The sequence below is a fragment of the Salmo trutta genome, chromosome 25 (genome assembly GCF_901001165.1).
Source record: "Salmo trutta chromosome 25, fSalTru1.1, whole genome shotgun sequence".
NCBI classification, from domain to species: domain Eukaryota; kingdom Metazoa; phylum Chordata; class Actinopteri; order Salmoniformes; family Salmonidae; genus Salmo; species Salmo trutta.
In genome coordinates, this window is record NC_042981.1 from 48,360,790 (window position 1) to 48,649,147 (window position 288,358).

Here is a 288,358-nt window from a genome sequence, read left to right on the forward strand (position 1 = left end):
CCACTGCGACCTGTATGCTCTCGTTGGTTGGCCCTTGCTACATATTCGTAGCCAAACCCACTGGCTCCAGGTCATCTATAAGTCTTTGCTAGGTAAAGCCCCCCCCCCTTATCTCACCTCACTGGTCACCATAGCAACACCATAGCATGCGCTCCAGCAGGTATATTTCACTGGTTATCCCCAAAGCCAACAGTTCCTTTGGCCACCTTTTCTTCCAGTTCTCTGCTGCCAATGACTGGAGCAAATTGCAAAAATCACTGAAGCTGGAGTCTTATATCTCCCTCTCTAACTTTAAGCATCAGCTGTCAGAGCAGCATACCGGTCACTGTACCTGCACACAGCCAATCTGTAAATAGCACACCCAACTACCTCATCCCCATATTATTCATCCTCTTGCTCTTTTGCACCCCAGTATCTCTACTTGCACATCATCATCTTCACATCTAGTGTTAATGCTAAATTGTAATTATTTCGCCTCTATGGCCTATTTATTGCCTTACCTCCCTACTCTTCTACATAGATTTTTCTATTGTGTTATTGACTGTACGTTTGTTTGTATAACTCTGTTTTTGTCGGACTGCTTTGCTTTATCTTGGCCAGGTCGCAGTTGTAAATGAGAACTTGTTCTCAACTGGCCTACCTGGTTAAATGCTAAGCATCGGCTGGAGTGGTGTAAAGCTCGCCGCCATTGGACTCTGGAGCAGTGGAAATACATTCTCTGGAGGGATGAATAACGCTTCACTGTCTGGAAATCCAACGGATGAATCTGGGTTTGGTGGATGCCAGGAGAACGCTACCTGCTCCAATGCATAGTGCCAACTGTAAAGTTTGGTGGAGGAGGAATAATGGTCTGGGGGTGTTTTTCATGATTCAGGCTAGGCCCCTTAGTTCCAGTGAAGGGAAATCTTAACGCTACTGTATACAACAACATTCTAGACGATTCTGCGCTTCCAACTTTGTGGCAACAGTTTGAGGAAGACCCTTTCTTGTTGCAGCATGACAAAGCCACAGTGCACAAAGCGAGGTCCATACAGAAATGGTTTATCGAGACCGGTGTGGAATAACTTGACTGGCCTGCAGAGCCCTGACTTTATCCCCATCGAACACCATAGGGTTGAATTGGCACACTGACTGCGGGCCAGGCCTAATCGCCCACCATCAGTGCCCGACCTCACTAATGCTCTTGTGGCTGAATGGAAGCAAGTCCCCGTAGCAATGTTCCAACGTCTAGTGGAAAGCCTTCCCAGAAGAGTGGAGACTGTTATAGCAGCAAAGGGGGGACCAACTCCATATTAATGCCCATGATTTTGGAATGAGATGTTCGACAAGCAGGTGTCCATATATTTTTGGTGTTGTAGTGTATTTTGCACAGTTTCGGGATAATATTGGTTGGCCAAATTTCCAATGTGGATACTGTCCGATTATTGAGGAATATACAGTAATGTCTGAGTAAGCAAATTGAGACATTGCAGCGCATCCTGGATAGGTCCCACTAAGACATTTTACTTTTCTACTCCTCAGCCTGGTCATCATGCCACTGCCTCGCCACCGTGTTGCCACTCTCTGACTGACTTGCCAGGTCTGCTCTGCAGAGAGGGAAATCTTAATGTGAAGCCACCTCTCCCCTCCCATCTCACCCACCCACCCTTCCCATCCTACCCCAACCTCCCATAAAGGAGCAAGGACGCTTTATGAGTAGCTGGCGGATGCCATGGTTATTGATCATGCATCCCAGTGGAAGCACGTCACACACAGTAAGCCCATCGCAAGGCAGCGGTCTTTGGTGAATGGGGCTGAAATGGCTTTGGTGGTCCCATACTGCTGACCAAAAGTTTCGCCCACCTGCTTCGAGATTCATGCTCCTTCATCCTCTACCCTGTCTACTGAGGGTCCAGTTCAGGGGGTCTCTGCCACAGGCAAGTTAAGGGGGTCTCTACCACAGACTCTACTACCGGACTCCCTCTCACACCAGGCCTGAGGGTGTTTGAGGCTCAGAAAAGGCTGGACGTCCACAACCACTCACCTTCCTCCAGCCATCATCATCATTGGTAGTTCCATAATGAGGCACATCTTGGTTCCTGGAACAAAAACCCTGTGCTACCCAGGGGCTACGGTGAAGGATATCACAGGATTTCTTCTGTCCGTCCTACATCAGCAGCCAAGGGCTGCTGCTGTCGTAGTGTATGTGGGATCAAATGATATAAAAAATGGTAAATCAGAGCTAATGAAACAGGATTTTATTGTGCTGATCAACACCCTAAAAGGCTCTGAAGAGCAGCTAATTATCTCTGGTCCCGTGCCATCGCTGTGTCGCAGCTGCAAAAGGTTCAGCAGGCTCTTAGCACTTCATATATGTCTTAAAGACTACTAACACCTTGTTGGCGTAACTTTTATTGACAACTTCAACACTTTTTGGAAACAAAATATGCTCTACAGGGATGATGGACTCCACCCAAACCATCTAGGAGCCTGGACCCTCATCATATTTCAAGGCCGTGTTAAAATATTGACTCAGGGACAGACCAAGCCCCGCTCAGGTAATATCTCCCATCCTTTCTAAGTGTTATTGTCGTACTGTTGTCTATACTGCCAGGGGATGTTGTCATTTGTAAATATCTACCCATTTGTTTGAACTCTACTCTTAGATCTGCTATTGTTAGCTCAAAAGAGGGGCCCACTATGGTTTGATCACCCAGTGCTTTTAGATCAAATGTGAATTCCATAAACTTGAATACCCCCTCGGTTTTCAAATCACAGAGGGCTTGGGATGTTGCATGATAGCAACCCAAGCATATGTAAGTCAGTTTATAACATTCCATCATTGGTTACTCTGAGAGTTCCTCATATTGACATTGGCTGCAGCCTCAGGTCCTATGGTGCTAACCTTGGAAAAGTAATTCCAATTTCTTCACCTCTATTTCTAATAGGGATAGACAAAATGGTGCAGTTCTATGCAATCTTAAAGCCATACCAACTATATCAACATCAACCATCAGAAAGGGCCCGCAACTGCCTATTGCACGTAGCTTGTTTGAGTTTCCATGGACTTTAGATATCTTAATGGACTTGGTTTGATGCATCTGAACATTAGGAGCTTACTTCCTTAACTGGATTACATCAAGATCTGGGCTATGCAGAAGTATCCAGACATTCTGGTATTGACTGAAACTTGGATCTCTGGGGACATTCTGGACTCTGATATTAATATTGAGGGTTATCATGTGTTCAGAGCTGACAGACAGGGTAGAGGTGGTGGAGCGGCATTTTTATAAAAAATGATTTATCGGTCTCTTTACTGAAATCCAAAAATGTGCTACTATCCTTAAGCCTTTGTCTGGGGAAAAATGTATCCATAACTGTTATAGCGGTCTACTGTCCTCCCTCGGCTAACCTTTGTGCACTCGAGGAGTTAACTAGTTTGTTGTCGTCTTTGACTAAATCAGAAGTTATTATCCTGGGTGACCTAAATTATGATTGGGAAATTCAGGCTTCAGGCAATCTAAAAAACATGTGTAATGATCTAAAGCTAACCCAGCTGGTGACCAAGCCTACACAGCCGAACCCTAGAGATCCTTCAAAAGTCAATTCTGATTGATCTTATTTTAAGGACAACAACAAAAATGTCTACTGGTGTCTTCGCACAAGACATTAGTGACCATTGCCCAGTTGTTTCTGTTAGAGATGTGAGAATACAAAAATCAAAGCCTCATGTCATCACAAAGAGATAATTTTTTTATTGAACAGGCTTTTTTTTTTACATGATCTTTATTTTAGTGACCTTGATTGTATTTCAGCTATCCCTGAACAAGATTTAGCTTTGAGCCTCTTTGCAGATGTCTTCAATACTATTGTGGATAATTAATCATGCTCCCTTCAAAAAATGAAGGGTGAAAGGTAGATTGAATGCCTGGTATACTCTGGAATTATCAGAAGTCATTCATAAAAGAGATGATGCTTGGGTCAAGGTCAGGAACACAGGCTTAGGGCCGGACTGGCAAGCTTTTAAGCGACTGAGGAATCATTGTGTTAAACAAATCAGAAAGGCTAAATTTGATTATTATGTAACCTCTTTCAGATTGTAAATGGAAACCCGGCTAAATTCTGGAAAACTGTCAAATCCCTAAAGGGTTCTACTTCGTCCGCTCTGCCACAATAAATTAATTCAGACACTGGCCTCATTACTGGCCTCTCTCTTTGAAAGAACTTCTAAGCCTATTCACAATGATATTGGGCTGGATCCTGACAGGGGGAACTTGCTGAATGATCAGAGAAATTATAGTCAAAGCTTTTCTTTTAGGCTATTTACAAATAAAGAAGGCCTGGACGCTTTGCTAGCAGTAGACAAGAAACCCACAGGGGCCGACCAATTGGATGCTTAAGTCCTTAAGTGTGTAGTGCTCGTCATTGTTGGCTCAATAACCCACATTTTTTTATTTAACATTGTTATCAGGAAATATTCAAAAAGTATGAAAATCAGCTCATGCTGTCACTCCATAAGGGCGGGGATAGTAGTAATGTTAATAATTATTGTCCCATTTCAAGGTTTCCTTGTCTAGCTAAGATTCTCAAATCCTTGGTAAATGTACAATTTTGCTCTTTTTTTATTTGAGAAATCTATTTTGAATGTAAACCAATCAGGGTTTAGGCCTGGGCATAGCACTATTAGAGCAACCACTTTAGTTAAGGATCTTTTCAATGCTTTAGACACTAAAATGAAACGTGTTGCTTTGTTTGTGGACCTGTCATACACTTTTGATCATGCTATTTTATTGAATAAGTTGTCGTGTGTAGGCCTAAGCTCTAATGCCTGTTCTTGGTTTCATGATTATCTTAGTGACAGAACTCAGACCAACGTGATGGATGGGGTTAAGTCAGAATTTTATCTGTTCTTAATTATGGTGACATTTATCAAAGTGCATGTAACGAGTACGCTGAGAGTCGGGAAGCAAGTTCAGGGAGTGAGTGTTTTAATAAATAAATGCAACTAAATACAAACAAGAAACACAACGCACAGACATGACATGAACAGAAACAATGACGCCTGGGGAAGGAACCAAAGGGAGTGACATAATCGGAAGTTTACACACACTTTAGCCAAATACATTTGAACTAAGTTTTTCACAATTCCTGACATTTAATCCTAGTAAACATGTCCTGTCTTAGGTCAGTTAGGATCACCACTTTATTTTAAGAATGTGAAATGTCAGAATAATAGTAGAGAGAATGATTTATTTCAGCTTTTATTTATTTCATCACATTCCCAGTGGGTCAGAAGTTTACATACACTCAATTAGTATTTGGTAGCATGGCCTTTAAATTGTTTAACTTGGGTCAAATGTTTTGGGTAGCCTTCCACTAGCTTCCCACAATAAGTTGGGTGAATTGTGGCCCATTCCTCCTGACAGAGCTGGTGTAACTGAGTCAGGTTTGTAGGCCTCCTTGCTCGCACACGCTTTTTCAGTTCTGCCCACAAATTTTCTATGGGATTGAGGTCAGGGCTTTGTGATGGCCACTCCAATACCATGACTTTGTTGTCCTTAAGCCATTTTGCCACAACTTTGGAAGTATACTTGGGGTCATTGTCCATTTGGAAGACCCATTTGTGACCAAGCTTTAACTTCCTGACTGATGTCTTGTGGTGTTGCTTCAATATATCCACATCATTTTCCTGCCTCATGATGCCATCTGTTTTGTGAAGTGCACCAGTCCCTCCTGCAGCAAAGCACCCCCACAACATGATGCTGCCACCCCCGTGCTTCACGGTTGGGATGGTGTTCTTCGGCTTGCAAGCACCCCATTTTTCCTCCAAACATAACGATGGTCATTATGGCCAAACAGTTCTATTTTTATTTCATCAGACCGGAGGACATTTCTCCAAAAAGTACGATCTTTGTCCCCATGTGCAGTTGCAAACCGTAGTCTGGCTTTTTTTCCTGGGGGTTTTGGGGCAGTGGCTTCTTCCTTGCTGAGTGGCCTTTCAGGTAATGTCGATATAGGATTCATTTTACTGTGGATATAGATACTTTTGTACCTGTTTTCTCCAGCATCTTCACAAGGTCCTTTGCTGCTGTTCTGGGATTGATTTGCACTTTTCGCACCAAAGTACGTTCATCTCTAGGAGACAGAACGCATTTCCTTCCTGAGCAGTATGACGGCTGTATGTGTTGGTGTTTGGAAATTGCTCCCAAGGATGAACCAGACTTGTGGAGGTCTTGGCTGATTTCTTTTGATTTTCCCATGATATCAAGCAAAGAGGCACTGAGTTTGAAGGTAGGCCTTGAAATATATCCACATGTACACCTCCAATTGACTCAAATGATGTCAATTAGCCTATCAGAAGTTTCTAAAGCCATGACATAATTTTCTGGAATTTTCCAAGCTGTTTAAAGGCACAGTCAACTTAGTGTATGTAAACGTCTGACCCACTGTTATTGTGATACAGTGAACTATATGTGAAATCATCTGTCTGTAAACAATTGAAAAATTACTTGTGTCATGCACAAAGTATATGTCCTAACTGACTTGCCAAAACTATAGTTTGTTAACAAGAAATTTGTGGAGTGGTTGAAAAATGAGTTTTAATGACTCCAACCTAAGTGTATGAAACTTCCGACTTCAACTGTATATAGGGAAGGTATTCAGGGAAGTGATGGAGTCCAGGTGAGTCTAATGACGCGCAGGTGCGCGTCGCGATGGTGACAGGTGTGCGCCATAACGAGCAGCCTGGTGACCTAGAGGCAGAGAGGGAGCACACGTGACAGTGCAGCTGCTAATACTCTTAAACCTTTGGATGCCATCTACCATAGTCCCTTTCGTTTTGCTACAGGTGACAGTTTTGATACTCATCACTGTATCAAAAGGTTGGCTGGACTTCGCTAAAGACCTGTCGATCTCTACATTACTCCCTTTTTGTTTACAAGTCCCTACTTCATAAACTTACATCTTATCTAACGTTGCTGTTGAAGTATCGACACCCGAGTTGTCTAACCCATTCACAGGATTGGTTAACTCTTGCTTTTAGTTTCAATGCACCATAATGCTGGAACAAATATCAAAATACATTTCATGTTGATGTTCAGGTGCCGTCCATGCAGGATAATGTATTAATTGGGGATTTATTTGTGGAGGAATGTTAATGTTTTTGACGATTTGTGAGGTTTTATTTGTGTTTAGCATGACTATGTTTTTGTATGTGTGTACTGTGTATATACAGTACCAGTCAAAAGTTTGGACACACCTACTCTTTCAAGGGTTTTTCTTTATTTTTACTATTTTCTACATCAAAACTATGAAATAACGCACATGGAATCATGTAGTAAGCAAAAAAAGTGTGTGTGTGTATATATATATATATATATATATATATATATATATATATACACATATATTAGTACCAGTCATAAATATATTTAGATTTGTTTAACACTGTGTTAACACAATTGAAAAATCGAAATGTTATTCCATATGTGTTATTTCATAGTTTTAATGACATCACTGTTATTCTACAATGTAGAAAATAGTAAAAATATAGAAAAACTCTTGAATGAGTAGGTAAAAGTGTACTGTACACACCCGGATTATGCCACATAACTTGCGTGATAACTAGTCCACAGTTAGCTGAAATAACTTGTTTTCTTTTCATACAAGAAAATAACCCTAAATGTCAATTGGTTGTCATATGTACAGTATTTCCCCTGGAATAAACATCCTCAATTGATGGGTTTAGATAGTATTGGAAGTCTATCAAATACTTTGATTGTTTGCTTGAGTCTGCCTGGAATGCTAGATGGGCACTTTTGGGACTATCCCATTGGTTCCATTGCAGCAGGCAAGCGGAATCGAGCACAGCTTAATTAAAAGATATATTTTGAATAAGGTTTCAAATACTATTTGAACCCAGGTTTGCCTCAACATGTACAGCGTTAGACAAGTCAGTGTCAGATAAACACTCCAAGAATAGTAGAGTGTGGCTCAACTGTGATCGTGGCTATGAAAACAATTTAAATCCTGTCAAACCCTTTAGACTCGAGGGTCATCCACATACTGATAAGTGCGAAAAAAAACCCATCTAAAACCTCCTGTGTTCACACTTTTAGAACATTCAGGTAAACTTTTGCATACTAGACTAGCTATCAGCGGGGCCATATGTTCCCTGGCTAATATGCATGAGGGAGTCTTTGTACTGTACCTGGGAGCAGATGCTCCTGCAGATGGGTGCCCTCCTGGCCAGATGTGAAACATGTCCATCTCATCTGCACCGAGAGAAGACGCTTTGCCTGGTGGCTCTGGAGAGATGGTTTACTTACTGAATACATAAACAATGTTTGAATGGAGAGAACATACGTTGTACAGTCAACACATTGCATTACAACTCAAGGTAAGGTCGGTTAGGTATCCCCAGGGCTTACAGTGTATGATATAAATATTTCAATGTTCAGCAGGGCCTAACCAAAGGCCAAGGGACAGTAAAAACGTATAATGAAAGTCAACAGAAGTTGTAAGGGTGGCTGTGGTCAGAAAACAGCAATCGGGTGTAAAGAAGCTTTCTGAGAATCAAAGAATTGTGACAACTAACGAAATCTACTGAAACAGAACGATTTGTTCATATTCAGTTGTATTTTTATATATCACTGTAAATAATAAATACATCTCTCTCATCAACTCACTTCCAGACACATTCTACAAAGATGTCTTTTCTCGTGATGAGTAACAAAGTCGTGAAATATTACTGATCATCTCACTGACAACAAACTGTTGTCTAATAAAATAACAAGATGGAAAACTACATTTAATGTATATTTATTCATAATAATGCGATGTAATCATCTGGGAAATCAAATCCAAATTATGACAGGAATTCTATTGCAGATAATTATAGTTATATAAAAAAATAAAAGCATTCTGATACATTTAGACAAAGTTCTGTTCTGTGGGTTTTGTTGACAAGAAAACGATTACCTCAAATAATACATGTATTTTGTTCCCATTAGAGGAAATCCATTATTGAGTTAAAATCCCTATTGAAATCTGCTGTACAATATAATATATGGGTTTTCTTTTGGGTAGAATTTAAACACTTGCTTGGCTCATTGAAGTCAAGATGGTAGCCTGGGGTAAAAATAAAAATAAAAAAATCGACAAAAGCAATGAATTTCTCTAATAAAATCTGTTTGCTGGTGGTAGTTACGTAGAAAATGACAGAGAGGACCAGAAGCAATGGAGGGGGGGAGTTGTTAAGTTCCATTTCACTGTAAGTGCGGAGAGCAATTTGCCTGCCTGAACATTTTTATTTTTACCATTCTTTTGAAATAACACAAGTAGTCATGGGGGAGTTGTTAATTTCAGCACACATTTGTAGATAAACAATGCAATAAAATATTGAATTGCGAGACATGGGGAAATGGAAGTTATAACTAATTGTTCAATATATATTTTTTATTTTTCATTATTAAAAGTGACCGACCACACATGCTAGGATTTACATAAATAATTTAATTGAACAGGGAAGAACATGTTTTATTTTAACAGGTTGCTGAGAGGAAATGTATATGCCTAAATCTTTGTCAAAATCAGTTTGTATTCCATTTTGTGTCATCTTGTGCTTTTTATGTGAATACTGACAAATGGTTTCTTACGGAATCTTTTGCACTGGGGTGTTTAGCAAATTGATTAGCTTATAGCCTATTTATGATTATTCTGTAAAGAAAAAGGAATCAGAAAACAAAAAATACCCCAAATAAAATAAAATGGGAAATGTAAAACCTTCCCCCAAAACATTGTTACGAACAATAGTAGAGTCATTTTACAATATTTTTTTTCAAAAACCAGCTGGTTAAGGTAACTCATGGTCTCAGGTAGTTCCAATGTTTTTACAGTTTCTGTAAAAGTAGAGTTACACTCTCATTTGAGTACTAAAATATGTAGGTCTGTGAGAACCAGATAGTCTGATCCAATTGACTGACAAACACCCAGGTAAACCAAGTTCATTATCAGCCGTAAGAGTCACACCTGAAAGGTCCTCCTTTCACAGTCCTTGGACATCGTCACAAAAATGTATTTTTCTCAGCAGGTCCAGTTGAAATGAATGGGGAGACTTCAAAAGCATCCCTCCCTCCAAGTTGTTTTTTTGTCGGAGCCCATTGTTTATGTCCAAGAGCTCCCCGTTCTCACTCAGTCACTCTGACAAAGCTGGGCCACCATCCTTCCTCTGCTCGAGCACAAGTCCCACTCAAAAAGCCTGGACTGTCAAGGGTAGTAAGTCATTTCCAAGGTCAAAATAAAAAGAGCTGTGTGGCGATGGGAGTTAGCTGCAGATCACATAATTTTCTTCTCTGTATAAAATGTGCCTACGGTGCAAATGCTTGTATGGTAAAATAGCCCATGTTGGTTTTTCCATTCATGAGAATTTCCACTAAGTCTGAAGGCACTTAATTTTATGTCAGACAGCAGTGCCTTATCTTATCCCGAGAGGACTAGCTGTTGAGATATGACCAAAAGATGCAAAAACTGCTCTTTTGACTGCTCATAAAGTAACCTTCCAAAAGACTGTATTGGAACTGTATCATGATCAATGAGCAACTCATGCAGGGAGAGAAAGAGTGTTGACATTCAATGTTTTTCTTTTTTGCACCTATTTTTATGTTCTTTATGGAGCCATGCTGAAATCAAAGGTCAAGATAATGACTTCTATTGGAAACGGGTGTTAATCTTGGCAGTTGCAAGAAGGAGAGCGAGTCAAACTACTACAACCTAAATTCAAATGAGCTTGAATTTCCTCCAATGTCCTTAAAGTAAGGTATGTTACAGGAGGATGATTCAGAGGGCATTGGAATACACACTGCTCTGATCTTTAAGCACCACATATGACTTGACCTGACTAAATTATGATTGGTCAGGAGGTGAAAGGAGAAGGCTCCAATCGAGAAGCTTAGCTAGATAATGGCAACTAAAAAAAAGAGAGATGATGATAGAAGCTCACCTTTCATACAAAGGGCTTGTTATTGACTGTTTTCTCTGCTATCGCACGGCAAGCGGTACCGGAGCGCCAAGTCTAGGACCAAAAAGCTCCTCAACAGCTTCTAACCCCAAGACATAAGACTGTTGAACAATTCATAAAATCGCCACCGGACAATTTACATTGACCCCCCCTCCCTTTGTACACTGCTGCTACTCGCTGTTTGTTTGTTACTATGCATTGTCACTTCGCCCCCACCTACATGTACAGATTACCTCGACTAGCCTGAACCCCCGCACACTAACTTGGTACCCGTGCCCCCACAACATCAATTGGGGCAGCAGCATAGCCTAGTGGTTAGAGTGTTGGACTAGTAACCAAAAGATTGCAAGTTCAAATCCCCGAGCTGACAAGGTACAAATCTGTCGTTCTGCCCCTGAACAAGACTAATAAACCCACTGTTCCCAGGCCGTCATTGAAAATAAGAATTTGTTCTTAACTGACTTCCCTAGTTAAATAAAGGTAAAATATAGCATTGTTATTCATATTGTGTTACTTTTTATTTTAGTCTACTTGGTAAATATTTTCTTCTTCTTGAACTGCACTGTTGGTTAAGGGCTTGTAAGTACGCATTTCACGGTAAAGTCTACACTTGTTGCATGTGACAAATAAAGTTTGATTTGATTGCAATTACCATTGTTAATAAAGCCTAGAGTACTTAAGGGAGGGAAAAACACAATAATCCCTCATCAATCCCTTTTAGGTAATGAAAGAAAGATGTGTCATGTCCCTGTTTATTAAATCACCTTCTGAAATTTTAGGGCAGGTGGGACACAGAGAAGCCCCTACAGTACATCGAAAGGATCTAAGTTCTCAATCTCATAGTGCTTCGACTACGAGGAGTCTAGAGGTTGATTACACATGAGGCATACAATGCACCATAGTTCAGCCACTGCATAATAGAGTAACCTAGCGAACAAGTGTATGCACACTGTAATGAAACCAACCTTACGCAAACCTTGAAGAGAGAAAAAAAAGGGGAAAAAACCCAGAAAGAAATAATTATGATGAATTGACTTACAGATATACATATTATGCACCAAGCAGTCAAAGTCTAGCCTCTGGGTAGAAAGGATGCAAATGTATTTGTTTATGCACATTTTGATGAATCCGACCATAGGCAGGGCAGCCTCCAAGTATTAAGAGAGGTGAAAAGCCACAACCCAGAGGAATACTAGCCTCTATCATATTCATGAGAAAATAGCTTCGGGGTCAGTGTGGGTTGTTGAACGAATTTTGTACATTTCTCGACATACTGTTAACATAAAATCAAACTCTTCCCCACCAATCAATTATCATCATTATGTGGCCCATTTAATAATAAATGGAACCACACCATGCGTCCTTGTGCTTTACAGAAATGTACCCATACTCTGCCTCGATTGCTTCAGCTGCAGAAAAAATTATGAACTGGAGTACCTAATACGGAGACTATGGAGAGCTCGACTCTCCATCTTGACCTTGGAGTGCGCTCTGTGCATATTACGGAAAAATCCGGATGAACTGAGTTTTTTTTGTTTCCTTCATGCTCCACCCTGGACCAGTGCTGGGCTGCTGCTCTCCTGCAGACTGAAAAGGAGTGAATCTTTGGTAGTTTTTGGGGTTTGGACAGTCCAAGTCTGCAAACTCTTCCACTGGGGTTGGGCCGACGTCAGGTTGTTCCTCCTGGGAGAGAGGGGTCACCTCTGAAGGCCCACAAAGACCAGGGTCAGGGTGACCAAGAACTGCCATATATGGGGCGTGGTAGGAGGAGACAGTGACCTTAGATCTGTAGGGATAGAGAAAGAAAGCTGGTGACTTAGATAATCTAGGGAGCATGGTCCTTTTTCATTGAGCTAATGGGATGACGTGTGGGGAACGTGTACGATTCTATGTTTGATTTACAGAAGACTTTTCAACATATTTAATTGTTTTTAGTTGTTCTGAGGAGGACCATACTCTTGCTCCCTGGAGGAGACTCTGGCATGTACAGTGCCATGAAAAACAATTTGCCCCCTTTCTGATTATCTCTATTTTTGCATATTTTTTATACTGAATGTTGTCAGAACTTCAACGAAAACCTAATATTAGATGAAGGGAACCTGAGTTTACAAATAACAAAAAATTCATATTTTATTTATTTAAAAAAGTTATGCAACACCCAATTCCCCTGTGTGAAAAAGTAATTGCTCTCTTACAATCAATAACTGGTTGTACCACCTTTAGCTGCAATGACTACAACCAAATGCTTCCTGTAGTTGTTGATCAGTCTCTCACATCGCTGTGGAGGGATGTTGGCCCACTCTTCCATGCAGAACTGCTTTAACTCAGTGACATTTTTGTGTTTTCAAGCATGAACTGCTCATTTCAAGTCCTGCCACAACATCAATTGGGATTAGGTTTGGACTTTGACTAGGCCATTCCAAAACATAAAATGTGTTGCTTTTAAGCCATTTTCATTTAGACTTAATTGTGTGTTTTGGATCATTGTATTGCTGCATGACCCAGCTGCGCTTCAGCTCACAGACGGATGGCCTGACATTCTCCTGTAGAATTCTCTGATACAGAGCAGAATTCATGTTTCCTTCTATTAAGGCAAGTTGTCCAGGTCCTGAAGCATCCCCAAACCATCACACTATATGCAAAATATGCAAAAGTAGAGAAAATTAGAAAGGGGCAAATACTTTTTCACAGCACTGTAGATGTGGTGTGATTTCTCCCAATGTAGTACCACAATACTTCAGAGGCAGCTCATCCACAAGTATGCTGTGTACTTATTGTTTTTCATGGCACTGTACATGCCAGAGTCTCCTCCAGGGAGCAAGAGTATGGTCCTCCTCAGAACAACTAAAAACAATTAAATATGTTGAAAAGTCTTCCTTAAATCAAACATAGAATCGTACACGTTCCCCAATTTGTAAGTCGCTCTGGATAAGAATGTAAATGTAAAATGTATTGGTGAAATACAGTGGAAGTCGGAAGTTTACATACACCTTAGCCAAATACAATTCAACTCAGTTTTTAAGAATGTGAAATGTCAGAAAAATAGCAGAGAAAATCATTTATTTCTGCTTTTATTTCTTTCATCACATTCCCAGTCGCTACATACACTCAATTAGTATTTGGTAGCATTGCCTTTAAATTGTTTAACTTGGGTCAAACGTTTTGAGTAGCCTTCCACAAGCTTCCCACAATAAGTTGGGTGAATTTTTGCCCATTCCTCCTGACAGAGCTGGTGTAACTGAGTTAGGTTTGTAGGCCTCCTTGCTCGCACACGCTTTTTCAGTTCTGCCCACAAATTTTCTATGGGATTGAGGTCAAGGCTTTGTGATGGCCACTCAAACACCTCGACTTTGTTGTCCTTAAGCCATTTTTCCACAACTTTGGAGGTATGCTTGGGGTCATTGTCCATTTGGAAGACCCATTTGCGACCAAGCTTTAACTTCCTGACTGATGTCTTGAGATGTTGCTTCAATATATCCACATCATTTTCCAACCTCCCCATTTTTCCTCCAAACATAATGGTCATTATGGCCAAACAGTGTTGTTTCATCAGACCAGAGGACATTTCTCCAAAAAGTACGATATTTGTCCCCATGTGCAGTTCCAAACTGTAGTCTGGCTTTTTTATGGCGGTTTTGGAGCAGTGGCTTCTTCCTTGCTGAGTGGCCTTTCAGGTAATGTCGATATAGGACTCATTTTACTGTGGATATAGATACTTTTGTACCCGTTTCCTCCAGCATCTTCACAAGGTCTTTTGCTGTTGTTCTGGGATTGATTTGCACTTTTCACACCAAAGTATGTTCATCTCTAGGAGACAGAACGCGTCTCCTTCCTGAGCGGTATGACGGCTGCGTGGTCCCATGGTGCTTACACTTGTGTACTATTGTTTGTACAGATGAATGTGGTACCTTCAGGCGTTTGGAAATTGCTCCCAAGGATGAACCAGACTTGTGGAGGTCTTGGCTGATTTCTTTTGATTTTCCCATAAAAATCAAGCAAAGAGGCACTGAGTTTGAAGGTAGGCCTTGAAATACATCCACAGGTACACCTCCACTTGACTCAAATTATGTCAATAGCCTATCAGAAGCTTCTAAAGCCATGACATAATTTTCTGGAATTTTCCAAGCTATTTAAAGGCACAGTCAACTTAGTGTATGTAAACTTCTGACCCACTGGAATTGTGATACAGTGAATTATAAGTGAAATTTGTGGAGTGGTTGAAAAACAGGTTTTAATGACTCCAACCTAAGTGTATGCAAACTTCCAACTTCAACTGTACATGAAGTATAAGACAATTCCTCAAACAGTTAAGAGGTTCTTTAAACATTACCATTTGTACATTTTTTGGTAGTATTTTCACTGAACCTTGTTTATCAGCAAAGAGACCCAGCCGACAGTCTCAAGTGTACAAGTGAGAAAGCATCTAATGCCTAATATTTCATGGAAGTGGCTGATATCTTCCATTTGGGAGGATACTTAACATGATTTAAAAAGCCATTACCAAGTTAAGTAATATAAGTAATGAGTAAAAGAAAATGTTCCATTGCATTAAACATCTATCTTTTTTAGGTCAATAAGACTAACATTTTCTGGCTTGCATAACATTTAAAAGCAGCTGTTCGATCATTCCCTCTAAAATGTAATTTCACTGACGATACCTGAAACATCCATAAAGAAAAATGAAAAATACAGCGGCATAGCTATACTCTTGGAGAGCAAATGTGAGAGACCTAACAATAGAGCTCTCTCAGTCCTTGAATTTTAGTTCCCAAGAGGAATGATATAAATGTATATGTTATTATAAGCCTTGCCTCTTCATGGTTGATTGGTTCTGGATGATGTATAGGTCCATGGTTGTCATGGATTCCCAGGTATAAACAAAAAAAAGCACTTACTGTTGGGTGGAGGGTCTTTACATTCTCCTTCCTCAATGGTGACATCATCTATGGCGATATCGCCTTCTATACCCGGACCACGAATTCCTTCCAGAACCAACTACCAAAACGGGATAAGACAGACAAAAACAAAACTTGTTAACATCAACTGCTTAAATGTCTTACTGCTACTAAGTCAATGGCTCATTCTGTGAAACATATACTGTAGCAAAATATATAAGACAAATGTTTATATAAGACATGGCATAAGAGGGGAAGCACAGATGAAGGCAGTTTTGTACTTTGTACCTTGGGGCCACCATAGTTCTGCATTGGTGACCCACTGCTCCTCCCAAAGAGTTGTACCCACCTGGAAAGAGGCTATTGGGTGGATGTTGACTTTGGCTTGCTTCCATCGGTCCCCTTGGTTCCCGACCAAGTTCCACAAGGAACTGTCTGAGCCCGAGTGGCCCTTCTGCCGTAGGTACGCGTTTAACGCCCCTAGAGGAGAAAACATCATGCACTTTATGGACAACATGGCAAGCTCAATCAAGCACAGCTTTAGTATTTTAAAGATTTCAAGTACAATTGGAACACAGGTCTGATATCATCGATCATATACGGCCTCATTATGGCAGCACTTATCCTTTTGTGTTGAGACTTTACTCATTATTAATGTATGACCTTATACTATTAACAAAACACATAAAAGCTCATTACTGCAAATACTAAATGTCTCAAGGGGTCTACACATTAACCTTCCCTTATTGAGTGTGGCTTTTACTGAGTGGAATGTATGAATTTGCTAACATAATTTACTCTCAAGGGATGATCAGGAGAATTAAATCTTGTATGGGTTTTTTTTCAGTTCAAACGAGGAGATGCCAAAGTGAGTGCTCAGAGGCCAAACTAGACGAGCCGTCAGCTACAATATGCCACATCCCTGTGAGGGGAGCCTTAAGTGGACCTCACTGGATGATCAAAAAGCAACAACGACAGATTCCTGAAAATACCCACTACTTCAAATGAGAATTCAAAGTCTCTCCACCACTCACTCACTCATTCTGCAACGAATAAAAAAGGACTGAATGCAGGTTGCCTTTCTTTCTCTAACGGAAACCAATGAAAAAGAAAGACAGGTAAGAAGGACACGCCATCAGCCATGTTTGACTCCGGCTGCTGGTTGCTGGTTTCTGAGGCTGAGCAAGCAGAGAAAGAGAGGGCCCATTGAGACCTACGTGGATTAGGTTGACACGTCCTATTCAGAATCCCAACAGCTTTGCGGAGCAGAAAATTGAAGTTGCAGGCATGTCTGGCAGGTCAGAGGACACACCCATCGCTCAGATGCAACTGTCTGACACCGCAACAACAGGAGGTCATGAGCAGGGTGTGAGAAGGCAACCTTGGTGACAGAAGCAGGGGAGCCTGACTAGATTTTGATGGATGATAAGGTTATTAATATTCAAATGGAAGGTTTGTAAACACCCAGAAATAGTGAGTTTTTTTTCTTGTGCAGTGTTCAATTTCCATTTCCACCAATGCCCGGGGGGCTTCATATATTCCAGTATGGAAGTGTTACTGAGTGGTTGTCAAATTAAAAAAGAAAGGTGGGAGTACAACTTGAGTGGTAAGCAAACACTTATCTAATCATCAGGGAGGTACCGAACAGGGAAATAGGGGATTTGATTGCAAGTGGATGCTAATGGAAAGCTCTCAGGTGTGTACTTAACAAATCAAACACACTCTATGCTAGATTTGCCTGATGAAATAGCTACAGTGCAGGATTTGCATTAATCCTTGTAATTTACACTACATTACCAAAAGTATGTAGACACCTGCTCGTCGAACATCTCATTCCAAAATCATGGGAATTAATATGGAGTTGGACCCTCTTTGCTGCTATAACAGCCTCCAATCTTCTGGGAAGGCTTTCCACTAGATGTTGGAGACTTGCTTCCATTCAGCCGCAAGATCATTAGTGAGGTCGGGCACTGATGTTGGGTGATTAGGCCTGGCTCACAGTCGGCGTTCAAATTCATCCCAAAGGTGTTGATGGGGTTGAGGTCAGGGCTCTGTGCAGGCCAGTCAAGTTCTTCCACACTGATCTCGACAAAACATTTCTGTATGGACCTCACTTTGTGTATGGGGGCATTGTCAAGCTGAAACAGGAAAGGGCTTTCCCCAAACTATTGCCACAAAGTTGGAAGCACAGAATCATCCAGAATGTTATTGTATGCTGTCGTGTTAAGATTTCCATTCATTGGAACTAAGGGGCCTATCACAAACCATGAAAAACAGCCCCAGGCCATTATTCCTTCTCCACCAAACTTTACAGCTGGCACTATGCATTGGGGCAGGTAGCGTTCTCCTGGCATCCGCCAAACCCAGATTTGTCCATCGGACTGCCAGGTGGTGTAGCATGATTCATCACTCCAGAGATCGCATTTCCACTGCTCCAGAGTCCAATGACGGTGAGCTTTATACCACTCCAGCCGATGCTTGGCATTGCGCATGGTGATCTTAGGCTTGTGTGCGGCTGCTCGGCCATGGAAAACCATTTAATGAAGCTCCCGTTGAACAGTTATTGTGCTGACATTGCTTCCAGAGGCAGTTTGAAACTCTGTAGTGAGTTTTGCTACGCACTTCAGCACTCGGTGGCCCCATTCTGTGAGCTTGTGTGGCCTACCAATTCGCGGCTGAGCTGTTGTTGCTCCTAGACTTTTCCACTTCACAATAACAGCACTTACAGTTGACCGGGGCAGCTCTAGCAGGGCAGAAATTTGATGAACTGACTTGTTGGAAAGATGGCATCCTATGACGGTGCCACGTTTATAGTCACTGAGCTCTTTAGTAAGGCCATTTTACTGCCAATGTTGGGCTATGGAGATCGCATGTCTGTGTGCTCGATTTTATACACTCGCAGCAACGGGTGTGGCTGAAATCACGAAATCCACTAATTTGAAGGGGTGTTCACATATTTTTGTATAGTGTACATTTAATTCCTAACAGCACTAAGGCAGGGTTCCCAAACTGGCATTTGGCAAGTGGGTGATTTTATGTAAATGGAAAGTGTATTCCCACACATAATAGAGAGATATATGTGATCACATACAAATGTAAGCAAGGTTAGTAATATGATATTGTTTTGGTCAATTTGCAGTCCACAAATTATTTGTAATTGCAGTTGAAGTCAGAAGTTTACATACACATAGGTTGGAGTCATTAAATCTCGTTTTTCAACCACTCTCCACATTTCTTGTTAACAAACTATAGTTTTGGCAAGTCGGTTAGGACGCCTACTTTGTACATGACACAAGTAATTTTTCCAACAATTGTTTACAGACAGATTATTTCACTTATAATTCACTGTATCACAATTCCTGGGGGTCAGAAGTTTACATACACTAAGTTGACTGTGCCTTTAAACAGCTTGGAAAATTCCAGAAAATTATGTCATGGCTTTAGAAGATTCTGATAGGCTAATTGACAACATTTAAGTCAATTGGAGCTGTACCTGTGGATGTATTTCAAGGCCTACCTTCAAACTCAGTGCCTCTTTGCTTGACACCATGGGAAAATCAAAAGAAATCAGCCAAAACCTCCGGAAACAAATTGTACACCTCCACAAGTCTGGTTCATCCTTGGGAGCAATTTCCAAACGCCTGAAGGTACCACGTTCATCTTTACAAACAATAGTACGCAAGTATAAACACCATGGGACCACGCAGCTGCTCAGGAAGGAGACGCATTCTGTCTCCTAGATATGAACGCACTTTGGTGCGAAAAGTGCATATCAATCCCAGAACAGCAGCAAATGACCTTGTGAAGATGCTGGAGGTACAAACAGGTACAAAAGTATCTATATCCACAGTAAAACTACATAACCTGAAAGGCCGCTCAGCAAGGAAGAAGCCACTGCTCCAAAACTGCCATAAAAAAGCCAGACTACGGTTTGCAACTGCACATGGGGACAAAGATCGTACTTTTTGGAGAAATGTCCTCTGGTCTGATGAAACAAAAATAGAACTGTTTGGCCATAATGACCATCGTTATGTTTGGAGGAAAAAGGGGGAGGCTTGCAAGCTGAAGAACACCATCCCAACCGTGAAGCACGGGGGTGCCAGCATCATGTTGTGGGGGTGCTTTGCTGCAGAAGGGACTGGTGCACTTCACAAAACAGATGGCATCACGAGGGAGGAAAATTATGTAGATATATTGAAGCAACATCTCAAGACATCAGTCAGGAAGTTAAAGCTTTGTCGCAAATGGGTCTTCCAAATGGACAATGACCCCAAGCATACTTCCAAAGCTGTGGCAAAATGGCTAAAGGACAACAAAGTTAAGGTATTGGAGTGGTTATCACAAAGCCCTGATCTCAATCCTATAGAACATGTGTGGGAAGAACAGAAAAAGCGTGTGCGAGCAAGGGGGCCTACAAACCTGACTGAGTTACACCAGCTCTGTCAGGAGGAATGGTCCAAAATTCACCCAACTTATTGTGGGAAGCTTGTGGAAGCCTACCCGAAACGAGGCAATGCTACCAAATACTAATTGAGTGTATGTAAACTTCTGACCCACTGGGAATGTGATGAAATAAATAAAAGCTGAAATAAATCATTCTCTCTACTATTATTCTGACATTTCACATTCTTAAAATAAAGTGGTGATCCTAACTGACCTAAGACAGGGAATTTTTAATAGGATTAAATGTCAGGAATTGTGAAAAACTGAGTTCAAATGTATTTGGCTAAGGTGTATGTAAACTTCCGACTTCAACTGTATATTCCGGCCCCCACCTGCTCAAGAAAAAACAGAAATAAAAAACCCACCCCCGGCTGAATATAGTTGATGATCACTTCACTAGGGGCACCTTACCTATGTGTTTCCCATACATATGGTAGTAGAAGCCAAAGCAGTAGGTGGGAGCGGCGGTCACAGTCCCATAGGGGCTTTTGGGGGCGACGTTGAATGTGGGGGTCAACAGTCGAGCCTTTTCTCCCTCCAGGCGAGGTCGAGACGTCTCAATGTACATGTAGAAACCTGTATGTTGAAAAAACAACAATCAATGTCCATGTAGAAACCCATATGATAGCAAAACAACACTGATTAAGCATTACATCATACTTTTTGAGAGACTATTAGAATTCTAAACCAAACAGCAGAGTTCATCTCTCTACCTATAATAACTGCTACAAATCTGTAGCTAAGGCACATGCCGTTAGCAGTCCTTAAACTGTTGTGGTATCGGGAGAGTTTTCTGAACACTGCAGTGCAATTTTCTGACGAGGGAGATGAAAAGTTTAAATTGTGTACAGTGCAATCCATAAAACTGGCTTGCTCTGTGGATACCAATCAGATAAAAAGAGTAATCTTCTTAGAACAAGTTATGTTGGGAATTCAAAAAGCAGATGACTTGAACTGAAAGAAAAACAAACGGACTGGGGAACTTTGAGCCTCGTGTTTCATTGTAAAGCAATGCATTACTTATGACATTATCCATCGTAAAATGCCCTAAAACACTTAAACAAATGTATCTCGAGGAGTCCCACCAATTAATTGGTTTATTTTAACGGCTGGGGCTTTTGGCATTTAACAAGTGGATGGAATTGTGGGAGATTCTACATTGGGGGAATGGCTACTGCTAGCTCCCTCAGGCGGTCGTCGATGGGCAGGTAGTGACAGACACTCATATTTCATAATGCTGCCCACGGCGCTGCAGATGTCCATCACGGCTCACACACACCCTATAGAGACAGAGCACAAAGAGGAGGAGGAGGAGGAGATGGAGGCAGGTGAAGTGGTACTATACAGCAGGGGAGCATACCCAATTCCAGAAAAGAAAAGTACAAATGGGAACTGCAAAGAAAACTAACATATCACACGCATGACAAGTCTTACAAAGCATTATAACTGCATCATATACCTGTTGGCTAAGTGTTACCTTCTTTTGCAAGGGTCATGACTGGGGTTAATTGATCGCAACTACGTATGTAGCTACCTTTGAGTATTTACTAGCCTTCCGCTAGACCGGAGAATTCAATAAATAATTTTAATATGAATAAAGGCTTGCTAAATTCAGCATTTTGACATCCTTCCGTCAACCCTGTCAGTGTCACATCAAGGTAGATTTTAACCCACCCACTCCCAAAACTTCTCCAAATTTCACCATCATTGTAAAGCCCTAGTTATTTTGTTACTTTGACCGTAATTTCTGAAGATCTTTTTTTATTTCATGTGATTAGTGATTCATTTACATCTGTCCCTGATTTTAAAGTCAACCTTGTTATGTGAACTTAACTCTCATTTTAATATGGTGAAACTATTGTTTTAAAAAAAATAATTTTATAAAAAGAAACATTGAACATCTAATAGTCAAATCATAGTAAAAGCAGCTGGTTCATAGCCATTTTCTGGTCTTTTGTGGTGGAAAACTGAGTGGGACGGGCATAGCACGTAGATAGACAGGCTAGAAATGTTTTAACAGTAAAAACATTTTTGTGAAGCTTGCATTCAATTGCCACTCCCTGTTGCACACAACAAGCTTCCATTCCCCCTGTCACAATGGAATTTATGACTGATTTAAGAAGAAATCATCAACCCTGATATGGACAACCCTGTTACTTTTTTTGGAACTTAATAGGCAAATGGGAAAACTAGTTTTTTACGAAGTTGAAAGTGTTCTTTATGACAATGTTAAAATAAGGTGAAATGACCAAGTTACACTTCACAAAAGGCACTGAATTGGTGGAATGACACAGGTAACATGTAGAGCAGTGGTCACCAACCTTTCCTGAGTCAAGATCACTTTCGCAATCAAAAAGCAAGCTGAGATCTACCGCTCAGATTTTTTTACTTAGAAAATGTAACATTAACCTAATTAAAAACAGTTCTGTAGGAATTACATTTGTGCAGTAGGCCTAAAACATTATCACAGTATATTGGCTATATGCCTGCCAATTTTGTTCTTCTCAGACCATATAATATTTTAAAACTATAGCTTTTATAACAAAATAGACCTGTTGGTGTAGCACTTGCGAGGCACAGCTGAGCATAAATTGAAATAATTAGCTTTTTATTTTACTAGACTGATGGTCATGGTGCTTTCAAGACAACTCGGAACCAAAAAAAACGAGGTGAAATCATGACGTAAGTGATCTTCAGGTCGGAAAGTCGGTGCTCTAGAAAGGTACCCGAGTTTCCGACTTGGAATTCCGAGTTGGATGACCGTTCACTCGATTTAGCCACAGAAATCCCGGTCCGCCAGGTAGGTGGTTTGTCTTTTCAGACAAATGAAATGGTAACACTTTTCCTACCCGGTGCGCAGGGCTTCTGAATCAAGTGCACCTACCACCAACAGTGCAACACCAATAAAAACACCAAGCCATCATTGGCTTTTCTACAGAAATGTTTGGTGATCGACTAGGAATGCCTTGATCGACCGGTTGGTGACCACTGATGTAGAGAATACTAAGTACATTTCAAACATTGTTTCAAATATGGATTCCATTCAACATAAATGTCCTTGAAATGTTTTCCACATTAATGCACTTGTATACTTGCACTTGTATACTTGCTAAAGCGACAGACTGAGGCTGACTCCAGAGTCTGGGGAGGCTCTTTGATGTTGTCGGCATGACACGTCGATAATGAAGGGGGCTGTGCTTTTACAGTGGATGTCTCTCCTCCGTGTCTCTCTTACTCACCAAACACCCACACACTCAGCCACGAGTACCGCCCCCCTTGCTTTACAACTGATGAGTGTGATAAACAATCAGTGCGATCACTCAAAACTAAGCAAAAACTTATTTTAACGTGGTGGGACTCAATGAGAGTTAAAAGCTTGATTCTGCCACATGGTCTGGTGTCAGCCAGTCCATTTGCATACATCGTCCCTTAGAAATGTCAAACAACAATTATAGATTTGCCAATCAAATTTTAGAAAGTACCAACGTTAGTTGCAAATGATCAGCAAAGCGATTTTGCAATAACCAATCGACTTCCTGATATGTCATCAAATCATTGTCCACTACATAAGAGCAGAACAGAATGGAGAAATTAGTTGAAAGATATAGAGCCCAGTGTTGTGTATTCTTGGGTAAGAGTGTGCATGTGTGTGTGTGTGTGTATATTTGTGTGTGTGCTAACTTTGCTTGGAGCCCGCTCGGTCACTGCTGGGCCCGGTGTTGGGCGTGTACTTGGTGTCTCTGGTGGCGGCGCTGTGTCGGGTCCAGTCAAAGTCATCCGTCTTGTCTTGGGTGAACATACACACGGCCTCATCTTCAAAGCTGCACTGGAACTCTCCTGGTGGGGAAGACACACAGAGAATACATGTAGATGCTACTGCACAGGTCAGGAAAAATAGATGTTATGCATTTTCAAACACGTTACTACAGATTACAAAAGGGGCTTAAAATGCATTATGAAGAATGTATTAATAGGTAATAATGTTGGACATTAAGGACCTGTGTATTACGATTGATGATTAACATTAATAAACTGTATATTACATATTAAAACTCTTCACTTCTTTGTATTTATCTATGGCCTGTGTTAACTAAAACATTATGGTTGGCTTGGCTTATTAAATATTTCGATCAAAATGCCTAAGGTAGTCATAGCATTCATAGGAGTGATACTTACTCAAGTGAGGGTTGACTGGTGCTGGAAGAAAAAACAAAAGAGACAAATCATTTAGGTGTTCAAACTTCTGAAAGGAATGCCTGCGTTTAAGATTTAATTTCTACTCTCTTTAAAAGTGTTGTGTGGAAATATAAAAATGAAGAACTACTTTGTTTGTCCCCGCAGTCTAATTTGCGGCAAAGTTCAAGGGAGTAGTGATGTGCCATCGTTCCCTCTTATCATCTGGAGAGAGAGAGGGCTTATATACTGCAGAGGTCTAATGGAAGAGAGGAAGCACAATGCTCAAGTGAACTATACAGACCTGCATCTTTCTTAATTTAATTCACCACCTTCCCTATCTGCGCTCGCCAGGAACAGCGGCTGAGTCCTTCCCCAATCCCAATGAGGGCAGAACTGCATGCTGGGCAGAGGTTTCGCAGCAATGTGCCGTGGAGATAGTTGACCTGAAATTGATCCCAATTTCAACCAATCAACTCCCAGAACCTAATCTGTAGAGAAAGCATTCTTCAAGCACAGTAGGAGTTTGGGAGATGTATTCAGGCTGTAAACTTTCACGGTGAGCCGTCTGCACTAGAGTAAACAGTGTGTCCATTTGGTGGTGTAACAGATCAGTGCGACCCAAGAGAAGTACAGCCACAGGCCCATTGAATAGACTAATGATGAGCTATCAGATATTTATTTTACCTTTATTTAACTAGGTAAGTCAGTTAAGAACAAATTCTTATTTACAATGACGGCCTAGGAACAGTGGGTTAACTGCTTTGTTCAGGGTCAGAACGACAAATTTGTACCTTGTCAGCTCGGGGATTCGATCTTGCAACATTTCGGTTGCAAGAGTCCAACGCTCTAACCACTATGCTACCTGCCTGATATGACCAGAACGCAAAAACAATAACACATTCGAAAAACAAAAACAACAGCAGATGTTCAAGGGAAGAAGCTGCTATTATTAAAATGACATCTGTACAAAATAAATTGCATAGAAATTATCCCATTGTAAAGAGAACCGCCAATTGATTTATTTCGTATTGAGGATTAAATATGAAAATACATGCACCGGCATCAAATGATTGTCATTTGGGCAACTGTATAATATGGAGGTGTGGGTGGGTAGTTTTGTGGCAAATCGCATCAGATTTTCATTATTTTCCCGTTTTTTACATATATTTCCCCCTTTCAGAGCTGCAATATTGAAGCCAATTATGCATCGGGAAGTTTCACTTCCCCCACTACTAAACCACCCAGCTGTTTCCAAATTGAGTGAGGAGGTCGCCTTGGTGGAGAGGAGCAGATGCTGCTAGTTTGGAAACATGCTCTGCATTAGCACTGACTCTAATTGATAGGCTCTGTGCACTCGGTGCAGCAAGACAGCAATTAGGACTACAGAGGCAGGGAGGGGTGTAGGGAGGAAATAGGCTGGGGGCGACGGTGGAAAACGCACATTTTGTCAACATCGTTAAATACACATTCAAATTGGTGCATCTCTTTCCCTCGTCGTGTAGGATAGACTACATATCTGGAAGACTTAGGTACTTGCACGAACACGTTTTCGTAAGAGTACATAAAAAATACATGTTCTTGTACATTATGCTTTTCTCTTGTAGGCGTCACTTCATGAGACCATCTGAATATCCTTGTATTCTTTATCAAACAGCTGCTGTACAATATTTACAGTGTGAGCAAGAAGTAAACACGATTCTTGAGGCTAAAGTTGCTCAGAGAAAAACACATACTGTAACTCCAACAACTTGTGGTTACGAAAGATGATCCAGTGTATCACACTGAAGTGGCTGCATGTCTGGCATGTCCTTGGGCCTTGAATGCTGTTATCCAGAGGACACAATTGTACGCAGTGCCACTGCACGTTGGAATCGAAAGGTGCAATGCTAGTTTGCTACTGTACATATATGGGATCTCCATACATTTCTGAGCAATTACCTCCAGTCATACATGATTATTATCTACACTCATCTAACAACACTAAACGCACACCGCTGTACTACAGTATATTTCTGTGAGAAATAATGCTCAACTAGCCAGGTCCCTGACCTGCTTGTGTTGTCTTGCCAAGTCCTATGAACACAAACAGATCTGGTACCAGGATAATGCTCATCATCTTCTTACAGAATCCAAGGTCAATTCATTTAAGGCTTAATACACAAGCTCTGTTACAAGGCCCTTATCTTAATACCTGTCTTAGGTCAGATCTGTCTTGTAGAACGTTGATCCAAATTTGGGGATTCCAGAGCATCTGCCATTCAAAAATGAAAACATAGTTCCTATTATTTGATATCACTGCACTCTTGTATGACTATCTATGAAACAGGCAGAATAGATAGCAAAACTACATGACAGTGATTTAATACTTTCCAATTCAATTTGCAAGAAAATAAAAACAAAGTTGTGGCTAGGCCCTGCTAAAATTATTTGCAACCACTAACATTGGGGTCAGTTGAGCGCAGCAGCAGATGAGCTGACGGGAAGCTACTGACTCGTGGCAGAACAGGATGCGCTAGCGGCTTTATTGTGATACAATAATGGTGCTAAAGTAGCTTTCTAGCTAGCTTATGGAGGAAGCATTTGGTGTTCAGCATTGAATGTGTACAGGTTAGCTTCCTATTCATATGAAGTGACTAGCTAAGAATTGCTTTAGCAAGCTAATGGACACATTTAAGCTAGTTGTCATGCACATGGTCAAACTCCAGAAATACTGGCAGAATAGAAGCTCTATCTGGGCTCCCGAGTGGCACAGCGGTCTAAGGCACTCCACCTCAGTGCTTGAGGCGTCACTACAGACACCCTGGTTTATATTCCAGGCTGTATCACAACCGGCCGTGATTGGGAGTCCCATAGGACGGCGCACAATTGGCCCAGCGTCGTCCGGGTTTGGCAGGTGTAGGCCGTCATTGTAAATAAGAATTTGTTCTTAACTGACTTGCCTACTTAAATAAAGGTTACATAAAAAATGTAATCATCTGATATAAGACAATGAATCTGAACAGTGAAATACTTTATTGCTGTATTCCCTATATAGGCTACTTGCAATAATCTCCCTGTCTAGCTTGCTTTCAAAGGCCCCTTCACCAAGCAATGTTTCTGATCTATGATTACAGCAACTTAAGCTCTGCCCGGTGATATACAACTAAAATGGTATCTAACGTTTTCTAATGATGTACAGCAGTAGCCTATCTGATGCTAAACCAACTAATGGTTTTGTCATCAAGCTCAGTATAATTTCTTAGTTTAAGAGCCTGTGTACAGTGTCAAGGATTAAACAAAGGCAGGAAAGTTTGGGAACAAGTTTGAAGGTGCCCTTTGGAGGAGCTCATTGATGTTTCCTCATGCAATTAAAATGCAATTACTAATGTATAATATAATAACAAGTTAATACAATGTCGTTAGAAGGGTAATTACAGTGTAAAGTCTTGCTACACAGGTATAATGTGCAACCAAAAGTGATTCAAGGCACTCCTCAGATTTTAAACTGTAGTGATTAAAACAGTATCCAGGTTCTGGTTTATAAAATTAACAAATATGCAAAAAGAGGTCATTTGATGTTAGTGTGCATTGTGTAATCTTGATGCAACTCACGCAGAGGGAGAGTAAACGTTTCAGGTCAGATAAATTTGGAGGAATCATCTGTTGATTGTCAGATAATCTGCAAATCATTGAAGTACAATGTTGTATCACTGGAGAAAAACGCGAAAATAAATCTCAATATTTCAGGTCACGGTATCATCTTATGTGAACAATCATGTGTAAGAATGTTTTCTCTCATTCAAATAAATGTTATCCACAGGCCCTTAGTGTGTGTGTGAGTTTTGAGCATTTTATTGTATAATATGAGATGACTGAGCAATTATATTTTCCCCCATTGGTTTGCCAATTTGTTTGGCACCATCCGAGCATGCATTTGAACTGCAGCCATTGCAAATCTTGTTTAACAAACACAACCTTTGCCACAGGTCGTAACTGCCGGCTTAATAGCTCTATGAGACAAACTCATTGAAAGGAGAACCAACAGGCACATTCAAAGACGAATATTAATCTCAATAAGTCACAAGTCAGTCTTAATAGGGGAGTAAGGGAATAGTCGTACATTAACTTACAAACATTCCCTTACCAATGTCCTTAGTGGTTGTATAAATTGTATTTGGAGAGTTTAATATAGCCTAAATAATTGTATGAGGAGTATAAGGGTCTCATACTGGTCATTACAGTATAGACATTCCTGTATACAATAAAATGTGCTTTCCCATGGGCTTAAAACTGTACACCGATGGGTTAAGTGTGTCACTGCTTCAACGGCGACCTTTCGAGTCCTGATGTCGTAGCTGCACCACAACCTATGGTCACACGGGACCTTAAACACTGTTAAGAGGAGACCGTAGAGTAGAGGTTGAAATGTCAAGTCAGGCGTGCCTGTCAGTATGGGCAACAACCATAACATGGATACAGCATATAGCATCGTCTCAAACTACAGGTCTGCAGGCCACAAATAAGCACCTTGGGGGCTGATGTGGGCCGAGGGCCGGGAGTTTCAGACCTCTAAAATGGAACATATAGCATACTCCCCCCTAAAAACAGGATAACAAGTGGGTGGATGGAGCAATGCACTCTAGTGCTGCTATTACCTCACCTCACCTGGGCGCAGAGAACACATAATTAGAGAAAATAGGCTGGAAGCATCTAATTAGTGCATAAGGTCAGTGAACTGTTGTGTTTGCTTGCTAGTCAGAGCAACTCGTCACCAGACTGTAATGTTGTGTTTCTATGGGGTGGAACTAGCTGGCTGCGTGTGTGCGTGCATACTTCACATGCTAGGGCTGACAGCTGTAGGTTTGCACCAGGCGTGGATTTCAAGGGTGGAACTAGCATAGACCCAGGCTAGGCTATTCATGCCTGGGAGAAAGAGGTCTCAAAACCTGGACAGAATTGTTTATTGTGTTGTAGTGCTGCACTACAAGGGCTTCCATCGGTGTTGGTGTTGAAGCATTGAAGCAATGCTCAGGCTGTAATTCTAATTCCGCAGCCTGTTGTCCAGTCTTGAAAGGAGTTAATTTGTTGAACAGGTGGATTGGGCAGACATTTTCTGTGACTCTTTTCATTCCTTTTGTAAGTGATTTGAAAGCATAGTGTAAATTCACCTGAGAGCTTCAGGTTTTTGATAGAGGTATCATTTCATATTTTTAAATGTAAGGTTGTCTAACTATCCAAATACTTTTTGAGATCAACTGACACTAACCAAAGAGTTTATCAAATTGAACAACTCCTGTTTAATTTACATTCATACATAATTTAACTCATACATAATTTACAAAAAGAGGATGGATTGAGACAAATCAGTAAATGAGAGTGAAAGATAGATAAACACTAGTTAAATAGACAATGATTCTTCTCTGTTGTGGAACGTTGTCTACATAAAGACCAGTAATAACAGATAGGTAATTAAAATCCGCCCCCCAACTACATTAAAATTGCATTTAATTCAAAATTCCTTTAAGTTTGTACCCTCGGCTGAAATCCTTCATGGATTACTCCTGATACTTTTAAGTTTGTCTGCCCGTCCACGATGATAATGCTTTACTTCCTCCTTTTAAATATGAACACTTTTACTCAGTCAGTGACCTATGTAATTATATTTTCCTAACCAGTAGGGGTCCCTATTATCATAGAAATACTCACAAAATATGACAGCATCTGAGTGGCTCTTACTGTGATATTTTCTTCAAGCCATGTTTACATGACTGTGTAATTATGACAACATCCATACAGAGCTAGGATAGGACCTAGTAATCAATGCTAATAGTCTACATCAGGGGTGTCAAAATATATTTTCTCCCGGGTACGCATATGGTCTTCAATGAGGTCCGGAGAGCCGCACTGAAAATGTGTTATATTTCCACGCCATCAAAATTTGAAAAATATAGTCCTCTATCCATTTTTTTTTTATTTAATTTTTGACACTCACTGACTGTCCATCTTTCCTTTAGTTGATTATTAGCGAGCTGGACACAGTCGAGAAACTGTATGAATGTAGGTCCATTATCATTTCGACACAGATTTGGTTTTGGTAATTTTAAATTATATTGAGTTTGTCTCCCCCCCATTTTTTTTGTTTTGTTTTACTCAAACCAGCCTGCCATATGTTTGACACCCATGGTCTACATAGAACATTATGCCCATGTTACATATGACGCTAGTCCTTGCTGAAGAACATCCTGTATTTACAGTACAATGCTGAGGGTCACATACATTGTGCACAATATACAATACCCAATTGTGCGCATACATGAACATGCTAGTCCCTACTGAAGAACATAGTCTGTACAATGCTGAGGGTCAAGTACATTAGTATACTACAATACAAAATTGTGAGCATACACAGCATCTAGTTGGACAGTATGTACAGTCCAACTAGACAGAATGATTTCTGCTCACCACTGTATCTGATGATTCTGTCTGTGGAGTCTCCCTCTCCGAAGCGTGTGATGGGGGTGAGGCGGACCAGGTAGGCCTCGGGCTTGATGAGTTCCGTCAGGTTGTGGGTGATCAGCTCGCCCTTGGCAATTGCTCCCTCCATGGGGATCTCCTGCTCCCACCACCTTGACTGGCCCGTCTAGACAAAACATAGGATTTTTTGGAAAAATCATTAGAATCCCCTTTTGTAATGTTTTTTTTTTTTTACAAGTGCACATAGGCCAACCTGGCCACATTATAATCAATTCCCATTGATCCCCTTTCTGAACTCAAGGTCAAAGAAAACATCCTTAAAATCCATACTAATAGACAGTGGTGGAAAAAGTACTAAATTCTCATACTTGAGTAGAAGTAAAGATACCTTAATAGAAAATGACTCAAGTAAAAGTAAGTCACGCAGTAAAATACTACTTGAGTAAAAGTTTGAAAGTATTTGGTTTTAAATATACTTAAGTATCAAAAGTAAAAGTACAAATAATAAAAAATTCCTTATATTAAGCAAACCAGACGGCACAATTTGTATTTTATTTACAGGTAGACAGGGGCACACTCCAACATCATTTAAAAACAAAGCATTTGTGTGTTTGGTGAGTCCGCCAGATCAGAGGCAGTAGGGATGATCTCTTGATAAGTGTGTGAATTGGACCATTTTCTGTCTTGCTAAGCATTCATGATGTAACGAGTATGGTGGGTGTCAGGGAAAATCTATGGAGTAAAAAGGTACAATATTTTCTTTAGGACTGTAGTGAAGTAAAAGTTGCCAAAAATATAAATAGTAAAGTACAGATAACCCAAAAAACTACTTAAGTAGTACTTCGAAGTATTTTTACTTAAGTACTTTACAAATATACCAAGTTTTTGCATGTCAGAATCATGTAATTACACATGAATAGCAGTTACTTTTGGGTATGCTTATTTAGGCAGAAATCTAGGACAAGGTGACATCACCTTAACTCTCATTTTAATACACCAATGGTAACATGATAATCTCTCACCTAATTTAAATAACTACCACCTTGTAACCAACATTGGTGAAGGCATGGTTTCTGAGGGGCGTGGTTTATGTAGCTAGATAGCTACTCTACTGGCTAGCTAGGTCTTCAGCCAGCATGGAACAAAAAGGGGGGTAAGGGTCATTCTAAACTCCAATGCAGTTGTCAAGTCAACACATCCGTCAGTACTGCTGTGAACCACATCACAAGAGACATGCCAAATGGGAGATGCATATCAAAAAAATCATTAACCACGTTTCTATCCACAGTTTTTTTTGCGATTAAAGCCATACCGTATATTTTTTTTTTACGTCAGCTGTGATGGAAACAGGTAGTTTTGGTACAATTTTATAAATGCTGACAGATCATTTGTTCGTTCAACATGGTGGGATCTTTTTGTGTCGGTAAAATGAATTATGCGAGAAATGGCGGTGGAAATATTGATATAACAACCATCAAAATAAAGTAAACTTGGAGTCACGCGATGACATGGTGTGTGGTCCTCCCAATGCAGTTTATTAGGCTACAGTTGAATTAAGTTATGATGAACTTTACAGGGTTGTGAAAGTGCAAGGTGATCTTGATGCTCTTTTCCAATAAATAGAGGGTATTATTCTGGTGACATTTTGATCGATGCTTGACTGTAGTGAAGTAAAAGGAAAAGTTGGCAAAAATATAAATAGTAAATTAAAGTACAGATACACAAAAAAATTACTTAAGTAGTACTTTAAAGTATTTTTACTTAAGTACTTTACACCATTGCTAATAGAATACATTTTTTATTTAACCTTTATTTAACTAGGCAAGTCAGTTAAGAACAAATTCTTATTTACAATGACGGCCTACTGGGGAACAGTGGGTTAACTGCCTTGTTCAGGGACAGAACGACAGATTTTTACCTTGTCAGCTCGGGGATTCGATCCAGCAACCCAACGCACTAACCACTAGGCTACCTGCCGCCCCATATTTAACGAATTACGTATTTTGCAAGGAAGTGCAACCATCACTACAGCCTCCAAAACACTTGATCTTAGTCCCATCTACCATAAAGTCAGACCAAACCTCTGATTTAACAGCATTATCCAATAAGTTAAGTTAGATTTCAATTGTATTTCCTTAAATCCTTGTGTTCTCCGTCCCTCGATCACGGATATACAATTGAGATTCTCCCAAGTTTGCCCTCACTTAGCTGTATGTTAGTTTGTGTGATTCTGGAGGAATAACAAGTGAAGACAACCCCTAGAGACTGGGGCTACGTCACAATTCTCTGCCCTTTTCTCCAAGTGTGCACTTGCACACTTCCAGTCAAGAATTTAAAAAATGGTGGAATCTCTCTCCAGCCAATACTTACATCAATCTAAGATTGTTTTATTCATGATGGGAAGTGCACACTTGGGGATAAGGGTGGACAATCAGGACGCAACCTGGGAGTCCTCACATGGCCTCTGCTTCCCTCCTTAGAACACCCCACCCAGCCCAGGTTTTCAATGTCTCAGAGCTGTGAATCACTAAATGCCCAGCTAGCACATTTGGTTCCTTGGAAGTTGTGGGAACGAAGCCATACATTTCCTGACCGTAAATCTGAAAGTTGTTTAACGTTCTGAAAACAGCAGTGAAAATGTTGCCTGTTCTGGGAACGTTTATTTTTATGTTGCAGGGAGGTTCTGAGAAAATTTTATTAACGTTTTGACAACGGAAATGTTAGGTTATTTTGAGTTATTATTTTTATAACTTCCTTAACTTTCACTGAATGTTTCAATAAGACTTAATAACACGGCTAGCTTATTTTGGGTTATCTTTTTTGAACTCCAACCACAGATAGGCATTAGTCATGCGAACACATGTATTTTTTATTGTGACATGGCATCAGTGCGATATGAACCTATGACCTTCTGTTTTCTGTCTATGGAATTACTCCACTGCGCCACCAGAATGGAGCTAGCATGACATGTTTTTTTATGCCAACTGTTCCCTGTTCCTGGAGAGCTACCCGCCTGTAGGTTTTCGCTCCAACCCCAGTTGTAACTAACCTGATTCAGCTTATCAGACAGCTAAGTACTAGAATCAGGTGTGCTAGATTAGCGTTGGAGCGAAAACCTATAAAACGGTAGCGCTCCAGGAACAGAGTTGGAAAGCCCTGGTCTATTCAAACAGACCCCATTTCAAAGGAAACAAACACTCATTAAGATCAGGTGGGCGTGTCCAACACACCTAAACTCACAACTAGATAGAAGATTGTTTTGTTGATTGCGATAATGAAATGCTTAAGTATTCAAATAACATTCTTAGAATGTTCTCTGAACGTTGCTAAAGTCTTTTATGGATAGTTTTGTTAACGTTCTTGGAACAATGAGAACATGTCTTTAAATAGAACCATGAGGAAACCTGTAGGAAACGTTCTAATGAAGTACTAAAATTCCCACAGAAGAACATTGTTTCTTAACGTTCTCTGAACTATTTGAGAACATTCCCAATATTAAACCAGTTAGAGAACATTCCTAGAACATTAAAAACATTTATATTAAATGTAACCATGTTTGTACTTTTAGGAAACGTTCTGTTAAAGTAATGAAACACCAAGGTTTTGTCAAGTTCCTTAAATATGCTGAGAATGTTCCAAAGCCAAGCTATCTATCCTGCACCAAAGGTCATACTCCCAAGACATGCTAGCCTCTCACCATTACCAATAACAGGGGAGGGTAGCATTTTTGGGGGTATGATATTTATGCCTCTAGCTTTCTCACTCATCATTATTCATTCATGATTATCTGTAATCATGGTAGCATCCACATTAATGTAGAAATGATTAGAAACATATTCCATTCTACATAATCATTGTATAATTTCAAATCCAAAGTGCTGGGGTACAAAGCCATAACAACAAAACAATTGTCACTGTCCAAATACTTTTGGACCTTTCTGTATATGACCACACTTGTACTGTACACTCTGTTGTACAGTACTGTCGATCACTATGGCTTTTTATTTCTGTCTTTCTTACAAATAACACAGCCTGCCAAGAAACATATTGTGAAACTTCATAATGAATTGACCCACAGTTTTCAGTTAATTACAAATGGCACCTCAACATAATGAAAAGTGTTGTTTCCAGACATAATCAAAGACATTAACAAATGCATTTGAACATAACAAGCAGGCAGATGCGCGGGCACGCACACACACACACACACACACACACACACTACAGCTGCAATGACGACAATAGACTATTACTGCAGAGAAGATAAGAAATCTGTTCATGAATAGGTGACAATTATGAAATTGACAAACATGCTAAAGAGCAAAGACACCTAATTGGAACTGTGGTGCAACCGTGTTGGAAGCATTGAGACACGATAGGACGCTTTAGCGTTCTGAAATTCCCACCTGCATTGAAAACAAGTTGTACAAAAGAAACATGTACAGTTGAAGTCGGAAGTTCACATACACCTTAGCCAAATACATTTAAACTCAGTTTCACAATTCCTGACATTTAATCCTAGTAAAAATGCCCTGTCTTAGGTCAGTTAGGATCACCACTTTATTTTAAGAATGTGAAATGTCAGAGTAATAGTAGAGAGAAGGATTTATTTCAGCTTTAATTTATTTCATCACATTCCCAGTGGGTCAGAAGTTTACATACACTCAATTAGTATTTGGTAGCATTGCCTTTAAATTGTTTAACTTGAGTCAAACGTTTCGGGTAGTCTTCCACAAAGCTTCCCACAATAAGTTGGGTGAATTGTGGCCCATTCCTCCTGACAGAGCTGGTGTAACTCAGTCAGTTCTGCAGGCCTCCTTTCTCGCACACGCTTTTTCAGTTCTGCCCACACATTTTCTATGGGATTGAGGTCAGGGCTTTGTGATGGCCACTCCAATACCTTGACTTTGTTGTCCTTTAGCCAGTTTGCCCCAACTTTGGAAGTATGCTTGGGGTCATTGTCCATATGGAAGACCCATTTGTGACCAAGCTTTAACTTCCTGACTGATGTCTTGAGATGCTGCTTCAATATATCCACAAAATCTTCCTCCCTCATGATGCCATCTATTTTGTGAAGTGCACCAGTCCCTCCTGCAGCAAGGCACCCACACAACATGATGCTGCCACCCCCATGCTTCGCGGTTGGGATGGTGTTCTTCAGCTTGCAAGCCTCCCCCTTTTTCCTCCAAACCTAACAATGGTCATTATGGCCAAACAGTTCTATTTTTGTTTCATCAGACCAGAGGACATTTCTCCAAAAAGTACGATATTTGTCCCCATGTGCAGTTGCGAACCGTAGTCTAGCTTTTTTTAATGGGGGTTTTTGGAGCAGTGGCTTCTTCCTTGCTGAGCGGCCTTTCAGGTTATGTCAATATAGGACTCATTTTACTGTGGATACAGATACTTTTGTACCCGTTTCCTCCAGCATCTTGACAAGGTCATTTGCTGTTGTTCTGGGATTGATATGCACTTTTCGCACCAAAGTACGTTCATCTCTAGGAGACAGAACGCATCTCAATAAATTTGTGGAGTGGTTGAAAAACGAGTTTACATGACTCCAACCTAAGTGTATGTAAACTTCAACTGTATCTTCAAATCAAATATTAAAAGGAATAATTTAAAGCATGTAGGTTTTAATCTACAAACTCTCGCTGTCTTAGTTCCCTTGTTGGTTTCTTTGTCGAACGATTCATCTAGAACCAGCTAAGCATGTCAAATTAAACTCACCACCACCACTCCCTCGGTCCTCAGGTACTTAGAAAAGTATACCAGTGCATTAGTCAAAAGAGATGAGTCTCAAAATCATAGGCTTAATATGAGTACAATATATACAGTGCCTTCAGAAAGCATTCATAGTCCTTGACTTATTCCACATTTTCTTGAGTTACAGCCTGAATTCAAAATGGATTGAATAGATTTTTTTCTCACCCATCTACACACAACACCCTATAATGAAAAAGGGAAAAGATGTTTTAAGAACTGTTTGCAAATATATTGAAAATGAAATACAGAAATATCTCATTTACATAATTGTTCACACCCCTGAGTCAATACTTTGTAGAAGCACCTTTTGCAACAATTACAGTCTTTCTGGGTAAGTCTCTAAGAGCTTTCCACACCTGGATAGTGCAACATACAGTGCCCTCGGAAATAATTCAGACCCCTTGACTTTGTCCACATTTTGTTAGGTTACAGCCTTATTCTAAAATTGAATAAATTGTTTCCCCCCCCTCAATCTACACACAACACCCCATAATAACAAAGCAAAAACAGGTTTTTAGAAATGTTTGCCAATTTATAAAAAATAAAAACTGAAATATCATATTTACCTAAGTATCCAGACCCTTTACTCAGTACTTTGTTCAAGCACTTTTGGCAGTGTTTACAGCCTCGAGTCTTCTTGTGTATGACACTACATGCTTGGCACACCTGTATTTGGTGAGTTTCTCCCATTCCTCTCTGCAGATCCTCACAAGCTCTGTCAGGTTGGATGGGGAGCGCCGCTGCACAGCTATTTTCAGGTCTCTCCAGAGACATTTGATCGGGTTCAAGTCCGGGCTCTGGCTGGGCCACTCAAGGACATTCAGAGAGAAGTCACTCCTGCGTTGTCTTGGCTGTGTGCTTAGGGTCGTTGTCCTGTTGGAAGGTGAACCTTCACGCCAGACTGAGGTCCTGAGCGCTCTGGAGCAGGTTTTCATCAAGGATCTCTCTGTACTTTGCTCCATTCATTTTAGCCTCGATCCAGACTAGTCTCCCAGCCCCTGCCTCTGAAAAACCTCCCCACAGCATGATGCTGCCACCACCATGCTTCACCGTAGGGATAGGGCCAGGTTTTCTCCTGATGTGACACTTGGCATTCAGGCCAAAAAGTTTCGTTTCATCAGACCAGAAAATCTTGTTTCTCATGGTCAGAGTCTTTAGGTGCATTTCGGAAAACTCCAAGTGGGCTGTCATGTGCCTTTTACTGAGGAGTGGCTTCCGTCTGGCCACTCTACCATAAAGGCCTGACTGGTGGAGTGCTGCAGAGATGGTTGTCCTTCTGGAATGTTCTCCCATCTCCACATAGGAACTTTGGAGCTCGGTCAGAGTGGTCACCTCCCTGACCGAGGTCCTTCTACCCCGATTGCTCAGTTTGGCCGGGTGGGCCAGCTCTCGGAAGAGTCTTGGTGGTTCCAAACTTCTTCCATTTAAGACATTTTTTGGTAGCCTTCCCCAGATCTGTGCCTCGACACAATCCTGCCTCAGAGCTCTACGGACAATTCCTTCGACCTCATGGCTTGGTTTTTGCTCTGACATGCACTGTCAACTGTGGGACCTTATATAGACAGGTGTGTGCCTTTCCAAATCATGTCCAATCAATTGAATTCACCCCAGGTGGACTACAATCAAGTTGTAGAAACATCTTAAGGATGATCAATGGAAACAGAATGCACCTGAGCTCAATTTTGTGTCTCATAGCAAAGGGTCTGAAAATGTATGTAAATAAGGTATGTTTTTTTTCTTTTTAATACACTTGCAAAAAAAAATTCAAAACCTGGTTGTCGCTTTGTCATTATGGGGTATTGTGTGTAGATTGATGAGGGAAAAAATATTTAATACATTTTAGAACAATTTAACAAAATGTGGAAAAATTCAAGGGGTCTGAATACTTTCCGAATGCACTGGAGTGTTATACTTTTGGAGTGTTATAATGTGCTTAATATTAGGAAAGTTGAGAAATAAATATAGTAGGCCTAGCCCATAGAAAGCTGATGGGATTCTCGTCTTTTTATTAGCGGCCATCACTCTGTTTTCTCCCGCAATTTCATAGCCTATAGAAATGTTGCGTAACATGAGCTCATGAGCTCCCATGAAGTGTTTGATTAGATTTTCGAAGACATTTGCATTGATGTCAGAGTGATTACAGGGACAATAGAGTGCTGAGTACCAGGCAGTTAGCAAGTTTTGTAGGCTACTAATGACAAGCAGCAGCATCAGAGCTTGGAGAACCCTAATTACCGTGACTAAATGGTCATGTGGAATTTGACTGCCTTCATGACTTGTGACCGCCGGTGTGGCGGTAATACAGTCACCGCAACAGCCCTAGCTACCACTGCGCTTGAAAATATGGAGAGTGGTACTCAGTAATGTGTTGTATTGAATTTGCCCCAAACATAACACTTGGTATTCAGGACAAAAAGTTAAATCGGTTTGCCACATGTTTTGCAGTACTACTTTAGTGCCTTGTTGCAAACAGGATGCATGTTTTGGATTATTTGTACACAGTAAAAATAAAAGTGTTAATTTAACTCCTATAGAGTTGAATTCAACACCGTTTCAGATAACATTTGGTCCCAATCTACATAGTGTTGAAGTTACTCCACAGGTAGTGTCACATTTTCAGAGTAAATTTGACTCAAAATGGTGTTAAAATTCATACAAAGGTTTTTTCATTCCACTGAATTGAGTTGAATTTACACAGCAATGACTGCATCATTTTACACTCCGTTTTAATTCCGACACTAGAGCTCATTGACTCCTCATAATGTTGAAAATACTCATCCTGGGTTAAAATAAGTCAACACTAATTTTTACACCCCTTTTTTACTGAGAGGTTACCTTCCTCTCTCGCAAGGAAGGAAGGTTAGGAAGGACACTTCTATCTTTGTACTGACTGGGTGCATTGATACACCATCCATAGTGTAACTAATATCTTCACCATGCTTAAAGGGATATTCAGAGTCAGATTTTGTTTTTACCCATCTACCAATAGGTGCCCTTCTTTGCGAGGCATTGCAAAACCTCCCTGGTCTTTTTGGTTGAATCTATGTTTGAAATTCACTGCTCGACTGAGGGACCTTAAAAATAATTGTATGTGTGGGGCACTGCTGAACTTATTTAGGCTTGCCATAACAAAGGGGTTGTATACTTACTGACTCAAGACATTTCAGCTTTTCATTTTGTATTAACTTGTTAAAAAACCCCTAAAAGAATAAACATTATTCCACTTTGACATTATGGGGTAGTGTGTGTGTAGGCCAGTGTCAAAAAAATCTAAATGTTATCAATTTTAAATGTAGGATATGACAACAAAATGTGGAAAAAGTCAAGGGGTGTGCGTGAATACTTACTGAAGGCACTGTAGCTTTTAGTGAGGCCCAATGTTTGGAAGTATTAAGTATTCATTGTACAGTTGCCTTGCCAGGTTTACTGTATTGGAAACATTTGAGGACAACACTAACATGCTGACCACACCGACAGAGTTGCACGAGCAAGTGTTGCAAAATAAAATTACACAAACTCAGCAAAAAAAGAAAGTACCTTTTTCAGGACCCTGTCTTTCAAAGATAATTCGTAAAAATCCAAATAACTTCACAGATCTTCAATGTAAAGGGTTTAAACTCTGTTTCCCATGTTTGTTCAATGAACCATAAATAATTACTGAACATGCACCTGTGGAACGGTCGTTAAGACACTAACAGCTTACACTAAAGTCTTAGGGTCAATGTTCATGAGGCCAAATTCCTCATGAAGACATGACAGTTTATTTCTGACAGTTTACTGAATTGTTAAATTTAATTAAGGCAATTAAGGTCACAGTTATGAAAACTTAGGACACTAGAGGCCTTTCTACAGACTCTGAAAAACACCAAAGGAAAGATGCCCAGGGTCCCTGCTCATCTGCGTAAACGTGCCTTAGGCATGCTGCAAGGAGGCATGAGGACTGCAGATGTGGCCAGGGCAATAAATTGCAATGTCCGTACTGTGAGACGACTAAGACAGCGCTACAGGGAGACAGGACGGACAGCTGATCATCCTCGCAGTGGCAGACCACGTGTAACAACACCTGCACAGGATCGGTACATCTGAACATCACACCTGCGGGACAGGTACAGTATGGCAACAACTGCCCGAGTTACACCAGGAATGCACAATCCCTCCATCAGTGCTCAGACTGTCCGCAATAGGCTGAGAGAGGCTGGACTGAGCAGCTTGTAGGCCTGTTGTAAGGCAGGTCCTCACCAGACATCACCGGCAACAGCTTGTTGTCATTGCAGGCAATCTCAATGCTGTGCGTTACAGGGAAGACATCCTCCTCCCTCATGTGGTACCCTTCCTGCAGGCTCATCCTGACATGACCCTCCAGCATGACAATGCCACCAGCCATACTTCTCGTTGTGTGTGTGATTTCCTGCAAGACAGGAATGTCAGTGTTCTGCCATGGCCAGCAAAGAGCCCGGATCTCAATCTCATTGAGCACGTCTGGGACCTGTTGGATCGGAGGGTGAGGGCTAGGGCCATTCCCCCCAGAAATGTCCGGGAACTTGCAGGTGCCTTGGTGGAAGAGTGGGGTAACATCTCACAGCAAGAACTGGCAAATCTGGTGCAGTCCATGAGGAGGAGATGCACTGCCATACATAATGCAGCTGGTGGCCACACCAGATACTGACTGTTACTTTTGATTTTGACCCCCCCTTTGTTCAGGGACACATTATTCCATTTCTGTTAGTCACATGTATGTGGAACTTGTTCAGTTTATGTCTCAGTTGTTTAATCTTGTTATGTTCATCCAAATATTTACACATGTTAAGTTTGCGGAAAATAAACGCAGTTGACAGTGAGAGGATGTTTCTTTTTTGCTGAGTTTACATGTTATTCAATCATTTTATCCAAACTGCTCGCGAGCGTCTGTGTAGCCAGGCGGTAAGATAGAACTTGGTTCTATTTTTGATGGTTGACTAAGTTCCGCCTCTCCCATCTCCTCATTGGTTTTTAGGACCATATACCCACCTGGGTGATTGAAAGCTGAACTGAGTTCCACACTCCAGTACAGTTGGTGGTGGTAATGCACCTAAAAGTTGGTTACCAACTGCCATATAAGGTCTACAGAAAAAGACTGAAGGAGGAGAGCTTACTAGAAACTAACTAGGTTTACCCTTTTATCTGTGGATTATTTGTCAGAGTAGAGAACACACGATTTTGTGTGAATCAAAAGTGTACAAAGATCCAGGAAAAAAAGGACCTTGTGCATTTCAGATAAAATAACAACCAATGTTTATATCCCAGGACAAATTAGTAAGCAACAGCAAGCTAGCTAGCTAAATGTCCATGAATGTTTCATGTGATTCGACCTGTCCCCAAATTAAAATAGTTGGTTCAGAGTTCATTTTGATATTTCAACCTGTGTGTCCTGATCGCGTCTGGTGTGGATAGACAGAAATCAACATGCAGCCAAGGTAAAAATCCACGATTCCAACATGGATTGTCTACTCAGGGAAAACAGGGTGATGAAGGAGTTGCTACTAGTCGTAGCATGCGTGAAAATATATATTTTTTCTGGGATTCCTGAGGACGCATCCAATAATCCAGAGGGCACGATCAGAGAATTCATGCAATCCGCCTTGAAACCTCCTATTGAGACTGTAAACAAGGTGGCTTTCCAGCGAGTACACAGACTTGGAGCTCGGAGCGACAAGACCAAGGGTCCCCAACCGATCATCGCAAAATTTGAACAAAAGCTGGGGAAGGGAGCTTAAAGGGACCAAATTCGGTCTCAATGACCAATTTCCAAGGGAGATAAACGAACATCGTAAGAATCTGTATCCGGTATAAAGGCAACAGAGTGAGAAGGGTGCCTTTCTCATTGTGGACAAACTCTTTACAGATGGACAGCTATTCCAAGACAGCTCCATAACGCCATGACTGTACTAAATTCTACAGGTTCAGATATAAAAATATCTGAACACTATGAAGTGGATATGAACACACACGTACTCAATTACATGCTCGCTTACACATACGGACTTATACATACACACACACCTGATCTCGCTCTCTTCTCTCACTCTCTTCTCTCCCGCTCTCTCTATTGTCGAGAAATGTTTTATAATTTAGTATGTGTTTGTCTATCTTTTTTATGTATTTGTCTACAAGTTTAGAAATGTTTACAACAAGCAAGGGGAAGATATCAAAATAGGGGCATTGGGGAATAATAACATATTGTATGGAATACATTTGTACTGTAGTGAAGCCGTCTCTAGAGTAATGCAAGGTCTCTCATGATCATGTGAAATGTCAATTGCTATGGAAATGCTGGGATGTGTTTTTCAATTATGTTAAAGGTAATTATGATGCAACTATGACGGTGATATATGGATTACAATTATCATCATGAATATTAAGGCTATACGCACTACATGTTACACAAATAGACAATCAACAATGCAAATTGGCGGAGTTATTATTGATTGGACATCACACATTATAGTACCTATTTCTTGAATTCTAAATTTCAGACATTTGAAAGCTCTAGTTTTGACCTTCATAATACTTCTGATAGCAGTAACTTTCCAAGCACTAATTATGGTCAATTTAGACTGAGAATAGTATCTAGTTGTGGTAAGGGGTGAAATAAGTATAGCCAGTTATAATTGTAACGGTTTAGCAGATTATAAAAAAAGACATTCAATCTTTACGTGGCTAAAAGAAAAGGAATATAACATATACTGTTTACAGGAAACTCACTCTACATCCTTAGATGAAGTTGCGTGGAAAAGGAATGGGGTGGTGAAATAATTTTCTGTCATGGCCAAAGGAACTCAAAAGGTGTGATGATATAAATTAACAAAAATTTCAATCTGAATGTGCAAATAGTCAGGAATGATTCGCAACGAAGGTGGATCTTTTTTAATATGAAAGTGGCCGAAAAATATATTTGGCTCATTAATCTATATGGTCCAAATCAGGATGATTTGGTTTTTCAAATGATTGCCTCGCCTGGTTCACCAACTACTTCTCTGATAGAGTTCAGTGTGTCAAATTGGAGGGCCTGTTGTCCGGACCTCTGGCAGTCTCCATGGGGGTGCCACAGGGTTCAATTCTTGGGCCGACTCTCTTCTCTGTATACATCAATGATGTCGCTCTTGCTGCTGGTGATTCTTTGATTCTCCTCTACGCAGACGACACCATTCTGTATACTTCTGGCCCTTCTTTGGACACTGTGTTAACTAACTTCCAGACAAGCTTCAATGCCATACAACTCTCCTTCCGTGGCCTCCAACTGCTCTTAAATGCAAGTAAAACTAAATGCATGCTCTTCAACCGATCGCTGCCCGCACCTACCCGCCTGTCCAGCATCACTACTCTGGACCATTCTGACTTAGAATATGTGGACAACTACAAATACCTAGGTGTCTGGTTAGACTGTAAACTCTCCTTCCAGACTCACATTAAACATCTCCAATCCAAAATTAAATCTAGAATCGGCTTCCTATTTCGATACAAAGCCTCCTTCACTCATGCTGCCGAACATACCCTCGTAAAACTGAGCATCCTACCGATTCTCGACTTCGGCGATGTCATTTACAAAATAGCCTCCAACACTCTACTCAACAAATTGGATGCAGTCTATCACAGTGCCATCCGTTTTGTCACCAAAGCCCCATATACTACCTACCACTGCGACCTGTATGATCTCGTTGGCTGGCCCTCGCTTCATATTTGTCGCCAAACCCACTGGCTCCAGGTCATCTACAAGTCTCTGCTAGGTAAAGCCCCGCCTTATCTCAGCTCACTGGTCACCATAGCAGCACCAAACCGTGGCACGCGCTCCAGCAGGTATATCTCACTGGTCACCCCCAAAGCCAATTCTTCCTTTGGCAGCCTCTCCTTCCAGTTGTCTGCTGCCAATGACTCGAACGAACTGCAAAAATCACTAAAGCTGGAGACTCTTACCTCCCTCACTAGCTTTAAGCACCAGCTGTCAGAGCAGCTCACAGATCAATGCACATAGCTCATCTGTAAATAGCCCATTAAATCTACCTCATCCCCATACTGTATTTATTTATTTATCTTGCTCCTTTGCACCCCAGTATCTCTACTTGCACATTCATCTTCTGCACATTCTACCATTCCAGTGTTTAATTGCTAAATTGTAATTACTTCGCCACTACGGCCTATTTATTGCCTTACCTCCCTAATCTTACCTCATTTGCACACACTGTATATAGACTAATCTATTTTCTTATTGATTGTATGTTTGTTTATTCCATGTGTAACTCTGTGTTGTTGTATGTGTTGAACTGCTTGGCTTTATCTTGGCCAGGTCGCAGTTGTAATTGAGAACTTGTTCTCAACTGGCCTACCTGGTTAAATAAAGGTACTTTTTTTTTAAGTATCCCAAACAATAAGGGGATTTGCTGAACCCATATTATTATGAAAAAATGCAGTTATAAATTATTTTGTCTTAGTTAAAAATAAGTTGTCCTCCGTAAACTTTGATTAAATTTCCAATATCCCCGTGGAAAATCTATAAGAGTTATGTGAATGCCAATTAGATGATGATCCGATCACATTCTGATATAAATAAGCTCTCCACAATGAATTTCAATAGGTAGTAGGCTCCTGATGATTTGTTTTTCAAATTATTTGAGCAAAAAATATTTTGCTTTATCTGGGACGCTAAACCAGACAAAATAAAGCGATTAATTAATTTTGATTCATTGAAAATTATACTTTTTTCAAAGTATCTCTCTTTTTCAAACAAGCATTGCAGCGCTGGCTACAATTTCAATTTCATCCCCCTGAAAAGATAGAACAAATATTACAACAAATATTATGGCTGAACTCAAATGTGCTGGTTGATAAAATACCTGTATTTATGGGAAAAATGTTTGAAAATTGTATTTTGTTCTTAAATGATATTGTAAATTGGAATGGTAGAGGAGGTAAGGAACTGGTCTGTCTGCCCAATATAAAAGATCAAAACTGCGGAGGAATAAAAATAGCATAAATAGGAAAGTATACCAGTTTCATTTGAGGACCAGGATGTTGACAACTGTGCCATACAGATTGCAAAATAGTTGGGAAGAGATTTTTGATGTACCAATTCCATGGTACAGGGTGTATAAGTTGATATTAAAACAACTCAAGATTCAAGACCGTGCTTTTCAGCTAAAATTATTATATAGAATTCTTGCCACCAACAAAATGTTGAATATTTGGGGCATAAAATCATCGAAGCTCTGCAGATTTTGTTATGAGGATACAGAATCAATAGACCAATTATTTTGATATTGCCTGTTTCTGGCTGAAAATGCATAGCATTGATCTAAAATTGACACTAGAAATAGTACTGTTAGGAGATCTGGAGAGACCGGGTCAATACTCTAAGTAAAAGTATTTATCTTCAACTCGCAATTTGTAGATTCGATTAGATAGATTCAAATGTTAAACATCACAGCATGGTTGAAAGATATGTGTTGCGTAGAAATCCGAAGAGGGTGGCCAGTAGAGATAGATGGGATGGGCTGAGGGAAGCTGAGGGTTGGGATGTGGAATTGGAGACAAGTGGGAGTGGAGTTGCTGTGCGGGAGATGGGGTGGCAGCGTAGCCTAGTGGTTAGAGTGTTGGACTAGTAAACGAAAGGTTGCAAGTTCATATCCCCGAGCTGACAAGGTAAAAATCTGTCGTTCTGCCCTAAACAAGGCACTGTTCCTAGGCCGTCATTGAAAATAAGAATTTGTTCTTAACTGACTTGCCTAGTTAAATAATGATAAAAAAATCTAAAAATAGAATGATGGTCAAAGATAAAAGTAAAAAATATAAAAAATGTTTTTAAACTAATAATAATAGTACGTTTGAATGACACTGAGGAATTTGTTTTTACAGCTAATGACGGTTTGCCTGAGGCTGATGCCGTGAAGGTGTTTGTGTACAAGCATATACACACACTCTCATTCAAATAAACACATACAAGAACACACATATACATGTAATAGCGCCAGACATGCACACAAACATATACAGTTGGCATTGCTGTAATGATTTTAGTTGTCCTTGATGTCCATTGTTTTTATTTGCATTGTTTGCTTGCTTCTGTCATTTTCTTTTTTCTCTTTAGTTTATTCTCTTGGTTGTTGGTGCATGGGGGGGGGGGGTTCTTGGGGGTGGGGAATGGAATTAATTGTATTTTTTATTTTTCCACTTGGGGGGACAGTGGGAGGGGTCTCGAATGGTTGAGGGTAGCTATTGGGGAACTGTGGGGGGATCTTGGAGGGTTCAGGTTCACATTTGTTGGCCTGGTGGGAGATCTGTCAACGTGCCCTTGAGCAGGGCATTGACCCTGGATGCTTCTGTGTGTCGCTCTGAATGGAAGTCTGTTGGATGACTGGTATGGTGTAGCTGTTGAGCGGCTTCAGTATATTGTATGTTTCGGATATTCAATAAAAAAATATTTAAAAAATATCAACATGTGCGCGATGGCATGGCACGCACGCGTGCCCGGTGTAGTCAGCATGTAACTGTACACCAAACACAACTACATGTATATTGTATCTCACTGATGCAAAAACACTATCTACTGTACTGTTGTTCACATCCTCATTTGTGCATCTGATACCTATGAATTTTACATCAGGGTTAGGCTAAAACAAACCGTGAACGTCTCAAAATAATAGATTCAGTTTTCATTCTTTACTGAACATCTTTAAACATTGTATTCATGTCACTCAAAATGACAGAGTGACAATTGTTTTTATGCACTCAACACCAGTAACAACTTACACCAACTCATTCTCTTTCCATGCCAGAGGCACAACAACACTTGTTTACGTGGCCAACCCCTGCAGCTAATGGCTGTTGATCTTGGCTACAACAATTAGCATGCTGCCCATTTTCCTAGAGTGCCGTTTCTTCGTGGTGCCAAGTCCGAAGCTGTCGACAAATAGCAGCCGACAAATAGAAGAGGATTGGTCGAAGCTAGAATTCGACCAATGGAGAGTGCCGCTGGCCCACAGTGTTCTCATCAGGACTTTTTTCCTCCTGCAGCTCCTGTTACCCCGCTAACCACATTTCCATCTTCCACACATCCAATTACATGGTTATGGCCTCGGCTAGCTTCCTAGTTCCACGTCTACAGGTCATACCAGGAAACTTGCATCCTGCCTGTTCTTTTGTCCACTTGAGCCGTAGAGATTTACAGTATAATACTACAGTATGTGTTCTAATACTATTTGTATGGGTTACCGCATGGACCCTAGATCGAAATGTTAGAGAAAATAGATTTTTCAGATAAAGTGTACTGTATCTGTTGTTGACTAGCTAGACATTGATTGATAGTATGTCCTCGCAAACCATGAAAAGTTACTGATCCTAAACCCCTTACAGCTGTTCCAAATTTACCTTGTAATTACTCACGATTTCCAGGTGACAAGAAAACAGTCGAAATGGACTACTGGGTAAAGTAACACTTTACTTAAAGCCTGCAGGTCTAATACTTCAAAAAGTGTTATAAGCATGTAAAAGCCTCTATAATGTCTAATAATTAGGAATTTGAATCCTAAATTAATATGATCTCTCTATGCCTGCTGGCTTTAAGTAAAGGGTTGCCAATTCTACCTATAGGCCTATGTGTACTGAGAGACAACGCATATGTCCATTAGGGATGCAAAAAGACAATACAGACTCAAACTTGAATTGATATTTGACAACTCAGACTCGCAACACGTGGCAAGGACTACAGACGATCACGGACTACAAAGGCAAATCCAGTTGTGTGGTGCCCACTGAAGCCTTCCTTGCAGACGAGCTTAACACATTCTATGCTCACATCAAGGCAGACAATACCGAGCCATCCAGGAAGACTGTCGCTGCTCCGTACGACCTGGTACTCCGCGCTCTGAGGCTGTTGTGAGGAAATCTCTCAAAATAGTGAATACTCACAAAGCACCGGTAAGATGGCATCCCTGGCCATGTCCTCAGAGTGTGTGTTGACCAGGCGGCGGGCGTCTTCTCTGACATCTTCCACCTGCGCCTGTAATCCCCACCTGCTTTAAGGAGACCAACATCGTCCCAGTGCTCAAGAAAAAAAGGTAACATGCCCAATGACCATCACCCCGGTCATCATGAAGTACTTTGAGAGGCTGTCATAGCCCATCAAGGCCAGCATGCCTGGCCCACTGGACCCATTCCAAATTGCCTACCGCTCCAACAGATACACGGAAGATGCCATTTCCATTGCTATTCACACGGCCGTAACACATCTGGATAAGAGGAACACCTATGTGAGAATACTGTTCATTCACTACAGTTCAGCATTCAACACTATTGATCCCTACAAGCTCGAGACCAAGCTCAGAGCCCTGGGTCTGGACACCACCCTCTGCAACTGGATCCTGACAGGCAGACCACAGGCTGTGAGGATTGGCAACAACACCTCCTCCACACTGACTCTTAACACAGGCAAACCCCAAGGGTGTGTCCTCAGTCCTCTGCTGTACTCCCTGTTCACCCAGGACTACGTGGCTTTGCACGACACCAACTCCATCATCAAGTTTGCTGACAACACCAGTGTTGTAGTCCTGATAACCAATGACGAGTCAGCCTATAGGGAGGAGATAAGTCCACTGGCATTGTGGTGCCAGGCCAACCTCTTTCTCAACGTCAGCAACATAAAGGAGTTGATTGTTGACTTCAGAAGCAGAGGAGGCAACATGTCCCAATCTACATCAGACACACACACAACTGCTGATATTAGACTTGATTGCAAAATACTGCCACCCCCCCCAATCCCCCATAACATGCGTAAATATTGGACTATAAATTGTGCATTCCAGTAATATACTTAAGCTAAAAAATGTATTCCATTCTACTGAGCCATTTACTTTATGTTCGTATTCTTATCTTTTATTGTTTCTTATAGTTGTTGCATTGTCGAGAAGGAACCTGCAAGTAAGCATTTCGTTGGACCATGTATACCATGGGCATCCGTACAACTAAAGAACTTGAAACTATGTGCTGTTAAAATGGCATTGCATGCACTTTACAAATGGCACTTTGGAATATTCCAAAATACACTACTCTTCCGCCCCAGTTTAGGTCCCATGTCGCTGAGATGTTCGCAAGTTATCAGCTCAGTCTGCCATTCAAGCACTTCACCCCGAGAAGCACAAGGGACTATCGGCCTCGTCTGAGACGGCACTTGACTTTTAACACATCCTTGAGTATGAGCACTGCCCTCGCCCCTGGGCTGAGGGGGCTGGGACCGCAGAGATATCCACTCAAAAACAAGATGGTGTTACACACGGGGTGTGTTCAGTAGGGCGAAAATGTGCCTAACGTTGCAGTTAGAAATGTAACGTATATGACTCCCTATGCTTGAGTACGGGGCTCATATCTGTTCTATACAATATATTTATAAAGTATTTGAACGTTCCGAATGTTACAAATAGAAATTGGTTGTATAAAGCTGAAATAACTGTCTATTCTTGAGGACAGAGAATGATATCTGAACTTCATGGTATCTCTCTACCCGTCTCCTATCTCTTCCTGCCCCACCAGCCTCCTCCCGTCTCTACCAGCCCCAACAGCCTCCTCCTGATTCCTCCCATCTCCTCTTGCCTCCTCCTGCCTCAAACCAACTCATCCTGGCCCACCAGCCTGATATTTAATTTCCTAGAATGCTGACCTTTATATTCAAATATCAGCAGCAGGGGAATACATATGCAGGTTGGTTCATCAACTCCAGTGTGTACGGCATAGACTCAGCCCAAAAATTGGGTGAAATCTTAAAAATGCAGATGTGTTATCTACATTTGAATAATTTAGCAGACGCTCTTATCCAGAGCAACTTACAGCTAGTGCATTCATCTTAAGATAGCTAGGTGGGACTCCCACATATTCCAAAAAATATATTTTTCATTTAACCTTTATTTAACTAGGCAAGTCAGTTAAGAACAAATTCTTATTTACAATGACGGCCTACACCGGCCAAACCCAGATGATGCTGGGCCAATTGTGTGCCACACTATGGAACTCCCAATCACGGTCAGTTGTGATACAGCCTGGATGACACCTCTAGCACTGAGATGCAGTGCCTTAGACCACTGCGCCACTCAGGAGCCAGGATATCTCAGTCATAGTAAGTACATTCTTTCTCAATAAAGTAGCTATTAGCAAAGCCAGTGCTAGTAGGAGGGGGAAAAGTCAAGTGCGAGTGTTAGTTCACGAAAGGCAAGTATTTTTTGTGCGGGGGGTGGAGGGATGAGGAGGGGTGCTGTGGGATAATTTAAGAAACTCTTTGAAGAGGTAGGGTTTTCGATGTTTTCAGAAGATGGGCAGGGAGACTCTGCTGTCCTAGCTTCAGGGGGAAGCTGGTTCCACCATTGGGGTATCAGGACAGAGAAGAGCTTTGACTGCACTGAGCAGGAGCTGCCCTCCCGTATGTGTAGAAACACTAAGAGACCAGATGTGGCAGAACTGAGTACTTGGGTTGGGGTGTAGGGTTTGAGCATAGCAAGTCACTGCTTTGAGGTTTGCGGAGAATGACAAGGTGTTGTCCAGGGTCATGCCAAGGTTCTTTGCACTCAGAGGGGGACACCGTGGGATTGTCAACTGTGATGGAGAGGTCTTGGTGCGGGCAGGCCTTTCCTGGGAAGAAAAGCAGCTCTGTCTTGTCGAGGTTGAGCTTGAGGTGGTTGGCTGAGATATCTGCCAGGCACACAGAGATGATCTTTGAGTGTTTTGGAAAGAAAATAAAGAAGGGTCCGTAGTTTTTGACGTCAGAGGGGAGCGAGGCTGGCCATTTTGAAGTCAGAGGTTAACGCAGCCAGTGGTCAGGGATCGGTTGATGAGGGAAGTGAGGAATGGGAGAAGATCTTCAGAGATGGTCTGGAGAAGGGAGGAGGGGATGGGGTCTAACGGGCAGGTTGACGAGTGGCCATATCTCACTAGTCACAGGATTGCATCTGCCTGGCAGATATGTCAGCAGAGGGGAGTAAGAAGTCAAGGCGTAGGGTAGTTCTGTGTGAGTGGACCAGTGGACTCAATAGGCTGAGTGAATGAGGAACGGATGTCGTCAACTTTCTTTTCAAAGGTTGCAGTGAGTAGACGAACAGCCTCTAGTAAAGATTAAATCAAGCCTTGTGAGTGGGAGGGCACTGGGAAAGGGTGAGGTCAAAAGAGGCAAGGAGGGGAAAGAAAGGTGGGAATAAATAAATCTAAGGCAGACGTTTGGAGGTTGAAGTCGCCCAGTACAATGAGCGGTGAGCCATCGTCAGGAAATTAGCTTATCAAGGTGTCAAGTTCATTGAGGAACTCTCTAAGGGCACCTGGTGGGCGATAAATGACAACAATGTTAAGCTTGAGTGGACAAGTGACAGCATGAAATTCTAATGAGGAGATGGACAGGTGAGTGAGGGAGGGAGAAAATAAAAAATTTCCACTTAGGAGAAATGAGTAGCCCTGTGCCACCACCGCGATGACCAGATGCTCTCAGACAATGAGAGTACACATAGTCAGATGAAGAGAGAGTAGCAGTGTTCTCTGCGGTGATCCATGTGTCGGTCAGGCTCAAAAAGTCTATGGACTGAAGAGCAACATAGGCTGAGATGAACTCTGCGTTCTTGACCATAGATTGGCAGTTCCAAACGCTGCCGGAGAACATGAATTGTACAGGGGTTGTGCGAGCAGGGTACAGTAAATTGAAGGGTTGCAGCCAAGGGGTGGGGAGCATCTGTAAAGGCTACAGGGAGAGGAGCAAACAGGAAAAGAAAAACACACATAGTTGACAAAGCTACAAAAGAGTAAAATTAGATCTGAAAATAACTACGTAAAAAAGAGAAACCACTCCCCCTCCAATACAGGCACTGATTAACAAAACAGTCACAAATTGCCCCTTAATCCTGGTTGATGTGTCAACAATCAGCTGCAAGTTATGAGCAGTCAGCAGTTCACATATCAAGTAGGCTTCTGGGAATACAGATCGCACTTAAAGTAGATGGCCCTCGCTAGCAAAAAGACAGTACTAGATAACAGATCAAGACAAAAATAATACTTATCACTCCTGGAGATGTCAGGAGTCCTTTAGCTATAGATCGGCTCGTTTTGATGATTGCCCACGTTGCAGGTAGGAGGTAGAGAAGATAAGAGCCATTAACGTTCCATGTTAGGGTCATTCACGGTGATAATGGCGATTTGAATGACATTGTTCTTTTTATGGTAATTAATCGTGACCCAATGCTATGTCCTCTATAAAAATGCACCCACCTTTCAGCATTTACTGCTTAGAGATATTGAGAGAGAGAGCAGATACTGACTCTCATGTATGGTTGCATACACAGTTAGACAAAATGTCATGTGATCCACCAAAACAGTGACTATGAAGAAATCCAACAATGTCAGGATAAGAACTTGCAAAAACTCTCTATTGAAGTCTCTTCAACTACAATCAGCGCTGCCCTTTTTTGTATTCTGCTATGCAATGCCTGTTGGAGGTAAAACGCAGTGTTGCCATGGAAACGACTCACTTCTTATTCAAGTCATCGTTCTGCAAATATTGTTGTGTAAAGGGGGAGAGAGAGGTAGAGGGAGAAAGAGACAGAAGAAGAAAGAGATCCCTTCTCATGCAAATTCCCCCTCTCACTTCCTCTGCGATTCATCGGGATACAGAAAACTAGGCCTCAAATCCACTGGAGATGAGGGGGAAATCATTTACTCTGAGTAAATAACAATCCAGGGAGAATTCAATCCAAGGCCTCTTTCTCGCAAGAAGCAAACATCACTAAATCATTAAAATGGCACCAATTAGCCTTGAGTTAGTTCTAATCTGTTTGAGCAATACCCTATTTTTTCATCCTCCATACGAATTCTGACACAAGACATGACAGCGAATGCACAGTCAGTTGATGATGATGACAATGAAACAGAAAGCCAGGCTAATGACGCCAAGGATGACAAACACACTGTGAGCACTCGAGGCCAAGGCGTGGAAACTCGCAGACGACTTGGACTTGGCATTTCTCCACATCTCCTCCTTTTGTATGCTCTGTCAGGATGTATAATCACAGAGTATGTATAAACACTCTCTTTAATGTCCAAAGCTTGTTGCCGCACAAGGCCCGTCAGTGATGTCGCACTGGACTGCAGAGTTGCCTTGGCTTTATTTTTCCAACAATTGTTTACAGACAGATTATTTCACTTATAATTCACTGTATCACAATTCCAGCGGGTCAGAAGTATTTCTGACCCGCTGGAATTGCGATACAGTGAATTATAAGTGAAATAATCTGTCTGTAAACAATTGTTGGAAAAATTACTTGTGTCATGCACAAAGTAGATGACCTAACCAACTTTCCAAAACTATAGTTTGTTAACAAGAAATATGTGGAGTGTTTGAAAACGAGTTTTAATGACTCCAACCTAAGTGTATTTAAACTTCCGACTTCAATATGTATATATGTATACATGTATGTGATGGGATGTATAGACATTATGGACAGTATGTGGATAGAATATGTAGTATATCTGAAGAATTTGTAGGATAGAATAGTATATTTACAGCAATAGGTGAATAGGATTGCCTTGACTAGAATACGATATCATACATACGAAATGAGTAAAATAGTAGTTCCATTATTAAAGTGACAAGTGTTCCATGTCTATACACATAGGGCAGTAGCCTCTAAGGTGCAGGGTTGAGTAACCGGGTGGTAGCCGGCTAGTGACGGTGACTAAGTTCAGGGCAGGGAACTGGGTGGAGGCGGGCTAGTGATGGCTATTTAACAGTCTGATGGCTGTTTTTCCAGTTTCTCGGTCCCAGCTTTGATGCACCTGTACTGACCTTGCCTTCTGGATGATAGCAGGGCAAACAGGCAGTGGCTTGGGTGGCTGAGGTCCTTGATAATCTTGTTGGCTTTCCTGTGGGTGCTGTAGATGTCCTGGAGGGCAGGCAGTGTGCCGTGCCCCCAGTGATGTGTTGGGCAGACCGCACCACCTTCTAGGGAGCCCTGCAGTTGCAGACTGGGAAGTTACCGTACCAGGCGGTGATAGGGCCTGACAGGATGCTCTCAACGATGCATCTGTAAAAGTTTGTGAGGGTCTTAGGGGCCAAGCCAAATTTCTTCAGCCTCCTGAGGCTGAAGAGGCACTGTTGCGCCTTTTTCACCACACTGTCTGTGTGGGTCGAACATTTAAGATTGTCAGTGATGTGTACGCTGAGGAACTTGAAGCTTTTCAGCTTCTCCACTGCGGCCCTGTTGATTTGGATGGAGGCATGCTCCCTCTGCAGTCTCCAGAAGTCCACGATCAGCTCCTTCATTTTGTTGACGTTGAGGGAAGAGGTTATTTTCCTGGCATCACTCCGCCAGGGCCCTCACCTCCTCCCAGTAGGCTGTCTCATCGTGCTTAATGATGAACTTGGATGGTGCTATGGTGTTGAAGGCTGAGTAGTCAACGAACAGCATTCTTACATAGGTATTCCTTTTGTCCAGATGGGATAGGGCAGTGTGCAGTGCTATGGCATCATTCGTGGATCTATTGGGGCGTTATGCAAATTGTAGTGGGTCAAAATGTGTCGGGTAAGGCGATATAATCCTTAACTAGCCTCTCAAAGCAATTGTCATTTAGTTCAGTTACCTTAACTTTCTGGGGTACAGGAACAATGGTGGACATTTTGAAGCAAGTGGTGACAGCAGACTGTGATGGGGAGAGATTAAATATGTAAATATATCCAGTAAATATATAATATACATTTAAGATATCCAGTAAATATAAAATATATAACTAAATACTTATGTATTTGCAATAGGCTATGTATCCCTATTACGTACGACAAGGACAAGAAAAGCACTTTGTCAAACAGATATTCTAACAGTAGTGTACTAAAGAGGGAGGGGGAGTTGTAAGGGGGGGTGTGAATGAGTTGTTACATGTGGCCTTGTTAGGATGCTAGATAAATTGCAGGTAACTAACTAAAAATGTGCCGGCCTTGACTATTATTCTTAGCAAGACGACACTGCGTGTGAAGTTGAGGTGAAGTCCGCTGAGCTGTCGCAGAGTTTAATACGCTATTAGCAGCAGTTTGGCATATCTCAGCCTGCATGAGCTTCTGAGAATGGGTGTGGGTGGGAGGGAGAGTGAGCGAGAGAAAAGGGAACTCACCATTGAATAAATTAAGCGGATAAACAGTATGGGGGCACGGGAATCAGAGGCGGATACGGGGTGCACAATTGGATAAGGGCGTCCTGCTGGGTTGCACAATCGGAAACGACCGCCGTCAGGACCCCGCGAGGGCTTCCATCATCAACGGGAGTGTGTGTGTGGGATGCAGAAGGAGGCCACACATCTGGGCACCCTGACTGAAAAAGATGGGAGCTTGGAGAGTTAGCGTGACGGAGGACGTTATCCCTTTGACTCCCCCCCCACCTCTCTCCTCCCTCCCTTGCACCCAATATACCATGGGAAACGGGTATTGAAAGACAAAGGGACAGACAGACAACCGGCCAGACAACCAGCCAGTCAGTCCAAACCAACAGAGGGACAAACTGCCTTTCTTCCTCAGAATGAATGAATGGGATGCTACTTCCCACAACACTGGAGCTGTATGATGACATTGTTACAGTGGAATTGCAACACTTTTAGGCAGCCCGGGCTGATCCCCGAACTCCCAATGGCTTGATCCATCTGGGATCTGATCAGCTATTGTTATCAAGGATAAAGAATGAGAACAGAAGATAGCGATATAGCGTGTTTGGTGAGAATGTGATATAGGCTCACATAGCCTAGTCTTTGCCGACGCTAAATCCCCCAGCCGAAGTGAGACTAACTCTGTTATCGGTTGGCTTATAACTATGAGAATTAATCTGCATGTCCTTAGACCACTGCGACTAATGCGTATAATAATGGTGGCATCTCATCATCGAGGTAGCTATCATTTCCTCATTATGTAAATAGTTTGTGACGCCAAAGCCATGATGTTGGAAAAGTGGAAGTGATTAAAAAGTGAATGGAAGTGTTCATTATTCATCAATACTCGTTGTCCGGAAAAAAAACTGCTATTAAACTACGCACAATACAGAGAGAATAATAGCAGGCTGATTCTGCTTAAAGAATAGGACTGGTTATCTGTAATTTTGGCAAATGATTGGATTGGGAAGCAACACTTCGTTCACACACATACACACACGCACACACACGTAAACAAGGACTAAATGAAACTCTAATATCAAACCAGCCAACTGGACACAAACAATATAAAAAGCGCTGGAAAGCATTCATACTCAAACAGAGTAAGCTCATTTGTAAAGCAATTACCTTCTCCGTAACAAGATTTTAAAGGCAAGGGCAAAATAATGATGAAAGCTGGGGAAATTAGAAACAATATGAAAATCTCCAATGCTTAACACTTCAAAACAAGAAGTGGGGTTTGATTTACTTTTGACTGATATTATGTCAAGTATTTGTTCTGTTTGCCTTCAGTTTGATGGCCAGAGATGGTGCTGCTTTGTTTTCCCCATGGATATTATTTCATAAAATTCCTGGTTTACAGGGTAATATAATACTACAAATAAGTGAGTAGTCTTTTCACTAGTATTGCAGTTAGATCTAGAGGGACACAAATTACTAGAGATTTCCCTGCTCTTATACTCAATTACCCAATTAAAGATCAATTAGCTGTAAAACACAAATAGGCATGTTATTAAAAAAATCCATACCTATAGCCCATGTATTGCTAGGAACTGCATATGTAGCAAGTGAACAAGCTAAGTGTCCAGTCCAGTCTGCCGCTAGGAGGGTTAAGTTAAACCCCATGCAGGCTGGTGTGCAGGTTAGCCTTTTTCGGCATGAATCTTGTTCTGGAGGCAGCTCTGCAGAGTGGACACAAGTTAGCATAGCCACAAAGTCATCAAATCTGATTTAAAACCTAACCCTAAACAAACTGCTAACCCTAATATGCCTAAAATTACTGTAAATTAAGACCAAAAAGCTACTTCTTTTGCTTTCAGGAATTTTTACAATATAGCCATATCGAATTTGCAGCTGGCCTATCTAAAAGGAAATCGCTCAGTTCTGCCTACAGGACAAGAATAATGACAATAAACATCAACCTGCGGCTGGTGTCCTGAAAATGTCCCACGTGAGCAAATGTGAGTGAGTGAGCGCCGGAGTGCCAGCCTAGAGAGGGTGAGAGGAGTATGTGGGCACAGCAGGCACTGAGCCAGGCGGAAAAGAGAGAGCAGTCACCAGCCATACTTCCATGATGGATGGGCCTCATCCAGGAAACCACTGTACTGAACCTGGCGAGTAAAACCACAACACAAGCTCTCCATAATGTGCTACCATTGCAAAAGACAGGTGGTTAGAGAACGTTGTCTATTAAACAAAAGAGGGGCTGACAGAGTGAAAACCGGGCACATGCAATGTGATGAGTCCGGAAGAGTGGAAGAGTCCTCTTTTTACCCAGCAGCGACGTCTTCTCCTCTCCCACTAAAAGATACTGGCTGTCTGGTTTTCAGACATCGCTCACGCACATGTAATCACAGCGCACACAGCTAACCTCTGTTCTAGTGAATTCTATCACTGGTTCCTCACCTTATTTTGGCAGCTATTCCCCTCTGGGTGAAGTCGTTAATTAGTTTCCTGCCCTCACTCATCTCCTGTTCTTGCCCCCCCTCGTCCTCCTGCTCTTAGCCAGGTGTCCGCTTTGTTGCTGACTCTTAAATGGGTAATTCTACAGAAGTGGTGCAATTTGGGGAATAAAAAAATATATATGAAAATGTGTGTCCTATTTCTCCCCAAACTTCCAAAATGTGTCAGGTGGACATATATACACTACACAAACACACATTCTTTCATATTTTAAATATTTACCTGAATTCCTTACCACACCACTAAATTTGTCAAAAAAGTTGCAATAAAGGGAGAACAATTACATCGTGATCATGATTAACCTTCTATTGCAGATAACATTTATAAAATGTATTTGTATACCAAATTAACAAAATAGTAAAAACATGTTGAATCTGATTTTCAAACCCTTTAATTTGAATTTAGAGAAATAGAATCTCTATTTTTCTCTGTAAAATGTTCAATGTTGATTGTACAGTATGAATCCGAAACTTGATTGAATTACTTACGCATCTAATTAATTATGTTGTTAGATGTTTAAATGATCACTTTACCCATCTTTATTTTGGCAAAATAGCAGGCGTTGCGATGTCAAGTGTCAATCATAGAGATTAAGGGAGGACTCTAGATGGATATAACTTGTTTTATTATAGACAATGCCATTGAGGGCTTCCACCTACTGCAGCCCTCATCCTCCACAAAGAACACTCGTACTGCCAGTCACATTCTGTTAAAGGTCCCTTAAAGCACACAGATCCCTGGGTCGCTCCCGTTTTCAGTTCGCTGCAACTAGCGACTGGAACGAGCTGCAAAAAACTGGACAGTTTTATCTCAATCTCTTCATTCAAAGACTCAAATCATGGACACTCTTACTAACAGTTGTGGCTGCTTCGAGGGATGTATTGTTGTCTCTACCTTCCTGACCTTTGTGCTGTTGTCACAAATAATGTTTGTACCATGTTTTGAGGCCTTTTGGTCGGCCGTCACTGTAAATAATAATTTGTTCTTAACTGACTTGTACAGTATTTATTGAATTTGATCCTTTATTTAAATAGGCAAGCCAAAAGGCCTTCTGCGGGGACGGGGATTTAAAAAAATATAAGACAAAACACACATCACGACAAGAGACACCACAACACTACATAAAGAGAGACCTAAGACAACATAGCATAGCAGCAACACATGAAAACACAGCATGGTAGCAGCACAACATGGCAGCAGCACAACATGGTACAAACATTATCGGGTACAGACAACAGCACAAAGGGCAAGAAGGTAGAGACAGCAATACATCACGCGAAGCAGCCACAACTGTCAGTAAGTCTGTCCATGATTGAGTCTTTGCATGAACACAGTAGCATACAGTAGAGCACAGTACAGTAGGGTACAGTAGAGCACAGGACAGTACAGTAGAGAACAGCGCAGTAGAATACAGTAGAGTATAGTACAGACCCAAAACAACGGCGCCGCAGAAGGGGCAGACGGAGCGGTCTTCTGGTCAGGCTCCGTAGACGGGCACATCGCGCACCGCTCCCGAGCATACTACTCGCCAATGTCCAGTCCCTTGACAACAAGGTAGACGAAATCCGAGCAAGGGTTGCCTTCCAGAGAGACATCAGAGATTGTAACGTTCTTTGTTTCACGGAAACATGGCTCACTCGGGATACGTTATCAGAGTCGGTACAGCCACCTGGTTTCTTCACGCAATGCGCCAACAGAAACAAACATCTCTCTGGTAAGAAGAAGGGCGGGGGTGTATGCCTTATGATTAACGAGATGTGGTGTTATCATAACATAAAGGAACTCAAGTATTTTGTTCACCTGACCTAGAATTCCTTACAATCAAATGCCGACCGCATTATCTACCAAGAGAAATCTCTTCTATCATAATCAGTCGTGTATATCCCCCCTAACTAGACACATCGACGGCCCTGAAAGAACAACATTTGACTCCACGTAAACTGGAAAGCACATATTCTGAGGCTGCAGTTATTGTAGCTGGGGATTTTAACAAGGCTAATCTGAAAACAAGGCTCCCTAAATTTTATCAGCATATCGAATGCGCGACCCAGGCTGGCAAAACCCTGGATCATTGTTATTCTAACTTCCGCAACGCATACAAAGCCCTCCCCCTCCCTCCTTTTGGAAAATCTGACCACGGCCCCATTTTGTTGCTCCCAGCCTATAGACAGAAACTTAAACAGGAAGCGCCCCTGCTCAGGTCTGTTCAATGCTTGTTCGACCAATCGGATTCCACGCTTCAAGATTGCTTTGATCACGTGGACTGGGATATGTTCCGCATAGCGTTGGACAATAATATTGATTAATACGCTGATTCGGTGAGTGAGTTTATTAGCAAGTGCATCGGTGATGTTGTACCCACAGCGTATATTAAAACATTCCCCAACCAGAAACCGTGGATTGATGGCAGCATTCGCGCAAAACTGAAAGCGCGAACCACTGCTTTTAATCAGGGCAAGGTGGCCGGAAACATGACCGAATACAAACAGTGTAGCTATTCCCTCTGCAAGGCAATCAAACAAGCTAACCGTCAGTATAGAGACAAAGTAAAGTCGCAATTCAACGGCTCAGACACGAGAGGCATGTGGCACGGTCTACAGTCAATCATGGACTACAAAAGGAAAACCAGCCCCGTCGCGGACCTCAATGTCTTGCTCCCAGATAAGCTAAACAACTTCTTTGCTCGCTTTGAGGACAATACAGTGCCACTGACACGGCCCGCTACCAAAACCTGCGGGCTCTCCTTCACGGCAGCCAACGTGAGTAAAACATTTAAACGTGTTAACCTTCGCAAGGCTGGTGGCCCAGACGGCATCCCCAGCCGCGTCCTCAGAGCATGCGCAGACCAGATGGCTGGTGTGTTTACGGACATATTCAATCAATCCTTATCCCAGTCTGCTGTTCCCACATGCTTCAAGAGGGCCACCATTGTTCCTGTTCCCAAGAAAGGTAAGGTAACTGAGCTAAATGACTATCGCCCTGTAGCACTCACTTCCGTCATCATGAAGTGCTTTGAGAGACTAGTCAAGGACCATATCACCTCCACCCTACCTGACACCCTAGACCCACTCCAATTTGCTTACCGCCCCAATAGGTCCACAGACGATGCAATTGCAATCACACTGCCCTAACCCATCTGGACAAGAGGAATACCTATGTAAGAATGCTGTTCATCGACTATAGCTCAGCATTTAACACCATAGTACCCTCCAAACTCGTCATTAAGCTTGAGACCCTGGGTCTCGACCCTGCCCTGTGCAACTGGGTCCTAGACTTCCTGACGGGCCGCCCCCAGGTGGTGAGGGTAGGTAACAACATCTCCACCCCGCTGATCCTCAACACTGGGGCCCCACAAGGGCCCTCGGAGTGTGGTGTCAGGAAAACAACCTCACAATCAAAGTCAACAAAACAAAGGAGATGATCGTGGACTTTAGGAAACAGCAGAGGGAGCAGCCCCCTATCCACATCGTCGGGACAGTAATGGAGAAGGTGGAAAGTTTTAAGTTCCTCGGCGTACACATCATGGACAAACAAATGGTCCACCCACACAGACAGCGTGGTGAAGAAGGCGCAGCAGCGCCTCTTCAACCTCAGGAAGCTGAAGAAATTCGGCTTGTCACCAAAAACGCTCACAAACTTTTACAGATGCACAATCGAGAGCATCCTGTCAGGCTGTATCACCACCTGGTACGGCAACTGCTCCGCCCACAACCGTAAGGCTCTCCAGAGGGTAGTGAGGTCTGCACAATGCATCACCGGGGGAAAAGTACCTGCCCCCCAGGACACCTACACCACCCGATGTCACAGAAAGGCCAAAAAGATCATCAAGGACAACAACTGCCTGTTCACCCCGCTATCATCCAGAAGGCGAGGTCAGTACAGGTGCATCAAAGCGGGGACCGAGAGACTGAAAACCAGCTTCTATCTCAAGGCCATCAGACTATTAAACAGCCATCACTAACATTGAGTGGCTGCTGCCAACATACTGACTCATCTCTAGCCACTTTAATAACGAACAATTTATGTAATAAATGTATCACCAGCCACTTTAAACAATGCCACTTTATATAATGTTTACATACCCTACATTACTCATCTCATATGTATATACTGTACTCTATACCATCTACTGCATCTTGCCTATGTCGTTCGGCCATCGCTCATTCATATATTTTTATGTACATATTCTTATTCATTCCTTTACACTTGTGTGTATATAAGGTGGTTGTTAGGTTAGATTACTTGTTAGATATTACTGCATGGTCGGAACTAGAAGCAAAAGCATTTCGCTACACTCGCATTAACATCTACTAACCATGTGTATGTGACAAATAAAATTTGATTACAGTACATCTATGTTTTGGCCAAATAGATGTCAATGTTTGGGCTCTTGGAGGGTTGGAGCCCCCTTGCTGGCTATGCATCTGAATATTCTACAATTTTTACTGGTGCGCACTTGTCCACTACCCACATGGTGGTCCTCTGTAGCTCAGTTGGTAATCTCTGTTACCCAGAAGTAAAATTATCTTGCAAAAGTTTGTAATTTCCTGTTTTACTTCTGGGGGGGGGGGGGAGTCCTCCCTTTCTCGCAAAAGGAAACACTCGGCCAAACCCCTCCCTCCCGCTAAATTGAACCGTGTTTATCATGGCCAAAAAGCACATTTCTTTTCATGAATTTTTACGATACAGACAATTTTGACTTTGTGCTGTGTAATCTTGTGGAAACCGTTTATCATCTGCACACAGGCTTAAAAAAAAAAAAATCACAGCACCAGTTTAAGCACGGCCTTCACCCAATCCTGATTCGTCCAAATGGTCAATGATAAAAACCCAAAACCAGGAACTACTGCTGCTCGTAATCACATTAATCGCCATTTCATCTGTCCACGAGAATCAGTCCAGGAGAGATTACTCAGTTGAGCATGGCACACCTTAAAGGCCCAGTGCAGTCAAAAACATGATTTTCCTGTACTTTATATATATTTCCACACTACGAGTTTGGAATAATAGTGTGAAAATAATGATATGCCCTTTTGGTGAAAGAGCTGTTTGAAAAGACCGCTTGAAAATTCAGCCTGCTTTGGTGGGATGGAGTTTTGGCCTCCCTAGTGACATCACCAGGTGGTAAATTACACTGAACAAAAATATAATCGCAACATGTAAAGTGTTGGTCCAATGTTTCATGAGCTGAAATAAAAGATTCCAGAAATGTTCCATACGCCCAAATTTGTTTACATCCCTGTTAGTGACCATTTATCCTTTGCCAAGATAATCCATCCACCTGACAGGTGTGGCATATCAATAAGTTGATTAAACAGCATGATCATTACATAGGTGCACCTTGTGCTGGCGACAAAAGGCCACTAAAATTTGCAGTTTTGTCACACAACGCCACAGATGTCTCAAGTTTTGAGGGAGCGTGCAATTGGCGTGCTGACTGCAGGAATGTCCACCAGAGCTGTTGCCAGATATTTTAATGTTAATTTCTCTACCATAAGCTGCCTCCAATGTTATTTTAGAGAATTTGGCAGTACGTCCAACTGGCCTCACAACTGCAGACCTCGTGTATGGCGTTATGTGGGCGAGCGGTTTGCTGATGTCAACATTGTGAACAGAGTACCCTATGGTGGAGGTAGGGTTATGATATGGGCATGCATAAGCTACGGACAATGAACACAATTACATTTTATCAATGGCAATTTGAATGCACAAAAATGCACCGTGACGAGAGCCGGAGGCCCATTTTCTTTTAGGTATCTGTGACTAACAGATACATATGTGTATTCCCAGTCATGTGAAATCCATAGATTAGGGCCTAATGAATTTATTTAAATTGACTGATTTCCTCATATGAACTATAATTCAGTAAAATCAATGAAATTGTTGTATGTTGCGTTTATATTTTTGTTAAGTATAGTTAGACCAATAAGAAAGAAAATTCCAAACCTCTCTGCCAATAACAGCTAGTTTTCAATTTTCCCCTACCCACTCAGACCACTACCAGACAGTCATAGGAATATTCTTGCTTGAGAAACTGCTCTTTGCTAAGAAGCAATTTATTTTTCTTTTTGACAATTTTAATTGAAAACAATCATAGTAAGGTACTTAAATTGTTACCAAGAAATTATTTGATATTGAGATAAAACGGCTGCATTGGACCTTTAAAATGTTGATAGCCTCAATGTTCCCTGTAAACTGCGCGCGTGCACGGCCACGCACTTCCTCCGGCATGCAGTGCAGAAGAAATGCCATGTAGCACAGAGATGCAAGAGATTGAATTTCACTGAGTTCGCACTATATAGATCAACGTTTTTTCAGTGATCGAATCAAAATTATATCAGCCCCTTTTCAATGCAACAAACCAAAACAATTCTAACTTGGCAAGATTGTGATTTTGTTGTAGACAGAGCCAGAGCGCAACGGAGTAGAATTCTAGTGACGTGGTAGCCAACAAGCGGTCTTTCGAGTGAATGCGCTTTTCAGATCAGTTCAGATCAGAGCGCAGTGCCACGCGCGTGCACTTTGTTAATATTTTTAGCTAGTTATTAGCCCAGTTATAGATGAGCATAGGTCAACAATTGGGAATTACTGCTTCCTACAAGAGCACAAAACGTGTAGACTACATTTAAAGCTGTTTTTGAAAAGTCAGTCAGGGAAAAAGCTTATGTCTGAATTAAAGTGGCAGTGTTGTGTTTTGAGACAGCTTATTTGCATATTCAAGCCTTAGGCAGAGAGGTAGTCTACATTGTTTTATTTACTGTATGGTAATAATGATTCATTTTATTTTGTAAAGTGGTTTCTTGCATCATACAACACAATACAATGCAATTTATGGTCACCTATTTGGCCCATGGTGTTACAGACTAAGTAAAAAATAAATGTCAAGCCCTTCATGAAGTAAAAACGTCTTATGTAATGTAGGCCTGTATTAAACACCACATATAGGCTACTGTAGGCTATATCATAGAAATAAAAATCTATTTCCATGTGAAAATGTTATGGGATTTGCTCCATTGATTTTGTTGATCGGCCTACATTATGCTAAAATAGCCAAAACTGTAAGGGTACAGCCTCACTGTAAACGCACGCCTGAAGTTGCACAGAATTCTCACAACGTTTAAGTTTCCGCTCACAAGACATAAAATTTGCTCAGTGCCCCCAAACATTTGAGGGAACATTGGTCTCAATGGCACTGCCCGTGCTGTCACAGACACCATAATGACACACTAAATAATATATATATCAATAATGGGTCAACTGTTTCAGTTGTGACCCTTTCGGTTTGGACAATTGTGACTTAATTTGGACATTAAAGAATCCCCATAGCTAACCTAGAGTGTTGAGCAATTAACCAAAATGTGGTTTAATTTAGGTTTTTAAATAACTAATTGACCAACGTCGATTCAATTATTTGAATTCCATTTAGTTAATTTTTTTTGGAGCTCAACTTCCCGTTTCTCTAGAGAGATTCCTCTCTAGGACGTTGTCCAACTCTTGCCTGAGACTCAAACGGAATTCTTCCGCTGCTCTATGTTCGTTACATACTTCAGTCCGACACTGCCATCTTGAAGTCGTTTGTGGTGACGTCAAAATGAGGGTGTTGTACAAAAGTCATAAGCAATTAGATCATCTAACCAGAATATCAAAGCCAAAGACGAATTTTCAAAACGCCGCTTTACCAACGTGCGTTTTGGCTCTGGCCCAAACCATTCGTTTCTGGGACCAATCAGAACGGTTAGAATGTGTTTGCATTCTAGAAATCATTAGGTACTCAGATCCAGACTCACTGCTGAGAAGAAACTAACGTCCGTGGGCGTGACGTAGCGTTTGGCCAGAGCAAGGAAATTCAGTAGCCAGGCAAGTCCAACTCATCATAGTTAAGTGTAGAAAACGTGGTAATTAACTACAATGACCAGAATTTATTGCACCTACAGCTACCTGTTCTCAATGGTTCTTGCCCGGGCAAGTGGGGCCGGCAGACAGACAAGGAGAGGAGAGGAAGAGCGATAAAGAGACAGGAAAGGGATAGAGAGCAGTTGCTTAGGTATCTCTACCCGACAATACATCTAATTGATTGATAGCTGTTATTTTGCAGTCTTAAAAGTATGCCTTATCTACTTTGAAGAAATTGTGATTTCGTCAGACAGCAGGTAGCTAGCCAGCTAGGCAAGCCTACTAGCCTGAAGGATGACTCTTAGGGGAGCACAGAGATAGATGGCGGCTGGCTTCTACTGCAGATGAGATGAAATAATGAGTCATGAAATTGAAAAAAAGTTAAAGTAAAGTCATGTGAATAAAGGATGGTTTATTAATAAGTGATAAGCAGTAATGGGCAGTCACTACCATCATTGGTATTTTATTAATGAGATAATGTCGTCATCATACTTTTAAAAAATCTAAAAAATAAATGTGTAATATACTCAACCAAAATATTTATTTTAAAGTAAAGTCATGTGAATTAATGATGGTTAGAGCCTAAGTGATAGTACTGGGCAGTCACTACCGTAAATTGTTTTATTCTGTGTCGTTACAGCATTGGTCCCACAATGCAGTTAATGTAAAAAAAAATTAAAAAGCTGTGATTATTTTTCAAAAACCAAACCCACCTCAAAAAGCACTAATCACTCCATACTACTAACATAGTAGTATGGACAGATGTACATCCCAACAAATATATATTTTAGTCCCAAAACCACACTAAATATTTATTGATATATTAGATGTTCGGTAGTGATACCTCTTAAACATACATAAAGATTTATCAACTTGTCCACTCATTTTCTCCAAAATGTTTGCAGACAGGCTACTCGCCATGTGGCTATACTGGAGAGGGGTGCAATCACATCACCTGGTGATATTTGTAGGGGTGTGGTTTAAGGCACATTCATTCTACAGTCTTTTAATGTGTGTGTTTCAGAAGTAACTTCAAATGGTGGGACAGCATTTTTTAACCTCTTGGACTTACCCTAGGATAGGGGGCGCCACAGCGCATTTTGAAAAAAATTCGTACCCATTTTAAACGGCCTACTAATCAAACACAGAAGCTAGGATATGCATATAATTAATACCTGTGGATAGAAAACACCCTAAAGTTTCTAAAACTGTTTGAATGGTGTCTGTGAGTATAACAGAACTCATATGGCAGTCAAAACCCCGAGACCGATTGAAACAGGAAGTGGAATTCTGAATTGTGGACTCAACTTCACATCTTTGCCTATTAATCACACCGTGAGCTATGGTTCATTGAGCACTTTCTATTGCTTCCACTAGATGTCCCCAGTCTTTACAAAGTGGTTTGAGCCTTCTACTGTCGAAACTGAATGAATGAGACGCTGTGGAAATTGGTCACAGGGGGAGGGCCATCACCATTATGACGCCGGCGGCCCTGTCTACCCCCTCCTTTCGAAACGTTTTGAAACACAATACAATCGTCCCCCTCGAATCTTATTGGCTCTCTTGTTGAAACAGGCCCTGAAGATTTATGTTATACAACGTTTGACATGTTTGAACGAACCTAAATGGGGGGAAAAATGTTATTTTTCGAAACGGCTGTCCCGCGCCCGACGGAGCATTTGGATACAGCCTTCAGACGCGCTAACAACAGCAAGCTAATGGAACATAAAGGATGGACTTTTTCGACCGAAAATACATTTGTTGTGGACCTGGGATTCCTGGAAGTGCTTTCTGGTGAAGACGACTAAAGGTAAGAGATTATTGACAATAGTATACAAGATTAGATGTGATATGCGATTGTTCCAAGATGGCGCCGAGCTGGATTTACTAGCTAATTTTCTGAGTATCGCATCCCCTTTTATCACAAAGTGTGATTACCCAGTAAAGTTATTTTTAAATCTGGTATGACAGGTGCTTTCAAGAGATATTCATCTATAAATCTTAGAATGACAATATTACATTTTAAAAATGTTTTCGAATAGTAATTGAGTAAATTGTAGCACTGTTTCCCGGGATGCATTTGAGGGAAAATAGTTAGTCAACGTCAGGCGCCGATGTAAAATGCTGTTTTTATATATAAATATGAACTTTATTGAACAAAAGAATGCATGCATTGTGTAACATGATGTTCTAGGTGTGTCATCTGATGAAGTTTGTAAAAGGTTAGTGCTGCATTTAGCTGTTTTTTGGTTATTTGTGATGCATGTGGTTGGTCGGAAAATGGCTATGTTGCTACTTTTACCATGTACTCCTCTAACATAATCTAATGTTTTGCTTTTCCTGTAAAACCTTTTTGAAATCGGACGACGTGGGTCGATTCAGGAGAGGTGTATCTACAAAACGATATGAGACAGTCCTATATTTGAAAAAAAAAATATTTAAATTTCGTTATGCTAATGTCGATAGGAGTTTTTTGCTGGATGTTGATCCCGCTTACGGGACGAGACCGTCAAGAGGTTTTAAAGAAAGATGTTCAAAAATAAACAAAACTACTAATCAGATCAGTTTCTTTCAATGTAATAATAGAACAACTCAAGATGTTCTATTGAAATAATAGTGTTACAACATTTTTTTTTATCATTAATTGCTTTAGGAGTCAGGGTTTGGGACAGCCACCTCTCAATAGAAATAGGTATATAAACAATGTATTGCCTTGGATTGAATTAGAACATATCATGACGTAAATAAATGTCCTAAGTTTGGAGATGTAACTTTTTTTTGTATAGTTTTTTGGGGGTGGGACTGCAATTTTCACCACTTCTGTAGAATCACCTATATAGCAATGACTGTCAGGCTCCTCTCCTATGCAGACCTAGCAAGAATGAGGAAATAATAAACAATTGCTAGCTGCTTTGTCATAATAAAGAAAACACAAAAGCAGGAGAGATGAACGAAAACAAGTAGAACAGAACTGGAACTTGGGCCGACTCAATGACGATACAGATACACCACCTCCCATGTGAAAAGCCACCCAGCTCAAGCACTTAAAGAAGTCCCTCGAGCCTAAAAAAAATCTGTGCAGTCAGTGAAAATGTGCTTCGGTGTGCTAATAATAATGCTGAGCGTGTCGTGTGAGAGAGTTGCCCCCAACATGTGTGAAACCACTGGGCAGAACACCTGATGTGTACAAAGTACCCCAAAAAAAGTTCTTAGTTCCCCGCAGTGATGACTAACAGCACGCAAGACTGGTAATTTTGTTAAGAAATAAGAAAAAAAATGAATGAAATCAGTGACTTGTTTTTACCTAGTGTTGACTTTGAACCAGGCAATGACAACCCTGACTGGGAATAAATCACGCAGTGTGATGTCATTACAAGTGGCTGAGGACTCCTCCATTCCAGCTGAGTGATGACAGTGCTGAAGTTGAGGGAGAGGGAATGGTGAACGGAGAAGACGTGACTGACAAGTGGAATGCCATCCCTAACTGGAACACCACTAACATGGAGGAGGTTTGAAGAACTGAAACGTTCTCTGCTGGCTTCCTCTGTCTTTGAGGGGGGGGGGGGGGGGGGGGAGAATGCGACGCAGTCAGAAAGGACAAATGCTAATGTATTCACAAGTGCATCATGCACAAGCTTTAGTGGGATTGGATACGTTAGGTCTCAGGCTCATCTTCTGCAATGCTTATCAATCTCCTTGGTTTGGTCTTTCTGCATGAAATGACTGCAAAGTAATAACATTTGTTGCAATAAATAATGTCAAAGTCATTACTTGGCTAGAATGACATAGCCTAACTCGCTCTCATGAGTGACAACACAATTAGGAACTAGTGTGTGCTACAGTTAATTCAAACATACAAACTTTATTGATCTCTTACCTTTGAGACAAAAGCAGACGTAAAAGGGTGAAACTGGGACAAAACCGAGAGCATAAAAGTGAGAGTAGGTCCCTGTATTCTTGCTCACCTGTTTCATCCCCAGTCGGTAGGCCACGATGCGGTCCACAGACAGGGGGTTCTGCTGGGTCCACTGTAGCTTGAAGCCGTAGACCCTGGGCCGGTTCTGCCACAACGCACTGTATGTGTCATAGTAGAACTCTGGGGCATAGGCCCTCCCTGTAACAAAAAAATAAAAGCAGACTGGTTTTAGCATAAGGCTGTGTTAGTGTGAACGTGTGTGTGTATGCATACATCACCATTCTACCTGACGTTATTCCCCTCAGCCACACACAACTGTGACATATCATTCTTTGTTAGTTTCCTAGAAATGCCATTTATCAATACTCTTCTACGCCTAAAAATAGCCTCTTGTCAATATACACTGAATGTACAAATCATTAGGAACAGCTTCCTAATATTGAGTTGAACCCCCGTTTGCCCTCAGAATAGCCTCAATTCATCAGGGAATGGACTCTACAAGGTGTCAAAGGCGTTTCACAGGGATGCTGGCCCATGTTCACTCCAATGCTTCCCACAGTTGTGTCAAGTTGGCTGGATGTCCTTTGGGTGCTGCACTATTCTTGATACACACGGGAAACGATTGAGCGTGAAAAATCCTGCTGTGGTCTGCTACTGCTGCTACTACTGCTGCTGCTGCTGCTGCTGCTGCTACTACTACTACTACTACTACTACTACTACTACTACTACTACTACTACTACTACTACTACTACTACTACTACTACTACTACTACTACTACTACTACTACTACTACTACTACTACTACTACTACTACTACTACTACTACTACTACTACTACTACTACTACTACTACTACTACTACTACTACTACTACTACTACTACTACTACTACTACTACTACACCCAGTTCAAAGGCACTTCAATCTTGTGTCTTGCCCATTCACCCTCTGAATGGCAATACATACACAATCCATGTCTCAAGGCTTAAAAATGCTTCTTTAACCTGTCTCCTCCCCTTCATTTACACTGATTGAAGTGGATTTAACAGGTGACATCAATAAGGGATCAGAGCTTTCACCTGCTCAGTCTGTCATGGAAAGAGCAGGTGTTTCTAATGTTTTGTAAACTCGGTGTACATTCTAAGCACTGTCACTGTAGCATTGAAGCTTTACTTTCCCCAATTCAGAAACGAGAAAGACAATTTTTCTGTGGTTCAAAGAATGCATGGACACAGAACTATGCAGTAAAGAGGAAGAGGGCCCCTCTATGAGCTGAAAGCTGACAAGAAATTGAAAACAGCTTAACAGCGAGGGCTGTCTCGTTCTTGTCAAATGAAAACCTAAATTGCTACTAGAGAAGCAAGAAGAGGTGCACAGGAGCTTCAGTGTGACTATTAACCCAAAGGGTAAAGGATTAGTCCAATGTGGATGTTAATGTGACATTGATGTATTAGGGCTGTCCTCTAATAAAAAAAATCTTGGTCAACCGAAAGTCGTCTGTTCTTTTGACCAACATTTTAAATGTGTATTTTTCCATATATTATGTGTTTTAATAAAATAAACTATATATGCATTGAACTTGTCTCATGTTTTAAGTGCACTGTTTGATGAAAAAAATGTATATACAGTGGGGGAAAAAGTATTTGATCCCCTGCTGATTTTGTACGTTTGCCCACTGATAAAGAAAGGATCAGTCTATAATTTTAATGGTAGGTTTATTTGAACAGTGAGAGACAGAATAACAACAAAAATATCCAGAAAAATGTATGTCAAAAACATTATATATTGATTTGCATTTTAATGAGGGAAATAAGTATTTGACCCCCTCTCAAGCAGAAAGATTTCTGGCTCCCAGGTGTCTTTTATACAGGTAACGAGCTGAGATTAGGAGCACACTCTTAAAGGGAGTGCTCCTAACCGCAGCTTGTTACCTGTAAAAAAGACACCTGTCCACAGAAGCAATCAATCAATCAGATTCCAAACTCTCCACCATGGCCAAGACCAAAGAGCTCTCCAAGGATGTCAGGGACAAGATTGTAGACCTACACAAGGCTGGAATGGGCTACAAGACCATCGCCAAGCAGCTTGGTGAGAAGGTAACAACAGTTGGTGCGATTATTCGCAAATGGAAGAAACACAAAAGAACTGTCAATATCTCTCGGCCTGGGGCTCCATGCAAGATCTCACCTCGTGGGGTTGCAATGATCATGAGAACGGTGAGGAATCAGCCCAGAACTACACGGGATGATCTTGTGAATGATCTCAAGGCAGCTGGGACCATAGTCACCAACAAAACAATTGGTAACACACTACGACGTGAAGGACTGAAATCCTGCAGCGCCCGCAAGGTCCCCCTGCTCAAGAATACATATACATGCCCGTCTGAAGTTTGCCAATGAACATCTGAATGATTCAGAGGACAACTGGTGAAAGTGTTGTGGTCAGATGAGACCAAAATGGAGCTCTTTGGCATCAACTCAACTCGCCTGAAGGTTCGAGTTGCCAAACGTCAGCCTCGAAACCTTAATGACTTGGAGAAGATCTGCACAGAGGAGTGGGACAAAATCCCTCCTGAGATGTGTGCAAACCTGGTGGCCAACTACAAGAAACATCTGACCTCTGTGATTGCCAACAAGGGTTTTGTCACCAAGTACTAAGTCATGTTTTGCAGAGGGGTCAAATACTTACATTTTTGACATTGGTTTTTCTGGATTTTTTTGTTGTTATTCTGTCTCTCACTGTTCAAATAAACCTACCATTAAAATTATAGACTGATCATTTCTTTGTAAGTGGGCAAACGTACAAAATCAGCAGGGGATGAAATACTTTTTTGCCCCACTGTATATTTGCTACTGCTCAACTAAAACAAATATCGATCGACCAACAGCCTATTGACCAAACAATCGTCTAGTTGACTAATTGGGGTCAGTCCTAGTATCTATCACATACAGTGCATTCATATTCAGGCCCCTTGACCTTTTCCACATTTTGTTACGTTACAGCCTTATTCTAAAATTGATTATATAATTCCCCCCCTCATTAATCTACACACAATACCCCATAATGACGAAGCAAAAACTGTTTATTTTTTTCCCAAGTATCAAAATTTAAAAACAGAAATACCTTATTGACATAAGTATTCAGACCCTTTTGCTATGAGACACGAAATTGAGCTCAGGTGCATCCTGTTTCCATTGATCATCCTGAGTTGTTTCTACATCTTGGAAACTTCAATTGATTGGACATGATTTGGAAAGGCACACACCTGTCTATATAAGGTCCCACAGTTGACAGTGCATGTCAGAGCAAAAACAAAGCAATGAGTTTGAAGGAATTGTTCGTAGAGGTGCGAGACAGGATTGTGTTGAGGCACAGATCTGGGGATGGGTACCAAAACATTTCTGCATCATTGAAGGTCCTCAAGACCACAGTGGCCTCCATCATTCTTAAATGGAAGAAGTTTAGAACCACCAAGACTACCTAGAGCTGGCCGCCCGGCCAAACTGAGCAATCAGGGGAGAAGGGCCTCATTCAGGGAGGTGACCAAGAACTCGATGGTTACTCTGAGAGAGCACCAGACTTCCAGTGTTTAGATGGGAGAACGTTCAAGAAGGACAACCCTCTCTGCAGCACTCAGGCCTTTATGGTAGTGGCCAGATGGAAGCCAATTTTCAGTAAAAGGCACATGACAGTTCGCTTGGAGTTTTCCAAAAGTCACCTAAAGGACTCACAGACCATGAGAAACAAGATTCTCTGGTCTGATGAAACCAAGATTGAACTCTTTGGCCTGAATGCCAAGTGTCACGTCTGTAGGAAACCTGGCACCATCCCTACGGTGAAACATGGTGGTGGCAGCATCATGCTGTGGGGTGTTTTTCAGCGGCAGGTATTGGGAGATTAGTTAGGATCGAGGGAAATATGAACGGAGCAAAGTACAGAGAGATCCTTGATGTAAACCTGCTACAGAGCGCTCAGGACGTCAGACTGGGGCGAAGGTTCTCCTTCCAACAGGACAACGACCCTAAGCACACAGACAAGACAACGCAGGAGTGGCTTTGGGACAAGTCTCTGTATGTCCTTGAGTGGCCCAGCCAGAGCCCAGACTTGAACCCGATCAAACATCTCTGGAGAGACCTGGAAATAGCTGTGCAGCGACACTCCATCCAACCTGACAGAGGATCTGCAGTGAAGAATGGGAGAAACTCCCCAAATACAGGTGTGCCAAGCTTGTAGCTTCATACCCAAGAAGCCTCAAGGCTGTAATCGCTGCAGTAAAGGGTCTGAATACTTATGTAAATGTGATATTTCCGTTTTTGCTTTGTCATTATAGGGTATGGTGTGTAGGGTGATGAGGGAAAAAAACAATAAGGCTGTAACGTAACAAAATGTGGATAAAGTACTGTATATTTGATGTTACAGTGAATAATGATTCAACACAACATACTGCATCAGTCTCATAGTTTAGGATTTTTAATGTGTGTGTATGTGTGTGTAACAGAGGTTGTTTGCGAGCACGTTCGAGTGATGTTTACCCTTGTCTGGAACCTGGAGACTTGCGTTGGCTCTTGAGCTAATGCCTTAGCTTTAGCTCAGCGGTCTAATACTATCCAATTGTATCGAATCTACTCTAATATTGAATTGTTTTCATTGAGAAAAGAAAACATCATAATGAAAATATAAATATTTGATTGTGTTTGACACAATCTAGCTAGATCAACAGAGCTCCCTCTTGTTATTATCTCAAAGCTTGATTGAAAGAAAAAGTTATCCAAGCTCATCCATTTCCCATCAATCATTTACAATAAAAACATGGAAATGTTGTTTGTGGACAAAATATATAGCCTATAAGTAAGAAGGAAATAAACACTGTATATGATTAAGCATGGACGTGTTGTTTGAAGTCAAAATATAGCCCATCGATGCCTCATATACAGTGGGGAGAACAAGTATTTGATACACTGCCGATTTTGCAGGTTTTCCTATTTACAAAGCATGTAGAGGTCTGTAATTTTTATCATAGGTACACTTCAACTGTGAGAGACGGAATCAAAAAAATCCAGAAAATCACAATGTATGATTTTTAAGTAATTAAATTTGCATTTTATTGCATGACATAAGTATTTGATCACCTACCAACCAGTAAGAATTCCGGCTCTCAAAGACCTGTTAGTTTTTCCTTTAAGAAGCCCTCCTGTTCTCCACTCATTACCTGTATTAACTGCACCTGTTTGAACTCGTTGCCTGTATAAAAGACACCTGTCCACACACTCAAACAGACTCCAACCTCTCCACAATGGCCAAGACCAGAGAGCTGTGTAAGGACATCAGGGATAAAATTGTAGACCTGCACAAGGCTGGAATGGGCTACAGGACAATAGGCAAGCAGCTTGGTGAGAAGGCAACAACTGTTGGTGCAATTATTAGAAAATGGAAGAAGTTCAAGATGATGGTCAATCACCCTCGGTCTGGGGCTCCATGCAAGATCTCACCTCGTGGGGCATGAATGATCATGAGGAAGGTGAGGGATCAGCCCAGAACTACACGGCAGGACCTGGTCAATGACTTGAAGAGAGCTGGGACCACAGTTTCAAAGAAAACCATTAGTAACACACTACGCCGTCATGGATTAAAATCCTGCAACGCACGCAAGGTCCCCCTGCTCAAGCCAGCGCATGTCCAGGCCCATCTGAAGTTTGCCAATGACCATCTGGATGATCCAGAGGAGGAATGGGAGAAGGTCATGTGGTCTGATGAGACAAAAATAGAGCTTTTTGGTCTAAACTCCACTCGCCGTGTTTGGAGGAAGAAGAAGGATGAGTACAACCCCAAGAACATCATCCCAACCGTGAAGCATGGAGGTGGAAACATCATTCTTTGGGGATGCTTTTCTGCAAAGGGGACAGGACGACTGCACCGTATTGAGGGGAGGATGGATGGGGCCATGTATCGCGAGATCTTGGCCAACAACCTCCTTCCCTCAGTAAGAGCATTGAAGATGGGTCGTGGCTGGGTCTTCCAGCATGACAACAACCCGAAACACACAGGCAGGGCAATTAAGGAGTGGCTCCGTAAGAAGCATCTCAAGGTCCTGGAGTGGCCTAGCCAGTCTCCAGACCTGAACCCAATAGAAAATATTTGGCGGGAGCTGAAAGTCCATATTGCCCAGCGACAGCCCCGAAACCTGAAGGATCTGGAGAAGGTCTGTATGGAGGAGTGGGCCAAAATCCCTGCTGCAGTGTGTGCAAACCTGGTCAAGAACTACAGGAAACATATGATCTCTGTAATTGCAAACAAAGGTTTCTGTACCAAATATTAAATTCTGCTTTTCTGATGTATCAAATAATTACTTAGAAATCATACAATGTGATTTTCTGGATTTTTGTTTTAGATTCCGTCTCTCACAGTTGAAGTGTACCTATGATAAAAATTACAGACCTCTACATGCTTTGTAAGTAGGAAAACCTGCAAAATCAGCAATGTATCAAATACTTGTTCTCCCAACTGTGTGTGTGTGTGTGTATATATATATATATATATATATATATATATATATACACACACACATATGGATGAATGTAACACACATTCCTATACCACTAGCACGCCGATGGCCACAAAGTCATTGAGATCAATGGTAGTATGACTTCAGACAAAGAAGCCTATTTGAAAGCATATTGGCTAAAAGCTTACACTCAGCAGGACTGCCCCTGGAGTGATGCGGACCCCTCCCATCTGTCTTTTCCTTTAGCCTCACAGTCACAGAAAGGTCAGGGAAGGGTCACAAGGTGGCGGGTAGCTTACACACACGCTGGCTGCTCACATACTCCAGTCTCATCTTACCTGCCCATACAGAGTTACTACACGCAGCAAATTATATATGTATTTTTTTAATGGCACACGAGGCAGCAGTCTTATTTGCGCCCATCTCCGTCAACTAATCAATTGCGGAGGCCAAAACTAATCCATTGCAGAGGTCGTGGGATGGCACGGTACAAGAAGGGGAGTGTGGCACAACGCACGATATCTCTCCTGAATGCACTCTTCCGTGAATCTGTGCACATTCATTGTTTCATAACTTCATTGTGTGGTTTGTTCACGTTTGACTGTTAACGTCTATCAATTCCCCATTACATACAGTGTCCGGCCAAACTGAGCAATCGGGGGAGAAGGGCCTTGGTCAGGGAGGTGACCAAGAACTTCCTCTGTTTAGATGGGAGAACCTTCAAGAAGGACAACCCTCTCTGCAGAACTCCACCAATCAGGCCTTTATGGTAGAGTGGCCAGACGGAAGCCACTCCTCAGTAAATGGCATGACAGCCCGCTTGGAGTTTGCCAAAAAGCACCTAAAGACTCTCAGACCATGAGAAACAAGATTCTCTGGTCTGATGAAACCAAGATTCAACTCTTTGGCCTGAATGCCAAGTATAACATCTGGAGGAAACCTGGCACCATCCCTACGGTGAAGGATGGTGGCAGCAGCATCATGCTGTGGGGGCGTTTTTCAGCAGTAGGGACTGGGAGACTGGGGACTGGAGTGGCTTCGGGACAAGTCTCTGAATGTCCTTGAGTGGCCCGGCCAGAGTCCGGACTTGAACGCGATCGAACATCTCTGGAGAGACCTGAAAACAGCTGTGCAGCAATGCTCTCCAGCCAACCTGACAAAGCTTGAGAGGATCTGCAGAGAAGAATGGGAGAAACTTCCCAAATACAGGTGTGCCAAGCTTGTAGCGTCATACCCAAGAAGACTCGAGGCTGTAATTGCTGCCAAAGTTGCTTCAACAAAGTACTGAGTGAAGCTTGATTGATGGACTGGTAAGATGGCAGACTGAACACAGCGGTGCAGATCGACTCAAGATAAAAAAACAAAATATTCAATATCATACTTAAACTAAATATTAGCACTACATATACTCAGGGGTAATAACATTCAACCTGGATAACAACACAAAACAAATCAAAAGGCTAGAGAAATGTATTAACAAATATGACGAAAACAAGCAACACTCCGCACAAACCTCCAGACGAGCTTCAATGCCATACAACACTCCTTCTGTGGCCTCCAACTGCTCTTAAATGCAAGTAAAACTAAATGCATGCTCTTCAACCGATCGCTGCACGCACCCGCCCATCTAGCATCACTCCTCTGGACGGTTCTGATTTAGAATATGTGGACAACTACAAATACCTAGGTGTCTGGTTAGACTGTAAACGCTCCTTCCAGACTAACATTAAGCATCTCCAATCCAAAATTAAATCTAGAATCGGCTTCCTATTTCGCAACAAAGCATCCTTCACTCATGCTGCCAAACATACCCTCGTAAAACCGATCCTTGACTTTGGCGATGTCATTTACAAAATAGCCTCCAACACTCTACTCAGCAAATTGGATATAGTCTATCACAGTGCCATCAGTGTTGTCACCAAAGCCCCATATACCACCCACCACTGCAACCTGTATGCTCTCGTTGGCTGGCCCTCGCTTCATATTCGTCGCCAAACCCACTGGCACCAGGCCTTCTATAAGTCTTTGCTAGGTAAAGCCCCGCCTTATCTCAGCTCACTGGTCACCATAGCAGCACCCACCCGTAGCACTCGCTCCAGCAGGTATATTTCATTGGTCATCCTCAAAGCCAACTCCTCTTGGCCGCCTTTCCTTCCAGTTCTCTGCTGCCAATGACTGGAACGAATTGCAAAAATCACTGAAGCTGGAGTCTTATATCTCCCTCACTAACTTTAAGCATCAGCTGTCAGAGCAGCTTACCGATCATTGCACCTGTACACAGCCCATCTGTAAATAGCCCACCCAACTAACTCATCCCCATATTGTTATTTTTTTTTTGCTCCTTTGCACCCCAGTATCTCTACTTGCACATTCATCTTCTGCACATCTATCACTCCAGTGTTAATGACTAAATTGTAATTATTTCGCCACTATGGCCTATTTATTGCCTTACCTCCCTAATCTTACTACATTTGCAAACACTGTATACCAATTTTTCTATTGTGTTATTGACTGTACGTTTGTTTTAGAGGTCGACCGATTATGATTTTTCAACGCCGATACCGATTATTGGCGGACCAAAATGCCGATACCGATTAATCGGCCGATTTGTATTTATTTATTTGTAATAATGAAAATTACAACAATACTGAATGAACACTTATTTTAACTTAATATAATACAGAAAATCAATTTAGCCTCAAATAAATAATGAAACATGTTCAATTTGGTTTAAATAATGCAAAAACAAAGTGTTGGAGAAGAAAGTAAAAGTGCAATATGTGCCATGTAAGAAAGCTAACGTTTAAGTGCCTTGCTCAGAACATGGGAACATATGAAAGCTGGTGGTTCCTTTTAACATGAGTCTTCAATATTCCCAGGTAAGAGGTTTTAGGTTGTAGTTATTATAGGAATATTTCTCTCTATACGAGTTGTATTTCATATACCTTTGACTATTGGATGTTCTTATAGGCACTTTAGTATTGCCAGTGTAACAGTATAGCTTCCGTCCCTCTCCTCGCTCCTCTCCTGGGCTCGAACCAGGAACACATCGACAACAGCCACCCTCGAAGCAGTGTTACCCATGTAGAGGAAGGGGAACAACTACTCCAAGTCTCAGAGCGAGTGACGTTTGAAATGCTATTAGCGCGCACCCGCTAACTAGCTAGCCATTTCAAATCGGTTACACCAGCCTAATCTTGGGAGTTGACAGGCTTGAAGTCATAAACAGCGCAATGCATTGCGAAGAGCTGCTGGCAAAATGCACGAAAGTGCTGTTTGAATGAATGCTTACGAGCCTGCTGGTGCCTACCACCACTCAGTCAGACTGCTCTATCAAATCATAGACTTAATTATAATATAATAAACACACAGAAATACGAGCCTTAGTTCATTAATATGGTCGAATCCGAAAACTATCATCTCGAAAACAAAAGTTATAAAATTTATAAAAAATAATTATACATTTGTTAATGATGGAAATTAAGATACACAACATTTCTGAATATATACACTACTGTTCAAAAGTTTGGGGTCACTAAGAAATGTCCTTGTTTTTTAAAGAAAATCATTTTTTTGGTCTATTAAAATAACATCAAATTGTTCAGAAATACAGTGTAGACATTGTTAATGTTGTAAATGACTATTGTAGCTGGAAAGGGCTGATTTCTAATGGAAAATCTACATAGGCGTACAGAGGCCCATTATCAGCAACCATCACTCCTTTGTTCCAATGGCACGTTGTGTTAGCTAATCCAACTTGATCATTTTAAAGGCTAATTGATCATTAGAAACCCCTTTTGCAATTATGTTAGCACAGATTAAAGAAACAATAAAACTGGCCTTCTTTAGACTAGTTGAGTATCTGGAGCATCAGCATTTGTGGGTTCAATTACAGGCTCAAAATGGCCAGAAACAAAGACCTTTATTCTGAAACTCGTCTTGTTCAGAGAAATGACGGCTATTCCATGCGAGAAATTGCCAAGAAACTGAAGATCTCGTACAACGCTGTGTACTACTCCCTTCACAGAACAGCGCACACTGGCTCTAACTAGAATAGAAAGAGTGGGAGGCCCCGGTTCACAACTGAGCAAGTGGACAAGTACATTAGAGTGTCTAGTTTGAGAAACAGACAAGTCCTCAAGTGGCAGCTTCATTAAATAGTACCCGCAAAACATCAGTCTCAACGTCAATAGTGAAGAGTCGACTCCGGGATGCTGGCCTTCTAGAAAGAGTTCCAAAGAAAAAGCCATATCTCAGACCAATAAAAAGAAAAGATGAAGATGGGCAAAAGAACACAGACAGTGGGCAGAGGAAGATTGGAAAAAAGTGTTATGGACAGACAAATCTAAGTTTGAGGTGTTCCAATCACAAAGAAGAACATTCGTGAGACACAGAAAAAATGAAAAGATGCTGGAGGAGTGCTTGACACCATCTGTCAAGCATGGTGGAGGCAATGTGATGGTCTAGGGGTACTTTATTGTTTGAGGTGTTCCAATCACAAAGAAGAACATTCGTGAGACACAGAAAAAATGAAAAGATGCTGGAGGAGTGCTTGACACCATCTGTCAAGCATGGTGGAGGCAATGTGATGGTCTAGGGGTGCTTTATTGTTGGTAAAGTCGGAGATTTGTACAGGGTAAAAGGGATCTTGAAGGAAGGCTATCACTCCATTTTGCAACGCCATGCCCTGTCGACGACACTTAATTAGAGCCAATTTCCTCCTACAACTGGACAATGACCCAAAGCACAGCTCCAAACTATGCAATAACTATTTAGGGAAGAAGCAGTCAGCTGGTATTCTGTCTATAATGGTGTGGCCAGCAGTCACCGGATCTCAACCCTTTGAGCTGTAGTGGGAGCAGCTTGACCGCATGGTACGTAAGAAGTGCCCATCAAGCCAATCCAACTTGTGGGAGGTGCTTCAGGAAGCATGGGGTGAAATCTCTTCAGATTACCTCAACAAATTGACAACTAGAATGCCAAAGGTCTGCAAGGCTGTAATTGCTGAAAATGTAGGATTCTTTGACGAAAGCAAAGTTTGAAGGACACAATTATTATTTCAATTAAAAGGCATTATTTATAACCTTGTCAACGTCTTGACTATATTTCCTATTAATTTTGGAACTCATTTCATGTATGTTTTCATGGAAAACAAGGACATTTCTAAGTGACCCCAAACATTTGAAAGGTAGTGTATATATTTTGAATAGCTATATATAAAGCAAATTGAGGCGAGTGTTTTTGTGAGACGCAGAGTAGGTGAACGGGTGATCTCGGGTGATCTCTGCATGTGTGGTTCCCACCGTGAAGCATGGAGGTGGTGGTGTGATGGTGCTTTGCTGGTGACACTGTCTGTGATTTGGCTACCAAAGCATTCTGCAGCAAACAGGACAATGACCCAACACAGCTCCAGGCTGTGTAAGGGCTATTTGATCAAGAAGGATAGTGATGGAGTGCTGTATCAGAGGACCTTGCCTCCACAATCACCCGACTTTAACCCAATTGAGATAGTTTAGGATGAGTTGCACTCCTTCCAAGACCGTTGGAAAAGCATTACAGGTGAAACTGGTTGAGAGAATGCCAAGAGTGTGCAAAGCTGTAATCAAGGCAAAGGGTGGCTACTTTGAAGAATCTCAAATATGTGCTATTTCATAGTTTTGATGTCTTCACTATTATTCTACAATGTAGAAAATCATAAAAATATAGAAAAACCCTTGAATGAGTAGGTGTCCAAACTTTTGACTGGTACTGTATGTAAACGTGATAATTGTGTTTTTTATTTGTAAGAAACTAGCAAAAATGTCTAAAAACATGTTTTTGCTTTGTCATTATGAGGGATTGTGTGTAGATTGATTAGGGAAAAAAGGGTATGACTACTTTCTGAAGGCACTGCATATTACCAGTATTGCATTTACCATTATTTCCTAAATATATATTTCACAATGTTTGTTTGGTTATGGCAATATATGTTTATGCATTCAATATATTATTATTATCCCAGTATTTTGCTGTTCTCATTGTCGGCTCATTGTTTGCGGAGCGCACTTGTGAGAAACAAGTTTTGGTTTATTTCATTCAATTTACAAATTTAGTTTGGCGCGTCCTGTCACATTGAAGTTGGCTTATAGGCTACCTAGCCTGCGCGCAAATGTAGGCTTATAAATGTGCCCATTTGGGGATCTGATAGTATGTCTGATTTGCTTAACACACCACCACTGATGAGCTGTGGAGCTTCTCAAAGTAATGTTTTCTTCACCTCAGCAAACAAAGTCTGTTTTTACATCCATTGAGAATGACAATAGTTCCTCTCCTTTTCGATAACCACTCAGATTGAAAGGAAAAATGTCATGCTCTGATCCAGTGGAAACGTCATAAAATAGGCCTACCTGCTTACTTCTTATCCCTTGAGCAAATAGCCTACACCTCTATATTGTTACCCATTGAAAACAGACATCTGAGATAAACCAAGGCCATCAATATTTCACAATCAACTCCCCAGAAATGTGGCGCTGTCAGCTTGTCAAGCATTCTTTACTAGCCTCGGACGCAGCAACGTTACTGCTACGCCACATGTTCTGCCATCGTGCAATCAGAAGGCGGCACCCAGAATATATGCGCATTGTAACGTGACATGACACATAGAAGACCACAACCAATCACATCAACCATATTGAGATAAGCGAGATCCAAGACTTCGCTCTCACACAGTTTTTGCGCATGAGCACAGATTCGCTTCACGCTGTTGTAGCCACGGGACCAAAAATGCGGAGAAGTCGAGCTTCGCACTTCAACTCTTAGTTGTTGCGGAAAATGACCCATTATGCTGTTAACTTTCTGCATCTAAATCGTATCACTGAGTTTACCTTCAAGGTTTGTTATTGCCTTGCTTTCATGTGACTGAACTCCTCAAAAAAGCACTCAAATATGAAGCATTAATCCGTAATAAAAGCAGAAGTGTTGTTTGGAAGCTAATGGTCTTTCCAGACAGAATATATATCAACGATTCAAACAACTGCCAGGATCAAGAGAGGGAGTATTTGAACCACAAACCTTTATTAGGAACACAGACAGGTTTTCTTGCTCATCGTTAATGTTCGACATTCAAATCGTTTCAGGAACGCCATACAGGAATACGAGGTGACCTTCACATATAACAAGTGGACCTGAATTTTCATGTTCTCTAAATTGCTGACATTCTCTATGGGGTGGAGGACAGAATGGAGAGTGCAGTAATCCTCTCTCGTGGCTGCTGTACAGGGCAGAAAATTGCCAATGCAAATCCAAGTTGGGACTAATAACTCGGGAAAGACTTTAGCAGTGATACAGTTGCACTTCTTGGTCTGCAGACTCTGAACACTTATCAACAGTAAAATATTCTAGCCATTTTCTCCCATCCATCAGAAAATGGTTGGTAGCAAGATAGGGGTTGAGCCTCTGATGTTGAAAAAGCTTAAGAGCAGAACAACAATATCCCAACACCATATCACATTGACAACTAAGACATTTTCTCCCTGCTGATTCTGCTGCATGTCCACATAAGAAATTGTCTCGTGGGACAAAGTTATTAGAATTTGAATATATTATGAAGTCTCATTGAAAGATAACATGATTCAGCAATAAACAACAAACCAGGGCTTTCTGAGGCTTCTTCCTTGAATAGGTATTTTCCACAAACAGCCACTTAAAATCACAGTGACACTTTCTATGTGCAGTAGTGTTGATACAGTGCCATGTAAAAACACACACTAAACTTACATCTCGCTGAGAGCTAAGAACACTAATACCAAAACATTAATGCGGCCCATTTGTATTTTCACACCTTGCATGTTAAAACAGATATTCCTCTCATCTGTCTATTCAATAACTAATTGAAATTCTGTGCAAACTTCGCTGCTTACGTCATTCATGCTTACAGCGAAAACAAGTGACGTTTTGTTGTGTCGGCGATAAGCAGCTTATTAGGTTTTTTTAAATGTATTTTTATGAGGGCTGACAAGGCCATCTCCATGGGATACATTTCATTAGAATAGTCAGAGAGTGGATTCTACTTGTCTCCGGGTATTAACAATGGGAGTCTCTCGCTGCAACAGGGAGCACTCACACAAAGTGAACGTGAATCAAATCAATAGGTTGGCTGCGTTCCAAAAGGCACCCTATTCCCTAAATAGTGCACTCGTTTTGACTCGAGCCCTATGGGGCCTGGTTAAAGGTAGTAAATAGGGAATGAGGTGCTATTTGGGATGCAACCGTTGTGTCCAGGAGTGATGGGCAGGAGCAGTTGAACGGGCATATTAAAGGGGCAGCTCTCCATTGATGCACAATTCTCAGTTAGTCCACTGCTTGTTACTATTTATACTGTAGATCTGACTGATACACATCCAAAAGCAGTGCATTACATACATTAATGTACACTACAGTCTGCAAAAGTTGTTTATCCTTCGAGGAAAGAAATTGGCCATAACATATAACAATAATACATGCCATTTAGCAGACACTTTTATCCAAAGGGCTCCCGAGTGGTGCAGCGGTCTAAGGCACTGCATCTCAGTGCAAGAGGCGTCACTACAGTCCCTGGTTCGAATCCAGGCTGTATCACATCCAGCCGTGATTGGGAGTCCCATAGGGCGGTGCACAATTGGCCCAGCGTCATCTGGGTTTGGCCGGCATTGTAAATAAGAATTTGTTCTTAACCGGCTTGCCTAGTTAAATATTTAAAAAATGAAAGACGTCTGTTATACATACCTGTGACTAAGAACCTGCAGGCACCCACCCCGGCCTCGTTGGTCACTTCACAGGTGTACTCCCCGTAGCCCTCCCTATTGAGTGCCCTGACGTTGTAGTCCGTCTCGTCGCGCTGGTCGAACTGGCCCATGGTCAGCAGCCTGGTACCCAGCTTCCACTCGTACTTGAGCACTTTGGACGGGTGGGCCCGCAGCACCCGGCAGTTGAGGGTGAAGGCGCGACCCAAACCCTGGCGGATCTCTGTGAACACCGGCTCCACCACCGGCGGATCTATGGAGAGGAAGACCAAAGGCCCTATTAGTCAGGCAGGCAGGGAGGCAAAGGAAGAATTCCAAATAAATCCCTAGCCCCTGGCCTATATCACATCAGCCAGCCACAGAGCAGCAACGGCCCGGTCCTAAAATAACCCCTATCCCCTATGCACTTGTGGAGATCTGAGAAGATTTGGTAGGTGCAGTGGTGGAAAAAGTACCCAATTATCATACCTTTATAGGTACCTTAATAGAAAAATGACTCAAGTAAATATCTAAAAGTATCAAAAGTAAATGTAATTGCTAAAATATACTTAAGTATCAAAAGTAAAAGTATAAATCATTTCAAATTCCTTTGCAAACCAGACAGCACAATTTTCTTGTTTTTTTTACGGATAGCCAGGCATCATTTAAAATTCGCACGTGTGTTTAGCGAGTCCACCAGATCAGAGGCAGTAGAGATGAATAGGGTTGTTCTCTTGATAAGTGTGTGAATTGGACCATTTTCCTGTCCTGCTAAGCATTCAAAATGTAACGAGTACTTTTGGGTGTCAGGGAAAATGTATGGCGTAAAAAGTAGATTATTTTATTTTGGGAATGTAGTGAAGTAAAAGGAAAAGTTGTCAAATATAAAGTACAGATAACCCAAAAACTACTTAAGTAGTTCTTTAAAGTATTTTTACTTAAGTACTTTACACCACTGGGTAGGTGCAAGCAATATGGTAATTACTTCCCATATTGTTTGCACCTATAAACCTCTCAGATCTACAGGAGTGCCTAGAGAGTAGGAGGGACTAGGCGTTGATTTGGAATACAGCAAAACTGTCCTTCTCACACAGGCAGCATCTGAGCCTGTCTCCGTATGTCAACCCAAACATAATCCATTCATTTGCATCCAGAATTTCTCCATCTGCAGGACTTTAAAGTCCCATCAGCTCATATTTATTTATCCAGCCTTTAGATTATCTTGCGCTATAATTACCACTAACCCAACAGCAATGAGATGCCAGTAGCCATGGCTTTATCAATTAGCCGCTCCAACTTCAGTGGAAAGTGATCTAAACACAGTGCTAAATCTGCAATGTTCCTGTCGCTCTTTTGTACACGTCTAGCAGACACAGCTACACAGTGGAAGTTGGAGTATGTGGGCAAAACGGGCTACTTAGCACTAATATGAGAACTCAGAAGTCACACGTCTAGGATAATATAGCTTCTAGTGAAAAGCTTAACTTGGAATTGTTGTTGTATATATGCGAGGCAATTTATTAGGAGATATTTTAAGGGCCTCGTGATATATTTTTCCCATTTTGTGTCTAATTTTGAGAACTCTCAGAGGAACTGTCCTCTCTTAACTCGACTGAATGAAAGAGCTTGCTGCTTGAATACACAGAATGGCTGAGAGAGTCCGTAGGGACCGCCTTCTGCTCGGAGACAAACGAGCGTGATTCACAGAATTTCTGAGTGACACCTTACTAGATAATACTCCAGAAACACTTAAAGGAACAGTTCTGCTAAATAGTTACCAAATAGCTACACGGACTATCTGCATTGACCCTTCTTGCACTAACTTTTTGACTCATCACATACGCTGCTCCTACTGTTTATTATCTGTCACTTTAATCCTAGTTATATGTACATATCTACCTCAATTACCTCGTACCCATGCATTTCGACTTGTACCCCGTTTATATAGCCAAGTTATTTTTACTCATTATGTATCTATTATTACTTTATTACGCGTTTTACTTTTCTATTATTTTATTTTCTCTCTGCATTGTTGGGAAGGGCCCGTCAGTAAGCATTTCACTGTTAGTCTACAGCTGTTTATGAAGTATGTGACGAATAACATATGATTTGATTCTCCAGAATTGCAAATATACTTGATGTTATTGATACCTAGAATGTAGTTTATAGAGGCCGAAGGTCAGTGTCGGAAGTGGTTTGTTTACTAAACCCCATCAATAGCATAGTTGAGTGCAAAACATTGAAAATGGTAGGATGCTACAGCCCAGCAAGCAAGCATCTAACGGACCGCTATCTGTAATGAGGCTGGAGGCAAGCCCTCCTCAGGCCACCGTCGGAAGAGCTAATATTACTATGCCTAAATGAACTAACTTCAAACGTTTCTGTCGCATACAATATGTTTGGAATTTTGTAGCAGCAATCCCTTTTGATTGTAAAGTAGAGAAATACTCTCAATTCAAATATCCTCAAAAACTCAGAATACAACAGGCTCTAGAGGATAACATGACCTTTCAAGTCATACAAGGAAGTGAATTATAGAAAAACAAAAAAACGTGTTTGCCTCCTAAAATCCATCCGTATTACTCATTAATGGTGTAAGGTTTGTACCTGTTATTTACCACAGAGATTAAAACATAAGAGGTAGAACATAAAGTAGGCCTAAACAAAAGTAAAGAAGGGAAGAGAGACCCTTAAAGGCACAATATGTCATTTCAACAGCCTGATCCTGGCACTGTTTGGTAAGCTGAGGGATGGGGCTGTGCTATGGATGCAACCGAGCTATAGATGACAGTATGGAGTGATTTTAGTGCCACCAAAAATGTAATCTCAATTTACTGGTGGCACTAAAATCACTCCATATGACAGTCCATGAAACATTCATATAACATGTTCCATTGTTCAACTGAACAGTATTATGCTAATGCAGTGTTGTTACCAGGGTAGTTTCATTGTTACTACACAGATAGGCCTATAAGAGCAACTTCATGTAAAGTGTTATGCAAGTTCTTAAAATGATCCTGTGATGTCTCTGCAAGACTTCATCCCCTTGTTAATATAACCATTTTGTGAACCCAAAAAGCACTGTTAACACTTTATAGTCTTTAACTCTATTTCTATGCACTGCTACTCGTGAATGGACTTTTCTAAAATATTCATGATGACAATATATTTAAATGGGGGAAATGGCAGCAAAAAAGTTGCAGTGTGAATAGTTCCATCCGTGCCACATTTCATGGTCGGCTCAACTGGGGATTTCTCAGTCTACTCGCATTGCATGACTGGGTGATGATAGCGCTTTCAGAATTTCAGTGTTGTCGTTTAGTTTTTCTCTCTCCAAACGTATTCTCTCTTTTTCGTAAATTAATACTGGTGGGGATAAATTAGCGCTTCGCTAATTAGGCTGGGAGCCAGCTTTGAATGCCATACTTAACGAACAGCCCAGGATTAAACAAGTGTTTCTATGACAGAGCGTTGGTCATAGAAACCTTTTAGAGAGTAATGTTCACCCTCCATGTAGATCACCCTCCAGCTAGTTCCCCAATGCCCAAATGTATTAACCCATAGTCAGGGGGCTTGACTAGGAATTTGCCATTCATCCTATAGTATGTGCTGCTTTCTCTCCCCTTCTTGCCTTCCAACTGATGCCCATAGCTAATTTCAAGCATTTATTAAAGAGGCTATGATTTTATGGTAGAGCAGCTTACATCAATATACTTCAGAACATATTTAATTTCTTATAACCAGGGTAAAGCAAGAATAAAATTGCGGGCCATAGATGAAATGCTTAAACTAACAATAATTGGGGCTTTTCAGAGACAGATGGATCTTCGCTGGTTGAGGGTTTTTATTCTTCGTATGTTTAATCCTTTTGCACTCATGTCGAGGGGAGAAATATGCAGAAAGGGTCGTGAAATGTCAGAGTATGACTGCAATTATCCCTTCATTATGCTTTAAATAGCAACATTAATAATCATCAGTGTCTTATCAGAATTTTGAGACAATTCATTATGGATTTTGGGTTAACTACTGTAGCACAGTGCCTGCCTAAGAGAAAGTAATCAATCTGTAAAGCCTATGATTTTATTAAAGATAGACCCGTCATTATATAATTCTCACAATATGACCGACAACCTTATCTTAACATGCACTCCAAACCAACTTTTTTACCTACAAGTAATGTGATACTATATCAATGCTTTAATATGGACCACACTACAAAGTACTGGGCTTTGGGTCAGCGGACTAACTCAGTCACTGAGAGTAGGAAACTCGGGTTTGAACCCCAGTCTGACACAATTGCAAATTGGCAAAGCACACTAATCCTAGTGCTAACAGCTATGTTTTTGTCCTGTCTGTGACACGTCTGTGATAGTGGTACCAGACACTGAATGACTGTACTGTTTCAAAGAACAATGCTCCAGTGCAAATGGCACACTGCCACACTTCCAAAAGCCTTGCTATCTCCCTTTTCCCTGTTACTGCTCCTGCCTGCACCACCTCAAAGAGGGTGAATCAGTGACAAGCATGGGCATTGACCTTTCCAGTCTGCAGAGAGTCCCCCTTCGGCCAGCATGTCTGATTAGGTTGAGATCCTTTGACAAAGCCAACCAGGCCCTCCGTGAACCCAGCTCGCTTGGGAGCCCACCTGTTGATCCAGCTGAATCACTGTGCCTCGTAATTGTATATTGGGCGCATTGCCGGAACACGCCTGGCCAATAAACTCAATTAACCCTTGGAATGATAAGGTCTGTAGACTGCAGGGAACTGACTTACTGGCTGGCTGCTGCAGCACCCACACTGTTAAGGTGAGACAGGAGTTAATTGGGTTCAAGTATATTACCTGAGAGCATTCAATTACTTGGGTGTGGGGCTGTGGTCTCGACATTGGGTGCTGCTCCCCATTCCTAGTTGTAGTATGTAGTCATAAGAATCAGCCTTGCGGCTATTTATCAATATATACTTTTTAATGTTTCTGCCTTTTTGAAGGTTTCTGCCTCTCCGATGTATCAATGTTTCTGGTTAATTAAAGCCTGAAATATTTTACGGAGCAGATGGACATACACTGTACAGTAGCAATGAATATAATTGAGCTGTGAAGTCTCCAGACCAAAGCTGCACAGGACACCAATAGTTTCAGTGAGGAAAGCTTTCGAAGTGGGCTGCTGGTCCTCTGGAGCTTTCGGAGAAGTTCTAGTGGAGTCAACCGAGGTCCTGTTCCTAGTTTCCAAGGTTAACCTTTATCTTATGATGTCGTCAACAACAGCCATCACAATGGCTTCTATGCATATTAAAATGCAATTAAAAACAAAGTGGCTATCATACATGTACTGGCCCTGACACGTAGAACAGAGCGAGGCCAAATACAAGGGGCTGCAACTAACAGATGGCCTCCAGGCCTTAATGGCGTCACTTTGTGTAAAGGGTGATGCCGGGCGGTAGAGAGAGAGAGAGAGAGGGAGAGTGAAAGAGAAGAAAAAGAGAGAGGGAGACAGAAAGAGAGAGGAAAAATTATGTTTTAATTTCATTACCAATAAAACAGAATAATGCTGATCTTTAGGCTTAAAGCCTGGGGAAATCAAGAGCAATCTCTATATTTCACTGATGAGCAGCATTCTCCAATCTCTCTCTATTTCCTTCCTCTCTCATCCTCCTCTGTTTCTCTATTTCACTCTCTCTCCCTCTTTCCTCTCGTGTCTCTCTCGCTCTCCTCCCTCCTCTCCATCCACCGCCTCCGCAAACTCTGCTGCAAGAGCCTGCTCAGCTGTCACAGATATAAGTACACATTATCCAGTGGCATACATTGGTACCCAGACCTACCACAAGTAATAAGTCCTGTGCTAGGGATTATACTCCTAGCTACCCTTCTCTCTTCCCTGCCCTAGTTCCCTTCCCTGCAATCACAATTTCTGCAGGAAGAGGAGGAGGAGTAGGTGGAGTAATCAAATCAAATCAAATAGCAGGAAGCATTTGTGAAATGGAGGAAGCATGACAAACACATACATTGCCTTAGGAAAGTATTCAGAACGGTTACTTTTTTCCACATTTTGTTATGGTACAGCCTTATTCTAAAATTGATTAAATTAAAACATTTCCTCCTCAATCTACACACAATACCCCATGACAAAGCGAAAACAGGTTTAGAAATTTGTGCAAATCTATAACAAATAAAACAGAAATACCTTATTTACATAATTATTCAGACCCTTTGCTATGAGACTCAAAATTGAGCACAGGTGCATCCTGTTTCCATTGATCATCCTTGAGATGTTTCTACAACTTGATTGGAGTCCACGTGTGGTAAACTCAATTAATTTTTTCATGATTTTGAAAAGGCACACGCCTGTCTATATAAGGTCCCACAGTTGACAGTACATGTCAGAGCAAAAGCTAAGCCATGAGGGACGAAGGAATTGTCCGTAGAGCTCCGAGACAGGATTGTGTCGAGGCACAGATCTGGGGAAGGGTACAAAAAAAATGATGCAGCATTGAAGGTCACCAAGAACAAAGTGGCCTCCATCATTCTTAAATGGAAGAAGTTGGGAACCACCAAGACTCTTCCTAGAGCTGGCCACCCGGCCAAACTGAGCAATCGGGGGAGAAGGGCCTTGGTCAGGGAGGTGACCAAGAACCCGATGGTCACTGACAGAGCTCCAGACTTCCTCTGTGGAGATGGGAGAACATTCCAGAAGGACAATCATCTCTGCAGCACTCCACCAATAAGGCCTTAATGGAAGAGTGGCCAAACAAAATTCTCTGGTCTGTTGAAACCAAGATTTACTTATTTGGCCTGAATGCCAAGCTTAACGTCTGGAGGAAGCCTGGCACCATCCCTACGAGGAAGCATGGTGGTGGCAGCATCATGCTGTTGGGATATTTTTCAGCGACAAGGACTCGGAGACTAGTCAGGACCGAGAGAAAGATGAACGGAGCAAAGTCCTGAGAGATCCTTGATGAAAACCTGCTCCAGAGCGCTTAGGACCTCAGACTGGGGTGAAGGTTCTGCAGAGAAGGAAGGGATAAACTCCCCAAATACAGGTGTGCCAAACTTGGGAAAAAAACTATTTAATCAATTTTAGAATAAGGCTGTAAAGTAACAAAAAGTCAAGGGGTCTTAATACTTTCCGAATGCACCGTATACAGTGAAGTTTGTATGTATGAATCATCACTAACAGGCATCTCCTTCAGTCAGCCACACACACAGTCCACCGGGCCTCTGCTATGGAGGAGGGAACACAATGCGCACAACACACAGCCTAGGGATGACTACTGAAGACTATACCCTAAAGGACTACACATACTAAGGAGAAGAGAGCTGTATGACATACTAATAGTATGTCCCCCCCAATTTTATCATTGGAATGTAATACAAAACGAGGCAACGGTGTGCTTTGAGAACATGCGGACGCCTCCTAGTGGTCGGGTAGACTGTTTAGAGTGTTTAACCGACTGGAAGAAAAAAATAAAATATAATAATACACGCAGAACCAATCAAAAGTTTGGACACGCCTACTCATTCAAGGGTTTTTATTTATTTTTACTATTTTCTACATTGTAGAATAATACTGAAGACATCACTATGAAATAACACATATGGAATCATGTAGTAACCAAAAAACTGTGTAAAAACAAATTAAAATATATTTTTTAAGATTCTTCAAAGTAGCCACCCTTTGCATTGATGACAGCTTTGCACACTCTTGGCATTCTCTCAACCAGCTTAATGAGGTAGCAACCAGGAATGCTTTTCAATTATGCGATCTGAGCAATTCTTTAGCTAGCTACTTAGCTGTCTTTGTATCAAAGATAATTGTGTAGTTTAGAGTAATTATCGAGGTTAGCTAGCCAGCTATTTTCGTCGCCGCGCCACCGTTCTCTTACCTAGTCAACAACTGCTAGCTAGCTAGTCAACTTCTACCGACTAGCAGCACTGTAGAAACTAATAATACATTACAACGGAACGATTTGATTAGTGTAGTGTTAGCTAGCTACATAGTTGTCTTTGCTGTCTTTGTATCTAAGATAATTGTGTAGTTTAGAGTAATTATCGAGGTTACCTAGCCAGCTACACTTTCAAACAAAGTCAACAACGCAGCCACTGCTAGCTAGCCTACTTCACCAGCCAGCAGTACTGTATCATTTTAATCATTTTAGTCAATAAGATTTTTGCAACGTAAGCTTAACTTTCTGAACATTCGAGACGTGTAGTCCACTTGTCATTCCAATCTCCTTTGCATTAGCGTAGCCTCTTCTGTAGCCTGTCAACTATGTGTCTGTCTATCCCTGTTCTCTCCTCTCTGCACAGGCCATACAAACGCTTCACACCGCGTGGCCGCTGCCACTCTAACCTGGTGGTGGCACTGGGATCCTCATCTCTCCCAAGTGGACATTCTCTCTTTCTCCCCTGACCCATCTGTCTATCGCCTCCTTTGAATTCCATGCTGTCACAGTTACCAGCCCTTTCAAGCTTAACATCCTTATCATTTATCGCCCTCCAGGTTCCCTTGGAGAGTTCATCAATGAGCTTGACGCCTTGATAAGTTCCTTTCCTGAGGATGGCTCACCTCTCACAGTTCTGGGTGACTTTAACCTCCCCACGTCTACCTTTGACTCATTCCTCTCTGCCTCCTTCTTTCCACTCCTCTCCTCTTTTGACCTCACCCTCTCACCTTCCCCCCTACTCACAAGGCAGGCAATACGCTTGACCTCATCTTTACTAGATGCTGTTCTTCCACTAATCTCATTGCAACTACCCTCCAAGTCTCCGACCACTACCTTGTATCCTTTTCCCTCTCGCTCTCATCCAACACTTCTCACTCTGCCCCTACTCGGATGGTATCGCGCCGTCCCAACCTTCGCTCTCTCTCCCCCGCTACTCTCTCCTCTTCCATCCTATCATCTCTTCCCTCTGCTCAAACCTTCTCCAACATATCTCCTGATTCTGCCTCCTCAACCCTCTTCTTCTCCCTTTCTGCATCCTTTGACTCTCTATGTCCCCTATCCTCCAGGCCGGCTCGGTCCTCCCCTCCTGCTCCGTGGCTCGACGACTCATTGCGAGCTCACAGAACAGGGCTCCGGGCAGCCGAGCGGAAATGGAGGAAAACTCGCCTCCCTGCGGACCTGGCATCCTTTCACTCCCTCCTCTCTACATTTTCATCTTCTGTCTCTGCTGCTAAAGCCACTTTCTACCACTCTAAATTCCAAGCATCTGCCTCTAACCCTAGGAAGCTCTTTGCCACCTTCTCCTCCCTCCTGAATCCTCCCCCCCCTCCTCCCCCCCCTCTGCGGATGACTTCGTCAACCATTTTGAAAAGAAGGTCGACGACATCCGATCCTCGTTTGCTAAGTCAAACGACACCGCTGGTCCTGCTCACACTGCCCTACCCTGTGCTTTGACCTCTTTCTCCCCTCTCTCTCCAGATGAAATCTCGCGTCTTGTGATGGCCGGCCGCCCAACAACCTGCCCGCTTGACCCTATCCCCTCCTCTCTTCTCCAGACCATTTCCGGAGACCTTCTCCCTTACCTCACCTCGCTCATCAACTCATCCTTGACCGCTGGCTACGTCCCTTCCGTCTTCAAGAGAGCGAGAGTTGCACCCCTTCTGAAAAAACCTACACTCGATCCCTCCGATGTCAACAACTACAGACCAGTATCCCTTCTTTCTTTTCTCTCCAAAACTCTTGAACGTGCCGTCCTTGGCCAGCTCTCCTGCTATCTCTCTCAGAATGACCTTCTTGATCCAAATCAGTCAGGTTTCAAGACTAGTCATTCAACTGAGACTGCTCTTCTCTGTGTCACGGAGGCGCTCCGCACTGCTAAAGCTAACTCTCTCTCCTCTGCTCTCATCCTTCTAGACCTATCGGCTGCCTTTGATACTCTGAACCATCAGATCCTCCTCTCCACCCTCTCCGAGTTGGGCATCTCCGGCGCGGCCCACGCTTGGATTGCGTCCTACCTGACAGGTCGCTCCTACCAGGTGGCGTGGCGAGAATCTGTCTCCGCACCACGTGCTCTCACCACTGGTGTCCCCCAGGGCTCTGTTCTAGGCCCTCTCCTATTCTCGCTATACACCAAGTCACTTGGCTCTGTCATATCCTCACATGGTCTCTCCTATCATTGCTATGCAGACGACACACAATTAATCTTCTCCTTTCCCCCTTCTGATAACCAGGTGGCGAATCGCATCTCTGCATGTCTGGCAGACATATCAGTGTGGATGACGGATCACCACCTCAAGCTGAACCTCGGCAAGACGGAGCTGCTCTTGCTCCCGGGGAAGGACTGCCCGTTCCATGATCTCGCCATCACGGTTGACAACTCCATTGTGTCCTCCTCCCAGAGTGCTAAGAACCTTGGCGTGATCCTGGACAACACCCTGTCGTTATCAACTAACATCAAGGCGGTGACCCGTTCCTGTAGGTTCATGCTCTACAACATTCGCAGAGTACGACCCTGCCTCACACAGGAAGCAGCGCAGGTCCTAATCCAGGCACTTGACATCTCCCGTCTGGATTACTGCAACTCGCTGTTGGCTGGGCTCCCTGCCTGTGCCATTAAACCCCTACAACTCATCCAGAACGCCGCAGCCCGTCTGGTGTTCAACCTTCCCAAGTTCTCTCACGTCACCCCGCTCCTCCGCTCTCTCCACTGGCTTCCAGTTGAAGCTCGCATCCGCTACAAGACCATGGTGCTTGCCTACGGAGCTGTGAGGGGAACGGCACCTCCGTATCTTCAGGCTCTGATCAGGCCCTACACCCATTCAAGGGCACTGCGTTCATCCACCTCTGGCCTGTTCGCCTCCCTACCTCTGAGGAAGTACAGTTCCCGCTCAGCCCAGTCAAAACTGTTCGCTGCTCTGGCACTCCAATGGTGGAACAAACTCCCTCACGACGCCAGGACAGCGGAGTCAATCACCACCTTCCCGGAGACACCTGAAACCCCACCTCTTTAAGGAATACCTAGGATAGGATAAAGTAATCCTTCTATCAGTAGTGTGTGTGGTCTCCACGTGACTGTATGACCTCCCTATAACGCCTGGGCATGCTCCTGATGAGGTGGCGGATGGTCTCCTGAGGGATCTCCTCCCAGACCTGGACTAAAGTATCCGCCAACTCCTGGACAGTCTGTGGTGCAACGTGGCGTTGGTGGATGGAGCGAGACATGATGTCCCAGATGTGCTCAATTGGATTCAAGTCTGGGGAACGGGCGGGCCAGTCCATAGCATCAATGCCTTCCTCTTGCAGGAACTGCTGACACACTCCAGCCACATGAGGTCTAGCATTGTCTTGCATTAGGAGGAACCCAGGGCCAACCACACCAGCATATGGTCTCACAAGGGGTCTGAGGATCTCATCTCGGTACCTAATGGCAGTCAGGCTACCTCTGGCGAGCACATGGAGGGCTGTGCGGCCCCCCAAAGAAATGCCCCCCCACACCATGACTGACCCACCGCCAAACCGGTCATGCTGGAGGATGTTGCAGGCAGCAGAACGTTCTCCACGGCGTCTCCAGACTCTGTCACGTCTGTCACGTGCTCAGTGTGAACCTGCTTTCATCTGTGAAAAGCACAGGTCGCCAGTGGCGAATTTGCCAATCTTGGTGTTCTCTGGCAAATGCCAAACGTCCTGCACGGTGTTGGGCTGTAAGCACAACCCCCACCTGTGGACGTTGGGCCCTCATACTACCCTCATGGAGTCTGACCGTTTGAGCAGACACATGCACATTTGTGGCCTGCTGGAGGTCATTTTGCAGTGCTCTGGCAGTGCTTCTCCTGCTCCTCCTTGCACAAAGGCGGAGGTAGCGGTCCTGCTGCTGGGTTGTTTCCCTCCTACGGCCTCCTCCACGTCTCCTGATGTACTGGCCTGTCTCCTGGTAGCACCTCCATGCTCTGGACACTACGCTGACAGACACAGCAAACCTTCTTGCCACAGCTCGCATTGATGTGCCATCCTGGATGAGCTGCACTACCTGAGCCACTTGTGTGGGTTTGTCACGTCCTGACCAGCAGAGGGAGCAATTGTATTAGTTTTGGTCAGGACGTGGCAGGGGTTTTTGTGTTATGTGTAGATTGGTTGTTGGACTCTCAATTGGAGGCAGGTGGTTCTAGTTGCCTTTGATTGGAAGTCCTATAAACAGGTGGGTGTTTTCCTTTGGGGTTGTGGGTAGTTGTTTTTGCACTGCGTTTTGTGTGCCTGCAAAACTGTTCCTGTCGTGTTTATTGTTGGTTTTCCTGTGGATGCTTTACTCGTGTTTATTAAAAATATGAGTATCCACATTCCCGCTGCGCCTTGGTCCATTCCTGATGACAGACCTTACAGGGTTGTTGACTTCGTCTCATGCTACCACTAGAGTGAAAGCACCGCCAGCATTCAAAAGTGACCAAAACATCAGCCAGGAAGCATAGGAACTGAGAAGTGGTCTGTGGTCCCCACCTGCAGAACCACTCCTTTATTGGGGGTGTCTTGCTAATTGCCTATAATTTCCACCTGTTGTCTATTCCATTTGCACAACAGCATGTGAAATGTATTGTCAATCAGTGTTGCTTCCTAAGTGGACAGTTTGATTTCACAGAAGTGTGATTGACTTGGAGTTACATTGTGTTGTTTAAGTGTTCCCTTTATTTTTTTTGAGCAGTGTATTTTGTCTCTCACCCAGCTACACATAATTCCTTTGTCGAAGTACCTTTGGCAGTGATTACAGCTGTGAGTTCTTCTGGGTAAGTCTTTAAGAGCTTTTCACACTTGGATTGTGCATTATTTGCCCATTATTCTTTTCAAACTTCTTCAAGCTCTACCAAATTGGTTGTTGATCATTGCTAGACAATTATTTTTCAGGTTGTGCAGTAGATTTTCAAGTAGATTTAAGTCAAATCTGTAACTCGGTATATTTGTATTTTAGGTTATTGTCCTGATTAAAGGTGAATTCATCTCCCAGTGTCTGGTGGAAACCAGACTAAATCAGGTTTTCCTCTCGGATTTTGCTTGTGCTTAGCGCCACTCCGTTTCTTTTTTATCCTGAAAAATTCCCTTGTGCTAAATGATTACAAGCATACCCATAACATGATGCAGCCACCATTATGCTTGAAAATATGAAGAGTGGTACTCAGTAATGGGTTGTATTGGATTTGCCCCAAACATAACACTTTGCCTTCAGGTCAAAAGTTGCCACATTTTTTGCAGTATTACTTAATTGCCTTGTTGCAAGTTTTTGAATGTTTTTTTTAATTCTGTACAGGCTTCCTTGTTTTATCTCTGTTCAGTCAATTAGGTTAGTATTGTGGAGTAACTACAATGTTGTTGATCCATCCTCAGTTATCTCCTATCACAGCCATTAAACTCTGCAACTGTTTTAAAGTCACCATTGGCCTAAAGGTGTAATTCCTGAGTGGTTTCCTTCCTCTTGTCACGACTTCCGCCGAAGTTGGTGCCTTTCCTTGTTCGGGCGGCGTTCGGCGGTCGACGTCACCGGCTTTCTAGCCGCCACCGATCTACGTTTCTTTTTCCATTTGTTTTGTCTTGATTGTACACACCTGGTATCCATTACGTTATAATTTATTCCCTATTTAACCCTCTGGTTCCCACATGGTTTTGTGCGTGTTTGTTCTTTGTTAAGAGGTCGCTCTTTTGTGTCGAGCTGGATTGTTTTCCCTGTATGGAATTAGTTTGTAATTTTTTTCGAGTAAAGTACATTTTTACTCAGTTCTGTGTCCTGCGCCTGACTCCGTCCTAGCCCCTGCACACAGACACTTGACACCTCTCCGGCAACTGAGTTAGGAAGGACGCCTGTATCTTTGTAGTGACTGGGTGTATTGATACACCATCCAAAGTGTAATTAATAACCTCATCATGCTCAAAGGGATATTAAATGTCAGCTTTTTTTGTGGGTTGTCAGTTGTAAATAACAATTTGTTCTTAAATGACTTGCCTAGTTAAATAAAGAAAATAAAACATACCAATTTGGTGCTCTTCTTTGCGAGACATTTTAAACCTCCCTGGGCTTTGTGGTTGAATCTGTGTTTGAAATGCACTGCTTGACTGAGGGACCTTACAGATAATTGTATGTGTGAGGTACAGAGATGAAGTAGTCATTCAAAATTCATGTTAAACACTTATTGCACACAGAGTGAGTCCATTCAACTTATTATGTGACATGTTAAGCACATTTTTACTCCTAAACTTATTTAGGCTTGCCATAATAAAGGATTTAAATACATATTGACTCAAGACATTTCAGCTTTTCATTTTAATTCATTAGTAAACATTTCGAAAAACATAATTTGACTTTGACATTATGGGGTATTGTGTGTAGGCCAGTGACACAAATCTCAATTTTAAGTTCTGTCTGTAACACAACAACATGTGGAAAAAGTCAAGGGGTGTGAATACTTTCTGAAGGCACCGTATATATTGACTAGAGGTCGACCGATTATGATTTTTCAACGCCGATACCGATTATTGGAGGACCAAAAAAGCCGGTGCCGATTGATCGGCCGATTATTGTGTTGTTTTTTTATATGTATTTATACACACACACACACACACACACACACACACACACACACACACACACACACACACACACACACACACACACACACACTTGACTCCCAAAGTACGAGTCATAATTCCCATGACACCTTCTAGCAAAATCTGAAAAGCGGTTCCTTCATTTATTCCATAGGATATTTTTAGATGAACTTAAAATAAGGTCTGTGTTTTGTTTAGGCTTACAACACCTTGCCAATTTTATAACTGTGTAGATATCCATAGGATATAACTCTGATCAATATAAGCGAAGATAAATTTTTTTGTAGAGTGGATTTATGAAAATATGTTGACAAACGTTACCTAGTGAGATTTACACGGGTATCAAAACGCTGAGGCAGTTTAAGCACAAAACACAGACCTTATTTGAAGTAGATCAAGACATTCTCTATGGAAGACATGAACGGTAAAATAACGAAGGAACCCCTTTCAAGTTATTACAGGAATTATGACGCGTCGACTATTTCTCTCTAAACCATATACCTTTAACTATTACGAGCCTGCTGCTGCCTACCACTGCTCAGTCAGACTGCTCTATCAAATATCAAATCATAGACTAAACTATAATATAATAAACCTTTGGTCATTAATATGGTGAAATCCGGAAACTATCATCTCAAAAACATTATTCTTTCAGTGACATACGGAACCGTTCTGTATTTTATCTAACGGGTGGCATCCATAAGTCTAAATATTCCTGTTACATCGCACAACCTACAATGTTATTTCATAGTTCCGTAAAATTCTGGCAAATTAGTTCGCAACGAGCCAGATTCTGTATACCCTGATTCTGCGTGCAACGAACGCAAGAGAACTGACACAATTTTCACCTGGTTAATATTGCCTGCTAACCTGGATTTCTTTTAGCTAAATATGCAGGTTTAAAAATATATACTTCTGTGTATTGATTTTAAGAAAGGCATTGATGTTTATGGATAGGTACAGTCATGCAACGATTGTGCTTTTTTTCGCAAATGCGCTTTTGTTAAATCATCCCTGTTTGGCGAAGTCTGCTGTCTTTGTTAGGAAGAAATAGTCTTCACAGTTCGCAACAAGCCAGGCGGCCCAAACTGCTGCATATACCCTGACTCTGTTTGCAAGAGAAGTGACACATTTTCCCTAGTTAAAAGAAATTCATGTTAGCAGGCAAAATTAACTAAATATGCAGGTTTAAAAATATATACTTGTGTATTGATTTTAAGAAAGACATTGATGTTTATGGTTAGGTACACATCGGAGCAAAGACTGTCCTTTTTCGCGAATGCGCACCACATCGATTATATGCAAAGCAGGACAGGCTAGATAAACTAGTAATATCATCAACCATGTGTAGTTATTAGTGTTTATGATTGATTGATTGTTTTTTTATAAGATAAGTTTAATGCTAGCTAGCAACTTACCTTGGCAACGTAAAGCAGGTGGTTAGAGCGTTGGGCTAGTTAACGTAAGGTTGCATCCCCAAGGTGACAAGGTAAAAATCTGTTGTTCTGCCCCTGTCACGCCCTGACCAGGTGAACTCTTCTATTTTGGTCAGGGTGTGGCATTTCTATAGTTTATTTTCTATGTTTTGGGTATAGCCTTGCTTTGGGGCGTATTTCTATGTTGGGTTCTGTCGATTCCCAATCAGAGACAGCTGTCGCTAGTTGCCTCTGATTGGGGAATCATATTTAAGTTCCTTTTCCCCCCACGATGTTTGTGGGTTGTTGTCTCTTTTTGTTTGAGCAGTAGCGATACGTTTATTCTCTGTTTTGACCGTGTTATTTCAGTCTGAAATAAATAACATGTGTTCGCTCCCAGCTGCGCCTTGGTCCACTTTTTCCTTCATGCACGACGATCGTTACAGCCCCTGAACAAGGCAGTTAACCCACCGTTCCTAGGCCGTCATTGAAAATAAGAATGTGTTCTTTAACTGACTTGCCTAGTTAAATAAAGGTTTAAAAAAAAATCATTAAAAAAATAAATAAATATAGGCAAATCGGTGGCCAAAAATACAGATTACCGATTGTTATGAAAACTTGAAATCGGCCCTAATTTATCGGCCATTCCGATTAATCGGTCAACCTCTAATATTGACTCGGGTGTTATTTGGGATGCACCCCAAATCAACATGGCATCAGCACATTTAGCCTGGTGTACATGCATATGCTTAACATGCACTGAAGAAAACTCTTCTAATCATTGGTAAACCATACAAAACAGATTGTTTGATTTAAAAGATGTTTTAAACACTCCTCAAGCCTGGAATATGAATGTCTTCATTTATCATGTCCATGACACAGGAAGAACAGTATTCCCTCTCTGCCAAGGTTTTGTGTTTCAAATATGTTTTACTGAGGAGCAGAAATACACATGCGAGTAATGTACATCTTCCTGCTGTACAGAATGTACAGACCCCACGGCTAGCAGGCGTACTACTGTGGAACATCACATTCAATGTACTTTCATTATTAGAGGCTAACAATACGGCATGCTGTATTCATAGTGAATTAACCTAAGCCCTCATGCTCAAAGACATGACTGCATGGGAGTTGCGTAATGAGTGGAGAACCATTAAAATGGCTAGCAACCACAAACAACATCAGTGAGTCACTCACTTGCACGATTGCACGCACGCATACAGAACAGCAGGAGCAGCTGTAAAGCTGTTTACATACATCTTTGAGTGTGAAACTCAAACTATGAGTTACCACTGTGGATCTGGTAGACTAGAGTATTGCCCATAGAGATGTAAGTATATATAAGTGTTACATTCAATTCAGTGGTATTGTCATTGTGGATCTGGTTGATGAAATATTGTCTGTGTCGTGATCTGTAGAACAAACAAATGTAATTATTTTAACATTTTATTTCACCTTTATTTAACCAGTTGTGACCTGGCCATGATAAAGCAAAGCAGTGTGATACAAACAACACAGAGTTACACATGGGATAAACAAATGTACAGTCAATAACACAATAGAAAAATCTGTATATAGTGTGTTCAAAAGTAGTAAGATTACGGGGCTAAGGCAATAAATAGGCCATAGTGGCGAAATAATTACAATTTAGCAATTAAACACTGGAGTGATAGATGTGCAGAAGATGAATGTGCAAGTAGAGATACTGGGGTGCAAAGGAGCAAAAAAAATAATAATATGGGGATGAGGAAGTTGGGTGGGATATTTACAGATGGAATAGCACTACACAACCTGTATAGAGACTATAGAGATAACTAGCTAGCCAAAATAGGTCACACATTACATGACTGTGCCCTTGTTACTGTGTAATTATTCCTGTACAGTGTAACAAGTATTATAATTACTTATGGTTACACTGTACTTAGGGTGAGGGTAAGGGTTAGTGCTAGGATAAGGGTTAGGGCTACAGTTGTGTAAAGTGTTAACTAGAAATACCTTTGGATGCACCCAGCCGCTGTTTTGGTAAAGAGCTGTGAGATGGGGCTGGAGAAATGTAACCACTCTCAAATTCATGGACAAAGCTATGGCAACAAGGACTGATCATCCATCATATCAAAATGATACTTTTAACCATGTTTTGAAGCTACACAGTATTTTGAGCAATTACATTGTTTACAAACAAAAGAGTAAAACAAGCTTATATCTTGGGTTCTGATGGGGTACAGCAGTTGAACTGAGCTCATAAGGCATCTATAAGTAATATTCTTCAACACATTATTGGGTATATACACAGTTGAAGTCGGAAGTTTACATACACTTAGGTTGGAGTCATTAACTCGTTTTTCAACCACTCCACAAATTTCTTGTTAAACAAACTATAGTTTTGGCAAGTCGGTTAGGACATCTACTTTGTGCATGACAAGTCATTTTTCCAACAATTGTTTACAGACAGATGATTTCACTTATAATTCACTCTATCACAATTCCTGGGGGTCAGAAGTTTACATACACTAAGTTGACTGTGCCTTTAAAACTGCTTGGAAAATTCCAGAAAATGATGTCATGGCTTTAGAGGCTTCTGATAGGCTAATTAACATCATTTGAGGTGTATCTGTGGATTTATTTCAAGGCCTACCTTCAAACTCAGTGCCTCTTTGCTTGACATCATGGGAAAATCAAAAGAAATCAGCCAAGACCTTGTAGAGCTCCACAAGTCTGTAGAGCTCCACAAGTCTGGTTCATCCTTGGGAGCAATTTACAAACGCCTGAAGGTACCACGTTCATCTGTACAAACAATAGTATGCAAGTTTAAACACCATGGGACCACGCAGCCGTCATACCGCTCAGGAAGGAGACTTTGGTGCGAAAACTGCAAATCAATCCCAGAACAACAGCAAATGACCTTGTGAAGATGCTGGAGAAAACAGGTACAAAAGTATCTGTATCCACAGTAAAAAGAGTCCTATATCCACATAACCCAAAAGGCCGCTCAGCAAGGAAGAAGCCACTGCTCAAAAACGCTATAAAAAAATCCAGACTACGGTTTGCAACTGCACATGGGGACAAAGATCGTTCTTTTTGGAGAAATGTCCTCTGTTCTGATGAAACCAAAATAGAACTGTTTGGCCATAATGACCATCGTTATGTTTGGAGGAAAAAGGGGGAGGCTTGCAAGACGAAGAACACCATCCCAACCGTGAAGCACGGGGATCGCAGCATCATGTTGTGGGGTGCTTTGCTGCAGGAGGGACTGGAGCACTTCACAAAATAGATGGCATCATGAGGATGGAAAATTATGTGGATATATGTAACGCCCTGGCCATAGAGAGGGGTTTTTTGTTCTTTATTTTGGTTAGGCCAGGGTGTTACATGGGTGGGCGTTCTATGTTCCTTTTTCTATGTTTTTGTATTTCTTTGTTTTGGGCCGAGTAGGGTTCCTAATCAGAGGCAGCTGTCTATCGTTGTCTCTGATTAGGAATCATACTTAGGCAGCCTTTTCCCACCTGTGCTTTGTGGGATCTTGTGTTTGTGTAGCTGCCTGTGAGCAGCCCAGAACGTCACGCTTCGTCTTCATCTGTATTGTTTTGGTGAGTTTTCATATTTATTAAACATGTGGAACTCTAAGCATGCTGCGCCTTGGTCTACTCCTTTAGACGATCGTGACAGAAGATCCCACCAAAGAAGGACCAAGCAGCGTGCCCAGGAGGAGCAAGGATCCTGGGCCAGGGAGAGAAAGGACTGGACATGGGAGGACATCCTGGACGGCAAGGGATCCTACACTTGGGAAGAGATCCTGGTCGGAAGGGATTGCCTCCCATGGGAACAGGTAGAGGCACTCAGAAGAGCGGAGGCAGCAGGAAAGAAGGACCAACGGCGACGGTATGAGGGAACACGGCTGGCAAGGAAGCCCGAGAGGCAGCCCCAAAATATTTTATGGGGGGGCACACGGGGAGTGTGGCAGAGTCAGGTTGGAGACCTGAGCCAACTCCCCGTGCTTACCGGAAGCGGCGTGGTACTGGTCAGGCGCCGTGTTATGCAGTGGAGCGCACGGTGTCTCCAGTGCACGCTCATAGCCCGGTGCGCGCTCATAGCCCGGTGCGCTACATCCCAGCCCCCCGCAAGTGCCATACTAGAGTGGGCATCGAGTCAGGACGGGTTGTGCAGGCCATGCGCTCTAGACCTCCAGTGCATCTTCAGGACCCGGACTGTCCTGTGCCTACGCCCAGAGCCAGGCCTCCTGCATGTCTCCCCAGCCGGGGGAATCCTGTGCCTGCGCCCAGAACCAGGCCTCCTGCATGTCTTCCCAGCCTGGTGAGTCCTGTGCCTGCGCCCAGAGCCAGGCCTCCTGCATGTCTCCCCAGCCTGGTGAGTCCTGTGCCTGCGCCCAGAGCCAGGCCTCCTGCATGTCTCCCCAGCCAGGGGAATCCTGTGCCTGCGCCCAGGGACAGGCCTCCTTCATGTCTCCCCAGCCTGGTGAATCCTGGGCCAGAGCCACCCGTCAGCCCGGAGCCGCCAGAGCCGCCCGCCAGCCTGGTGAGTCCTGTGCCTGCGCCCAGGGCCAGGCCTCATTCATGTCTCCCCAGCCTGGTGAGTCCTGTGCCTGCGCCCAGGGCCAGGCCTCCTTCATATCTCTCCCAGCCTGGTGAATCCTGGGCCAGAGCCGCCCACCTGTGCTTTGTGGGATCTTGTGTTTGTGTAGCTGCCTGTGAGCAGCCCAGAACGTCACGCTTCGTCTTCATCTGTATTGTTTTGGTGAGTTTTCATATTTATTAAACATGTGGAACTCTAAGCATGCTGCACCTTGGTCTACTCCTTTAGACGATCGTGAAAATATATTGAAGCAACATCTCAAGAGAGAGAGGCGTGCGCGCAACAAGACACTGTGCTGTTTACACTCGGTTTTTCATTAAATCGATTTTAATCCGTACTAAAGTTTTGTTACTAAGGCTTCCACAACGCGGTTAGCCTTTACGGCTAGGAATGCAAGTTTGTGTTTTCTTTTTTTTGCGTGGATTCCGCGAGTGCTTGCTGGCTGTACTACAGACACCTGTCGTCGTCGTGGGAAAGACTCATTGTTATATTTTCGTAAAACAACTGGTTACAGTATAGAGACAATCTGGATACCAAGCAGATCCTGAGGGAAATTGACGAGTACCAACAGCTTTACGCTATGGAGGAACAACATACTCCTTCGTGGAAAAATCCGACCACCTCACAAACTAACTTTAACCCGACAAAAAAAAGAAAAACAGATTCATCCACAGACACGGACGATTTACTTACCATTGAGGTAGAGGCTAGTGCTCTGGCTGGAATCCATGCAACAATGGAAAAGTTGTGTGAGGAGGTAGCAGGGCTGAGGGGGAGTTTGGAGTTCAGCCAGAGTGAAATTCTCAAGCTCCAAAGAGAAAACAAGACACTCACAGCCAAGGTAAAAATGCACGATTCCAACATGGATTGTCTACTCAGGGAAAACAGGGTGATGAAGGAGACGCTACTAAACATACAAAGTCGTAGTACGTGTGAAAATCATTTTTTTTCTGGTATTCCTGAGGACGCATCCAATAATCCAGAGGGCGCGATCAGAGAATTCATGAAATCCGCATTGAAACTTCCTTTAGAGACTGTAAACAAGGTGGCTTTCCACCGAGTACACAGACTTGGAGCGACAAGACCAAGGGTCCGCGACCGATCATCGCTAAATTTTAACACTACCAACAAAAAGAGCTGATCAAAAGCAGATGAAGGGAGCTTAAAGGGACCACATTCGGTCTCAATGACCAATTTCCAAAGGAGATAAACAAACATCGTAAAAGACAGTATCCGGAACAAAGACAACAAAGGATGGATGGTAAGCGTGCCTTTATCATTGTGGACAAACTCTTTATAGATGGACAGCTATTCCGAGACAGCTCCATAACACCGTGGCTGTACTAAATTCTACAGGGACTTCAGGTTACGAAAAAAAAGAAGGTATGGGAACTGTTTAAAATATCTGAACATTATGAAGTGGATATGAACACACACGTACTCAACTACACATACGAACTTATACGTACACACACACACCTGATCTCGCTCTCTCTCTCTCTTTTCTCTTCTCTCCCTCTATTGTCGAGAACTGTTTTATAATTTAATGCGTTTATTGTTTGTCTATCTTTTTTATGTATTTGTCTACAAGTTTATATATGTTTACAACAAGCAAGGGGAAGATCTCAAAATAGGGACATTGGGGAGTAATACATATTGTACGGAATACATTTGTACTGTAGTGAAGCCATCTCTAGAGTAATGCAAGGTCTCTTTAATGATCATGTGAAACGTCAATTGCTATGGAAATGCTGGGATGTGTTTTTCAATTATGTTAAAGGTAATTATGATGCAACTATGATGGTGATACGATATGGATTACAATTATGAATATTAAGGCTATACGCACTACATGTTACAAACATAGACACTCAAACATGCAAATTGGCAGAGTTATTATTTATTTGGACATCACACATTATAGTCTTACTCTTATACAGACATCATACACACTCTCATTATATCATATCCAATATCATACACATCAACCTACTCAGATTTGTTACACACATAATTTGTCTCAATTTTCTAACATCTGTGGCATTGGCTCACAGGCAAACAGGCAAGGGAATAAAATTCTAAATATTAGACATTTGAAAGCTCTAGTTTTGACCTTCATAATACCTCTGATAGCAGTAACTTTACAAGCACTAATTATGGTCAATTTAGACTGAGAATAGTATCTAGTTATGGTAAGGGGTGAAATAAGTATAGCTAGTTATAATTGTAATGGTTTAGCAGATTATAAAAAAAGAAAATCAGTCTTTACATGGCTAACAGAAAGGGATTATAACATATACTGTTTACAGGAAACTCACTCTACATCCTTAGATGAAGTTGCGTGGAAAAGGGAATAGGGTGGTGAAATAATTTACTGTCATGGACAAAGGAACTCAAAGGGTGTGATGATATTAATTAACAAAAATGTCGATCTGAAGGTGCAAATAATCAGGAATGATTCGCAAGGAAGGTGGATCCTTTTGAATATGAAAGTGGACGAAAAAGAGATTTGGCTCGTTAATCTATATGGTCCAAATCAGGATGATCCACACTTCTTCGAAAACATTTATACCAATTTATTGAATTTACAGGCAACAAATGATCTAATCCTTATGGTAGGAGACTATAACACAGTGTTAAGTACCTCAATGGACCGTAAAGGTAATCACTCTACAAACTATCATCACCGTGCCCTTAAGGAAATCACAAATATTATGGACACATTAGAAATAGTGGATATTTGGAGAATAAAAACCCCCAACCTTGTGAGATATACATGGAGGAGACAATCAAGCTAGTCGTCTTGACTACTTTCTTGTCTCTTTCAAAGGTCAAAAAAGTTTTAATAGGAGACAGAATGCATCGGATCATCATCTAATTGGCATTCACATAACTCTTATAGATTTTCCACGTGGACGGGGATATTGGAAATTTAATCAAAGTTTACTGGAGGACAACTTATTTTTAACTAAGACAAAATAATTTATAACTGAATTTTTCCAGTATAATATGGGTTCAGCAAATCCCCTTATTGTTTGGGATACCTTTAAATGTACCTTCAGAGGTCATTCAATTCAATACTCATCAATAATAAAAAATTTGTTTCTGGCTAAAGAAACAAGACTAACAAGGGAAATCCATGAACTAATAGTACAGGTCGATAGCAATAAAAACGATACAACAGAGATACAAAATAAGTTAGAGGAAAAATAAAAAGAACTTGAGGAACTTATTCAAGAACGATCTAATGTAATCTATTTAAAAAATAAAGCAAACTGGGTGGAATATGGAGAAGAATGCACAAAATTCTTCCTGAATCTCCAATACAGGAATGCTAACAAAAATAATTTGCAGAAACTCGTTACTGAAGACGAAGTCATCTATGTTTTCCGAATGATATTTTAATAAAAGAGGAAGCTAATTATTTTAGGCAGATGTTCTATTTTCTGTCTCATCCTCTCCCACTGAATGGAGATTACGGTAAGGAATTCTTTCCAAATATTATTTAAAAAAAATGGAAAATTAACAAATGTACAGAAAGATCAGTGCAAAGGCCAAATTACAGAGGAATAATTTTTTGAGGCTATTAAATCCTTTCAGTCTGGAAAAACCCCAGGGCTTGATGGCATACCGGTAGAGGTATATCAAGTATTTTCTGATATACTAAAAGCGCCATTGTTAGATTTTTTTAACTACTCCTATAGAAATGGTAGTCTGTCAGGTACTCAGCAGGAAGGTCTGATTTCTCTGTTATTAAAACAAGACCCAGATGGCAAATATAAAGACCCGGTCTATCTAAAAAACTGGAGGCCCCTTACACTTCAATGTTGTGATGCAAAAATACTAGTAAAATGCATAGCACTCAGAATGAAAAGGGTTTTACCAGATATTGTTCATCCTGATCAGACAGGTTTTTTACATGGACGATACGTTGGAGATAATATACGACAACTACTAGAAATAATAGAACATCATGAAACATATAAGAAGCCATGAATGGTATTTATAGCTGATTTTGAAAAGGCATTTGATAATGTAAGATAGGATTTTATTTCTAAATGCCTGGATTTTTTCAATTTCGGTAATTCTCTTATAAAATGGGTAAAAATAATGTAGAGCACCCCAGGTGTAAAATAGTAAATAACGGCTACTTCTCAGAGAGTTTTGAATTGTCAAGAGGAGTTAAACAAGGGTGTGCGCTGTCACCATATCTACTCGTTATGGCCATCGAAATGCTAGCTATTAAAATCAGATCCAATAACAACAGAGGATTAGAAATCCAAGGCTTGAAAACAAAGGTGTCCATGTATGCCGATGACTCAAGTTTTATGTTAAGTCCGCAAGCTAGATCCCCGCAATGTCTCATTAAAGATCTAGATAACTTTTCTGTACTCTCTGGACTAAAACCTAATTATGATAAGTGTACAATATTACATATTGGATCCTTAAAAAATACAACTTTTACATTACCTTGCAGCTTACCTATAAAATTGCCCTGATTAACTCCTTAGTCATATCTCAGTTTACTCACTTATGGCGCTGCCTACTCCTGATGATTCGTTTTTCAAATCATATGAGCAAAAAATATTTTGTTTTATCTGGGATGCTAAACCAGACAAAATAAAACGAGCCTATCTATATAATGAATATGAATTGGGTGGGTTGAGATTATTAAATATAAAAGCACTAAACCTCTCTCTAAAAGCTTCACTCATTCAAAAGTTTATTTGAACCCTAAATGGTTCTCAAGTAGATTAATAAGAAAAGCTCATCCATTGTTTAAAAATTGCCATTTTGGCTTTTTGCAGATTGCCATGACTCATTTTCGATTAATTGAAAATTATACTTTTTTCAAAGTATCTCTCTTTTTCAAACAAGCATTGCAGAGCTGGCTACAATTTCAATTTCATCCCCCTGAAAAGATAGAACAAATGTTACATCAAATATTATGGCTGAACTCAAATGTGCTGGTTGATAAAATACCTGTATTTATGGGAAAGATGTTTGAAAAGGGTATTTTGTTCTTAAATGATATTGTAAATTGTAATGGTAGAGTTATGCCCTTCATGGAGTTATCAGAATTGTACGGGAAGGTCTGCTCAATCCAAGAGTACAACCAATTGATTAAAGCATTGCCCAAAAAATGGAGGAGGCAGGTGGCAGCGGGAGGAGGTAGGGAACTGGTCTGTCTGCCCAATATAAAGGATCAAAACTGGCGGAGGAATAAAAATTGCATAAATAGAAAAGTATACCAGTTTAATTTAAGGACCAGGATGTTGACAACTGTGCCATACAGATGGCAAAAAAAGTTGAGAATAGATTTTTGATGTACCGATTCCATGGTACAGGGTGTATGAGTTGATATATAAAACAACGCAAGATTCAAAACTTCATGCTTTTCAGCTAAAATTATTATATAGAATTCTTGCCACCAGCAAAATGTTGAATATTTGGGGCATAAAATCATCGAAGCTCTGCAGATTTTGTTGGGAGGGTAAAGAATCAATAGACCATTTATTTTGGTACTGCCCTCAGGTAGCCTGTTTCTGGTCTCAGGTTCAGGAATGGCTGAAAATGCATAGCATTGATCTAAAATTGACCCTAGAAATAGTACTGTTAGGAGATCTGGAGAGACCGGGTCAGTCAATTACTAATACTCTTAATAAAAGTATTTATCTTCAACATGCAATCTGTAGATTCTATTCGATTAGATAGATTGAAATTGTACGTTAAACATCATAGCATAGTTGAAAGATATGTGTTGCGTAGAAACATGAAGTGGGTGGCCAGCAGAGATGGATGGAATGGGCTGAGGGAAGCTGAGGGTTGGTATGTGGAATTGGAGACAAGTGGGAGTGGAGTTGCTGCGTGAGAAAGAGAGAATGATGGTCAAAAGATAAAGGAAAATAAAAGTCAAAATAAAACATAATAAAAGTACATTTGAATGACACTAAGTGGCAGTGTTTTTACAACTAATGCCGGTTTGCCTGAGGCTGATGCCGTGCAGGTGTTTGTACACATGCATATACACACTCTCATTCAAATAAACACATACAAGAACACACACATACATGTAATAGTGCCAGACATGCACACAAACATATAACGTAGGCATTGCTGTTATGATTTCAGGGTTCCTTGATGTCCTTTGTTTTAAATATATTATTATTATTTTATTTTTTTTGCATTGTTGTTTGCTGTTTTCGTCTGTCTTTTCCATTTTTCTCTTTAGTTCATTCTCTTGGTTGTTGGTGCATTGGGGGATTCTTTGGGGTGGGGAATGGAATTAATTGTATTTATTTATTTTTTCTTCCGGGGGGGTGGGACTGTGGGAGGGGTCTCGAATGGTTGAGGGACAGCTATTGGGGAACTGTGGGGGAATCTTGACATATTGACATATTTTATATCACTATCATGCACACGCACCCTCACACATAAGGATGGCTCTGTTGCGGAAAGACTGATACATGTATGATAGTGTCTTGATGCTGTATTGTTTGTCCTTCATGTTCTAATACTTTAATGTTACCCCTTCCTTGTGTTTTTTGTAATAAATAATTATATATATATAAAAAAAAACATCTCAAGGCATCAGTCAGGAAGTTAAACCTTGGTCGCAAATGGGTCTTCCAAATGGACAATGAGCCCAAGCATACTTCCAAAGTTGTGGCAAAATGGCCTAAGGACAACAAATTCAAGGTATTGGAGAAGAAGAAAAAAACAAATCAAATCAAATGTATTTGTCACATACACATATGGTTAGCAGGTGTTAATGCTTGTGCTTCTAGTTCCGACCATGCAGTAATATCTAACAAGTAATCTACCAATTCCACAACAACTACCTTGTACACACAAGTGTAAAGGAATGAATACGAATATGTACATAAAAATAGATAAATGAGTGATGGCCGAACGGCATAGGCAAGATGTAATAGATGGTATGGAGTACAGTATATACATATGAGATGAGTATTGTACGGTATGAAAACATATAAAGCAGCATTGTTTAAGGTGGCTAGTGATACATTACATCAGGATGGCAAGATGCAGTAGATGGTATAGAGTACAGTATATACATATGAGATGAATAATGTAGGTTATGTAAACATTATTTAATATAAATAATATAAAGTGGCAAGTGATAAATTGATTACATCAATTTCCCATTATTAAAGTGGCTTGAGTTGAGTCAGTATGTTGGCAGCAGCCACTCAATGATAGTGATGGCTGTTTAACAGTCTGATGGTCTTGAGATAGAAGCTGTTTTTCAGTCTCTCGGTTCCAGGTTTGATGCACCTGTACTGACCTCGCCTTCTGGATGTTAGCGGGGTGAACAGGCAGTGGCTCGGGTGGTTGCTGTCCTTGATGATCTTTTTGGCCTTCCTGTGACATCGGGTGGTGTAGGTGTCCTGGAGGGCAGGTAGTTTGCACCCGGTGATGCGTTGTGCAGACCTCACTACCCTCTGGAGAGCCTTCAGGTTATGGGCGGAGCAGCTGCCGTACCAGGCGGTGATACAGCCCGACAGGATGCTCTCGATTGTGCATCTGTAAAAGTTTGTGAGTGTTTTTGGTGACAAGACGAATTTCTTCAGCCTCCTGAGGTTGAAGAGGCGCTGCTGCGCCTTCTTCACCACACTGTCTGTGTGGGTGGACCATTTCAGTTTGTCTGTGATGTGTACGCCGAGGAACTTAAAACTCTCCACCCTCTCCACTACTGTCCCGTCAATGTAGATAGGGGGCTGCTCCCTCTGCTGTTTCCTGAAGTCCACGATCATCTCTTTTGTTTTGTTGACATTGAGTGCGAGGTTATTTTCCTGACACCACACTCCGAGGGCCCTCATCTCCTCCCTGTAGGCTGTCTCGTTGTTGTTGGTAATCAAGCCTACCACTGTAGTGTCGTCTGCAAACTTGATGATTGAGTTGGATGCGTGCATGGCCACGCAGTCGTGAGTGAACAGGGAGTACAGAAAAGGGCTGAGAACGCACCCTTGTGGGGACCCAGTGTTGAGGATCAGCGGGGTGGAGATGTTGTTACCTGCCCTCACCACCTGGGGGCGGCCCGTCAGGAAGTCCAGGACCCAGTTGCACAGGGCAGGGTCGAGACCCAGGGTCTCGAGCTTAATGACGAGTTTGGAGGGTACTATGGTGTTAAATGCTGAGCTGTAATCGATGAACAGCATTCTTACATAGGTATTCCTCTTGTCCAGATGGGTTAGGGCAGTGTGATGGCAATTGCGTCGTCTGTGGACCTATTGGGTCGGTCAGCAAATTGGAGTGGGTCTAGGGTGTCAGGTGGGGTGGAGGTGATATGGTCCTTGACTTGTCTCTCAAAGCACTTCATGATGACGGAAGTGAGTGCTACAGGGCGGTAGTCATTTAGCTCAGTTACCTTAGCTTTCTTGGGAACAGGAACAATGGTGGCCCTCTTGAAGGATGTGGGGACAGCAGACTGGGATAAGGATTGATTGAATATGTCTGTAAACACACCAGCCAGCTGGTCTGCGCATGCTCTGATGACGCGGCCGGGGATGCCGTCTGGGCCTGCAGACTTGCGAGGGTTAACACGCTTAAATGTTTTACTCACGTTGGCTGCAGTGAAGGAGAGCCCGCAGGTTTTGGTAGCGGGCCGTGTTAGTGGCACTGTATTGTCCTCAAAGCGAGCAAAAAACTTGTTTAGTCTGTCTGGGAGCAAGGCATCGTGATCCGCGACGGGGCTGATTTTTCTTTTGTAGTCCGTGATTGACTGTAAACCCTGCCACATACCTCTCGTGTCTGAGCCGTTGAATTGCGACTCCACTTTGTCTCTGTACTGACGCTTAGCTTGTCCGATTGCCCTGCGGAGGGAATAGCTACACTGTTTATATTCGGTCATGTTTCCGGTCACTTTGCCCTGATTAAAAGCAGTGGTTAGCACGTTCAGTTTTGTGCGAATGCTGCCATCAATCCACGGTTTCTGGTTGGGGAATGTTTTAATAGACGCTGTTGGTACGACATCACCGATGCACTTATTAATGAACTCGCACACCGAGTCAGCGTATTCGTCAATGTTGCTGTTCGCAGCAATGCGGAACATATCCCAGTCCACGTGATCGAAGCAATCTTGAAGCGTGGAATCCGATTGGTCGGACCAGCGTTGAACAGACATGAGGGCGGGAGCTTCCTGTTTTAGTTTCTGTCTATAGGCTGGGAGCAACAAAATGGAGTCATGGTCAGCTTTTCCAAAGGGAGGGCCTTATATGCGTTGCGGAACTTAGAATAACAATGATCCAGGGTTTTACCTGCCCTGGTAGCACAACCGATATGCTGATAGAATTTGGGGAGCCTTGTTTTCAGATTAGGCTTATTAAAATCCCCGGCTACAATAAATGCAGCCTCAGGATATGTGGTTTCCAGTTTACATAGAGTCCAATGAAGTTGGGGGGGGGATATACACGGCTGTGATTATAATCGAAGAGAATTCTCTTGGTAGATAATGCGGTCAGCATTTGATAGTGAGGAATTCTAAGTCAGGTGAACAAAATTACTTGAGTTCCTGTATGTTGTTATGATCACACCACGTCTCGTTAATCATAAGGCATACACTCCCACCCTTCTTCTTACCAGAGAGATGCTTGTTTCTGTCGGCGCGATGCGTGAAGAAACCAGGTGGCTGTACCGACTCAGATAGCGTGTCTCGAGTGAGCCATGTTTCCGTGAAACAAATAACGTTACAGTCTCGGATGTCTCTCTGGAATGCTACCCTTGCTCGGATTTCGTCTACCTTGTTGTCAAGAGACTGGACATTGGCGAGTAGTATGCTCGGGAGCGGTGCGCGATGTGCCCGTCTACGGAGCCTGACCAGAAGACCGCTCCGCCTGCCCCTTCTGCGGCGCCGTTGTTTTGGCTCACCGGCTGGGATCCGATCCATTGTCCTGGGTGGTAGGCCAAACAGAGGATCCGCTTCGGGAAAGTCGTATTCCTGGTCGTAATGTTGGTGAGTTGACGTTGCTCTTATATCCAATAGTTTCTCCCGACTGTATGTAGTAAAACCTAAGATTACCTGGGGTAACAATGTAAGAAATAACACATACAAAAGCAAAATACTGCATAGTTTCCTAGGAACGCGAAGCGAGGCAGCCATCTTTGTCGGCGCCGGAAGTACAAAGTGACCATCACAAAGCCCTGACCTCAATCCTATAGAAAATTTGTGGGCAGAACTGAAAAAGCGCGTGCGAGCAAGGAGGCCTACAAACCTGACCCAGTTACACCAGCTCTGTCAAGAGGAATGGGCCAAAATTCACCCAACTTATTGTGGGAAGCTTGTGGAAGGCTACCCAAAACGTTTTACCCAAGTTAAACAATTTAAAGGCAATGCTACCAAATACTAATTGAGTGTATGTAAACTTCTGACCCATTTGCGACCAAGCTTTAACTTCCTGACTGATGTCTTGAGATGTTGCGTCAATATATTGTGGCGTACAGCACGTCAGCCACCAGGGGGAGACTTGTCGAGGATTGGTGACAGACGGAGTATACATCACGAGGCGATGGCTCCATCTGCTGGACGTGCCAGGTCTCGACAGGCTCTCCGGCCAGGACCCAAATAAATAAATAAAACGCTCAAACAAATGCTGCGGAAGGTCATCGAGCTGGACGGGAAGAACTGGGACCAGCTACTACCCCACCTAATGTTCTCAATCCGAGAAATACCCCAGTCCTCCACTGGGTTTTCCCCTTTCGAACTCCTCTACGGCAGGAGGCCACGCGGCCTACTGGACCTCGCCAAGGAGGTGTGGGAAGCCTAACCGACCCCCTTACACAGCGTGGTAGAGCACGCGGAGATGATGAGGGAGCAGATGACAGCCATATTGCCAGTCATGAGGAACATATGGAGAAGGCCCAACGCACCCAATCCCAGGTCTACAATCGGGGAGCCCAGCCCCGAGAATTCCAGGTGGGAGACAGGGTGTGGGTCTTGATCCCCCACGGCCGAAAGTAAGTTCCTGGCAACATGGCACGGGCCCTACGAGGTGATTGAGAAGCTGGGACCTGTCAATTACTGCGTACGGCAGCCCGGGAGACGGAAACACCAACAGATTTACCACGTGAACCTGTTGAAGAAATGGCACGAGAGGACAGCCTTGGCCGTGTTATGGTCGGGACCAAGGACGCCAAAGGTACCAGTGGTGGTCCCGAGCAATGAGGACCTCGACACGGCTCAGAAGCAAGAGCTCAGGGAGCTCGTCGATCGGAACACAGCGGTGTTCTCCGAGAAGCCGGGCCGCACGACCCTCATTGAACACCACATCCGTACCCTGCCCGGGGAAACGGTACGAAAGAGCCATATCGGATTCCGGAGGCCCGAAGGAAGGCCGTGAAACAGGAAGTGGAGGCTATGCTGAGGATGGGGGTAATTGAAGAGTCTCACAATGCATGGTGTAGCCCCATCGTGTTGGTGCCCAAACCGGACGGTAGCCTGCGCTTCTGTAATGATTTCCGGGGTGTGAACGACATAAGCTTGTTTGACGCCTACCCCATGCCGAGGGTGCACGAGCTCATTGACCGATTGGGAAAGGCCCGGTACATCAGCACCGTTGACCTGACCAAAGGATATTGGCAGGTACCGTTGGCAGCCTCCTCCTGGAAGAAGACGGTGTTTTTGACACCAGACGGATTGTATCAGTACCGAGTGCTCCCGTTCGGTCTGCACAGAGCTCCGCCCACATTCTAGCGACTGTTGAACAAAGTACTTAGACCACACCAGCAGTACGCAGCGGCATATTTGGATGATATCATCATCATCCACAGCCAAGTTTGGGAAGAGCACCTGACGGGCCTCCAGGCAGTGCTGGACTCACTCAGACAAGCCCGGGTTGACCGCGAACCCCAAGAAATGCAAACTAGGGTTCGAGGTGGTGGAGAACCTGGGGTATTTGATTGGACGGGGGAACATCCGATCAAAGCCCCAGGAGAGGAAGGTTCACGCGGTACGTGACTGGCCTGTTCCATGCACCAAGACCCAGGTCAAGTCCTTCCTGGGACTGGCAGGATACTATAGCCGGTTTATCCCCAACTTTGCGGCTATAGCTTCCCCCCTCACCGATCTAACCAGGGCCCGCCACCCGAAAACAGTGAAATGGACGGACGAGACAGAAGCGGCGTTCAACCGCCTGAAGGAAGCGCTGTGCTCCCATCTGATTCTCGTAACGCCCGATTTCCAGGTGCCGATGTTGGTCCAGACGGATGCATGTGACACGGGACTAGGGGCCGTCCTGTCCCAGATACACGATGGGGAGGAGCACCCCATCATGTACATCAGCCTAAAGCTGATACCCAGAGAGAAAAAATAGCGGGAGTAGGCGCTAGACACTCAAGTATTACCTGTTAGGTACCCACTTTCACCCTGGTCACGGACCATGCTCCCCTGGTCTGGATGGCCAGGGAAAGAGACAAAAACAATCGGGTCACCAGGTGGTTCTTGTCCCATTAACGCTTCTCTTTTTCTGTTGTGCACAGGTCAGGGGCGAAGCATGGAAACACGGATGCCCTATCGAGAAGGGAGACATACGTCGTACTGATGACAGTCCCCTCCCCGACAGAGCTAAGGGGGGTACAGCAGGTCAGCCACCAGGGGGAGACTCGACGAGGCCTGGTGACAGACGAGGTATACATCACGAGGCGATGGCTCCATCTGCTAGACGTACCAGGTCTCAACGGGCTCTCCGGCCAGGACTAATTGGGGCTGATTAGGGATTGGTGAGTAATCAAGGGCTGATTGCTCACCAGCTGTACAAGTCCAATAAAGCTGCCAGAAGGGCAGCACACAGGGGAGAGACCGGGGGAAGAAAGGACTCCTGTATAGTTGGGGACGGTACCAGAGGTAACAGGAGGGAGTTCAGTTTTTGATCCCCGCAGGATACAGCAAGACCCGGAGACCAGAAAACGGTATCCCGGAGAGGGTCTCTTGGGGGAGACCTATTCTTTTCTTTTGGACTATTATTTTAATAAACACCTTTGAAAGTGAGCTAATCCTACTCTGTCCGTGTCTGATCTGTGTAAACGTTTTGACCCAACCCCTGGTCTGCCACAATATCCACATAATTTTCCGTCCTCATGATGCCATCTGTTTTGTGAAGTGCACCAGTTCCTCCTGCAGCAAAGCACCCCCACAACATGATGCTGCCACCCCCGTGCTTCATGGTTGGGATGCTGTTCTTTGGCTTGCAAGCCTCCCCCTTTTTCCTCCAAACATAATGATGTTCATTATGGCCAAAGAGTTCTATTTTTGTTTCATCAGACCAGAGGACATTTCTCCAAAAAGTACGATCTTTGCCCCATGTGCAGTTGCAAAGCGTAGTCTGGCTTTTTTATGGGGGCTTTGGAGCAGTGGCTTCTTCCTTGCTGAGCGGCCTTTCAGGTTATGTCGATATAGGACTCATTTTACTGTGGATACAGATACTTTTGTACCTGTTTCCTCCAGCATCTTCACAAGGTCCTTTGCTGTTGTTCTGGGATTGATTTGCTCTTTTCGCACCAAAGTACGTTCACAGAATGCTCCTTCCTGAGCGGTATGACGGCTGCGTGGTCCCATGGTGTTTAAACTTGCGTACTATTGTTTGTACAGATGAACGTGGTACCTTCGGGCATTTGGAAATTGCTCCCAAGGATGAACCAGACTTGTGGAGGTCTACAATTTTTTCTCTGAAGACTTGGCTGATGTCTTTTGATTTTCCCATGATGTCAAGCAAAGAGGCACTGAGTTTGAAGGTAGGCCTTGAAATACATCCACAGGTACACCTCCAATTGACTCATATGATTTAATTTGGGGCGGCAGGTAGCGTAGTGTTTAGAGCATTGGACTAGTAACCGAAAGGTTGCAAGATTGAATCCCCGAGCTGACAAGGTAAACATCTGTCGTTCTGCCCCTGATCAAGGCAGTTAACCCACTGTCCCTAGGCCGTCATTGAAAATTTGTTCTTAACTGACTAGCCTAGATTCTAGAAGCTTCTAAAGCCATGACATAATTTTCTGGAATTTTCCAAGCTGTTTAATGGCACAGTCAACTTAGTGTATGTAAACTTCTGACCCCCTGGAATTGTGATACAGTGAATTATAAGTGAAATAATCTGTCTGTAAACAATTGTTGGAAAAATGACTTGCGTCATGCACAAAGTGGATGTCCTAACCGACTTGCCAAAACTATAGTTTGTTAACAAGAAATTTGTGGAGTGGTTGAAAAATGAGTTTTAATGACTCCAACCTAAGTGTATGTAAACTTCCGACTTCAAATATACATATATAAAACTGATTTAAAAGTCAAAATGTATGTAGCAATTGCAGATTGCCCATTTTAATTTTAATCAAGCATATAACCACCATTTACCCTGTCATATTTACACCGACAGCATGAGCCAAAGAAAATCCCACCTTCAATCCCACGGCCCCGGTTGTTACTGTTGTTTGCCACTCCTGTCTTATAGCGGCGCTCCTGCAATTCCGAGGTGTGCATAGCACTGCGTACAGTAACAGACAACTGTCATGTCCTACACCTCCTTATCTGTGTCAATACACTGTTTAGTGCACTCATCCAGAGAGAGCAGGACGAGAAGAGAGAGAGAGGGGGAGGAGGAGTGTCATCTGCATCCCAATGCTGCAGCTAGGCTGTGTTCCAAATGGCACCCTATTCCCTATATAGTGCACTACTTTTGACCAGAGCCCTATTGTTGTAGTTCTGATTGTACCTGGCTAGGTCCCACTATGCCCGGCTCTCTGGGCCCAGCCCTCCTTCCTCTTCAGCCCCCCTTTCCCTTAGCCTCCTTCTCGCCTGTTTCTGCACACTCCACAAACCTTAAACGGTTCTGTTGGGGCCAAACTAAGGACAACTCTGAGGCCAGGCTGCCTGGGGTGCTCTCACTCCAGTGACTCAGTGAGAGCTTCTGTGGAATAGTGTGTGTGGCCTAGTGACACACACACACACACACACACACACACACACACACACACACACACACCCACACACACACACACACATTAATCCATGTATGCACACAGGCACGCTCAAAACAAACACAGACCTTCATGAATCCATGAAAGCACGCACATGCACACGCACACACACACTTCCTACGGCTCATTAATCCTCACCCACCTCACGGTCCATGTATTTTTGCGTGGTGGTGGGAGGGATATAAGGTCACAGATCAAAGATTTTTCAGAGGCCTGACACTAGTAAGTTAGAAGTGGTGATCCGAGCGATGAGCAGCTCTGCATTTCTATAAGCCATCTTCCCTCTGCTCCGATATTAGGAGTAACACAGACGCTATAAATTAGACTGGATGTTTCTCACCCTATGTAGTGCACTACTTTTGACCAGAGTAGTGCACTACATTGGGATTTGGGTCCATTTGGTATGCATCCACCAAAGCTCTATGACCTCTAATAGTGTCTTCCTCCATCATGTCACCAGATAATTTCCTCGTACGCATGTATGTACAAGGTCAATAAACGTTATGGATTATGCAATTATAAAATGCCTCTCGTTTCTCTTAAGTGTAGGCCGCTAATGGTCATTAACACTGAGATATGACCCTTTCCCGTCCCATTTTCGGCGTGACTAAGTTAAAGTCGTGTTGAAATGTTTTCTTTGAACGTGGAACGTACATAGGGAATTGATTATGTTACATTAACCTTTCAACCTGGGGAAATTGAATCCAGACGTTTTAATGATTAGCCGAGGTGAGATGATTTGCGAAATGCGTAACGCACCAAGGTTATGTGCTGTTACAAATTTAAATTATTGATGTATTGAATTGATGAGGCATGATGTATCGAACAAAATACAATACCGATAGCAACATAAGAAATTCCCACACATCTAACTTAAACCCCTTAAAACGTATGTGCATTCCAGTGTACAGTCGACTCCTGATAAGTGCCAATCAGATTGCAAGTCACAATTCAAATATATAATTTTGAATTTTGGACGGTTCATTCACCTCTCCTGACCTCCTCCTTACAGAGACCTATCCAGCTCATGGAACCAACGCAACCCACCGTGGTTCAAACCCATTGCATTTATCAGAAGTGTACTGTAAAAACACAGTATATCCAGAATACTCACATTGCACGGTGAGCTCCACCAGCGCTTCCCGGGGCTTCACGTTGAAGCCGTTGTACTGGCTGGTGGCGCAACGGTAGGTTCCAGTCATCTCACGCGAGACATTGACGATGCGCAGCACACCATCATAGCTTTCTGTCTGAAGGCTGCCATCGGGCATAGGCACTTCCTTGTCGGCCCTCGACCAGAGGATGATGGGCTTCGGCTTCCCCGACACCAGGCACTGCAGGTCCACTGTGTCACCCTCCTGGACCACCATGGGGGACTTGCCTCGCGGCACCGTCAGCTCCGGAGGGACTGGAAGAGATGGAAAAAGATACTTAACGTCACTTAACTTTACGTGGTACTACTTTGTGATGTTTCGTTGAGTTACATTGCTTTACATGATGTTACCTTATGTGATGTTACCATATGTGATGTTACCATATGTGATGTCACTTTACGTAATGTCACTTTACGTAATGTCACTTTACGTAATGTCACTTTACGTAATGTCACTTTACGTAATGTCACTTTACGTAATGTCACTTTACGTAATGTCACTTTACGTAATGTTCCTTTATGTGATGCTATTTTAAGTTACGTTTACGCAATGTTACTTTACGCAATGTTACTTTACGCAATGTTACTGGGGTAGAGCCAAGTTTTATCCCAACCCAGCACTAACACTTGATTCAACTAATCACCTAGACCTTGAATAGCTGAATCAGGTGGGCAAGAACAAAAGCCTGCACACCCTATAGTTCTTTAGCCAGGATTAGGGGTTGGTAGACAGTATATCACAAATCACTCAGTGGGACGCAGGAAGCCCTTAGATTTTTGCCCTGTGTATTCTGACCATCCAACCCTCTGAACAACCCCATCATCCTCCCCCCTCTCCAACAGTGCTATGACTGTGGTATCCTTGTTTCAATTCATCCTTCATCCCCTGCTACTGCAATCCCAATCCGCCGCTGCTACACTGAAATAAAAAGCTATGAATACAAAATAGCGCCAAATATGTAATAGAGTAAGGGAAGGGAACACAGAACAGAGAGGCAACGAATGAACAGACAGGTCTCATTTATTTGGCACGTTTGAGGGGTAGCCATCTCCCCCTGAGCTTTCAGCTCTGCTCCCCTATGGGGGTTCTCTGCCAAAGGCATATACTATCATCCCAACCCAGGCCAATCATTCTGGATAGGCTTTACTTTGCTTAGCTCAAATGGATTTTAGTAATGCATGTTGGAGGCTGCTTCTCTGCTCCATTGGTTAATATACTGGAGGTGACAACAAAGGCAAATGCAGGTCTTAAAAATGTGAATCTGACGAACCGATCAAGACAGCTAGATGAGAGGGAAGGAAAGAACACACACCACCTGAGACTTACGTAAGTAGTTGCAGGAGACCTGTGCCAGAGAGGGAAGCATGTGTGTGTGTGTGTGTATTTCCAGGTTGATGCACATTAGCATGTCCTACAAAGGCTCCCGCACAAATAGACTCATCTATTTCTGGGTTTATGCGTTGTAGCTACTCACAAAAGTAGTTTTAATGGACTTCAATGATCCTAATGGTCAGCTCCTTGATGTTTTTAAGTTCTCCTTCCGTTTCATTGCCAATTTACCAATTCTCCCGCCCACAACAGGAATAATAATGTCCGGGCTTATCATCAAACATTTGATGTTCCGCTCCGGCATTACTAACTCATTATCAATTGTTTTAAAAAAAAAACACCTAAAGATCTTTTGCATCAGTTCGTACACCAACAAACTAAAGGAAAATTACAGAGGGAGTAGCTAAATAGGAGAAAATAACACAGGTGACCCTACACTAGCAGGCTGTAAATAATCATTAGGTTTGGAAGTAGGAATGCGCATATTAGCGACAGATTTAGGCCTGATTGAATGGACAGATCCCAACAATCTGGCCCGAAAACACTCCCATTAGAATCTGGACTTTACTGGAAACTCATCATGCTTTAAAACCCAACGCATAAGGATTATGGACTGTATATGAATGGAAGTCTGTGTTTTTGCCACGTCTGCCCATCGTTCAGTCATGGCGTGTCCTTCCTATCGAAGTACACATACTGTAGTATGTACTTTGTGTATTGCCTACTAAGAGGGGTAGGTATCTCATCCTTCATAAACACTGAAAGAGCTTGATGACTTTCCATATCCCTGTAACCCAGGGCTCTCCAAACGTGTTCCTGGAGAGCTACTGTCCTGTAGGTTTTTGCTCCAACTCTAATCTACCACACATGATTCTAATAATTAGCGGGTAGATAAACTGAATCAGGTTAAATATAACTGGGTTTAGAGCGAAAACCTACAGAAGGGTAGCTCTCCAGGAACAGGGTTAGAGAGCCCTGCTGTAACCTATGACATCCTGTAATGATGAGCCCTACAATATGCTACTTTAGTCAACTGTGCCACAAACCTATTAAACGACTAGAAGGACAACAGTACAGTACAGTCCATTGCTCACCTGTAGTCGAAGAGATATTGACATCGATGCTGACTTCGGGGATGCCGCCGTTCTTCAGCGCCGCCACGCAGGTGTACGTGCCAAAGTCTGTGAACTTGAGGTCAATGATGTCCAGGTTGGTAGTGCCGGGCTGGACGTCGGGGTCAGTGTGGGTGATGACCATGCGCTCCGAGCTGCGCAGCGGCCGGCCATTCTTCAGCCAACTGAACAGAAGCTCTTCAGGGGGCGTTGCCTCTACCTGGCAGGAGATCTTGACCTCGCGGCCAATTTGAATGTTGTCGTCGTTGTGGTACGGGTCAGGCGTGATCCAGAAGCGCCCCTTCTTTAGCCCTATGGAGAGAAAGAGTAATAGGCTACATCAGCACTAATGCTAAGAATTTTGGTTCCGTGTTTTTCCTATAAATAAGCAACCTTACTGTACTGATTGTATTTATAATTATGGCTGCCACCTGGGGACACAAAAAGTTCCAGTTTTAAATAAAGATGGCTGAACGAAAGCTAGCTCACCAAAGCTAGCTAGCATAATATTGGTGTCAGAACCAGAATCAGAAGTCTTGTCTCCCTTTAGAGACCAAGAAAAAACACTGGGTATATGTCATTGTATACTATACAGTGGCAAGAAAATGTATGTGAACCCATTTTACATATGTGATCAGATCACATTTTATCACATCAGTGTGCTTAAACTAATAACACAAATAATTGTATTTTTCTATATTGAATACATAATTTAAACATTCACAGTGTAGGTTGGAAGAAGTATGTGAACCCCTAGGCTAATGACTTCTTCAAAAGCTAATTGGTGTCAGGAGTCAACTAACTTGGAGTCGACTCAATGAGACGAGATTGGAGATTTTGGTTAGAGCTGCCCTGCCCCATGAAAAACATTCACAAAATTTGAGTTTACTATTCACAGGAAGCATTGCCTGATGTGAACCATGCCTCGAACAAAAGAGATCTCAGAAGACCTAAGATTAAAGAATTGTCGCCTTGCATGAAGCTGGAAAGGGTTACAAAAGTATCTCCACGGTAAGACAAATTGTCTATAAAAATTTTGACATTTCAGCACTGTTGCTACTCTCCCTTGGAGTGGCTGTTCTGCAAAGATGACTGCAAGAGCACAGCACAGAATCCTAGAGTGTCAGCTAAAGACTTACCGAAATCTCTGGAAGATGCTAACATCTCTGTTGACAAGTCTACAATATGTAAAACACTAAACAAGAATGGTGTTCATGGGAGGACACCATGGAAGAAGCCACTGCTATCCAAAAAAAACATTGCTGCACGTCTGAAGTTCGCAAAAGAGCACCTTGATGTTCCACAGCGATACTGGCAAAATATTCTGTGGACAGATGAAACTAAAGTTGTGTTGTTCGGAAGGAACACACAACATTATGTGTGGAGAAAAAAAGGCACCAACACAAAAAAGGCACCAACACAAAAAAAGGCACCAACACAACATCAAAACCTCATCCCAACTGTAAACTATGGTGGAGGGAGCATCATGGTTTGGGGCTGCTTTGCTGCCTCAGGGCCTGGACAGCTTGCTATCATCGACGGAAAAATGAATTCCCAAGTTTATCAAGACATTTTGCAGGAGAATGTAAGGCTATCTGTCCGCCAATTGAAGCTCAACAGAAGTTAGGTGATGCAACAGGACAACAACCCAAAAGACAGAAGTAAATCAACAACAGAATGGCTTGAACAGAAGAAAATACGCCTTCTGGAGTGGCCCAGTCAGAGTCCTGACCTCAACCCAATTGAGATGCTGTGGCATGACCTCAAGAGAGCAGTTCACCCAGACATCCCAAGAATATTGTGGAACTGAAACAGTTTTGTAAAGAGGAATGGTCCAAAATGCCTCCTGACCGTTGTGCAGGTCTGATCCACAACTACAGAAAACATTTGGTTGAGGTTATTGCTGCCAAAGGAGGGTCAACCTGTAATTAAATACAAGGGTTCACATACTTTTTCCAACCTGCACTGTGAATGTTTACACGCTGTGTTCAATAAAGACAAAACAATTATAATTGTTTGTGTGTTATTAGTTTAAGTAGATTGTGTTGGTCTATTGTTGTGACTTAGATGAAGATCAGATAATACACTGCTCAAAAAAATAAAGGGAACACTAAAATAACACATCCTAGATCTGAATGAATGAAATAATCTGAATGTGCTGACAACAACATTACACAAAAATAATCAATGGAAATCCAATTGATCAACCCATGGAGGTCTGGATTTGGAGTCACACTCAAAATTAAAGTGGAAAACCACACTACAGGCTGATCCAACTTTGATGTAATGTCCTTAAAGCAAGTCAAAATGAGGCTCAGTAGTGTGTGTGGCCTCCACGTGCCTGTATGACCTCCCTACAACGCCTGGGCATGCTCTTGATGAGGTGGCGGATGGTCTCCTGAGGGATCTCCTCCCAGACCTGGACTAAAGCATCCGCCAACTCCTGGACAGTCTGTGGTGCAACGTGGCGTTGGTGGATGTAGCGAGACATGATGTCCCAGATGTGCTCAATTGGATTCAGGTCTGGGGAACGGGCGGGCCAGTCCATAGCATCAATGCCTTCCTCTTGCAGGAACTGCTGACACACTCCAGCCACATGAGGTCTAGCATTGTCTTGCATTAGGAGGAACCCAGGGCCAACCGCACCAGCATATGGTCTCACAAGGGGTCTGAGGAACTCATCTCGGTACCTAATGGCAGTCAGGCTACCTCTGGCGAGCACATGGAGGGCTGTGTGGCCCCCCAAAGAAATGCCAACCCACACCATGACTAACCCACCGCCAAACCGGTCATGCTGGAGGATGTTGCAGGCAGCAGAACGTTCTCCACGGCGTCTCCAGACTCTGTCACGTCTGTCACATGTGCTCAGTGTGAACCTGCTTTCATCTGTGAAGAGCACAGGGCGCCAGTGGCGAATTTGCCAATCTTGTTGCTCTCTGGCAAAATGCCAAACGTCCTGCACGGTGTTGGGCTGTAAGCACAACCCCCACCTGTGGACGTCAGGCCCTCATACCACCCTCATGGAGTCTGTTTCTGACCGTTTGAGCAGACACATGCACATTTGTAGCCTGCTGGAGGTCATTTTGCAGGGCTCTGGCAGTGCTCCTCCTGCTCCTCCTTGCACAAAGGCGGAGGTAGCGGTCCTGCTGCTGGGTTGTTGCCCTCCTACGGCCTCCTCCACGTATCCTGATGTACTGGCCTGTCTCCTGGTAGCACCTCCATGCTCTGGACACTACGCTGACAGACACAGCAAACCTTCTTGCCACAGCTCGCATTGATGTGCCATCCTGGATGAGCTGCACTACCTGAGCCACTTGTGTGGGTTGTAGACTCCGTCTCATGCTACCACTAGAGTGAAAGCACCGCCAGCATTCAAAAGTGACCAAAACATCAGCCAGGAAGCATAGAAACTGAGAAGTGGTCTGTGGTCCCCACCTGCAGAACCACTCCTTTATTGGGGGTGTCTTGCTAATTGCCTATAATTTCCACCTGTTGTCTATTCCATTTGCACAACAGCATGTGAAATGTATTGTCAATCAGTGTTGCTTCTTAAGTGGACAGTTTGATTTCACAGAAGTGTGATTGACTTGGAGTTACATTGTGTTGTTTAAGTGTTCCCTTTATTTTTTTGAGCAGTATATTTTATGACCAATTTATGCAGAAATCCAGGTAGTTCTAAAGGGTTCACATACTTTTTCTTCTGTAACTATTGTAGGTCCGAGAGACTTTCCTGGTCAGGTTATGTGGTCAGGCCAAACTTATTAGGAACGGCTAATAAGAGCGCAGAAATAAGAGCCAAAGTCCCAGATTCTCTGAGAGAGGTTGCATTTTAGTGAATGAACAAATTACTTGAGGTTGTTTGTTTTCCGACTTCATTGTAACTGTCACACACTTTCCCACAAGGACAGCGGTACATGTTTCACGACAAGAGGCTCATACATTTTTTTACCACAGTGTTTTCGATAAACATCACTTTCCCCATTTACCTCAGAGTTCATATGCATATTTGCAGGACACTAAAAGCATTAAAAATATTAGCAAAAATATTTCCAATGTACCAATTTATAATGACGTAAATAAGTGATCTACCAGTAGTCTCTCAGGCCCTTTTCCATTTACTATATATTTGGTATCTAATACTTTGAAACAACAGGAAAATATTTGTGCCTTCAGTTAAATTCAAATGTTTGAGCAGGCAGCTTCAAAGGTTAAAGCCACTTCCAATACAAAAATAGCTGTTCCCACACTCCCAAAAACAACGTATATTACTTTAAACATGATTTTTCACAATCAAACAGTGAATTTATTTGTAAATGTTAGTTTTACGCTTGTTGTAAGTCCATATGCCATCTCTCCAGAGTTGCGTAGTGGCCAGCACCTAAAAATAGCCCAGGCAAGTGTGTGTGAAGCATCATATTGTCCCTATTAATCAAGATGAAAATAAAATGCCTCCAAGACACTGACTTTGAGAAAACCACTGCACCACGGGATCAAGCTAGAATGATGAATGTGAAGTCACTCACTCATACAGTAGGGCTACATTAGTAGTAAGTGACTACAGATGGAGTCATGAAGTGAATCAGCCAGCTTCATTCAACAATATTTATTTTGTAAGTAATGACATCCACCTTGTACTTGAATGTTACGTAAGTCATTTTACTAACATGGCAACAAAAAATAATGTCAGTGAAGCTTGCTAGCAGCAGGCAGGCTACAAGCTAAATCAGCTGATGGTATCACTGGTGACCGGTATACAGTACTTGCAAATATTTTGTGCAGGAGTGTTTTTACAACTTTCTGACTGTCAGAGTATGCGCCTGTGTCTGCCACAGTGCCATTGTTACATAGCAAGTGAGTCATCCCCAAGACAGGTTGTGGGATAGAATGGCTGCGAATGGACTTAGAATTGGTTGAATATTGATAAGTGGCAGTTGGGATATCGAGTGTGATGTCAATTCTCATTTTGGCCAAAACATTTGCAGACTTGAGAGATCACTTTCGAACGCAACAAGTGAACACTCGATAAAGGGCTTAGGGCCAAGTGTTTTGACCAAAATGAGACTAAGCCCAGAAAAGCCCAAATGATTGTATCGTTATCCAATAGATATGATATACAGTGCATTCGGAAAGTATTCAGACCACATTTTGTTACGCAGCCGTATTCTAAAGTTGATTAAATATTTTTTCCCCTCATCAATCTACACACAATACCCCATAATGACAAAGCAAAAACTGTTTTGTAGAAATGTTTTCTAATGTATACATTTAAAAAAAAATGAAATATCACATACGTATACATAAGTATTCAGACTCTTTACTCAGTGCTTTGTTGAAGCACCTTTGGCAGCTATTACAGCCTCAAGTCTTCTTGTGTATGATGCTACAAGCTTGACGCACCTGTATTTGGGGAGTTTCTCCCAGTCTTCTCTGCAGATCCTTTCAAGCTCTGTCAGGTTGGATGGGGAGCGTCACTGCACAGCAATTTTCAGGTCTCTCCAGATATGTTTGATCGGGTTCAAGTCCGGGCACTGGCTGGGCCACTCAAGGACATTCAGAGACTTGTCCTGAAGCCACTCCTGTGTTGTCTTGGCTGTGTGCTTAGGGTCATTGTCCTGTTGGAAGGTGAACCTTCGCCCCAATCTGAGGTCCTGAGTGCTGTGGAGCAGGATCTCTCTGTACTTTGCTCCGTTCACCTTTCCCTGAATCCTGACTAGTCTCCCAATCCCTGCCGCTGAAAAACATCCCCACAGCACGATGCTGGCACCACCACGCTTTCTCGTATGGATGGTGCCAGGTTTCCTCTAGATGTGATGCTTGGCATTCAGGCCAAAGCGTTCAATCTTGGTTTCATCAAACCAGAGAATCTTGTTTCTCATGGTCTGAGAGTCTTTAGGTGCCTTTTGGCAAACTCCAAGCGGGCTGTCTTATGCCTCTTACTGAGGAGTGGCTTCCGTCTGGCCACTCTTCCATAAAGGCATAATTGGTGGAGTGCTGCAGAGATGGTTGTCCTTCTGGAAGGTTCTCCCATCTCCACAGAGGAACTCTGGAGCTCTGTCAGAGTGACCACCGGGTTCTTGGTCACCTCCCTGACCAAGGCCCTTCCCAGTTGCTCAGTTTGGCCAGTTCTAGGAAGAGTCTTGGTGGTTACAAACTTCTTCCATTTAAGAATAATGAAGGCCAGTGTGTTCTTTTGGACTTTCAATGCTGCAGATATGTTTGGTACCCTTCCCCAGATCTGTGACTCGACACAATCCTTCAAACTCATGGCTTGGTTTTATGTTCTAACATGCACTGTCAACTGTGGGACCTTATATAGACAGGTGTGTGCCTTTCCAAATCATGTCTTTCCAAATGTGCCCTAGTGGGCTAAACCGGCATGTTAAACAAAAGTTGATAATTATAACAATTGATATGCTAATCCTTTGCACATGAACGCTCACTCATTCGGAAACTATATATAATCACGCTCAGTGTGTCGTGATCTTTGTTGGTCTCTCTCTCTCTCTCTCTCGCTCTCTCTCTCTCTCTCATTAATATCAAAGACTCGTCCTTATTCTGTCGGTAGTCTAATAGTTTAACCACGTGGTATGGTTAAAGTTCAGTAGAGGAATGCATGGTCAAACATTGGCCCTCTCTTCTCGAGGTAAGCTGGTCTAAAGAAAGAAACCTTGGGTGGGGGTTCATATACTGAACGTAGAAAAGGCTGTCACATGACGCCTTGTCCTGTCTGTGTCCCTGGGGGCGTGCCGGTGACTTGGTAAAACTTTAAGTAGAAAATACAATTCTCTCACATTATCTTACAAGCATCCCAACATATTCCAAATAGGTTTATCCTTATTCATTAATTTTATACAACCATTTAGATGTAAGTCTCATAGCTGAAGCTATCATATAAACATTATTATGGTAATATGGCCGTATTGTCTCTCATGAGTTTCATAACATTGTACCAAACGGACCAGTTCGTAGCTGGATTCTTCACCGATCTTTTATACCTTCTCCAGAACATAAATGTTGTTTGGTTCCCCCGTCCTGTGAGGTGGAAGAATTCCTTTGTCTCTCTATGAAACCACTCTGTCTCAAAACTGGGGCCATGAGGTAGGCCATTCCCTTTGGAATTTACGACCGGCTTCTGACCACAGCAGCCTGGGTGTAGGAGACAGAGGGAGATGGTGCAGAAGTAGGGGGATGGTAGAGGGGGAGGGGGTCAACTGTGCTCGCTGTACTCAAAGAGGGCAACGTCATGACACTGTATAGACTACAACACATTACGCAGGACAGAAAAACATAGAAGTCCATAGATGTAGCTAGCTACAGTATATGCTCTCTTTGTTTTTTAACTTTTTTTTAAAAACTTTTACCCCTTTTTCTCCCCAATTTCATGGTATCCAATTGGTAGTTACAGTCGTGTCTCATCGCTGCAACTCCCATACGGACTCTGGGGAGAGGCGACGGTCGAGAGCCGTGCGTCCTCCGAAACACAACCCAGCCAAGTCGCACTGCTTCTTGACTCAATGCCCGCTTAACCCGGAAGCCAGTTGCACCAATGTGTCAGAGGAAATACCGTACACCTGGCGACCGTGTCAGCGTGCATTGCGCCTGGCCCGTCACAGCGCGATGGGACAAGAACATCCCTGCCGGCCAAACCCTCCCCTAATCCGGACGACGCTGGGCCAATTGTGCGCCGCCCCATGGGTCTCCCGGTCGTGGCCGGCTGCGACAGAGCCTGGACTCGGCCAAGGATCTCTAGTGGCACAGCTAGCACTGTTATGCATTGCCTTAGAGCATTGTGCCACTCAGGAGGCCCTAGTAGATGCTCTCTTGGGTAAATAAATGAAACTCCAGCAGGCTAATCTTTTTGAGTGTGTGGACTGTATTACGTACTGTATTGTATGGACTGGAATTACGTGCCTAGTTCAAACCATGATAAAGCTGGGAGAGAACATGTGATTCTGGTGCAGCACATGCGGCCTACAAAGTATAGGCTAGCGAATTTGATTTTAATTCTGAAATATAATAGGGCCTTTCATAATAATTCCCCTAATGTTATTAGCTTTCTCTCTCTAGCGTTGCTTTATTCCTACCTCGCTTTCAACAGTTAAATGAAGTAAGTTTTGTTATCCTTATCTTCATCATTCTAATGATAGAACTAGAATTTGATTGAATAGTTATGGCTCTGAATAAATAACTGCTAGCCTACCACCATCGCGTGTTCACTCTTCTTTCAAACTACCCGTGAGTTCTATAGGCTGCTGTATTTAACATTCAGCAAACAAGAGATTGCGTCCCTCTTTGAATAGTCTATTGGTATAACAAATGCAAAAAAAAAGTATGTCCAGCAAGCTATTCTTGTCTAGCTTTTCCTGCATGGGACTCCAAGAGCTAAGGAGCATTTTTTAAGGAGAGAGGCCAGCGGAGCACAGGTGGGTGAGTATTGCACAAGAGACAGAGGCTACAAGTTAGAAGCTTATTATGCACAATGCATCATACATTAGCTAAATATAAGGCTAATACTGCATAGAATGTATTACCTGAAAGAGGTAGGCTAGGACATCTATCTATCTATAGGCCTATATATATATCAATCTTGAACAGGATGATCTATTTTGGATAGAATTTGAATGGAATTGATGGAGGGAGAGAAAGAATGTGAGAGAGTGCTCGCACATGCACTGATTTAAAGCAACGATATTCGAGTGACAGGCTGTTTTAAAACTGCAGCTGCAATATGTTTTTTTTTAATCTTTACAATTAAAAAATAAGGTGACCCCCGAAAGCCAAATGGAGATGTGTAAATTAGACGCACATTCAGTCTTTATAATACTGTAGTATAGGCTATGCTTGAGCAAATGTAGGCCTACCTGTCACAAGAAAAAGTTACCGTGATGAGATGATAGGTCTACATGCATTGTGAACTGTGCTCCATACTGAGATGGTCTGTCCCCACCCTGAGCGTTGATGATTCATCATGCAGAGAGCAGAGAGAAGGGACGTAGAGAAGCCAGATTTAGACATTGCATATAATTTATCAGTTCCATTTCACTTCATGCTGTTCATATAAATAATTTATTATAATTTACCGGTTTCTTGCAGTTATTTATCCCTGGAAAAGGGAGTTGTTTTGGACGATAAATCTCGGTAACCGGTTTCCGCCATTCAACCCTAGCGAGCATTGTCTCAAATCAAATCAATCATCACTCATATGATGGTGGTTTTCATTGCAGATAAAGACATCCACGACCTATGTTGTGAATTCTCCTTTTAAAAGCCCTGTCTGCCAGTCCCTGTGTCACACGCATTCTCACTCCCCCTGAATGAGTTGTGTAACCCTGCCATCCGTCTCTCCTTTACTCATACCTGCTGAGCAGAGTAGACTGCAAGCGTTTCCGTGGCAGGAAAGAAAGCACTGTGGGACTGGTGATTACCATTCAGAGAGATCGGCACGCTGCTTCAGATGCTCTCTGCTGTCCTCTCCCCTCCTCTTCTTCTCCTCCCCTGCCATCCTCTCCTTTCCCCATGCTCTATTCTGCTCTCCTCTTCCCTCTCTCCATCTTCTCTCCTCTACTCACCTTCTCTCTCCTCTCTCTCCTTCTCCACCCTCTCCTCATGCTCCTCCTTATCCGCTCTCCTTCCCTTTCCTCCTCCCTGTCATTCCCTTGCCTCTCCAATCCTTTTCTCCTCTCCCTAGAGAACTTCTACAGAATAGCCCCATCTGCCCGCCAGAGTGTCCACTGGTTCTCCATCTTCACTCTAGGGTCCTTGGCCAGCCATTGACCAACTGTCCCCCGCTATAGCACCACTCTCACCAACAGCCCTCATTTGCAAGTCATTAATGAAATAGGATGTGTTGCGAGCCAATCAATTATTTTTGAACAAATTTGATGAAAATCTGATTAACATGCTGATTTACATACAGGGCAGCAAATGTAACAAGTTCCTATTGCGAAGGCGAAGGGGGTTCGGAGGGCAGCCAAGTGGCAACATTAGGGGAAGGCTGTATAAATAATACCCTCGCTCTGCCCCTGGTAAAAATGCAGCGGTAGCTCAGGCGGATCACTGCATGCAAGGGGTCAGCTTGGCTCACCTCTTGTTGGCGAATTTGCAACTTAATCGATATTGTAATTGAGCCGGAAAGGCTGGAATTTCCTTCGATGAGCGCATAAAGTCTTTGAGGTGTGGTGATTGGGAATCCCTACCATGCATACAGCCATTATCAACAGAGCTTTTATATTACTACTTACGAGACGGTGTGTTAGACGAGGTTAGACCAATCTTCACACAGATAGTCTAGGAAAGTAACTTGCAAGGCAGAGAGCCGAGTTCCGTCAAGTCCTGGGTTTAATTTAATTTCAATTTGTTCATCTCAACAGGGCTGTTAATCCTGATACTTGAGCTAACTCTAGAAAGTAACTTAAAAAAATGCTTTCGAGAGAGAAGTCTAATGCTGCACTATGTTTGATGCTACACAGTAAGGGACATGCCATTTCCCTTGGTGGTACATGCATTTAGTGTACAGGTGTAGCTTTCATCTGAGAGTCATAGATTTCATACTCTAACAAGCGATTTAAAAAGGGCTACTTCAATGAAAACGAGAAAATGAATTGGTAAAAACATTGTCTAAGATCAAGCCACTTAATAAATCCTCTTTCGGCTAGGGGGCAGTATTTTCACATCCGGATGAAAAGCGTGCCCAGAGTAAACTGCCTGCTACTCAGGCCCAGAAGGTAGGATATGCATATTATTAGTAGATTTGGATAGAAAACAGTTTGAATGATGTCTGTGAGTGTAACAGAACTCATATGGAAAACCTGAGAAAAATCCAACCAGGAAGTGGGAAATCTGAGGCTTGTAGTTTTTCAAGTGATTGCCTATCCAATATACAGTGTAAATGGGGTCATATTGCACTTCCTAAGGTTTCCACTAGATGTCAACAGTCTTTAGAACGTTGTTTTAGGCTTCTACTGTGAATGGGAAGAGAATAAGAGCTAATGGAATCAGGTGTCTGGAAAAAAGGCATGAGCTCAGTCACGTGAGCGAGCTGAGTTCCTCTTCATTCCTAAAGACAAAGGAATTGTCCGGTTGGAATTTTATTGAAGATTTATAATAAAAACATCCTAAAGGTTGATTCTATACATCGTTTGACATGTTTCTACAAACTGTAGTATAACTTTTTTGACTTTTCGTCTGGACTTAGTAAGCGCGCGCCTTGCATTTGGAATAGTGAACCTAACGCGCGAACAAAATGGAGGTATTTGGACATAAAGATTAACTTTATTGAACAAAATGAACATTTATTGTGGAACTGGGATTCCTGGGAGTGCATTCCGATGAAGATCATCAAAGGTAAGTGAATATTTATAATGCTATTTTTGACTTCTGTTGACTCCAACATGGCGGGTATCTGTATGGCTTGTTTTGGTGTCTGAGCGCTGTACTCAGAATATTGCAAAGTGTGCTTTCGCCGTGAAGCTTTTTTGAAATCTGACACAGCGGTTGCATTAAGGAGAAGTGTATCTTTAATTCTGTGCATAACACTTGTATATTTTATCAAAGTTTATGATAAGTATTTCTGTAAATTGATGTGGCTCTCTGCAAAGTCACCAGAGGTTTTGGAGGCAAAACCTTACTGAACATAACGCGCCAATGTAAACTGAGATTTTTGGATATAAATATGAACTTTATCGAACAAAACATACATGTATTGTGTAACATGAAATCCTATGAGTGCCATCTGATGGAGATCACCAAAGGTTAATGATTCATTTTATCTCTATTTCTGCTTTTTGTGACTCCTCTCTTTGGCTGGAAAATGGCTGTATGTTTTTTTTTGTGACTAGGTGCTGACCTAACAATCGTTTGGTGTGCTTTCGCTGTAAAGCCTTTTTGAAATCGGACACTGTGGTTGGATTATCTTTAAAATGGTGGATAATACTTGTATGGTGGAGGAATTTTAATTATGAGATTTTTGTTGTTTTGAATTTGGCGCCCTGCAATTTCACTGGCTGTTGTCAAATCGATCCCGCTAAAGGGATTTGATCCGCAATAAGTTTAAGCGCTAACGCTGACCTCAATCTTTCAGTGACAAAAAAAATGGTTTGTTTCCTTGGATATGACCTTATTAGAGTCAGTTGGAATTATGTATGCTTTAATTAAGAATTGGCCTACCTATATCTTCCCACAATTCGAGCAAGTAGATCGTAGAAAATCCTGGAAACGAATTAAATTCTTTCTAGCTCTGATTAGTCAGATGCCATACAACAATAGAGCATTGTGCAGATATGCAGCCATGGTCAATTCCAATCAAACCAAATTCAATCTGTATTGTCATTGATACAACCCAATTTGTCAGGAAATGCCCCAACCACCTAAACCCTAAAACCTTCCAGTAGATCCCAGAGAGAGTGAGAGAAATACAGTTCAGAAAGAGCATTGACTTTTCTTTGTAACATTAACCCCCCAAAAACATACCATAACCACAGAGAGCACTTGCACGATCCTCCACCTGCTTTTAATGAGGACAGTTTCTTCGATAGCGGCCCACTCATCAATTAGGCCAGACTGACAGCCAGAAAAGGCCATTGATCAGGCCTTTTTCTGCTGAGGCAAACACTAGTGCTGCCACCTGCCCAGGACTCCCGTTATATAATGGAATCTATGCAGTATAACTGGACTGTTTGCCCCCCCAAAGAAAACGAAATATACTGTATCTCAACTGCCTATTCTGTTTGCCTCATGGAGAAACAGACCAAGTGGAGATATGTGTAAATTAATAAAATGGGTGAGTTGCATGGTCAGCAAGCCCAGCTCACCCCCCAGCCCGGCTCTACCTACCTACCCGCCACCTCGACTGCTAAATAAGTTATAAACCACAGAGTCAGGTAATTTTCCTCCTACCGAACGCCTTCAAAAGCACTGAAATACTGAATGGCCCCTCTCAAGATATTTGACGCGTTTCGCAGTCCGGTTGTATTACGATGGCTAAAGTGCGCCTGCCATTTATTTTATTGATGATGTTATCATTGCTGAGGGTATACCTGCCAGTTTACTCCAAGCAGGATGCTAAGGGAGGCTGGATTTCCACCGTCCAGCCCCCACTCTCAGAAAAGGTCCAGAAAGAGTTAGTCTCTTTTGTACAGTGCATGGATCTATTACTATTAAAGCCCAACGTAAGTGGACCCAGAGTAAAGTGGCAAGAAACACAATGAGATTACATGGGCAGCAGGTAATCTAGCGGTTAAGAGCATTGGGCCAGTAACAGAAAGGTTGCTGGTTCAACTCCTGAGCAGACTAGGTGAAGAAATTGTAGATGTAGTCTTGAGCAAGGCACTAAACCCTAAATTACTTAAATGTAAGTGCAATCCCCCTCTGCTGCTACCCCACAAATGAGATTCTACAATCTGTGCTGTGGGGCAGCGTGGCAGAGCTTGTAAATGTCTCTCCAAGTCACCGGAGGCTGAATATCTTATTTGAGAGAGGCAGTCGAATGAACGACCCCTCAGAGCGGCTGCACAGCACAGACCATATCAAGGTTATTGTCTGATGAGTTGTCTGTTATATGTTTCTCATCCATGAAGCCTGTGTAGAAGAACTTTGATGAAGGACCAGGGAGACAACTGTTCACTCTAACACATTTTTTGCGAGCGTCTACAAAACCGTAGTATAATACAGCGGCTGCCACTCTGTAATCTCCTTGGTTGCATGGGGTTACTCCTTGGTATCATGGGGTTACACTGGAACACCTTCACCAGTATGATGTAATTACTATATTGTACATTGAGCACAAGCATCCAGATTCTATAGTATTTCAACACTTACTACACATTTACACTACAGTATTCAATGTCCTCTGAGGTTTTTACAGACTAAGAGTGACAATCTTTCCACAAAGAACCAAAACAATACTTTGGATGAAGACTGTCACAAATCCTAGATTGGAATGTATGGATGTGCTTTTTCTCCATAGTAGACCAAAAATGCTGAGTGTGGAGTCAGTATTGCCTTTCCCTTTGGGTTTTCCACCACCCAGGGTCTCTCTAGCTGAGCTCCTAGCCTGAGCTGCCTCCAGTCCTTCTCTCAACGGACTGATCTCCTGCCTTGGCAAAACATCTGAATGACGCTAACTAACCACCGCTCTCCACCTCCCAAAACACACACACACACACACATACACAAACATTCTCCTTCCCCATGCAAATGTGGAGCTTTCTGTTATCGGACTTAGTGTGCTGTCAGGGCCCAAGACTCCACAGACATAAATGGATCTCCTCTCAAAACCTGCAGCTTATACCCGTCCCGAGGTGCCAGCAGATGTCTGCGCACAGACGATCCGCTTTGAAGAGGGGGTGACTGTGAAATAAGATGCAACAGCTGCAGCAGCATTTGCCCTGGCAAGTTACAGTTTCTGAGCCTCATGAGTGGAATGAAAATGACTTTTTGGGGTGGTACCCTCAATTCTGTTTGCTGGCTGGCTAGAAACGTTTGATTACAGAAATTTGTGACAGAAAAATTATTAAGGCGCAAGAGGCGGAATGAACGTTTGATCGTACTAATGACCATATAAACATATGGGTGTAAACCATTGCTGTAGCAGCCATAATAGACCACATATGGTCCAGCCCCATTAGAATTTGACTCACAGTTTCTCCTATATCGAGTCTGAGTGGGTGCTTGTCTGAGGCAAGAGAAAGGGGTGGGTGGGTTAAAAAGTAGTACGTTTGCACTCATCTGTTGCAATGCTTAAGCAGTGTTTTCCATATTATCTACTGCAGGGGCGGGCAACTCCAGTCCTCGAGGACCTGATTGGTGTCACTTTTTCTCCATCCCTAGTAAACACAGCTGTTTAATCGAATTGCATTCTAAACTGAAGATCATGATAAGGTGATTATTGGAGTCAGGTGTGTTAGCTGGAGCTGGGGCAAAACTGTGATACCAATCAGGCCCTCGAGGACTGGAATTGCCCACCCCTGATCTACTGTACTTCTACCTGGATCCAAAAATGGTTCTCCTATGGGGACAACCAAAGAACCCTTTTGGAACCCTTTTTTCTAAGCGTGTAGGATGTCGGGGTTTGCCAGACAGTGACGCTAAAGTGAATGGCTCTCGTCTCGTCAGTCAGTGTAGCCTAATTTGCAAATGCTACTGGTAGGCCGAAGGGTTTTGGCGATTATATATCTAAGTACCAAAAGTAAATATAATTGCTAAAATATACTTACGTATCAAAAGTATAAATCATTTCAAATTCCTTATATTAAGCAAACCAGACGGCACAATTTGTAATATTTTTTTAAATATACGGATAGTCACGGGCACACTAATAACACTGAGGCAAAATTTGAGTCCACCAGATCAGAGGCAGTAGCGATAACCAGGGATGTTCTTTTGATAAGTGTGTGAATTTTACCATTTTCCTCTCCTGCTAAGCACTAGATTCCTAAAGAAAAGAATGTACTTTTACTCAGTAAAAGTACATTCTTTTCTTTAGGAATCTAGTGAAGTAAAAGTTGTCAAAAAATATCAATATTAAAGTAAAGTACAGATAACCCCAAAAACTACTTAAGTAGTACTTTAAAGTATTTTACACCACTGCCAGAGGACACCAAAATAGAGCTACTTCGGCAAAATAATTCTAACCCTGACTGGCTACTTTTTCTATTTGGCTGGCTACTCTATGTACTTGTGGAAAACAATGGCTTACGTCTTTCTAGTCCTTTCAGGAGGTAAAGTAGCGTCACAAAAATCCAAGAGTATATCACAGAAGCCGGGGTAAAAAACATAATTGCATAGGAATCAATAAAAGAGGGTGCTACTGGGAGCACTACTGGGAGCATCAAACAGTAAGCATGCGTTCGTTTTCTTTGATCTTACTCATTTGTCCCCCATATCTCGGCCCTAATAGTAATTCACTGACTACACACACACACACACACACACACACACACACAGCCCAGTGGCAAGGCTTTTAGAGGGGAATCAAACACGCATTGGTGCCATTTGGTCAGAATAGACCAGTTTCCAAAGATTCTTTACACGTTTAATTGAGCATCCACATCTGATATGACCTTGTACACGCTTAGAAAAAAATATGATATCTAGAATGTTAATAAAGGGTTCTTTGGCTGTCCCCATAGGAGAACTCTTTGAATAATCATTTTTGGATGCACATAGAACGCTTTTGGTTCCAGGTACAACCCCTTTGGATTCAAAGTAGAACCTTTCTACAGAGGGTTCTACATGGAACCCAAAAGGGTTCTCCTATGGGGACAGCCAAAGAAACCTTTTGGAACCCGTTTTCTGAGTGTAGAATGGACACCATCTCAGGTAATTCACTAAGGCCTGAATCCTAACTTGAGATACATGTGCATGTAATTCCAATGTTTGTGCAAATCTTCCACTGACCTCAATGCAAGAATTACATTATGGTTTAGCCCCTAGACGATCCTAGCTACTGTTCTCCTAGACAGAGTCAGGCTTGTCCTTATGCTACCTAACTGTTTTAGTCATATTTTGAGAGTTTGTCCGGGATAAAGGTAACAAATGGAGGCTTGTCCGGGATCAATGCATTACCTCCAGGGCCTTACCTCGGACCACGATGGCAGTGGACTTCTTAGCCGGGTTGCCAACGTTGTTGCTGGCCACGCAACTGTAGACTCCTGCTTCCTCCATGGAGATGGCGGGCAGCGTGAGGGTTCCCCCGTTGAGTCGGCTTTTCTTGGACAGCTCATCCGTGTTGCGCACCCAGGTGAGGGTGGGTGTTGGCTCCCCACCGGAGGTCACACACACCAGGGTCACGGACTGCCCGGGGTTCACCACGATAGGTTCCTCCACCAGCAGTTTAATGGTGGGGGATGCTTGAAACCACAGGAATAAGTAGAATGCATTATAATGTATGTCTGTATGAAACAAGTCAATAGTTAAATCTCGGCAACCCATAATTTCTATCTCCTGCCAGCTACTCAATTAGGTTCTTGAGATGAGAGTTATGAGAAATAAAACTAGAAACCTGAAACGACAACGGAAACTCTCAGCCAAAGCATGGGCCAAGTGTTCCCACACCTTCCGAAATTCAAAAGATGCGTACACCTGCAAAATTCTGATTTTGTCCATATAATCAATGACGAAAAATCTTCGCACCGGAACAATTGTTACTCATTATTTGTTCCATCCCACAGTCTATTGAGAGATGTTACAATACCATTTATGTTACATACATCTGTCCATGAGAGATTAGTCAAAAGTCAACAAACAAGTCAATAGGTACTGCAGCTGCTGTAAACTGAGTATGTGGACACCCCTTCAAATTAGTGAATTTGGCTATTTCAGCCACACCCATTGCTGACAGGTGTATAAAATTGAGCACCCAGCCATGCAATCTCCATAGACAAACATTGGCAGTAGAATGGCCTTACTGAAGAGCTCAGTGACTTTCAACACAGCATCATCATCTGAGCAACAACGCCTCACTTTCATCTGAGTAACAACGGCTCAGCCGCCATTGGACTCTGGAGCAGTGGAAACGCGTTCTCTGGAGTGATGAATCATGCTTCACCATCTGGCAGTCTGACGGACGGGTTTGGCGGACGCCAGGAGAATGCTACCGGCCCCAAGATCGGTGTGGAAGAACTTGACTAGCCTGCACAGAGCCCTGACCTCAACCCCATCGAACACCTTTGGGATGAATTGGAATGCCAACTGCGAGCCAAGCCTAATCGCCGAACATCAGTGCCCGACCTCACTAATTCTCGAGGCTGAATGGAAGCAAGTCCCCGCAGCAATGTTCCACCATCTAATGGAAAGCATTCCCAGAAGAGTGGAGGCTGTTATAGCAGCAAAGGGGGACCAACTCCATATTATTGCCCATGATTTTGTAATGAGATGTTCGACAATAGCATATCCTATTCCGTTACTAGTTCATATTCGGTTATATAGTGTAGCTGTATAGTTGATGATAGGTTTTACGTTTGTAAGTTCATAACCTTTATAGGTTTATCAATAGGCACATGGCATCCCAATACCAACCAGTGGGATAAATACATTTCCTAGCACGGCATAAGCAAGTCTGCTCACATACACTGTAAGTCTAATCAATGCTGGTTAGGGGGTATAGGGCCGGAGCAGGAAACCCGCAGGGCGGTGTATTAGGACCGAGTGCTTTCTCCTCTATCATTATTGGCCCTATATGTGGGTGAAGCATCACAGAGAAAAATGGCGAGCCTACAGGATTCCCATCCGTAATGAATCCAGCAATTCCGCAGCTTTTCATAGGCGGAATTGCCAGATCCTTGATGTTATGAGTGCTAAACAATACAGAACAGTGTTCTCAGCCGCCCCAAAGGTTTACCTGTTTTGTTAGAGAGTTTGAAGAGAACATTCTTCTCGGGGATGCCGCACACATTCCGGACAGAGGCGATACAGCTGTAGTTGGCGTAATCCTGAGGTCGAAGGTTCTTCAGCTTTAGAATCTTGGTCTCCCCCTGCAACTCAGAAAGAGAAACAGTGTAAAGTGATGTGCCGCCTGTCGCTCTTAATGTGTCTTACAAAGTAAGATAGCAGTGGTATTGAACTGGTCTCGTCGCCTCGTCCTCAAAGAGCTTCCTTGGCAGTGCTTCAACAATGAGCTCATTCCCCGTCCTCAAACTAGGAGTATTATCTTTACACCGAGCTTTCAGTTTCATGAAATTCATTAGCTGTCTATTTGGATGTGCTTGAAGCGGTGCGCTTGGGACAAATGTCAAGATGCATACAAGCATATTTGCATATTAACACACATGTATGCATATTAACACACATGTATCGTCATGACATTGTAAATAATTTTACCAACAATAGCTGTTTTGTCTGCTCTCATGTATACCGCCACATTTGTAGCACTGGCAACACACTTAGAATATGTTATTGTTCCTTATGTTCTTAATTAAAACTCAGGAGGGCATTACTAGGCTGAGGATGGCACAACATGTGACGTCTACCTGAAAATCTAGGTCCTGATGTCCTCGTGTGTGTGTGTGTGTGTGTGTGTGTGTGTGTGTGTGTGTGTGTGTGTGTGTGTGTGTGTGTGTGTGTGTGAAAGAGAGAGAAACTCCACTGGGAGAAAAATACAGCGAGCCCCTGAAGTGCCGTCTTCCTCTGCTCATTTCGAGCATATCTGAGTTGTGTAAGTTTCATGCCACCGCGAGCCCAAGCTGTTCCCTTCTCTATCATAGTTTGTCTGCTTATGAAACCAGCCTTTGTGAAGCCTGTCAGACATACGACTGTCAAAATGCTCTCATCTCTCCTGTCAACGGAGCTGACTTTGCAAGGAGAGAGGAGATTAGATGAGATGTTTAAAAAAAAACCTGGTGCAATTTCCCAACTCAAGTCACTGAAATTGCGCTCACAAAACATCCTCCCATTTGGGATTTGAGTGCTCAATGGGAAACTTTCTATATGCTGTGAAGGGGATAAACACACACAATTAAAACACACAATTTGCATAATATGAAATTACTTCCTTTATGAGAATAGGGGTTCCTTAATATCTAAAATGCTGATCAGAGGAACGGGTTGTTTGATCAAGCTAAGGTTTCTCAAACAAATATTACCCAAATGCCCGAAAAATTCCCCTGAGGGCCTGATACCAATATGTCTGGGGAACCACAAGAAACAGCTCTTGGCCGGATTTGGCACCCAGGCCACGAGTTTTAGACCCTGATCTAGATGTCGCAGCAGTGGACTTTCGGCTTACTTGTGTAAAGAAGGGCTCGTAGATCTCCACGCCCTTATCCGAGCCTTGGGACAAGAACTCTTTGCCACGCCTCCAGCTGTAGTGCACTGGGGGGTTGGAGTTGGCCATGCAGCGCAGGAACACCGTCCTCTCATAGTAGAACTGCTCCTTAGCCTCCCCGATGCTCTGGTGGACGGTTACAATGGGATCATCCAAATCTAGAAAGTGAACATAGAAACAGTGGTCCTTGGCATCAAGGCGCCTCCAAACAGCCTCTGTTTGCCACACACTTGTGTAGGTCAACGCATGAAGGGCAATTACCTTTCCTTCTTAATCCCAGGGACCTATTTATATACAGTGGCTGACTTTTAATGAAGTGTGCTGGTTCAAGTGGTTAACAGCTGTTGTCCTCTTTTGCAATCAAATCCTCCCCTTAAGCTCTTTAAAGTGCCTGTGATACCACAGACGTAATACTCATACCAAATGTGCATGACAAGAGGGAAAGTCATGATTTGTTTTACATGTGAAATATAATGTCCATCATATAAATATCATATGAAAGATCATAGAAATGTTTATATTTTCAATTTTTCTGGAGATTTTTCTGGAGAGCATCAGTAATGACAATCTCTGACTTCTACAGTCGACAACCACATCAAAATTACTTTTTCTTCTCCTATCTATCATACATCCAACATTTCAGGAATCCTCAACTCCATCCATAATTGTCAATTAAAGGCACACGCACTCCACTGAGGTGCTTTCAAACGTTTTTTGACAGCCAGAATAATGCTTGAAGTTCAATGAAAAGGGCCACTTAGACTCCAAAGTTCCAGCTCTAATCGAGAGGGAGCTTTTAAAACTGTGATTTTGACAAGAGCTCGATAATGACTAAAAAGTGCTCCACGGGAGAGCCACTGGCTTTTATGGGCTACTTTGAGATGCAGACAAGCACCTTCAAAAAACTGTTTCCCACCAGCCGACTAACTACTGCGACTAACTACTGCCACGGGCAGTCCAGAGCCAGACAAATTTCCTGTACAAACCATTATAATGTCTGCATTTTTTTTATAATAAATAATGGCTTTGCAGATTAGTCTGAGTCAATTCTCCTATATGTTTTCCTTATTTCTTTCTCCTACTGCCGTGGAATGTCAGTCAGACTCAATCAAGGTTATCGTTGTGCTTTAGCCTTGCCAACACAGCATCGCCAAGTGGCAGCGAACAGCAACACATGTAATTGCTTTGATCAGCTCGTCTCATTTAGCGAAGCAGGCAGGATCGATAAAAGTGCATGTGTGCTGGTACGCCACAGTTTAGCAGAGATTAGACAATAAGCAAGTGCTCTGATCTCTGAGTCAGGGGTAATGACACTATGCTCATTGTCTCCCCCTGGCAATGTTTTCTGCCACTGTCCATCTCCGGTCCTATTTATCTTGCATCTCTGCAGTAAACTAACCCATGGCCCTCTATCGTCTCCTCCTCTCCACTCTCTCGGAAGCACATCCTCAGAGTGCAGACACACCAGATTTGTCTCGTTTTTGTATTTGCCAGCTCCAGGCAGCCGGGGAATGCTGAATGTCAAACACGGAAACGCTGACTCGATCAACCTCATTTTTGGGGGTTGAATAATTTGTAGCTCACTTTTTCGTGGGAGGACCGAGGTAGGGGATGATTGCAGAGTAAGGCTTCTCGGGGGCTTCCGATACAACTCATCCACAGAGAAAGTATAGACTGAGTATACAAAACATTAAGAACACCTCTTTCCATGACAGACTGACCAGGCGATTCCAGGTGACCCCTTATGTCACTTGTTAAATCCACTTCAATCAGTCTAGATGAAGAGGAGACAGGTTAAAGAAGGATTTGAGCCTTGAGACATTATATGTAAGTGCCTTTTAACAGGGTATGGTAGTAGGTGCCAGGCGCACCGGTTTGTGTCAAGAATTGCAACGCTGCTGGGTTTTTCACTCAACAGTTTCCCGTGTGTATCAAGAACGGTCCACCACCAAAGGACATCCAGCCAACTTGACACACCTGTGGGAAGCATTGGAGTTAACATGGGCCAGCATCCCTGTAGAACGCTTTCTACACCTTGAAGAGTCCATGCTCTGACAAATTTAGGCTGGTCTGAGGGAAAAAGGGTGCAACTCAATATTAGGAAGATGTTCCTAATATTCGGTATACTCAATGTATACATCTAGCCCGCCACAGTAAATGGGAAAATGGATATGCAAAACAGTACATTATGTCCTCAGACATTTGAAGTTGAATTGCTGCTTTGGAGAGAGGTATGCAAACACCAACAATGGGATGCACTAAAACTTGCAGTATCCACATAATGCTTAATTTGAGTCAAATTGCAATTATCAGCCCTGATTAACAGAGCAATTAGAACAATTGATGAATTCACCATCTAAAAGGCTTATTAACCCAATCTGTCTCTTAAGGCCTATAACAGTCCCACAAAGGAAACACTATAAAGTACTCTTTAAGAATTCGAAGTGAACACCAATGGGTGGCCATCTCTGTGGGTCTGCAAAGTACTTTCTACAGCCATAAAATTAGATTTGCAATTTGGGTGATCTCTCTCTTTAGGTAGTGTTGCTGCTTTTTTTCCATTTGCAATGTTGGGATTACGCACCATGACTTCAGACGTCTAAGTCTGCGTTCCAAATGGTATTCTGTTCCCTATATAGCGCAATTTTTATACATTTTTATTATCTTCATTTAACTGTTGTCCCTGGTCAAAAGTAACGCAGTATGTAGGGAACAGGGTGCCATTTGGGATGCAGGCTCTGTCTGTATTGCTGGAATTCACAACCCCTTTGTTTCACAACTATCCATTTCTTCAGCAATGTGCACTGTCAGGCCTTCACACAGCTGGGGGGCAGTTCCCTTACTGAGTGAATAAAAGCAGCGATGACACTGATATGATGGCAGCGTCCACAGCATTAAGAAATGGCTGCAATTAACACTTCGGATTGTCCTGAGTAAGGACGAATAATGTGTTTGTTACCTTTGGCTTTATAGTGAGGGTATGGTACATTTCATTTACTCGGATGTCATACCGGTGGTGGCTTTCTTTTGAGGCCCTTTGTGTTTCAAAAAGTTATGTTGTAATTCTACTATAGCCTTAACCTGCTTGAAACAACTTTCTTCAACATCATGTTGTCTGGGACGGTAAGGACTACGAGTGAGTGAGCTAATGCCTCTGTTCAGTAGCTAAAGCACAAGGCATGAGTAACTGAACAAGGGCAATTTTAGAGGGTAAAGGACAATCGGCAGAACTTATGATGCATGCTACGATGGGGTAAAAATCAATACAGTTACATATCACAATATTATTTTGGGACGATATTATATCGATACTTTCCGATTTGCGCTCCATCTTCTTTTTAAATAGTGAGCCAACATTTTTCAGCACTTATTTCCATGACTGATCAAAACTCATTTTTTCACATCTCTCTGCAGCAGCCATATAGTGAGCAATATGTTTGGAACATCAAGATTACAGTACCGAATCGCAATACATATAGAATCATGAAAATTGTGAGAATCGCAATACACATCATATAGGCACCTAAGTATTGTGATAATATTGTATCGTTAGGTCCCTGCCAATTGCCAGCCCTAGCAGCGAACATCGGAGGAGTGCATGGGAAAAGGGCAGGCAGGCGACCGAGGCAAGGCCTGCTCACTCACAGTAGACGTCCACTCGGATCGACTTGATGGCCGGTGAGCCCAGGCCATTCTCGGCCTTGCAGTAGTAGCGTCCGCCCTGGTGCCTCTGGATCCGGATGATGCGCAGGGTCTCGTTGAACACACTGGAGTCCTGGAAGCGGTCGGAGGCGCTACCGGCCGTTTTGGTCCACCGGATCTGGGGTTGGAGAGAGATAGAGGCCAGAGGTGACCGAGAAGGTCTAATGCTATGGACAACAGGCTCAGGCTGGACAGAGAGCAATGGGGTCAGCCATGGGATAAATATATTGCAACACACACACTGGATTAAAATGAGCATGTTCAAATACCGAACTAGTAATAATGTATTTTCAAATATGGGCTTAATAACTTTTCAAATATGGGCTTTGTTATGCTCCCATGTGAGGAACAATCAATGAAACAAATATACTGAACAAAAATCTAAACGCAACATGGAAAAAATGAAAATATTTTACTGAGTTACTGTTCATATATGGAAATCAGTCAATTGAAATAAATTAATTAGGCCCTAATCAATGGCTTTCACGTGACTGGGCAAGGGTGCAGCCATGGGTGGGCCTGGGAGGGCATAGGCCTACCCACTGGGAAGCCAGGCCCAGCCAATCAGAATGAGTTTTTCTCCGGGCCGGTGTGGTTTCATTTTTTTCTTTTCTTCAGTTAACAACAAATTCTTATTTACAATGATGGTCTACCCCGGCCCAACCTGGACCAATTGTGTGCCGCCCTATGGGACTCCCAATCACGGCCGGATGTGATACAGCCTGGATTTCAACCAGGGACTGTAGTGACACCTCTTGCACTGATATGCAGTGCCTTAGACCGCTGCGCCACTCGGGAGACCAGGAGCTTGGGAGTGGTTACTCGGTCTCCAGTTGTGAGGCCGGTTGGACGTACTGCTAAATTCTCTAAAACGACGTTGGAGGTGGCTTATGGTAGAGAAATGAACATTAAATTACCTGGCAACAGCTCTGGTTGACATTCCTGCAGTCAGCTTGCCAATTGCATGCTCCCTCAAAACTTGAGATATCTGTGGCAATGTGTTGTGTGACCAAACTGCACATTTTAGAGTGCCATTTTATTGTCCCCAGCACAAGGTGCACCTGTGTAATGATCATGCTGTTTAATCAGCTTCTTGATATGCCACTCCTGTCAGGTGGATGGAATATATTGGCAAAGGAGAAATTCTCCCTAACAGGGATGTGACTAAATTTGTGCACAAAATTTGAGAGAAATAAGCTTTTTGTGCATTTAGAAAATTTCTGGGATCTTATTTCAGCTCATGAGACTTTATATGTTGCATTTATATATTTGTTCAGTGTAGTACGACACATTTTTTTAACTTTCTTTATAATATATTATGTCCATATACTCTCGATTGAGAATCACAACAGAGCAAAGTGTTTGTGTAATACAGTACATGCATAACAATGATATAAATGGTAAAATTGATTGAAATGTATATCTATGGCGCCATTGATGGATAAGCGCATAAAATATTTAGGTGGCTCGTGTTTGAGTGGCTCTCGTGAGACTGCGACATGTGTCCACCATTCCAACGCCATCCAGTGGGTCTGGATTCCATATGGCACGTCAAGTTTCACACAGAACTCTGACAAAACCTCAAAAAACAGCTCTGACAATTTTGTGCAACTCTTTGAGGCATTCTCAATGGTGCTGAAGATGTTTGATAAACAATCTCTAACACCTAATATGTTTGAATGTTTGGAGAGAAATGCCTCTGATATCACAGAAATCCAATGAACATGGCATCTTATGATCCTTCCCATCATGCATCTGGAAACAAGAAACCAGGCATCCGTGGCATTTGGACAGGTAAAATAAATGTGTGATCTGAGAAGGGAGAAGGATGAGAACATCAGTCTCCCGCTGCCTGTCTATGCATTTGCACGGATTCTGCATTTACATATATATACGATCAGTGAAGCGGTTGGCCTCCGAAGGCGAAGAAGACCGCAGCGGTCAGCAGCAGCAGTATTCTCGGGAATGCGCAAATGACGCTTGCAAGAAAGTGGATGTGTGGCCCCCTGTGTACACTCACTACACTCACTCTGCCAGTCATGCCGACAAGTAGAGCAATTTGCCCATTCAGCCCTGGCATGGCCCTTGCTGGGGCCTGTGTGAGCTTTCCTGTGTGGTTGACCTACATTGCAACAAAACCTTCCTTTATCATAGCGGGTCCTTATGAGCGGGGACGGCAGGGGGTCGGCAGTCAAGGGAGCTGCAGCAGAGACCCATTCAAGAGGGTAGGTGGAGGAGGAGCCACTAACAGCCCCACCCTTCACCACCTCCACCCTGCAAATTATTCCCTCCCACTTCCCCATTTTCCAAGTAAAATGTACTTGTTGTTTGGCTCGGTTAGCTACTTTTCTCATGGCACCACGGGTGTGGAGGCAGAATAATAATTATAATACCACTTGGGTGAAGACACGTTCCGAGCCCGAACAGAGTCACAACCTAGCTTTGAGGAGGGATAAAATCAATTTCATGCTTTGCTGAAGATGGTAGGTAGCGTGGATTTGTTTACATGCATATTGGTGTTGGCTAAGGAATAACATGGCGTTGGAATTCATGGGGCTTAGCTTAGCCACGCCGGCTTTCTTTTTGGGGGGGTTGGGAGGATAAGATGTCTTCTCTTTCCTCGGCAACATGAACCTCGGCTATAAAACTTCTAGGTCCCCACACAGTGTCTGAAATGAAACCAGGCATGCAGAATTCCAATTCCACTTATTACTACTGAACAAACCAGGACGGTGAAAGACATTGGACAATGGCACATATATTATCACTGTCAACTCAGGGATGCCATCTAATTTGGGTGAGTGCTAGTTGCTGCTAATGAAAAAACAAAGATTTTCATGATGGACCACTGTATAGTCAGATCTCGTAGGTATTACTTAGAAAATTCTCTATGTAGTTATGTCATGTTTACAAGGTGCTTATAGATGTGTTATATATGCTTTATTATAAACAATAATATCGCAATGCATCTTTTGTGATGTGGCCGGCTTCAAAGTCAGCATGTGCTTATCACGTATTCCATCCAGTCTATCAAAGCCACTGGTTGTAGCCTATGATACGATCATGAAGCACATTACAGAATGTTCCAGAAAGAGAATAAAAATAAGCTGTTCTCTGCCTTGTATGTCACTAACATAGTCGTTCACAAACACAGCAGGGCTATCATAATCATATGGTTGCCGGTTTGCCTGCATGTAGCTAGTCAGCATCAGCAGCAGCAGTAACAGCAGATGACTGGCATATGAGAGAAGCGCCTCAGTCCCTCGATCAGCACCCTGCAGTGACGTAGGCTCCAGTTTGGGAAAAGACAGGCGAGCATGCCCATACGCCAGCCTATTTATAGCGCCACTGCCTCCGCAGTCTGTTATAAGCAGCAGTCCCGGGGATCTGCCAGTCAGCCACACTTGTTGTCTGTGGGAGCCCCGGAAGCACAGATGATCTTGGACTCTTGAATGTGTGTGTGGGGTGGGTGGGGGGGGACGTGCATGCATGCATGCATGTGGACAGTGGCTGAGCAGGGAGGAAGAAAGGTGCATCAGTGTGCTAGCTAGCTGAATATACCGAAACCGTGGGATGACATAACAATATTTTCTGTCTGCTACCCCCTGTTGCCCTCCCTCATGCTCTTTCCATATCAAAGAGAGAGAGGCAGAGTGGAGGAGGAAGAGAGGAAGATACAGTACAGTGCTGCTTTAACTGGGGGGGATATGGCAGAGGAAGGGCTCAAGTCAAGCTCCACTTGAGCTTCGTGCAAAAAAGGGTAATCCTCCCCATAATACGAGGTGTCTTTTGAACTGTCGAACACTTCCCGTGGAGTTTCAAACGGCTTCTTGAAAATAATGTGTGGGATTGTCTTAAGATAAATTACTGCTTTGTTACCACAGACTCACACACTCACTCAAACATTAGCGCCTTCAGAATACTAAACCAGCCAGCTCTATACTCTTAGAAGTAAAGGAGTCTGGAAGAACCTTTTGGGGGTTCTAAAATTTGCCACGCAAGGGGAACCTTTCCAGTTCAAAAAGGTTCCTTGAGGAACACCTCTGAAAAGGATATTTGAAGAACCCCTGTGTCAAGGTTCAAACCAGAACCTTTTTAATAATATATTGTAGCGGTGGCAGCCTATCAGAAGATTGGGGGCATGGCTTATTGGAGGCGTGGCTTTGAGATAGTTATTTTTGTCCATGCGTTACAGTAAATGTAACGCAGTTTCCTTAAATATTTACGCATATTACATATTCTAATACAATATTCATAATATTAACATTGCTGATTACATATAGTAAATAAAGTGGTAACTATTCCTACTTTGGGATTTGCATAGGCTCAAGGAACTCATACACCTCTAAGACTCATTGAAGCTAAAAAAAACTGTCAGTGTTCAACCTTAACATGTGATGACAATACAACAGAACAGAGGAATGACATTTATTCACACGGGTAGCCTAAAAATATATTTCTGGAATTCACCCTCTTATTAAGCCACGCCTCCAGTTCAGGATTCCTCCAGGAACACTTTGCTACATTGAAACATGAACGGTTCCTCCAAGAACCCCTCAACAAACAAAGGTGCAAATATAAACCATTGACTAGTACTGGTTCCTTGAGAAACTCCAGGGGTTCCTCGAGGAACTCCAGGGTTCCTCAAGTCACCACCAATTCTAAAAGTGTAGAGAGACGATATGCTGGTGCGGAGTGATTGAATACATGCCAATCTCCATACTAGCGTGCTACATGAAATGCATACCCAATATACAGTACTACTTCCTTGTCAGTAGAATGATTGTGTGCTACTTAGAATACATGTCCAATACATTACTTAATTCTAAGTAGTATGCTAGTACACTCTTAGAAAAAATGGTTACAAAAGGTTTCTTTGCAGATGGATAGGGTTCTACCAAAAACCGTTTTCATCTGAAGAACCCTTTTTGTAAGATGAAGGTTCTTTGTAAGGCGAAGTCCTAAGAACCGTTTTTGGAAAAAGGGGTTCTTTAATGATTATTTGGAAGGCAAGAAGGATTCTTTGGAAGGCATACGCTTTTTAATTGTACTTTTATTTAAAAAAAAAAAAATTTAAATAGTGCCTGAGCATTAGTGTTTACCTCAGTGTTTAAACTTTAACATCAGGAGTTTGATTAATCTGATACATTTAAAACAATAGGTGTGAGAATGTTTTAAACTATACCTATATTATGGGAATATTTGTGCATGTATCTGGTATCCCCTTAATTATTGTACATATACAGTACTGACAGTTGATATCTTGGCCATGATTTCTGTTTTTTAAATTAGTATTTTCTAGAAGGGAGTGTACCAGCAGTTTATGGCACACATCAAATTGGCCAGTGTTACTGTTTTTCAGTGTAACATTTCTAGTGTTGATTATGCGAAGGGTTCTACCTAACACCAAAAAGGGTTCCACTATGGGGAAAGCCAAAAAACCATATGGTTCTACTTTTTTCTAAGAGTGTATGCTACTTTGAATACACGTCAAATACATTACTTCATTTAGAGCATGTTAATCAATCATGTCATCTGCACTTAGCTTTTACTTACAATGCATGTCCATTGGCGAATGCATTTCGTCATTTAACGTAGTATGCTAGTGAGGACATTGAAACAGAGCAGCATGCATTCCCAGTAGTATGCTAGACAATCCTGGAGGAAGTATCCAACAATTATCCATCACATTTGGCCTTTTAAAAAAAAGTCTCTGCCATAACAATAACAATCATCCAGAGCCCATCTAGCCTTGCACGCTAATTAAAGGGCTAAAACAAAACGGGCCATTAGAGCTCATTAGTCTAGCAATGTGTCAGCAGCTGGAACAAAAACCATCAACAGATCAATAGTCACCACTACCAGTCATGGCACGTGTCACTTTGATCATGTCCAGAGCTGAACACAGAGTCCTGGACTGCAATCGTCTACTTTTGTCTGAATTACAGTAAATTGTTCAAATGTGGCCACTGAGGTCACTGACTGAAAACAAGACGGAAAGATGGCTTTACACTGTAAATATTCTAGGCTATGCCAAAGATAGCCTGGCTAAACCAGACTGAACGCTGCGCTCACCGTTGTTATCACGATGGAATTCTGCTAATAAATGGGTATGTGGAATCCTCCCCAAAAATAACTGGTTCAATCAGCGTCATGTTGTTTATTTAAAAAAAATGTAATCCCTTTTTCTCCCCAATTTCGTGCTATCCAATTGGTAGTTACAGTCCTATCCTATCGCTGCAACTCCTGTACGGACTCGGGAGAAGTGATGGTCGAGAGCCGTGCGTACCCCGAAACACTACCCAGCCAAGACGCACTGCTTCTTGACACAATGCCCGCTTAACCTGGAAGCCGACCGCACAGATGTGTCGGAGGAAACACCGTACACCTGGCGACCGTGTCAGCATGCATGCGCTCGGCCTGCCACAGGAGACGCTAGAGCGGGATGGGACAAGGAGATCCCGGCCGGCCAAACCCTCCCCTAACCCGGACGACGCTGGGCCAATTGTGCACCGCCCCATGAGTCTCCCGGTCGCAGCCGGCTGCGACAGAGCCTTGACTCAAACCAGGATCTCTAGTGGCACAGCTAGCACTGCGATGCAGTGCCTTAGACCACTGCGCCACTTGGGAGGCAATCAGCGTCATGTTTGAAACTATGGAAGAATATTCAGCACACAAACCCATGTGGTAGAACACTGTTCTTTGGATTAAGTCAAAACATCTGGGGCTCCATTTTACACATGGATGGAAGCCAGGCCACTCCAAAGACTCTTCCTGACCCTATAATATCCGTTGACTTCATGAACATTAAAAGTTCCATTCAAACCAATAGACAAAAGCATCATCACATACTAAAATGACAATCACATTAAAAAGGACTTAATCACGTACTAAAATCTATTGTAACAGTACAAATATTCAAACTAGTACAAAATGGCTTGGCGCAAATGGTGATGGAAAGGTACAATTTGGGTTGTGCAGTATCCAGATTTTCATACCGGTCCTGTACCGTAGCGGAATATACAGTATTACCGGCAGTGCACACAAGGGCCGCTATTTCTTTCCAAACGCACAAAACTATTTATTTAGGCAGGAGGGCTCATGAATCAGAAATGGATTTCTTGTCTCTGCTATAACCAAGAAGCTTACAATCTTCCAAGCTAGCCACTCAGCTGGCAAGTTAGAAAACCAAATGCATAACTGGAGCCCTGATCTGCAGATAATTTATTTGGCACATCTTACTAAGATTGTTAACTTATACACTGCTCAAAAAAATTAAGGGAACACTAAAATAACACATCCTAGATCTGAATGAATGAAATAATCTTATTAAAAACTTTTCTTTACATAGTTGAATGTGCTGACAACAAAATCACACAAAAATAATGAATGGAAATCCAATTTATCAACCCATGGTCTGTATTTGGAGTGTGAAAGTGGAAAACCACACTACAGGCTGATCCAACTTTGATGTAATGTCCTTAAAACAAGTCAAAATTAGGATCAGTAGTGTGTGTGGTCTCCACGTGACTGTATGACCTCCCTACAATGCCTGGGCATGCTCCTGATGAGGTGGCGGATGGTCTCCTGAGGGATCTCCTCCCAGACCTGGACTAAAGCATCCGCCAACTCCTGGACAGTCTGTGGTGCAACGTGGCGTTGGTGGATGGAGCGAGACATGATGTCCCAGATGTGCTCAATTGGATTCAGGTCTGGGGAACGGGCGGGCCAGTCCATAGCATCAATGCCTTCCTCTTGCAGGAACTGCTGACACACTCCAGCCACATGAGGTCTAGCATTGTCTTGCATTAGGAGGAACCCAGGGCCAATCGCACCAGCATATGGTCTCACAAGGGGTCTGAGGATCTCATCTCGGTACCTAATGGCAGTCAGGCTACCTCTGGCGAGCACATGGAGGGCTGTGCGGCCCCCCAAAGAAATGCCACCCCACACCATGACTGACCCACCTCCAAACCGGTCATGCTGGAGGATGTTGCAGGCAGCAGAACGTTCTCCACGGCGTCTCCAGACTCTGTCATGTCTGTCACATGTGCTCAGTGTGAACCTGCTTTCATCTGTGAAGAGCACAGGGCGCCAGTGGCGAATTTGCCAATCTTGGTGCTCTCTGGCAAATGCCAAACGTCCTACACGGTGTTGGGCTGTAAGCACAACCCCCACCTATGGACGTCGGGCCCTCATACCCCCCTCATGGAGTCTGTTTCTGACCGTTTGAGCAGACACATGCACATTTGTGGCCTGCTGGAGGTCATTTTGCAGGGCTCTGGCAGTGCTCCCCCTGCTCCTCCTTGCACAAAGGCGGAGGTAGTGGTCCTGCTGCTGGGTTGTTGCCCTCCTACGGCCTCCTCCACGTCTCCTGATGTGCTGGCCTGTCTCCTGGTAGCGCCTCCATGCTCTGGACACTACGCTGACAGACACAGCAAACCTTCTTGCCACAGCTCGCATTGATGTGCCATCCTGGATGAGCTGCACTACCTGAGCCACTTGTGTGGGTTGTAGACTCCGTCTCATGCTACCACTAGAGTGAAAGCACCGCCAGCATTCAAAAGTGACCAAAACATCAGCCAGGAAGCATAGGAACTGAGAAGTGGTCTGTGGTCACCACCTGTTGAACCACTCCTTTATTGGGGGTGTCTTGCTAATTGCCTATAATTTCCACCTGTTGTCTATTCCATTTGCACAACAGCATGTGAAATTTATTGTAAATCAGTGTTGTTTCCTAAGTGGACAGTTTGATTTCACAGAAGTGTGATTGACTTGGAGTTACATTGTGTTGTTTAAGTGTTCCCTTTATTTTTTGGAGCAGTATAGTTAGTTATAAGCAGTGGCGTAGCACGCACACCCCCGCGATTATAAAAATACCCCAGTATACGGTATACCGCCAAGCCTAGGTAAAATGTATTGGTTGTTGGCTGCATTGGTGGCAAGCTACTCTTCTGAAAGAGGGAGATATGGTTCTCATCACTGAGGAAGAAAACATTCTCAATCTCAAGCCAGCAAAAACCAATATGGACAACAACGTGTATTGTCTGAAGCAGAAAATGTGTGGAAAATTTGAATAAACATAATTTGGCCTAGCTAGCACAGCTGAGTCTACAATAGCAGAGAAGAACATGACACTTTTGTCATTGGGGGGAGAAGGTAGCCAGTGCTAGGGCTGGACGGTGCCAGTAGCTCCATCACTGACAAGCCCCAAAAGCCATGCTCTGGAAATCTACAGCATGTTTAAAGCCCATCCAACCAATGAAATGGAGGTGAAATCAGTAAAATAGTACCCGGCTTCATTGCAGCCGCCAGGCCGCCATCTGTCCTTGGTCGCACAGGTTGGACAGTTGGACTTAGCAACGGGAGGATGGATCTCAGACAGTTCAATATTGTGAAATTCATTACTGTATTCATTAACTGTCCTGTATAGTGGAGATGGATGAAACCATCTGTGACCAGAGTCCTAGCACATAACATCTAAGAAAAAAAAGAGACTATCAGCACAAAATCAATGATGTCAAGAGTGATGGGGGAAAAAACTGGAGAACTTAACATTACAATGGGTAGGAATTCAAACATGTCTGCCTCTGTTGAATCAGAGGATATATTTATTATGAAGTCATGTGGCACAGCAAATTAATTGAATTATTATTTCACAAGCAAAGTGGACAAGTTGAGAAATGCAATGAGTACAACTGATGGCTCACTGTCATATACATTTATAAAAGATTGTATCATGAATGAGAGGCATTGCAAGTTTTAATTTCCCCAAGTAGAAAGAGAAGAGGTTGAATGGATGCAGCGGTCTCTTTCTGATAAGTTACCAGGTACAGCTAATCTTGACGGCAAATTACTTCGAGTTACAGCCAACGACCTGGCTGTCTGACCCTGCTGGGACACCTGTCGCCATCTAATCCTGCTAAAACATGATGAGCATAGTGTTGTGTACTGACTGCACCATGGCAGTGTTGCCTGTAGAGCTGTTTATACCTTGTCAGTAAGGAATTAACTAGGGAAACTGACAGATCAATAACATTACATTGCTATACTGACTAATAAAAACTGACATTGCGCTGTCAAAAAACAGTGGTTTCATCGTTTGAGTCGGGTCTAGTGTGATTGAGGCAGAAATAACAGCCAAAGTTAGTGAGCTAGCCAGCTCTGATGGTACATCAACTGGCGAAAACCAGCCAAGTTAATTCACTTCTGTTGAAACAGGATAAAAAGGCTACAAAATATTTACATACACAACAGCTGTTAGATACTGCTACCGGACAGATAGCTAGAGGCTAGATCTGAACTGGCTGTGGTAGCTACTAGCTACCTAGCTAGTTAATTCACGTCTGACAGAACTTCAGTCGAGAGAGACTGAAACATTAGTTAACATTACATGTCAGATATCAGTTACACTACTAGCTTAGCACTGTGAATTAATATAATTTATTCTGTTAAGTCAAACCGCAGTTACATCAGTCAAATAAAGACTAGCCAGTTTCTGCTCTGCTTGCTTTTACAGCTCGGAGAAAAAGCACAACACACAGACAACAGCTGCCTCTGTTCGCACACTCTGTGGTGTCTGCACGGTCCTAAATCTAGCCGGCTGAAAGCACTAAACAGCCTACCCGACCACTCTGAGGTGTGACATGGTCCTAAAACACAAAAATGCCGCTTTTTGTATCACGGTGCAATATTAAAACTGGGGGACGACGACAAAAATGCTATTTCAGAATGTGTGTGTGTGGGGGGGGGGGGAAGTCATGTACCCCCTGTCCCCAGTGAAAGTTTCCAGCATGCATACAGAGAAGAACATTATACGAGTATGGCCTTAGCGCAAATGACAGATGATTGGCTAGTGTGCTGTTAGACTTTAGTGCTGCTTTTGATATAATTTATTATGAACTGTTGCTAGTTAAACTGAAATATTATGCTTTTATGTCTGCCGCTCTATCCTGGAGGGAAAGCTACCTATCCAAGAGAAGGCAACAAGTGTTCTTTAATGGTAGCTTTTCGGACAGTAAAGATTTACACTGTGGTGTTCCTCAAGGCAGTTGCCTAGGCCCACTCTTCTACTTTATATTTGCTAATGACTTACCCTCAGTCAGCGATTACACAGTCGGTATGTACAGTGCATTCGGAAAGTATTCAGACCACTTGACTTTTTCCACATTTGTGACCGACCGTCTCGATTCAGTCTTATGTAGCAAAATTTGAAATTGTGTTTTTTTACATTGGATAAAAGTAGACTCAGAGCTAGAAAATTGTATATCATACACTACAGTTGAGGAACAATGGGAAAGTAATTATGCTTTGAAAGTTGATAAACTTGTAACCTCACTTTTGAGAAAATAGACCTTCAATGTTGTGGCACCTACTGGAGAGCTCTTCTTTGTCTACACCCATTCAGCATCGTTCACACCCTCTTAAGCTTTAGCTCCACCCATCTCTTTAAGGATTCACATGTGAGGCGATGTACTAAACAACCAAATATTTCAAGACTAAAGGCTGGCTTATACTACGTGTGTGTTCATGAATTTAATCTGGAGTGCCTGAGTGTGCTCTGGGTGTTTGTAAACTCAGAGCATTGTCAGATTGTCTGTTCGTAAATTCAGAGCATTTCACTCTCGGAGTGTTCAGAATGAACACAGGAAAAACTGGCCGATGGTGTAGGGTTGATCCGAGCATTCTGACCTAACAACAGCAGTCAAGCACCCAAGCTAACTGGCTAACGTTGGCTAGCTACTTCCAGGCAAAAATGAGAGAACAGCTCACTGACCAGTTTACTCGCCCTAGCAGAGCTGGTTAGGCTGTTTTTATGCTATCCAGAGCATTGGTGACTGCAACTGTGCTGCTGGCAACAATTTAATTACGCTTTTTTGCCAATGTTTACTGACACCGGTCATATTCAACGTGTGTTGAGTGTTGGTAAATTCGGCAGTTATTCTGCGCTCTGGCACACTCAGACAAGAGTGCTCAGAAATCGATGTAGATAGCTGGTAAATTCCCTCTGGCTATGTCTATCGACAGTTGTCGCAGTGACATCCTAAACATTCTATTGAAATAGTTACTTGCATAGTGGAGTCTTTTGTTTAGACATGTAGCTAGCTAGCTAAACAATTACCATAATCCCAACTCATAACGTTACTACCATGCATGAATCTGCAGGTAGCTAGCCACGCCAGGTTCAATGTTAGCTAGCTAACATTAGGCTATAACTAGCAATGCAAATGGCTCTGAGATACGAATAATATTACTCCACAGATCATACACATGACGTTAGCTAGCTAACAATACAATTTAGCTTGAAACAACTTTGACAAAATTATAAACGTGTAATATCTGAAAATGTAAATAGCTAGACTCTCTTACACGTATACATGGATGGACGCTTCTCCCTCTCTGTCACGGATGCCATGTTTGCCCTTAGTTTGAAGATGTAATCCGGAGACAGGTGTTTTATAAAACAACCTTCTGTGGGTTCTCTTTTCGACTCGGTCTGCATATTTGCAATCAAACGGCAGAATTTTCTCCATCTCCTTAGCTATAATACTCTAATTCCACTAATTTCAAAACTCGGTCCTCCAGAAAGTGGAGAGCAACACTTACGCAGTTCTACTACGTGATGTCTTTCAAGAAAGCTGCATTAGAAAGCATTACCTACACATACTGACCAGCTCATGATCTAGACAGAAGCATGCTACAATGCAGACCAATCTGCATGTCCAGCCCACTCATTATCTCAGCCAATCTTTGCCAGCGGGAAGGTTGCTGTATTTTTCCATGGCTAAACCAACTAGCCTTGTAATTTAACAATTTTAAACAGATTTACAAATGGCAAACAAGTTTATTATTAAGGCACATGAAAGTTCACATGTTCCAGAATGCATTTCTGCCAAAAATGCAATTCGATTTAAAAAAAAAGGTTTACGTTCAAATGGCTCTCCTCTGAAGTAGGGGCGTGCGACATACGCCTAGTTTCCTGAAACGAATCACATTTTGTTAAGTTACAGCCTTATTCTAAAATGTATTAAATTGTTTTTCCCCCCCATCAATCTACACACAGTGCCCCATAATGACAAAGCAATGTCTAAAAACCTATTTTTGAAATATCACATTTACATAAGTATTCAGACCCTTTACTCAGTACTTTGTTGAAGCACCTTTGTCAGCGATTACAGCCTTGAGTCTTCTTGGGTATTACACTACAAGCCTGGCACACCTGTATTTGGGGAGTTTCTCCCCTTCTTCTCTGCAGATCCGCTCAAGCTCTGTCAGGTTGGATGGGGAGGGTCGCTGCCCAGTCATTTTCAGGTCTCTCCAGAGATATTCGATTGGGTTCAAGTACGAGCTCTGACTGGGCCATTCAAGGACATTCAAACTTATCCCGAAGACAATCCTGCATTGTCTTGGCTGTGTGCTTAGGGTCATTGTCCTGTTGGAAGGTGAACCTTCTGGAGCAGGTTTTCATAAAAAATCTCTCTGTACTTCGCTCCATTCATCTATCCCTCGATCCTGACTAGTCTCCTAGTCCCTGCCACTGAAAAACATTCCCACAGCATGATGCTGCCACCACCATGCTTCACCGTAGAGATGGTGCCAGGTTTCCTCCAGACGTGACGCTTGGCATTCAGGCCAAAGAGTTGAATCTTGGTTTCATCAGACCAGACAATCTTGTTTCTCATGATCTGAGAGTCCTTAAGTGCCTTTTGGGCAAAGTTCAAGCGGGCTGTCATGTGCCATTTACTGAGGGATGGCTTCCATCCATTTCCAAGATGGCGCTGCAGTAGGACGTGTGTATCCGTCTCTGTCTTTTGTATTTTCCTGTGTAAATAGCCTGTCTTTTTCGTATACATCTTAATCTCACTTTCTATCTACGAACTAAATATACTTTCCTGCAACCCGCCTCACCCTATGTGGTACAGATCTGCTATTTTTATTCTTTATAACTGGAACTTCCATCAGGAGCTAGCAAGCAAACTAGCTACTAGTCTTTGTTAGACACGGCTAGCGGTCCTCGCCTTTTTTCCCCGTCATCAGTCACCTGCCAGTCTGCACAGCGCAAAATCAACCCAGCATATCGGACTGGTTCTCTCTACTATATCACCGGATTCCTGCCGCTCTGGATCATTACACCGGATCGTTACTCCGGATCATCGCAGCTAGCTAGCTGCAAACGAGTGGCTACTGTTAGCTAACGCCTCTGTCCCGAAGCAAGCACCAGCTAGCCTCGAGCTAGGCCCATATACCAGCTAATTCTATACAATACCTCCATTGCCAATTAGCCTGGACCCTTTATTGTCGACATTGTGATACAGTGAATTATAAGTGAAATAATCTGTCTGTAAACAATTGTTGGAAACATTACTTGTGTCACGCACAAAGTAGATGTCCTAACCGACTTGCCAAAACTATAGTTTGTTAACAAGAAATTTGTGGAGTGGTTGAAAAACGAGTTTTAATGACTCCAACCTAACCTAAGTGTATGTAAACTTCCGACTTCAACTGAAGCTACCTCAACGACCTTGTATCCATGCATATTGACTTGGTACTGGTACTCTCTGTATATACAGTAGCAATGTTACTTTTACTCATTATTGCTTTTCATATTCACTGTGTATTTATTCCTCATGTCACATTCTTTTTGTATTTTATTAAATCTATATTTTAACTGCATTGTTGAAAAAGGACCTGTAAGTCCTGTAAGTCCTTGTATTTCACTGTTAGTCTACACCTGTTGTTCACGATGCATGTGACAAATACACATTATATTTGAAAGAGAGAAATGTGAATGTGTGTGTAAAAGAACACATGCGCAGAACGTGATTTGGATGCTTAGATTTGAGAAAGGAGTTTCCAGGGGGGCGGGACGGGGCAGAAAACTCTTTATTCGTTACTTCGTTACCTAAAACATTTTAGAAAAAAGGCTCAGTGCCCTTATCCTCGCAAGGTAAAGTATTGATAGGTATTGAAAACAGGGGGCTCAATAATTTTGACCCCTACCTTTTTGAGAGAAAAAAATATTACTTGATAAACAAAATCTCTTCTGTATTGGTATAAAATTATTTCCCAATTTTTTGGAGCATACAATGTAGCTCAGTATTTGAAATATTTATTTTATCCAGTTATTTTTGGTCATCTTTATCAAGGGCGTCAATAGTTTCGGACCCCACTGTATATGCTTGCTGTGACCTTCAACTAAACTTGCCGATGGATGGGTTTCCTGTGGAACAAGTTAAAAAGACCAAACAACTTGGCATCACTTTGAACACAACGCTATACTCATCTGAACATATACAGTAGGGGAAAAAAGTATTTGATCCCCTGCTGATTTTGGACGTTTGCCCACTTACAAAGAAATGATCAGTCTATAATTTTAATGGTAGGTTTATATGAACAGTGAGAGACAGAATAACAACAAAAAAATCCAGAAAAACGCATGTCAAAAATGTTATAAAATGATTTCCATTTTAATGAGGGAAATAAGTATTTGACCACTCTGCAAAACATGACTTAGTACTTGGTGGCAAAACCCTTGTTGGCAATCACAGAGGTCAGATGTTTCTTGTAGTTAGCCACCAGGTTTGCACACATCTCAGGAGGGATTTTGTCCCACTCCTCTTTGCAGATCTTCTCCAAGTCATTAAGGTTTTGAGGCTGACGTTTGGCAACTCGAACCTTCAGCTCCCTCCACAGATTTTCTATGGGATTAAGGTCTGGAGACTGGCTAGGCCACTCCAGGACCTTAATGTGCTTCTTCTTGAGTTACTCCTTTGTTGCCTTGGCCGTGTGTTTTGGGTCATTGTCATGCTGGAATACCCATCCACGACCCATTTTCAATGCCCTGGCTGAGGGAACGAGGTTCTCACCCAAGATTTGACAGTACATGGCCCTGTCAAATGATGCGGTGAAGTTGTCCTGCCCCCTTAGCAGAGAAACACCCCCAAAGCATAATGTTTCCACCTCCATGTTTGACGGTGGAGATGGTGTTCTTGGGGTCATAGGCAACATTCCTCCTCCTCCAAACACGGCGAGTTGAGTTGATGCCAAAGAGCTCCATTTTGGTCTCATCTGACCACAACACTTTCACCCAGTTGTCCTCTGAATCATTCAGATGTTCATTGGCAAACTTCAGACGGGCATGTATATGTATTCTTGAGCAGGGGGACCTTGCGGGCACTGCAGGATTTCAGTCCTTCACGGCGTAGTGTGTTACCAATTGTTTTCTTGGTGACAATGGTCCCAGCTGCCTTGAGATCATTGACAAGATCCTCCCGTGTAGTTCTGGGCTGATTCCTCACCGTTCTCATGATCATTGCAACCCCACGAGGTGAGATCTTGCATGGAGCCCCAGGCCGAGGGATATTGACGGATCTTTTGTGTTTCTTCCATTTGCGAATAATCGCACCAAATGTTGTCACCTTCTCACCAAGCTGCTTGGCGATGGTCTTGTAGCCCATTCCAGCCTTGTGTAGGTCTACAATCTTGTCCCTGACATCCTTGGAGAGCTCTTTGGTCTTGGCCATGGTGGAGAGTTTGGAATCTGATTGATTGATTGCTTCTGTGGACATGTGTCTTTTTTTACAGGTAACAAGCTGTGGTTAGGAGCATTCCTTAAGAGTGTGCTCCTAATCTCAGCTCGTTACCTGTATAAAAGACACCTGGGAGCCAGAAATCTTTCTGATTGAGAGGGGGTCAAATACTTATTTCCCTCATTAAAATGCAAATCAATTTATAACATTTTTGACATGAGTTTTTCTGGATATTTTTGTTGTTATTCTGTCTCTCACTGTTCAAATAAACCTACCATTAAAATTATAGACTGATCCTTTCTTTATCAGTGGGCAAACATACAAAATCAGCAGGGGATCAAATACTTTTTTCCCCCACTGTAGATAACATTGTAATTAAAATGGGTATGGGCATTGCTATAACAAGAAAATGTTCTGAGTATGTAACATCCAGCACTCTGAATCAGTTGATCCAAGCTTTGGTTCAATCACACCTAGAGTACTGTCTAGTGTCCAATCTTATGGTCATCTGCAGCAAAAACTTGCTCAAAACAGGGATGCCAGATTAGCTCTTCATTACTCCATCGGTATGGATGTCAACAGAATGCACCAGCATCTCTCATGGCTTCCTGTTGAACACAAATTAGTATCCATATTTTTCTAGAAACCACTGTATTTGTCTGACCAATTCGTGTATATTAGCAATGAACATAATCACCAAAACAGACAGGCTAGTTTAGGACATCTGATAACCCCCAGACCAAGGACACATCTCCTCAAATCTATAGAGCCATCACGTAATGGAATTATTGCTAGGTATTACTGTACTGTTGGAGTTAGAAACACAAGTATTTGGCTGCACCTGCCATAACTTCTGCAAATATATGTATGCAACAAAACTTTGATGTGATTGTTTTTAACCAAATCACATTTCTCAGGCAAAAAATAAACCCACCTTCAAGAAAACAATAAAAGAACATCTAATGTGATCGACCATATGACTGGACAGATACTAATCCCACTGAATGTTAAATGCATTACCTGTCAGGTATTTTAATTGTCTGTAATATCTACTTGCTAAATGTTTGTAATGTCTTAACATAAATGTAATTATTTGTAATCAAATCAAATTGTATTTGTCAAATGCGCCGAATACAACAGGTGTAGACCTTACTGTGAAATGCTTACTTACAAGCCCTTAACCAACAATGCAGTTCAAGAAAAAGAGTTAAGAAAGTATTTACTGAATAAGCTAAAGTAAAAAAATATATAAGTTTCAAACAATGGAAAAATACACACAAAATAGCACAGTTAGGAGCCCGTAAAACGGCAGCCATCCCCTCCGGCGTCATTGGTGTCTATCTTTTAAATTCTGTATTGGACCCCAGGAAGATTAGCTGATGTTATGGCATCAGCTAATGGGTATCCTAATTAAAATTCTAATTAAAATCCCACAATAAAACATTGCATCCCCCAACTCTACCATCCATTGTGTCAAATTAATGTATGCCTTTCCGATTCACTCACTCAAATATGTAGAGTAATAAAAGATTATCACACGGATTCACTAAGACTCTCCCCCCACGTCTTTTCCAGTTCTCGCTTGTTTTTAGTGTAAATGTTTGATTCCCTGAGGGGCTGGTACTGCAGTAGAGCACATCTGATGATTTCCCCTATGGCCATTTCCCCCAATGGGGAGCTCCTCTTCACTCGGTGTGATTGAACTCATTTGCACGTATAAAGACTTCGACAGAACAGCGTACCGCCAGAGTGCTTAACTGAGCCCCGCCGCTCCGGCAAAGGAAAGGTGGGTACAGAAAGGCAGTTAAGTGGAAGTCTAAAAAGTGGAGGCTTTACAGGAGCAGTAGAAATAGAAATGCTAGACCATGGCAACCTGACTGGTACAGTTGTGGGTACACTCAATATGGCCGCCTGTCCACTCATCACGGAACGTTCACTTAAATTAGTGTATGTTCTAGTAATTCTAATTCTATGCTCAGACCACAGCAATTTGACTGATACACTCAATATGGCCACTGTTCCACCCATCATAGAATGTCGACTTGAATGGTAATGTCCGTTATAGTCTTTCTAATTTGATGGCACAGACAACGCAGTACATAAGTCAATTGGGTATGGGGATAGTGCAGTGATGATCTCACCTGAGGTCGAGGGTGGCCTGAGACCAGACATGCTAGCTCTAGGGTCTCTCCCTCCCGGATGGTGTAGACGCGCTCGGTGTAGCGCTCCTCCTCGATGTTGCATGCGTGGCCAGAGTGGATTATTCGGACTGTAGGAGGTGCTGTGGAGAAAGAAAAGATCAAAGAACTTAACTTCAGGAGCATGTTCAATAGGGGTGTAACAGTACACGTATTCGTACCGAACTGTTCAGTACCGGGACCTCGGTTCGTTCCGCACTGTTAACCCAAATGAATACATAAAAAATATACAGTACCAGTCAAAAGTTTGGACACACCTACTCATTCAAGGGTTTTTCTTTATTTTTACTATTTTCTACATTGTAGAACAATAGTGAAGACATCAAAACTATGAAATAACACGTATGGAATCATGTAGTAACCAAAAAAGTATTAAACAAATCGAAATATATTTCAGATTTTAGATTCTTCAAAGTAGCCACCCTTTGCCTTGATGACAGCTTTACACACTCTTGGCATTCGCTCAACCAGCTTCATGAGGAATGCTTTTCCAACAGTCTTGAATGAGTTCCCACATATTCTGAGCACTTGTTGGTTGCTTTTCCTTCACTCTGCGGTCCAACTCATCCCAAACCATTTCAATTGGGTTGAGGTTGGGTGATTGTGGAGGCCAGGTCATCTGATGTAGCACTCCATCACTCTCCTTCTTGGTATAGATACAAAATAAAAACACTAGGCCTATAGGCTATGCCTACGCTGTGTTGTATGCCTCATGAGTAAATTGGAGCTGAAATGTATTTTCTTCAACTCCCCAATGAGCTCAGGAGAGGCGAAGGTTGAGTCATGCGTCCTGCAAAACATGACCCACCAAACCGCGCTTCATAACAGCCGTCCGCTTAACCCCTGTGCGGCCTCCGTCCCATTAGCATAACAAAATGTAATAATTTTTTTTTTCAATTTTTTTTCAAATTATATCGTTTTATAGATACACCTCTCCTGAATCGAACCACGTTGTCCGATTTCAAAAAGGCTTTACAGCAAAAGCAAAACATTAGATTATGTTAGAGGAGTATATCGTAAAAGTAGCCACATAGCCATTTTCCGACCAACCACATGCATCACAAATAACCAAAAAACAGCTAAATGCAGCACTAACCTTTTACAAACTTCATCAGATGACACACCTAGGACATCATGTTACACAATGCATGCATTCTTTTGTTCGATAAAGTTCATATTTATATATAAAAACAGCATTTTACATCGGCACGTAACGTTGACTAACTATTTTCCCTCAAATGCATCCGGTGAAACAGTGCTACAATTTACTAAATTACTATTCGAAAACATTTTTAAAATGTAATATTGTCATTCTAAGATTTATAGATGAATATCTCTTGAAAGCACCTGTAATGCCAGATTTAAAAATAACTTTACTGGGTAATCACACTTTGCGATAAAAGGGGATGCGATACTCAGAACAATAGGCTAGCAATAGCAATAGGCTAGCCATCTTGGAACAATCGCATATCAAATCTAGTCTTGTATACTATTGTCAATAATCCCTTACCTTTGATTATCTTCATCCTTAGGCACTTCCAGGAATCCCAGGTCCACAACAAATGTATTTTCGTTCGAAAAAGTTCATCCTTTATGTTCCATTAGCTTGTTGTTGTTAGCGCGTTCTGAAGGCTGAACCAAAAGTTCCGACGTGCGCGGGGCTACTCTTTCAACAAAGTGCATTTTTTTCTTATTTAGGTTCGTTCAAACATGTCAAACGTTGTATAACATAAATCTGTAGGGCCTTTTTCAACGAGAGCTCCAATAAGATTCGAGGGGGACGATTGCATTGTGTTTCAAAACGTTTCGAAAGGGGAGGGTAACCAGGGGCGCCGGCGTCATAATGGTGATGGCCCTCTCCGTGTGACCACGTTCCACAGCGTGTCATTGTGTCAGTTTTCACAGTAGGAGACTCAAATCACTTTGTAAAGACTGGGGACATCTAGTGGAAGCAATAGGAAGTGCTCAATGAACCATAGCTCACGGTGTGATTAATAGGCAACGAGATGAAGTTGAGTTCGCAATTCAGAATTCCACTTCCTGTTTCGATCTGTCTCGGGGTTTTGACTGCCATATGAGTTCTGTTATACTCACAGACACCATTCAAACAGTTTTAGAAACTTTAGGGTGTTTTCTATCCACAAGTATTAATTATATGCATATCCTAGCTTCTGAGTTTGAGTAGGAGGCCGTATAAAATGGGCACGATTTTTTTTCAAAAATCGCTGTAGCGCCCCCTATCCTAGGGGAACGCCGAGAGGTTAACCGTAAACCAGCCGCACCAATGTGTTGGAGGAAACACCATTCAACTGACAACAGCTTGCAGGTGCCTGGTCTGCCACAAGAGCGCGATGAGCCAAGTAAAGCCCCCCCGACCAAACCCTCCTGTAACCCGGACAACGCTGGGCAAATTTTGCGCCGCCCTATGGAACTCTCAGTCACGGCCGGTTGTGACACAGCCTGGGATCGAACCCGGGTCTGTAATGACGCCTCAAGCACTGTAATGCCGTGCCTTAGACCACTGCGCCACTTGGGAGGCCAGAATTTAGTGCAACTAACATTTAAAAAAATACTGAATATTATGGCAAATGTCCTTAAAATTTATAATTTATAGCTTAACTTAACAACTTTTGAGTTATTTTCACTTCATTTTTGAATGTCAATTACATTTTTTTTTTACAATTGTATTTTTGTTTTGCATTTTATTGAGTCCATTGAAACACCATTACGAGCAGATCATTCTTGAGTTCAAAAAATAAACAATACAAGGTACAAACTGCCAGCTACAGTGCCAGTGCAGCTTCAAGTTCATATACTGTATCTTGCAAGACTCTACAATGTCTTCTTCAATGAAAAGGTTTTTAACTAAATTAGGAATCTCCTCATTGTCTGATTCATTTTCAGTCAGAGAGAGTCAACATGTATAATAGCATACAATTTGCCACATCTTCAATTTAAGCCTACTAGAGAGCGTGTGCCCTCAGACCTGGAGGGAAGCTAAAGTCATTCCGCTACCCAAGAATAGTAGAGCCCCCTTTACTGGCTCAAATAGCTGACCAATCAGCCTGTTACCAACCCTTAGTTAACTTCTGCAAAAATTGTTTGACCAGATACAATTGTGTTTGATAGCATGCTTATAGGGAAGGACAGTCAACAAGAACAGCACTTACACAAATGACTGATGGTTGGCTGAGAAAAATGTATGATCAAATTATTGGGGGGGCTGTCTTGTTAGACTTCAGTGCAGCTTTTGACATTATTGATCATAGTCTGCTGCCTGAAAAACATGTGTGTTATGGCTTTACATCCCCTGCTATAATGTGGATAAAGAGTTACTTGTCTAACAGAGCACAGAGGATGTTCTTTAATGGAAGCCTCTCAAATATAATCCAGGTAGAATCAGGAATTCCCCAGGGTAGCTGTTTAGGCCCCTTGCTTTTTAACATTTTTACTAATGACATGCCACTGACTTTGAGTAAAGCCAGAGTGTCTATGTATGCGGATGACTCAACACTATACACGTCAGCTACTACAGCGACTGAAATGACTGCAACACTCAACAAAGAGCTGCAGTTAGTTTCAGAGCGGGTGGCAAGGAATAAGAGCCCTAAATATTTCTAAAACTAAAAGCATTGTATTTGGAACAAAACACTCACTAAACCTCAACTAAATCTTGTAATAAATAATGTGGAAATTGAGCAAGTTGAGATGACTAAACTGCTTGGAGTAACCCTAGATTGTTAACTGTCATGGTCAAAACATATTGATGGAACACTATTCCACATCAAGTAACTGACGCAAGCTGTAAAATTAGATTTAAAAAACCTTATGGAACAGCGGGGACTGTGAAGCAACACAAACATTGGCACAGACCAGAGGTGGGACCAAGTCATTGTGTCACAAGTAAGTCTCAAGTCTTAGCACTCAAGTCCCAAGTCAAGACAGGCGAGTCAAGTCTGAAGTCAAGTCTCAAGTCCTAAACTTTGAGTTTCGAGTCATAAACGAGTCATAATGTGCTCTTCACCAAATGTAATACCATTTCATATTTTTAACAAGAGTAATAGTTAGTATATTACATTTACGCAAATCACGAATGCTTTTAAAAATATATTTATTACTTTCCAAATAAACTTTATATTTCCAGGAAATACATGGGTAGCCATAAGAAAGACCTCCCCCAATAGCGATCGACTATCGAGGATCGCTATGGGGTGCAATCGGCGATGTAGGCTTGTACACAATCACCCAACCTTAACACACAAACACACAGTGTGTGTGGTTACAGTAGGCTAACATATGTCAATGGCTTCAGGAACAGCAGTAACGTCAGGCAGGATTTAGGCTACCAACTGCTTAGCCAGTTGTAGCTCAATCTTGGGTGCAATAATCACGTTCCCGGACTGACTGACTGTGTGGAGGCTCATTGATTTAACGTTACGTTAGCCAACATGCTACACTTGCAAAGTTATGAATGATATAGCTGTCGGCTATATTAGCCACGACTTACCGTTCTTTGCGCAGCTTCAAATGTCGAACAAGGTTTGAAGTTGCGCCTCCGTCTGTCATCTTTCCAAGGGCTCCATCTGAATTCACCTGCCGACGTTCCTCTGCACTGCCACGTGCAACTTTTTCTCAGCTGGCACAATTTGATTGGCTGCTGTCCGATTCAAACTGTAATCCGTTAAATGAAGAGTTGATGCGCTGCACACTTTTTTTAATAGCATAATTTTTTATATTTGGGCTTGGCGAGGGTATCAAGTCAGTTCGAGTCAAAAGGTTCAAGTCCAAGTTAAGTCACGAGTCATTGGTGTTGAAGTCAAAGTCGAGTTGTAAGTCATATTTGTGACTCGAGTCCAAGTCATGTGACTCGAGTCCACACCTCTGGCACAGACACACACACACACACACAATACATAGACATGGATTTAGTACTGTAGATATGTGGTAGTGGTGGAGTAGAGGCCTGAGGGCACACGGCGTGTTGTGAAATCTGTGAATGTAATGTTTTTAAAATTGTATAAACTGTCTTAACTTTGCTGGACCCCAGGAAGAGTGCCAAAGCAGCAGCTAATGGGGATCCATAATAAATACAAATACAAACATGGCACGACCGTCCTCCAGAAAGTAGTCCATCACAACTTTTTCCCACTGACCTTTGACGATAGCGCCTGATAAATTCAGGCGCTATCGTTGCTACTGCTCTCAATACCAATATTATTGAGAGCAGTAGCAACATATTTGCAGTTCTCCATTGCTAATGTTTTATCTTTCAAAAAAACTGCTGTAGAACTGTAGAAAGGATAATCTACGCATAACGAGCAGCTCATTTTATCAACACAAGATGCTACACCGCAGACCAATCAAACTAATCTCTCGGCATGTCCAGCCCACTCATTATCTCAGCCAATCATGGCTAGCGAAAAAGTTCCTGTCTTTTTCTTTGGCTAAACCAACTAGGCTCGTAATTTAACAACTTTATTCATATTTACAGATGGAATAAAAGTTTGTTATTAAGGCACATGAAAGTTCACATGTTCAAGAAGGAATTTGTCCCCCAAAAATATTTTTTACGTTCAAACGGCTCTTCTGTGAAGTCGTGACTTGCGACATACGCCTAGTTTCCTGAATCGGGTCACAAATAAGCAAAGTGAAATGACAGTCCATCATTACTTTAAGACATGAAGGCCAGTCAATGTGGAAAATTGAGACCTTTGAACGTTTCTTCAAAGTGCAGTAGCAAAAATAAATCAAGCGCTATGATGAAATTGGCTCTCATGAGGACCGCCACAGGAAAGAGTTCTCTCTGCTGCAGAGGATAAGTTCATTAGAGTTTCCAGCCTCAGAAATTGCAGCCATAATAGATGCTTCGCAGAGTTCAAGTGACAGACACATCTCAACATCAACTGTTCAGAGGACACTGAAGGAATCAGGCCTTCATGGTTGAATTGCTGCAGAGAAACCACTACTAAATGGACACCAATAAGAGGAAACTTGCTTGGGCCAAGAAACATGAGCAATGGACATTAGACCGGTGGAAATCTGTCCTTTGGTCTGATGAGTACAAATTTGAGATTTTTGGTTCCAACTGCCGTGTCTGTGTGATACGCAGAGTAGGTGAACGGATGATCTCCGCGTGAGAGGTTCCTCATGGTGAAGCATGGAGGAGGAGCTTGTGCATGGTCTGCTAGGCAATCACCCAACCTCAACTCAATTGAGATGGTTTGGGATGAGTTGGACCGCAGAGTAAAGAAAAAGCAGCCAACAAGTGCTCAGCATATGTGGGAACTCCTTCAAGCATTCCTCGTGAAGCTGGTTGAGAGAATGCCAAGAGTGTGCAAAGCTGTCATCAAGGCAAAGGGTGGCTACTTTGAAGAATCTCAAATGTAAAATATATTTTGATTTGTTTAACACTTTTTCGGTTACTACATGATTCCATGTGTTATTTCATAGTTTTGATGTCTTCACTATTGTTCTACATAGTAGAAAATAGTAAAAATAAAGAAAAACCCTTGAATGAGTAGGTGTGTCCAAACTTTTGACTGTTACTGTATACAAAAGTATGAGGACACCCCTTCAAATTAGATACACCCGTTGCTGACAGGTGTATAAAATTTTGCACACAGCCATGCAATCTCCAAAGGAAAACATGGGCAGTAGAATGGCCTTACTGAAGAGCTCAGTGACTTTCAACGTGGCACCGTCATAGGATGTCACCTTTCCAACAAGTCAGTTCGTAAAATGTCTGCCCTGCTAGAGCTGCACTGGTCAACTGTAAGTGCTGCTATTGTGAAGTGGAAACGTCTGGGAGCATCAACGGCTCAGCCGCGAAGTGGTAGGCCATACAAGCTCACAGAACGGGACGGCTGAGTTCTGAAGTGCATAACAATTGTCTGTCTTTGTTTGCAACACTCACTAATGAGTTCCAAACTGCCTCTGGAAGCAACATCAAGCCTAAAATCACAATGCACAATGCCAAGCGTTGTGGTGAAAAGCTCGCCGCCATTGGACTCTGGAGCAGTGGAAACGCGTTCTCTGGAGTGATGAATCACGCTTCACCATCTGGCAGTCCAACGAACAAATCTGGTTTAGCAGATGCCAGGAGAATGCTACCTGCCCCAATGCATAGTGCCAACTGTAAAGTTTGGTGGAGGAGGAATAATGGTCTGGGGCTGTTTTTCATGGTTTGGGGTAGGCCCCTTAGTTCCAGTGAAGGGAAATCTTAAAGCTACAGCATCCAATGACATTCTAGATGATTCTGTGCTTCCAACTTTGTGGCAACAGCTTGGGGAAGGCCCTTTCTTGTTTCAGCTTGACATTGCCCCTGTGCACAAAGCGAGATCCATACAGAAATTGTTTGTCGAGATTGGTGTGGAAGAACTTCACTGGCCTGCACAGAGCCCTGACCTAAACCCCATCGAACACCTTTGGGATGAATTGGAACACCGACTGTGAGCGAGGCCTAATCGCCCGACCTCACAGCTCTTGTGGCTGAATGGAAGCAAGTCCCCGCAGCAATGTTCCAACATCTAGTGGAAAGCCTTCTCAGAAGAATGGAGGCTGTTACAGCAGCAAAAGGGGGGACCAACTCCATATTATTGCTCATGATTTTGGAATGAGATGTTCGACAAGCAGGTGTTCACATACTTATGGTAATGTAGTGTATGCTTCTCCCCTGCAGGGATGTGTAAGGCTATACATCTAGTGGGGCTGCGGTGGTATAACACTGTGCTGTTCATTAGAGGGCATTGAGGGAGGCCATGCAGGCCCTCCTGGGAGTAAAGGTGCTCTTCTGGGAATATAGTGAGTAACTGCACTGCTCTGGTCAGCATGGTGGTTGCATGCGAGAGACAGCAGAAACAGGGACACACTAGACAGTTTTTGACAGCAGGGCTTGCAGGTCCAGGGCCAATTTAAAATTTACGTTAAACGGGGTTGATGGCACTATTGTTTTAATGAGACCACAAACCAGCTGACAAATCATCTCCGGAGGCAACAAGATGAGAAGGCAGCCACATTAATTTAATTTTAGAGGAAATGCAATTGCATGAATAATGAGGAAGATGGATGGCCCTGATCAGCCCTGTGTAGTGGAAAGGGGTCTAATAAGTCTAATTCAGTCTCAGCCTCTCACCCAAATCTCCTCTCCTGCCCTCCCCTTCTCAGTCAGTGTGTCTCAGCTGGCTGTGCTACAGATGCTAGGCCAGGGCAGGGTCAGGCCAGGCAGAGGTCCTGCCAGATTGAACACTGGCCCACCCAATTAGGATGGCTTAAAATATATTTTTTTTAATAAAAAATGAAATCAATTAATTTGATTTCCTCCCCCCGAAAGGGCGCTGGTTCGAATACCAGAGCCGACAAGGTGAGAAATCTGTCAATGTGCCCTTGAGCAAGGCACGTAACCCTAATTTGCTCCAGGGGTGCTACACTACTATGGTTGACCTTGTGAAACAACACATTTCACTGCATGTGACAATAAAAAACATTTATCAAATTGTTTTGACCCACTGCAAATCATTGCTGATGCAAACTAGCGCTAGCTAGTCACAAGTTAAGGTCAAAACAAAGTTCACTCATGTGCTTTTTCAAAAAGCCACAGATGGAGGATGAAGACAACACTTGCTCCACTACCTCCATCGGCCGAGCCCAATCTGTCACTGAGTCGTCTTCAGCCTATGAAAAGGTTAGCATGGATACTGCTTAGCTTCCACAGCGAAGCTAACTCACCATCACCAAGCCCTGCCTCGTCACAGTGAGCATGTAATCACAAGTACACCTGCGGGTTTGTCTGCAGTTGATGAACCACCCACACAACCAAAAATGTGAGTGTTCCCCACTACAGTGATCAATGGAAAATCGCTGTGTTTCTCATGGAAGTGGTATGGACAGTTTTGTTGGCTGGAATACAGTTTGACAAGGGACGCTGTTTTCTGTAAAATGTGTACACATTTGCCTGAGGCCACTATGGAAGGCTCATTTGTTAGAGATAGATAAAAGGATTGGAAGCTTCTTCACGAGACATACTTTAAGCACCATGCTAGCAAACCACACTCCTTTAAACTGGACAAATTTGAAGGTTACAGTGCAAGCCATCGCAATCAAAGCTGGGGAAATGTTTTAAATCAACTTAACCGCGAGTACATGGACTATTCATTTGTAGAGAAGAATCATGATCATGTCAAAGCGGTTCTGGGCATTGTTATGCTATGTGCTAAAGAGAACATAGTGGTGGAAAGACAATCACGGATTACAAAGGGAAAACCAGCCGTGTCGTGGACACCGATGTCTTGATCCCAGACAAGTTAAAAACACCTTCGCCCGCATTGAGGATAACACAGTGCCATCGATGCGGCCCGCTCCCGGCCCGTTCGCCGTTGCCGACGTAAGACATTTAAGCGTGTTAACCCTCGCAAGGCTGCCGGCCCAGACGGCATCGCTAGCCGTGTCCTCAGAGCATGTGCAGACCAGCTGGCTGGAGTGTTTACGGACATATTCACCTCTCTCCCTATCCCAGTCTGTTGTCCCCACTTACTTCAAGATGTACACCATTGTTTCTGTACCCAAGAAAGCAAAGGTAACTGAACTAAATGACTAATCGCCCCATAGCACTCACTTCTGTCATCATGAAGTGCTTTGAGAGGCTAGTTAAGGATCATATCACCTCTACCTTACCTGACACCCTAGACCCACTTCAATTTTCTTACCGCCCCAATAGATCCACAGACGATGCAATCGCCATTGCACTGCACACTGCTCTATCCCACCTGGACAAGAGGAATACATACCTATGTAAGAATGCTGTTCATTGACTATAGCTCAGCCTTCAACACCATAGTACCCTCCAAGCTCGGGGCCCTGGGTCTGAACCCCGCCCTGTGCAACTGGGTCCTGGACTTCCTGACGGGCCGCCCCAGGTGGTGAGGGTAGGAAACAACCACTCCACTTCACTGATCCTCAACACACGGGCCCCACAAGGGTGTGTGCTCAGCCCCCTCCTGTACTCCCTGTTCCCCCATGACTGCGTGGCCACACACACCTCCAACTCAAACATAGTAGGCCTGATTACCAACAATGACGAGACAGCCTACTGGGAGGAGGTGAGTGGCCCTGGCGGAGTGGTGCCAGGAAAATAACCTCTCCTTTAACGTCAACAAAAAGAAGGAGCTGATCGTGGACATGAGGAAAAAGCAGGGGGAGCACACCCCTAATCACATTGACGGGACCGCAGTAGAGAAGGTGGAAAGCTTAAAGTTCCACGGCGTACACATCAGTGACGATCTGAAATGGTCCACCCACACAGACAGTGTGGTGAAGAAGGCGCAACACTTTTACAGATGCACAATTGAGAGCATCCTGTCGGGCTGTATCACCGCCTGGAATGGCAACTGCTAAATATGTGTATGTGACCAATAGAATTTGATTTGATGATTTGATTTGTTAAATAATGCAATGTGATTGCACACATTTCAACTTAAATATGATGGGCAGTGTTGGCGTGGAGGTTATACACAGGTATACGCCACCCATTTTCTTTCAGTGGGCATTGCGTATTCTCACTTCTTAATCCCCAATGATGCATATCAAAGTAGTGTAGTGTAATTGCCATATCAATTATGTAGTACAATAGCGAAATCATGCAAGTAGCCTACACAAAAACAAATCACGTGAAATATTTGGCAATATGGGTTTGAAAAGTGTTAGTGTGAAACCATAGCATACTGTAGGCCTATACTATTCAGCACCACATGGGTAGGTAATGAATCACTGGCTGAGTCTGCGAAAGTCGGATCAAAGATTTCAGCACCGGACAGCTCCGCACTCCACTCTGTTCTCTGACTTCTGATATTCGCATTCACAACGAGAATTGTGCATTTATTCCCATGTCTCATGAGTTCTACAGTTTAGCCTAGTCTCTTTATTTTGCTTCTCAATAGAAGAGCTTTAGGGACAGGCTATAAATGAAGTAGCCTCACAGAAATCATGTGGCAAAGACTACAGCCTAGAAAAGTTATACAAGAATAGTAATATTAGGGTATAAATATGTGGAAACCATGGTGTAAGAAATTGAATGTAGCCTAGGCCTTTTTTTGTAACTCATAAATCTCCTTTAGCAAAACGCACAATACAGAGATGAATCAGCAGTGACTAGAATCCAAGCATTCAGCTCCTGTGAAGTGTAGAACCTCCTTGAGTATCCCGTTTTTTATGTAACGCACCGCCACAGAAATATGTTCCTTTTCTTACCGCCGTGTTTATCTGGCTCCTTCGCCTAACATACAGCCATAAGGGCTAGGCCTATCATTTAATTATTGATATCATGGTGAATGTATTTCACATTGCCATGATTGTGGGCCATTCAGAGTAGCCTAAATCGGTTTCTCATATACTTTTTCACACAGGATGCCTTTTATTCACCAGGCAGGCCATTTTGGATATACCCACTTCTCCATGCACCACTGATTGCTGGGTATTTATGTATTTTTGCTGGAAAATGTTGACCCAGTCAATTTCTGCCTACGCCTCTGCTGTGCTGTCAGTGTCACTCCTGCCCTGTTTCTCCGGTGATATTTCTTGGCATCTGACCCGGATGGTACCCTTCGAGTACACTGTACCCTTCAATCATTCATGTGTATGGTTTATTTGATCTAAACTAGGTAACTGAGGAACTGCCCATACTGTGATTCCACGGTCCATTTCATGTAGGCCTATAAAGTGTCCCCAGATAAATTGGACATGTGCCTACTTAAGTACTTAGTTACCTTTGAGTGCTGCAAGCAATGGCATGAAAAACCAATAAGATATATCAAAATATATATTTGGACAAATCAACTCTACAAGGGTGATAAATACATGTAAAAATAAATGTGTATGTACCATTGAGCTATAAAATAACACTTTAATGTATGTATGTAGTTAAATATTTTTTGGTTCTTATGTAGGCCTACCCTTTCATTTAAACATTTTGCGCTGAGAGAAGACGGGCGTATAGGTCAATGACCGTTGTTGTTTGATCCTACCGCCCCTTTCTCCTTTGTGCTGCATCAGTGCTACCACGGGCTAGTCATACACATTCACAGCATTGTTTAGTAGGTGGGCTATGCAAAAACAAACAGGTGGCCGATACAAGGTTCTGACAACTTTGTCTGGAGGAAAACTGAAGTTGTATGCAGAACCATTTCAATCATTTGTTTGTTTTATACAACTTTTCATAGTCTGGGTGGTTCGAGCCCTGAGTGCTGATTGTCTGAAAGCCATGGTATATGAGACAATATACTACAGGTATGACAAAACATGTATTTTTACTGTTCTAATTACGTTGGTAACCAGTTTATAATAGCAATAAGGCACCTCGGGGGTTTGTGGTATATGGCCAATATACCACGTCTGGCAATGCAGCCAGCTTCAACAACTAGCTAGCTTAGCATGGCAAGTTAGCTAGCATGATGTTGTAGCTATGATGGGTAGCTAGCATCACTAGCTCGTTAGCTAGCTAGCTTGCTTGCCTGCCACAAGTTCAAGAGTCATTTTAGCAGGCTGGGTACCAGGTAATTACCCACTGGGCAAAAACTGGTTGAATCAACATTGTTTCCACATCATTTCAACAAAACAATTCTATGTGATGACGTTGAATCAATATGGAAAACTGATTTGATTTGCAAAAAGTAATCAACATAAGGGAATGTACTTTTTTCACCCAACTTTTAACCTAAATCCAATATTATGGTGCCATTCTTAGTTGATTTCATGTTGAATTCACGTTAGTTGACAACTCAACCAAATGTAAATAAAAAATAGACGTTGAACTGATGTCTGTACCCAGTGGGTAGTTAATGTTTGTAACGTTAACGTAACATTAAAAGGGGTACTAGCTAGCTAACTTGACCCATATTCTCTCTAACAGAGTTTGCTGCAATGAAGCAACATTACACCAGGCATGTTTTGAGAAATGTAAGCTAAGCTAGCTAGCTATTTTTAGATACTGTGATTTGTTTGGCCTAAAAAACAAGAGGTAAATGATTAACATTGAAGGACAATTCCACAGTTTTTGACAAGTGGTTTCTCAAATCACTCAGAGTTAGCTAGCTAATTCCTCAAAACAGTTAGCTACAGTATTTGAATGTTCTGTATTTGAAGTGTATTGTTTTTAAACAATGTGTAACAGTGTAGGTTCCGTCCCTCTCTTCGCCCCAACCCGGGCTCGAACCAGGGACCCTTGCACACATCAACAACTGACACCCACCGAAGCATCGTTACCCATCGCGCCACAAGAGCCACGGCCCTTGCAACGCAAGGGGAAACCCTACTTCAAGTCTCAGAGCGAGTGACGTCACTGATTGAAATGCTATTAGCGCGCACCACCGCAACTAACTAGCCATTTCACATTGGTTACAAATGCACAAACAAAAATTAACAGTTGCACCTCAAATGTTGAATAGTAGCTCTACTGAGACCCTTGTTCCCTTTTTGAATAAAGTTGTTTATTCCAACAACTTATAGAGTTCGCTAGCCTGTAGTCCTAAAAAACGGCAATGAATTACCTCTGGCTCGTACAGCCATTCCTATGGGGGAAATAATTATTTTGACATTAAGTAAGCAGAGAGGAAGTGGGTCTACAACAGACCTCCATTTGGAAAGTCAGTTTAATAATATTTTGGCTGAAATCCTCCCGTCATAATGGGAAAAGGAAAGGGGATACCTAGTCAGTTGAACAACTGAATGCATTCAACTGAAATGTGCCTTCTGCATTTAACCCAACCCCACTGAATCTGAAAGGTCCACATCATCAGCCCCTAGGATGCCCACAACCACAGTAAGTTGAAATGGAATTGTATTTAACTTTGTGCTTCCCATGGACTGTTTTTGTGTATTCCAATATAATTGAAAGCAACGGTAGTGTATTTAAACACACCCACGTTGCTAAAAGCACCTATCTTGCGACCATTGAAATTTCTGTTATTGTAATACTTCAAAATTACTCTCAGACTCTGGATAGGGCCTTTAGCTTCAAAATGTTCCTGAAATGTTTTCCTTCTTTTGCAGACAAACAATAATTTCATATCTCCAATTCACAGAGTCGCCCCGACCATGCTATGGTAGTGTACACTGCTATTTCTCCTGCCATTGATTAGGCAATCTTCTCAACCATTACCGATTAAAGCCAGACTCAGTCAGTATTTTTTTATATATTAAACAAAAACAGAAAATTTGATATCTCGAAATGGATAGAGGAAAGCTTAATTTGCCATTTGTGTCAAATGATAAAAACAAAGTTCAGCAGCTTTGTTATCAAATTGCAAGTCAGATTTCTCCAGGTAATTATGATACATCGCCTATGTTGATCCATTTTCTTGTGCACATTCTAGGCCTATCTGTTCCTCTGATCCCTCCCTCTGATCCCTCAATGACTACAGCAACAATACAAACAGACCTATCTATATCGCTCTTATTATAAACAATACTAATTATAAATGAGAGTTGAGTGATACAGAATAAAAAAGTGGAATTTAGCTGACAAATGTGTGCGCTAACGGTTCATATTGGCTCCTGGCTGTAAGTCCATACCCTAAGTGTCTGTCTGTGTAGTATTGGTATTGTATTTACTACAGTGTTGTGTGTGTGTTTCTTATGTTACTGTTTTGTGCAGATTATCACTTTATCACAAACCAGAAACTCCGGCAATTCATGTACTCCATGTTAGACCAACACACAGACCGCTTGCTAGCCATATCCAGAGAGACATTGCTAAAGATAGAGATTTCTGCACGAGGCTCCACTAGCCTACCTGCTCCTTTCAGACTCCGTGACTCCACTGCCACTTGTACACAAAACAGTTTGAACAAACTTAGTTCTCTCTGTTGGTTGTAACAATAGGCTATTACAAACATAAGTACGACACAATCAGGCAGTCTAGGAATTTCATGTTCAATTTAGGCAAGCTGTATGAAGCCTATGCAGCATATCAAACAAGACATACAGACAGGCAGTCAATAGCAATGTAATGTTATTTTTTCATAATTGCAAACATTGGTTAAACAGGAGGCAGACTGCTGGCTATATAGCAGCATAAATATAAAGATTAAATCATCACACAAAACGCTAATTGTTTTTGCCCCAATGCAATGTGTAGACTGCGTCTTGCTTGTGCTATAGCAATATCCGTTACAACAGACAGAGAAGGTTAGCCTTAATATATACATTTTTGGAATGTTCGTTCAAATTGCTGCAAGGTTTTTATTTAAAACATGCATGTTTTGAACAATTCAGAGTCGTCCTCTTGGAGTAAAGCTGGTAGATATCAGAAGACAGCTGTTCAATCTGTGTTCACATGTGTTTGTTACAATGAAACATTGCTAAATTATTAATTGAAGAATGAATGACATCGCTTAAAAAAATAAGCAGAGGCCACAAAACGGTATTTCTCAAAACTAAGGATTAAAATCTCGTTCTGTTCTTCTCTTTAATCATCTCCTCAACCAATTTCATCAATATGCCTAGGCGTCTGCCTCATATTTCTGAACAGCTGTCCTCAAATGTCTACCAGCTTTACTCCAAGAGGACAACATCGAAGTGTTCAAACCTTGCACAGTGGGTTAACAAGCATGGTTTAACAGTCTAGGCAGTTGTGACAGTCCTTAAAATCACCAACTGTTCAATTCGGTGACTGTTTTTGTTTTCCTTTCTCAGGAGGAAACATCTCAAGACCCTGCAGTCCTGAAGAGTCCAGCGTCCATCATTGAGGATGACGGGGTCGTACACGCTGTTCCATTCCATCCAGGAAGAATCTACATGGTCCTTGAAGGGAAGGTGGTGGAGGACTTTATGCTGGCCTGATGCTGTTATGTGTTTATATGGACTACTGTACTCGCTCCAAAAAGAACAGCTAAAATGCAAAGTCTGCTTTGTGAATGACAAGTAATTTTTCCAGCAATTGTTTACAGACAGATTATTTCACTTATAAATCACTGTATCACAATTCCAGTGGGTCAGAAGTTTACAAACTATGTTGACTGTGCCTTTAAACAGATTGAAAAATTCCAGAAAATGTCATGGCTTTAGAAGCTCCTGATAGGCTAATTTACATCATTTGAGTCAATTGGAGGTTTACCTGTGTATGTATTTCAAGGCCTACCTTCAAACTCAATGCCTCTTTGCTTGACATCACGGGAAAATCAAAAATAAATCAGCCAAGATCTCAGAAAACAATTGTAGACCTCCACAAGTCTGATTCATCCTTGGGAGCAATTTCCAAACGCCGGAAGGTACCACGTTCATCTGTACAAACAATAGTACGCAAGTATAAACACCTTGAGACCACGCAGCCTTCATACCGCTCAGGAAGGAGACGTGTTCTGCCACCCCCGTGCTTCCCAACCGTGAAGCACGGGGGTGGCAGCATCATGTTGTGGGGGTGCTTTGCTGCAGGAGGGCCTGGTGCACTTCACAAAATAGATGGCATCATGAGGACGGAAAATTATGTGGGTATATTGAAGCAACATCTCAAGACATCAGTCAGAAAGTTAAAGCTTGGTCACAAATGGGTCTTCTAAATGGACAATGACCCCAAGCATACTTCCAAAGTCAGCTTCTTGATATGCCACACCTGTCAGGTGGATGGATTATCTTGACAAATTATAAAAGGCTCACTAACAGGGAAGTAAACAAATTTGAGCACAACATTTGAGAGAAATAAGCTTTTTGCGCATATGGAACATTTCTGGGATCTTTTATTTCAGCTCATGAAACATGGGACCAGCACTTTACATGTTGCATTTAGATTTTTGTTCAGTGTATAAACACAACTGGAGACATGGTAGCTAGCGAGCGGTGGCTCATTAACTGTAAACAACATTATCTAGCTAACTAAGTAATCTAGCTTGGCTAACTGTGGAGCAAAACAAATCCCTTAGTTTAAGTTGATTAGATACTGCATCACTTTTTTCTAGCAAATGTGAAGCTGGCTAGTGTCGTCATTAATGTTTACATTTCTATTTTATTGTGGGGGTCAAGTCACATGGTTAGGAAAAATTGTCTCTGCTACGGATTCACATATAACATTGACACTGAAATGTGAGACAGATAGAAACCAAAAAGTACCCAACGACTCCACACAGCAATGACCTGTGTGCAATTACCTGCATCTCCCCGACAGATGTAAAGCACAGCAGATTTGAGAGGCCCACAATTTATGCAATAAACCAAAGATATTATAAATATCTGAAAAGGGATAGAAGGTTATTTTTTATCTTATTTGACTTCACAAAGTTGTGCATGGGACACCGTTGAGCTGGGACATTTCCATTACTGCCCCCCCGAACAGGCAGAACAGAAGCCATCAAGATCACAGAGCTTCAATGATCTACACTTGCAATCCTCCAAGTAGCTCTGAAAGGAATGCAATTTTCTCCTATTCTTATTGAGGTTCTGGCACAGGCAGCCTACCATTGTGTAGAGTGGTTTGGTGCAATGTGTTTGAAATGTGCTGTAAGAAATGAATGGATTTAATGTTTAGAATGTGTATCGGGAGGCCATTACGGAACATAAGAAAACTTTACGAGCCGGGAATAGATACATTTTTACTCATACTGCATAATATGTTTTCCACTGTGGGGGAAAAAAAAAGCACAGAAAGCACACAGCAATTAGTTATACTAATTTAAATGCACAGGCCCAAAATAGCTAATGAGCTAAAGGTTAAGGCTATTCCATTAGATCGCACATCAAAGGGGAAAAAGAAAGTATTATTTTTCCTGTGTACCAGCTGACTGATGTACCCTGGCCTACTTTTCTATTATCTGTTTTTAGAGAATGAGTCTCTTTTACCCCCCCACATGACTCTGCTAATATGGCCGTCCTGTTATGTCAGTCTTTTCTGTGCTGTGCATCACCAAAATATGTCCCCATAGGATGACAATGACATGTGTTCCCATCATGCACTTTAATTAAAGCCATTTCCATGTTCGAGGAGTAGCATATGCTCAGGGTTTAACATATGGAAATGTGTGTGGTGTGGGATTCGAATAGGAGAACACAACATCGGAGAAAGGAGAAGCAAACAATTGGTTTGTGTGTTCATGGAGCCTGCAATCCAAGTTGGATTGCAGGCTAGCGGTCATGTGTTTGAGCTGAAATATTTTATTTTTATGTGACATTCCATCAGTGCTTGGAAAGGGCCAGGCAGTCTGTGTGTGGTTATGTGCTGCTCCAATCATACAAGCAGACAGAATACGATTGCCCGTTAACTTTTGTTTCAGTCATCATGGTATGACTCTGGCACTCTAGCTCTGACTACAACCTGTCTTGGATACAGGAGAAGTTAGAAATATTTGAGGCCAAGAGATCCATGCAATGTGTTATTCATGAAGCTAGATCAGTATATATCACTGAAACTTCTCCACAGAGAAAACTGAGGTAGTAGCTAGATGAACTCTACTGTAAATTGAAATTTAAAGTCCGGATGAGCAGCAACATCATCGCTCAGCTTTCCAAAGGATTTGTCTTCATTTCCATAAACAAGTCGTTTGCATCTATCATATTTTTGGTGGAGTAATTGTTGGACTCACTTCTCTGACATGAACTGCACAGACATCTGAGTGTTTCAAAAGCAGCGGAGAAAGTGGCAAACCAAGTACCAGGACAATAATAGGGACAAACATAGCCACTCTTTTGGATAACTCCACACAGTCAGTGGCAACTGAGTTCGCTAATGGTTATCACTTTGAGCTAGACCCAAGATGGCAGAAGTGGGACATTACTACTGCTTCTCGAAAAAAAAATGAATACAGAAACCATTAACTAATAACAAACTTGTATAAGCAACAACCATAAAGGGGATGGGAAAATAGGCCTACATATTTTCACTCCAGGTACCGTGAACGACACAAATCTCAGCTTTGATTACATGCTGCTTAACCTGGAGGTTAAAGCTAGCGAGTGTTTTAGCAGGACTTGGTCACAATGGGTCCACACACACACACACACACACACACACACACACACGAGCCACAGTCCCATTTGTACCCGTAATCCCATTTTTACAGTGAGCTCTTCTCTCTCCGCTCTCCCTCCTCAATCACTCTAATCATCTGTGGGGCCGGGAGGATAATAGTCCTGATTGGACGAAGCGGCCCGCTGCCCTCCCTGATAATCACTTAGATACACATGACAGGACAACTGCAAGGGGACTACGCCACATCCACAGGTTGCTCCCGGCTGCTCCTCAGTCTCCTGCCACATGGGTCGACTCTGGCTTGGCATGGCCTGCTAACCTGGCCTGTACTCCCTGCATCTACCCCCACCCACCACCCTCTAAACTAACGCATTACAACAGCCTTCTGGGAGGGAGAGAAGAGTAGCAGATCCATGTTATATCCCATTTCCCTTAACGCTTTAATCCCCCCCCACCCAATTCGGGGAATTGTTTTGGGAAAAGCTCTTGACCGTTTACATGACGCCACATGGAGCTGCTGAGGACTGAGCAGCTGGCCCGCAAGCTTGGTTTGCTTGCCGGGTTCCGGCACCATCGCTCGCTGGACAAGGCAAAGATGATAAGGGGACCTAGCTGGACCTGGTGGGCAGTGATTGGAAGAGGCAGTCTCTGAGTCTCATGACGTGTAATTATAGAAAATGGGGAATGAGTATACTGCTGGATGGGATGGCACAGTCTGGGAGGAGGCACCGCAGGGGTACCGCCTGATGGAATTCCCCTCGTGCTTTATTCATAAAGTGGCAATTGAATAAGCGCAGCAAAATTACTTTTTTAACGAAGTTGCTAATTACTAAGGGGTTATTGTGCGATTGAATGGAAGCTTGGCAACTGTTGTTTCAAAGGCCTGCATCATCGTCGCTGCTGGTCAATACGAGTCAGTCTTAATAAGCGAATCTGTTGTTAAATGTGAAATAGGCCTAATTTCCCAAGCAATTCATAACCCAGAGAAGTTTTGTTTGAAATTCTAAATGCATCCGAGATCCCTGTAATGAGGCAGGCAACGTTGTTTCCATTCGTCTCGTGCCTTGAGAAATGAGGAATGGAGAGACTGTGCCAAATGAATGTAACGTCCCGTCAAGCATAATGATGACAAAGAACAACCTCCAGGGCTTACTGTATGACAGCATTTTCTCTCCCTTTTCTACATGCAAATAGTAGGTGAAGGAACCGGCGCTAAGCTCCAGTGCACTCTTCAACCGCAATCACCCATTCTAAACCGATTCGTCCACTTTTTACCCTGATTTGGAAAACTGTGCCCTTCCTTCCGTAATCCACACCACAACTCAACTCATGTCTTTCTATCCATCTCCACTTTGTTGGGAAACACATTTTTTTTTTATAAGTTGTGCATCCTAACGTTCAGCTGCCTTAGAAGAGCAAATTGAGCCCTATTTACAAGGGCAAGTCGAGGGCAGAACATGGCGACGGAATGAATGATATTGCTTGGTGGTGCTAAGCAAGTATTACCTGGAATGCACCAACAATAATCCATTCAAAGTGTAAGCACTGTAAAGAGATTCTGTGGGAGTAGAATGTGTTTACTTTTCACACCGATGGTTCCGTGGTGTATCCAACAGATTTCCGTTACTTCAATTTTTTTTTGGGGGGGGGGTATAAATACAATACATTGGCCTTCTCTGAACCTGGGTCTTCAAATGATATGCATCAGTTCTATATCTGCACCATTGAGAGCATCTTGACTAGCTGCATCACCACTTGGTATGGAAACTGCTCGGCATCCGACCGCAAGGTGCTACAGAGGGTAGCGCGTACGGCTCAGTACATCACTGGGGCCGAGCTCCCTGTCATCCAGGTCGTGTATACCAGGCAGTGTCCGAGGAAGGACCTAAAAATTGTCAGACTCCAGCCACCCAAGTCGCAGTCTACTCTCTCTGCTACCGCACGGCAAGTGGTACCGGAGCGCCAAGCCTGGGACCAAAAGGCTCCTGAACACTCTGGGCATTCTCTCAACCAGCTTAACGAGGTAGTCACCTGGAATGCTTTTCAATTAACAGGTGTGCCTTGTTAAAAGGTTCCTTTGTGGAATTTCTTTCCTTAATGCGTTTGAGCCAATCAGTTGTGTTGTGACAAGGTAGGGGTGGTATATAGAACATAGCCCTATTTGGTAAAATACCAAGTCCATATTATGGCAAGAACAGCTCAAATAAGCAAAGCGAAACGACAGTCCATCATTACTTTAAGATGTGAAGGTCAGCCAACGAGGAAAATTTCAAAAACTTTGAAAGGGCAGTCCCAAAAACCATCAAGCGCTATGATGAAACTGGCTCTCATGACGACCGCCACAGGAAAGGAAGACCCAGAGTTAACTCTAATGAACTTATCCTCTGCAATAAAGTTAACTGCACCTCAGATTGCAGCCCAAATAAATGTTTCACAGAGTTAAAGCAACAGACATCTCAAATTCAACTGTTCAGAGGACACTGAAGGAATCAGGCCTTCATGGTCGAATTGCTGAAAAGAAACCACTACTAAAGGACACCAATCAGAAGAAGAGACTTGCATGAGCCAAGAAACACGAGCAATGGACATTAGACCGGTAGAAATCTGTCCTTTGGTCTCAACCGCCATGTCTTTTTGAGACGCAGAGTAGATGAACGGATGATCTCCGCATGTGTGGTTCCAACCGTGAAGCATGGAGGAGGTGTGATGGTGCTTTGCTGGTGACACTGTCGGAGATTTATTTAGAATTTAAGGAACACTTAACCAGCATGGCTACCACAGCATTCTGCAGCGATACGCCATCCCATCTGGTTGCGCTTAGTGGAACTATCATTTGTTTTTCAACAGGACAATGATCCAAAACACACCTCCAGGCTGTGTAAGAGCTATTTGACCAAGCAGGAGAGGGATGGAGTGCCAGATGACCTGGCCTCAGATGACCTGGCCTCCACAATCACCTGACCTCAACCCAATTGAGATGGTTTGGCATGAGTTGGACCGCAGAGTGAATGAAAAGCAGCCAACAAGTGCTCAGCATATGTGGGAACAACTTCAAGAATGTTGGAAAAGCATTCCTCATTAAGCTGGTTGAGAGAATGCCAAGACTGTGCAAAGCTGTCATCAAGGCAAAGGATGGCTGCTTTGAAGAATCTCAAAATATAAAATATATTTTGATTTGTTTAAGACTTTTTTTGGTTACTACATGATTCCATATGAGTTATATCATAGAGTTGATGTCTTCACTATTATTATACAAATGTAGAAAATAGTAAAAATAAATATCCTGTATACAGTGCATTCGGAAAGTATTCAGACCCCTTGACGTTTCCCACATTTTGTTATGTTACAGCCTTATTTTAAAATGGATTGTTTTCCTCATCAATCTACACACAACCCCCCATAATGACAAAGCGAAAACAGTTTAGAAATGTTTGCAAATTAATAAGAAATAAAAAACAGAAATATCTTATTTACATAAGTTTACAGTACTTAGCAATAACTGCTATGAGACTCGGAATTGAGCTCAGCTGCATCCTGTTTCCATTGATGATCCTAGTGATGTTTCTACAACTTGGAGTCCATCTGTGGTAAATTCAATTGATTGGACATGATTTGGAAAGGCACACACCTGTCTATATAAGGTCCAACAGTTGAAAGTGCATGTTAGAACAAAAAACCAAGCCATGAGGTCGAAGGAATTGTCTGCAGAGCTCCGAGACAGGATTGTGTCGAGGCACAGATCTGGGCAAGGGTACCAAAATATTTCTGCAGCATTGAAGGTCCCCACACAGTGTCCTCCATCATTCTTAAATGGAAGAAATTTGGAACCACCAATACTCTTCCTAGAGCTGGCCGCCCGGCCAAACTGAGAAATCGGGGGAGAAGGGGCTTGGTTAGGGAGTTGACCAAGAACCCGATGGTCACTCTGAAAGAGCTCCAGAGAGAGCCTTCCAGAAGGACAACCATCTCTACAGCACTCTACCAATCAGGTCTTAATGGTCGAGTGGCCAGACAGAAGCCATTCCTCAGTAAAAGGCACAACAGCCCACTTGGAGCTTGCCAAAAGGCACCCGAAGACTCTCAGACTATGAGAAACAATATTCTCTGGTCTGATGAAACCAAGATTGAACTCTTTGGCCTGAATGACAAGCATCACGTCTTGAGGAAACCTGGCACCATCCCCTATGGTGAAGCATGATGGTGGCAGCATCATGCTGTGGGGATGTTTTTCAGCGGGAGGGACTGGGAGACTAGTCAGGATCGAGGGAAAGATGAACAGAGCAAAGTAGACAGAGATCCTTGATGAAAACCTGCTCCAGAGCACTCAGGACCACAGATTGGGGAGAAGGTTCACCTTCCAACAGGACAATGACCCTAAGCACACAGCCAAGACAACGCAGGAGTGACTTTATGATAAGTCGATCGAACATCTCTGGAGAGACCTGAAAATAGCTCTGCAGCGACGCTCCCCGTCCAACTGGACAGAGCTTGAGAAGATCTGCAGAGAAAAATGGGAGAAACACCCCAAATACAGGTGTGCCAAGCTTGTACTATCATACCTAAGAAGACTCTAGGCTGTAATCACTGCCAAAGGTGCTTCAACAAAGTACAGCGTAAAGGGTCTGAATACTTATGTAAATGTTATATTTCAGGTTTCTAAAAACCTGTTTTTGCTTTGTCATTATGGGGTATTTTGTGTATCAATTTTAGAATACGGCTCTAACGTAACAAAATGTGGAAAAGGTCAAGGGGTCCGAATACTTTCCGAATGCACTGAATAGCCTCATTGTTATTTTATTCTGTTACTATTGGTCTTTTTATCTATTTATTATTTTCTTACTTTAACTGCATTGTTGGGAAAGGGCTTGTAAGTAAGCATTTCAGGGTTAAGTCTACACTTGTTGTATTCGGTGTGACAAATACAATTTGATTTGATAGTAACAGAACACAGACATTAGCCATCTAATTGCTGGCATAAAAATGTCATTGGGTGCATGAAATATAGCATTTTCATACAGTGTGTAGACTACATCTTGTTCGGTCATACATTAGAGTACTGAATGTGAGGGTTTTGTGATAGTGATGTGAAATGAATGCATGGGTGGCCTGTGACAGAGCAATTTGAGAGTTCCTTCATGCTCTTTGCTGCCGCAGCACCCACTCTCTATAAGTCTTTGTACCGTAGGCAACCATAATAAATTATCACAACCATAATAAATTATCATTGCATTTTCAATATCCACTCACTTGTGAATAAGCTCGTTTCTGTTCTTATTTCCCCCCCCCCCCCCCAATAGAGCAATATCTGCCATTCCGTCGACGTTGTCGTGCCACTCTGCTCGTGCTTCCAACATTGTTGCAGTGTACATAAAGTCATCATAGCCCATGCAGTCAGTAAACAGGGACCCTGCGTGGTTATTTTCCCATCATCCACTAGGTTAAGTGAACCGGGGAAAGGCTGATGCAGCAAAGTTCTATAACCTTGGTACAATTTGCTCACAAGAGATAGCTTTCAAATCCATTTGTGCTCGTCTTAGCATGTGGAATGTATACGAGAGACTGGCAAGTAGGCCCTATATTGTAACCCAGAGCAATGAGCTGGACATGATGAGGCTGGTCAGATGCAAAAGTTGAAGTGGGTGTATAGGTCATTATCAATAAAACGTTACAATAAGGTGCAGACCGTTCGATTTGCCTGCTGTGTGGCCAGAAGACCTCCCCCCCCAGCTCCGCAAAAACAATTGACAACTGGGATTGTTAAATAAACGTTAAATAATTGTTTGTAAAATCATCACTTTGAAGAGCATAGTTAGAACTATACATTTTCAATTAATCCATGCAAAACAATTGAGCACATTTAGCTCCATCATCAGTTATACAGCAAGTAACTGCATGCTTTTCATGATCAGTAAACATCAATTGATCATGTAATTTCAGATACTTGAGGGTAGCCTCGCTATCTCTCAATATTGGACACCATGAATTGGACATTTGAGTGATAAAATAAAAATGAACAATACCTAACAAGTATGTTTAGGTTAATTTCCCATCCTTTGTAAACTCTGCCTGTCAAGCAGAAGAAGGGCACATATCTTACCAGATACTTTTATCACCTAATCATATTTAATTACATTTTTATCTAGTTTGAAAAGGCTGATACCACATTTCCAAACTTTTTAGGAGATCATGTCAACAACTTCCTTGTTTTGTTTTTATTCTTTGAATGTAGTAATTTTGCATATCAAATGAGATTTTGTTTTACTACAATGTAAAAACAATTTAAACTGAGCCATGTTGGTTTAAAAAGCTGACTCTTCCAAACGAAAAATTGATCACGTCATTGTGTTTAGTTGATAGCTACCTACAAAAATAGCTAACTAGAACAAAGAGTTAATAAGATTAAATCTTTTTAATGAATTTTTAAAGCAATACAAATAAGCCGATGTACTGTTAGCTGATGATGTTTACTTTGCAAGCTACCGGTATAACTTTGTACAGTTGGCTAAACATATTGGTATGTAGAGCTAATGTACTTTTTTCTCCAACCAACGTAGGCCTAACTTGCGAAGTTAGCTAACATTATCCCCTTTTCAACATTGTTTTTAAGAGAGATTAATCAGGATTGCTGCTGACAGACATGATAAACCACATTGATTGATGGACCACATCAAATTGCCTAGCTAGCAAATAACAGATCACGTCAATATGGCTAGTTAACAAGCTAACTTTCAGGGGATAAACTAGATGGCTATATCCAAATATTGTTTGATTTGCTTGCCATCTACAATGATGACAGTGGTCCAACTGACAACTTTACCAGGACTTGCCGATGTTAATCTCTTTCCAAAAGCCTAATCTCTGATGAACCAAGCTAAATGACACGTTGTTTAGCTAGCTAGCTACATGCCAAATGAATAGGCTACCCTAACGTATCTGAAAATACATGATCGATGTTATCTGATCATGAAAAGCTTTCAGTTATTTGCTTTATAACTCTGATGATAGAGCTAAATGTGGAATAATCGGAAATGTGTCGTTCTGACTACGCTCTTCAAGAGGCAATGATATTAAAACCAAATAGCCTAGTTATAAAATTGATTTAACAATCTCTTGAAAACGGCACATAGTTGTCAGTGGTTTTAGCCGAGCTGGGAGGTCTCCTTGCCCCCCAGCAGTGAAATTGAACGCTTTGCACCGTATTGTGATGTTTTATTGATAACGACCTATTCAGTGAGGTAAAACGGTCAGAACGTTGCAGATAGAAACCCTCCTGAATGACCCCAGATGATCCCAGTAGTATACTGTAGATGTGTATAAGAATACTACAAAGCAAGGGTTTCTCTATGATAATGCTGGTGGACCATCAACTGAGCTCAATACAAGTAGTTTCAAGTTTTTACCGGGCTAAAATGAAAACCTTTGGTGACTAATGTTCAAACGTTGACAGCTCAGCAATTTCCACAGAACTTGTAAGACTTAATGAAACGTTTCCAGACATCATACTTCATTCTATAGCTAGAGGACTCCTGATATCTCCAGGAGTGATAAGTATAACTTTTTTTGTCTTTATCTGTTGTGGTCTAGTATAGTCTTTTTGTAAGCTAGGTCCATCTACTTTAAGTGCTGCCTGTCTTCCCAGTGGCCTACTTGGTGTGTGAACGTCTGACTGCTCATCATTTGCCGATAGTTGTTGACACATAAACCAGGATCAAGGGCAGGGCAATTTGGGACTTGTTTTGGTAATCAGTGGCTGTATTGGAGGGGGAGTGGTTTCACCTCTCCTAGGCCATCAGCAATTAGCGTTAGTTCTAGTCTCCCCTGGTTTCTTAGCGGCACCTGTAGTCGGCGGTCGTGTCAGTGGCGGTTTTGTCGCAAAACTAAGACCGGCGCCAAAACAAAGACGGTTCTGCCTAGTTATTCTGCGGAGTTGTTCAAAAAGGAAAGGGGAAGGCTCCACACCACTATCTTACTTGAGGATCTTACCTAGTTATTTACAGAATATCTAATTTTGCTCTTTTGTAGCTTTGTCAACTATGTGTGTTGTCTCTACCGGTTCACACCTCTCCCTGTAGGCTTTATAGACGCTCATCACTCCTTGGCTGCAACCCTTCTAATTTAGTGTACCCCGCAAGCACAACCCATGTGGAATTCCGGGTCTCTGGCAGCGTTTGGAACTGTCGGCAGGTCGACAAGAACGCAGAGTTCATCTCAGCCTATGTGCCCTTCAGTCCCTTGACTTTTTGGCCCTGGCGGAGACATGGATCACCCCAGAGAACACTACCACTCTAGCTGCTCTTTCTTCATCGGACTATGTTTTCTCTCATAGTCCGAGAGCATCTGGTCGTCGCAGTGGTGGCACAGGTCTACTCATTTCTCCTAAGTGGAGATTCTCTTTTCTCCCTCTCTCACCTGTCCCTCTCCTCATTTGAATTCCATGCTGTCACTGTCACTTGTCCACTCAAGCTTAACATTATTGTCATCTATTGCCCACCAGGTGCCCTTGGAGAGTTTCTCAATGAGCTTGACACTTTGATAAGCTCATTTCCTGACGATGGCTCACTGCTCTTCGTACTTGGCGACTTCAACCTCCCGATGTCTGCCTTCGATTAATTTCTTTCCAACTCTCTCTTTCCCCTCCTTGCCTCTTTTGACCTCACCCTTTCCCAATCCCCTCCGACTCACAAAGCAGGGAATACACTTGACTAGAGGCTTTACTAGAGGCTGCTTGCCTACTAATCTCACTGCAACCCACCTCCAGGTCTCTGATCACTACTTTGCTTCCTTTTCGGTCTCCCTTTCCTCCAGCCCCTACCCAGATGGTCATGTGCCGTCGCAATCGTCGCTCTCCCTCTCCTCTTCTATCCTATCCTATCATCTCTCCTTTCTACTAAATCCATCTCCCTTCTGATTCTGCCTCTTCGACCCTACTCTCCTCCCTTTCCGCATCCAATGGCATGCACTGTCCCCTTTCCTCCCAGCCGGGACGGCCCACCCCTCCTGCTCCGTGGCGGAGTGAGTAATTGCGAGCTTACAGAAGCGGTCTGCTGAGCGAAAATGGAGGAAAACTAAACTTCTGAAGGACCTGTCATCCTTTCACTCCCTCCTCTCTACCGTCTCTTCCTCTGTATCCGCTGCTAAAGCCACTTTCTACCACTCTAAATTTCAAGCTTTAACTCTAACCCTAGGAAACTCTTTTCCACCTTCTCCTCCCTCCTTAATCCTGCACCCCCTCACTCCTCCCTCTCTGCGGACGAATTAGTCAACCACTTTAAAAAAAAAAGGTTGACGACATCCGCTACTCATTCACTCAGCCTATTGAGTTCACTGGTCTCACTCACACAGAACTACCCTACGCCTTAACCTCTTTCTCCCCTCTCTCTACAGATGACATCCAGTGACTAGTGAGGTCTGGCCACCCCACAACCTGCCCGGTTAACCCCATCCCCTCCAGACCATCTCTGGAGACCTTCTCACTTCCCTCATCAACTAATCCCTGACCACTGGCTGCATCCCCTTTAAATTCAGAATGTCCAGAGTTGCTCCCCTCCTCAAGAAACCAACACTCGACTCATTTGACGTTAAAAACTATTGACCTGTGTACCTTTTCTTTCTAATACACTTGGATGTGCAGTCTCTGATCAACGTTCTTGTTATCTCGCTCAGAATTATCTTCTTCACCCTAACCAGTCAGCCTTCAAGACGGGTCACTCAACTGAGCCCGTGACACAGAGAAGAACAAATCTGGGGGAAGGCCTAAGTGTGCTGAGAGGAGATGGCACTGTGACAGCGCCTGACAGTGGAACTTCAATGTGAGCCTGTCGGATGAGTCACTCTCCATTCTGTGTGACAGCGTTAAACACTAAACACCTCTAACTATTCCATGTCCTGTTTTTCCCCTCATCTCCACCTGCTCAGGGTTGGGCGTCTCAGGCTCTGCACACTCTTCGATTGCACGGCAGGCCGCTCCTATCAGGTGATGTTGAGAGGATCTGTGTCTGCACCACGTACTCTCACTTCTGGTGTCCCCCAGGGCTCGGTTCTAAGCCCTCTCCTCTTCTCTCTATACACTAAATCACTCGGCTCCATCATACAAATCATTAAAATCCAGAAAGAAAATATTTACACAAGAAGCAACCTATTATCACACAGTCAAACTCTCATTTCATTTAGTAAGTTCACCATTCTGCCGTTCTCACTGGTCTCTCCTATCCTGCTATGGAGATGACACACAACTACTTTTCTCCTTCCCCCTGCTGGAGTAGGGGCCTGAGGGCACACAGTGTGTTGTGAAATCTGTGAATGTATTATGTTTTAAAATTGTATAAACTGCCTTAATTTTGCTGTACCCCAGGAAGAGTAGCTGCTGCTTTGGCAGCAGCTAAATGGGGATCCATAATAAATACAAATACACCCAGGTGGCAACACGCATCTCTGCATGCCTCGCAGATATCTCAACTTGGATTTCTATCCACCACCTCAAGCTCAACAAGTCGGAAATGCTCTTCCTTCCAGGGAAGCCCTGCCCGCTCAAAGACCTCTCCATCACGGTTGAAAACTCCACAGTGTTGCCCTCCCAGAGTGAAATTAACCTTGGCGTGACCCTGGACAACACCTGGTTGTTCTCTGCAAACATCAAAGCAGTGACCCGCTCCTGCAGGTTCATGCACTACAACAACCGTAGAATACGACCCTAACTCACACAGGAAGAGGCGGAGGTCTTAATCCAGGCACTTGTCCTCTCCCGTCTGGACTACTGCAACTCACTGTTGGCTGGGCTCCCTGCTTGTGCCATCAAACCACTGAAACTTGTCCAGAACGCTGCAGCCTGCCTGGTTTTCAACCTTCCCAAGTTCTCAAATGCCACCCCGCTCCTCCGCACACTCCACTGGCTTCCAGTCGAAGCTCTCATCCACTACAAGACCATGGTGCTCACCTACGGAACAGCAAGAGGAACTGCCCATCCCTAACTTCAGACTATGCTCAAACCCTACACCCCAACCCAAGCACTCCGTTCTGCCACCTCAGGTCTCTTGGCCCTTCCACCCCTACGGGAGGGCAGTTCTCACTCAGCCCAGTCCAAGCTCTTCTCTATCCTGGCACCCCATTGGTGGAACCAGCTTCCCCCTGAAGCTAGGACAGCAGAGTCCCTGCCCATCTTCCGAAAACAACCGAAACCCCACCTCTTCAAACAGTATCTTAAATAATCAGACTGGGGCGAAGGTTCACCTTCCAACAGGACAATGACCCTAAGCACACAGTCAAGACAATGCAGGAGTGGCTTCGGGACAAGTCTCTGAATGTACTTGAGTGGCCCAGCCAGAGCCCAGACTTGAACCCGATCGAACATCTCTGGAGAGACCTGAAAATAGTTATGCAGCGACGCTCCCCATCTAACCTGACAGAGCTTGAGAAGATTTGCAGAGAAAAATAGGAGAATGGAATGCTTCAACAAAGTACTGAGTAAAAGGGTCTGAATACTTATGTAAATGTGAAATGTATGTTTTTTACTTACACATTTGCTAAAATGTCAAAAAAAAAACAGTTTTGGCTTTGTCATTATGGGGTATTGTGTGTAGATTGTTATTTTTTTTCAATTTAATACATTTTAGAAAAAGGCTGTAACGTAACAAAATGTGGAAAAAGTCAAGGGGTCTGAATACACTATATATACACACAGTTAATTGACTAAATAAAGGAAACACCAACAAAGTGTCTTAATAGAGCATTGGGCCACCATGAGCCGCCAGAACAGCTTCAATGTGCCTTGGCATAGATTCTACAAGTGTCTTGAGCTCTATTGGAGGGATGCAACACCATTCTTCCACGAGAAATTCCATAATTTGGTGTTTTGAGGTACTGCTTCAGAATATCCCATAAGTGTTTAATTGGGTTGAGATCTGGTGATTCATTCAAATTCACTGAAATCTCTTCTTCTAGCCATGGTAGCCAAAATAATGTGCAACTGGGCATTTTATACATGACCCTAAGCATGATGGGATGATAATTGCTTAATTAACACAGGAACCACAACTGCGTGGAAGCAACTGCTTTCAATATACTTCGTGTCCTTAATTTGCTCAAGTGTTTCCTTTATTTTGGAAGTTACCTGTACATAATATACACTGAGTGTACAAAACAATACTCTTTCCATAACATTGACTGACCAGGTAAATCCAGGTGAAAGCCCTTCTTGATGTCACCTGTTAAATCCACTTCAAATCAGTGTAGATGAAGGGGAGGAGACAATTTAGTCAATTGAGACATGGATTGTGTATGTGTGCCATTTAGAGGGTGAATAGGCAAGACAAAATATTTAAGTGCCTTTGAACAGGGTATGGTAGTTGGTACCAGGCGCACCGGTTTGAGTGTCAAGATCTGCAACGCTGCTGGGTTTTTCATGCTCAACAGTTTCCTGTGTGTATCAAGAATGGTCCACCATCCAAAGGACATACAGCCAACTTGACACAACTGTGGGAAGCAATGGAGTGAAGATGGGCCAGCATCCCTGTGGAAGACTTGACACCTTGTAGTCCATGCCACATTGAATTGAGGCTGTTCTTAGGGCAAAGTGGGGTGCAACTCGATATTAGAAAGTTGTTCCTAATGTTTTGTACTGTGCACTCAGTGTATATCTGAGCGTACACAACACTGTGCCCTGCTGAATGCCGCCCTGTCTGAGTTGGCCTCAGATTAATCTTTGATGGCACTAACGCAACACTCCAGTCCTCTGGGGATAAACAGGACGTGGAATAGTTGGCCCAGTTGGAGGTGTTTAGTGTTTAACGCTATCACACAGAACGGAGAGTGACTCATCTGACGGTCACAGAGAAGGCGCTGTCACAGTGCCATCTCCTCTCAGCACACTTAGGCCTTCCCCCGTCAGATCAGGCCCTGCGTATGAATACATCACAGTGTGTTTATTTGGGGGTGGGAGGAGGGTGTGTGAATGTGTGTGTGCTTGTGCACATGTGTTCTGCTTTCCATCAGATCAAAGGCTACCAATACGCCTACAGAAATAAAATAATACATCATTTATAATCTGATCAGCGGGTATTGTTTACCATGTTTGTTGATCAGTGTTCTGTAGTTACCTCTGAACACATTCTATTTTAGATGTGTATTCATATTTGACGCAACAGGGGGCATAAACACAATTCTGTACAGTCCTTCAAACTGAGAGGCCATTTCCGCTACACTACAGAGAACAAGGTTGAATCAGGATATAATGAGAGGAAATAACATACATGTATTTGGTGAAATTAGCACAAATATGACTGTGAATTGAAATTCACCCACACAACCAGCACCCGGGAGAAACAACCAAACGACGAGCCAACCTATCAGCCCCCTCTCAAAACACAGCCAATCAACTAACCAACCAATTTGCCAGCCCACTCAGAAACACAAGGAATTGTTTTTAATACAACACCTGATCATGAGGAAGACAGTAATGAAATTTAGCAAAGCAGCTTACAGTATGGTTTAGAGATGGCTAATCCTTTAATACTGCAGCCTGCTGTCCACATAAAAGGTGATGATTAGATTAGGGGTTTGATTCACAAATGCTCTCCGCTACATCCATTGGATAGGAGACATGAGGAAAGCTCCAGTTGGGAAATTGGGCGTAACACAACATCACAAGTTAATGTAATTGCCTAGAGCCTACCTCGAATGCAAATTGTCCTTCACACATTCTGCTGCGTTATTGGTCTGCCAATGAGGACATTACTGGCTACGACTAAGAGAAAATTGGAATAGTTTCTATTAACCTAACTCATGAATTATTCAAACATGTTTGGCTGAAGTTTAGTTTAAATCAAATTAATGTGGATTCTGTTTTTCCTATATGGGATGACTGAGTGATAGGATTCAATAGCATAAAACTAGATTGGGCTTCAAGTAAGATCTAAAATATGGAGAACGGGTAATATACTGGTAACTGCCCCCAAAAAATAAACACGAGTAAATGAGGGATACAAAGTACAGAAAAAATAAACTAAAACGCAACATGTAGGTCCCATGTTTCATGAACTGAAATAAAAGATCCCAGAAAAACAAAAACAAATTCCATAAGAAAAAACATTGCGTACAAATTTGTTTACATCCCTGTTAGTGAGCATTTCTCCTTTGCCAAGATAATCCATCCACATGTATGGCATATCAAGAAGCTGATTAAACAGCACAATCATTACACAGGTGCACCTTGCACTGGGGACAATAAAAGGCCACCCTAAAATGCGCAGTTTTGTCACACAACAGAATTGGCATCCTGACTGCAATTGGTATGCTGACTGCAGGAATGTCCACCAGAGCTGTTGCCAGAGAATTTAATGTTACATTTCTCTACCATGAGCCGCCACCAACGTCCTTTTACAAAATTTGTAGGTACGTCCAACCGTCCTCACAACCGCAGAACACGCGTAACCACGCCAGCCCAGGACCTCCACATCTGGCTTCTTTACCAGCAGGATCGTCTGAGACCAGTCACCCGGACAGCTGATGAAACTGTGGGTTTGCAAAACCGAAGAATTTCTGCACAAACTCAGAAACCGTCTCAGGGAAGCTCATCTGCTTGTTCGACTTCCTCAACAGGGTCTTGACGTGACTGCAGTTTGGTGTCGTAACCGACTTTAGTATACAAATGCTAACCTTCAATGGCCACTGGCACGCTGGAGAAGTGTGCTCTTCACAGATGAATCGCAGTTTGAACTGTACCGGGCAGATGGCAGACAGCGTGTATGGCATCGTGTGGGTGAGTGATTTGCTGATGTCAACGTTGTGAACAGAGTTCCCCATGGTGGCAGTGGGGTTATGGTATGAGCAAGCATAAGAACCTACAGACAACAAAAACAATTGCATTTTTTCGATGGCAATTTAAATGCACAGAGATACCGTGCCAAGATCCTGACGCCCATTGTCATGCCATTCATCCGCCTCCACCTCATGTTTCAGCATGATAATGCACGGCCCCATGTCAAGGATCTGTATACAATTCCTGGAAGCTGAAAATGCCCAAGTTCTTCCATGACCTGCATACTCACCAGACATGTCACCCATTGAACATGTTGTGGATGCTCTGAATCGATGTGTATTACAGCGTGTTCCAGTTCCCGCCAATATCCAGCAACTTCACATAGCCATTGAAGAGGAGTGGGGACAACATTCCACAGGCCACAATCAACAGCCTGATCAACTATGCGAAGGAGATGTGTCACGCTGCATAAGGAAAATGGTTATCACACCAGATACTGACTGGTTTTCTGATCCACACCCGTTCCTTTTTTTTTTTAAGGTATCTGTGACCAACAAATACATAACTGTATTCCCAGTCATGCGAAATCCATAGATTGGGGCCTAATGAATTTATTTCAATTGACTGATTTCCTTATATGAACTTTACCTCAGTAAAATCTTTGAAATTGATGCATGTTTCGTTTATATTTTTGTTCAGTGTATATTGAAAGCAGGTGCATCTACACAGGTGTGGTTCCTGAGTTAATTAAGCAATTACCATGCCATTATGCTTAGGGTTATGTATAAAAGTTGCATCCCTCCAATAGAGTTCCAGACACTTGTAGAATCTATGCCAAGGCGCATTGAAGCTGTTCTGGCGGCTTTTGATGGCCCAACTCCCTATTAAGATACTATGATGGTGTTTCCTTTATTTTTACAGTTACCTGTATATGTCCTTGGTAGGCGTCTGTGCTTCGCTTTGATGTTTTCCCTCATTCATTCTTACTGAACACCTGGCATTCTATCCCGGGGGAAAAAAATACAACAAATTGAATCTTAACAAAAAGCTCTGAAAACAGCAGCAGATGTTGTGGATGGGCCACTTGGGGCAATAGTGGACAGGGATCAGCATTCCAATAACTTTATTTGGAAAGCTTGCTGGGCAGAGCCTGTTTGTTTGTGTGCATCATAGTGCATGTGTATATTAGGGATATGAATTGGGATCTTTAATGTTAAGAAAAAATCCCTAACTGAAAAAGAATGTTATTTTTTTTCCCTTTACAAAATTAAAAAAAAATCACACTGCAGTTAAATGACAAAATCCATAAGGTAAAATAAAAATTAAGCAAATACTTAAAATGCAAAAATGCTGCAACGTTTGTAGGAGGAAAAAATTGCTACTTGATTAACCGGAGCTGAAATGGACGAGGGAGAGCGAGAGGCTCAAAGCAGAGCAACAGTTCAAATGTCAGTGACGAGGGCAGCAGGAAGGGGGAAAGAGATAGCAACCAAGTCAACCTGCGCTGGTAGACTAGTTTATTGATAGTTATCATTACATAGGTTTGATGCAATTAAGACAGGTACTAACGTTAGCTGGGCTTAATGAGACTTCATAATCTTAACTGTGCACTTTCTCCCCTTCCGAATCCTACAGTAAACAACTCAATTCAGATTATTAAATAGCAGCCTACATGTTGGCTCTTGGTGTTCTATCCTTCTCATTTAAGTTTTAGTTCTGTCGTTTTATTTCCAACTTCCATTGATTAGCCTAGATATCTCCTAATAATTTCCCTCATGGAGGTTCTAGCTCTATGGCTGTAGCCTAGTGCCAGTTTGATGACTTGTGATTGTAAGACAACAACAACAACAAGCTACACGTAACACTCTCGTGAAAAGCAAGAGCAGCAGCATAAATGATACATTTTCTCTCTCTGCGAATTCACATGGAATTTCATGATTTTTTATTATCGTTTTGTCTGTTAAAAAAAATGGCTGTTTAAACATTAAGAAAATATATGTTTCTATTTGTCACATCCCGAGTGTGTATGCACGTGGATTGGAACAAGCTCCACTAAATCTGTGGTGTGGTGAGTACAGTAAGGCAGGTGGCAAGCAATTGGTATATGGGCCATCAACTGACTTAACTGGGGCTATGCAGATGTACACTACATGGTCAAAAGTATGTGGACACCTGCTCGCCAAACATCTCATTCCAAAATCATGGGCATTAATATGGAGTTGGTCCCCCCTTTGCTGCTAGAACATCCTCCACTCTTCTGGGAAGACTTTCCACTACATGTTGGAACATTGCTACAGGGACTTGCTTCCAACAGCATTAGTGAGATCGGGCACTGATGTTGGGCAAGTAGGCCTGGCTCGCAGTCCGAGTTCCAAGTCATCCCAAAGGTTTTTGATAGAGTTGAGGTCAGGGCTCTGTGCAGGTCAGTCAAGTTCTTCCACACCGATCTCAACAAACAATTTCTGCATGGACCTCGCTTTGTGCACAGAGCATTGCTGAAACAGGAAAGGGCCTTCCCCAAACTGTTGCCACAAAGTTGGAAGCGCAGAATCGTCTAGAATGTCATTGTATGCTGTAGCGTGGCTGTGTGCTCGATTTTATACACCTGTCAGCAACAAGTCTGGCTGAAATAGCGGAATCCACTCATTTGAATCCACTAATGTCCACATACTTTTTGGCCATGTCGTGTATCTGGATTTTTATTTTACAGAGTTTTCTCCTGTGTATTCAGCTGTATCAGATAGGCTGGTAATGGGAAATGTTTTGATTGACTATATTCCTCTATGTTACCTTCTCAGGTATTGAGGCTTTGATGAGAAATCTTAGATTTCTTGATTCTAGGCATTCATCTGTACAATTAACATTATTTCTGACAAAAATAGCAATAGCAATTCTAGCATCAGCTATGTCTTTACACGATGTTATGATAATGGTTGAAAACAGGCCTAGTGGTCTCTAGCTACACACAGCTATAGCCTTTTTAGCTAGCATTTCATCAGGGGCATGTTAACAGTTGCTTGCCTTTGATTCTGCCAACACATGCAGAATGTCACTGTTTGTTAGCAAAGGTTAGAGACTCTGCTGTGACCGGAGCTGGGGCTTGTTAAATTGATACCCCATATGTGAGTGTTTTTGAGATGTCAACCGACATGAACCGTGACTGCCAATTGGAAAATTGCTTCAAAGGGCTAAGATGTAACGTAGTCGAAAATCTCTGATCTAAAACGTTCATCATACTTGATCATATTCAGGCGCCATGTGGCAATACCGGCAACACCGAAAAGGTCCAATGTATCATGGCTATAGCACATTGATGGAAGACATAGACAAATTTCCACAGCCCAATACTCCAACTGTAACGCTTCAGGCTATTTGATCTGTGAAGGCCCGCGAGGGAGGCCTGTGCTGGAATGGAGATTTCAGATTCGATCTGCTTGATCCCAGAAAGCCTGATGGCAGCCAGACAGCAGACAGAAATGACTTTTACTGAATTATCGGCACAGACGTTTCTTCTTTTTCATTCGTCACTGTAATTTCATTCCCATTCAGTCCTGTGTGCCCTTAAAAGGCTCTCTCCAGCCTCATATCTCTCTCTCTGAAATGCAACTGAACCCTCTTGTGTTTGGGCCCCTGGAGCAGTTCCTCAGTGCTGGCGAATCAAATGATACGCCTTCAAGTTACATAATGTACACAACCTATTTTAAGGCCGCTAAATAACATTTGAAAGGTACCGAGCTTTAAGTGTAGTCTAAAAATTCTGGTTGAGTGACCATGTATTTCCATATATTGTACACCGATTATACAAAACATTAAGAACACCTGCTCTTTCTATGACAGACTGACTGACCAGGTAAATGCAGGTGAAAGCTATGATCCATTATTGAGGTCACTTGTTTCTATGTCAAACAGTTGTGTTATATTTCAGTCTTCTGTGTAATATTGGGATGCAAACAACATTATTTATACATTTCAACTCTATATCTGACATGTTAGCCGACTTGACACAACTGTGGGAAACATTGGAGTCGACATGGGCCAGCATCCCTGTGGAATGCTTTCGACACCTTGTAGAGTCCATGCTCCAACGAATTGAGGCACTTCTGAGGGCCCAACCATTTTAATAATCATTCCTAAATGATTGAGGCTGACATTAAGTAATTTTGGGATGTAAGTTTTGTTCAGTATAAAGTTCACATTTACAATCACACAATAGCAGGGAATTGGTTGCTTGTACTTATGGTACCCAATATTCTATACAAACAGATGTGTAGCCTACAGTATTTAATCATTTTAACTCCACCATTGCACACTATCATTGTAATTACATAATATAGTACAAAGCAGGGAAATCCATAATAATTGGAAGCAATAAGACAGGTCATGCACAAAATATAGCTCCACCAAAACATGTGGAAATCATCCAACCACAAGGAGTATTTCAGATGACACAGCACAAGATTACATCATTCATCTTCCATGACAAAAGTCCATTGGGGCTGAGGAATGCGAGAAAGGCAAACAATAAAGACTTAGTAATGCAGAATTTGTTTTTATTTTTTCCCCAGTTATCGATTCCCAGTTTCACATGTGCACTGGTGCCTTATTGAGAATTGATTAGTGAGAAAAAAAAAGTTGTTCTTGTGTTTACCTTTCTCGCATTCCTTTATTCACTTTAGTAAAAATGTAACTGCCAACAATTCCATAGAAACGTAATATATTTGTCAAACCCAGGCTAGTACATTTGAATAAGTACAGTACACCCTGAATCCTACCCTGACTAGCTACCATCCACCAAAAATGTATATTAAAAAAAAAAAAGATACAATTCTGATATCCATTACATTTCTTATGGGGGATCCAAGATCACATAGGCACAAGAAGAAAACAAGGTAGCTTGTGATGCCCCGATCTGCTGGGATTTCTATATAATCCCTTATCGGTGGTTCGTTGACCAGCTCCATTATTGCAATTCTTAAATCGATAATAAAGATTGACTGTTTGAAGAAATTAAAGTCTCTCTCACTTGATTAGAATTTTCCACGACACTGGAGCCACACAGTAATGGAGTCAAGCAGCGCACGAGCGACATTGAGTAATTTGCCTATTCCTATAGCCTATTTCAATGAATATGTTAAAGAAAGCAAGAGATGAATGTAGGCCAGAAAGAGTGGAAAATTCCACCGATGCAGGGTATACCGAAACTTTGGTAAATTAAGAAAATAAATGGTTCAGAATGGATGATAAATAGCATTGTGGCTGCTACAAGTTAACTAGCACAAGTTGGCTTGGCTGTACTGCATCTCTCCAGTCTGCAGAAGTCCCTCCCTCAGTAAAAGGAACATGACAGCCCACTTGGAGTTTGCCAAAAGGCACTCAAAGACTCTCAGACCATGAGAAACAAGATTCTCTGGTCTGATGAAACCAAGATTGTACTCTTTGGCCTGAATGTCAAGCACCACATCTGGAGGAAACCTGGCACTATCCCAACAGTGAAGCATGGTGGTGGCAGCATCATGCTGTGGGTATTTCTTTTTTCAGCGGCAGGGACTGGGAGACTAGTCAAGATCGAGGGAAAGATGAACGGAGCAAAGTACAGAGAGACCCTTGATGAAAACCTGCTCCAGAGCTCTCAGGACGTCAGACTGGGGCGAAGGTTCACCTTCCAACAGGACAATGACCCTAAGCACACAGTCAAGACAATGTAGGAGTGGCTTCAGGACAAGTCTCTGAATGTCCTTGAGTGGCCCAGCCAGAGCCCAGACTTGAACCCAATCGAACATCTCTGGAGAGACCTGAAAATAGCTGTGCAGCAACGATCCCCATCCAACCTGAGAGCTTGAGAGGACCTGCAGGGAATGGGAGAAACTCCCCCAAAACAGATGTGCCAAGCTTGTAGCGTCATACCCAAGAAGACTCAAGGCTGTAATCACTGCCAAAGGTACTTCAACAAAGTACTGAGTAAAGGGTCTCAATTCTTACAGTACCAGTCAAAAGTTAACACACCTACTCATTCAAGGTTATTTATTTTTTGTATTTTCTACATTGTGCTCAGCATTGTGCTCAACATATGTGGGAACTCCTTCAAGACTGTTGGAAAAGCATTCCAGGTGACTACCTCATGAAGCTGGTTGAGAGAATGCCAAGAGTGTGCAAAGCTTTAATCAAGGCAAAGGGTGGCTACTTTGAAGAATCTCTAAAATAAAATATATTGATTTATTTAACACTTTTTTGGTTACTACATGATTCCATGTGTTATTTCATAGTTTATGTCTTCACTATTATTCCACAATGTAGAAAATAGGAAAAATAAAGAAAAACCCTGGAATGAGTAGGTGTGTCCAAACGTTTGACTGATACTGTATTTAAATGTGATATTTCATGTAGTTTTTAAAAAATAAATTAGCAAACATGTCTAAAAACCTGTTTTTGCTTTGTCATTATGGGGTAGTGGGGTAGTTAAGTTTCAGTTAGCTTACTAGTTTTAGTTTGCTAAAAGCATTTATATTTTGTTTTTATACTATTAAGTTTCAGTTTAAGTGTTAAGAACAGAAAGTAGCCTATACAGGGGAGGCTAGGAGTCATTTATGCGTAGTAGGCCTATAGTGTTTGTTTTTTGGGATGACACTTCTTGCCACTGAGTGGCAGTAATACAAAAGGTCATAAGTCAGGTCATAGGTTAGGTTTAGTTTAAAGAGTGACTAACCTTAAAAACAGCCTGTTGCATCAAGTCAGAAACATTTATTCTAGTGTAAAAAATGACTACAATGTGTAATATAATTTTGGTCTTAAAGTCAATCTCGTCCAGATGTGTCAAATATGTCACGAGTACTGTTACAGTTTTCCTTGAGTACGCAACCCGATTGTCATGGCTGCTGCATTTCTTAATGACCAAGCTGAAAAACTAGGCCAAATCAAGATGTTCAGCCCCCCTGTAAAACTATAAAGTCAATTTCAATAGGACTTGGATTTAAAATGATTTAGAACCTAGACTGGTGCAAGAAATATGATGGAAGGAAACTCTTGCCCATGTTCACACCAATCCAAAGATTTTTTTTCTTTAGCAGCATGAAAAATCTAGTTCCTTTACCTTTATCTGACTGAAAGAGAGAATAAATAACAAATGAATTCATGGCATATTTTACACAAGTTATGTTTATGTAAAGGCTATCTCCATTGTTAACGCTCTGCGCGCGCCCTTTGGCTAGGCTAGCTACCGAGCTGATTTATTCTCTGTTAGCTAGTGATAGCTGGTGGTAGTGATTTACAAGCTAGGTCTATTTGAAACGTCACCCTCTCCTGGCAGCATTTTACCCGCCAGATTTAGAAGCTTGAAATCCCCATTACAAAAAAAAGCTTAAACCACATTCTAATTTTGCCAAAAAGTTCTGAAATAAATGAATTAACTGAACATAATTTCCTGGTTTTTATTTTATTCTGGAGTCAAGTTTCTGTATAGTTTTAGTTTTCAAAACAGTTTTTTTTAATTATTTTATTTCAGTTTGATTCGTTTTTGGTTTAGTTTACTATAATAACCTTGGTCCCAAGTTCTAAAAACTTTATACTTGAGTCCGGGTTAACTTACATCATGAGTCCAACAATCGTTGAAACTAAATTAACTAGGGATGCACGATATATCGGTGAACATATCGGAATAGGGCAATATTAGCTTAAAATTACAACATCAAAGCTGATGTGCATACCTATATAACGTGGGTACATGACGTAATGACACCGCGTAAAATTTTGCGCTACTCGTGCAACACAGCATTCCTAACCTAGCCCACAGTGTGGATCAAGCAGTCAACAAGTTAAGCAGTCATTTGAAAGACTAAGAAAATTTCAGCGAGGCAACTCAAATGCGAAAACCATTAACACCAAGATAATGGAATTCATTGCCCTTGACAATCAACCGTTCTCTGTCGTGGGAGATGTTGGCTTTAGCACGGGTACACACTACCAAGTGCGCGATTTTTCAGATGTTGCCCTACCGGAGTGGGACAGTAATATGTTTGAATTCTTTTTACAAAAAATGATATATAATATATATGATAATAGATTTTTTTTAACCCCCTCCACCAACCTCCCTCGGAGGACAAATATCTTCGTGGTTTTTTTTACAGCTTTTTTTGCTACATATACTTAACCTCTCTTGGGTAGGGGGCAGTATTTTCACGGCCGGACGAAAAACGTACCCAGATTAAACGGCCTAATACTCGGGCCCAGGAACTAGAATATGCATATTATTAGTAGATTTGGATAGAAAACACTAAAGTTTCTAAAACTGTTTGAATGATGTCCGTGTATAACAGAACACGGGAATCGTCCGGTTGGAATATTATTGAAGTTCTAAGTTAAAAAGGTCTTAAAGATTGATGCTAACGTTTGACATGTTTGAACGAACGTAAATATAACTTTTTTTGACTTTTCGTCCTGACATTTTGGCCGCGCTTCCTACACTTGGAGTAGCTTACTGAACGCGCAAACAACAAGGCGCTATTTGGACATAAATTATGGACTTTAATCGAACAAAACAACATTTATTGTGGACCTGGGATTCCTGGAAGTGCCTTCTGATGAAGATCAAAGGTAAGTGAATATTTCTAATGCTATTTATGATTTTAGATGACTCCAAAATGGCGGGTATCTGTATTGCTTGATGTCTTTTTCTGAGCACAGTACGCAGATTATTGCAAAGTGTGCTTTCCCCATGAAGCTTTTTTTAAATCTGTCACAGCGGTTGCATAAAGGAGATGTTCATCTATAATTCTTTGAATAACAGTTTAAGATTTTATCAACGTTTATGATGAGTATTTTTGTAAATTGTTGTGCTGATTCACCGGCAGTATTGGAGGCAAAATATTTTCTGAACATCAAAAACAGCAATGTAAAATGCTGTTTTTGGATATAAATATGAACTTGATCGAACAAAAAAATGCATGTATTGTGTAACATGATGTCCTAGAAGATCGTCAAAGGTTAGTGCATAATTTTAGCTGGTTTTCTGGTTTTTGTGATGCCTGTCCTAGCTAGGAAAATGGCTGTGTGGTTTTTCTTGTGTTGGAACTGTCCTAACATAATCTAACTTTATGCTTTCGCCGTAAAGCGAAAATTTGGCGCTCTGATTTTTCACTAGCTGTTGAATAGTGTGAACCGTGGGTGGGACGCTCCCCAAAAGAGGATAACAAACAAACTCTTTAATCCCAACCCTCAGCCCATCCCACCTATCAACATAGACCGCCCTTGTTTGGTTTCCATGTGCCATATATTTTTCAATTGTGCTGTGATGTTTGACAACATTTTATCTTTCTAACCGTATATTATCCACAGACTGTAAGCTAAAAGATGAAAACCTTTCCTACGAGTTTTATTACATTATTTATTGATTGGCTATGGCTTTCCAGATCGCCCAACACTGCTATTTGTAAGGTTAATTTTAAGTGCATGTTGTGATTTTTTAACAATTCCTGAACCTGTGACCAGAAACAAGCTACATTGGGGCAATACCAGAATAAGTGATCTATATATTCTGTCTCTTCGCAACAAAATCTACAGAGCTGAGATTGTTGTATGCCCCATATATATAGCATTCTGTTGGTAGCAAGAATTTTATATAATAATTTAAATTGAAAAACTCGGAAGTGTTGAGTCAAGTGTAGTTCTTTTGTACCAGTTCATAAACCATGTGCCATGGAAATGGTACATCGAAAATCTCCTCCCATTTATTTTGAAACCTGTATGGCACAGCTGTCAACATTTTTGTCCTCAGATGAAACTGGTATATTTTTCTTTTTATGCCAGTTCCTTTCAGCCAATTTGTATCTTTAATATATGGCAGGCAAACAAGTTCCCTACCTTCTCCCTTTTCCACTTGCCTCCTCCATTTTTGTGGTAGTGCTGCAATCAGTTGGTTTTAAGTTTGGATTGAGCAAATATTCCCATATATTTATTATTATTATAATTATTATTAGGAAAGAAATCCTTACAGTTAACATCATTCAGTGGAAATGGAGACTGAAAAGAAAATGTATGCTTAAAATATTTTGCTTCCTCTTTCAAAATATAAATTTGGTGAATCATGGATAACTACATCTTTTGTAACGAGTTTCTGTAAATTCTTTATGGTAGAATTTCTGTGTTGAAGATTCAAGAAAAATGTTGTGCATTTTTTCCCCAACATTTTTTTTGTAATACATTACACTTCATCGTTCTTGAATAAGTACCTCCATTTCTTCTGTTTTTTCCTCTAACCTATTTTGTGCCTCTATATTACAGTTTCCATTACCATCTACCTGCGCTGTTACTTCCTCTATTTCCTTGATTAGTCTAATCTCTTTTGACCTAAACTGCTTTTGTTTTAATGATGAGTATAGTATTGTATTGAATGGCCTCTAAAAGTACATTTAAGTGTCCCATACAATAAGAGGCACAGCAGATCACATGTTGTACATAAAATATATATATATACTTTATTTATCTTAGTTAAGAACAAGTTGTCATCCAATAGGCTTTGATTAAAATTCCAAAATCCCCGTCCACGTGGAAATTCTGTAAGAGTTATATGGAGGCCAATTAGATGGTGGCCCGGTCTCATTCAGTCTCCTATTAATACTTTTTCAAACTTTTGATGCCAGCAAGAACGAGACTAGGAAGTAATCAAGACGGATGGCTTGATTAAGCTTCCTCCATGTATATCTCACTAGGTCAGGGTTTTTCTACCTCCATATATCCACTAGTTCTAATGTATCCATGATCTTTGTAATCTCCTTAAGTGCTTCAGGGTGATAGTTTGTAGAATGATTTCCTTTACGATCCATCGAGGTACTTAAAACCATATTATAATCTCCCACTATAATAATAGATTATTTCGTTGCCTGTGAGCTCAATAGAGATATATATATTTATTATTATATATTTTTTTCAAAAAAAAGTGTGGATCATCATTATTTGGCCCATATAGATTAATTAGCCAGATCTGTTTTTGGTCCAAAAGCATATTTAAAATAATCCATCTTCCTTGAGGATCTGGTTGCATAATCAGATCAAAATTTTCATGAGTATAATCACCCCCTTTTGAGTTTCTTTGACCATGACAAAAATATATTTCGCCATCCTTTTTCCACCCAACATTAAGTATATTTGTAGAACGAGTTTCCTGCAAATAGATATTATATTCCTCTTTTAGCCATGTAAAAATTCATATTTTTGTATGATCTGCTAAGCCATTACAATTATAACTTGCTATACTTATTTCCACACTTACCATAATAATACAACAACCAATGTTGGTAAACTTACCATTAGAAAGCACCATGATGATTAAGTGTCCATATAGCTGTACCATAATAATTTGCACTGTTAAGCATACTGTAGCTGCAACTTTGTAAACCTCCAATTGTCCTAATATTCCACCCACTAAAACCTCCCCCCATACAGTTGAAGTTGGAAGTTTACATACACTTATGTTGGAGTCATTAAAACTCGTTTTTCAACCACTCCACAAATTTTTTGTTAAAAAACTATAGTTTTGGCAAGTCGGTTAGGACATCTACTTTGTGCATGACACAAGTAATTTTTCCAACAACTGTTTACGGACAGATTATTTCACTTATAATTCACTGTATCACAATTCCAGTGGGTCAGACATTTACATAGACTATGTTGACTGTGCCTTTAAACAGCTTGGAAAATTCCAGACAATGATGTCATAGCTTCTGATAAATGATGTCAATTAGCCTGAGTCAATTGGAGGTGTACCTGTGGATATATTTCAAGGCCTACCTTCAAACTCAGTGCCTCTTTGCTTGACATCATGGGAAAATCAAAAGAAATCAGCCAAAGCCTCAGAAAATAAATTGTAGACCTCCACAAGTCTGGTTCATCCTTGATAGCAATTTCTAAATGCCTGAAGGTACTACGTTCCTCTGTACAAACAATAGTACACAAGTATATACACCATGGGACCACGCAGCCATTATACCGCTCAGGAAGGAGACGCATTCTGTCTCCAAGAGATTAACGTAATTTGGTGCAAAAAGTGCAAAATCCCAGAACAACAGCAAAGGACCTTGTGGACATGCTGGAGGAAACAGGTACAAAAGTATCTATATCCACAGTAAAACGAGTCCTATATCCACAAAACCTGAAAGGCCGCTCAGCAAGGAAGAAGCCACTGCTCCAAATCTGCCATAAAAAAAGCCAGACTTCGGTTTGCAACTGCACATGGGGACAAAAGATTTCTCCAAAAAGTACAATGTCCTCTGGTCTGATGAAACAAAAATAGAACTGTTTGGCCGTAATGACCATCGTTATGTTTGGAGGAAAAAGGGAGAGGCTTGCAAGCTGAAGAACACCATCCCAACCGTGAAGCACGGGGGTGGCAGCATCATGTTGTGGGGGTGCTTTGCTGCAGGAGGGACTGGTGCACTTCACAAAATAGATGGCATCATGAGGTAGGAAAATTATGTGGATATACTGAAGCAACATCTCAAGACATCAGTCAGGAAGTTAAAGCTTGGTCGCAAATGGGTCTTCCAAATGGACAATGACCACAAGCATACTTCCAAAGTTGTGGCAAAATAGCGTAGGACAACAAAGTCAAGGTATTGGAGTGGCCATCACAAAGGCCTGACCTCAATCCCATAGAAAATGTGTGGGCAGAACTGAAAAAGCATGTGCGAGCAAGGGGGCCTATAAACCTGACTCAGTTACACCAGCTCCGTCAGGAGGAATGGGCCAACATTGTGGGAAGCTTGTGGAAGGCTACTCGAAACGTTTGACCCAAGTTAAACAATTTAAAGACAATGCTACCAAATACTAATTGAGTGTATTGTAAACTTCTGACCCCCTGGGAATGTGATGAAAGAAATAAAAGCTGAAATAAATAATTCTCTCTACTATTATTCTGATATTTCACATTCTTAAAATAAAGTGGTGATCAAAACTGACCTAAGACAGGGAATTTTTACGAGGATTAAATGTCAGCAATTGTGAAAAACTGAGTTTAAATGTATTTGGCTAAGGTGTATGTAAACTTCCGACTTCAACTGTATCTAGGTCTGTTGTTACTAAGACCATCAAACCATCTCCCTGACTCATGACGCACCTTTGAGTCCAAAGGCAAACCCTTGGCCGCCAATTGGCGTTGGCCAGAGGGAAATATATTGGCAGTCCCTTGATAACATAATTATCTATGAGGATGCCTAAGAGAACAAACCAAATAACATGGGAAAAAACTGTCAGAAAACAAATTGTAACAATAATAGATAATATTAATATAAATAATAATAGCACAATCTTATACATGCATGCTCATATTTCAAAGTCCTAGCAAGGCTATAAGCATGTCAGCCCAGCCTGCTCAGTTCATTGGATTCAATTGTTTGTAAAAAAATAAAAAATTAAGAAAAAACAACCTAAATATATCGCAAGACCAGTCCCTTTTTTTATGTCCATTACATGCAAGACCTAATTCATGTAGTCCTTATTATATCCTGTTGTATTCTGACAAAAAAAGGAAGAAGGAAAAAGGAACATAGATTCTAACGGCTGCTAATGACTGCAAGTACTCTGGAGCCGATGAGATCTTTTTGAACGCTACCCTGGTTTCCGAGCTGTACATCCCCACTCAGCCCCTCTCCATTCCCATGGATGTTGGACGGACGCTGGACGGGCGTGCTATAGGCCAGGTCACTTATAATACTACTCCCATCAACCTACGGGTGTCAGGGAATCACAGCGAGACTATTCAATTTCAAGTCTCCTCAGATTCCCATGGTTTTGGGATTCTCCAGGCTCCAGCGACACAACCCCCTCATCAACTGGTCTATGGGCGCCATCACGGGCTGGAGTTCGTTCTGCCACGCCCATTGTCTGAAGTCAGTGCAACCTGCCCTGGGATGTCTTCCTGGAGGATCAGAAGGTGCCCCGGACCTCTCCGCCATCACCGCGGAGTACCAGGACCTACGAGAGGTGTTCAGCACTTTGCTTCCGCCGCACTGACCCTACAACTGCGAGATTGACCTTCTCCCTAGCACCACGCCACACTGGGGACGTCTGTACTCTCTGTCGGGACCGAAGACGAAGGCTATGGAGACCTACATTGGGGACTCCCTAGCTGCAGGATTTATCCGTCCCTCTTCCTCTCCCGCCGGCGCAGGGTTCTTCTTCATGGAGAAAAAGGACAAGTGCATTGACTACCGGGGATGCAATGACATTACTGTTAAGAAACGTTACCACTCGTTTCCTCGGCCTTCGAGCTGCTCCAGGGGGCCACTGTGTTTTCCAAGCTGGATCTACGGAACGCCTACCTACCTGGTGCGGATTCGAGAGGAGGACGAGTGGAAGACCGCCTGCAACATGGCCAGCGGCCACTACGAGTATCTGGTCATGCCTTTTGGCCTCACCAACACCCCTGCTGTGTTCCATGCTCTGGTAAATTATGCTCTCCGCGACATGCTGAACTGGTTCGTCTTCATCTACATTGAGGACATCCTTGTCTTTTTCCGCTCCCCCCCAAGAACACGTGCTCCACGTCCGGCAGGTTCTTCAACACCTTCTGCAGAATCAGCTGTTTGTGAAGGCGGAGAAGTGCAAGTTCCATCGCTCCACCATCCCCTTTCTGGGTTACATCATCTCTAATGGCTGTGTCCAGATGGATCCCAGGAAGGTGAGAGCAGTGGTAGGCTGAGGCCAATCCATGTCCAGGGTGCAGCTGCAACACTTCCTGGGGTTTGTCAACTTTTATCGCCACTTTATCCGGGGTTACCCTGTCTTCCCCCTTGTCTGCACTCACCTCTACCTAGGTTCCGGTCACGTGGTCCTCTGCCGCTGACCGGGCATTCCAGGACCTCAAAAACCGCTTCTCCACTGCTCCCATCTTGGTTCATCCTGACCCTTCCTGTCAGTTCGTGGTGGAGGCCGACCCTTCGCCCAGTCCAATGGCCAGTCGGGGCGAGCCAACCAGGACCTCAAGACTACTCTGCGCTGCCTGGTCTCCTCCAACCCCACCACCTCCAGCCAGTAGCTTTTGTGGGTGGAATACACCCGCAACACCCTTCCCTGCTCTGCCATGCGCCTATCGCCATTTGAGTGTTCCCTGCCTTGACATGTCTTTTGCCTGCCCCTGTTGGATTAATAAACTGTTGTTCATTTGATGTTGTCTGCATCTGGGTCTTACATGAAACGTGATAATTATAGAATGTTGTGTGTTCTGAATTTGCACGTGCAAGCCAAGCGCCACCACTACTATCAGTAGCACTGTCAAAGCTGTACAAAAAAAAGTCTTCAAACAAGCAAACACTGGCCACGAACGATGTGTTACCAATACCACGATAATAAAGCATTAATTTGTTCAACCACAACTTCTGGGGTAGCTAGCTTTAGCTTGGTACCTAACTAGCACCAATACAACCAGCCTGAAAACAATGACCAGTAGAAACTGCAGTCATTTTCATTATACTTAGCAATGATTTAGGAATCCTTGTGAATAAGTATTAGCTAGGTAGCGACTTGTTCAATTTCAAATAGGCGAACTTCAGTTCATAAAAATAAATAGCTAGCCAGCTACTTAAGCCTATTGCCCAAAGCTAACATTATAAGCAGCCAGCTAGCTTCCTCTGGCTAGTGAGGCTCGACCAGACCGGGTTGTGTTGTGAAGCTAGCCACAATAAGGATTGGGCACAGTTTTGCGTGAATGCTGCCATCAAGCCACAGTTTCTGGTTGGGGAAGGTTTTAATAGTCGCTGTGGGTACAACATCACTGATGCACTTGCTAATAATAGCTCACTGAATCGGTGTATACATCAATGTTGTTGTTTGACGCTATCTGGAACATATCCCAGTCCACGTGATCGAAGCAATCTTGAAGCGTGGAATCAGATTGCTCGGACCAGTTTTGAACAGACCTGAGCGCGGGCGTTTCCTGTTTTAGTTTATGTCTATAGGCTGGGGGCAACAAAATGGAGCCGTGGTCAGATTTGCCGAAAGGATGGCGAGGGAGGGCTTTGTATGCGTCGCGGAAGTTCGAGTAACAATGATCCAGGATTTTGCCAGCCTGGGTCACGCATTCGATATGCTGATCAAATTTAGGGAGCCTTGTTTTCAGAATAGCCTTGTTAAAATCCCCAGCTACAATATATGCAGCCTCGGGTTATGTGGTTTCCAGTGTACATAGAGTCCAATGAAGTTCTTTCAGGGCCGTCGAGGTGTCTGCTTGGGGGGGATATACACAACTGTGATTATAATCGAAGAGAATTCTCTTGGTAGATAATGCGGTCGGCATTTGATTGTAAGGAATTCTAGGTCAGGTGAACAAAAGGACATGAGTTCCTGTATGTTGTTATGACCACAGCACGACTCGTTAATTATAAGGCATACATACACCCCCGCCGTTCTTATCTGAGAGATGTTTGTTTCTGTCGGCGCGATGCGTGAAGAAACCAGGTGGCTGTACCAACTCTAACGTATCCCGAGTGAGCCATGTTTCCATGAAGCAGAGAATGTTGCAATATCTGATGTCTCTCTGGAAGGTAACCCTTGCTCGGATTTCGTCTACCTTGTTGTCAAGAGACTGGACATTGGCAAGTAGTATACTCGGGAGCGTGGGCGATGTGCCCGTCTACGGAGCCTGACCAGAAGACCGCTCCGTCTGCCCCTTCTGCGGCGCCGTTGTTTTGGGTCGCCTGCTGGGATCTGATCCATTGTCCTGGGTGGTGGACCAGAAGAGAGGATCCGCTTCGGGAAAGTCGTATTCCTGGTCGTAATGTTGGTAAGTTGACGTTGCTCTTGTATCCAATAGTTCCTCCCGGCTGTATGTAATAAGACTTAAGACCAGTACGGGGGAAAAAAATTATGAAATGTATGCATTCACTACTGTAAGTCGCTCTGGATAAGAGCGTCTGCTAAATGACTAAAATGTAAATGTGTAATTATAGAACGCTTGTGGATTTATATTAAGAAACAAAGTGGAAACACCATCGTAGTCATCAACATTGTTGCATGTGCTACATTGACCATGCAGACTGAACGCAAGTGTCTCGTAGTCGAGCAACAACAAATGCGCTCCTTGAGTACTGGTCCCCCGTGGGAATCGAACCCACAACCCTGGCATTGCAAACACCATGCTCTACCAACTGAGCCACACGGGACCACACTCCTGGTGGAGCCCAAAATTGAACTAAAAGTATGCAGTTAGTAAAACATGATTTAGGGTGGACAAATACTACTTTCAGATATGAATGAAATCATTATTTTTATCCTATTCCATAGAAATCCTATCAAGACTACATCCTGAGGTTGTCCATATCATATTCTGACAAATCCTCACATTCCTAGTCCAGTATCCAGATTGGACATAACAAATCAGTTTGTGTTTCTTACATCTACAAACAACTAGTTTGTCTTTTCTTAGCAAGTTGTGGCTAAATAAACCGCTAATGCTAATCTGTAGTTATATAAATGTACTGAGTCAGAGCAAAAGTAGCTAGCTGTACAGCCTGATACCAGCATGTTTGTGTAACAGTGTCTTCTAAATCAAAGAGGAATAGACAAAGCATGAATGTTAGCTGCATGAAGTAGCCAAGAGAAAACATTTAATGTAGCCAAAGATTATAGGGTCCCTTAGAAAACACTGACCAACACTTTGGTTCCTACCCTGTCACAACTCCTCCTCCCTGGCATTTACATTCATTGTCATGTCAAACACTGTATTCAAAAACACCCACTATTATTTTCTAACTATAGAATTAGAATAATCATTTTTCCATGATTACAACAGTTCACCCAAGTGTTTTGATATAAATTGCCATTCAAATAGCAAATTGCAACATTTGGTTAAAAATAAAGCCTAGATTTTTTGCCCATATCGTGCAGCCCTATGTGGCAGTGTGGAAATTATCTCAAATGAGTGCAGGAAATGCAGAAATGTATGAAAATGCAGAATTTTTGTGGGGGTTCAAGTTTAATTGAACAGTATAAAACAAATCAGATTGGAAAGAGACCCATTGGAATCACTTAGAATGTATGTGTTGTCACCCTAGGGTCAAGCACTACTCATAAAGCAAAATGTAGAACTTTTATTATTCAAATTTGTATTTTTTTTCCCATACCATATGATATGATATTTTGCCCATAGCGCCCTACCCAGAGCCATGTGTTGGCCTAAGTCATGCTCATGCTAGTTAACTGACACCAGACTCTTCTCTTCTGGGATAATTACACTCAAACGTAGATTGTTGTGTGATAAAAGATTTACTCCCAAGCCGACTTTGCCCCTAAACCTTGAGCCCCGATGGACCATTCCTCTGCCTCTGATGAGAGTAGCTAGCTAAGGTGAAATCCCATGTTCCAGGGAGGTGGCAGCGGGGCAACCAAACCTGGATAGACAATTATTCAGTGTGCAGCCAAGCACAAAATGAAGCGCGCCCATATTTCTCCCAGTAATCTGAAGTGCTATATCCTCATTCCCTCTAAAATCTACAGCTAATGGCTTGATAAACGCAGAAACAGAGAGAGCGCTAACGGAAACCTCCGACGTGCCTTTTAGGCTCCTCCATACTTTATACGTCACTCCTACCGTCTCCAGACCAAAGGCAGTCTATGTAGTGGAGCAAAACCTTCAGCCTACAGTCTCAGCGGAAGCTGGAGAGAATACCCAATGGGCAAACTGGTTGAAATAACATAATTTACAACCAGAAACTGGTTAAGTGCCTCTTACTGTAGCTTCCATTGTTAAAGAGTAGTAGGGATGAAAAGGGTAATCTATCGATGAAAGGGTTTTCTTGGCAATAAAGGGCAAATATATTACAAGGCACTCTTGTATAACTCCTAAAAGCCTTTATTAAATTGGCGTATATTCAAAAGGTACATTTTTTAAAATAAAAGCACTACGTTTCATCCTTTGTCAGAGTGAGGCAATGTAGAATGCAACGGTGTTGTACTCTAAGTGCTTTATCAAGGTGATGTACAGTACTAAAGTGCTACAGCTATTTGAATCATCATGTTCATGTAAAACATGTTTGGGCTGTAGTTATGATTCTTGTACCTAATAAAGTAATTTCTTCCTCAGGAATCAGTCTAGTCAATAATTCCATTCCCTTCTGAGAAACAGTATGTTACATATCCAAGTTCATTGCTGCCGTGGCTTTTTCTGGGTTTTAAATGTAAAGTTTGATATCATTCTAATCCCAAAGTTTGGGATTATCCTGATCCTATTGAGAGGTTAAGTGATGCCCCAACGTCTCGTCATCCTAATGCAATATTTTTTCAATATACAGCAGCCGCCTGTGTTGTTACTCAATCTTCCCATTTTCCAACTGGTCTAGTAAAATGGATTAGAATTGCAACAAAATATTGACCAAACACAGCTTTGAAAACCCATAATGAACATGTGTATAATTGAACATTAATTTCGTTGAAGCAGCTTTCCATCATATTAGTGATGGATTAATACGTTTTCCGTATTGGCTGGTTGATGGGAAGCTTTACACAACACCTTTAAGTGATATTGATTGGATCGAGATGATGGTATATGCTCTGAAAATATTGTTTCTCTGGTCCAATCTGCCTTTGGAAACGAACTGCGCCCTCACGGGTGGATGCCTCCGAAAGACTTCTAATAGAAGAATGAATAATGGGTGACAAAGAAGCTGCTGGAGGACTACAACAACGTTATTTCGTTATCCCAACTCTTCCTCATAAGCTCATGGAAACCACTACACACAAGGGCAATTTCTATACGAGCATCAAATGTTATCATGTGGTAGGAAATCTGCAACGCCATGTTTTGAGGCTCTGCAGTTAAAAATAGCAGCAGGATTACAAATATCACAGGGATTACATTTTGATATGGGAGGTACAAGTAACAGTAAAGATGTGAAAGCTAGACCAAACACAATCAGAGGGAAAGCTATTATAGCTAAATATGTTTTATCATGTATCCGTACCCACATCCATACCCGCACATGCAGTCGGAGCCAGCCCTAGTCTTTTGGGTAACCTAAGTTCATACTACGCTCAGTCTCTTACGTCACTAGTTTTTCCCATTCTAACGTTCAATCAAAAAGTAACTGAATGCCTCGATGCCTGTCTGCCCGCTTTATATAGCAAGCCACAGCCACGTGACTCACTGTCAGTTGGAGCGATCAATTTTTTGCGAACGGGGTGGTGTTCCTAAAAGAAAAATGTCCGGTGAGTGAATATTGTATATCATGTGACACGATATATCGTATTTTGTGACACAATACATAGAATATCCTATTATAATATATCATATTGAATATAATATATCGTAACTATAGTGCCATACCTAACTATCCCACACAGGCTTAAACTGGCAGTCACAAAGGTCTGTCTGTCTTTTGCACACATCTGCCATCTGACACCTTGAACCCATTTCCAACCTCTTATACCCCAATAGGTTCTGTCATAATTCTGATTTATCATGTTAAACTGGAGTTATAATATATTCACACTACTCAATTTGGACCACGTGTCAAATTCAAGTATTTGGCATTGTGTGCAAGGAATCAACAAAATATCCATTGCCATCAATAGAATCTGTGTCGGATTCTCTTAGTGCAAGTTACCAGTCTGGCACTGAGCCTGAGGAAGGATAGTGGCTTTCCCGCTTCATTGAGGGCTTCAGTTTTTCTAATCTACAACTGGCCTCTTCAGTGGTCTGTGAACTAAGCATTTGCCTAATCTGTGTGTGTTGATAAAACATTCAGTCCTCTCTCTCTGGCAGATGGGTTCCTAAGGCCAAAGAATGCCATTATGTGCGCGATGCAGATTAACGAGGGGCAAATGAGCAGATACATTCAGTCACACAATATCACTGTCTGTCAACAAACTGACGTCTTTCCATGCAATAGGCTATATCCTTTCCTTACATGCAATATATACACAACATTATTTAAGTCAATGAGAGGGATGTGAATGCAATAATGTAATGCCAAAATGTGGTAGAAACAAGGTTGTGTAAGAGACCTATTTTCCATGTTCCAACCAGACATATAAGAGTATTTCTTATGTAATGTGGTTATGTAGCCTAATTGTGTATCACAACAATCTTGACTCCTTAGCAGATGATAATTAGCTGGGAAACAGAGGGGAAAATAAACAAATACATTTCAATGATGTATTGAATTAGGGAGACTTTTCATGGTGAGTCATTAATCCTCAAAATGTTCTTGTACTTTGCCCTTTTGCTCTCTCTGGTTAACATTTTATTCTTTCATGTCTTGGCCTTGCAGGTAACCTTTGAGACCTTTCTGCAGTTTTTTCTGCAGAAAGTACCAATGGAGAAAAAAACATGCAGAGGGTTTTTTGTTATAGCAATACGTTCTTCCCGAATGTTGTTAGAAGACCAGAAAGTAATATGAAGATTGGATCACAAGTGATGCTTCATGATAATCATAGATGATATGTGAGCATTTTTATCCAATAAACAAACCATTTCTTGGGGGGGGGGGAGAAATGAAAAAAATACAACGCAACAAATAATCTAACTGATTACAACTATAGCTCAAAATTATGTTTAAAAACGCCGTAAGGTGGAAAATGTGCTGTAGTTCATGAAAAACGCTCCAAGCCGTTTTGGTGTGAAAGCCCCCTAAATGTATTATATTCTCAACCTCCAAAGGCCTCTCTAGATCACGAAAATGTATATTTCAAAGCTTGGCTTCTGTTCAGTGGACACTGGGCGTAGGAGCGACTGTGACAGTGGGAGAGGACGCATTTTGCTACGGGGGTCCGTAGCATGCTTCTGTCTATAACGTGAGCTGCTCAGTATGTGTTGATAATCCTTTCCACAGCAGCTTTTTTTAAATGTATAACGTTAGCCATCAAGAAGGACAAAAGTTTGGCTACTTTTCTGAACAACATTGATGCCCTGAATTTAGCAGGCGCTATCAACAGATCAATTGGAAAAGTTGTGATGGGCTACTTTCTGTAAACTGGAGTGACCTGACAACACTGGCCAAACAAGATGTAGCTACAAACAAAACAGATGGTTCTAGTGAGCCAAGATGCGTACGGGCAAGAGTCTAACTACATTTTCAGATATTATAAGTTAAAGCGTATCCATTTGCATTGCTAGTTATAGCCTAATGTTAGCTAGCTAAAATTTAACTTAGTTAGCTTTAGCTACCTGCACAATCATACTACAGCTATAACAATCTGTTTGTTTTGATAGTAGTACAAGTTGAGATTATGCTGGTTCATTGTTTAGCAAGCTCGCTGCATGTCTAAAAATATTCCACTTCGTCAGATGATTACATGACCCATCAAGTTAGCTTGGTGTGTTGGGGGTGATTACGGCGATCTATTGTATTTCATGAACATGTATACATTTCTAGACAATAGTGACCCATCCACTTAGCTAGATGCGGCAGGGGGTGGTTATAGCATTTATTTCACATCAATTTAGACAAGTGTGTCTGGGTAAGCATCATCAAATAATTATCTGGACACTTTCTGTTTTTGATATTGCTACTATGCAAATATGCAAGTAACCATTTCACTGTACCGTTTTACATCTTCTGTATCCTGTGCATGTGACAAATAAACGTAGATTTTATTTGATATAGTGTGTGTTTAGCAGAGACGGTAATGTAAACAACATGATCTGCACCAAAGTCATATTAGGATATAGGCCAAGGACAAGATAGTGTATTTTTACCTGGAGTTTTTCCTTTACTGTAGGCTACTACTTTTAGTCTTGAAATTGTTTACTACACTTCTCACTCTGTTTAGCACATGGCCTCACATATGAACCCTTAAAGAGATGGGTGGGGCTAAGGCTTAAGAGGGTGTGAACGATACTGAATGGGTTTAGACAAAGAAGAGCTCTCCAGTAGGTGTACAAAAACATTCAAGGACCATTTTCTCAAAAGTGGGGTTACAAGTTTATCAACTTCCAAAGCAGAATTACTTTCTCATTGTTCCTCAACTGCAGTTTATGAGTCTCTACTTTTATCCAATGTAAAAATCACAAGTTCAAATTTTGCTACATAGGACCGAATCCAGGTGGTGGTTCACAAATGCTAATTTCTAGTGACTTTTGAGAAAACGATAGACAAATCTTAACTTACAAATGGGCAAATTTATAAGGCTATGTGCTCCATTTCATTGCTTCCCATTCTTAAGTTTCGTTTTTGCATCTCTTACTTTCGATTGTGTGCACCAGCTTCAAACAGCTGAAAACACAATATTTTTTGTTTATGGAAAATATATTTCACAGCTGTTTAGATGGTACAATGATTCTCTACGCTATACTTGCATGTTTTGTCAGATAAACTGAAATTAAGCAAACTATTAGAATTTTAGCAACCAGGAAATGACGGAGCTATTTCTGCATATTGCACCTTTAATGTGGATATATTGAATTACACAACCATTTTGTACTCTCTCTGCTACTGTATGATACATTTACTAGTATTTTTCTCACTTACCCCTTGTCACGTTGTTACTACTGCTGCTTTACATACTGAATGGTTAGAAGCTTAACGCAATATTTTCTATTTATAATACAGTTATTATATTGTAAAAATAACCAACATACACAAATAAATAAAAAAAATTACTTAAGGTACGCAACTAATATTAATAAATCTCCACTCTACACAATTGTCAAAAATGAAATATCTTCATAGCTGCCTCTCTCCTGTATGAAGTTGACACATGCAATACACACACTAGATGCTATTATTTCAGAGATAAAATTATGATCATTCAGATTGATTCACACATCAGCAGATATACATATACACACATATATATATATACACACACATACATACACATATATATACATACATATACACATATATACATACATACATATATGTATGTATATGTATATATGTGTATATGTATGTATATATGTGTATATGTATGTATATATGTGTATATGTATGTATATATGTGTATATGTATGTGTATATGTATGTATATATGTATATGTGTGTATATGTATATATGTGTGTATATATATATATATATATATATATATATATATATATATATATATATATATATATATATATATATATATATACACACACACACACACATATATATATACATACACACACACACACACACACACATATATATATATATATATATATATATATACACACACACACACACACACACACACACACACACACACAGTTGAAGCCGGAAGTTTACATACACCTGTCATGACATTGGCCTGAGTGGGGGAAGTTTATGACCCCCATAAATACCTTTCTCCCTTTCCTCTCTCTTGACCCTACCGAAGGACTCTTGAAAAGCCTTTGTTAAACATAGAGTCTGGGAACATCATTAGGTGGGGGGAAAGGAACCATATTTCGATAATCCAACCAGTTGAAAATATGCGTTGGTACTTAATGAATATGATGCCAGATCAGTTGGCGTCTGAGACGTTATGACAGGACGACAAACTATATCTTGGAAAGTCTACACATTCTAGTTATCAGATTCACATGGAATTGTTGTGCAATTTAAATGTTTAAATATGAAACTATTTGTGAAAAGATTAAATGTAATTTTAGCTTCCAATTGAGAGAATTGGGTTTTCATAAGGTTAAAGCTCTGCTCACTCAATGTCCCGCCCATATGAAGAGACATTGGTTATAAACTATGAAACATGCCCTTCTCTCCCCTCCTATATAAAGCCCTTGACGAAAATGTAACGTTCTGTTTTCCGAGGATGATAGGACGACGGTCCATACGTTAAAAGGACTAACATGTCAACTACAGAACTAAGCCAACCTCAGCGTGAGCTTTGGTTGTGAATGGTATGAACTTTGAACTCTTATTCACTAAAGAGGTGAGACACCCTAGCCGTTGAGTTAGTAACAGCAGCTGTAAACGTGGGCTAGGAAAGGACGGACGACGTATCCAGGCTTTCCACACACTCTTCAAAAGGACAAGGAAGATTTGTTGGGCAACACGGCCTTCCATCTACAACCAACCTATTGTAGCACAGCTCAGAGTAAATATTTATTGCATTTTACTTTTCCAAATGGGCGGTTATTTAGAATTCATACGATTCTGTATTTACGATAGCATAGCTTCTCCCTTTGTTCTTCAGTCCTCCCGCGCTTTCATTCAAGCCCAACCCGTTTTCTTGTAGGACATAATTAGTAATCAATGTATGAACCATTCTGTGTGATTATTTAAGTATTTAGTAAATAAATAGTTTGTATTGCTGATTCAACTTGTTATCCAGGGTTTGTGAAGATAACCAAGAATTTACAACTTTCAGATGAGACTGAAATAAGGTGACGATTGAATATTGACTGCTATTGATGTAAAAGATTACCAGGTCTTTAAAAGTTTATTCGGAAGATAACAGCTCTATAAACATTCTTTTGTGGTGCCCCGACTTTTTTGTTAATTATTTACCTGATTAGCTTAAATCAGGTAATATTAATAACAGAGGAATGATTTTATAGAATAAAAATTCCCTGTCATACATGAAGGGCACATTTTGGCATTTGCTGTATGATTGGTGAGAAACTCCATATTGCAAATGTACGGGGTCTTACTAGACGTCGGTGGGCCGTGCACCAGGGCCAGATCTTCCAGTCGGTTTCCGTTTTGTAAAATGTTCTAATTTTTGTCATTTTTCCGCTGTCCCAGTAAATTCCAGCAGATGCGAATGGAATCTTATTGCAAATGTACAAAACATCCCCAATCACGACGTGGACATTTCTCCTAAACGGAAAAGACTTCGAAGACAAAACTTGGTGAGCATAGGTTTGGCATAATGGGCAGTTAGCCCCGAACAAGATGGCGTCGAGGACTCAACGCTTTTTGAGTTAAGGCCATTTTTCTGCGATTAAAGGTCAAAAACGAAAAAAGAGCACTAATTTGACTACTTCACGTCAAAGTACATGAACCTACGTTGTCAGGAAAAAAAGAACCAGACATTTATCTATCGTAATTTAAGAGAAATCGTACAATGTACAATTGGTGATGCTCAAAGAAATGTTTTTTTCCCCCAAAAGTTAGAGCCAGTTGCGGCATGTTCAAACGAATCCGTTAAGGTGGGTTTCGGAACTTTACGTGATTTCTGTGATTTTCTGAAATAACACTCAATTATTCAACCCTCTAAATAAGTCAGTTCTTAACGTAAAGACTTAAAACTCAAAATTCTGTAAGAGCCTACCCCAAGGAGGATATGTGTTCACTTTCAGCTTCCTGTGTCAACCGGAAGTGCCTTAAATTGGGGTCATAGGGGCTGTTTCAAAGGGTTAAAAGGTAACATCTTTCCAAAACTTAATGTGTGTGATGAGGCAACCCTCATGAACTGTAAATCAGTAATTTCTCCCAACAGATGTAAAAAAAAAAACACACACACACAGCAAGGATGGCGTGACACAGTGCGGGGCTTAAAGACACACAGAGCCTGCAATGGCATTACCATAATCTCTAGGCTTTGCCGAGTTCATCGAGATGCCCCGCTTGACCGTAGCTCGTTCGGTCTGAGCGCAGCGACCGTGAAAAAAAGAAGGCCCAAAATGAAGCCTGGCCCTAAATTTCAGGTGCTTTTGGGAGACAGCAGTGGAACTGTTAGGGATAGAAGGACAATTCAACCACAGGAATGTTCCTAAGGTCCTCCCGATCTGTGCAAGCCTAACCTTGACCATGTGGCATTAACCAGGAGCACATTTTAAAAATGTTTTTTAATGCCTTTAGGGGGGAGCAAGGGCACCCCCCACCCATGCCCATCCAACAGCCCCTGGTCATTTTGGACATTTTTCAAAACAAATCATAAAAAAAACAACAGAGTCCCACTTCTTCCTCATCGTTCATGACAAATAGACCATCTAGGTTGATTCATGTCTTAACATAGTGCTATATATATCATTTGGGCAGTATAAAATGCCATTTGGACATGGTTCACTGACTTTTGGGTTTGGAAACTGACTTCCTATGATCGTACATGGCAAATGGACATAACATCCTGATTTGGCACTTTCAATACTTTCATATTGCATTTGGACATTTCTTATGGCATTTGGCAATGGTTCACTGACTTTTGACTTCCTATGATATCATATTGCAAATGGACAAAACATCCTGATTTGGCACTTTCAATACTTTCATATTGCATTTGGACATTTCTTATTGCATTTGGCAATGGTTCACTGATTTTTGACTTCGACATTTGACTTCCTATGAAATCATATTGCAAATGGACAAGTTAAAAAAAATGACAATAAAATATGACAAAAGTATGTTCATACAGATCTTATACATGTATAATTGATAAAAAAAATATTATAATAATGAATAAATGTAAAAAAAAAAAAAAAAAATATGACATTTTTAAAAATCGAAAGAATTTCAAAAAACGGTCCAGAAAGCACTTTAAGGGGGTGATAAGTTATAGATATTTTTTTCAAATTTTTACCCTTGGGTCTTGATGTGCATTTACAATATGAAAATTTACGGTGGAGCGCGCTCGCCATCTATTGGATTTTTGCTTTGTGACACTTGGCATTTGCCGTATGGCATTTGCAATCAGTTTTGAATGAAACAACATCCATTTGAGTGGTATTGTACATCGTGTATATGTTTCGTATGGTGCCAATAAGATCCCATTCATTTTTGTCCATTTCAGGGGGGTATTCCCTTAAGTCAGTTAGGATCACCACTTCCTTTTAAATAATGTGAAATGTCAGAATAATAGTAGAGAGAATGATTTATTTCAGCTTTTATTTCTTTCATCACATTCACAGTGGGTCAGAAGTTTATACACTCAATTAGTATTCAGTAGCATTGCCTTTAAATTGTTTAGATGTCCTAACCGACTTCCCACAAATTTCTTGTTAACAAACTATAGTTTTGGCGTGGTTGAAAAACTAATTTTAATGACTCCAACCTAAATTGTATGTAAACTTCCGACTTCAACTGTATATCTATGTAATAATGACAATTACAACAATACTGAATGAACAATGAACACTTATTTTTAACTTAATATAATACATCAAATCTGTTTAGTCTCAAATAAATAATGAAACATGCTCAATTTGGTTTAAATAATGCAAAAACAGTGTTGGAGAAGAAAGTAAAAGTGCAATATGTGCCATGTAAAAAAAACTAACGTTTAAGTTCCTTGCTCAGAACATGAGAACATATGAAAGCTGGTGGTTCAATATTCCCAGTTAAGAAGTTTTAGGTTGTAGTTATTATAGGAATTATGACGCGTCGATTATTTCTCTCTATCCCATTTGTATTTCATATACCTTTGACTATTGGATTGTTCTAATAGGCACTTTAGTATTACCAGATTAATCTCAGGAGTTGATAGACTTGAAATCATAAACAGCACTGTGAAGCAAGCATTGCTAAGAGCTGCTGGCAAACGCAGTAAGGTTTGAATGAATGTTTACGAGTCTGCTGCCGCCTACCACCGCTCAGTCAGACTGCTCTGTCAAATCATAGACTTAATTATAATATAATAAAACACAGAAATACGAGCCGTTTGTCATTAATATGGTCAAATCCGGAAACTATCATTTCAAAAACAAAACGTTTATTCTTTCAGTGAAATACAGAACCATTCCGTATTTTACCAAACGGGTGGCAAGCCTAAGTCTAAATATTGCTGTTACATTGCACAACCTTCAATGTTATGGGCCAATTGTGTGCCGCCCTATGGGACTCCCAATAACGGTCAGATGTGATTTATTTTTATTTAACCTTTATTTAACTAGGCAAGTCAGTAAAGAACAAATTCTTATTTACAATGACGACCTACCAAAAGGCCTCCTGCAGGGACAGGTGCTGGGATTAAAAATAAATTAAAATATAAACACACCACTACATAAGAGACCTAAAACAACAACATAGCATGGCAGCAACACAGCATGGTAGCAACACAACATGAAACCAACATGGCAGCAACACAAAACATAGTACAAACATTGGGCACAGACAAGAGCACAAAGGGCAAGAAGGTAGAGACAACAATACATCACACAAAGCAGCCACAACTGTCAGGAAGCGTGTCCATGATTGAGTCTTTGAATGAAGAGATTGAGATAAAACTGTCCAGTTTGACTGTTTGTTGCAACTCTTTCCAGTCGCTAGCTGCAGCGAACTGAATAGACGAGCAACCCAGGGATGTGTGGGATTTGGGGACCTTTAACAGAATGTGACTGGCAGAATGGGTGTTGTATGTGGAGGATGAGGGCTGCAGTAGATATCCCAGATAGGGGGAGTGAGGCCTAAGAGGGATTTATAAATAAGCATCAACCAGTGGGTCTTGCGACGGATATACAGAGATGACCAGTTTACAGAAGAGTATAGAGTGCATTGATGTGTCCTATAAGGTGCATTGGTGGCAAATCTGATGGCCGAATGATAAAGAACATCTTGCCGCTCAAGAGCATCCTTACCTGCCAATCTATAAATTATGTATCCGTAATCTAGCATGGGTAGGATGGCCATCTGAATCAGGGTTAGTTTGGCAGCTGGGGTGAAAGAGGAGCGATTACGATAGAGGAAACAGCCTCTTTTTCTCTTCTTGACTGGCGGCACATCCATTGCTAACTTGTTGACCCTATGATGAAGACTAAGTAATTCTGTACTAGCTAGCGAGTATTATTGACTTCAAAATATTAGCTATCAGGTTTTCACACAGCCAGAACTACCCAGCATTAGCTAGTTAGATATAACATGACAGCTAAAAATGACTAAACTGTAAATTAAGTGTTTGATTGCAAAACACGATAAACGCCAATTTCTTATCTAGAACAAATACTCATGGGTCCCTGTATATGAATTATGGCTGTTCTCCTACTTTTAAAACATTAACTTTAGATGTGCTTTAGAATGTGTTTTATTTGTTTTGCCAAACGAGAAATCCGACACACTTGTTTCATACCAAAACGTTTTTGGCTTTTCCTTTCAATTAAGGCCTAGACAACTAGGTGAGGGGAGTTCCTTACTAAATAGTGACCTTAATTCATCAATCAAGTAGGGTGGAGTGAAAACCCACAGACACTCGGCCCTCCGTGGAATGAGTTCGACATGTGGTTTAGAGAGTTGGGACATTGAGCTATCTACATTACATATGATGCATTTACATGACGCTACAACATTCTATGGCAGCAATATTAGCACCCATTAACACTACATGGGGAATATTTTTTTAAAGCCATGTAACTGAATATCTAGAATTAGAACAATATTAGAAATTCTTAAAGTTGCACCAACTCTAAATATATGGCTCTGGCTACATCCATTGTCCAGATAGATTACGTACTGTATGGTTTTTGCCGCTGGTGCAAAAGTGGGTCATTTAGCGAATAATATCCATTACATTTGTCTGTTCAGTCATAAGTTAGATTTCTCTAAATATTTTTTCCACAATGAGGAACGTAATCAAAACCTTATTAATTTAGGCTAACCCCTAGCTTAGTTAGCCAGGTGCGGTGATAGACCGCTGTCATTTTCAGCTGTTTGCATGCTGGCTACCTAGCATTGTGTTAGCTTTGAGCTCTTGAGTGTCGTGAACCTTTTGGTTATGGATCCCTTCAACAGTTTGGAACCTGTGATATCGGTTCCTGTTGTCCTAAAGAGAAAACTTTCTAAACAAGATCATGAAAAGGAGAGAGCCAAGAACCAGCGATGGAAAACAATAATAGGCTACTGGCTGCAAACACTCCGACAATAAGAATCAATCCATCCTTGACCGGCAAATGCGGCCGACTTTCAATGTCCTTAATATTCCGTAAATCCCTCCCTAAAGTCTATATACACTAAAACTCAAAAAAGCTTCCCTTGATTTATCCTAATGAAGAAAAGAAAAAAACAGTCCAACATTGTGGGAAGGGCCAACATTGTGGGAAGCTTGTGGAAGGCTACCCGAAACGTTTGACCCAAGTTAAACAATTTAAAAGACAATGCTACCAAATACTAATTGAGTGTATTGTAAACTTCTGACCCACTGTGAATGTGATGAAAGAAATAAAAGCTAATATAAATCATCCTCTCTACTATTATTCTGACATTTCACATTCTTAAAATCAAGTGGTGATCATAACTGACCTAAGACATGTAATTTTTACGAGGATTAAATGTCAGCAATTGTGAAAAACTGAGTTTAAATGTATTTGGCTAAGGTGTATGTAAACTTCCGACTTCAACTGTATGTCACACGCAATATCGCAGACACCACTGGTCGATTTTCGCGAAACTTGGGTGAATAATGCGTCTTGCCCTTCAGCATTTACAAAATAACACTGATTGGCCAAAGGGGGGTGCTGCATCATTCGTGGGGGATGACATGTTCACTGTTGCCTTGTTTTCTTTAGTAACTTTAATGAAGAACAAAAAAGAATCATCAAAAACCAGACGTTTTAGTTACAGTGAAACTACGATTACCCACCCCCCAAATGAATATTCCCCCCACCCACAACTTCTCACCTGAATGCATTTTTTTTTACATTTTAAGGGGTTGGGCAAAGGCTGAAATTGGCCTTGAGAATTACTCTTTAAAAAAGGTGCGATATGCAGAAATCACACCTCCATTTCATGGTTGCTAAGGTTAGAATAGTTTGCCTAATTTCAGTTTGTGACAATACAAGTGTAGAGAATCATTGTACAATATAAACCGCTGTGAAATGTTCTTTCAATAACCAAAAATATTGTATGTACAAAATTGAAAGTAAAAGACCCAAAACAAAACTTAAGAATGGGAAGCACAGAAATAGCACACATAGAACAGATCTACTGTTTCTTAGGCTTGCTTTCAACAAGAATGATATATAACTCACATTTCTATGTGAAATTGGTCAGGTCACCCAAAAAGTGACGTATTGCAGCTGTGCTTGATTGAGCTTGGCTGGCTCAATGGAACCAATGGTCTCAGAAGTGCAGGGGCTTCAATTGGGCATTCGTTCCCTAGCTCAACACCAACAATTTAAAATAGGCTACTAAAATCATTACAATCCCAATTAAAAGGCAAATTCAGTTTAGCGGTATTAGAGGCTGACTTCAGGGCCATGCCGACAACTGAGAGCGGGAGGGAAGGTTGATTGTACAGCTAGCTGGCTTTATGGAGAGCAGAACTCTCTATACAATGACGAGATGCTCATGTCTACACCCTAACAATGGGAATCGTTGTCCCAAAGGTGGAAAGGCAGTTTAGGTCCAAAAATAAGCCCATAGATACCCATTGGGCTTATTTTGGACAGATTTTGGCGAGAGTGTAACCTCTCGCGTCGCCTCTTCCTCTCTGTGGAGAGTGCATTGACGCAGTTTCATGGAACAGCGGGTCTTTTTCTCAACACATTGCAAAAGTAAAGATGGCTATAGTAGATGGCTTTGGCTAGGTAGCTGCTGTTTGACTTGAGATTAAACTAAGCTAGTTTTATTTGCAATGTTCAGCAAGTGCGTCGCAGGCAACTAATAATTGTCAGACGTGTTTGTTTAATGTTAAATCCCCTATTGACTGAGGTGAATGAAGCTACAGCAACAAGGTGATAATGGCTGGAGTAAATTTAGCTTGTTTCTGCTGCATTTTAGAGTTTAAAAAATTGGGTAAAAATTCAGTAAATGGGGATTTCCGCCAATCCACCCATTATGCTATCATTGATTTGAATGGGGACGCCGTTCTATTCATTCTATTTCTAAGGCAGCACATGCACAGGAAAGGAGAAAATGTGCGTAGAATAAAAAAATATATGTATACATTAATAGTCAAAAGTTGACACCTACTCATTCCAAAGTTTTTCTTTATTTAATATTGCAGCATAATAGTGAAGACATCAAAACTATGAAATAACACATATGGAATCATGTAAACTCAGCAAAAAAGAAACGTCCTCACTGTCAACTGCGTTTATTTTCAGCAAACTTAACGTGTAAATTTTTGTATGAACATAACAAGATTCAACAACAGAGAAACTGAACAAGTTCCAAAGACATGACTAACAGAATTTAAATAATGTGTCCCTGAACAAAGGGGGGGTCAAAATCAAAAGTAACAGTCAGTATCTGGTGTGGCCACCAGCTGCATTAAGTACTGCAGTGCATCTCCTCCTCATGGACTGCACCAGATTTGCCAGTTCTTGCTGTGAGATGTTACCCCACTCTTCCACCAAGGCACCTGCAAGGTCCCAGACATTTCTGGGGGGAATGGCCCTAGCCCTCACCCTCCGATCCAACAGGTCCCAGACGTGCTCAATGGGATTGAGATCCGGGCTCTTTGCTGGCCATGGCAGATCACGGACATTCCTGTCTTGCAGGAAATCACGCACAGAACAAGCAGTATGGCTAGTGGCATTGTCATGCTGGAGGGTCATGTTAGGATCAGCCTGCAGGAAGGGTACCACATGAGGGAGGAGGATGTCTTCCCTGTAACGCACAGCGTTGAGATTGCCTGCAATGACAACAAGCTCAGTCCGATGATGCTGTGACACACCGACCCAGACCATGATGGACCCTCCACCTCCAAATCGATCCCACTCCAGAGTACAGGCCTCGGTGTAACACTCATTTCTTTGACGATAAACGCGAATCCGACCATCACCCCTTTTGAGACAAACCGCGACTCGTCAGTGAAGAGAACTTTTTGCCAGTCCTGTCTGATCCAGCGACGGTGGGTTTGTGCCCATAGGCGACATTGTTGCCGGTGATATCTGGTGAGGACCTGCCTTACAACAGGCCTACAAGCCCTCTGTCCAGCCTCTCTCACCCTATTGCGGACAGTCTGAGCACTGATGGAGGGATTGTGCGTTCCTGGTGTAACTCGGGCAGTTGTTGCCATCCTGTACCTGTCCTGCAGGTGTGATGTTCAGATGTACCGATCCTGTGCATGTGTTGTAACACGTGGTCTGCCACTGCGTCCTGTCTCCCTGTAGCGCTGTCTTAGGCGTCTCACAGTACGGACATTGCAATTTTTTGCCCTGTCCACATCTGCAGTCCTCATGCCTGCTTGCAGCATGCCTAAGGCATGTTCACGCATATGAGCAAGGACCCTGGGCATCTTTCTTTTGGTGTTTTTCAGAGTCAGTAGAAAGGTCTCTTTAGTGTCCTACGTTTTCATAACTGTGACCTTAATTGCCTACTGTCTGTAAGCTGTTAGTGTCTTAACGACCGTTCCACAGGTGCATGTTCATTAATTGTTTATGGTTCATTGAACAAGCATGGGAAACAGTGTTTAAACCCTTTACAATGAAGATCTGTGAAGTTATTTGGATATTTACGAATTATCTTTGAAAGACAGGGTCCTTGAAAAAGGCACGTTTCTTTTTTTTGCTGAGTTTAGTAACCATAAAAAAGTGTTAAACAAATCAAAATATATTTTAAATTTGAGATTCTTTGAAATAGCCACCCTTTGCCTTGATGACAGCTTTGCACATTCTTGGCATTCTCTCAACGAGCTTCATGAGGTAGTCATCTGGAATGAATTTCAATTAATAGGTGTGCCTTGGTAAAAGTTAATTTGTGGAATTACTTAATGCATTTAATGTGTTTGAGCCAAACTTTAAGACATGAAGGTCAGTCAATAAGGAAAATTAACAACTTTGAAAGTTTCTTCAAGTGCAGTTGCAAAAACCAAGCGCAATGATGAAACTGGCTCTCATGAGGACTGCCACAGGAAAGGAAGACCCAGTTACCTCTGCTGCAGAGGATAAGTTCATTAGCGTCACCAGAAATTGCAGCCCAAATAAATGCTTCAGAGTTCAAGACAAAACATCAACTGTTCAGAGGAGACTGTGTGAATCAGGCCTTCATGGTCAAATTGCTGCAAAGAAACCACTACTAAAGGACATCAATAAGAAGAAGAGACTTGCTTGAGCCAAGAAACACATGCAATGGACATTAGACCGGTGGATGGTGTGGGGGTGCTTTGCTGGTGACACTGTTGGAGATTTATTTAGAATTCAAGGCACATTTAACCAGCATGCCTACCACAGCATTCTGCAGCGATACACCATCCCATCTGGTTTGCGCTTAGCGGGACTATCATTTGTTTTTCAACAGGACAATGACCCAAAACACACCTCCAGGCTGTGTAAGAGCTATTTGAGCTCAGCATATGTGGGAACTCCTTCAAGACTGTTGGAAAAGCATTCCTCATTGAAGCTGGTTGAGAGAATGCCAAGAGTGTGCAAAGCTGTCAAGGCAAAGGGTGGCTACTTTGAAGAATCTAAAATATATTTAAATCTGTTTTACACTTTTTTGGTTACTACATGATTCCATATGTGTTATTTCATAGTTTGTCTTCACTATTATTCTACAATGTAGAAAATAGTAAAAATAAAGAAAAGCCCTTGAATGAGTAGGTGTCCAAATGTTTTATTGGTACTGTAAATACACTGTACAAAACATTAGGAACACCTGCTCTTTCCATGACAGACTGAACAGGTAAATCCAGGTGAAAGCAATGATCCCTTATTGATGTCACCTGTTAAATCCACTTCAAATCAGTGTAGATTAAGGGCAGGAGACAGGTTAAAGAAGGATTTTCTAGCCTTGAGACATGGATTGTGTATGTGTGCCATTCAGAGGGTGAATATGCAAGACAAAATATTTAAGTGCCTTTGAACAGGGTATGGTAGTAGGTGCCAGGCGCACCAGTTTGAGTGTGTCAAGAACTGCAGCGCTGCTAGGTTTTTCACGCTCAACAGTTACCCGTGTGTATCAAGAATGCTCCACCACCCAAAGCGTTGGAGTCAACATGGGCTGGCATCCCTGTGGAATGCTTTTGACACCTTGTAGTCCAAGCTCTGATGAATTGAGGCTGTTCTGAGCGCAAAAGGGGATCAAACTCAATAGTAGAAAGATGTTCATAATGTTTTGTACACTTAGTGTATGTTTTTTTGTTGTTGCTATTTGTACAGTTAAATCGGGAAACTGCGGGCATTTGGCTGGCTAATTACCATCATACAAAATTCCATGACCGTCAAATACCTACTTCTGACATCAAATAGTAATCTCCTCTGACCTGATCCCAGAGCAATGGGATTTACCCTCTAGTACAGCATATGCATAGTTTTTTTTTTTTCCACTGACCCAGCATCACCAGCGATTTTTAATCACGTCAGTCCCTGTAATGCTGAGCAATGCATGCCGGAGATGTGACAAGTGTCTTAATAATAGATGCCTAATGGCTGGGGAGAAGCCACTTTTAAAAAAAACGCTTTTCACGTGAATGATGACTATTTATGTTTGCAGAGGCTAGCGAATGGAATGTTTGTCCTGTGAGAACTATATTTTCTGCTGTACATACTGTAGCTAAAGTACATTGCCACCTCATCACAGCTAAAAGATTAATGGAAATGATCAAAGGGCCATTTTGATTCCCCAGCTTGCAGATCATTTAACCTACAGTACCATACTACAGCACAAAGGAGGCATACGGTAGTGTATAAGCATGGAAGAATTACTTGAAGCATTCAGTCTCAGGGGTCAATGTTCACACCACCCACTGAAAGACTGCAGACTGATCGGATGCCTTCGAGAAATGAATATTTTTACTTGAACTGAGCCAACGCTCCATATAGGAGCGTATACTTCTATTCGTTGCAGCATGTTCTCTAGGCAATTAACTAAGTGAATGTGACTGGGGAATCGGGTATCTCTGCAGCCCATGGTTACGAATTGCAAGTTGTGTCGATTCTATGAGGCAGAGGTGACTTCATCGTACCGTGAAAAGGATTCAAGATGTGTGTAGAGAAGTCAATGAATTTTTCAATGAATTTTTATTCAGTCACATAGTGTCTATAGTCTCGCGTAACCATACTCCCAAGTGAAGGGAGCCTGGACCTGAGGCTACACAGTATATGACCGATGGATCAAGTCTACCCCTCTGAGAATTTGTAGGATAGATAGAAGCAGGTGGGTGTGAGAGGACTCATTTGAATATGGTTCCCAGTCCCACTGCTAGAGAATGAGGGGGCCTGGATGCAAGATAATTGGTGAAGGCGTCTGTGGAGGAAGAAATAAGAACTTAAATGCAAAAAAAATCCTCATCTTTTGCAATCAACGTTAATTTGAATAGCTTAGAAGTCAAATTCGGGTCTAGGCCATGAAGAAGACCCACTGAGCAGGCATGTTCAAGGTTTTGTAGACTTCAAAAGCATTGAAAGAAAAGGAAAGCAATACAACTATATTTGAATGCTGCAGAGATTTGACATACTGCATTTAAAGTGAGGTGCAATTAAATCATTCTCAGGAGCAAATGTAAATTATGTATGCCTACTGTGACGGCAGTAAATTACTGAACACTACAAGATACTGTAAAAATCACAATCTTAGTTTTCTACAAAAAAGTCTCAATGCTACACAGCTTTAAAGAATGTATGATTTCCTAACAAGGTATGAACATATAACCTATGTAAATTTGGCATGTACAAATTCTGGTAAGATTTGACACTACACTCATGCCAGCACTCCAATAGTAACCATTAGCACTACTATATCCTTCCAGGTTGACAATTAATTCAAGTCTTTGTTCATTTAACTTTACATTTCTACTTGATCTTCAATAAAACACAAAATGAGAATTAAAAAAAGACTGATTAAAAATGTACCTGCTTTCAGACCAACCAAATGAAAGTGCTAAGGTGTACCATTATCCGTCAAAGCCTCTGAATCCATTACAGTCACTATGCATCTCTAAAAGCAGTAATATTGCAATTTGGGGCCAAGGAGTGAGTATTAATGATTTTAGCTGGTCTGTGAGGAAAAAATATGTAGATTTTTTGCCTACATATAAACATTTGCCTACAGATAAAGATGTGCAGACAGTAACAATGTTGCAACCTACCTACTTATGTATTCACTGTATAAAAAAATTTAATAAAGTTATCTTAATTTGAGCCAGTTTCACAAAGCAGGAAATGTGAATTGTTTTGTGGATTATAATTAATTAACCCTTTTTATAGGGGTTGATTCATTTTTCATTAGGGCAAATAAAGTCTGACATTTTTAAACGGAAATTACACACTTTAAGAAGACTTTTTAAACCTTGAATACCCTACAACTTTGCATTCCTGCATCAACAGGATCATCAAATTGCTCATAGACCACCACGGAGGCTAGAGTTAGGCATCACTACCTCTCAATGGCCTAATTCTTTATTTTAGAATATTTGCGATCAGATTTCTACATTTCCAACTGACTATGATCTGTGTGGTTATTAGGTGAGTTATTTGGAATGTGCAAGCTGTTTGTTTAATGGATGCATATACGTTGGTATAACACCCTATTGTGGAGGAATGTAGAGTGACTAACCAGAAATCATCATAACTTTCTAATTTTAATAATTTTTAAAATGAATGCCATAGAGAAGTATTTTGCGTTACATTGTATATTCACAAAATCTGTCGAAGGTAAATCATGGACCAATTTCCTGTTTGATTTTTTATTAATATCTTAGTATTTTATACTGAATCTGTTTTGCATGTTTAGTATTTTCTCACTATATTTGTACTACCCTGTCATAGTTTGTTGTTAATGTTTTTTTTTAATATATACTCTAAATTTGGAAATTGTACTATAAAATTTTAAAGTTCAATTAAATGTTTTTATTTTGTAGATGAACACAATGCATTAATGTGTACATTTAACAATAAATGCTGTTTTCAGTGCATTCAAATACTTGATTAATGGACTCCTACATTGTTAGAAACAATGTTGGTTGCCCATTTTTAGACTTGGTACCCTAGGCCTAGATAGTCCCATTACAACAAGGGTAGGGACTGCTGAGAGGAGAGGAATAGGAAGACAGGAATAAATGCACATTTGTTTTTTGTACCCCAAAGTTACTTTGTATCAGAAAAAAAACACTGAATAAAAATAATAATAGTCAGCCACATTCCAGTAGGAAACCACTCATAAAGGTTGGGTCACGTGTAACATATAGCAAAACAATACTGTGGCCTCCCTGTGAGTGAGCAATGTATACTACAGCCTCTGCCAAAAGTCTGGAACTTGTTGCTAGTGCCCTCGACCTGTACCCACAGAATAGCTTATTCAAGCCGTGGTCCAGCTGTTCTCCATCAATTGCTACATTGGCGGCAGTGGTTGGATAGTCCTAATGTATACTCCCTGTATGTGAGTGGACTACAGTCAATGACAAGAGGTCTGAACCTTTATGGCACAGGTGATCATGCACTCGGCTCACCCCATAACCACAGGCAGTGCCACTGATTCATGCCCAACACCGGCAGCTGGCTATTGGCCACCATAGTATTTAAATCAAGTGGTACCGATGCACCAAGTCTGGAACCAACAGGACCCTGAACAGCTTCTACCCCTGAGCCATAAGACTGCTAAATAGTTAGTTAAATAACCAAATAGCTACCCAGTCTATTGCCCCTTTTTGCCTGCTGTTACTGTTTATGTATCATGTTGCCTAGTCACCTTATTCCAAGTTATATGTAGATACAGTATCTACATCAATTACCTCGTACCCCTGCACATCCACTCGGTACCTGTGTATATAGCAAAGTTATTGTTACTCATTGTGTATTTATTATCACTTTTCTATTATTTCTGTATTTTCTTTCTCTCTGCATTGTTGGGAAGGGCCTGTCAGTAAGCATTTCACTGTTAGTCTACACCTGTTATTTACAAAGCATGTGACAAATACATTTTGATTTGATCATGCATTAAGTTGAACAGTGGATCAAATATGACACCAAATGAGGAAATAGCCCTCCCTCCCAGTTGCAGTCATGGACTGATGAGATTCTGGGTGCCAAATTCTCAATGCCAGTAATCTGATTTTGTAAAAGTATTAGTCTCTGGGAACGACATTGAGCTAATGATTATTAAATCGGTAATGAAATGGGGCAATGAAACCCTATTTCAAGACCATTTCTAGTGTTGGTTTTAAAAAGGCCCACAATGACATTATTGCTCATATAACATTATTCTCACATTTCAACCTTCAGCCTACAATATAGGCTATCATTTTCTCTAAACGTTCTGATGTGATTGAATCCAACATTTAGATATATAGGTCTAAGGACAGGATTCCATCAAATTCCACCAGCTCTATACATCAGATTAGAGGTTGATGCCTTTGCCAGGCTTGTGCTGCCGTGGGTGGTAGATTGAGGCTCTACAATCGGTCGTGGGTTGGTGCTAAAACCAGTCGCTTTAACGCACGCACAAACGCGGTGGCGGAATATAAACACCACCACTGATGATATGTATCTTTTTAGACGCTCGGAAACAGTGTCAATGCTCCATTGGTTCAAATAGCCAAATGCCTTGAGAGCACCTGTGGTTAGAGCGAGCCACCGTCTTTAAATGCAATGATGACATGCATACCTGTTGTAATCTACTACATTGTGGGCGAGTCATAGGCTATTATAGCCTACAGAAACAGAGATACATTGTACAACATATTTCGCATTCGACTCAATTTTCACAAGGTCAAGTTGGTATTAATCCTAGCTGTTGGGTATTTAGAAATGCATTGGCTTACCATACACTCCTTGGCAATGAATGCCCTCCAAAAATATGTTGAATAGCCACAAGAGACCGAAAACTAAACCCATCTTCACGTTAATGTCAACATATCCACTTCGATGGTGACAGCTTCTTCCCAAGGCGAGATGCAGATGGTCAGAACTCAGTTCCCGCCGTTCCGCACCTGGATTCAGCGTAAATCTGGTTGAGAAACCGTATAACGACTTTTCATTTGATGCGCTATGAAATACATTTGGTTCTGCCCATATTTCATTGTGGACAGCAGGTGTATTAAGTTAAATGATTCACAATGATGGATACAAACGGGTAAATATTTTGCCTTGATAGGCAGTTTTGACTGATGTGCCAATGTCCGTGCATACTTCAAGCCTCAAGAGGATCTCCTTGATTTTGACATTGTAAAAGTAACCGAGGATGCAACGCCAAGAATTCTTTCGAGAACAAGCTTATTCGGTGTCCAGTGATATCCACGCGTATCCACTGCCCCTTCACCAATTCCAGCAACTTCCATTGCTAAACAGAGATGAAACACATTCTGATATACACTTGCGGCTTTCCCTCCCCTCTCAAAGGTTTGCCACAGCCTTCCGAGGACAGCGAGGCAAAAGGTGTTCCGAGATGAGGCTGAGCCTCTGGATGTGATGCGTTCATACTACCACTGTGGCCAAATACGGTGAACATGAGAATTCCCGGTTTTAGAAGCGCATTTTGCTCATGTAGGTTATCTAAAAACTCCAGTTTGTGTCTAACGAAATAAAGGTGAGTCGTCGTTACGTGCGCGTTTTTCTCTCAAAATGTCTTATACATGATTATTTGAGGAGGACTTGGTCAGTCACGCTGCGCACTACGTGCAGCAGTGACACGCCGAGCCTCCGCTTCCTGCCTACGTCAAGTGCGTGACTCCTCAGATCTAATTTGTATGGGAGGCACTTGCACACTGAAAAATGAACCATGAAGCATGGTGCTATGACTATGAGCAACTGTTTTATTAAAGCATGCATTTAGGAGGCACGTTCCGGGCAAAACAATATTTTTTAAGTATGACGCATAGACTAAAATCCTGAGGCTTTGGTAAGAGTTCAAAGCATTTGCTTGTGTGGCAGATGAAGTTAAGTTTTGCATGTGATTTGCCCTCAAACTATACCGAACAAAAATTTTAATGCAAAAATTTCAAAGATTATACTGAGTTACAGTTCATACAAGGAAATCAGTCAATTTAAATAAATCCATTAGGCCCTTATCTATGGCTAACACATGACTGGGAATAGTGTGGAACAGAAAAAGTCAGTATCTGGCGTGACCACCATTTGCCTCATGCAGGGTGACACATCTCCCCATAGTTGATCAGGCTGTTGATTGTGGTCTGTGGAATGTTGGCCCACTCCTCTTCAACGGCTGTGCGAAGTTGCTGGATATTGTCGGGAACTGGAACACACTGTCATAGGCTACACGTCGTTCCAGAGCATCCAAACATGCTCAATGGGTGACATGTCTGGTGAGTATGCAGGCCATGGAAGAACTTGGACATTTTCAGCTTCCAGGAATTGTGTACAGATCCTTGCGACATGCGGCCGTGCATTATCATGCTGAAACATGAGGTGATTGCAGCGGATGAATGTTACGACACTGGACCTCAGGATTATATCACGGTATCTTTGTGCGTTCAAATTGCCATAGATAAAATGCTATTATATTCGTTGTCCATAGCTTATGCCTGCCCATACCATAACCCTACCGCCACCATGAGGCACTCTGTTCACAATGTTGACATCAGCAAACCACTCACCCACATGACGCCATACATGTACTCGCTTATGGTAGAGAAATTAACATTCAATTCTCTGGCAACAGCTCTGGTGGACATTCCTGCAGTCAGCATGACAATTGCATGTTTCCTCAAAACTTGAGACATCTGTGGCATTGTGTTGTGTGACAAAACATGCACACTTTATAGTGCCATTTTATTGTCCCAGCACAAGGTGCATCTGTGTAATGATCATGCTGTTTAATCAGCTTCTTGATATGCCACACCTGTCAGGTGGATGGGTTATCTTGGCAAAGGATAAATGCTCAATAGCAGGGATGTAAACAAATTTGTGCACAAAATTTGAGAGAAATAAGCTTTTTGTGCTGAGTATGGAACATTTCTGGGATCTTTTATTTAAGCTCATGGAACATGGGACTGACACTTAACATGTTGCGTTTATATTTTTGTTCAGTGTAGATGCATAGGCCAGCTATTAAACATCACTGTTCACTTGAATGGTCTCCATCATCAGTGGGCTATGAAAGATATAGTAAAAGGCAGTAGGTCCTCTTTTGGGCAGATACCTTAATAGAATACTCAAGTAAAAGTCACCCGGTAAAATACTACTTGAGTAAAAGTCTAAAAGTATTTGGTTTTAAATATACTTAAGTATCAAAAGTAAGTGTAATTGCTAAAATATACTTATGTATCAAAAGTAAAAGTATAAATCATTTCAAATTCCTTATATTAAGCAAACCAGACAGTGCCATTTTCTGTTATTTAATTTATTTACAGATAGCCAGGGGCACAGTGCAACACTCAGACATAATTTACAAATTAGGCATGTGTTTAGTGAGTCCACCAGATCAGAGGCAATAGGGATGACCATTGATGTTCTCTTGATAAGTGTGTGAATTTGACAATTTTCCTGTCCTGCTAAGAATTCAAAATGTAACAATTACTTTTGGGTGTCAGAAAATGTATTGTTGTAAAAAGTACTTCATTTTCTTTAGGAATGTAGTGAAGTAAAAGTAGTCAAAAATATAAATTGTAAAAGTACAGATTCTGCAAAAAACGACTTAAGTAAAAATACTTTAAAGTACTACTTAAGTACTTTACACCACTGTTTTTGGGGTACACTCTGAGGTTGCCAAATGATCAGCTAAATCCAGTGTATAAAGTCTAGCTGTTAGGCCTATTTTTTTCTGTTCCCCTACAAAATACTCATGCAATTTTGAGATTACAGACCCTCTTGTCTTGGACAATATTGAGGAGCGATTGCTTTGCCCTGACACATTTTACTATTCTGTGTTCAAGTTCTCTCATGAAGTAAAACCGTAATACTGTTACTTTATTGGCTGTATGTATGGCATTTATAATCTTGCAATGGCTGGCAAAGATTTCATGCCACTGTCAAAGTCAAACTGATTCTCATCCTTTTGCCATTGGGCACTCTAGCCCAGTAGAGTTGTACTTCCAGTGCCCTCTTCTGGAGATGGGGAAAAGGGTGGCTGTACTGTATGAATTTACAATGAAAATTAACTGACTGGCATAGTAATTAATGATACATAGTAATGTTTAACAATTAACTACAGATAACAAACTAAATGTGTAATTCAGTAAATAGTAGATTAATTTAATATATTTTCTACATGATAACTATAATTTTATGTTCTGTGCCTTTCATGTTACTGCACTGAAATTACGGGCAAAAACTGAATCACAATACACCAAAAGGCACCTGAACAGCATCTACCCCCAAGCCATAAGACTGCTGAACAGTTAATCAAATGGCTACCTGGACTATTGCATTGACCCTTTTTTTGCAGTGACTCTTACACTGACTCTATGTACACTCACTGGACTCTACCCACACTTTCACTCCAACACACACACACACACTCTTTCACACTCTCCACATACGTTGCTGCTACTCTGTTTATTATCTATTCTGATCGCCTAGTCAATTTTACCCATACTGTGACGGCCCTGAATGTTTCTGAACCGTCTCAGTGCTTCTCCTTCCAATAGGGCGCTTCCCCTTTTAATTCCCAATTAAATAGCCAGCATCAGCTGCGCAAAAGTGGAGTTGTGATGGAAACATGAATGAGGATGTGTTCGACCCTCAGTTCTGAAGCTTCTCTCTTCCGTTGTTGTGTTGCTGTGAAAGTGTGCTTTGTGTAGCCTAATAGAAAATCTACCTAGGATCGGATCCACTCTTTGCGTCTGTGGACTACACCTCTCCGTTGGTTTTCGTGGCCTTTCTCCGCTGGAGATCTGTCGGCGGATTGGCTTCTCTGACTGACCGACTGACTACAACCTTTTTTGTATACGGTATTTCATTTGTTTTGGGTGTGATGTATACTGTGATGATTTATGTAGTTAGTTGTAGTTGAGGATTTATTGAAATGTGTGGTAAAATATTTGTTATTTTCATTGTATGATTGACACTGGGTTTACGCTACACTGTATGACGGACAACCATTGCGTGACTAAGGTCAGTTGAGTTCCCTGAACTTGTTTACCGGGCTGGACTCTTTAGGCCCGAGGTACAGGACATTTCTGAAGTAACCAGAGCTGTTTAAAGCTCCTTATTGTTATATTGTTGTGTGTGATCATTTATGTTAATACATCCACGCAAAAGAATACAGTTGTTTTGAAGTTATTTCCATTGTTTTAAGGGTTCATGAAAAGTGTATTTCCATCCTGACATTTACATGAGTCCTTTGTATTGGTGTAGACTTGACGGACCAGATGGGACTCATTCCCTATCAAACTAAAAGGAGAAACTAATATTTTCTCTGGTAGGCACAACCTACCTGGCACCCCTATAAATTATAACCTCAAGTCAAAACCGTTACATAAAAAATGGCACCCCAGATGGGACCTCAACATTGAGAAATAACCAAAGCAAATCTTTTGTGTGGAATTAAAACAATGGATTCACCCCAAGAAAATGTGCTCATCCATATCATACCTGTCAATGGGAATACACAGGGCCAGTCTGACCATCGAGCCGACAATACAAATCATAATGTTAATGGAGTTGATTTGGGCCAGAGCCCTGGGAATCTGAATGCTCTGTCTGGACCACAGGCCACAGGAGGTCTAACCAGCTACTCCCTTATTGACATGGATCTGTGTGGAAGTACTGAGCTAGCCCTCCCTCTGACGCCCAACCTTCCTCTATTGTCTGGTTTATCTCCAGAGGTTGTAGTCTTACAAGATGACATCCTTGATATTCGTCGGACTCAACAACATCTCCAAACTCTAATCCACCATAAATTCAAATGTCTGAGTGAAGAGCAACAACAGAGTGCCATGGAATTCAGAAACTCACTTAGCACTCTAACCCACACGCTGACAGAGCTCAGTGAGAGTGGAAGACGGGATGTTACTGGTGCCATGGACAAGCAGTTTGACTACCAACAAACCCAACTCACTGCCACTCTCCAGTGGCGCTTGCAACATCATCACACTGAGGTCCTCAAGGACGTTAATTCCGTTTTTTCTCCTCTGGTTAACACTGTAGACCACTTGCAGAAAGAGCTCTCTAATTGTGTTAAAATGTTGGATGACGTGTCTGTTGACATGGCCTCCATTCGGCACAACTCCTTGCACAGAGCTTCTCTGGTGTCCACTTCTGTTCAAACCACTGAGGGCCAAGCTGGCACCTCAGAACAGCTAAGACAAGGCCATGCTGCAGTCACCCCTTGCAGGATGCAATCCACCATGCATCCTGGTGTTCATTTTCATGGTCCGATAACTCCCTCACCCTCTACTTCCTCAATCCCTCCTAGCTCTTTTGTTCATGGTGATTTGAGTAGACGTCATGTGGGGGCGATGCCCATTAAATTGCACTTTCCCACCTTTGGGAAAAAGGATGACAGTCCTGATCCGCTAATGTATCTGGAAAGATGTCGTGACTTTCTTGCCCTCAATCCCCTGGCTGACGAAGAACTCCTTGCCACATTGAGGAATGTGTTGCATGGTACAGCTCGAGACTGGTGGGATGTGGCACGTCTCACCACTACCTCCTGGGCTGACTTTGAGGCCAAGTTTTCCTCTGCATTTCTGTCTGAGGACTACACAGATGAGCTGGCAGACAGAGTCAGGAATCGAGTGCAAAGAGAGAAAGAGAGTATCCGTGACTTTGCATACGGTTACCACTCCCTGTGCAGAAGGTGGAAACCTGGCATTGAGGAGGAAGAGGTCATTAAATTGATCTTGAAGAACATCAACCCACTACTAGCCAGTCAACTCAGAAAAAGAGTCACCACTGTTGATGGACTGGTTCGCCTGGGACAGCAGTTTGAGAAGGACAGAGAATGCCAACAGCAATATGAACAGAGAAAGAAACAGACACCCAAACCGTTACCCAAGCCAGACCATCAACAACAGCCAGAGTATCCAGCCAAGACACCTCCCGTGTTCTGTTGGAGATGTAGCCAAAAGGGACATTCTTCAGCTACATGTCCAAGACCATATCAAGTAAACCCTTCCAGAAACCACAAATCACAACAGGCCAACACACCTAACTCCCTTCGCATGAACGACCATCCTACTCTGGGTGCTTTGACCAGAGTTGAAACCCCAAGAGTCACTGCCTACGCCCCCCCATCGACATCCCCTTCCTTTCAGTTAATACCGCACCAACTGGTGGTACCCCTGTCCATAGGTCCATGGACAGGAAGAGCCATCCTGGACACCGGGTCATCCTACACACTGCTCAATGAGAAACTGTGGAAGGAGGTTAAAGGTCCACACTACAACTTGAAGCCGTGGACAGAAGGTCCACTCTATTTGGCTGATGGTGAGGCTAAACGACCACTTGGATGGAGTGAGGTAGAGTTCCGCCTGTGTAACCACTCCTATATGATTCCTTCTGTTATCCTACAAACCAAGAACCTTGCTTTTCCTGTCGTGTTGGGAATTGATTTCATGTACTTCAGTGGTGTCCAGATTGATATCGCACACAATTGCTACTGGTTTCCATACAATCCGAGCAAGAAGCATTTCTTCCAGTCAGAAGCTACAAAGTTACATGATTGGGGTCCAAATGTGGCAGTCTTCTCTGCCATTGCTCCGGTACCACTAACCCTTGATAATCCTTCTGATGAGCTCCTTTTACAGGCTGTGAGAAGAGCTCAGCTGGAACAGCCAGAGGAGTTAAGGCTGTTGGAACAACTGCAGAATAACGCTGATGTATGTACTTCAAAGCTGGGACGTACCGGGCTCCTGAAGCACAAAATATTCCTTACACAGGAAATGCCGATCAAGCAGAAGCCATATTGTTTGTCCCCAGCGAAGCTAATCATCCAAAAGGGACTCATTAATGAAATGTTGACACAAAATATAATTGAACGTTCATCCTCTCCCTGGGCTGCTCCTGTTGTCCTCATCCCAAAAAAGACCGGTGGTCTTAGATTTTGTGTGGACTATAGGAAGACCAACAAGGTTTCCCAGACTGATGCCTATCCTCTTCCCACCATCCAAGAGATCCTGGAGTCATTGTCTGGTGCGGTTGTGTTCACTACCCTTGACCTCAATAGTGGCTATTGGCAGGTTGAGATGGACCAGGAAAGCAAGGATAAGACTGCTTTTGTCTGTGCCGAGGGCTTGTTTTCCTTTAAGGTGATGCCTTTTGGATTAAAGAATGCACCTGCCACTTTCCAAAGACTGATGGAGATTGCGTTAGGTGAGCTCAGAGGGAAGATCTGTTTCGTCTACCTGGACGATATAATTATCTACTCCCAGACCAGAGAACAACATTTTCAAGATCTTCAAGCAGTGTTGGACAAGCTAAGGGAAGCTGGTCTGACATTGAACATGAAGAAGAGCAACTTCTGCCAAACCTCCCTGAAGTTCCTTGGCCATATTGTGTCTTTTGACGGCACGCATGTGGATCCTGAAAAGACCAAGGCGGTACAAGATTTCCCTGTCCCAACCACACTCAAGGCCCTTCAACGGTTCCTTGGAATGGCTGGATGGTACCATCGGTTTGTGTTGAACTTCTCCCAGGTGGCAGAACCCCTCAACGCATTGAAGCGAAAAGGTGCGAAATTCCGATGGACGGCAGAGTGCCAGACCTCTTTTGAAACCCTGAAACGACACCTCGTCACACCTCCCATTTTGGGTCATCCCAACTTTGATTGCCCTTTTGTTGTTTACACTGATGCAAGTGATGTTGGACTTGGTGCTGTCCTAGTCCAACAGACTGGACTTGGCACTGAAGAAGTGCTAGCGTTCGCCAGTAGAACATTAAATGGAGCAGAACGGAACTACTCCACAACCGAGCAAGAGTGCCTTGCAGTTGTCTGGGCTTTGGAAAAGTGGAGGTACTACCTGGAGGGAAGACACTTCACTGTGGTCACTGACCATTCCTCCCTTGTGTGGGTGTTCAAGACCAACAAACCAAGCACCAGACTTATCAGATGGGCTCTACGGTTGCAAGAGTTCACCTTTGCAGTAGAATACAGGAAAGGAAAATACAACACTGTTCCAGATGCCTTATCCAGAGCTCCTGCTGGTGGTAATGGTGGCCCTCATCTTACATGTGCTACTGTCCTGTCAAGCAGGCGAGACTCACCCAAAACTGACTTTCCCATCTCTGATGAGGCCATCTGGATAGCCCAACATGATGATCCAGAAGTACAGGCTTTGTACCAGACTATTCTGGAAGATGGAGAAAAGATGGTCAATCCTACCACCAAGAGGACCATCATTGAAGACAAAGTCTACCGAGTTGTACAACTACCTCACAGAACATTATACCAAATGTACATACCTGAAACTCTACGCCTTCAACTGCTTCAACATTTCCATGAAGACCCGTTAGCTGGTCATTTGGGCAGGTTCAAAACCTACAAGCGGTTGCAAGCATTACTGTACTGGCCACATCTGAGCATGGATGTGAAGTCACACATCCGAAACTGTCAGGTTTGTCAAATGTACAAACCAGAAGGTAGAAAGCCTGCTGGCAAGTTGCAGCAAACTGTGGTTACCCGACCTTGGGAAATGTTAGGAGTGGATTTGATGGGTCCATTTCCTAGAAGCTCCAATCAGAATGTGTATATGCTTGTTTTTGTTGATTACTATTCCAAGTGGGTGGAGCTCTTTGCCCTGCGTCAGGCCACAGCAAGGACTGTCTCTAACATCCTTACGAAAGAGATCCTGACTCGCTGGGGAGTGCCTGATTACATCCTGTCTGATCGAGGTTCCCAATTCGTATCTGATCTCTTTGAGGAGACCTGCCAAAGATGGAACCTGAGACAGAAGTTGACCACGGCCTAATCACCCACAGACCAACCTCACTGAGAGAGTTAATCGAACCTTGAAGACAATGGTTGCTTCCTATGTAGGGACCCAGCACAAACACTGGGACAAGCACCTTCACGAGTTTCGATTTGCCCTGAATTCTGCTGTGCAAGAGTCCACTGGAGTCACACCTGCAGAGCTGAACCTGAGTCGTCCCCTCCGAGGACCTTTGGAGATGGTGCTACAGCCCCAGCAGGTTACTCCAGATGCTGCTTGCTATGACCAGGTAGTCCATCTCCACGACTTGAGAGCTCTTGTCTCAAAGAACATGATGCAGGCTCGACTCAAGCAGAAGAGAAATTATGATAAGAAGAGACGAGACATGTAGTTCCAGCTTCGTGATCGGGTGTGGCTTCGCTCTCATCCTTATTCAAAAGCTGAACAATTCTTCTCTGCCAAGCTCGCTCCTAAATGGCAAGGACCATATAGGATTGTGGAGCAGAGTGGCCCTTTGAACTATCGAGTGGTGAAAGAGGACACAGGTGAAGATATGCGCGTTGTCCATGTCTCACGCCTTAAGGCCTGTTACCCCTCGGCTGAGGAATTGGAGGAGATTGAGCGCCGCAAGGTCCTGGAGATCTTTGAAGAGGAAAGTGAGGAGACTTTTCTCGGATTCCCAGACCCAGAAGTCTCACGCCTTAAGGCCTGTGACCCCTTGGCTGAGGAGCGTGAGCACCAAAAAGTAATTAATATTTTTGTAGAGGAAAGTGATGATGAGACCTTTCTCAGTTTCCCCGACCAAGATGTGCCTTCCAGGGCAATGGTCGGCTTTTTCCAGGGGAGGGGGTGTGTGACGGCCCTGAATGTTTCTGAACCGTCTCAGTGCTTCTCCTTCCAATAGGGCGCTTCCCCTTTTAATTCCCAATTAAATAGCCAGCATCAGCTGCGCAAAAGTGGAGTTGTGATGGAAACATGAATGAGGATGTGTTCGACCCTCAGTTCTGAAGCTTCTCTCTTCCGTTGTTGTGTTGCTGTAAAAGTGTGCTTTGTGTAGCCTAATAGAAAATCTACCCAGGATCGGATCCACTCTTTGCGTCTGTGGACTACACCTCTCCGTTGGTTTTCGTGGCCTTTCTCCGCTGGAGATCTGTCGGCGGATTGGCTTCTCTGACTGACCGACTGACTACAACCTTTTTTGTATACGGTATTTCATTTGTTTTGGGTGTGATGTATACTGTGATGATTTATGTAGTTAGTTGTAGTTGAGGATTTATTGAAATGTGTAGTAAAATATTTGTTCTTTTCATTGTATGATTGACACTGGGTTTACGCTACACTGTATGACGGACAACCATTGCGTGACTAAGGTCAGTTGAGTTCCCTGAACTTGTTTACCCGGCTGGACTCTTTAGGCCCGAGGTACAGGACATTTCTGAAGTAACCAGAGCTGTTTAAAGCTCCTTATTGTTATATTGTTGTGTGTGATCATTTATGTTAATACATCCACGCAAAAGAATACAGTTGTTTTGAAGTTATTTCCATTGTTTTAAGGGTTCATGAAAAGTGTATTTCCATCCTGACATTTACATGAGTCCTTTGTATTGGTGTAGACTTGACGGACCAGATGGGACTCATTCCCTATCAAACTAAAAGGAGAAACTAATATTTTCTCTGGTAGGCACAACCTACCTGGCACCCCTATAAATTATAACCTCAAGTCAAAACCGTTACAATACCTACATGTAAATATTACCTCAACTACCTCGTACCCCTGCACATTGACTCTGTATTTATTGTGTTAGTATTTGTAATTATTATTAGCTAATTGTCTTGCTTTTTAACTCTGCATTGTTGTCAAAGGGCTCTTAAAACTTCTTAAGGCTAGGGGGCAGTATTTTGACATCCGGATGAAAAGCGTGCCCAAAGTAAACTGCCTGTTACTCAGGCCCAGAAGCTAGGATATGCATATAATTGGTAGATCTGGATAGAAAACACTCTAAAGTTTTAAAACTGTTAAAATAATGTCTGTGAGTATAACAGAACTGATTTGGCAGGCAAAACCCCGAGGACAAACCATCCAGGGGGGAAAAAATTGAGGTCATAGAATTTCCCAATTGTTTTCTATGGGAAGCCCTATTTATGAGGAACCTGGTTGCAGTTCCTATGGCTTCCACTAGATGTCAAGTCTTTAGACATTGTTCAATGTTTTTCTTTTGAGAAATGAAGAAGTAGTGCTATTCATTGTAAGTGTCACTCCAGGTGGACTCTACTGTTTTGGTGCACGTGAACTGGAACGCGCTTCACGTTGTTTTTATCCGGTATTAGAAACAGTTTATTCCGTCTTAAATTTTATCGATTATTTACATTTTAGGATACCTGAGGTTGGATTAGGAACATTGTTTGAAATGTTTGGATCAAGTTTACAGGTAACTTATTAAATACTTTGTAGTCATGTTGGGCGAGTTGGAACCGGTGTATTTCTGAATCAAACGCGCCAAATAAATTGACATTTTGGGGATATAAAGAAGGAATTTATCGAACAAAATGACCATTCATTGTGTCAATGAGACATTTGGGTTTGCAAACAGAAGAAGATCTTCAAAGGTAAGGCATTTATTATATGGCTATTTCTGACTTTTGTGTCGCACCTGCCTGGTTGAAAAATTATTTTAATGTGTTTGTATGCGGGGCGCTGTCCTCAGATAATCGCATGGTCTGCTTTCGCCGTAAAGCCTTTTTGAAATCTGACACAGTGGCTGGATTAACAAGAAGTTAATCTTTATTTTGATGTATTACACATATTTTCATGAATGAATTTGGCGCGCTGCCATTTCACTGGATGTTGTCAAATCGATCCCGCTAAAGGGATTGGTGCATGAAGGGATCCATATTAAGTAAGCATTTCACGATAAAGTCTACACCTGTTGTATTCGGCGCACGTGACAAATAAAATTTGATCTAGAGATAAAGTAAAGCAAATTGGTCAGTATTGATCCATGGTGCAATAGGCTACTGCTAGCTTTGCACTGTATGGTTAGGTCGCTTTAGCTGCATTCACTGCTAGGCTGGAGGTCATGTTCTGGCTTGGCAGCTGTGTCAAACACAGGCTCTATTGCTAGAGGGATTGGTGCCCTTTGGAGAACACCTGAAAACACCTGCTCTTTATCTGTCATTCTGTTCCATGAAGGGACTCTTCTACCCAATGGGAAAGCTGACATTTCCTTTGATAGGTTTGCTGTACCAGACTTTTGCACACTGTTGTATTAAAGCCAGTCAACTATACCAAAATAACAGCAGATGGGGGAGACTGGGGTTGGATGTCATTACTCTTGTGTGTATTTCAATACTTTTTAAAATATTAGGAGAAAGACCAAGGTATTGGGTTGAAATGGGGCCCATTTTTGTATCCCCATACTTTATTCCAACATCAAGTTATAAGTCATCAAACACACTCTGTCCACATGTGACAACCAGCCCCATCGTGGGGTTTGGATGCCACATAGTATGGGGTTGGTTGTCACAATTTTTGCTAGTAGCTTATTCCTTTTGTAACAGGAAATTAAGCTCTTTATAGCATAAGCACAAAAGAGCTTGGAATTTATTGTATACTGACAGTGGCAATGTCTCTGTACAACATGACCTAGGTTTGAAATATAGCTCTCCCTTTCCTTTTTTCAACAAACATAGTTGTTAATCGATACTCCCATAATTGAAACATTTACAAAAGAAAATACCAAATCTTGTATTTTTTACTTTCACCTTAGAAAAACACAAATTCCCCTCACCTCAATGTTTTGTCATGCTGACATAATTTGACCAGGTGGATGAGTTCTTTAAAATAATTCACACACCGGAGGGTCACCGGTTTCAATCCCATGTTCGTTGGGAAAATATTGTGGGGAATTGGCCTGTGATTTAATCTGCTGGTGTTGTATTTGATACTAATCGTTGTTTCAATAACTCTACCTTTCATTTATTTGTATTATGTAGGCTGAATGATCATTTCATTACTTGGCATTGATAATATGATGAGCGTATGACTTTTTTTCACCTGGTATGGTTGAACTATTTAAGTAGCTTACCTCAGTTGAAGACATCCATTCAAAACCCGTTGTGGAAATACTCTTAGATAAGCGTTGGGTTACCTTTAGGAGGATTTGAACTTGTTTTTAGAATCGTAATGACCTTCTTTATGGCAACTGTGTAGGCTACATTCTCTAGGGAACCATATCCTAGAGTTGACTCACTTATCAAATAATTCCTTTTGTCATGGAAGTGCTGAGAAGCCAAATAAAAATTGGTATCTGTACAAATAGCAATATGATATGAGCCGAGAATGTGCTTATTTTGGACCAGTGTCTGGTTGGGCAAGAAACAGTGAACCGATGGCCCATATAATAGGTATTGGCATCAAACCTCTGATCTGATCATTATCCAGTCTTGGGAATGGGGGAGCAGCCAGAAACTGAGGTTATTACATTTTATGTGAACTTCTCAATAAAGAGATTACAAAAAAGAAAGTACATTGTTGTTATTGTACATCATTAGTTTATGCTTTAAAAAAAAAATATTGCATAAGCTAACTATTTGGAAAGCACCAAAATAAAAAGCACAAATTTCAAGCAATAGGTTCTAACTGATTTATAAAATATTCTAAATTAATAATTCATATTTTGTAAACTGCTTATGCACTCTTTATGAATCCTTTTAAATACTGAAGTAAGAAAACATTTATAACAGTTTTGAGGTGTCAAAGACTGGGAAAAGGAAGTGAGATTTACAAGGCTGAAGAAGAGTTCAGGGCCTTCTGCTGACTCTTCTCAGCCTCTGAAGAGAGACCACACCTGAGAGGATTGTCGGAAATCTAAAGTTTCCGATAATCTTGAGACTTGCACATTTTGCCGGTGATAAATTAATACAGATAGGGAGCTCAGTGTGAATCCTGAGAGGAACCTTGACGTGTCCTTACCGGGGTTGTAATTTCACAAAGTTGCCTTGGAATCTATAACCTTGAAATACCTTCCCTATTTAAGCCTTTGCTAGACTGTATCTGTTTGGAAGCAATCCAGCCAGCTCTATATTCATACAGTACAACATCACATGAGTGTGTGTTTCCTTTAATCCTCTCCTAGTAGATTTGCATTCTTGCTTTCACATTTACCGCTCCCCAAGGACTATTTTGCATGGGGCATGTTAGCCATCGGTCAGAATCCAAAAATATTTTTTGTGAGAGCTCTTGTGAAAAACACAAGACAAAACATCAGCAAGAACATCCTCAGTTTACCTTGTCATGAAGCAAGACAGGTAGTGTGGTGACGCACAATGAGCCTCACTGGTATTAGCTTTCTGGGATAATGATAGGCGTGAGCTTAGAGGGCTAACGCAAGAGCTCCGAATCGAAACCCTGTTCAGTCAAATTGATGCCATGATCCAGATGGGTCTGCGAGGAGGAGGTCAAAGGGGGGTGAAGGGTAACTGAAGGTGGTTCAGATGAGGAGACAAGTAACTTAACTTGCCTGAGACCTGAAGACTTGTGATACTGTAGCTCCATAAACTAATGCCTAGACACTAACTTGATTAGTCAGTTTGAAGAGCATGATATGGTGTGTCTTTGTGGAGATTGTAAGTACATTTACATTTACGTCATTTAGCAGACGCTCTTATCCAGAGCGACTTACAAATTGGTGCATTCACCTAATGATATCCAGTGGAACAACCACTTTACAATAGTACATCTATATATATATTTTTTTGGGGGGGTTAGAAGGATTACTTTATCCTATCCCAGGTATTCCTTAAAGAGGTGGGGTTTCAGGTGTCTCCGGAAGGTGGTGATTGACTCCGCTGTCCTGGCGTCGTGAGGGAGCTTGTTCCACCATTGGGGTGCCAGAGCAGCAAACAGTTTTGACTGGGCTGAGCGAGAACTGTGCTTCCACAGAGGTAGGGGGGCCAGCAGGCCAGAGGTGGATGAACGCAGTGCCCTTGTTTGGGTGTAGGGACTGATCAGAGCCTGAAGGTACGGAGGTGCCGTTCCCCTCACAGCTCCGTAGGCAAGCACCATGGTCTTGTAGCAGATGCGAGCTTCAACTGGAAGCCAGTGGAGTGTGCGGAGGAACGGGGTGACGTGAGAGAACTTGGGAAGGTTGAACACCAGACGGGCTGCGGCATTCTAGATGAGTTGTAGGGGTTTAATGGCACAGGCAGGGAGCCCAGCCAACAGCGAGTTGCAGTAATCCAGACGGGAGATGACAAGTGCCTAGATTAGGACCTGCGCCGCTTCCTGTGTAAGGCAGGGTCGTACTCTGCGAATGTTGTAGAGCATGAACCTACAGGATCGGGTCACCGCCTTGATGTTAGCGGAGAACGACAGGGTGTTGTCCAGGGTCACGCCAAGGCTCTTAGCACTCTGGGAGGAGGACACAATGGAGTTGTCAACCGTGATGGCGAGATCATGGAACGGGCAATCCTTCCCAGGGAGGAAGAGCAGCTCCATCTTGCCGAGGTTCAGCTTGAGGTGGTGATCCGTCATCCACACTGATATGTCTGCCAGACATGCAGAGATGCGATTTGCAATCTGGTTATCAGAAGGGGGAAAGGAGAAGATTAATTGTGTGTCGTCTGCGTAGCAATGATAGGAGAGACCATGTGAGGATATGACAGAGCCAAGTGACTTGGTGTATAGCGAGAATAAGAGAGGGCCTAGAACTGAGCCCTGGGGGACACCAGTGGTGAGAGCACGTGGTGCGGAGACAGATTCTCGCCACGCCACCTGGTAGGAGCGACCTGTCAGGTAGGACGCAATCCAAGAGTGGGCTGCGCCGGAGATGCCCAGCTCGGAGAGGGTGGAGAGGAGGATCTGATGGTTCACAGTATCAAAGGCAGCAGATAGGTCTAGAAGGATGAGAGCAGAGGAGAGAAAGTTAGCTTTAGCAGTGCGGAGAGCCTCCGTGACACAGAGAAGAGCAGTCTCAGTTGAATGCCCAGTCTTGAAACCTGACTGATTAGGTTGCTCTAGGGGTATGCGAGAACACGTGGGCAGACGAGGAGAGAGCAGTAGGAGTAGCAGTGTTATCTGTGGTAATCCATGTTTCCGTCAGCGCCAGGAAGTCTAGGGACTGGAGGGTAGCATAGGCTGAGATGAACTCAGCCTTGTTGGCCGCAGACCGGCAGTTCCAGAGGCTGCCGGAGACCTGGAACTCCACGTGGGTCGTGCGCGCTGGGACCACCAGGTTAGAGTGGCAGCGGCCACGCGGTGTGAAGCATTTGTATGGCCTGTGCAGAGGGGAGAGAACAGGGATAGACAGACACATAGTTGACAAGCTACAGAAGAGGCTACGCTAATGCAAAGGAGATTGGAATGACAAGTGGACTACACGTCTCGAATGTTCAGAAAGTTAAGCTTACGTTGCAAAAATCTTATTGACTAAAATGATGAAAATGATACAGTACTGCTGGCTGGTGGAGTAGGCTAGCTAGCAGTGGCTGCGTTGTTGACTTTGTTTGAACGTGTAGCTGGCTAGGTAACCTCGATAGTTTCAGTACTACACCTTGTCATGATACAAAAGCAACTTTGTAGCTAGCTAACATAACACTAATCAAGACGTTCCTTTGTAATGTATTTAGTTTCTACAATGCTGCTCGTTGGTAATAGTTGGCTAGGTTTGGAAAAATGGCGTCGCGGGGGACGGAAATAGCTGGCTAGCTAACCTCGATAATTACTAAACAGCTATGTAGCTAGCTAGCTAACACTGCACTAGTCAAATCGTTCCGTTATAATGTATTAGTATCAACAGCGCTGTTAGTCGGTAACGGTTGGCTAGCTAGCAGTGGGTTTGATGATGACTAGGTGTGTTGACTAAGTCTGGAGTCTGGACAACGGCGCCGCGTCGCGGCTGGCTAGCTAACCTCGATAATTACTCTAAACTAACTCTCTAAACTACACAAAGGCAGCAGATAGGTCTAGAAGGATGAGCGCAGAGGAGAGAGAGTTAGCTTTAGCAGTGCGGAGAGCCTCCGTGACACAGAGAAGAGCAGTCTCAGTTGAATGACCAGTCTTGAAACCTGACTGATTTGGATCAAGAAGGTCATTCTGAGAGAGATAGCAAGAGAGCTGGCCAAGGACGGCATGCTCAAGAGTTTTGGAGAGAAAAGAAAGAAGGGATACTGGTCTGTAGTTGTTGACATCGGAGGGATCGAGTGTAGGTTTTTTGAGAAGGGGTACAACTCTCGCTCTCTTGAAGATGGAAGGGACGTAGCCAGCGGTCAAGGATGAGTTGATGAGCAAAGTGAGGTAAGGGAGAAGGTCTCCGGAAATGGTCTGGAGAAGAGAGGAGGGGATAGGGTCAAGCGGGCAGGTTGTTGGGCGGCCGGCCGTCACAAGTCGCAAGATTTCATCTGGAGAGAGAGGGGAGAAAGAGGTCAAAGCATAGGGTAGGGCAATGTGAGCAGGACCAGCGGTGTCGTTTGACTTAACAAACGAGGATCGGATGTCGTCAACCTTCTTTTCAAAATGGTTGACGAAGTCATCCGCACGGGGGGGGAGGGGCAGGAGGATTCAGGAGGGAGGAGAAGGTGGCAAAGAGCTTCCTAGGGTTAGAGGCAGATGCTTGGAATTTAGAGTGGTAGAAAGTGGCTTTAGCAGCAGAAACAGAGGAAGAAAATGTAAAGAGGAGGGAGTGAAAAGATAACAGGTCCGCAGGGAGGCTAGTTTTCCTCCATTTCCGCTCGACTGCCCGGAGCCCTGTTCTGTGAGCTCGCAATGAGTTGTCAAGCCACGGAGCAGGAGGGGAGGACCGAGCCGGCCGGGAGGATAGGGGACATAGAGAGTCAAAGGATGCAGAAAGGGAGGAGAGGAGGGTTGAGGAGGCAGAATCAGGAGATTGGTTGGAGAAGGATAGGATGGAAGAGGAGAGAGTGGCGGGAGAGAGAAAGCAAAGGTTGCGAAGGCGCAATACCATCTGAGTAGGGGCAGAGTGAGTAGTGTTGGAGGAGAGCGAGAGGGAAAAGGATACAAGGTAGTGGTCGGAGACTTGGAGGGGAGTTGCAGTGAGAAGTAGGCCTACGCACTCTTAAACTATCATCCTGCTTATGTCAAATAGTCCTTTAGTAGTGTGCGTCTCAACAGTGAAAGTTGTTCTAATTTTTTGGATTGAAATTCTATAATTTGTAAGAGCATGTCTTTGTTTAAAAAAATATACCTATTTTACCCTTTTTGGTAATGAGGAGTGCTCCAAGGCCTATGGAGATAGTTGAAGGAGGAACAATTAGGTACTGCAACAGGGCTCCCAAGTGGGCAGCAGTCTAAGGCACTGCATCTCAGTGCAAGAGGCGTCACTGCAGTCCCTGGTTCGAATCCAGGCTACATCACATCCGGCCGCGATTGGGAGTCCCATAGGGCCCAGTGTCGTCCGGGTTTGGCCGGGGTAGGCCATCATTGTAAATAAGAATTTGTTCTGAACTGACTTGCCTAGTTAAATTACAAAAACAGCAGTCTACAAGAGACATAGGTTTTACCCTAGGGCAACATAGTGAGATATTGCAGAGGACACATTATGTAGTATGAAAGTTCAATCAGGAAGGCTGGTCTTAATTTCCTATACTACAGGCATAGTGGGAATGATAACCAACATGTCATCCTCAGCATAGTGTCTTGTTTCTTCTACTCTTTCCTATTAGCCAAGTGTGGAATGTCATTCACCTACAGTATTTACCTTACAGCATATAAGCACGTCACAATAATGCACATTTCTCATGCTTGCCGTTTAACCTATGGGCTCACTCTTGCAATAATCACCTTCCTCTCTCTCAACCAGTGGGCGTAAATCTTGGAGTGTATTTATATGTCAACTTACCTTTGTTGTTTCACAGCAACAGTTTTCAACAACGGTCATTGCCTTCCGTGTTGGTTAGTCATGTCAGACACCGAAATTTCCAGAGGGAGACGATGTCCCGTGTTCCAGCGTTTGATATACACGCACTCCCAGGTGATCCAGGTGAATCGTCCACGACACGGATTTCCCAGAGAAGAAGTGAGAGAATTTCCATTAGGCAAGTGGGCCCTTTTTCTGACGCTCAACTTCTGGGAATCCTGGCCGAAAAGGGCATCACAGTGGTTCCAGGCATGTCCACCCATGAACTCCAACTGGCTGTTGGTTCTCCTAGACAGAGGAAAAGGCTCCAGAAACGGCTTCGCCAGTGAGGGGTAAAATTCTGAGACCTGATTCTATGTGAATCCCCTCCAGAGGACCACAATCCTTCAAGGGAAAGACGTCAACTTTGTCAGCCTGCTGTTTCCCTCCCCCGAATGTACCGGAGGGTCATAGCTTGTGAAGATGTAACAGCGATCTTTAAAACCTCTGATCCCAGGCTACAGCGTGTCCTTTCCATCGCAGTTTGTGGTAGCGTTTAGCATTTGCTGCGATATTTTTTGCTCCATGTTTCCCCCCAGGAGAAGAGAGCTTGATAAATGACATCTCTCAGATTGCGGCAGTGGTTTGCCGTCATACCACGTTGATATATAATATCATTCACTTCAGCTATCAGATCTGGTTGGATTTATTGTAAATGCTCCCTTTACGCATAGTCTCGAGGCAATTCATGGGAACACTCAACCATATGGGCTTTCTTTACATTCAGGATTCATATTTACCATCATGAATATTTACTCTGGGTTTTTGTTAAACACCATTTTATCTTGTGTCAAACATTTTTTTTCTCAGGAGTTATTTCCAAATAGAGCTGTTCTCTGCAGGGACGAGGGCGCATATACGCTACTGGTTGTGGTTCGCAAGTATAATTCATGATTAGCCTATATTTCAGACGATATTCTTCCTTACTCATTGTCGCTGCACACAATGCATACGCATAGTTATTATAATATACCCTACATTGTAGCGGCTATTGTGCCTGTACAAATCAATCCAATCAAATTATTTTGTCGTACAGGATAGACGTGGTGTAGGCTTGACAGTTCAATGAAATGCTTACTGGTGGCAATCTTATACACTCATCATGGGTTTACACTCAAAGGGTTCTTCGCCTGTCCCCATACGATAACTCCTTTTGGTTCTAAGTAGAACTATTTTGGGTTCCATGTTGAACCATCTGTGGAAAGGGCTCTACCTTGAACCAAAATGGTTCTTCAAAGGGTTCTCCTATAGGGAAAGCCGAATAACCCTTTTAGGTTCTAGATAGCATCTTTTTCTGAAAGAGTGTGTGTCTATTTTATCATGTTGATCTAGCATGGATCAAGTGCATGTTTGCAGTCTAGGCTTTATGCTTGGTTTCAGATTTGTAGCCCAAGGGCCTACTCTTTCCCCTTAATGTGGTGTTCTCGCCTTGCTATCGCTCTCTCTCTCCTCTATCAATTCTACAGTAATGTATGGAATGCATATAACACTGGCGCCTTTAATGGTTGTGCCCTGAACTCCCGTCCGCTGGTCTACACAGGCCGATTGCTGCTGCTGCGCTGTTCACAGCAATATGGTTGCATAGGAGTGGACTCATTTTACATTTACATTTTAGTCATTTAGCAGACGCTCTTATCCAGAGCGACTTACATTTCATTTCATACACTTTTTTTAAAAAAAAATTCCCCGTACTGGCCCCCCGTGGGAATCGAACCCACAACCCTGGCGTTGCAAACACCATGCGTTGCAAACACCATGCTCTACCAACTGAGCTACAGGGAAGGCCTGTAGCTCACAAAGGTGAACCCAAGAGCAGTTTGTCGTACAGCCTCGCCGACACTCCATTGGCAGCAATCATGGTTTGGTATTGTATAATATACAAAACATGGTTCTTAAAGTCGTAAGCGCAGTCATATTTGACATTATGAAGTTGGCTTAAATGCATAATCGTAGCCTATTTCACAAGTGGTGCTTTGCAATATCACGGTCATTTTATCAATTGATTCGTCAGTGATTCCAAAAATTGAATATTTAATTCATGCTTTAGTAGTAGAAGACCTACTACTGCTTCAACTCTCATCACTTTTTCATTTAATTTGTATTTAATCTCGTCATAAACAAAATGCCATGCTACAGTAGCAGATACCCATAGACTTCCAGTCATTGCGCTAACACTAGTTATCGTTGGCTCGCGAAACTAACTCGTAACTTCCATACTGGACACAGAGACATAAAAATGGTATCCACTAGTTCATCTGACTCTGGGCCTCATGGCCAAAATTCTGAAGTATCCCTTTAAGTCAGTCCAATCAGTTCCATCTCAAATAATGGTTATATTCTCCAGCTTTCAGCTTCAGTTATGTTGCTTGTAGCCTATTAATGCTAATTTTAGGATTCTTGTCATCACTCTAATAATGTGGTTCTTTGTTACAGATGGAGCTTTAGTTTCTAAGAACTGGGCTACATCTTGCCTGAACTGATTCAGGGAAATGTTTCTCTATGCAAGAGTCAAAACGTCCTACCCAACTAACAACAGCTGGTCTCATTCACCAGCTTCTGTTTGCAAATTAAAGCTACCCAGCAATGGGATTCACCACGCTGGTTCCCTTACTGCTCGCGTGCAAGGTTCATCTGCAACCTGTGGGTCCTTGGTTAGCACCAGTGGAGTGTATTCATGGTTACCAAGGGAAGCCAGGCTTCCCCAAAAATAGACCAACAAAAAAACATACAAAATAATGGAAGTTCAACATGTAACATGTAGTATGCTAATGTTAACTAGCTGGCCTGGAAAGGAAGTTAGGCTGGGGAACAAGTATTTTTAGCCAGGTATCCATCGACCATTTAGGCAACATGAAAGAAGAGGATGGCATTGGCATTTCTCTACAAGTAGGGTGAGTCAACAGGTGTTTTTACTTGCACGCACACGCACACACACACAGAAATCAGTACAATGGACAGCCACATCATATTTAGCTTATGTTCATTGGACTAAATCGTTTTTGGTATCTTTTAGTTGTCATTTTATTAGACTAAGCATAAGTGATTAGATCGTGTTGAAATGGTGCTGGAATAGTGGAGGCAGCTTCTGTTTTCTTTGCGGTAACTCTCCGTGGTTCTAAATCAATAGTTGTTTAGCCTCGCGAAAATGTCAATTTTCGGACTACTATCTTCTTACTGGTTTTCTATGGTTTCCTTCTAATGGCGAGTTCACAACTCCTTCCATCACTTTTATTCCTTCACGTGATTTAGGTTTTTCTGATCTGGTCTTTTCACCTTAGTCACACAATCGTGTGTTATGCTATGCTAATATATATTCACGCTCGACCCTCGCCATATTATATAATATATTTTCACGCTCGCTTCTCCTCATTGTCTTTTCATCCATCCTCTTCAACCCTCGTCCAAATTCTGTTTCACTTTTCTTATTTCTCAAGAAATATGAAGGTGTTATCTTTTACCTCAATGCTACACTGGTCACTCGTTCAGAACTGGAGCTGCAACCACAGCAGCAGCGTTTCAGTTTAAGAAAATGTGGCGCTGGACATTTCAAAACATTTATGGACATTTTAGAAATTTACCAGACCCATATGTATTGGGTGCATAACCTCATTGGGGCATCCACTCACGGTGCTTGGAATGACAAATCACATTTTAGAATATAATAATTCATATTAACAAAACATGCATTGCAGACGACACCATTCTGTATACTTCTGGCCCTTCTTTGGACACTGTGTTAACAACCCTCCAGACGAGCTTCAATGCCATACAACTCTCCTTCCGTGGTCTCCAACTCCTCCTAAATACAAGTAAAACTAAATGCATGCTCTTCAACCGATCGCTGCCTGCACCTGCCCGCCTGTCCTGCATCACTACTCTGGACGGTTCTGACTTAGAATATGTGGACAACTACAAATACCTAGGTGTCTGGTTAGACTAAACTCTTCTTCCAGACTCACATCAAACATCTCCAATCCAAAGTTAAATCAAGAATTGGCTTCCTATTTCGCAACAAAGCATCCTTCACTCATGCTGCTAAACATACCCTCGTAAAACTGACCATCCTACCGATACTCGACTTTGGCGATGTCATTTACAAAATAGCCTCCAATACCCTACTCAACAAACTGGATGCAGTCTATCACAGTGCCATCCGTTTTGTCACCAAAGCCCCATATACTACCCACCACTGCGACCTGTACGCTCTCGTTGGCTGGCCTTCGCTTCATAATCGTCGCCAAACCCACTGGCTCCAGGTCATCTACAAGACCCTGCTAGGTAAAGTCCCCCACTTATCTCCGCTCACTGGTCACCATAGCAGCACCCACCTGTAGCACGCACTCCAGCAGGTATATCTCTCTGGTCATCCCCAAAGCCAATTCCTCCTTTGGCCGTCTCTCTTTCCAGTTCTCTGCTGCCAATGACTGGAACGAACTACAAAAGTCTCTGAAACTGGAAACACTTATCTCCCTCACTAGCTTTAAGCACCAGCTGTCAGAGCAGCTCACAGATCACTGCACCTGTACATAGCCCATCTATAATTTAGCCCAAACAACTACCGCTTCCCCTACTGTATTTATTTATTTATTTTATTTTATTTTGCTCCTTTGCACCCCATTATCTCTATTTCTACTTTGCACTTTCTTCTACTACAAATCTACCATTCCAGCGTTTTACTTGCTATATTGTATTTACTTTGCCACCATGGACTTTTTTGCCTTTACCTCCCTTATCTCACCTCATTTGCTCACATTGTACAGACTTATTTTTCTACTGTATTATTGACTGTATATTTGTTTTACTCTATGTGTAACTCTGTGTTGTTGTATGTTGTCGAACTGCTTTGCTTTATCTTGGCCAGGTCGCAATTGTAAATGAGAACTTGTTCTCAACTTGCCTACCTGGTTAAATAAAAGTGAAGAAAAAAAAACAAACAAAAAAAATATGATGTGCGGTCCTTACCGATTTCTAATGTGCACTTTGAACATGTTAGAATAACTGTACACATTTACTTTTCCCTCAGTCAAAGAGACAAGTAACGAACAGCAAAATCCCTAGGCTATGTCAATCTACTATAAGTAGAAAAGTTTAGGCTACCTATTCTATTGGTCAATTTGTGATAAAGAAATAGCATATTCCAAACAGACTCAGACAGTTGTGGGACGACAGATCACAAATTCATGCAACCAGTAGGCCTAGGCTACATAATAAAACATTTAAAAACTATGAGTCTGATGCAACAGATTTAGCTTAAAATGTTGAAAAACTATTATTTATTCACATTATAAGTGCAGCAATGCTCACAAGGCATTAGGCTACACTCGAACGTTAGTTTCATAATGCAATTAGCCGGAGAAGAAAAAAACAGAGCGAAAATATCTGTTAGAAATGTAGAAAGAAAGGAGATCTAATGGGCTACTTTGAAGCAAGATAAGACATGCCTTATAGTATGTATTAAAACGTTCAGGTTTTAAACAATTGAGTACACAATCACAAAAGTATGGACACCTGTTCGTTGAACATCTCGTTCCAAAATCATGGGCATTAATATGGAGTTGGTGCCCCTTTGCTGCTATAACAGCCTCCACTCTTCTTGGGAAGGCTTTCCACTAGATGTTGGAACATTGCTGCGGGGACTTGCTTCCATTCAGCCACAAGAGCATTAGTGAGGTTGATCACTGTTGTTGGCCGATTAGGCCTGGCTCGCAGTCAGCGTTGGAGTACATCCCAAAGGTGTTCGATGGGGTTGAGGTCAGGGCTCTGTGCAGGCCAGTAAAGTTCTTCCACACCGATCTCGACAAACCATTTCTGTATGGACCTCGCTTTGTGCACCGGGGCTTTGTCATGCTGGAAAGGGCCTTCCCCAAACTGTTGCCACAAGTTGGAAGAACATCATTGTATGTTGTGTTAAGATTTACCTTCACTGGAACTATCCCAAACCATTAAACACAGCCCCAGACCATTATTCCTCCTCCATCACACTTTAAAGTTGGCACTGTGCATTGGGGCAGGTAGCGTTCTCCTTGCATCCGCCAAACCCAGATTCGTCTGTCGGACTGCCAGATAGTAGGGCGTGATTCATCATTCCAGAGAACGTGTTTCCACTGCATGTCCATTTCATGAAGCTCCCGGTGAACAGTTCTTGTGTTGATGTTGCTTTGAGGAAATTTGGAATTCGGTAGTGAGTGTTGCAACCGAGGACCGACACATTTTACAAGCAACACTCTTCAGCACTTGCCAGTCCCGTTCTGTGAGCTTGTGTGGCCTACTACTTCGCAGTTGAGCCATTGTTGCTCCTAGACGTTTCCACTTTCCAATAACAGCACTTACAATTGAATGGGGCAGCTCTAGCAGGGCAGAAATTTGACTAACTGACTTGTTGGAAAGGTGGCATCCTATGACAAGGCCACTGAGCTCTTCGGTAAGGGCATTCTACTGCCAATGTTTGTATATGGAGATTTGCATGGCTGTGTACTCGATTTTATACACCTGTCAGCAACACGTGTGGCTGAAGTAGCCGAATCCACTAATTTGAAGGGGTGTACACAAACTTTTGTACATACAAAAAGTTTACATACACCTTAGCAAAATACATTTAAACTCAGTTTTTCACAATTCCTGACATTTTAATCCGAGTAAAAATTCCCTGTCTTAGGTCAGTTAGGATCACCACTTTATTTTAAGAATGTGAAATGTCAGAATAATAGGAGAGAGAATTATTTATTTCAGCTTTTCCTAGTGGGTCAGAAGTTTAAATACACTCAATTAGTATTTGGTAGCATTGCCTTTAAATTGTTTAACTTGGGTCAAACGTTTCGGGTAGCCTTCCATCACCAACAAACTATCATGGTCCTAACACACCAAAGCAGTCGTGAAGAGAGCACGACAACACCTTTTCCCTCTCAGGAGACTGAAAAGATTTGGCATAGGTCCCCAGATCCTCAAAAAGTTATACCGCTGCACCATCGAGAGCATCCTGACCAGTTGCATCACCACCTGGTATGGCAAATACTCGGAATCCGACCGTAAGGCGCTACAGAGGGAGTGTGTACAACCCAGTATATCACTGGGGCCAAGCTTCCTGCCATCCAGGACCTATATACTAGGTAGTGTCAGAGGAAGGCCCAATTGTCAAAAAAAATTGTCAAAGACTCCAGTCACCCAAGACAGTGCCAAGTCTAGGTCCAAAAGGCTCCTTAACAGCTTCTACAACCCAAGCCATAAGACTGCTGAACAATTAATAAAATGGCCACCTGGACTATTTACATTATCCCCCCCACTGCTGCTACTTGCTGTTTATTCTCTTTGCATAGTCACTTTACCTCTACCTACATATACAAATTACCTCTACTAACCTGTACCCCCTTACATTGACTCGGTACCGGTACCCCCTGTATATACTGTAGCCTCATTATTGTTATTTTATTGTGTTACTTTTAATTTTTATATGTTACTTTCGTTTACTTAGGAAATATTTTCTTAACCAACAATGCAGTTCCAGAAATAGAGTTAAGGGCTTGCAAGTAAGCATTTCACGGTAAGGTCTACAGCTGTTGTTTTCAGTGCATGTGACAAATAGAATTTGATTTGATTTGAATAAAACCAATTAGTATCTGTGGGCGACTTTCAACATTTTATTATCAAATGGCATGTTGATAATTTCTATTAAACACACTGTTGAATCTATCTTTTCAGTGACATACTAACTGACACCCCCATGCCCTGATACTAGGACAGAAACTGGAATTAGCAACAGAGTTTTAATTAGCATTGAATAAATTGCAAATGGAGAATTTCTATTTCTTTGCACCATGATAGGTATTTTATTTGTTTGCGAAATCAAAAGTATGATACTGTCGAAGGGAAAAAAACATCTGAAATTGTGCTTATATTTGATATGACAAACTTGAATCAAATCATATTAGTCACATGCGCTGAATACGGTGAAATGCTTACTTACGAGCCCCTAACCAACAAGGCAGTTTAAAAAAATACGGATAAGAATAAGAAATAAACGTAGCAAGTAATTAAAGAGCAGCAGTCAAATAACAATAGTGAGACTATATATAGGGGGGCAGGGGGGGCAGGCAATGCAAATAGTCTGGGTAGCCATTTGATTAGCTGTTCAGAAGTTTTATGGCTTGGGGGTAGAAGCTGTTTAGAAGCCTCTTGGACATAGACTTGGCGCTCCGGTACCGCTTGCCGTGCGGCAGCAGAGAGAACAGTCTATGACTAGGGTGGCTGGAGTCTTTGACAATTTTTAGGGCCTTCCTCTGATACCGCCTGGTATAGAGGTCCTGGATGGCAGGAAGCTTGGCCCCAGTGATGTACTGTAGAACCGTTAGAGGATCTGAGGACCCATGCAAATATTTTCATTCTCCTGATGGGGAATAGGCTTTTATGCCCTCTTCATGGCTGTCTTGGTGTGCTCAGACCATGTTAGTTTGTTGGTGATGTGGACACCAAGGAACTTGAAGCTCTCAACCTGCTCCGCTGCAGCCCCGGCGATGAGAATAGGGGCGTGCTCGGGCCTATTTTTCCTGTAGTCCACAATCATCTCCTTTGTCTTGATCACGTTGAGGGAGAGGTTGTTGTCCTGGCACCACACGGCCAGGTCTCTGACCTCCTCCCTATCGGCTGTCTCGTCGTTGTTGGTGATCAGGCCTACCACTGTTGTCATTGGCAAACTTAATGATGGTCTTGGAGTCGTGCCTGGCTGTGCAGTCATGAGTGAACTGGGAGTACAGGAGGGGACTGAGCACGCACCCCTGAGGGGCCCCTGTGTTGAGGATCAGTGTGGCGGATGTGTTATTACCTACCCTTACCACATGGGGGGGCCCGTCAGGAATTCCAGGATCCAGTTGCAGAGGGAGGTGTTTAGTCCCAGGGTCCTTAGCTTAGTGATGAGCTTTGAGGAGCACTATGGTGTTGAACGCTGAGCTGTAGTCAATGAATAGCATTCTCACAGGTGTTCCTTTTGTCCAGGTGGGAAAGGGCAGTGTGGAGTGCAATAGAGATTGCATCATCTGTGGATCTGTTGGGGCGGTATGCAAATTGGAGTAGTTCTAGGATTTCTGGGATAATGGTGTTGACGTGAGCCATGACCAGCCTTTCAAAGCACTTCATGGCTACAGACGTGAATGCTACGGGTCAGTAGTCATTTAGGCAGGTTACCTTAGTGTTCTTGGGCACAGGCACTATGGTGATCTGCTTAAAACATGTTGGTATTACAGACTCGGACAGAGAGAAGTTGAAAACGTCAGTGACAACACTTGCCAGTTGGTCAGCGCATGCTCAGAGTACACGTCCTGGTAATCCGTCTGACCCTGTGGCCTTGTGAATGTTGACCTGTTTAAAGGTCTTACTCACATCGGCTGCGGAGAGTGTGATCACACAGTCTTCCGGGACAGCTGGTGCTCTCATGCATGTTTCAGAGTTACTTGCCTCGAAGCGAGCATAGAAGTAGTTTAGCTCATCTGGTAGGCTCATGTCACTGGGCAGTTCTCTGCTGTGCTTCCCTTTGTAGTCTGTAATGGTTTGCAAGCCCTGCCACATCCGACGAGCATCAGAGCCGGTGTTGTACGAGTCGATCTTAGTCCTGTATTGACGCTTTGCCTGTTTGATGGTTCGTTTACGGGCATAGCAGGATTTCTTATAAGCTTCCGAGTTAGAGTCCCGCTCCCTGAAAGTGGCAGCTCTAGCCTTTAGCTCAGTGTGGATGTTGCCTGTAATCCATGGCTTCTGGTTGGGGTATGTACGTACAGTCACTGTGGGGATGACGTCATCGATGTACTTATTGATGAAGCCAATGACTGATGTGGTGTACTTCTCAATGCCATCGGCGGAATCCCGGAACATATTCCAGTCTGTGCTAGCAAAACAGTTCTGTAGCTTAGCATCTGCTTCATCTGACCACTTTTTTTATTGATCTAGTCGCTGGTGCTTCCTGCTTTCATTTTTGCTTGTGAGCAAGAATCATGAGGATAGAATAATCATCAGATTTGCCAAATAGAGGGCGAGGGAGAGCTTTGTTATGCATCTCTGTGTGTGGAGTAAAGGTGGTCCTGTCATGGTTGTCTTCATGAATGGACCAAGGCGCAGCAGGTATGTGAATACCCATGGTTATTTATTACCAAAAAAAGGAGTAGAGCATCCACTTGAAAAACCTAATGACGGTGACAACAGTAGCAGTTTTACAGGCTATACAAGCAGTGTAAAAACAACCACCCACAACCCCAAAGAAAAACACACACACCTATATAGGACTTCTTATCAAAGGCAACTATACACACCTGCCTTCAATTGGAAGTCCCAATCATCCACACAAACATTCCCAACACAAACATGCCACGTCCTGACCCCAAAACTAAAGCACTAGCTCCATCTGCTGGTCAGGACGTGACAGTACCCCCCCCCCCCCCTCAAGGTGCAGTCCCCGGAATGTACCTACCAACAGAAAAACACCAACAAAAAACCCATAAACAATAACCCCTGAACAATAAGGGAGGGAAGGGAGGGTGGCTGCCGTCACCGACGGCACTGTGCTACACCCTCCCTCCCCAACCCACCTATCCTGGAGGTGGCTCAGGTGCAGGCCGTTCCTGGCTGTCGGGGCGGTCTGGCAGCTCGGGGCAGTCTGGGCAGTCTGGCAGCTCGGGGCAGTCTGGCAGCTCGGGACAGTCTGGGCAGTCTGGGCAGTCTGGCAGCTCGGGACAGTCTGGGCAGTCTGGCAGCTCGGGACAGTCTGGGCAGTCTGGCAGCTCGGGACAGTCTGGGCAGTCTGGCAGCTCGGGACAGTCTGGGCAATCTGGCAGCTCGGGACAGTCTGGGCAGTCTGGCAGCTCGGGACAGTCTGGCAGCTCGGGACAGTCTGGGCAGTCTGGCAGCTCGGGACAGTCTGGGCAGTCTGGCAGCTCAGGGCAGTTCTGGGCAGTCTGGCAGCTCGGGGCAGTTCAGGGCAGTCTGGCCGCTCCGGCAGTTCAGGGCAGTCTGGCCGCTCCGGCCGGCAGTTCAGGGCAGTCTGGCCGCTCCGGCCGGCAGTTCAGGGCAGTCTGGCCGCTCCGGCCGGCAGTTCAGGGCAGTCTGGCCACTCCGGCAGTTCAGGGCAGTCTGGCCACTCCGGCAGTTCAGGGCAGTCTGGCCACTCCGGCAGTTCAGGGCAGTCTGGCCACTCCGGCAGTTCAGCGCAGTCTGGCCACTCCGGCAGTTCAGCGCAGTCTGGCCACTCCGGCGACTGTTGACTGGCGGGCAGCTCTGGTGACTGTTGACTGGCGGGCAGCTCTGGTGATGGTTGACTGGCGGGCAGCTCTGACGACTGTTGACTGGCGGGCAGCTCTGACGACTGTTGACTGGCGGGCAGCTCTGACGACTGTTGACTGGCGGGCAGCTCTGGCGACTGTTGACTGGCGGGCAGCTCCTGCCCCGTCACACAGCCCTTGTGCCCCCCCCCCTAAAACATTCTTGGGGGTGCCTCTTGGTCTCCCAGTCCTCGCCAGCCTTCTTCCGCTGCTTGGTCCTGTGTAGGTGGGTGGTTCTGTCACGGTTGTCTTCATGAATGGACCAAGGCGCAGCAGGTATGTGAATACCCATGGTTATTTATTACCAAAAAAAGGAGTAGAGCATCCAGTTGAAAAACCCAATGACGGTGACAACAGTAGCAGTTTTACAGGCTATACACGCAGTGTAAAAACAACCACCCACAACCCCAAAGAAAAACACACACACCTATATAGGACTTCTTATCAAAGGCAACTATACACACCTGCCTTCAATTGGAAGTCCCAATCATCCACACAAACATTCCCAACACAAACATGCCACGTCCTGACCCCAAAACTAAAGCACTAGCTCCATCTGCTGGTCAGGACGTGACAGGTCCAGAGTTTTTTATTTTTTTTATTCTCTGGTTGCACATTTAACATGCTGATAGAAATTTGGTAAAACAGATTTGTTTCCCTGCAATAAAGTCCCCGACTACTCTGGGTGAGTGTTTTCCTGTTTGCTTATGTCTTAGTGCCAGCCTCTGACTGTTGTGGTATGTAAACAGCTACGAAAAATACAGATGAAAACTCACTAGGTAGATAGTGTGGTCTACAGCTTATCGTGAGATATTCTTCCTCAGGCGAGCAATAGCTCGAGACTTGCTTTGATATCGTGCACTAGCTGTTATTTACAAAAATACATAGTCTGCCGCCCCTCATCTTACCAGACTCCGCTGTTCTATCCTGCCGGTGCAGCGTATACCCAGCCAGCTGTATGTTGATAGTGTCATCGTTCAGCCAAAACTCTGTGAAGCATAAGATATTACAGTTTTGAATTTCCTGTTGGTAGTTTAATATTCTGCGTAGGTCATCTATTTTATTCTCCAACGTTTGCTAGCAGAATGGAAGGAAGTGGGGGTTTATTCGATCGCTTACAAATTCTCAGAAGGCAGCTCGCCCTCCGGACCCTTTTTTTTCGCCTCCTCTTCACGCAAATCACCTGGATCTGGGCGTGTTACTGAGAAAGCAGTATATTGTTCACGTCGGGCTCGTCAGACTTGTTAAAGGAAAAAAATGATTCTGCCAGTCCGTGGTGAGTTATCACAGTCCTGATGTCCAGAAGTTATTTTCGGTCATAAGAGACTGTAGCGGCAACATTATGTACAAAATAAGTTTAAAAAAATAAAGTTGCAAATAGACGAACAAAAAAACACAATCAGTTGGGGGGCACGTAAAACGTCTGCCTTCTTCTCCGGAGCCATTTTACAGTTCTGGGTTTCCTCAAAGCGAGTGGAAATTATGTTTTAATTTGATTTTTACGTAGTTTGAGCAATAAATTGTGATGTTTTTTTCATAAAATTTTCTCAAGAATGTAATGAAAAAGAAACAGTGCTTTGTTCAGTTTAAATTACATAACCCTCTGCCACTAACTGAAGGCAGCATAGTCCCACAAAAATATTTGCAGAGCTCTGTCTGAGAGCTGCATTTACAGTGCTACAGGCTAGAGACATTGTTTTAATAAATCATTGAATAAAATAAGTTATATTTTTTTGTACAACCCTACACTTAGATTTGAAAGACAGGCATAATGCAGAGCCACCCAATTTATTTTCTGAAGAGGTCCTTATTCTGAACAACCCGAGTAGATGGATGAAGATCTCTGGGGATGCACACTATGCATATATTTAATGAACATGGAAGCGAAAGGTAATATAAAGTTGATGCAAGCACTCATTAACTCCTTATCCTGGCTATTGGAAGGGAGATATTAAATCATGCCACATGACAAATGAGAAATGGCGCTACCGACCAAATAGAGGAATAATCCACTTTGTTATTACCCGAGTGCCATTTAATTGTATGTCTGGACTGGAGGCTGGGCAGTCTATCATGGATAAATTATGATGTGTGAAATGAAGGGGACTGCAGACCAGCTGATGTACACTGTGTGTATAAAACATTAAGAACTCTTTCTTAATTTTTAGTTGCACCCCTCCCCCGCCCCCCTTTTTGCCCTCAGAACAGCTTCAATTTGTTTGGGCATGGACTCTACAAGGTATCGAATGCGTTCCACAGGAATGCTGGCCCATGTTGACTCCAATGCTTTCCACAGTTGCGTCAAGTTGGCTCGATGTCCTTTGGGTGGTGGACCACTCTTGATACACACAGAAAACTATTGAGCGTGAAAAACCCAACAGCATTGCAGTTCTTGGCATAAACCGGTACATCTGTATGAGAGCAAAATTGCAAGATTATGTTATAATACTTTTATTGCATTAAATGGTTGTTTTATGCAACAGAATAGAGTATTCTTAACTATTGTGTGTTCTATTGAGGATGGGCCTCTGGGCGATAACACTGACAGGAGATTTACGATATCTTTTCGGTGATAAAACCTAAAGAGCATTCCAGCATGAGTTAATGTTTCTGTTCTATACCGTACCAGGGAGGAATGGTTCCAGTTTGGAGTCAGAGGGCCAGACACTGGTTTGTACACAATGAAAACTATAGACACAGCAGATACTGTCTGCTATGTATTATAGTTATCTTTCATACAGATCTTAACCTTGTGACCCATTCTATATATCTGTTGTTCGTCATGTAGGTTGAAAGGGGTGTATCTTGGCTATAAAAGACCTTTGTACTTTTGTCTCGGGACTCTCAACGAATCATTTGATCGTGAATCGTCGGCCAGCCATCATTATCGTAGAGCACTCAGTCGATTCACTTTATATGTGTGCATTGTATTGACCTGCTCCATTATTAAGTGATTAAAGATTTAGTTTAAGTATAACTCTGACTTGTGTGATAAGTTTGTCTCGCCTCATTTGATAGTAAAGAAATTAATCACCACATCTGGCACCTACTACCATATCACCATATTTCTAAGGCACTTAAATATTTTGTCTTGCCCATTCACCCTCTGAATGGCACACGTCCAGTGCATTTGGAAAGTATTTAGACCCCTTCACAATTTCCACATTTTGTTAAGTTACAGCCTTATTTTAAAATGAATGACATTTTTTCCCCTCGTCACTCTACACACACTAATGACAAAGCAAAAGTTTTTTATACATTTTTGCAAATATATAAAACAGAAATGCCTTATTTACATAAGTATTCAGACCCTTTGCAATGAGACTATAAATTGAGCTCAGGTGCATCATTTTTCCATTGATCACCCTTGAGATGTTTCTACAACTTGATTGGAGTCCAACTGTGGTAAATTCAATTGATTGGACATTATTTGGAAAGGCACACACCTGTCTATATAAGGTCCCATAGTTGACAGTGCATGTCAGAGGAAAAACAAAGCCATGAGGTCGAAGTAATTGTCCACAGAGCTCTGAAACAAGATTGTGACGTGGCACAGATCTGGGGAAGGGTACCAAAAATGTCTGCAGCATTGAAGGTCCACAAGAACACGGTGGCCTCCATCATTCTTAAATGTAAGACATTTGGAACCACCAAGACTCTTCCTAGAGCTGGCCACCTGGCCAAACTGAGCAACCGGGGCAGAAGGACCTTGGTCAGAGAGGTGACCAAGAACCCGATGGTCACTCTGAGAGAGCTCCAGAGTTCGTCTGTGGAGATGGGAGAACCTTCCAGAAGGACAACCATCTCTGCAGCACTCCACCAATCAGGCCTTTATGGTATTGGTCAGATAGAAGCCACTCCTCAGTAAAAGGCACATGACAGCCCGCCTGGAGTTTGCCAAAAGGCACCTGAAGACTCTGACCATGAGAGACAAGATTCTCTGGTCTGATGAAACTAAGATTGGCCTGAATACCAAGTGTCACATCTGGAGGAGACCTGGCACTATCCCTACAGTGAAGCATGGTGGTGGCAGCATCATGTTGTGGGGAGGTTTTTCAGCGGCAGGGACTGGGAGACTAGTCAGGAATGGAGCAAAGTACAGAGATATCCTTGATGAAAACCTGCTCCAGAGCTCTCAGGACCTCAGACTGGGGCGAAGGTTCACCTTCCAACAGGACAATGACCCTAAGCACACAGCCAAGACAACGCATGAGTGGCTTCGGGACAGGTCTCTGAATGTCCTTGAGTGGCCCAGCCAGAGCCCGGGCTTGAACCCGATCTAACATCTCTGGAGAGACCTGAAAATAGCTGTGCAGCGACACTCCCCATCCAACCTGAGTGAGCTTGAGAGGATCTGCAGAAAAGAATGGGAGAAACTCTCCAAATACAGGTGTGCCAAGCTTGTACCCATACCCAAGAAGACTTGTGGCTAAAAGATGCTGCCAAAGGTGCTTCAACAAAGTACTGAGTAAAGGGTCTGAATACTTATGTAAATGGGATATTTCAGTTTCTTACTTTTAATACATTTGCTAAAATTTCTACAAACCTGTTTTTGCTTTGACATTATGGGGTATTGTGTGTAGATTGATGAGGAGAAAAAAACAATTGAATCCATTGTAGAATAAGGCTGTAACATAACAAAATGTGGAAAAAGTCAAGGGGTCTGAATACTTTCCAAATGCACTGTAAACAATGCATGTCTCAAGGCTTAACCATCTCCTCTTCATCTACACTGATTTTAGTGGATTTAACAAGTGACATCAATAAGGGATCATAGCTTTCCCCTCGATTCACTTGGTCAGTCTAATGTTTTGTACACTCAGTGTATAAGATGTTTAGACTGTCTGAGGTAATGTGATGTTGAGGATCAACTTTCTGAGAGAACTGCTGTTTTAGTGCAAGTCCATTCAACAGTAGAACATGTAGGGCCAACCACCTGACTACAACTGAGACTAACATAAGTGTTGTCATTCAACCAGGTGATTTGTTTTTGTGTATTGTCATTCTATTTCTTTGAGCATTCCAGGTGAAGGGTAGTTACAAATCCCAATGAAATGACATGGGAGCACCATAAATCCCATATACAGTGCCCAGTATGGATCATTGGCCTATATGAAGGTAATTAAAAATCACTCTTACAGTAAGGTGCGCTCTGACACAAAACATTGAAACTAGCAGTGGAAAACTAGAGGTAGAAAATATGGCTAGGGCAGAGCAACATGTAAGTGCCAAAATAAAGGAAACACTTGAGTAAATGAAGAATACAAAGTATATTGAAAGCAGGTGCTTACACACATGTGTGGCTCCTGAGTTAATTAAGCAAATAAAATCCCATCATGCTTAGGGTCATGTATAAAAATGCCCAGTTGCCCATTGTTTTGGCTACCATGGCTAGAAGAAAAGATCTCAGTGAATTTCTGTGTGTGTGTGTCAGTCACCAGATCTCAAAACAATTGAACATTTTATGGGAGATTCTGGAGTGGCGTCTGAGACGACGTTTTCCACCATCAACAAAACACCAAATTATGGAATTGTTCATGGAAGATTGGTGTTACATCCCTCGAATAGAGTTCCAGACACTTGCAGAATCTATGCCAAGGCACATTGAAGCTATCATTGCAGCTTGTGGTAGCCCAATACCATTTTAAGACACTTTATGTTGGTGTTCCCATTATTTTGGCAGTTACCTGTGCACGTATTTGACTGTTGAACACTTAACAGGAGCCTCCAGTTATCTTTTGCTGCTCCTGTCATTTGAAGTGGAAAGTCAAAGTGCTGTTGCAGATTTCAGGTTGTGCTAATTACACCAGTCAAAGTCACAAGAGAAGAACATAAATCAAAGACAAACGAAGATGAGACAAAGGGGGGCTGAATTGTTCAAAGATATGGCTAAATTAGTGCAGATACCGAAGGGGGATGCTGAGTATCAAGAGGTAATGTTGAAGAAGTAGTATGGCAAAACATATATTTTTTTTATGAATTTAGTCAGACAAGGAATTGTATCTCCTTGAGCAGGGTTGGAATGGATTAAAAGATGTCGGCATCTTTGATTTGATAGCTGCTGCTGCAGCTTCACAGACCAAAGGACTTTGTACCCCAACCAGCCCAGATTCAGCTGTAAATTGTCATTTGCATCTAAATGGATTTGCATATCTTCTCTTGCCCTCATCTTTGTAACATGGAGAAAGACATAGGAAGATATTATTTAGAAGAACAGAAATGTTTGTAATCAGAAGATACTGCAGAACACAAGTTTATATATGACCAAAGAGATTGTGGAAAAGGTGTCTTCTATCGTCTACCTACAGTGCCTTCAGAAAGTATTCACACCTTTACTTTTTTCACGTTTTATTTTGTTACAGCCTGAATTTAAAATGGATTAAATGTAGTTTTTTTTGGCACTGGCCTACACACAATACTCTAATGTCAAAGTGGAATTATGTTTTTTGAAATGTTGTACAAATTAATGAATAATGAAAAGCTGAAATGTCTTGAGTCAATAAGTATACAATGGCAAGCCTAAAGAAGTTTAGGAGTAAACATTTGCTTAAAAAATCACATAAGTTGAATGGACTCAGTGTGCAATAAGTGTTTAACATTACTTTTTAATGACTACCTCATCTCTGTACCCCACACATACAATTATCTGTAAAGTTCCTCAGTCGAGCAGTGAATTTCAAACACAGATTCAACCACAAAGACCAGGGAGGTTTTCCAATGCCTCGCAAAGAAGGGCACTTATTGGTAGATGGGTAAAAAAATAAAAAAGCAGACATTGAATATCCCTTTGAACATGGTGAAGTTATTAATTACACTTTGGATGATGTATCAATACACCCAGTGTCACGACTTCCGCCGAAGTCGGTTCCTCTCCTTGTTCGGGCCGCGCTCGGCGTCGCCGGTCTTCTAGCCATCATCGATCCACTTTTCATTTTCCATTTGTTTTGTCTTGTCTTCTCACACACCTGGTCTCAATTTCCCTCATTACATGTTGTGTATTTAACCCTCTGTTCCCCCCATGTCTTTGTGCGGAATTGTTTATTGTAAGTGCATGAGCAAATTTTCTCTGGTGAGCGACGGGTTTTGTACCCATTTGTTTGTGGTTTTATGAATAAAACTGCTCTGTTGATTACCAAGTTTTGCTCTCCTGCGCCTGACTTCCCCATGCGGCGATGCTCCACCATCTTGGCACCGCCATGGACCGCGTTGTCCAAACAATGGACCGCTGGGAGAGACAGGGAGTTCTTCCAGCGCATCCACCAGCACAACCGGGTTCTCCACTACTCGCTCCCCCTTCTCCTGGTCCCAGTGGGATTCGTCTCGCCCTTCCCCGGGAATACAACGGGACGGCTGCAGGCTGCCAGGGGTTCCTGTTGAAGCTCGACCTATACCTGGCAACCGTCCACCCGGCTCCCTCAGGCCGTGATAGGGTGTCCGCCCTAGTCTCTCGCCTCTCTGGGAAAGCCCTGGAGTGGGCCAACGCCGTTTGGGGAGAGGGAGATGCGGCGTTGGACCATTTCGAGCAGTTCACCCGCCGCTTCCGGGAAGTCTTCGACCACCCGCCCGAGGGTAGAGCGGCGGGTGAGCGCCTCTTCCATCTGAGGCAGGGGACGAGGAGCGCCCAGGAGTTCAACCTGGAGTTTCAGACCCTGGCCGTCAGCGTAGGATGGAAGGACAGGGCCCTGATCGACCATTATTGTTGCAGTTTGCGCGAGGATGTCCATCGGGAGTTGGCCTGCAGAGAGACCACCCTCACCTTCCACCAGGTGGTGGACCTGTCCATCTGTCTGGATAACCTGCTGGCTACCCGCGGACGTCCAGATCGGGGTCTGTCGGTTCCATCCCCCCGCACCACCTCTCCGATACCCATGGAGCTGGGAGGTGCGGTGCGCAGGGAGACCGGAGGAGGTTCCAGCTCGTGCACCATCTGTGGCCGTAGAGGTCACACTGCCGGTCGGTGCCGGGTTGGTTCCTCTGGGGATCGAGGCAGCAGGCAGGGCACTCTGGCGGCACCCCAGGTAAGCAGGCACCATTCTCACCCAGAGCCCTCTGTTGCACATATGTTTTGTATGTTACTTTTTCTGAGTTTTCCCCGCATTCCCAGCATAAGGCGCTCGTCGATTCAGGCGTGGCTGGGAATTTTATAGATAGATCGTTCACCCATAGTTTAGGGATCCCCATTGTTCCCATGGCTGTGCCCTTCCCCTTAGATAGTCAACCACTAGGGTCAGGGTTGATAGGGAGGCCACAGCTCTTCTGGGCATGGTGACGCAGGGGGGTCACAAGGAGAGAATTAGTCTCTTCCTCACTGACTCTCCTGCATTTCCCATGGTGCTAGGCCTACCCTGGTTAGCTTGTCATGACCCCACTGTTTCTTGGCAACAGAGGGCTCTAATGGGGTGGTCGCGAGAGTGCTCTGGGAGGTGTTTAGGGGTTTCCGTTGGTGCTACCACGGTGGAAAGTCCAGATCAGGTCTCCACCGTGCGCATTCCTCCCGAATATTCCGACTTGGCTCTCACCTTCTCAAAAAAAAGGGCGACTCAATTACCACCTCATCGTCGGGGGGATTGTGCGATAAATCTCCTGGTAGACGCCGCACTTCCGAGGAGTCACGTGTATCCCCGTCACAGGCGGAGACGGTGGCTATGGAAACATATGTCACTGAATCCCTGCGTCGGGTTCATTCGGTCCTCTACTTCACCTGCCTCCTCGAGTTTCTTTTTTGTGAAGAAGAAGGAGGGAGGTCTGCGCCCGTGTATTGACTATCGAGGCCTGAACCAGATCACTGTGAGGTATAGCTACCCGCTACCACTCATAGCCACAGCGATTGAGTCAATGCACAGGGCGCGCTTCTTCACCAAACTAGATCTCAGGAGCGCTTACAACCTGGTGTGTATCCGGGAGGGAGACGAGTGGAAGACGGCTTTCAGTACCACCTCAGAGCACTATGAGTATGTCATGCCATACGGGTTGATGAATGCGCCGGGACCTGGACGCGGACATTGAGCAGGCGTTGCGTGCAGAGCCCGCTCCCTTCCAGTGTCCCGCTGGGCGTCTGTACATCCCGTCTGCTGTCTGTGACAGGTTGATCTATTGGGCCCACACGTCACCCTCCTCTGGTGTTCCTGGGATTGGTCGGACAGTGCGCTGTTTGAGCGGGAGGTACTGGTGGCCTACCTTGGCTAAGGACGTGAGGGTTTATGTTTCCTCCTGCTCGGTGTGTGCCCAGTGTAAGGCTCCTAGGCACCTGCCCAAAGGGAAGCTATACCCCTTACCCGTTCCGCAACGGCCGTGGTTGCACCTGTCAGTGGATTTCCTTACCGATCTCCCCCCTCACAGGGTAACACCACGATCCTGGTCGTTGTGGATCGGTTCTCTAAGTCCTGCCATCTCCTCCCTCTGCCCGGTCTCCCTATGGCCCTACAGACTGCGGAGGCCTTGTTTACGCATGTCTTCCGGCACTATGGGGTGCCTGAGGATATAGTGTCTGATCGAGGTCCCCAGTTCACGTCGAGGGTCTGGAAGGCATTCATGGGGTCTCGATCAGCCTTACCTCAGGGTTTCACCCCGAGAGTAATGGGCAGGTGGAGAGAGTAAGCCAGGATGTGGGCAGGTTTCTGCGGTCTTATTGCCAGGACCGGCCGGGGGAGTGTGCGGCGTTCGTGCCCTGGGCCGAGATGGCACAGAACTTGCTCCGCCACTCCTCCACTAACCTCTCTCCCTTCCAGTGCGTACTGGGATACCAGCCGGTTCTGGCACATTGGCATCAGAGTCAGACCGAGGCTCCTGTGGTGGACGACTGGTTCAGGCACGTGGAGGAGACATGGGAAGCTGCCCGTGTTCACCTTCAGTGGGCCGTGCTGTGCCAGAAAAACAGCGCAGACCGTCACCGCAGTGAGGCCCCGGTGTTCGCACCGGGGAACTGGGTCTGGCTCTCGACCCGAAACCTGCCCCTCCGCCTTCCCTGCCGGAAGCTGGGCCCGCGGTTTGTGGGGCCATTTAAAGTCCTGAGGAGAGTGAACGAGGTTTGTTACAGGTTACAGCTTCCCCCCGATTACCGTATTAACCCCTCGTTCCATGTGTCTCTTCTCAGGCCGGTGGTGGCTGGCCCGCTCCAGGAGTCTGAGGTGCGGGAGGTTCCTCCGCCCCCTCTGGACATCGAGGGGGCCCCGGTGTAAGCCGTTCGCTCCATACTAGATTCGAGGCGTCGGGCAAGGGGCCTTCAGTACCTCGTGGAGTGGGAGGGGTACGGTCCGGAGGAGAGGTGCTGGGTTCCGGTCGAGGACGTGTTGGACCCTTCAATGCTGCAGGAGTTCCACCATCTCCGTCCGGATCGCCCTGCGCCTCGCTCTCCGGGTCGTCCCCGAGGCCAGTGTCGGCGCGCTACTGGAGCCGCGCGTCAAGAGGGGGTACTGTCACGACTTCCGCCGAAGTTGGTTCCTCTCCTTGTTCGGGTGGCTCTTGGCGGTCGGCTTCGCCGGTCTTCTAGCCATCATCGATCCAATTTTAATTTTCCATTTGTTTTGTCTTGTCTTCTCACCTGGTCTCAATTTCCCTCATTACATGTTGTGTTTTTAACCCCCAGTTCCCCCCATGTCTTTGTGTGGAATTGTTTATTGTAAGTGTATGTGCACGTTTTCTCTGGTGCGCGACGGGTTTTGTACCCATTTGTTTGTGGTTCTGGTTACCGGTGGTTTTATGAATAAAACTGCTCTGTTGATTACCAAGTTTTGCTCTCCTGCACCTGACTTCCCTGCCGCCAGTTACGCACTCCCTTACACCCTGTCACTACAAAGATACAGGCGTCAGTTGCCGGGGAGGAAGGAGGGATTTCACCATGAGGCCAATGGTGCATTTGAAACAGTTACAGATTTTAATGGCTTTGATCGGAGAAAACTGAGGAATGATCAACAACATTGTAGTTACACCACAATACAAGTCTAATTGACAGAGTACAAGCCTAATTGACACTCCGACTTCTCAAATAGACAGATTGCCACATTGGCTAAGAATTGTTTCGATTCAGTCGACAGACTACATTTTTTAAATTACTGGGGTTTGGAAGAGATGTTCTTGTAAGCAACATTGTGTTTCAGTCTTGAAGCCTTATATTTGCTTCTGTATCCTTTGATGTATCACACATCTCAAAGAAACACAAAACCTGCCATTTGAAAGATTGTTGCTGGATAAGCATTTATTGGTATTTGTAATCCAGAGAGAAATTTGACAAACTGCACTATTCTGCGAAAGGGAGAGAGACAACAAATGCCTGTTACCAGCTTTCATTCAGTAAAACATGATTTTTAGGGGCACTTTGGGCTCTTATTGCCCTCTTTGTCTACACCAGTGAACAACATTTCAGATCCAAATTGAATTCAATTACGATGTAATAACCTTTCGCATGTCCTTATGAAACAGTTGAACTTGGGAGGAGATATGGAGTGAAGAATGGATTAAAGAGGTCCAAGGCTTGATGTATTTGTTTCCTGTAACAGGAAACATGAGCACATTTCAAAATGAGTTGCTGTCCAAAGATGATGCTTTATGGCACTCAACCAAACTTAACGAATCATGGATGTAATACTTTACTACTGCTGCCACCACCACTATTTTTGCTTTTGAACTAAAACTATTTCAAGGCAGGAGGACTTTTTCTTTTCCCGCTGAAGTATGCATGTACCATCGACGTTGGTGTCAGCTGCTCAGAGTGGACCAGGAGCAAATAAAAGCCGAGATCAGCATTGTGGGGAGTTTGTGAGAGAGCCCTAAGGGATCAAGGAGGGGAAGTGGGGGGAACTTAGAACAACTATGAGACTCAGCAACTCATTACAGAGGAACTGCTGCATCTACACTCAAGAAATCAAGACGTCATAGAGGAGATTAATGGATACCATCGGAAATGATTTACAGTATTTAGTTTTACCCCCATATGCTCTGAAAGTTACTGTGATGAGGGAGGTTTGGTACTCTTTAATTCTAGAGGAGAACACTATTACACTGAACAAAAATAGAAATGCAACATGCAACAATTTCAAAGATTCATATGACGAAAGCAGTCAATTGAAATCAATTAATTAGGTCCTAATCTATGGATTTCACATGACTGGGAATACAGATATGCATCTGTTGGTCACAGATATCTTTAAAAAAAAAGAGGGGCGTGGATCAGAAAAAGTCAGTACCTGGTGTGACCACCATTTGCCTCATACAGCGTGACACATCTCCTTCGCATAGAGTTGATCAGTCTGTTTATTGTGGCCTGTGGAATGTTGTCCCAGTCATCTTCAATGGCTGTGCGAAGCTCCTAGATATCAGAGTGAACTGGAACTTGCTGCCATACATGTCGATCGTGAGCATCTTGAAAATATGCTCAACGGGTGACATTTCTGGTGAGTTTGCAGGCCATGGAAGAACCGGGAAATGTTAAGCTTCCAGAAATTGTGTACAGATCCTTGTGACATGGGGCCATGCATTATCATGCTGAAACATGAGGTGATGGTGGCGGATGAATGGCACGACAATGGTCCTCAGGATCTCGTCATGGTTTCTCTGTGCATTCAAATTGCATCAATAAAATGTAATTATGTTCGTTGTCCGTAGCTTATGCCTGCCCATACCATAACACCACCACCACCATGGGGCACTCTGTTCACACTGTTGACATCAGCAAACCGCTCGCTCACATGTCTGTCATTTACCTGGTACAGTTGAAACCGGGATTCATCCGTGAAGAGCACACTTCTCCAGTGGGCCAGTGGCCATCGAAGGTTAGCATTTACGACACCAAACTGCAGTCAGGTCAAGACCTTGGTGAGGACGACGAGCTTGCAAATGAGCTTCCCTGAGACTGTTTCTGACAGTTTGTGCAGACATTCTTCAGTTGTGCAAACCCACCGTTTCATCAGCTGTCCAGGTGACTGGTCTCAGACGATCCCACGGGTAAAGAAGGCAGATGTGGAGGTCCTGGGCTGGCGTGGTTGCACGTGGTCTGCGTTGGTGAGGCCGGTAGAGAAATTATCATTAAATTCTCTGACAACAGCTCTGGTGGACATTCATGCAGTCAGCATGCCAATTGCACGCTCCCTTAAAACTTGAGACATATGTGGCATTGTGTTGTGTGACAAAACTGCACATTTTAGAGTGTCATTGTCCCCAGCACAAGTTGCACCTGTGTAATTATCATGATGTTTAATCAACGTCTTGATATGCCACACCTGTCAGGTAGATTTAATTTATCTTGACAGAAATCTTGACAGAAATGCTCACTAACAGGGATGTAAACAAATGTGTGCACATAATTTTAGAGAAGTTGTCACGCCTACTCCTGCTCCCTCCCTCTGGCGCTCGACGTCGCCGGTCTACTAACCACCGGCCCTGGCAACTATTGTTATGCACACCTGCTTTCCATCATTATGCACACCTGGTCATAATTTAGTCCGTGATTACTCCCCCTTTATTTAACCCTCAGTTGACATCAGGCATTAGGTAATATTGTTTTCTATCACGTTCTGTACTCTGTTCATCGGTATCGTTTCATTATTATACTTACCTTCTGCACCTGCTTCCTGACTCCCAGCATATATGTTACAGAATACTACGTCAGAAAAATGGAAGCAGCAGAGGATAACACCATCTTCAAGATGGTCAAGGAACAGGGTCGTCTACTCCACCAACACTACGACCACCTGGCGCAACTGGGTACGGCCATGGAGGAGGTCCTCTGCATTCTCCATAGCCTTGACACCACCAGCGAGGCTCTCCATACGCCTAACAGAGGGCCACCTACCATGGGTCCCCACAGTGAGCCAGGCCCCCAGCCTACCCAGCTGTCTGCCCAGGTCAGCGATGCCCAGCTGTCCCTTATGGAGAAGTATGACAGTACTCCATCAAAATGCCATAGCTTCCTACTCCAGTGCTCCCTCTATTTCACCTATCAGATGGGAGCCCCCACCACCTAGAGGTCCAAAGTTGCCACGGACATTTCCCTGTTGACCGGGCGGGCATTGGAGTGGGCTACAGACGTCTGGGAGCGAGGAAAGGAGGAGCTGGGTTCCTATGAGAGATTCATGGCTCTGTTCAGGGCAATCTTCGATCATCCTCTAGAGGGCAGAGAAGGAGGTGAGTGACTTTTCCAACTCCAGCAGGGTGCCCAGACCGCTGCACAGTACGCCCTCACCTTTTGGACTGTGGCAGCCACCAGCGGATGGAATGAGCCGGCGCTCTGCACTCTATTCCGGAGAGGAATGCGCAAAGAGGTCCAGACGGAGTTGGCGTGTTGGGATGACAACCTATCCTTGGACGCACTCATCGCGATGGCCATCTGTCTGGATAACCTTCTTCAGGAGTGCCAGTGCTCACCTTGCCACTCCCTCCTTTGGCTGTCCTGAGGCAGAGCCTGAACCAATGGGGTAGGGGCCACACATCTGTCTGCGACAGAGCTGCGTCGCCGGAGACAGCTGGGGCTCTGTCCCTATTGTGGCCAGGAGGGGCATCAGCTTCAGCAGGGTCCGGTGCGTCCTAACCCGGGGTCCACTAGAGCAGAGACCGGCCTGTGATCTTCCATCTCCCAGGGTAGGCATGAGTTTTCTATCATCATAATTTTCCGGCAAACCCTTTCTGGTTCCCATTTGACTGGCTGGCTGTCCTACAGCTCTAGTGGAATCCACAGGGAATTTCATCAACCAGGCCCTTGCCTCCTCCCTGAACATAACTTCATAACCGCTCCTTTCCGACACAATTACACACATCACAGCACCACTCACTCTCACCGTGGGACCCATGCACCAGGAAAGCCTTCACTCATCATCACCGCACCAATACACAAAGTCATCCTCGGCCTCCTGTGGCTCCAACTTCATGACCCCACCATCTCCTGGTCGAGGATGAGAATCACCGCCTGGGGACCAGGATGCCGGAGGACTGGCTTTCCCTCACCCTGTGGTTCCACGTCGGTGGATGGTCCTGTGAGGGTGTCCTCCAGCCCATCAATCTGTCCTCCTGTATCGTGGGCCCCGTGTTTTGGGACTTAGATGTGGACATCCGCTAAGCTCTGGAAAGGGAACCCGCTCCTGCTACTTGCCCCCCAGAGCGCATCTACGTCCCCACGGGGGAGAGAGATCGGCTGTTGACCTGGGCACACACATCCCTCGGTTTGTGGGTCAGGTAGCAGGGCCCCCAAACCTAAGTCGGTTGGTGGGGCCCTTCAACGTCCTCCGGAGGGTCAATGAGGTAACCTATCGCCTAAAACTCCCCACCAACTTCCAGATCTCATCCTCCTTTCATGTTTTCCTCCTCGGGCCGGTGGTTACTGGGCTGATGCCGTCCCCCGCGACACCCCACCGCCTCCCCTGGACATCGAAGGGACCCCCGCCTATGCTGTTAGGTCCCTCCTGAACTCCCGACGTCGTGGGGTCAGCTCCAGTACCTGGTGGACTGGGAGAAGTACGGTCCTGAGGAGCGCTCTTGTCAAGGGGTCTGAATACTTTCCCAATGCACTGTACAGTATGTGTTGTGTCCTTGTGGTGTTGAATAGTTTTTTTTAAACCATGGAGGAAATGGTGAAGGTGTCCATTTTAGGACAGCTTCATACATCAGTCAGTTGATGTATGAAGCTGTCCTAAAAAGGACACTGTATTGTTCCAACAATGGGTTGCTCTACAGATCTAATTCCTGGCAACAAAATAATACATTTAAAAAATATGAATATTCAACGTCCTCATTTATAGGAGAACCATTGCAGGTGAATGCGTAAACAGCAATAGAGATTCAAATGACGACATCAAGCGAAGAGGCGAATGTCTCCAATATGGCCTCGGATCAAAGGTGCCAAAACAAATAACATTATAAAACAATCACGTAATGGCATATATTGTGCTTGACGTCATGTACAGTATAAGGTACTTTCTATAGGAAGGCTTGTCTTTTTAATGAAATTACCATGCAAGGCTATTAGTGAAAATTGTGATTTGGGGCGAGGGAGTGTGGGTTTTGCTATTCACTGCAGCAGGCTGATTCTTCGGTGCTGTTAATGTTTTCTGTTTTATGGGGAAAATGTGGCATTCAACGGCGTGACCAATCAACTGTAACTCTTTGTATAGATCAGAGACGCTGTCTGTTTTGTTTGGTAGGGAAATTGATTCAACATTTGTCGCGTTCGTTCCTGGAACAAGTTTCCCCCATTCCCCCATTCTCATCGACGGGGCTGTAGTGGAGTAGGTTGAGAGCTTCAAGTTCCTTGGTGTCCACATCAACAACGAACTAGCATGGTCCAAACACACCAAGACAGTCGTGAAGAGGGAACGACAAAGCCTATTCCCCCTCAGGAAACTAAAAAGATTTGGCATGGGTCCTAAGATCTTCAAAAGGTTCTACAGCTGCAACATCGAGAGCATCCTGACTGGTTGCATCACTGCCTGGTACGGCAATTGCTCGGCCTCTGACCGCAAGGCACTACAGAGGGTAGTGCGTATGGCCCAGTAAATCACTGGGGCTAAGCTTCCTGCCATCCAGGACCTCTACACCAGGCGGTGTCAGGGGAAGGCCCTAAAAATTGTCAGACCCCAGCCACCCCAGTCATCGACTGTTCTCTCTACTACCGCATGGCAAGCGGTACCGGTGTGCCAAGTCTAGGACAAAAAGGCTTCTCAACAGTTTTTAAATGTACTGCTAACAGTTATAAGGAGAAACAAAGCTCCCTCTTTCAACTCTTTTTGAAAAGTCTCTCTGAAACATTACATGTGTAATTACACTGTAACAAGTATTGTAGTTAATTGTAATAACTCATATTTACACTGTAATACCATGTCATCTAAAAAATATATGTAAACAAACCATAAACGTCTCAGATTTTGTTTTCTTGGAAAGCTGTGAGTGCTAATATATGATACAATATCAGTACTTGTGTAACGGCCGTCATAGGAAGTGGACCAAAATGCAGCGGGTACGTGAATGCTCATATTTATTTCTTACGAACACCACACAAAAACAACAAAATGAAAAAACTAACGACAGCAAACAGTTCTGCAGGCTAAACATAGCAGTGCACGAATACATCTTCCCACAAATGGACAGGTGAAAACAGGCTACCAAAGCATGACTCTCAATCAGCAACAACGATGTACAGCTGTTCCTGATTGAGAGCCATACCAGGCCAACACAAAGAAATACACAACATAGATAGAACCTAGAATACGACACATAGAACATAACCCTAAAACCCCAGAATACTCTAACCAAACACCCCTCTACATAAACACACACCCCGAAC

General features: G+C 42.6%; 1 protein-coding gene across 2 annotated transcripts; it reads right to left on the reverse strand.

The window, feature by feature from the left end:
• Nucleotides 1-11,732: 11,732 nt before the first annotated feature.
• Nucleotides 11,733-241,770, reverse strand: LOC115162650 (MAM domain-containing glycosylphosphatidylinositol anchor protein 2-like). 2 transcript variants are annotated; one of them, XM_029714139.1, is made up of 17 exons: nucleotides 240,879-241,770; nucleotides 166,656-166,795; nucleotides 147,929-148,103; nucleotides 144,245-144,441; nucleotides 142,862-142,994; nucleotides 141,102-141,371; nucleotides 124,507-124,836; nucleotides 122,044-122,337; nucleotides 85,421-85,690; nucleotides 70,224-70,372; nucleotides 30,952-31,129; nucleotides 24,511-24,531; nucleotides 24,016-24,171; nucleotides 20,746-20,910; nucleotides 16,241-16,371; nucleotides 15,892-15,991; nucleotides 11,733-12,782 (listed from the first exon to the last, which is right to left on the reverse strand). In XM_029714139.1, exons 1-17 carry the CDS (start codon nucleotides 240,949-240,951, stop codon nucleotides 12,694-12,696), a joined length of 2,871 nt encoding a protein of 956 aa, XP_029569999.1. In that variant the 5' UTR covers nucleotides 240,952-241,770; the 3' UTR covers nucleotides 11,733-12,693. The 2 variants fall into 2 exon arrangements, with proteins under 2 accessions (XP_029569999.1, XP_029570000.1); XM_029714140.1 differs by lacking the exon at nucleotides 240,879-241,770 and adding an exon at nucleotides 168,223-168,248.
• Between the last annotated feature and the right edge of the window lie 46,588 nt (nucleotides 241,771-288,358).

Coding starts and splice junctions, on each gene's coding strand:
- LOC115162650 (XM_029714139.1), bottom strand. CDS start 240,951: ATGGGTTTAGTTTTCGGTCTCTTGTGGCTATTCAACATATTTTTGGAG. Junction 148,104..166,655: donor CAGGCCACCCTCGACCTCAG/GTGAGATCATCA, acceptor CTCCAACCCCAG/ATCCGGTGGACCAAAACGGC. Junction 12,783..15,891: donor TAAAGACCCTCCACCCAACA/GTAAGTGCTTTT, acceptor CTATCCCTACAG/ATCTAAGGTCACTGTCTCCT.